Source organism: Staurois parvus, unplaced genomic scaffold, assembly GCF_062004578.1.
Source record: "Staurois parvus isolate SC_StPar_1 unplaced genomic scaffold, SC_StPar_1.0 ptg000283l, whole genome shotgun sequence".
NCBI classification, from domain to species: Eukaryota; Metazoa; Chordata; class Amphibia; order Anura; family Ranidae; genus Staurois; species Staurois parvus.
This window is the reverse complement of record NW_028318079.1, coordinates 4588897-4877254: the sequence shown is the minus strand read 5'-3', so window position 1 is coordinate 4877254 and position 288358 is coordinate 4588897. Positions and strand designations below refer to the sequence as shown.

Below are 288358 nucleotides of genomic sequence, written 5' to 3'. Positions count from 1 at the left end.
TGACACCGCCGTTCCTTCCCGCCTCGTGGGCGCCGCACCCTATGAAGACGCCGAGCGTAGTGACGTCAATACGTTGACGCGTTTCGTCCGCCAATCACCGCAGACTTCGTCAGAACTGGGAGGGGACCTCAATCCTTCCCTTATATGGTGCACTAATTGCATACCAAAGAGTCTCCACCTCGCCATCTTGTGTTGAAAGAGTATCACTACATTGAAAATATCCAAAGTGAATTAAAACACATATATTAAATTTAAAATGACTGCTGGATATAAAGAGGAGGAACCCTATTGCTATAAATCAGATCATTTCCAAAAAGGATAGCAAAAAAGAATTATTATACTCATAATAATTGTTCAAACAGAGAGACATCAAGACCAGGTTCAATCACCTAATTTCAGTAATAGTCTAATTATTGTAGGAATTTAAGTATGTAGTGAGAATAAGAAGAATCACATAATCAAATTCATACTTTATCCAGATAGATCCATGTTTTATTTATATATATAGTACCCCAATGCAGATTGTAACTCAAGGTATATTAGAGGTTACAATAAATTTAATTCAAAACTGTTTTTTTAGTTCAAAAAAACTCCAAAGTTGAGTTCTGTATTTAGTCCATATGGGACAAGTGCACCCAGGGTATAAATCCAGAATTTTTCTTTTTGTAGGAGGACTTTATCGAAGTCCCCCCGACGAGCTGAAATATTCAGCAGGAAAATCCCTTTCACTTGCAAACCTTCTGTTTTACCCCCGTGTACTTCTTTAAAGTGTTGTGCCAAAGGGTTCTCTTTTTCTCCCTTTCTTACATTCCTATTTTCATTTCTGATATCTCTCAGATGTTCACCAATCCTAGTCCTGAGGTTCCTTTTCGTTTTTCCTATATACATCTTCTTACATGGACATTCTATCATGTATATTATTTTGCTGCTAGAGCAATTAATAAAGCTTCGTATCTGAAATGCCTTAGATTTATCCTTATTGAAGAACTGATTGGACTTATGTACAAATGGACAAATCTGGCAATGGCCACATGGGAACATCCCACGCAGGCCGGTTCTCCTAGTTAACCAGTTTTTTTGTGGTGCCCTCTGAAATTCTGACTGTACTAATATATCATTTAGGTTCCGAGCTCTTTTTGCTACCATTTGGGGGCTTTCCCCTACCACTCTCGCTATCTGCGGATTTTGAGTTAGTAAGTACCAGTGGGAGTCCAGGGCCTTCTTAACTTCACCCCATTGTTGTCCAAATTTAGTTATGAATCTTCCCGGTTGATTTACCGAATTCGCCCCTGCCTCTGGTTTTGATTTATTTATAAGTTCCTCTCTTGTTCTACCAAGGGCTCTTCTTTTTGCTCTTCTTAGGGTTCTAGGTGAATAGCCTCTTTCTCTAAACCTCTTATAGAGCTGAATGGATTCATTTCTATATTCTACTTCTTCTGTGCAGTTCCTTTTTATTCTCTGAAACTGACCAATGGGTATTCCCTGTTTTAAACTCCTTGGATGATAGCTATTAGCATGTAGAAGTGTATTGGCCGCTGTTTCCTTTCTAAACGTTTTAGTGACTAAATTATTTTCGTAGACAGAGATTGATAAATCCAGGAATGTTATTACCTCTCTATCTACTGTGTAGGTAAGTTTGATATTCCTATCATTCTCATTTAAAAATTCCATAAACTTTTTTAGCTCATCTATACCTCCATCCCAAACCATCAGGACATCATCAATGTATCGCAACCATTTTATTGCATATTGCTTATAGGGGGTGGAGGGATATACCAACTCCTCCTCCCATAAGCCTAAATGTAAGCATGCAAAAGCCGGGGCCCAGGGTGCTCCCATGGAGGTACCACATATTTGCTGATAGAAGGAACCCAAGAACTGAAAACAGTTATGGGTCAACATAAACTCCAACAAATCCAATATAAATTCATTTTAAGCCTCCATTTCAGGAAAATATGTCTCCAGAAAGTGGGCCACAGCTCTCCATCCCCAGATGTGTGGAATAGAGGTATATAGTGATTCCACATCAATACCCACTAAAAGTGCACCCTTCGGTACTTTTACATTTAGAATCTTTTTCAGTACATCTCCCGTATCCCTTACATAGGATCTAAGTTCGAAGACCAGATCTTTGATTAGATCGTCTACAAATTTACCTATTGTTTCCAGAGGACCACCAATAGCAGATACTATAGGGCGTCCCGGTGAGTAATTTTTGGAAACCCTTCATTGGGTATATAGACTCAGGTACTTACGGCCTGCCAATACATATTACATATGTTTGAAATCCACGTACTGTGACTACCTGGTTCTCCACCCCCATATGCACCTTCTGAACAAGCATCAAGGACCTGATCCTATTTCAAGCCGATGGGAGTCCTCTTGATCTTTATTGATGGTAATATACCCACATTGTGTTTTTTGTTTTCATGGTTTACTTGATGCCTGTGATCTATACATTCATTTTTTATATATATCCCCAGAATAATTTGGTACTGTGGACCTTGTTTCACTTGGGGTGGTTACCCAGGAAGTCCCCACATTTGAGAAGCGGGTTTGATAGCCTCATCATTGAGAAGGTAATAGAAGTATCCATTGACTTGTGTAGAGGGAGGCCTGGTGAGCTTTAGATGTGATTCGGCTCTTATATTTCTATACATACATTATGTATTTCTGTGCTCCAGCTCTCATATACCAGGAGGCTCCTGACGTACATTGGGAACATATCTGCTGAATACATGGCTCACTCTAATACAAGTTGAAAACTCATGGAAATCTAGGATAATTATCTTATTATTACCCTACATTGCCTTATATGGTACTCTATGTGCTAAGATGACCCCGAAATGAAGACACCAAGTGCTTTTTAACATGATTTTATGTGTTTGACATGTTCACCGTGCTCATGTTTAACCTCCTTATGATCTATGTGATCAAATAAAGTATTGTTGGAAATTCTTTTGAATCATATTACTCCGCGTGGATCATTTAGTAACCTACTTTCTCCAGGTAGGGGTGCTCTTGTCACACTACCATATTGTTTAACATGATCCAACTCCCCTGTGTCAACAAGGTACGACTGCAGGGGAGAGGAAGGAGCTTGCCCAGAATGGCTGGGACATGAAAGCCTAGGGGTGGCATCATTGGTTCCAGGCATTCCCAACCGTTGTTGAGCGTTCTCTCCATTCCCCTGCAGCCACCACTGGCTGACACAGGGGAGATCGCATAACCTGACCGGAGCAGGCGAATATGTACATTTTAACATCTTTTTTTACACAGGTGTTGGGGGTGTATTTGTAAGACTAGTTAGGTCATGGCTGGAATTCTACTTTAAGTCTTAAAGCTGGCAATAGATGGATTGAAATTCAACTGGTTCACAAGAACCAGTTAAACTTCGATCCATCTATGGGCAGGCCAGTTATACTGAGGTCAATCTATCAATTGTCTTCAGTACAACTAGCCTGTTGTTTTTTGTTTTTTTCATGTGATCACTGCCAGCAGGGATCATTGTATTCTGTTAGTGGGAAAGGCTCCCCAAGCTCCGCACCGGGAGAACACAATAGCACTGCAGGAGGCATTCCCCAATCACACTGACTGTGTTGATTGGGGAATCTAGCAGTTTTCTTTCTTCAACCCATGGTTGAAGGAAATAAAATTTTTAATGTATGGCTAGCCTTAGTCTGGGAAGTAAATGCTGACTTTGACTAATTTAAAAGAAAAAATATATTCCTGCGCCAATCAAGATCAAATAAATGAATAAATAAATCACTCTTCTAAATTGCTGCTGTACAAAAATTGTGAATACACAAACAAGTGAAATATGAAAAATAAACAGCGCAAAATAGATATTATTAAATAACAAAATATCAAAACCCCATATCACTCAGTACATATTTGTGTCAAAAAACTCATTAAAAGTCCCTTGTGGTGCAAAATAAAGACCTCCAAATAAAATTCTTAGCCTTCCACCTTTCACCCGTGCACACCAACATCAAATGCACTCACCAGATAAAGGTGAATGTAGAGCCTTTGGGATTTTAATAGGGAATCCCACGCCCTCTTTCCATCCACTCAAAATTAGCCTCCCAAAGATAAGATCCTCTTTCAGGTCCTCACCGTGGTCTCTTCGCTTCCTCCACCGTGTTCTCAGAGAAAAAAACTTACATAGTGTAATATTGCCAAGATCATTCTGATCCTATATAGAACAAACTCCAGGCCACTCACATTTCAAATGAATAATAAAAGCACATTTATTGGGCCCAAGACAGCCAGATAATCACAGCCAGCAAATCCTCCAGGGTTCCCACATCAATGCAGCCAGATGAGGCAGAGACTTAACCAATATTCAACACGAATCCCACAAAATGGCCGCTGGAACGCACCGCTCGGCGTGCGCTCCACTCACCGGAAGTGACGCCAGACGTACAGCAAATGGACCGGAAATACGTCAACGCGTCTCGCCCCTCCCATCGGGCGTCCTCAAGACCTTTGGAGGTCTTTATTTTGCACCACAAGGGACTTTTAATGAGTTTTTTGACACAAATATGTACTAAGTGATATGGGGTTTTGATATTTTGTTATTTAATAATATCTATTTTGCGCTGTTTATTTTTCATATTTGACTTTGACTAATGCCTGAACAAATATGGCGCGTTCTTATAATAAAGTATTGCAATTCTTGTAGGAGGTAGTAAATGCCTGCAGGCATTACAAATTAATTAATTAGTATATAAAATATCCCTGGATCTAGGTTCAACTTAAACCAACAAATTAAAATAATTGAAGGAATGTCAGCAAGAATTATCTCAATCATTCCCAACAGCAAACAATAATATTCTCCTGTTCATCTTGCATACTTCACAGTGAGAAATCTGATTGGTTGTGGTGGGGGCAACATACAGAATCAAATAAAACTTGCCTGTGAAGACTGGTTTCTTTTAAATAAACCAAATATCCCCACAGATGGGAAAACCTAAGTCAGTTTTCAATAATTTCATAATGAAAATGATAGAAAAATTAGAAAAGAAAAACTAAATGACAATTATTAAAGATAAAAATTCCCAAAATGTTCTAAGACTTCACGGTATCATAAGGCCAATATCTGAATAATCTATGGACTACCTACGCTAATTAATTTTTTTTCTTGATATTATTTAAGATCATAATGCCACATAAGAATGAATCATAAATCTATGCAGATAATTGCATATTACATTTAGTAATTGGCAAACTAGCTGACAGAGCAAACAAAAGGAGCTCTCGAGATTTCAAGGTAGCAGCTCATGACCCTTTTTTCAAGATGAAATAATCAGCAATTTGCTCCTTTTCAGCAAAATTCTTCTCTTCAAGAAAGGAATAATGTATTGAAATGATATCATTACAGGCAGTAAATTGCATAGTCTGATCAACGAGTATTGTCTGGCGTTTCAAAGCTCCATTCTTTCTATGAACAATAATGGCTTCAGAGGCATTAAGAAACAATGTCCAAGACACTTAGCCCAGATGACACCTGTGCTGTTCTGCAGCATATTACCACTCTTCCAGAACTCTGTCTTTCAATACGTCTCCTTCAGTCTTATTTTGTGACACTTAGAACCAAAATCGCTGTGACCAGCACCTGAATATTTATTAACAATTCTACAGATTAGAGGAAAGAATTGAAGATATTTTCCAATTCACGAAGAAAGTAGAACTCAACTTCATAAGAGTTTTGTCTGCTGTTTGTCTCTGGTTGAAAAAAGAAAACTATCCGCCTCATTTGTCATAGGTAAGAAGTGTTCTAGGTTGCCATACAGCCACCAATCCAAATGAGTAAAATTATAACTGAACATGATTCCTTGCTAAGGAGCTAAATTGAACTATTCTTACTTATACTGAAACTTAAGGCAAACAGATATAGAACATACAGTATAACATATGACCAAAAGCATGGGTGTGGGCGGGTCCCGCATGTGCTCACTAATGCCCGGGAGCAGGTGGGGCCTCGCTCGTGTGAAACTGACAATAAAGTAGCAAATAAAATTGGAATATCCTGTGAGCCACTTCAAATATTTAGTATAGAATAAGTTCGCAGGCTCCTAACTACATCCTCATTATATGTACTGTGATTGACAAATTAAGAATAAAAATGGCCCGTGAATACATGGATATAATCAATATAAATAATAATTAAATATTATTATTTAAATATTTAATTATTATTTAAATATTGATTATATCCATCTATTCATGGGCATAATATAAGGGCGCGGCAGCATTTTTATTCTTAATTTGACAATAAAGTAGCACCCCAGATTACAAGTCAGCCTTGCACCTGGTGTCACTGTACCGCAACCTGGGGTTCCATTACGGGAAGCTCTTTGTCCCTTGATACTGCAAACCTTGTCCCTAGGATGTGACATTTAGAAAGGAACACCATTGAGCTTGTGCTCCATCCCACCAATCCAGCTTCCCTATCACCTCCTCCCAGTAAAGGCGTATGGGTCCTGCCATGTAACATCGCAAATCCCTTACGTGTACACCTTGACCTTCAGTACCTGCAGCTAGGTTTCTAAGGTCTCCACCAGGCAGATTCATTCCCGGTAACTGGGGCACTGACCACTAAGGAGAGAAACCGCAAGCAGCTTCCCTCACTATGCAGAGAATCCATCATACCTGCCGGTACTGTCCTTCCTCTGTCTGCCTGTCATATCATTCTCTTGTGCTTGTTACCTTGGAACATGTACTCCTCTTCACCCCATGTGTGTGTACTAGGCCTAGTTCTTTACTATGTGCCATATAACACCATGCACCCCTTTTCAGTAACTTCCGACCAGGCAATGAACGGTTAATAGACTTTACTGAACGTATTTAACAATACAGTCCAAAGGTGCAACGACAGTCTTTTCCCTAACTAATTAGGTATAGCCTGCCCATTGCATACCTTCCCCAGGTATTAGTCCATAATGTGGAAGAGAGTCTTGATCCAGGTGATTCCCCTAGAGGGTGCTTTAGGGGTTGCTAGTGGTTACATCCTTCAGGGTGAACCTCTTGTTCTTCCATGCGGCCACAGCAGAAAGCCCCTGAGCAGATCCTTTCTCCTTTTTATTAGCAGCACAGGGTGGAGATCAGAGCCCAGAAAAGCCCAGGAAACAGCACATAGCTTAACCCCTTCCTGCCTGGGCAGCCTAGAATATTTCTCTAACACAACAGCAGCAACTATAAGCAGCTGCCTACATATGGATAACCTTTCAAATTTCAGGGGTTTTTACCAAAAGGCTTCAGTTAAAGGTTAACTACACCTTTTTCACCATGTTATATATTACACCCTTATTTAGGGTGTAACTTGTAACATGGTGCTATGCGGCTCTGCCTGCACAACCACGTCATTCATTCACAGAGATATGATATGTGAATGAATGAACTGGAAGACTCATCTTCCACCATGGTATACAGTGGTACAGTAATCACTGCACTCATGGTCCATTGACAATCCAAATATTCCTCCAGCTCTTCAGCTAACTGGTGAAAGAGTCTGCATGTGCCTGGCATTGCATCCACTATTCAGTGAGATGCACACTGATATCAACAATAGAGGAAGGAAGTGCAGATTCTGACAGAACTACTGAATTGAAAAAGACTACACATATTCTGCGTGTTTTTGAGAAAATAGTTATGCTTTGAATTCAGCTTTAGTATCAAATAATTTTTTTATTGAAAAGGTTTTAATTTACATCTACATACATATATTCCATACAATCAAATAACATCTGAGGTCACCAGTCAGATCCCCAAATTGCGGGCATGCAGCATCTGGACGTCTTCCCAATGTAATCAATCTTTTGGGGTTATGGTAAGTCTATGTATAAAAAGTAAATGTGAAATCCTCTGCGAGGGGGACATGGACACAAATTGTACTACTTCCAATATGTATTTCCACTCCTCATATGTAATACTCCCTATGATTTCAGGTTTAAAGAATAACTTAGGGCAAAATAATTTTTTATGTTTTAGATAGAGTGGAGAGATTTCAGAACACCAGTTGGATTTTTATTGCTGCCCGTGTCCTTCAATGGGAGATTCACCCTCTTTATTTAGAAATTTTTCACCAAAAGTGAAAGTGAAAGAAAATCCCAAATTTCCAGTGGTTACCAGGACAGGGATAGAGGGGAAACTTCCAATGTAGATGTGGTGACCTTGGTGACATATGTGTAATTTTCTCACTTTGGAGGTGTTTCTTGTAACTTCTTGTTTTGGTTATGGGACAGAAAGTGAAGGGCAATCCCTCCAAAGGGATACAGATGGTAAACTGACAGTGGGTATAACACTCACTTTCTCTATCCAAAATGAAAAAATAAGTTTTGCCTTCACTTCTACTAAAAAACTACCACAATCGTTGAGCTCACAAAAGCGGAAAATCCTTCCAGGCCTCAAATTCATTCATTTTGACTAAAATGATATATTTTTACAAAAAAACAAAAGCAAAAAACAAAGGCCCATAAAAGTAAGGGTAATGAAGGTTTGTCTTTTACAGTAATTTCAGGCTGTAATTATGAATATTGTTTGTCTAGATTTAGTCCAGAAGGAGGCACATTAAAGACTTCTCTGAAAAATTAAATTAAAACATAATTAAAATCCCCAGGAGGGTTCCTAACAATGTGTATTTTAATTGGCAAGTGATTTGTAGGTAAAACATTATTGTGACAGGCAATTTTAACGCCTTAGCATTTTAGGAAAAAACACAGCAATATAATAGTGGGCTGTTGTGCTGGAAATGTAAGGAAAATGGCACCTGTCACTGTTTATTAAGCTGTCTTGTCTTGGTTAACTGTGTGGACGCTGTATATTTGATTCATGCTGGTAATGTTCTTTTATAAAAAAGAATGACAACTGTTAGAGACTTACACATCAAATTGCGTAGGTTGCTATAGCTAATCAGAGAGAGTTTAGCCTCACTTATCATTAGCTTTTGGTAGGAAATGTTCTAGGAGTAGACTATCCTGCTGCCACCAATCAAATTACAATTTACTTGTGCAGATGTCATTTTCTGATGCATGTTTGAAATGATTGGCGGCTGTGGGGCAACATAGAACAGTTTTTAAAGTGTATGTCAGAAATAAAAAAAAATTAATTCAGTGCACCATTGCAACTATAGAAACATGCGTGTTGTAAAAGTCCAATGTGCTCCTTATGTCCTGTTTAAGCAAACGAACCAGTGCCTTTCCTGAAAGAAAAATGCCAATCCGAGTTGTCAGCCCTGCCTGCTGGACTACAGAATGCCACTTATCCACTGCTCCTCTCTATCCAAGTGCATACATATTTTTTTTCCCAGGAAAACAATGCTGTTGCATTGACTCCTAAGATCCGGCCCACAAAAGGAAAGGGAAATGTACTGTAGTCAGGGGCGGACTGACAACTCAAGGGGCCCCCGGGCAATAGGGGATCATGGGGCCCCTGTGTCCTTGCCCAAGCTCAAAAAAGCCTATGAAAAAGGTACCAGGGGCATCTCATGGGGCCCCCTACTGACCCTAGGCCCTCGGGCACTGCCCGAGATTCCAAATGGTCAGTCCGCCCCTGACTGTAGTTCTGGGAGAAGGGGTGTGCCTACATCAGCAGGAACTGATGTCATAGTAGCTGCCCCTACAAACCTGGTGATGAGGGAGTAGTAAAAGCTATTTATTGCAACAGGAATAAGGTAAAAGAAAAAGATAATGCTGAGACATGCTCTAGAGCATGGGTGTCAAACTGGTTGCCCTCCAGCTGTTGCCATGATGCAATGCAAAATTAACAGTTACAAGCATGACTCCCAAAGGCAGAGGCATGATGGGACTTGTAGTTTCGCAACAGCTGGAGGGCCGCCAGTTTGACACCCCTGCTCTAGAGGATGGTTTGTAGGTGAATTTTAGTAGTGTCTGGACATACGCAAAATGCTCTTTCGATCAACAATATTACTTTTTTTAAAAATGTAGCACAATCTGTAACTAATTGTTCAAATTAATATTAGTATTATCAGTATTACCACTGATCTGAAATTTTACATTCTTCCGGTTTGCCTGTTGCAGTTGGGAAAACCAGTTTGCTGAAGCCAATAGGCATGCTGGTCTCTAATCTATCTTATTGATGCCCTTCCTGTTGATGTCATGTATGGTCTTCAAAAAATAAAAGCAAAAGCAAACATTAGACCAGTCCATGGACTTTATAGGCACCACACCAAATGATCTTAAAAATATGCAATCTTTAATAATGCGCAATTAAAATAAAGCACAGCAGCATTCTGCACCCTTATATTTGTAAGATAATTTGATGTGGTGCTTATAAAGCTTTTGTATATACTCATTGAACTGAAATAGGGACGGGGCACTTTTGTATCCATTAGGGCAACAAGCATCTGTCTTTCCACCCATCACTGTCTCATTCCTATTGAGTTATCTAATTGAAATTAAGTCATTCATGCTCTCTTTCTGTACTAGAAATACCCCTCCACATTCCGCTGAAGATCGTAGAAACTTTATTAAACCAGATAAAGATTGATAATGCAGAACTACTTCAGACAGCACTAATCACAATTAAAAAACGAAAAATGAATAAACACTAATGAATAAATAAATAAAACACATACTGTAACTCATAAATGTAACAACCCCAAATACTATATCAGGTGTTCTACTATTACATAAAGTTCATAATCCTAGCCACAAAGTAAAAAATCCATAAAGTGCATATTCATAAAAACTAAAAGCATAATTCCTGAATCCAAGTGCTCATATAAAGTGAAAAGTCCAAACTCCCGTTCCTCCAAACAGCGTTGTTAGTTTCTTATAGACACCCAGATCGAGGTAGGCTCACCTCCTATTTTTGACCACTTAATTCAATTAGAGTAGTGGTAAATATACTCCTTCGGACATACAGGTAACCCAAGGAAGATGGATATTCAATACCTTTACTTACCTTTAAATGCCTTTACTTACCTGATTCTGCATACCTGTATGGGTGAGAACTTGTGAATACCCAAAATGTCTCTTAGCATTCCCCTTAAAGGGACCACAACCTAAATAATGGGGGAATATACCTGCCATCCAGGACCATCACTGTCATCCTGTACACTTCCTTTAAAGTCTGTAGGTTCCTCTAGTTCACTGCCCCAATTATTATGTCTATATGTTTATTATGTCTTTAAAATAAACTCCTATGGGAGTGGCAGATGTAATAAACATGGCTTATTTAGTCTTCATTTATGTCTAAAATAAACTTAATAAACAGAATTACAAAGCTCTCCAAGCAACTCTATTGAATTTTTTTTAAGTCTTTAAAAAGAAAAGCTTTTCATGTGGAGAATTTCCACCGATTTTCTTCTTTTCTTCTGTAAGACAGTTACAATATACTCTAATCATTCTTTTGTGACTTAAAGTACAACCCTGGGATGGCTTTAAAATGCAGTTTATTGTATGTTGTCGAAGCATTTTATTAAGTTGAAATGACTGTTATTTCCTGCTATAATATCTTGAAACTCAGTATGTATTGCTTAAAAATGTTGACCCTTTTATTTAGTGGCAAATAAACAATAGCAGACATGGTATATATATAATTTTGAAGTTTTCAGTGTGACTCACACATGCACTGTAGTAAGAATCAGAGAAACTTATTCCTTGTGGGTTGATTGTCACAAAAGTAATTGGATTAAAAAACTGGAAAAGTGTATATTGTCATTCACGACCCTGCTGTTTTGCCTTATCTAGCATTATATTATTATAGCATGCATTATCAGCTTGATAGCAGTGTTATATTGTCCTTCCTACCAAAAATTGTTCCTGCTCAATTAAATAAAGTCAAGCTACTGACTGGAGATGCTTTCAAATCTCTTAATAAAAATAATTGGACAGATGTCATGTGTTTGAATTTCCCATCAGCTTTTTATATTTTTCTTGGCAAAATTACTGTACAAAAGTTCCCAGCAATGAAACACTTGTGAGGTGATCATGGTTTTTGCAGTCTACATTTAGGTAATGCTACAATAGCTGGAGAAGTCAGACTCAGAGACAGAGAGACAAATATTCAATTGACTAGACCAGGCATGCTCAACCAGTGGCCTGTGGGCCAAATGTGGCTTACGGAGCTGTCTAATGTGGCCCATGATGACCTCAAACCAATGGCAACCTGTACAGCCTCCTTCGGGTGCAAGCCGCTGTACTGAATGATTGTTGATCCTCCATAATCCCAATGGCTGTCATACACAAGCCAGCTCCCCGCTCAATACACAGACACAGGGAGAGGAGCCTTTAACCAAGTGGCTTACATCTACTGGCAACCATACAGGGGTTCTGATTCTCACTGTTAAAAAAAGTTTATTGCACTACAAGGGCATGTGCTATGTCCACAGTCCTTGTTTTGGCAATTCAAAGGATAGCTGCAGGGACCCTGATATAGTAAAGGCTGCAACACTTTTTGGCTGGTCCCACCTGAGCGTGAAAGTGGGATTAATGGTAAACTGGATAATAACAAAATTGAATTTTTGTGATTGTGAATAAACTGATCCTGATAAAATGATCATTTACAATCACTTTAACCCTCTCAAACCCTAAAACTTTGACAAATCATAAAATGACCCTCTCTATAGAATCCTACACTTACTGTACATGTACTTATGACCATTAATGTAATCTTTAACACTATTCAAATCTATCTGGTCTGTTGTGGTGCAATAATGTTCAAGGTATTTAGGTAACTTTTTCATTTAATTGCAAACACATAGTTACATAGTTAGTCTGGCTGAAAAAAGACAAAAGTCCATCCAGTTCAACCATTAAAAAAAAAACCCAATTATAATCCTATACCCACAGTTGATCCAGAAAAAGGCAAAAAACCCAGCAAAGCATGATCCGATTTCCTGCTGGGAGAAAAAATTCCTTCCTGATCCCCCGAGAGACATTCGGATATTCCCTGGATCAACTTTACCTATAAATGTTAGTATCCAGTTACATTCTGTGTATCTAAGAAAGAATCCAGGCCTTTTTTGAAGCAATCCACTGAGCTGGCCAGAACCAACTCTTGAGGGTGTCTATTCCACATTTTCACAGCTCTCATTGCGAAGAAACAGGTCACAAGTGATCTAAAATCAGACAGTCACCATTTTTTAACAGCATGAGGTAATGTGTTATTGTGCTCTTCAAGGCAGGTGTATTGGAGGTGCATTCTTTTGATGTGTCGGGGTGCCTTTGAAAACAAAAGGCATGGTAACACACTGACTCGTGCATGGGGCATTTCCTCAATGCATAGATGTAAATGTGCTCATATGGTGGCACTTAACTTCACCCTAACCTTAACTCTTATTCTGAAACTTGAAGAGACCATGTTGCCAAACCAATAATTCAACAGAAATATTCCTGTAATGTTAGGCACAGGGGCGGACTGACCATTTTTGAAACTTGGGCACTGCCCGAGGGCCTGGGGTCAGTAGGGGGCCCCACGAGATGCCCCTGGTACCTTTTTCATAGGATTTTTTGAGTTTGGGCAAGGACACAGGGGCCACATGCTCCCCTATTGCCCGGGGACCCCATGAGTTGTCAGTCCGCCCCTGGTTAGGCATGTTATTTACCTGTAAAAAACCTTCCTTGTGTAGATATCCAAAAGAGCTAAGGCTGCTGCTAGGTGCCACCTCCTTGACTGTAATGTCAACAGCCCCAGCCGATCCAAAACTGTCACTCTGTAGTATTCCCCCTTGCTCCTCCCCCAGCAGCTAGATGAAAGGTTATGTACGGATGTGAAGGAGAAGCATGGGGTCTGGGTCAGCACAGGGAGTAATTAGACATTCCTAGAAGAGGAGAGGGCTTTGGCCTCTTCTGAAATAGTAAAATTTTCAGGCAAGTTAAAATAAAAATGAATAAAAAATAATTTTTGAAAAGGAAAAATGCTGCAAGACAGCGCCTCTAAGTGTAGACTTCCAATAAAATTTAATATATAGGTTAGACAACTCACATGTAAGTGACTTGGTATAAGCTCGTCATAAGCCAGAAAGTCTGGCCCATCATGTGCGTAGTGATCCCTGGGTTAAGCGGGTGCCTATGTCCAGCATGCGTAGAGGGAGCTGGTCGGCGCCTCTGCTACTGGGGGCCAAGCTTGACAAAGGAGCACACATGTCCGTTTGCGAGCAAGTTCTAAAATGCATTGCAGTCCCCTGGTGACATCACAACGCTGATTATTGTGGTCCACGATACGTTCATCTTCTGATCCCCAGTGGCAGAGGCACTGGCCAGCTCCCTCTACACATACCAGAACCAGGTACCTGCTTACCCCAGGGATCACCATGGCACATGACAGACCAGACTTGGCTTATAACAAGTTTATACCAAGGCACTTACATGTGAGTTGCCTAACCTATATATAGTAAATTTTATTAGACGTCTACACTTAGAGGCGCTGTCTTCTTTCCCTTCTGTGTGCAAATCCAGAGTCAGTTTCTTTTCTCAACTCAGCCCTTAGTAGATGGACTTTGTGTTTCACATATTTGGATTATTACTTTGACTATTATTCAGGACTATGGCCTTATATTGTATTCAATGCACCTTTAACCCGACTGTTGCTTGTCTGTGTCCAAGTGCAATGTGGATCTAATGGGAGTGGATTCATAATTATTAGTGATGGGCCGAACACTCCCCTGTTTGGTTCGTTGTTGAACATTCGAACCTAATGAAAGTTTGACTGCGAACTTCAAACTGGGACAATTCACTAAGCAGTATCTTATCACATCCGAGTAAAATACCACATGAGTTATATTATTACATTGTGTGGTATTTTAGAGGTGTTTTTAAAAAATGGCATGGGGTCCCCCCAATATCCATACCAGATCCTTATCCGAGCATGCAGCCCGGCAGGTCAGGAAAAGGTAGGATGAGCGAGCGGCCCCCCTTCCTGAACCATAACAGGCCACATGCCCCCAACATGGGCGGGGTGCTTTTGGGCAGGGGGGGGGGGCTTCCCCCCCCAGAGCACCTTGTCCCTATGTTGATGGGGACAACGGCCTCTTCCCCACAACCGTGCCTCGTGGTTGTGGGAGTCTGCGGGCGGGGGGGGCTTATCGGAATATGGAAGCCCCCTTTAACAAGGGGGCCCCCAGATCCCGGCCCCCCATGTGTTTGGGGTACATGGTACCACTACTCATTCACAAAAAAAAGAGCAGTGTAAAAAATGTCAAGACAGTCTTTGACAAGTACTTTTTTAAAAACAAAAATAAAAAAAATCCCCCAAAGTAAATCAATCAAAATGCCCACCACCAACGCCAACCCGAAAAAAAGAAAACAAAAAATGCTCCGCTCTCCACGCTGGTCCCCCTGTCTGACAGCTCTGTAGACCTGACAGTTCTTAAATATCTAAGAGGCAGGGCCACCTGGTGATGTCAAATGGGTTTCCCCGCCCCTTTTGACATCATCATGTGCTGTGACTGACTAAAGCATTGCACCTGACCTGTGGTCAATCACAACGTACTGTCAGAGTGGGGTGGGGTGTGTCGGGTGAAAAGCCCACCGAATGTCCTTACCATTCATGTGTTTGCCAAACACACGAACGGCCAATGTTGAATTTACGTTCAATTTGAACATCAAGCCCAATATTAAAAATTATCAATCAGCTGCTGCACCTGCAAGGCTCTAATGAGGAAAACTGTAGGGTCTGCATCCCTTTAGACTAGATTTCCTATTGGCAGTATCTCATCAAAAATTAAATTTTTGTTGCAGGGGATGCCTGTAATCTGACTTGTATCTCAGTGTAGACTTCTAGGAAAATCAGTGAGCCAATCACACAAGCAGGAAATGATGTTTCTGGGGGTGTTCTGTACACATTCTGTGTACAGAATACCTCCAGGTAGCCATATTGTGTTGCATTTGCAGAAAATTGCAGAGCTGCAGATTGAAAAGGAAAGGTACTTTTCTAATAACATTTAATTACAATATGACTTGTGTCACAATTGTATATACCATATTATATTTTTTTTATTTGCTATTTTTTTCCCACAAAAGTGGTGTTATCCTTTACAGTAAAAAACATCCCACTACTATTTTTTGCCTCATCCATAAACACTTATTTGTCTCCTGCTGCTGCAGTGCTGCCCCAGCTGCAGCAGTGTTCTCTTCTTTTCCTGGATTTACAGTCAAATCCTGTGAGGAGGGAATGGGAATGTGACTGCGCCACACTGTATGTGTCCATGGATGTACACAGCCTGTCTTGAGAATGGACCCACAGAGGTGCCTTAGACAGGGCCATCTTTAACTACTTCCCGTCCGGCCCATGTACATAAACGGGAGCAGTGCAGGAGTGGGTGGCCATTTATAAATGGTCTCCGTATTCCATGCCTGTGTGCGCTCCCTGGGAGCGCGACACCGTGATCCAGTGCCCGCTGTGTTCGGAAGACAGAACAGAACACTGATTGCTGTACGGGACCTCTGTTTGAGGTCCTGAATATGTAAACACTGTTTGGCCAATCAGTGATCACATGAATAGTAGTAAGCAAGATGTCACTTCCTGACATCATTGCTTACTACTAATGAAATCTGTGAATGATCACAGAGGTCACATGGTACAAGGCTATTCACAACAGCCTTGTACCATGTGACAAGCTGTGACCAATTACAACTCTCACAGTATTTCTCAATGGCTGCAAGAATGCAGCCTGAGAGAAGGAGTAATTATTGCTTTTACAGCCTTTATGAGTGTAAAAGCAATCAGTGTAAAAAACAAAAATCTTCATCACACCCCATAAATAGACACTGTACTGCTAGGGTGGCAGTATGTTAAAAAAAACATAAATAATAATATAAAAAAATAAAATTAAAATGTGAACTTTTTTTATGAAAAGTTATCATTTCTGATTTTAAACTAATTTGATTTACTTTTTTTTTTACTAAAAAGATAGCTGAATACATGTTGGCCAAGATTTGTGAGGAAAGATTATTTATTTGCAAAATGTTATAAGAAAAACACTTTTTTTCAAAATGTTTGGACTTTTTTATTTATATAGCAAAAAAATAAAAATCCCAGTGGTGAATAAATACCACCAAAATAAAGTTTTATCTGTCTCCAAAAAAATGCTAAAAAATTCATATGCGTACAGTGCTGCATGATCGCGCAATTGTCATTCAAAGTGTGATAGCACTGAAAGTTGAAAATTGCCATGGACTAGAAGGGGGTGAAAGTGTCTGGACTTGAAGTAGTTAAGGAGGGGCAGTTGCCCTGGGCCCTTTTGGGTCATTGTTGTGGGACCCAAAGTAGCTGGCCCATACTTGTCAGCTGTCTTGGTTTAAATTCTCTTGTCCCTTGAAGTCTTCATCCTGCGCTGTGTCCCAATATCTCAGTGTGAAGTGCTGTCACTTATACTATTGCCATGGGCAGATGTGCAGACTGTGTCAGCATTCACATGGAAATAACTGGCATTCATATATAAATAGTGGTGACTTATGCAAATACTGTAGTGGCTGCAGTAACGCATTCATATGTATAATATGAAGTCCTGAGGTTCCAGCCACCATCACCTCTGCAGAATACTGCCCACTGCGGAGGTAAACGGGCATGCTTGAAAGTCCTACCTGCAACTGCGGTCACTGATCCTACCAGCAGCCTGTTCTACAAAGCTAAGCAAAGTGAAAGGGGGGCTGTGCAGAGGTAGACAGAAAGGAATTACAGTTTGGGGTGCACAGGTCAGCAAGGAGAGGATGTACAGAGGTGGGTGCAAAGATGAGCAGACAAGACATGTAGAGCTAAGGTGGGGGGGGGGAGTTGGAGTGAAGAGGATGGGGGAGTTTTTTTATGCAGAAGTTAGCAGGGGAATTTAGGATGCAAAGGTGTACTGGTGGGGTGGATAAAGATGTACGTCACATGTAGGGCAGTCCATTCATTTTAACGGGCTGCTCTATGCATTAGAAATGTTGAAAAAAGGTCCCTAACCTTTTTTTAAAAAATCACACCAAGCCACACAGTGCCACAGCACTGTGAATCTTGGTGCATGTGAAAATGTGCACATCAGTTGATGTGTGGGGGTGTCATTACCTATTAATGGCGCTGCTGTGTATCTGCTGAAGGGCAACAAGTTTTGGTGTTGTCAGGAAAGTGATTTTGCATGTGTTCCCCACATGCACAAATGTGAACATAGGCTAAATGTCTCAATTAAATTGGCCGTCAGTGTATATCTTCTCATTACATTAGGGCTTGGTGTAGAATCTTTCATTCACAGTTGTGACCAGTGTGAATGTCCCCTTACATTGGTGGTCAGTGTGAATGGTCCTATTACATTAGTGGTCAGTGTGAATGCCCCCCTTACATTAGTGGTCACTATGAATGCTCATATTACATTAGTGGTCAGTGTGAATACCCTTTACATTGGTGACCAGTGTAGAAACTCCTCTTTATATTGGTAGTAGGTAAAAAATCCTAACTTGCATTTGTGGTCAGTGTGAATCCTCCATCACATTGGTGGTCCATGTAGAAGCCCCCCTTAAATTGATGGTCAGTGTAAATTCCCCTTACATTGGTGGCCAGTGTAAATTCCCCTTACATTGGTGGCCAATGTAGAAATGTATTGGTTGTTGGTGTAAAATCCCCCATTACATTGGTTGTCAGTGTAAATTCTTCACTACATTGGTGGCCAGTGCAAATTCCCCATTACATTGGTGGTCAGTGTAAATTTTCCTTACATTGGTAGTCAGTGTAAATCCCCCCCCCCCCCCTACATTGGTCATCACTGTAAACACTCTAACACTGGTGGTCAGTGTAGAAATGTCACCTCCCATCCCCATCCAGCACTGCCACTTATCCCATCCCCCCACCAGTACTGTCACTCATCCTATCCCCCAGCACTACCACTGATCACACCCTGCCCCCCCCCAGCACTGTCACTGATCCCAGGAGTCTAAGGTTCCCTAGTTTCTGCCAATTGGTGGGTCCCCTTGTTTTCCCAGTCCATGGTGTGCAGGCAGTGAGGTGATGTGCTGTAACCTCTAGCAACCAATCAGTGAGCTGTAATGATGTCCTGTAACCTCTAGCAATCAATCAGTGAAAAGTAGTTATTTGCTATACTCTCCAGCAGCCTATCAGCGAGCAATAATGATGCGTGGTAACCTCTGGTAACCAATCAGTGAGAAGTAATGATGTGCAGTGACCTTCAGCAGCCAATAGTGAGGGGTAATGATGTGCAGTAACCTCTAGCAACCAATCTGTGAGTGGTAATAATGTGCATTAACTTCTAGCAACCAATCAGTGAGTAGTAATAATGTGCATTAACCTTTAGCAACCAATCAGCATGCAGAAATCATGTACTGTAATGTCTAGCATTTAATCATTGAGATATAATGTGTGCTGTAACCTCTGGCAACCAGTCAGTGAGCGGTAATGATATTGTTTTCCTCCAGGAACCAATCGCAATTGCTGCCTGATGTGCTGCAATAAGCCGATTTTGATTTTAGCTGCTATTTATTGTATGTCTCAGAGCAAGTGGAGAGTGAAATTGCATTGGAGGGGCCCAAGAAAATGTTTGCCCAGGATCCAATCAATATTACAGACAGCCCTGGCCCCATAGCACACGGCTTGCTTTGGGGGCACTCAAACAAAGAAGCAGCATGCGGTTTCGGCGGGGGACCACACAAGGACAGGGAAGGAACAGCTTTGTGCAATACCATTGCCCAGAGCAGGTACAGTAAGTATAACTTTTTTTTTATTTGAATAAAAATGTGACTTTAGTATCACACCGAGCCTCCAAACATTACCCTTCGCAATACAGGAAAAACTCCCATAATCCTAAATTCACTTTTATTGAGAGAAATACAAAGGCTGTAATTGTTGATTTCTTTCCAAAAATGCAAGTTTCCTGGCTGATCCAATTGACTGAATTCCCATTTAGCCATGGACTCAGAACAATATACAGTCTAAAAAGGCAGGCAGGGCAAATGACTAGTCATCGGTATTGCTTATGGTCTCCCTGATCTGATCTTTTACCCATTACTATAGTTATTCAGCTATGAGGCCCTAGGGACAGGAGTGCCTACGCTCACTTATGTAACAGGAACTGTACTGTTATTTTTTTAGAAGGAATTTAAGAAAATGTTATATCTTTCAGGGTACTGCTTAAGCACAATTCATATTTCTAAATAATTTCTTTAGCAGACCTTAATTTTTGGAGTTCAGATCCATTTTAAAGCAAATGGGTTACTTTGCTTTTCATGGACAAAGCATGAGGTTGTTTTTAGAACACATTTCAGCATTGTCGGAAAATTATGTCTGGAGCGTGAGTCTTTGTACAATGTTCCTTCATCGATATAGAGCTCTCAGCTCTTTACATGACCTGCAAATTGTGGGCAACTGAGTCACTTGACAACCTTTAATCAAACTCTCTGTTTAATGAGTGGGGCCTCCCTGAATTGTTTATCAAGACTAGTGAGCACCACATTGACCTACAAAGGATGTCCTACATTCTGAAAGCCCTGTTTGCCAGGAAATTAATTGCTAATAAGAGCTGTTCATTGGCTAAATTGCTTTAATTTGGCTTCCAGCAGGAATAGCATTAAGCACTTGTTAATAAGTTAATAAGCTCGGTGCTGGCAGAAGCACACTACCCTCACAACGCAAGCACAACAATTTTGTGGGCTCCAAATTCTGATTGAAAACAAACCAAAACCTGGAATGACAATTGGACAAATCTTTCTTTCCCTGTCTCATTAAGCTGTGGAAATGAGGAACGTGAGAGACAGCTGCTAAGAGTCATGTTTCTGGTTGTATCATGATTTACTTTATAGCAAAGCTTCAGCTACAAAGGACTGTTATAATATCTGTCCAATTTGTCTGTGTCACTGGCCAATTTAGCTTTTTTAATCAATATTTTAGCATGGATTTCCGTCGTTTGTGTCACTATAACATGTCACATATCCAGTAAGGGAAATGGCTTATTTAGTAGGCCTCAGGGACGGACTGACAACTCATAGGGCCCTCGAGGAATAGGGGATCATGGGGCCAAACTCAAAAAAGCCTATGATAAAGGTACCAGGGGCATCTCATGGGGCCCCCTACTGACCCCAGGCCCTCGGGCAGTGCCTGAGTTTCCAAATGGTCAGTCCACCCCTGGTAGGCCTCAATTAGAACCTAGGTTAAAGTGCAACTCTAGGCAAAACCTTTTTAAGTGCAGAAGGGTTTAGACCTTTTGTCAAGTTTTTACTGCTGTGTCCCTATTGTGTCCCCATTGTATTGGCAACATTGTCACCAAAAAAGAAAATATCAGGAAAATCAAAAATGTAGGCATTCTCCCTAGAACAAGAAGTGAGGGGAAATATTCCAATGGGGTATGTAAACCACCTGCGCTACTCCGAATAAAGATACATATAAAGATCAGGAAGCTGCTATCACCTAGCTCAGCGGTGGGCAACCTGCGGCTCTCCAGCTGTTGTAGAACTACAAGTTCCATCATGCCTCTGCACGTGATAGCTGTAACTGTCAGTTTTGTAATGTTTCATGGGACCTGTAGTTATGCTTGTAACTTCCGGTCTTTGCAATGCCTCATGGGAAATGTAGTTTCACAACAGCTGGGGAGCCGCAGGTTGCCCACCCCTGACCTAGCTATATACCTGAATAAGTTGGAAACATAAAAAAAAAATGGTGTTGCGCTTCCTTACACAGTGCCTAAATACACTTATATACCATAATTAGTACATAAATATAAATCTCAAATAAATTCTAACATAAAGAAATATACATATCAAAAAAGGACAATATCATGTGATAATATGCAAAAAAATCTCTAAATGTGTAAATGAGAAATAGACGTCACACACTGGAGAAAATGGTGAGACAATGTAAATGCATCCCTTAAACAGGGAAAAAAGTGACATAAATCACAAATAAACACAGTGAAAATGGCATAAAATATGCCTGAAACAAAGACTCACAACTGGCATGAATAATATACAATGAGACTGTCGGGATAAAAACCTGACTCAAAACAAAATTTTCAGACCACACAAAGTCCTTCCACATAAATCTGTTACAAAATGTGATAAGTGACCAAAATAAACAATAATGTACAGCACTGAGCAAACCTTTTAGCGCTATATAAATACTGTATAATAATAATATATGACTCATATTATCAAATCCCTAATTGGGACTTATTTATGTGAAGACAAATACATAAACAGTGTCACAACAATATATCACAATGTGCTTCAATAAACAAACAAAAAACAGAAAAAAAACCCTACTAGCCACGTAATGCCACAAATATTGTGCCACTAAAAAATATAATAATAATGAGCAACAAATGTCCCCATGTGAACTCTTCAAAGTGAAAAAAATTCCACGGGGATACAGGTGATTCCAATGGGGACATCTGTTTTGGGGCCTAAGAGGGGAATTCCTTCAACTTTGGATATTTGTCTTAACTTCCTGTTGCTTCTTTTGAACATAAAGGCTAGAAAAACTTCCACAGTGATACACAGATAGCAAAAAATAAACTGGCAGGGTTTTAATGTTTCCATATTCTGACCAAATGAAAATACATACATTTTAACTTTTATGCTGTCAAACCATTTTACACCACTGCAGTGATGGAATATACAGGATATATAGCTTGGGCAATGTTTTTCAGTTCATTAACCCACAACATGGGCCCTTTTAAAAGTTTTGCATTTTTAAGCTCCTCTAAAGTATAGGGAATGCAGTGTTTTAACTTTCCATGGATATTGATTGTTTTTTCATTTTATTGCAGTTTTTCATTTAATTGCAGAGTATGACCATTCACACGGAAACCGAGGCAGGAGGTAAATGTCCAGGGGACCCACCTACAACCTTCATGCTACTGCAGTAAACCAGAGGATAGCACAATCAATTGGTTAAACCTTTGTACCTGCAAGGGAAGATGCACTTGAAGTTGGTGCCTGATAGGAAGGGTGGCGTTACAGTACAGATAATGCAAATGAGAGAAATTCACTGTGCCTATTACAATCTTTATTATTGTCAATTGAAGTGATGGGGGGGTGGGGGGGCAACACTGCTACCTTGCTTGGGGCATTACTCTGCCTTCATCTGTCTATGTGTAGCAGTCATGTCTTTGAAAATTACGTGAGATGGTGACAGATAATATCAAAACTATGCCTTTAGCTAAAGGGAATGTCCATATGTATTGTGTATGATCATGTATGATTGTTGGATTATCTTCAATTAAATCCTTACTAAGAAGAATACTAAATTGTTCACCACCTTCTGAAAAAGAGCTACAGACCTGCAAAGTTGATAATGATTGATTACCAACAGCATTGAAGTGCAGAATTTTTTAGGAGTCCCCAAATTTCTAAAATCTATTTTTGTTTGTGTTTTTTGATGAAACATCTAATTCTTCCAACAGATAGGACATTCAGTGCTCACTCATTTAGGTCAGTGTGGCTAATGTTTAAGTATGGCAGTAAAAAAAGAGGGCTGAATTTAGTAGGTAAACTATTTAAATTCATCTGACAATACAGAATTTCCTTCATTACCTTCAGTCCATGTGCGGTTCAATAACTAGGTATTATATACGCCGTTGACACTGTGATTTTGATAGAGCTTGCTTAATTTCCCTGCAGCAATGTGTTCACTTATCTCTTTAAGATGCATAAGAATTTCTAGCAGGACAAGCAAGGTGTTTCAGTTTTCAGCAAAAAAGAACTTTGGAGCTTTAATCACCAAGCATAAGTCTCCCACGGTATCCTAGTCAGTTCACAGCTGGTAAGACTTTGCTGGATCATTGCTCTGTGCAGGTACTGACAATGTTTTCCCTTTAATTACAGGTTTAGCTTTCTACGGTTAGGGCTACTTTAGAGATTTTATTCTGTTGCTACTATGACAGTGCCAGGATGCTTAGAGGTATACAAAAATATTAAATAATGGCAGAAAAGAACATTGGCCATATTTAAGGAGGGTGCGGCTCACACAGGTACTGCCATTCAGAGGGTGCCTACACAGACCAAATCTTTTTTTTTTGACACAACACAGGCCTCAGTGGAGGCAAAGTGATCATCTCCTGCTTAAGTTACACCCACACATAGCAGTCACAGCATACTGCCATGGCACACACACTGCAGGAGCCTCTTTCTTAAGTCTTAAGACTGTCTTACTTAATTCACAGAATTTTCTGAAGGGTTCATCCTTGTGGGGGGACAACCTAAACCAAGTTCTTAAACCATTACTAGACACTTTCTGATCATCCACCACCTCTCAAACTCCTACTTTTACAGGTTAAAACAGACTCTTCATTCTCTTTATTTAGTGGATACTTGGCCTGTATAACACCCAGGCACTAAAGATTTTGCCATTTACCCGGTGGCATGCAATACATACTGAAGAATAGACTATTTCTTCATCTCCCAATCTGCTCGCACACACACACCATTGAGACCAAGATTGAGCCATCAACCATGTCTGACCATACCCCAGTAACTATAACACTTACGTTAGGGACCAGGTCATCCAGAGCCTGTTGTTGAAAACAAAATGACTCTCTTGTTCAAGAAGGACCAACAAAGACTGAATAGACAGGTAACTTGCTCAATATTGTTTGAAAAATGGAGGCCTGGAGTTCAATGGGAAACACATAAATGTCTGACAAACATTCTGTGAATCTGGCAAAAAGCTGGGCAAATTATCATGTAAGTCTTTAGGAGAGATGTCCCTTTGGATATACATACCCACCATTATCTCTGTGAATGATACAAAATGATATTCTTCAACAGATATTGCTGCTTGCTTTAAAGATTTCTACTCCCCTCTTTACAACCTGTGCCATTCTATGAATTCCTGAGATGTACAATCTAAACTGCCAAACATTTAAGTCTATCTAGTTTCATGGGGCCTCTGCTCCATCCGCTCAACTAATCCCACTTCTATAGACACCTATTTGATGAGAGAGGAATTCCTGGTCACTTTGAAATCCTTTAAATTGAATAAAACCCCTGGCTTGGATAGTTTTGTCAGAAACTATTATAAAGCATTTGCACATCTTTTGGCCCCCAAATTTGTTTCAGCCTATATTCTGGATGGACATTCATTCCCTGATGATTCCTTTAGAGCACACATAGCTGGTGTACCAAAGAGTGGGAAAGATACCAATATTTGCACTGCTGTCCCATCTCTCTATTAAACACTGACCTAAAGATTGTCAGCAACATTTTCTCCACACAACTTCTGCTCCTTGTCCATCGCATTATCCACCCAGACCAGGAGGGTTTTATGTCATCAAGAGAAGCCAAAAACTACACAACCAGGCTGCTAAACATGATTCACCTTGTACATACCCAGAACAATTCTGATGTGCATACTTTCTACTGATGCTGAAAAAGCATTTGATAGGATAGATTTTCTTCAGTGGCTCTGAGCCATTTATTTCTCCCCTTCTGTGGCAGGTCAGGTGCTTGATCACTTTTTACCCTGTCTAATAAAACTCAGCAAGGTTGCCCTCTATCTCCATCCATATCAATCCTTACCCTTGAACCTTTTATATGACACATTTGCCACAATCCCAAGACAAAGATTTGCAACTTAAAATTGCTGCCTTTGCTTCGTGAAATCCAACAAAACCTTAAACACTGGTGCAAGTTGATGCATACAGTACATGGTTTGGAAAGATAGCTATTCTTAAGATAAAAGTCTTGCCCAGCATTCTATAAGTAATGAAACCCTTCCAATAATGTTACCACAATCTTTTCTAAAGACTATACATCATGCATTCTCACAATTTATACAGTCTAACACACAACCCAGGTTATCACACCAACTTCTTACCTTATCTAAATTCAGTGGTGGGTGCCCTTCTTTGATCCAGTGAAATGCTACCATGCAATCCACCTATCTAGAAGCCTAGATTGGTGCAGAAACTTCTCACATAAACAATGGATCACTTTAGAACAGGTAATGTCTCCAGTTCCACTCTGCTGCCTCCCTTGGTTGAAATCATCTCACTGTAAAACTCTTAGAATACACCATACTGCAATACTGACCCTTCAGGTCCTAGAAACCTCCAGTTTTACACCTTATCCTGACACTGATGTTACCCTTCTGGCCCCTGTGATAGTTAATCCTGACATTGCACCTGCTGACGACAGCCATTTCCTTCCTCCTCACCAATACTTTCAGACTACAGGGCTTGCTAAACCACAAGCAACTCAAATCCTCCTTGGAAATCTTCCTCTAAACAACTGGAGGCTACAACATTTTCTCTCTACCATGCAGAAACAGGGCATTTCTACCTCCAAGCCTACTCTTTTTTGAAACAATGTGTACTGATAGCAGACCACCAAGTCAGTTGATCTCTCACACATACCAAAATCTCATCCAGCCCTCAGACTCTTTCATACCCTCTTCCTTGTCAAAATGGGAAAGGGTTCTAGACACCTCAATTTACATCTGAACAAAGGGACGGCATCCTCAAGTTCGCCCAATATTCTTCCATTGCTAGTAAGTTTCATGAATCAGGTTATAAGATCCTGACAAGGTGGTACAGAGTGCCCACGACCCTCCGTAAAATATATCCCCTTAGCTCAAATTTATGCTGCAGATGTAGAGCATCTCCTGACACTCAACTTCACATATTTTGGTCCTAAACTTAGACCTTTTTGGACGACAATAAGTTAGTTGATTAAAATAACAGCAAGTATATTAAATACAAACATTTTGCTAATATAAGGGGTGCAATTTATGGAAATAGACTACCAAGGGTTACAACTCATGGAAATGGGCTGCCAAGGGGTATGCAAGTGAAAAAGATTGGGTACCACTGTACAAAGTGATTAACTATTTTATGGCAGTCTGAATAGGCTAGAGTTGTCCAGATGTTTAGTAGAACAATCCTGCTAGTAATTTAATTGCCCCGTGTAGCAAATGATTTCTATATAAATAGCTCCCTATAGAGCAGGCTACACAAGTAGCATGTAGTAATAATCAATCTTGCATAATCACACAATGGATTGCAGCAGGGTTGAGCTCCTAAAAAACTCCTGTGTAGGTCTAGCCTATTTAGGTGATGTCAGCAAACTGTTAAATCACTTAATAGCAAGAGATTTACATTGTTCATGTAGCCCTGACCCTAAATTGTATCTCCAGGGAAAGGAGAACTTCTTGCTATGAGGCTGCTCCTGCACTGCAAGGGTTAGATGCTTGCTCATGTCTAAGGTAAAGGAACAAGCAGTTTTACTTACCTGATCCCCTGCACCCTCAGCAGATGGTGCTCCCAGTAGACTGCCCCTCATCTTCATGTGCAATACAGGGCTATGGTCCCTGCATTGTGCTAATTATGTCATAGTACCTGCAACCAGGTGTAGAGATTTTGTGAGAATGGTCCAGCAACATGCACGAGCAGAGCATTGGTAGAATAAACAAAACTGCTTTTTCCAGTACCTTTGACCAAAGTAAGTATTTAACCCTTGCAGTGTAGGGGAACCCCACTGTAAGAGAGGATTTTTGTTTTACCCTGGTAAGCTTTAAAAAAAAAAAAAACTGCTGATATAACAACGAAGGATCAGTTTGTTAAAATGAGAAAACACATTCTATATTATTGGAATCTCAGCCCTCCTTTGTAGCTAGCCCCGTGTGCAGCTCCATACAGAGTCATTTGACATGCCCTTCCTGGAGCCTGTGTTGTGTACTGTAACTTCTCCTCTGTCTCTATCCTTCTAACACGGGTTCAAATCTCATTGGTGGTTTTGCAAAATTTCTTATTGCTACATTGTTCTTGACAGAGCATTTTACCAGATAATATGAGACAGCAAGGAGTCTGTATTAGAATGTGTTTGGGAATTTCTCTCTTGCTTCCCAAGCAGGGGTTCTCAGTCGCCAGGATACCAACAAAAGGGAATGAGGCAGGCTGGAACATTATAACAATGCCTGAATTAAAAAAGTGAAGAAGGTAGACTGAATTCCCTGTATGCATATTTCAAGGCATACTTTTCAATTTTGATTGATGTATAACTTTAGAAATATATTAAATGTCATGAGTTTCACCTAATACAACGCAATGTTTTTTTTCTTAAATGATTGTCTGAAGCCGTGCTTCAATCCTTTCTTTTCCTTCTGCAATATTTTCATTGTATTTCGGCCTAGACTGTCAGCCAGTGATGAAAAACCTACTGTTTGATGTTGTAAGTACCATAAGACTACTTGTCAGAAGCAGAAATCAATAAATATAGCAGCAATATGATGATGCTCATTATTATCACGGTCTTATGGCCATTCTCTTTTCATTCTGCCTGACAGCGAACACAGGTACAGAGTATTTATGACTATTGCTGCTTTGTTACCTGCGTTATTGGAACAATGCATCACTTGGACACAGTTAGGTTTGATTGGCAGCTGTGCTGCATCCAGATGCAAAGCCCTGGAATATCCCCAGCCGTAGCCTCAGATCCCATCGCTGGATTATCTATTTCATCTGCGTTGACGGATTCAGTGCTTTTGGCTAGAGAGATAGCGAGAGCTGAAACTAGCGCAGATCTGGCAGCCTGTAAACTCCATGGTCATCAGCTCCCTAGGGCCAGGCTTTAGACTGGGAATCGTGCCATAATACATAAACGCTTCACTTTCCAAGGCTGCGTTCTGAACTTACAGAGTGGCATTGCAAATATATGTTTAAACAAGTATCAGTCTACCTTGACTGTTAATAATATGAATTATAATAGCCTTCAAAACATACACTGGGAGCCATACTTTCCAAACACAGCGTCTACCTGGAACTCCGGGGCACTCAGGTGGAGAACAAAGAGGACACTGAATAAACATTGTGAAAATGTTCCTTTGGTTCTATGTGAAAAAATGTACTCTTTTATATTTAAACATTTAAAGGAGAAGCTTAATAAAGGTCAAAAATGTATTGTAACTGAGCTTTTTTTTCCTTGAAATGTTATGAATTTCAGCACTGAAAGTAAAAAATTTAACTACAACCAAACATTTTTTTTTCTAGTCTTGGGTACAGCAAAAAATATTTAATACCCTTAGAAGGGTTTTTATTCTTTACTTTGTCTCTACTGGGGGTATCACCCTTCACTTCTTGTTTTGATGACCATTTTTATTGGAACAGAAAGAAGTACTGAGCATAGTCAGCTAGAATTTTGAAAAAATCATTAGATTCCCCCACCCATGCTAAGGCTTGAATGGTGAATCCCAACTTCTGGCTGTTGTTTACAGGCAGCTGTGGCATCAGTGGATTCCTCAATACAGTAGCGCTACCAAATAGTGACCACATCTCAAAAAACAATAATTCAACCCTGAGCCAGGTGGGCTTGCAGGGCAACCCATGGCTTGAATTGTGGTTGAATTTCAAGCTATAACCAGCTTTTGGGGAACATTTTAACATATGTCCCTCGAACTGTAGATAAGGAAAATATACCAACATACTTGTGCTGGTGTCTTCTAGACACTTGACCTCTGGAAGGTTCAACCCCCTTCATGACCAGGCCATTTTTTGCAATATGGCGCTGTATTACTTTAACTGACAATTGTGTGGTCATGCAACACTGTACATAAATGAAATTTATGTAATTTTTTCCCCACAGATAGAACTTTATTTTGGTTGTATTTGATCATCTCTGGGTTTTTTTTTTATTTTTTGCTTTATAAATGAAAAAGCACCAAAAAAAAACTATATATTTTTTTATTTTCTGCTATTAAACATATCCAATAAAAAAATTAAGAAATCAAATTTCTTCATAAGTTTAGGCCAAAATGCATTCTGATACATATTTTTGGTGAAAAAAAAAAATCCCAATAAGTGTATATTGATTGGTTTGCACAAAAGTTATAGCATCTACAAATGGCTGTATATATACTGGATTTTTTTTTAATAGTAGTAATGGCGGCGATCAGCGACTTATAGTGGGACTACGATATTGCGGCAGGCCATCTGACACTAACTGACGCTGTGTGGGAACCAGTGACACTAATGCAGTGAACGGTGCTAAAAATATACACTTATACTGTACTAATGACACTAGCTGGGAAGGGGGTAATATCTAGGGTGATCAAAAGGTTAGTTTTGTGTCTATCCAGTGTTTTTGTGTGTACAGTGGGCTGTTTGTACTAGCAATCTGCTAGATTTTATTCCCTGAAAAAAATCTAGCAGATTGACGTTGACCTAACACATCTCTGCCTTGTTTACATAGTCAGAGCTATGTTCTGTCAGCCTCCTCAGCGATCAGCATAGGCTGGCACATGTTGATCGACTTCTGCTATGTCCAATCACAGCAGAAGCAGCGCTCCGGCAGCAGACGCACGCCCCACAGTGGCGGAAATGCAAAATCACGTTTATATACGTGACTTTGCAAAGAACATCCTCCCTGAAGCAGTAAATCTACAATAGGGCGGATGGAAAGTGGCTGGACAAGGAACTAAGGAGAAACTTTCGAGTGGGTACACAGGCAGTAATAAAACTTAAAAGAGGCTCTTATTCTTTCCGTGTTTAAAGCATATTCAGAAAAAAGGGTTTTTGGCTGGAGTTTCACTTTATGCAGAGCAATCAATATATTTTATATTAAGTGATTGTAAACCTCAGACATAAAATCAGAACAAAGCATATATCTATAGTGTTTACTTGCCTCTCTCCAAAGCACTAAGTGTCATTTCTCTCTGCTGCCTCATTCCTCTGCTATCTGCATGAATCTCTTCTGATAAGTTTTCCCGACACCAAGAGCTTAAAAGATGACAGGGGAGGGATCTCCAGCACACAGCCTGTGATTGACAGACTCAACTCTGTTCCTGTGTGCTTTGTGAAGTGGCTTGTGTCCCTTCCCTGCAATCAGCTCTTGTACAGTGTGTAACTGCAGTTTCCTAACACCTGTTTTGTGAGTCTGTGAAACATCCTTTTCATCTCTGAGTTTTACAATGATGTTCAGGAAAAATGGCTGCAAATAAACCCTTTCCTGATGCTTTTCCTGGGCTCGGTCATCTCATTAGGGCACCCAGGATTGCAGCCAGTGCTTTTGCCAGCTGAACAAAGAGATAATCAAGGACTGGCAGGTCCCCGATGATCTCTATGGTATAAGAAACTAGAAGCGACAAATATTTTGTCACTTCCTGTTTCGGCTTTGTGTTTACTGGCCAGGTGGTCTGATCAGCTGCTTTGGAGTCTTAGACCCCAGATCTCTCCATAAAGAGGACCTGTTACGGCCCATGCTCTGACAAGGGATTTCATTGACATAATGGTTTGGGTCATCTGGAAGCTGGGAGTGATGGAGTGTGAACCAGGATCCCTGCCTTGGCCACTGGCAAGGGTATGGGAGAGCACTTGACAGAACAAAGCCGCTGTCACTGAAGGAACATTGTTACCTATCCACAACTCCAGAAGTGGAGATCACCTGATGTAGCAGATGTTCACATGTGCCGTAGGATACAGGCATATTTCCAAGCTTCTTCCTCAGCCTCAAATTTGTGACATGGCTAGGCCTAGACAGCTCTTGCCATAATGAGCAAGCACTGCATTGGGGGTCTCCAAACTTTTCAAGCAATGGCCAGCTTACTGTCCTTCAGACTCTAGGATAGCTGGATTGTGACCTGTGCAGAAAGAACATATCCCAGGTTCAGCATCAGTGAAAAGAATCATGGCCTCAGGGTTGTTGGTCAGTAGGACGGAGAGTAGTGCCCCTTCATTGGTAATAACGGGAGGAATAGTACCCCATCATTGGTATCAGTGGGATAAATAATGCCCCATTGTTGGTGTCATTGGGAGTAATAGTGCCTTATATCATTGAGAGGAATAGTGCCCTAAGGACCAGATAAAGACTAGCAAAGGGCCACATCTGGCCCTTGGGTTGCAGGTTGGAGACCTCTGCACTACATACTTGCACAATATGACAGACTTGTGTTTTTCCTCCTGCAGCACTGACAGGTAGGAGCTCTCCCTCACTGTTCCATCCACCACTTTTTCCAGGTCTGGTGCTCCTCCTCTTTGACCATTGGGTGGTCAGTGAAGGTGTAACTCCTGTGCATACTGAAATTACATTGTCCTACCAGGACTGTAAAGTATACCACTCTTACAGAGCAGGCAATGCACACTGCAAAACAAACCTGTGAATGGCAAGAGGAAGGAGATAGAACCTTTCGGGGGTTTAAAGTTCCACTTTAAGTGGAATTATTTATGGCCGTATCAAGCAGTGAATTCAAAAGCAAACGTCAGTAAATTGCTTCTTACGCAGAATACTTTTTCACCCTCTCATTTAAGTGACATGATTATATAACATCTTTAAAATAATCTTTGGCATAAGTAAATGGCAAAAATGTTGTGTTTTTTTCAAATGCACAGCTGTCAACTTATGTAATTTTATGTTATTAAGCTTTTTGCATTTTCAATGCTTTTTACACAACAGGTTCATATTACTGTAGTTTTCACCCTCTGCCTCTGTGGAGCTGTTTAGCTGAGCTGAGTTGGTTGGTCATACTAAATTGGTGTGTGAGCTATTTTGTCTTGTTGTGCTGCATAGTACACTTGAAAATTGTGGAACTCGACAGGAAAACAACACCATCCATGAGAATACTGCCAATCACAAACATATAATCTACCTTTACACTGCCATACATTTAAAATTATCACCTTGCACCTATTATTTCCCTTTCTGGGGTTGTCTTTTACAGTAGCTAAAGGATAATAACAATGATATGGAAGAGCAAGTGTGTATAAATGTGAATAGTTTATAAAAATGGCTTTAATGTGGTTGTAAATACTACATATACCTAGTAAAGTGACTGGCCTCAGGTGATAGACAGAGAAATGAATCCTCCTACATAAGTTATACCTGTTTATCTGTATCATTCTCTTCTCTTCAGCCGTTTAAAGTCCAGAATTTATACAGCTTGTCTGAGCATTCAGAAAGCAGGGGATGGAGAGCTAAAGTTAGACCCTGCAGAGCTCAGTGAGAGCTGATTGGAGGGAAGGGACACCCCCTCCTTCGTAAAGCACACAGGAAGCGAGCTGAGGGTGTCAATCACATGCTGTGTGCAGGAGTTCCCTCCCCATCACCATTTTTTTCTGGGTGTCTATAAAGCAGATGGCAGCAAAACAGGGCAGCAGGCAGAAATCACACTTAGTGTTCTGGATTGAAACATGTACACACTATAGAGGGATATGTTTTGCTCATATTCAATGTTTGGGGTTTACAACTACATTAAGGTAAACACTTTCATAATAAAGTATATAGCCAAATACAATATACTATATATTCCCTTTGAAATTGCCTATTTTACCCTCTTTATTCAACCATATACTGCAAAATAAGTATATAAAATTACCTTTCTTTCCACCCAGAACTGATATTTGGCCCCGATTCACACCAGTGCGATTTCAGGTGTGAGAAATCACACCTGAAGTCACATCTAATGTATTTCTATGGCACTGTCTTAATCAGTGCGATTTTAAGTAGCACAATTTAAAAAATTGTTCCTGCACTTTTTTTCCCATTTCCATGGTGAGTTGCATTGACTTCTGTTAAATGAAGTAGCAAGCTGCAGTGAAATCAAAGGTACAAATCACACTGATCTGTGGCTTGGAAATTGCACTACTTCAAGTGAAGTAGCGTAATTTTAAAGTCGTGTTCAGTGTGAACCAGGGCTTAAAGAAGACCTTAACAATTTCCCCATAGCTTCCTTCTAATCCTCCCCCTTCCTTGTTAAACATTTGGATTTTTTTTTCTTGAGTACCAAATCCTTTTTTTTCGGTAGGTACCTAGTCCCACTTCCTTATTCCTCGCCTAGGAATGACATTGCCCTACGTCCAGTTGACTCAGCCCCTCCCACCTACATTTTTCTGGGAACATATCACGCATTCCTGATGTCTTCCGAACCAGAACACACCAGCCAGCCGGTCTTGTGTATATGCAGTGGAGAGCCGGATGAGAAAGTGACAGTCAGCTCCCAAATCCTAAATGGTGGCGTGGGAACCTAACAAGCTGAAAAGACTTTGGGTGCTAAGAAAACAGAGCCTATTGAATCTTTTAGATAGGTAAGTACGTCTTTGTTAAAAGTCGGCAACTACAGTACTTGCAACTGCTGAGTTTTATTTTTGTAAAAATGAGTGAAGTTCTATCTGAGTATTTAAAGTCAACCTACTTTTTTTTTAGTTTTGGATAAAATAGGTGTAGCACCCTCCTATTTAGCTAGGGGGAGCTAGCTAATTATTTTTTACTTAGAAGGCTGAGTTGCAGCCTGGGTAATAGACAGTGGGGTCAAATTTGGGTCCGGGCCGAGAGGCTCTGCAGATCAACTCACTGATACCTCCCCCTGATCTAGATCCCCCTAGATTGGAGAAGTCTCTAGAACTCAGTGGACGGGAGTGAGGAGGAGCTGGTCTGCACACTTGAGGAATCCTGGCCAATCCCCAGGCAGGAGACTTGGCATGGGGTCCAGACAGCTCTTTAGAGTGGTTGAGCCTGATCAGCAGCAGGAGAGTTCAGGTAGAAGATGAGAGAGAGGAAGAGATGTAAGATCCTGAGAGGGGGCCCAGTGAGAAGGAGCCTACCTACAGGCTGGGAGCTGGACAGGAAGACCACTTGACCTTAGAGGGAGGACTACCTGTGGAACCTGAAAAGGAGCCAGCCCAGCAGAAGGCCTGAAGGCAGCCACCTACCTACACCAGCTCACAGGAAAGAGACTGAGTAAGTAATCCTACACCTCCTGGGCCAAATAAGGGGAAAAGAGCACTCTGGTAGGAAACCTGATTAGCTCCTTACCCGGGACTGTTTAATTTTAAAGTGGCAAACACTGTATTCTCCTGCCCAGGGATTTCTCCAGACTGCTGGGTAAAGAAGAGGATTTAGGAGTCTGGTGTGGTACACCAGGAAAGGCTGGAGAGCTCTCCAAGAAGTTTTCTGTGTAAAGACTTGTACATAGTTGCTAGGAAGTTGTCCTCAGTTTTCAGTTCCATTGAGCATACTTTACACCCCTTACCCCATCCAAGTTCAATACCGCTAAAAAAACTAAAACAAAAAACCTAAGCCCAAGGACTGTTTACCGTCTCTGGGAGGCAAGTCTGAGAAAATGTATGTTGCCTGGCTGTGCAGGACTATAGGGGGACCCAAATCTTCAGTGACTCCTAAAGGAGTAGTGCCACATATTGAAGGGTTAAAGATGAGTATGGAGTTACGAAAATAATAAACATACAGTATATGTTCACCTCAAAGTTCTTAGTCTGCTCAGAGTGGAGAGCATTGACTGTCAGTCACTGCTCTCCACTCTGCTCCCGCAGCTCACTGAAGCATGAGGCAGGGAAGGGAGGGGTGCAGCTGGCTCTCAGCTGCTCATTGGCAAAACAGAGACAGAGCTAACTGCCGATCAGGCAGCTGGGTTGATCACAACAAAAATTGTTGAAATCTTTCCAGAGTTTGGATCTGCTTTGCCATGTCATCTGAGCTGGCTTTAGCCCTCTGTTAGCTGATTTTGGGTCACAGGAGAGCAAAAGTAAGTGTATTCCTGTGACCCACACCAGAAGTATGACCAGAAAGTATTACATACTTCTCTTTTAAACCTCTGTTAGGTTTAAAATTAGGATCCCTCTGATAGAGGGATCTCTGTCTCAGTGACAGTGGCCACCAGGACAAATAATAAAAGTAAAATGTCTTCAGGGGGATAGAAATGGAAACATGTCAGGTATCTTAACCCTTCTACAAAACTAGAACAAATTGCTTTATATCTGCTTATATACCTAGAGTTCCCAAATTTGCCCACCTATTATGTCAATTGAGGGAAGGTCTCATATCAGTATCTCAAATTCCCATAATAGTGGCAACTGGTTTGTGAACTCATTCTGTGGCTTTGTAATGGCTGTATGGGCTGCAGGGAGATCTCATTAGTTGAAATAACCATCCATATTCCCATCACGCATGTTCCTGGAAAAGGCTCAAGGATACTGGGTGCTGCAGAAATCACCAGCTGAAGACTGGATCTTCCATGACACTGTGTAGATATTTGCCAGCACACCATGGATCTTCAAGCTGTCCAACCTGCTTTATTGAAGTATGATCACATCACAAACAGGAGAGTTCAACATTTCGGAGTCATACAGGATCCTTTCATCAGGCATGTTGATGATCATTATGGAGAGGTAAAAGGATCTGGTGGGTGATTTAAGCCCTCCAACATTTACCAAATGCTGGGATATATGTTAAGGGTAAGGTTATCCTTTAAAATGTCTACACAAAGTAAAACCTAGTAATAGCAGGCTAAGTGGCTAATATCCTTTTTTGCAGCTTTATTAAAAATACAAGTCTCCAAGTAATTGACTAATTAAGTCAATTAACTCTAGAGCATATTTGATACTGCTAATTAGACAGTGATGGCCTTGAAAGAAAACACACCATTGTCGGCATATAACCCCACTAGCGGTTAATAGCTTTGGGACCATCTTGGTAAAACATTGCGGGCCATTTGGCATCAGACCAACTATAATAGACTGCCATAGATTTTAGATGATTTTGCTTTATTTCCCCATAGAAATGATTTTATTGTTTCAAAAAGCCAATAAGATGAGATGTATAAATCCTTAACCAGATTATTACACCCAGAATCACAGGTTATTTCTGCTTTATATATCTTTTAACCATTAAATGTTACAGAGGACCTTTGTTACATACTACATAAGAATATACAGTATATTCATATGCATTCTCAAACTCATTTTATAATAACGCAATACATTTTAGATTTAAAATAAATTTTCTGGCAATGTGATTGATTTCAGCCCTTTATTGCTTTTTTGATAATTGGAAATGCAATATTATGGGCAATTCGCTAAACTGCATGAGCTATTTTAACTGTATATTTGTAATGTACAGCGCTGAGCGTACTATTGGTGCTTTATAAATACTGTATAATAATAATAATAATAATATTTCTATTTTGTATCATCATAATGTTTATGTCAAACACACATAAATAGGGCATAAGTATGGAATTACTTTTTTTCTTTTGAAATAATTTTTGAGTAATAGTAATGCACAGTATTTATTTAGTTATTTATTTATTTTTTGATCTGCATGTAAAATTAAGTTTGATATAAATGTTATCATTGTGTGTTGCTGTTTCAAAATACTTTATTGTTGTGGATATTTTATAATTATACACAATGTGGCCAAAAGTTTGTGGCCATCATAACTACAGTATATGAGCTTCTTGGACATCTCATTCTAGAACGAGCTTTTTTAGGGCTCCTTCACACATAGCATGATGACTTTCATTTTCAGCACTCGACTAACACAGGTCACTACTAGAGCACATAGAAAATAATTGTGGCAGTTCAAATAAAATAATAAAATAAAAAGTAAATAGTGGGGTGTACTGAAACGTGCATCAGTCTGCAGTCCACTGTCCCTGAACTGGCAGCAGCCTGCATGCGAAAACTAAGCATTTTATTATGTAGTGCTGTGTGAACAAGCTCACAAAGTGGTTGTAAACCCTCACATATACCCAATGAAGTGACTGGCCTCAGGTGGTACACAGAGTTTAAACAGATCCTCATATGTGAGTTGTACCTGTTTATCTTTAACCATCTTTTCTCTATAACCATTCAAACTGCAGAACTTATACAGCATGTCTGACTTCCAGAAAGCAGGGATGTGGGGAGCTGAAATTACATTTTGCAGAGCTCAGTGAGGAGAGCTAAGAGCTGATTGGGGGAAAGAGATGTAACCCCTTTACACAGCATACAGGAACAGAGCTGAGGCTGTGAATCACAGGCTTTGTGCTGGAGCTCCCTCACCTTTTTTCTCTTGGTGGCAGGAAAACTTGTCAGAAGTGACCTATGCAGATAGCAGAAGAATGACGCAGCAGACAGAAATGATACTTAGTGCTCTGTATTGAAACAAGCACACACTATAGAGGGATATACTTTGTTTATATTCAATGTCTGAGGTTTACAACCACTTTAATATGAAGTCGCCTCCCCCCCCCCTTTGCAGCTGTAACTACCTCCATTGGTCCTGGAAGGTTGGGATGTGTCTGTGGATTTGTGCCCATTCAAACTAAAAGGCATCTCTTTTGGCACCTGTCAGCCTCTCATTGATTTGTACAGGTTGCTGATGGCTGATCGCAAACATCTGTCACAGAGAAACACTGATTCTTGGCAACTAATGGTCCAAATTGGCTGTAAGTTTGAAACTTTAACTACTTGACCTCCAGAATATTTACCCCCCCCCCCCCCTCCATGACCAGGCCATTTTTTGCAATACAGCACTGCGTTACTTTAACTGATGACTGCACAGTCATGCAATGCTGTACATAAATCAAATTTATGTCATTTGTTTCTCACAAATAGAGTTTTCTTTTGGTGGTATTTGATCACCTCTGGAATTCCAGCATGACAATGACCCAAAACACATGGCCATGGCAACAAAGGAGTGGCTCAAGAAGAGGCATATTAAGTCCTGGAGTGGCCTAGCCAGTCTCCAGACCTTAATCCGATTGAAAATCTGTGCAGGGAGCTGAAAGTTTGAGTTGGAAAACGTCAGCCACCAAACCTTAAACACTTGGAGAGGATCTGCCAAGAGGAGTGGGCCAAAATCCCTCCTGAGATGTGTGCGAACCTGGTGGCCAACTACAGGAAACGTCTAAGCTCTGTGATTACCAACAAGGGATTTGCCACCAAGTACTAAGTCATGTTTTGTGAAGGGGATCAAATACTTATTTCCCTCATGAACATGCAAATCAGTGCATAATTTGTTAGACATGCATTTCTTTTGAATTTTTTGTTGTTATTCTGTCTCTCAGTGGTACAATACACCTACCATTCAATTTTTAGACTGATCATTTCTTTGTGAGTGGGCAAACATTCAAAATCAGCAGGGGATCAAATACTTATCTCCTTCACTGTACATGATTTTGAACAGAACATCCACCCTGTAGCAGTAAATCTACTATAGGCTGGACTTTAAATAGTTAAATTACATAGTTGTTTAAAATGTCTTTAGCTGTACCTGCCATAACATAAACTAGAAAAACTCCTAACTCAATAATATGGAGGGTTGTCCACATACTTTTGGTCATATGGTGTAGTACATGTTGGGCAGGCATTACAAGTCATTACAGATATACAGATATACATTATGCTTTTTGCTATGTAGTGTTAAACAATCGTTGAGCTTTACTCTCCTTTTCGCAATACAGGTTCATGAGTCAACTGAAAACAATGCACCCCCTGTGTGACTGATATCTTACCCCAAACGTTTTAAACAGAAACATTCACCATTTACATACTGTGGCAATTTTGACATTTTTTTCTTATTTTCATATACTAAAATCAGTACTTTTTTTCTAGAAAATCACCCCAAACATTATATATTTTCATAAAGCAGAGGCCCTGGGGAATAATATGGTGGCTGTTAAATTGTTTTATGTTATTTGTGCAGTTGTTTATTAAACATAAATTTTCAGGAAAAAACACATTTAAAAGAATTTTAGGGCACAAAAACACAAAATAATACCCACTTTTTTTGCAAAATTTAAAAGAGGATGTTGCATCAAGTATATTTCAAACATGTTGAAATTTAAAAGCACCAGTACCTAAAGTACTTCACAGCTTACCAGTTTATAGCTAAACATGAGCTTTGGTGCTAGAATTATTGCTCTCACTCTGACGTTTGTGGCAATACCTCACATGTGGGGTGCAATCACTGTTTACACTGTTTACATGCATGTGGGACCTACCTCTACATTTACATTTGCGTGCACTCGAAATTTTAGAAATCATTTGCATGCAAGCACAAGGGGAAGGGGGTTCTTTAAAAAATGTTTTGCTTATTATTTTTAACTTTGAAATTTACATTTTTTTACACTTGTTTTAATTTTGTTTACATTCAACTTTATTGCTATCACAAGAGGTGAACAATGCTCTTTGTGGTAGCTTTGGGCAGTGACAGGAACAGAAATCTGTTTGATTGGCTGCTTCTCTGGCTGTATCGGCCAGAGATATAAAGCACTAAAAGTGGAAGTGGTGAAATTCTTGTCAATCTTGGCCTAATTCATCACAGAAGAGATGGGAGAATGGATGTTCCTCCATCTCCTCTGTGTTCAACCTACCTGATTGATTGCAGCGGTTCCAGCTCCCTCCTGGAACAGGAGAGCTCAGGAGTGGCAGTGGGCAGCTGTAGGGGGAGTGGGAGTTGGGAGTGATGTAAAATTGATCGGGCGGCTGTACACCCACTCAGATGACTTTTACAGTAAAGCCAATTGCCAGCTCTAACAAAACAATACTAGGATTACCACTAGCTACCCAGGATGCATAAATATGAATGTTGGGCAGCAAGTGGTTAACTGAAGTTTGTAAGGTTAAATGAGTTAATAACAGATCTCCATCAGGCGGTTAATCAATGTTTATTACAATACAAAATATGGGAGAACAAACATATTATTCCTTCTGCTTGCTGGTGGGGAGTGTTCTTGGCAATTGAGCAAGAAGATACATTAGTCCTAAGTTATAAATATATATGTCTCCCTGGCCAGCCACTAGGTGTTTTATTGACAGTGGTGCATGCTGAAGAACAATATAAATAGTTTGGGGTGACCTTCTAGAAAGGTCCATGCATCCTGGGTTGTTGCCAGGGGAGGAGACAATGTTCAAGGTTGGTTATTCTTAGGCCTCTTGCTTAGAGAAAGGGGGCTTTACTACAAAAGAGACCCAGGTCTGGAAGAGTTTGGCCTGACTTACTGGAACTTCTGAGGAAGTATTTACCTGCTGAAGTGTGTCCTGGAGAACTGTGTACAAGGTGCTGTCAGTGGACATTGCAGGGGAGTCCTGTCTACTTGCTCCAGAAGGTATTGTGCTGTCCAAAGCCGCTCAACAGTCTCAACAGTACAGATTGCCAGTCTTGACTTAAAGGTCCACTGCCCACATTGACTGTTACTACTAGAGCTGCATTTTTGTTGCATTTTGGATAACCTATGCACTAACTCTTTCCCCTGAATTTATTAAGATTTCAACTCTGTTAAACTGAAAAAATGCCTGGTGTCCAATCTTCCACCCCACAAGGAGTCAAGAATTTCACCCTGAAGTTTGAGATGATAGCCCAATGAGCTGTTTGGGGGTTCCACAGTAGAACCACAAATTTTGTTTAAATCTCCTCCGCCCTGGTGTTAAAAAAATATTTTTTTTTTTTTTACTACTAATCCTCTCCACTCAGAGGGCTCTGTGTCCTCCTCTGCCACTGTCAACTTGTGCTGACCTTTTTGTACTCTATTGACAATGCCAACTTGAGGTATGAATTGCACCCACTAATTCAACCCATTACTACGAGCCTTGGCTGTCATGGCACCTCACTAGGACATGATCCATCCAAAGCAACACAGTGCAATGCAAAGCAGGTCAAAAGAAGCTTCTGACTTGCATTTGTTGTGAGTTCCAAAAGCATGCCAAATGCAGAACAGCCCTTTAGAAATTTGAATAACTGCAAAACAGTTATCTTTTGCAAAGTGTTACCAGTTTGTTAAAATTGCGTTGATGCTCTTCGACGTCCTTTATGGAACTCATTAACGAACACTAGAAAAGTAAAAACTAGAGCAATAGAAGTGATGTTGTTGGCCAGGGAATCGCATCTTTTAATAAAAAAAATTAGGCCTGATTGCTTGTTATGGGCAGCAGCTCCAATATTGCCTCCTTTTTAATTATTATACAGTATTTATTTTTATTCTTTTTAATAAATAACACTAACATTGAAAAGCTGTAAGAATATTGCATACTCATTAACAAACATTCATGAGTATGACCCTACGATCTGCCGTGAAGGTGACAGGTGTTCTGTGATGTATTTTCTCTTACTAATTGCCATGAGGAAGGTTTGACATATTTCCTTTCAGGCCTTGTTTACACAGACAGCTAGTTTGAAGTGTACAATAGGCATTTGCAATGCATTTACAAAGCTTTCAGCAAGTCTTATGCAACTTTCCTGAAGTAGTTAAAGTGCCCTTCAGCTCTAGGCTGGGACTGTTAAAAAGAGAGCTTAAAGCAGAACTCCAGCAATGATATACAGTATTTTGCACACTTATATTAGGCCAGCTTGGCCCAATGTAAGTTATGCATAGATGAATCACAGTAGTATCCAAGGCTACTAAAGTGATGGCCACAATCTTCCAGATGCCATGCTGAGTAGCTGCCCTTCTGCATAGTAACCACAGAGGGTTGCTCACTCGGCATGAGCACCATGCATTTTTCTGAATAACACTTTCTATGATTGGATGAGGTTGTGACATCACCGACTTTCCAACTTTAAAAAACTCTTAGGAGTCAAAGGAGGGGTCCTTTGACCCCTAAAAGGTTTTTAAAGTACAATACCAATAAATGAATTTGGACTCTTTTATCTTTTGGTCTGGCGATACTCTCCTTTTATGCATGTTTTTTTCTGGTACATCTGCAAGGCAGCTTGTTCTTTCGAAAGACTACAGACTTACTGGCCAAATCACCAGGTGAAAATAGAAGAAAGAAAGACTAAAAAACTAAAGACTAAAGCTAATGCAGTCAACGCATCTAAGAACTGGTCATTTCCTGCGCCTTAAAGTGTTTAGAGAGGATCGTGGCTCTTGGATGACAATGTTTTTCAGCACAATACTTTTCCTCTTTATCTTCTCACATATCTAAAATCTTTGCCTTCTTATGGCAGGAAATATGAGGACTCCGTGGGTTGAGCTTTTCTCCTAGGAGGTCATTTGTCCTTTGGATTCTGGAGAGTGAATTATTGATCTTCGATCCAGGGGCCGACTGACCATTCGGAAACTCGGGCATTGCCCGAGGGCCCGGGGTCAGTAAGGGGCCCCATGAGATGCCCCTGCTACCTTTCATATGCTTTTTTTGGGTGTGGTTTGAGTGAGGGCAAGGACACAGGGGCCCCATGATCCCTAATGTCCATGGGCCCCATAAGTTGTCAGGCCGCCCCTGCTTCAATCGTTGCTACATTGCCAGTAACATTCTGGTGAGTGCATAGTGGTGGCAGAGTAGTCACTGGATCCTCAGACACTGTGTGGAATTGGACACTTTTTTCTGTGTTTCATAGTACCACTGATACACAGAATTTCACTGAATAGACTATATTTGTTCGCTACATTCATTTGTTTATGTGTTGTTATATGCACATTTTTTGCACTAATTTGCATATACATTTTTTGTGTTGTGGTTTCAATACGTTGAATTCTAATTTTCGTTTTCCACTTTATTTACACAGGAATAAAACTATAGTATATGAAAGAGCCAGTTTTACTTTTTCTGAAAAAAAGCACTCCTTTACTTCAACTGGCTGTTTGTCAGGTCATGGCCTCCCAACATGTCCCTCTATCTGCATTTGGACGTCCATGTTTTATCATGGTTATGTGATAGTTTATGTTTTTGGGGGGGTTTTTTAGATGTGTGAAAAGAAATCACACAAACTGCTGGGTAAATCAAACTGTATATAACATTTACTCAAATAATGTCAGATAACGATAACAAATCTGATAATGTTGGAAAAATGTAACAAGAAGCTTAGCTATAGATGCCTTTTGCCAAGGAGTCCCGCCCATTTTACAGTTTGGCAGACGATCAAACCAAATGCAGCCCTGGTGAGAGACTAGCTTGTTCCAATTTTTTACTGTGATGTACATACAGGAATAATTGGTAGTATTGACCAATCATAACCCTTAGAGAGTAAATATTATCTTTTAAGGGCTTGTTCACTTAGTCAGTTTTGTAGTAATGACATTCCTGTAGCATTACGTCTGTCATGGTAAAACTAGAATGCATTCTTATGTATTAGTGAGCCATAAGAAAAAATAATTCCTCCATCATATGTTTCCATTTTGATTAAATTGTCTGCTGTTGATATATCCCCAAGGAGAGTGGCGTCTGACCACAATTCCTCCTCTGTGTAGTGTTTAGTAAAAACACTGGAAAGGGGACATATTTACCACACTCTTCCTTCATTGGGCAGATATAATTTGCTCAGCACCCAGTTATGACCCACCCAACATTCTGTGATTGTCAGCTATGCAAATATCTGGTCCTGGTCGGACAGCACTCTTCCACAGGCACCACCCACAAGGGAACTGCATTTCCCTTTTATGCTGGGAAGCACATTGGATGTGATATGATGTTTCTATGGATCCCTCACCAGGTGTCCAGGCAGACTATAATAATATCTGTATCCCATTCAAGAGATTTTTTCTCACATCCTGTCCTCTGGATGCAACAAGAAGTGAGAAGAGACGCTAATGATGCCTTATAGAGTGAAACATGAAGGGCAGCATTATGTTTGTTTTTAGAGGTATGGAGTTTGTACTTACACTTGCACCAATGATTATTTTGTACATTTCACTTTTGCAGTTTTAATAAACCTTCTGGGTGGAAACAAAGTGTTCTGGGTATGAGCAGAATAGCCACTTTTGAGTACTGTAGCAGCAGTTCGGTGAGTGTGTTCTCCCTAGATTTTTCTATCACAATTGAAAGGCTAGTAGTGATCAGAAACTGCCACTAAATGTAAGCACACTAATAACAACTCATCTGTGTATATTAGACAGCCTAGAGAGATTGTGGCCCCAGCTTCCTCCATAAACTTACCAGAAGCGCAGCCTTACATCTTTGATGCTGTTTGAGATCATTGGAACTGGTAAGTTTGAAATTTATTTTGGGTGAAGCACCTTCACAATGTGCCTCCATACACTGGTGTACGTTTTTTCTCTCCTTAAAGTATTTAGCAACACAAAAAGTTCTGTATTGTGTTGGATACAAATTTGCTAGTTTTGAATTGATCAGACAGTCTGCCATTAATACTTAACGTGAAACTTTAGTTAAAATCTAAATAACGTGAACAGGAAGACATTTTATATTGTAGAAAAGGCATATTATGTATCTTTTGCAATAAAATATTTTTACTTGCTGTGTTGCTATGGCTATTTTAGTGATTTTATAGCATAAATATAAGTAGAACCTAGACTTCTCCTATTCATATGCTAATGAACCAGTTGGACTGGTTAATGAGCTCAGGACAGGAAGTGATGCTACAGGAGGCAGGAGGAAGGAGAAAAGATCTGAACACAGCCATGTGCTGATGACAAAAAGGGAGTAGTTTTGCAGAACTCCAAGAAGCAATAAGCAATCTGGAAAGAGATCTTGGGTACGAGTAAGAAGACCCCATCACCAGGTAAATGCAAGTTAAGTAACTGTTTACTGTATACCTATTGCATACATTGTTCCATACTCATTTGCTAGGAAGGATAGATAGCATGTACATGTATATGCATATGCATATTTTGTAATACTCTGCAGGTCGTGTATTGTTTTTCTAAAATAGTACTTAGTTTGTGTGAGTACAGCTTTTTTGTTTAGGAAAGCAAATATTAATACACTACAGAGATTTATAAGCTTTCTTGCTGTACCGCAAAGTGACCTTAAAGCAGTGGTGTCCAAATTGCAGCCCAGGGGCCGAATGCGATCCTTTGCTTGCCCTTGGGGCACTATTTCATCCACTGATACCAATAATGAGGCACAATTCCCACCAACGACACCAACTAAAGGGCACAATTCCTTCCAATGACACCAATGATGGGGCACAATTCCTCCCAATGACACCAACTATGGGGCACAATTATGCTCAATAACACAAACTACAGGGCACAGTTCCTCCCACTGACACTAACGATGGGTCGCAATTCTTCCCACTGACACCAAAAATGAGGCACTATCCCTCCCACTGACACCAAAGATGAAGTATTGTCTATTCTTACTGATGTCGGGACTTTTTCCACTCCCAATGGCCACAGTTCTGCCCCCATAAAGTCTGAAGAACAGTAGGCTAGCCCTTTGTTTAGAAAGTATGGAGCCCCTGCCTTAAAGGATGCAAAGTAAAACACCTGCCTGTTCACAAGCTTCCTGACAATATACAATATGCACATGTACAGTTCAGTCTACACTTTTGGCATTTGCTGATAAAAATTAACTCCTCTGCGTGTGGAGGAGCTAAGCCATCCCATTATGACCAATCAAGATGGCCAAAGAGCCGAAGATCCAAAACACAGAAGAAAAAGCAGAGGTGTTCGCACCAGTGAAGGAGCTCCTGGATATCACATTGTTGAGTATAGTTCTGCTTAATTTGGCAATAACTATATGACTAATTGAATAAAATTCATACAAAGCCATTCTTTGTTTATATTTATCAACCTACACAATTTTCAGAATATAATATGTGCAATCAGATGTGAAAAATGCGCTCTGCAATTATTACTAGCAGAAGGGAAACACATGCAGATTAAAGCAGCACAACAGGCAGAAGATATAAAAAAAGAAGAGAGATCAATATAGGAAACTAAGAGGAAGCAAACAGCAGAGAATCCAGCTCAAAACAGTCCCTAATTTGCAGGGATTGTTCATATTTTAGAATCAAAGTCCTCGCTCCCTCTTTTACCTTAGTTGTCCTTAGTTGGCATTTTAAACAGTCATTATAAAGGGAAAAGCAGGGGTGTATCTTTTGCCTGAATAAGTTGTGCCAAATAGTGTCCAACTTTACTATCTCAGAAAATTGAGAACTACTGTATGATAAATACCACACTCTATTTTTATTATAGGCTGACAAATTGATACAAATAGGAAAAATAATATTTTCCCATTTTTTCATTAGAGTACTTTAGAGTATTTTTTAATGCTGTAATTGTCAAATACAGTATTATGAAATAATTGGCATTAAACATCATGAACCTTACTGAACGGTTTTTGATTGTTAGCAGAAACCTTTGGTTCTCTATTACAGTGCAGTGTGAAAGTTTTGAAAGAGCGCAGGTGTCAAATCACATCTCAGGTTAGGGTCACATCTATGCAGATTGTGGTTGATGCATTTTCTGGGTGCATTGTGCGTTTTTTCACACCTAGTTTTGATGTTGTTTTTGCATTTTTTTTAATGCATTTTGCGTTTTTGTGCTTTGTGTTACTTTAGCTGGTTGTCAAGGAGTGGGCAGCCACCGGCGTCCTTAACAACCAGTAAATAAAATAGTCGTTAAAGAGCGGACGGCCACCACGCCATCAGCTGTTAGCAGGGTTCCCAGCTGACAGCAGAATGTAAACAAACCCATTGCAGGCAGTTAAAAAAATAAAACTGGAAAGAAACAGCGTGTAATTCCACCCCAATTCATACTAGGCCCTTCAGGTCTGGTATGGATTTTAACGGGAACCCCTGGCCAAAATTTAAGAAAAAAATGGTGTGGGGCCCCCCCTCCAGAAGCTCTACCAGACCTTTATCGGAGCATTCAGCCTGGCAGGTCAGGAAAGGGGGTCCTTCCAGATTCCAATAAGTTACCCACTGCAAACCCCCACAACCACAGCCCAGGATTGTGGGGAAGAGGCCCTTGTCTTCCTCAACATGGGGTCAAGGTACTTGGGGGGGAGCTCCCCTGCCCCAAAGCACCCCCTTAGGTTGAGGGCATGTGGCCTGGTATGATTCAGGAGGGGGGTGCTCACTGGCCCCCACCCCCCCTTTTTTGACTTGCTGGGCTGCAAGCTCAGATAAGGGTCTGGTATGAATTTTGGGAGGGACCCCCACGCTATTTTTTCCCCCAATTTTTGATTTTTTTATATTGCCTGCATTAGGTTTGTTTATATTCAGCAGGAAATCCCGCTGACAGCTGACAACTCATTGGTCGTTAAGGACTTGTCGGCTGCCTGCTCCTTAACAACCAGCTTAAAGTCACACAAAACACAACACGCAAAATGTATAAAAAAATGCAATACTTGCGTTTTTGGTGCAGTTCTATTTAGGTCTATTACAGCAAAACGCAATCTGCTGTGGGAAAAAAAGTACCTGATCCTTTAAAAAAATCTGCAGTGACTCAAAGCGCACAGATGTGATCTAGATCCATAGGAAATCATGTTAAATGAACTGTAGTGCTTTTCTGAAAACTGGAAAAAAGGAACTGAAATCTTCATAAGGCTAGGTTCACACCTATGTAGTTTGTGTTTGATTTGTTTCTGTAGTGCTTTTTGTGGTGCATTTGTGCAAATGCGTTTTTTTATGCATTTTTGCAGCATTTTTGATGTGTTTTGCTGGTTTTTTTTCTTGTTGCTAGGTAGATTAAGATGCAAAATGCATAAAAAATGCACCAAAAACACATAAAAAAATGCAGCAAAATGCACTACATGCTTTTCTGCAGCGTCTCCATTGTCTATAGAACCAAAAACGCAACCTTTTGCATTTAAAAAAGTCCCTGAGCATTTCCAAAAAATGTACCGGGTGAAAATGCGGAGATGTGAATGTGTCCCATTGGAAATCAAGTTAAATGGACTGTAGTGCTTTTCTACAAAACACTGCGGAAAATGCTTCGGTGTGAACCTAGACTAAGCGTGAACCTAGGGTCACTGTGGAAGGTAAATCAACATAATGCAGATGCCTAGCCTTTCCTAAAAGAAATTTACACCGTCTTGTAAACATTTTCTTGCTTTATTATGATCATGGCAAAAAGAAATTAAAGGGATTGCAAAATATTTTTTTAAAATAACAAAAAAGTCATATGTACCTGTTCTGTGCAATGGTTTTGCACAGAGCAATCCTGATTATCTTCTTCTAGAGTCCCGGTAGGCGCTCCTGGCTCTTCCAAGTGCACACATAGCAAGACACTTGCATGGAGCACTCCATTGACATACACTTGGCTTCACCCCCCACTTCCCTCTCTTACAGACTGTGATTGACAGCAGCAAGAGTCAGTGACCCCATTGCTGCCTCCACATCCATAGAATGCATTAAGGTAAAAAAACATTCTGCCTTCAGAACCACTTTAATTTTTTTTTTGTTTTATTCAGGTTTTAATGAAATATTGCATATTAATATTTTTAAATATCATTGTCAGTCCACAACTAACCCTCTATATTCCATTTCATGTGTTTCCTAGAGACTCCTGTGTCCTCCTGCTGAAAAGCTGTAATTTACATCCAAATTAAAGCAGTTGTAAAGGCTGAAGGTTTTTTACCTTCATGCATTCTATGTGTATGAAGGTAACAAACCTTCTGTGTGCTGTCCCCCCACAGCTCCTCCTTATACTTACTGTACCTGAGCCTGACCTCGATCCAGCACTGTGCCCTAGAACAGCGGCTCTCTCCTCTTTTTCCCTCCTCACTGGACATGGAGGCAGCAACAGGAGCCATTGGTTCCTGCTGCTGTCAATCGCAGCCTTTGAGGAGGGAGTGGAGGGATGAAGCCAAGCCACACCGTATGTGCCAATGGAGTGTTCCCATAGCAAGTGATGTGATGTGCATGAGAGCTCCAGCTGTCCTGGGACTCCCTCTCTTTATTGGGTGTCAATCACAGACAGTGAACCAACAAGGAGAGAGGAAAGGGGGTAGGGCGCTTTGAGCCAGGCTCAGGAACGAACATGCACCAGTGCCCCCATAGCAAGCAGCTTGCTATTGGGAGCACTGATCAAGGGGGAGGAGCCAGAAGTGTCAGTGGGGGACCTAAGGTGAAGAGGATAAGGTCTGCTCTGTGCAGAACTATTGCACAGAGCAGGTAAGTATAATATGTTTGTTATTTATTTATTTATTTTTAAGTCGAACCTGTAATACCATTTTAAATGAGACAATCAGTGACACACCCTCTCCTCTGTCTTCCTGTTTATATGGCTCATTTGGTATTTTGAGTCAGACAGTTAGCATCTAAAAGCAAGCAGTTTCTGCAGATACAATGCACTTCTTAAGAGCACACCTTGCATATAAAGTTTATTTGTAAAACATTTATGTTATATTCATAGTAAATATAAATGTAAACTAGGGATGCACCAATACCCTTTTTTTATAGGCGAGTATGAGTACTGTCAAGTACTCGCTGAGATACCAAGCACCGATACTTTGCGGTGCGATTTGCGTCTATACAAAAAGAACGGGTGCAAATTGCACTGCAAAGAAATGGCATGTGATTTGAACAGGAATGCAGTGCCATTCTTGTCTGAATCGTATGCGGTTTCCCCACTGCTCCTGTGTGAACCCAGGCTTGTCATAGGCCTGTACCGATCCTATGCTGTCACACAACTAAAAGACAATTCACAGATCTTGGGATCTTTGAAACCCCTGCCTTTCTTGGTCAGCACCGTCACAATGCTGACCAGTCAGAAGCCATCTATCCCGTACTGTCATCCCTGCAAGGAGAGGAGAGAAAGCCACTTCACAGGTCTGGGAATTTGAAATCCCTGCTGCTTTCTCTCCTTGCAGAAATGACAGTATGGGCTAGACAGTTTCTGATTGGTCAGCACCGTGATGGTGCTGACCAATCAGAAGTACTGTCATCCCTGCAAGGAGGGGAGAGAAAGCAGCGGGGAATTAAAATCTCCACATTGAAAAAAAGGAACAAATAGGCGCTGGGAGGGGACCAAACTGGAAAATGAATTGATAAAATATAGTGAATGGTCAGTATGAAATAAAGGAGGGAGAATTGGGGGATATAGAATAGAATGTTATAATAATGATAATAAAAATCAATAGTGATACAAATAAAAAAATAATACAATACAAATGACAGATAAAACATAAAAGTCCATACTCCAGGGATCCTAAATGGTGTATGGCAGGTGAAGGCAGCTCCCCAACTCTGCAGAAGATAAAAACGGACAGAAAGGGGTGCCAATCTAAGTGTAGAGGGTTATTATTTTATTACTAACATAGGGTATTAAAACTACTCACAAACATCATGAGTAAGAAAGCATGGTAAGGTAATCCTTTGGTAAGCCGTAAGTCCACCAGCGGTGAGGGTCCTGGTCATTCTACACTAATATAAATTTAAAAAAAAATTGACCCAAAACCATTAAAGTTTTCCTTTAATCAAGTTTCATACAATGCTAAATTCCACAGAAAGCCCAAGGATCACAAATGATTGCAGTAGGAAACGCAGAAGCTATTTCTTTTTCTTAGTGAGACTTCTCCACGACGGAATTGATACTTTAACTCCACAGCACTTTAAGAGCTTCTACTTCAGTATATCTCTGTAACAAGGCTAGCACTTTTTTTTTTTTTGTTAAGAAGCCAGTTTCTTTCTTTCTTTTCCAACAATATCTTAGCAACTGTGGTAATGAATGCTTTTACACTAGGAACCCAGCCTCTGAATTGAGTTTCTTAACTATTTCAATTAAACTTTAAGTTCCCCCAAAGGAACACATACAGAACACTCTAATAATGTCAGTTCTATCAACAAGTAACTTACAAATGCAATACAATAAGAACTATTTTTCTTTTACTGTATACCTCCTATGGGCTAGCACGGTAGCATTAAAGTTAAGCTGTAATTCTGGTGATCTGTACATATCGTCTTTGCTAGTGTTTCAGAACTGTACTTTTTAGACATAGCCCCAAGTTCTGCTTTGTGTTATGATGTCCTTGCTGAGTATAAGCTGTAAAAATACTTCTATATAACTGGTTTAGCTTTGATGCTATGTCTCTCTTTCTAGATTACGAGGCTTATATATCCGGAAGCACAGCAAGAGATATGGCACCCTGGCTCTACGAATATCTCCCTTTCTTGAGACAAAGTACAAGAGCCTTTCAAAAGGAGCCACATCATCAAGCTTGATCAATTTAGCCAGTTTGGCCATTGCAGAGGAAGACCTGGTGCTGGAAAATGATTGTGATCTACAGTAGCTCTGCCTTATCCAGGTTTCCTGATCTCACACCACATACATGCACTGAATTTATGGCCATGTAGGGGTGTGGGTTGTAGTCCATCTGTGCTGCTCTGCATAATTAGAGGGTGAGATCTGCAGGGGGCCTATTCAATGTACAATGGTGTGGGCCAAAATTTCCCTTTAATACTAAAACCCAGGGGTCAGTTTACAACTACCCACTCTTTTTTTCTCGATATTGCAATCTGCATTTTGCAGCCCATTCATAAAATGTGACTATTGTATTAAACCTGTGGTACTTTATTGACTTTTGCCTGCTTAACGCAGCAGGAAGAACACTATTACTGGAGAACAGCCAGTCAGTTTATTTGGATAAAGTCACATGACCATATTCTCCTCCTGTCTTTTTTTTATTCCTCCTCATTTATCATAGTCATACTGCTGCTTTATAAATTAATTCCCCTCCCCTGCCCCAGTCTCCCTAAAAATTAACTAGGCTCCATTCAAGATGCCTGAAGTAAGCCCATGCTGAGAGAAATACAGAGAAAACCATTGTTGACATTTTTCTGAACACAGCTAGTTGCCTGTCTCTTGTTTAACAGTAGGGTGTAAAAGTAAAAGTAGGGTGAAAGCTTTTTGGCCCTACTTCTCTTCCGGGTCACAGGAGTGCACTTACTCTTGCTCTCCTATGACCCAGAATCTGTCAACAGTGGGTTAAGGTCCACTGTTGGCTGACGTACCAGAGCCGCTCCACGCTCTGGTAGGATCCCAACCATATTGTCAGGACCCATACAAATGCCTATTCAGCAGCTGGGTCAGACTTTCAGGGCATTGCTGAGAGCCTGAGCCAGCTGCTCCTGCCCTTCCCCAACCCGGTGCTCCAGTGAGTGCTGGAGGAGCAGAACAGAGAACTGTGACTGACTCTTGGGCTTAGAGTTGGCAGGTGTCTCGTACTTTGGTTGAAGGCCGAGTTGACAAGGGGGCTTCGCTTGGGGCTCTGGTCCGAGCATCCCTAAATATGGTAACAGAGGTACAAAGCTCAAAGAAGCAGAGGTGGCAATAGCCTAAGAGCAGGTGATTGCCATGGTCAGGGATGTAGTCAAGGTGAGCTAGGGTCATACACAGTGAGAAAGCAGCATGGTCAGGAGGCAGGGTCAGTACCAGGTTAGCAAGCAGAGCAAGGTCCAGTAGTAAGCCAAGGTCAGCACCAGGATATCAGGCAGAGAATAGTCAGAGGTATGCCGAGGTCAGCACCAGGAGATCAGGCAGAGAGTAGTCTAAGGCAAGCCGAGATCAGAATCCGGAATCCGCAGAGCAAGGTCAGGAGCAAGCCGGGTCAGCAACAGAATATCAGTCAGTACAAGCAGGAACACGGGACACAGGAAGCTGAAGAACATCCAGCAATTAGTACACAGCAGAGTCTTCTTTAACCAGTTCCTGCCCGGCCTATGGCCAGATGGTGGCTGGGCGAGCACTTCGTCCCTCCGGGTGGACGCCGTATGGCATCCTTTCAGACATGCGCAGTTTGCCTGCCCGCAGAGCCGTGCAGTGGCGCGATCTGTCACCGGTTGTGTACCTTGGACACGGCCGATGACAGATCTGTGTACGGCCCCGTTGCCAGTACCATGTGACCTGCTGTGACCAATCACAGCAGGTCACATGACAGTTGTATACAATGGATGGCTTCCTTTCATGCCATCCATTGTATGCAAGTGGGCTAGCTGTGAATGGTCACAGCGGTCACATGCACAAGCTGGGCCAAATCACAGCTAAGCACAAAAAAAAACCCTGAATGAATCGATCTAATTCAGGTAAATACTTGTTTATAAGTAATTCTTTGCTATAAGCAAATTGTGTAAAAAAAACAAAATACTGATCACTTTCCCAAAGTAGTACAATGTTAGTATGGTAACATTATACTACTTTGGTCATAGTGAAATATGAAAAAAAATCTTAAAAAAAAGAGAAAAAAAATGTAAAAAAAATTATCAAATTTTTTTTTGTACTGTCACCAGTGTCCCTGATCACCGCCATGCCAGTTATATGATGATGCTGTACTGCACTGGTGACAGTATGTAAAAAAAAAAAAGTGAAAATAATTTTTTTTATTTCTTCATTTCAGAAAAATTATGAAAAAAAAAAATTACAACATCAAAAAACTCGCCATGCCTGTTATGAAATACATTGGACTGTCTACTTTGCAAAAAGGGGTCATTTGGGGGATATCTGTACTGTTCTGACATTCTTGGACCTCAAGAAACTAGATTGGCCGTCAGAACTTCAGCATTGATCAATATTCAGATCTATACCATAGTTTGTGAACTTTCCTACAGACTAAATAATAAATACTAATTTGGGTAATTTTCACCAAAGACATGTAGCAGAATACATTTTGGCCTAAATTTATGAAGAACAATTATTTATTTGCAAACTTTTATAACAGAAACAAAGAAAAATGTGTTTTTTTTTCAACATTTTTGATCATTTTTTGTTAATTTAGCAAAAAATAAAAAAACCCCAGCGGTGATTAAATACCACCAAAAGAAAGCTCTAGTTGTGTGAAGAAAATGATAAAATTTTAGTTTGGGTACAATGTTGTATGATTTGCGCAATTGTCATTCAAAGTGTGAGAGCGTTGAAACCTGAAAATTGGCCTGGGCAGAAAGGGGGTAAAAGTGTCCGGTATGGGAGTGGTAAAATAGGCAGCTTGGTGCCAATGCGGGAAGACATGCACGCCGATGGCGCATAGAAACATGCCTACGTGTCAGTGCATGCTGGATATTAGCCTGGGCTTGTCTGTGTGCTGATACACATGAACAATCATTAGTTGTATGGGAATTAGCATTAGCTGCACGAGAATTGGCATTAGCTGCACTAGTCTCCTGACACCAGGGAATAGCTGCAGCATCACACCAATGCTGCAGCATGGAGGTGAGTGTGTATATTTGTTTTTTAACAACCCCAAACATCTCTTTTTAGTACTTTCTAAGAAATCAGAGTACTTCTGCAAATCAGAGTAAGTGAAATCAGAACTCCCCACTTTTAGGATTGTTCTGGGTCAAGAAAGTGCAGAAGCCAATGTATCAGAATGACATCTAGGTAACCAGTGATTTCAGAAGGGAAGGGAAGCAATGTCAACTCCCATACATGCTCATTATGGGTTTCCTTTTAAGAAAAACTGTCATGGGAGTTGCCATAGCTCACTTCTTTCATAGGTTACTAGTTCCTTGGCTATCTTGCTTATATTATGAGAGTCGCTGTGCTAAGTGAACCACTGGAATAATCAGGCATCCAGTGAAGTCAGAAGGTACAACCTGTTTGCTTATTCTGGTACAGTAACTCAGAGGCTTTTGTTTGGCTCATTAAATAGCAAAGCCATAGCAAATGCACCATATCCAGGAAAAAAAGGAACATCTGGAAAAAAAGTCAACAATAGCAGCTATTAAATCTGGTGAAGGTGACACGCCATGCACGTTCATTTTCTACTAACACAAATAAAGGCACGATCAATAATTCTTTTTATGAGTAGCATAATCTGCAAAGAAAATGGAGTTGCTTAAAGCACTATGTGTTTTTTTTTTTTTTACAGGCAATCTGAGTGAAAGAGAAGGTATGAAAGAACTGTTTGAAGCACACGCTACAGCATACATTTTGTTCGGTTGGCTCCCCAGAAAAGGAGGATATGCAAAATTAATTGATAAAAAGTGTTTTTTTGACCATACATGATTTTAAGGTCAACCGATCCAGGTGAGAGCACACCCTGACCTTTGAGAATACATATAAGAGGAATTCACACAAGCATACACATCTTTTAAAGCCCTGGTTCACACTGATGCGGTGCAGAATTTGCAGCGTTTTCAGTGCGACTTCCGCACCACATCAGAATCGCACCCCGTTCATGCGAACCGCTGCGGGTGTTTATGTTAACAACACCCAAAAGCGGTCCACAAAACGCAGTGCGATGTGCAGAATCGGATCACATAGGTGTGAATACCTATACAATCCGATAGTAGTGCGGACCAAAAAAAGGGTCCTGCACCTTTTTGGTGCAGGTGCAGTGCGAATAGATCCATACAAAATGTATGGCTCCAATCTCACCGCACACAAATCGCATGTGATTTGCACAGGAATGCAGTGCGGTTCCTGTGCGAATCACATGTGATATACCGCACCGCACATATGTGAACCCAGGCTTAGAGATGATTATTGTTGAAGTATATGGGAACCGGAGGACTCTTCACATTTTTTCACATTTATGGTTTATTGTATTTAAATTAGTGCTGCACTTTTTTTTAAAATTATCTGTTAAAGCAAATCTTTGAGTTGAGATGGACACAAACCAATCTATACCATGGAAAAAATAAACACCCATGGGTGGAAAACAGTAAAGGACAATGAATGAGGTACAAGAAACACCACTGGGGTGGATTTACTAAAGGCAAACAGACTGTGCACTTAGTAAGTGCAGTTGCATGTATTTTCCCCAGATCTTAGCAAATGTGGTAAAGCTCTGCTGATTCCCATAATCCAATCATGAACAAACAAAAATTGTGTTTTTTCCCCTTGCAGCTGATTTGGGTATTCTTCACAAAGTGAAGTGTTACCACATTTACTAAGCTCTGGGGAATATGAATGCATCTTCACTCACAAAGTGCACAATTTATTTGCCTTTAGTAAATCCACCTTGAGTGTACTTGTCTATCTCCACTGCTCTTCTCCATCAACATGTATGTGTTCATTGCCTGTTGAACCCAATGTACAGTTTAAGAGCCTGCGCAAGCCTAAGGGTACAAGACAGATACTATATTGGTCTTCCTTTGTCATATCACATCCATCAAAGAAATATACTGTAGAAGATAAAAGTCTTGTCTCTTACCCTAGCTGACTACAATCCATACATTTCAGAATTTCCTGTAATGTTCTTCAGAGGTGCTGTGTAGAGTCTTTACAGCAAGACAAGACAATTACAGCCATCCTTGTTGAGAAGCTTTGTAAGATAGAAATATTTTAGCAGGAAAGCCAGCATGAGCTTCTCTCTACACTAAAATTACCGAGAAATGTAAAAAAATGAAAGTGTGTATTTCTATTCCTAATTAAAACATAGGGCAAACTTTTTAAGCTACTTCCTACGTTGTAAAGAAGCAAGTAAAATCTCTCTGCTACCAGCTATAAGTAACTTATTGTAAGTGAATTGACTCTACTAATGTACTGTTGCAACAGGATTTGCAATAAAAAAGGTGTTGCTATTGATGTTTCTCTGCTTTGTCACCTAAGAGGCAGCTAAGAGCTTCCAAATTTTTCATTGTAAGGTTCCTGGTATAATGATACTAAGTCCCCTTGCTTAAACCATCCCTCGCCATCTCTGTAAGATGTAAGCCATACTCTTATTTCCACTCCACAACCAGATAAGGAACCTAAATGTCCAATATAAAACATACATCTTTATTATTATTAAACCTTAGCACCAGCCAAAATCTATTTTTTTTATTTGGTTAAAATTGATAAAGGTTATAACCTTTGTGAGGGGGGGAGTTGCCACCTACAGTATGTAATTTTAAGGAAACCACCCCACCAGTCTTCACTGGCTCACCTTCATGTATAATGGTCATGCATTCATTAAAAAAATTGAGGAAAGGCTCATTCCAAACCACCACCAATGTTTCAGGATCTAGCTGAGCCCCTTTTATCACATTGCCTTGATAAAGGAGCCCAATGAAATCCTGAATTGTTGATGGTTTGTGATAGTTTGTGATAGTTTTGCTATTGTATATATGGAGTTGTCATGGTCAGGGGTTCGGCTTGGAGTCCAATAGCTATAGCAGCAGAGAGGCTCCCATCAACCTGCAGGAAAGGCATGCAAGCAAGTCACCCTGGTGGATGACACAGGCTCACCCGAGGTGCGGAGTCTAAGCACTAACTGGTGTTCACCAGAGCTCCTGATGGAGGGTATGGGTTTTTCTGCTGTTAGTACTAGGTCCCGGTCCTCAGGATCGCCCCACCAGGAGGTGAGCAAGCTGAGGTCTAGTAGCAGATATAGCAGGTAGGGAAAAACAGAAGCGTAGTCAGTAAGCAAACCAAAGATCGGTAACAAGTGGTTGCAGGTCGGGATCAAGCAGAAGTGTAGTCTAGGAACAAGCCAAGTGGCCATAACAAGTAGTAGCAAAGATACGGATGAAAGCAGGACTTTCAAGAGCGAGATATTGACTGAATAAATCGCAATAATCCTGCAAACTGGAAGTGCAAAGACATGGCCTAGATCAGGAAGTTCATGGAAGAAGCAAAGAGTTGAAGGTTCACCAAAAAACAAGAGACAAAGCAAGAAAGTTTAAACAATCAGACTTCCTGGGTTCAAATCTAGGTCCTGACCAACAGACAGCAGAACAAACAGACTCAATACCCAAAATTAAATAAAAACTAAAACTTGCATCCATGGGTCTCAGATTTCAACTGGCACCTAGTAGATATATGTGGTTTATTTATTGCCTACAGACAGAATTTGGCATCCTCTTACATGGCTCCATAGCACTCACTCCCCATAATTCCTTGCCAGTACCCTTTTCTACTTTAAAAAACTAACTGCTTCAATCCATTCTGGCTTGATTTACTTCTCATTGTACAGTTTCACTCTGACACTGGGCTTGGTAGATATTAACAAATATATTCACAATTGTGAAAGACCCATTGTAGCTGAAAGATAAACATATACCTGTGTAATATGATTGTATACCATGACCAACTGTACTCTCAATCTTTCTAATAAAACATATTGAGACAAATTACTGTCCTTACCCCTAATGAAGATATATTTTTTTCTCTCACTTCCTCTCTTGGGGACTCTGGAGAGTGTGTGTGTTAGGTTTGTGGGGGGGGGGGGGGGGGTCGCTTAAATCTTTCCCCACTTTTTCCAAAACTAAAAACAAAAATGTTTTGGCTGAAGTGGTGCTTTAAGTATACAGGTGACGATACTAACAAAAATGGTTTGAGTTTTTTTCAACATGTCCAAACTATGGGTTTTCACATACACTAATATTAAACAAATGATAATTGATATACACTGTTCAAAGAAATAAAGGAACACTTTTTAATCAGAGTATGGCATCAAGTCAATTAAACTTCTGGGATATTGATCTGGTCAGTTAAGTAGTAGACAGGGTTCTTAATCAGTTTCAGTTTGGTTTTCAGCTTTGGTGTTAATGAAATCAACAACAGGTGCTCTAGATGGGCAGCGATCCCCAAAACTGGAATGGTTTCACAGGTTTTTGTCTCTACTCATCTTTTCTGACTGTTTTACACTAATTTTGCATTTGGCTAGGGCCAGTGTCACTACTGGTAGCATGAGGCAATACCTGGACCCTACAGAGGTTGCACAGGCAGTCCAACTCCTCCAGGATGGCACATCAATGCGTGCCATTGTCAGAAGGTTTGTTGTGTCTCCCAGCAGAGTCTCAAGAGGAGGAGATTCCAGGAGACAGGCAGTTACTCTAGGAGAGATGGACAGGGCTGTAGAAGGTCCTTAACCCTTCAGCAGTATCTGCTCCTATGTGCAAGGAGGAACAAGATGAGCACTGCCAGAGCCCTACAAAATTACCTCTAGCAGGCCACTGGTGTGAACGTCTCTGACCAAACAATCAGAAACAGGCTTCATGAGGGTGGCCTGAGGGTACAACATCCTCTAGTGGGCCCTGTGCTCACTGTCTGGCACCATAGAGCTTGATTGGCATTTGCCATTGAACACCAGAATTGTCAGGTCCGCCACTGGCGCCCTGTGCTTTTCACAGATGAGAGCAAGTTTACCCTGAGCACATGTCACAGACATGAAAGGGTCTGGAGAAGCCATGGAGAATATTAACATCGTTCAGCATGTCTCTTTTGGTGGTGGGTCAGTGATGGTCTGGGAAGGCATATACATGGAGGGATGCACAGACCTGTACAGGCTAGGCAATGGCACCCTGACTGCCATTAGGTTTCGGGATGAAAACCTTGGACCCATTGTCAGACCCTACACTGGTGCAGTGGGTCCTGGTTTCCTCCTGGTGCACGACAATGCCTGACCTCATGTGGTGAGAGTATGCAGGCAGTTCCTGGAGGATGAAGAAATTGAAACCATTGAATGGCCCCCCATGCTTGCCTGACCTAAATCAAATAGAACACCTCTGGGATATAATGTTTTAGTCCATCCGCCGCCGCCAGGTTGTACCTCAGACTGTCCAGGAGCTCAGTGATGCCCTGGTCCAAATCTGGAAGGAAATACCCCAGGACACCATCCGTTGTTTCATTAGGAGCATGCTCTGATGTTGTCAGGCATGCATACAAGCATGTGGGGGCCATACAAACTACTGAGTACCATTTGGAGTTGCTGCAATGAAATTTCAGCAAAATGGACTAGCCTGCTGCATCATTTTTTCACTTTGATTTTCGGGGTGTCCTTGAATTCAGTTCTCTGTAGGTTAATAATTTTCATTTCCATCAAACAATGGGGCATTCTTATATTCATAACACATTACCCAGTCCATATCAGTACAGATATCCAGCATTATTTCCCCATTGAGGTCTGATGTATTTTCAAAGTGTTCCTTTAATTTTTCTGAGCAGTGTATATTAGTATACAACCTTTAGGATACTTATCAGTGAGGAAATCAGAATCTGTTTATTGTACATATTAAAACCAAGAAATAACAAGCTATTTCCCATAGGCATTCCATATAATTCACTAACTGTTAGCAATGATAACACAGTAACATGATAGCGATGTGGTTGTCTTCTCCTCTTGCCAAGGTTCTTCACACATTGCTCAGAAGGTATGAAAGAGCAGTGGAGAGCCTGGAACCATGTGGACAGTGAAATATGATGACAGCAACATTAAATTCACAGATCAACAGTAATTTGGAGGGGTGTGAGAGTGACATTCCTGGGGTGTGTTAAGTCATTACCTTTATTTTCACAGAACTGCATCAAATCGCAATTGCTACCTACATTTTTTTTTGAGCGCATAATATTAAAATAGATATATGCCCTGACTTAATCATATTTCATTTTCTAAGGAACATAGTATAACAGTTTTTTTTTAAATAAAATAGTTTAATTTTTTCAATCCTTTCCATTATCTCAGCACTGTTGATCACTTCCTGTCTCTTTATTTATTTATTTATTTTTTATATTATATCTTTTATTACATTTTCTTTTAAGAAAAAATACCTCACAAAACCATCATACATGTTTTTACATCATGCATATAAACTTTATCCCCATAACCACCCCACCCCAAACTTCCTGTCTCTTTAAAGCCACTTCCTGTCTACATGCACTCTGCAGCATCAGCTACATATCATGACACTATATTCCTTACAAGCTGCTATGTCTACTGAAAAAAATGTGTACAAAAAGTACAAAATGTGCTGAACAATATCACACCACCTTAACCTCCTTGGCGGTATGATTATTTCTGATTTTTTGTGCTGAAAGCGGTACCTTTTTTTTTTGCATGGAAATATGTAGTTTTTTATTGTAGGCTTTAATTTTTAGGAATAACTCACTGAAATCTGTCCAACAAGAGTCTATTAAACATTCCGGATATGATAAAACTTGAAAAAATCATAAAAAATAATAATATAATAATAATATATTTAATTCAATAATATAATCAAACCAAAAACACTGAAATTTGGAATACAGAGGCAAATTCGCACATCGCTGAGCAAAGTCGTAAAATCGTTTTCAGTGTCTGATGACGAATTTCCCCACGAATCATTATCACTCGATTCTGCAAGTGGTTCTGATTTACTATCGCTGTTCTCTAGCTGGTCTACAAACGCTTTTGACGTAAAGGGACGCTTTTTGGACGCCATGGACTTTTCTAAGTTTCCAGGCAGAAAGAACAGTCAAAATGCAGGCAGGGCACAGGACAAAGCAGTAGGGACAAAATATATGTGAAATGCATTGAAACAGCAATGTTTTACTATATAATAATCATTTTTAAAAAAATGACATTTTTGTAAAAATTTCAAATTTGCCGCCGGTTCCGGCGCCCGTACGTCCCGACGTCACAGGGACCGGAACACGGAAGCCAGATGCCGGTATCGGCAGGAGGAGATGGCCGGGGACGCTGCAGGGGACACATCGCGGGAGCGAAGGACAAGGTAAGTGCTGCAGGGACTCCCTGAGCAACGCTGCATGGTAAGCCCGAGTGTAGCTCGGGGTTACCGCTTTTGGTACTGGAATTTTACCCCGAGCTACACTCGGGAATACCGCCAAGGAGGTTTAACAATAAGTGGTGCTAATGTGATATACTCTATATAGTGCTATCCAACAAAACAAGATCAACTCTAATAATGCAAAAAGAACAAGTTACTGAAAAAATAAAGAAATATATATTAAGAAATAAAATATATATACCAGCAACCATGCACTATAAATGACTCTCATACTAATCACAAACCAAATACAAACCTGATCAGTGGTGCGCTAGTGTAACTTTATTAGCTTACCCCCAATCTCCCATACAAATTGACTGTTAATATATATGGCTATATACACTCACCAGCCACTTTATTAGGTACACCTGTTCAATTGTTTCGTAACACAAATTGCTAATCAGCCAATCACATGGCAGCAACTCAATTCATTTAGGCATCTAGATGTGGTAAAGATGACTCGCTGAAGTTCAAACCGAGCATCAGAATGGGGAAGAAAGGGGATTTAAGTGATTTTGAACGTGGCATGGTTGTTGGTGCCAGACAGGCTGGTCAAAGTATTTAAAAAACTGCTGATCTACTGGGATTTTCATGCACAACCGCCTCTATGGAAATTGACTCATCAGACTAGGCAACATTATTGTCCAATTTTGGTGAGCCTGTGCAAATTGTTTCCTGTTGTTAGATGACAAGAATGGCACCTGGAGTGATCTTCTGCTGCTGTAGCCCATCTGCTTCAAGGTTCAATGTGTTGTACAGTCAGAGATGGTAGACTACATACCTTGGTTGTAACGAGCGGTTATTTGAATTACTGTTACCTTTCTATCATCTTGAACCAGTCTGCCCATTCTCCTTTGACATCAACAAAGCATTTTCCACACAGCTGCTGCTCACTGTATATTTCCTCTTTTTCAGAGCATTCTCTGTAAACCTTAGAGGTGGTTGTGTGTGAAAATCCCAGTAGATCAGCAGTTTTTGAAATACTCCGCCTGTCTGGCACAAACAACCATACCACATTCAAAGTCCCTTAAATCCCCTTTCTTCCCCTTTCTGATGCTTGGTTTGATCTTCAACAAATCATCTTCACCATGTCTAGATCCTTAAATGCATCGAATTGCTACCATGTGATTGGCTGATTAGCAATTTGTGTTACCAAGAAATTGAACAGGTGTACCTAAGAAAGTGGCTGGTGAGTGTATGTAGCACACAAACTACAGAGACATCAACAAAATCACAATCAGACACAATATAATATCAAAATTGTATATATATAATGTACATGAAGGAGTGGCCATATTATATCAAAGAATGCAGGTCATCATCAGCTCTTCAAGATCTGTAGTTGTATCAGACATCTCTTTCCACCTCTGTGCTCCACAAAAAAAACTCTCTGTGAACCACCACCATCAGGTGTGCCCTCACCTCCCACAATGTGTTCCGTCTCAAAATGCGTGTGTCCTTCTTAATGGACTATGATCTCCTCTCCATAAACAGCCACATCATCTATGATGGAGCTCTCCTCCTGCCGCCTCTGCTCCACACCATGTAAACAAAATACTAAATATAGTGCATTATCTTTAAAAAAACTTTATTCTTTTCCACAGACAGTTAAAAGGCCACTCACATGCTAAAGGTGCTAGATCGCACCAGATATATACACTCACAAATTATATATAGTAGCTGTCTGCAATAGCGCTGTACCAGAATCAAACACTTACGTCATCAAATGTGAACATCATGGCATCATCCAGGCTCCGCCCCAACACGTTTTGTCACAGGGCACGTTACTTTTCCTGAAGAAGTCATGTGCCCTGTGAGGAAGCTCATTGGGGCAGGGCCTGCATGATGTCACGTAATTTTGTGTGCTACATATATAGCCATATATATTAATAGTCGCTTTGTATGGGAGATCGGGGGTATGCTATTTAAAGTTACACTAGTGTAGAACTGATCAGGTTTACATTCAGTTTGCAGCTACACATCATGGCTTTGGATTTGCTTCCTTATAGCATACCTCCCAAATTTCTGAGACAACAAAGAGGGACAGCTTCTAGCACAGGGGTGTCAAACTGGTGGCCCTCCAGCTGTTGCGAAAGTCCCATCAAGCCTCTACCTTTGGGAGTCATGCTTGTAACTGTCAGTCTTGCAATGCCTCATGGGACTTGTAGTTTGGCAACAGCTGGTGGGCCACCAATTTGACACCCATGTAGAATCTAGCACAAATCATTCAGGTAATGGACAAATCCCAGTCACGCTCCCATTTATTCAAATCAGAATTTGCATAAATCAGAATTTGCATAAATGGGGGTGTGGAAAGGATATGTCTATTTGTATGCCAAACATTCGCAGTTAAACCCAGAATCCTTTTTTTCTATCATTAATTTTCCTTTTACTAGCTTTTTAAAATAGAAAACAAGATAATAAAGGGATAGGATGAAGGTTTTAGTGTGGAATAGCACTTTCAGTAGTTAACTGGTACATTTTCATAGATATCCATACACCAGACCAAAAGGAGGGACAACTAAGACGGGAGTAACAGAAGTATTTGGTTCCAAAAGATGGACAGTTCCACCAAATGAGGGACAGTTGGGAGGTATATGAACCATGCCTACACATTTTGTGTCAGCACAGACAGCTGTAGCCTCCATTGGTTGTGCATGTGGTAGGATGACAATGGAAACGCACAATTGGAAGTAGATATGTGCGATTTGTTTTGTTCCAGATCACATGTGGTTTAAATAGGAATGTGGTACTGGTCAGTGCACAATTTGGGCACGACACTTTTTTATTATTTTTATCGATTCTTTATTTATTTATTTTTTCTCACCCCACCTTTGTCACTTTTACTTATGTGTGTGTTTTTCTCACAGGATGGAGGGTGTGGGTCCTCAGGCCTGCCCTGAAGTCTAGGGGGAGGATGTGTGGCCTTTTGGTTCCTTCCTCCCCTGTCCCTGGGGGGTTTTCTCTTCGGGAGAGCCCCCCGACCAAGTACTGGATGTCCGGCTTCGGCTGGACATAAGGAAAGGTGGTCCACCAGGCCTTTTGGCCAGGAGGACCAAACAGGAACCTTGTCCCTGTCAGGAGCTTCGTGCCCCGGGGATCAGGGTAGTGATCCAACCCCTTCGGGGGTAGGACAAAGCACACCCCTAAGTACACTTTTTGTGTGGTGTTTTTGCATTTGCACTTTTTTGTGAAACACTTACGGGTTTTTCGTTCTAGTTTGCACGTTTGCGGACTTAAAAAAAAAAAAAGGAATGTGGTACGATCCCTGTCCGAATTACATGCTGTTTTTCCCGTGGGTGTGGTGCTATTTGCAGTGCGATTTGAGCCATACAGAATAAATTATGCAAATTGCCTCCCAACTGTCCCTCATTTGGAGGAACTGTCTGTCTTTTGGAACCAAATACTTCTGTTCCTCCCATCTTAGTTGTCCCTCCTTTTCATTGCATTTTCAATGCAAAAGTAAAATGAATACCTTGTGATCCTCCATGACAGTCCTTGTTCAGGCACTTCCTGCTATGGAATGACAACTGCCTTCCAATTAGAGATGTGCATGATGAAAAAAGTTAGTTTCGTTTCATTTCAGATTGATTTATTAAGTCAATCATTTTGTTTGTTCATATTTGTTATGTTAGAATGATTCATTTTTTGGAATTTGGTTTCATACTTTTGAAGATGCGAATCAATTCAGAACAACAAATATATGAAACAAATCCGAATATATGAAACCAAATTCCAAAAAATGAATCATTCTAACATAACAAATATGAGCAAACAAAATGATTGACTTAATAAATGAATCTGAAATGAAACAAAACTAACTTTTTTCATCATGCACATCTCTAATTGGAAGGCAGTTGTCATTCCATAGCAGGAAGTGCCTGAACAAGGACTGTCATGGAGGATCACAAGGTATTCGTTTTACTTTTGCATTGAAAATGGTTGCTGAATTATTGTTAAAATATATCCAAAGCCAAAACATTTTTTATTTTTAATTGCTAACCACTCATGGTCTTTGTTCCTCTCTTTACAGGACACAGGTGCAGCAGCAGGAGCCCTCCTGCTGCTGTCAATCAAATTCTGTAAGGAGGGAGCTGGTGGGCGGAGCTGATCCGCTCTGTGTGTCTATGGATGCACACAGGCTGACTAGAGAGCAAGCCCGCAGGTGCACCCCCATAAGAAGTGGCTTCCTATGGTGGCGTACTGAGAAGAGGAGGAGCCTAAAGCGTTGACAGGGGACCCCCACAGAAGAGGTTCAGCACTAGTAAGTATAAAATATAACTATAACATGTTTATTATTTCAGGAAAAAAAATTACCTTTACTACCACTTTAAGAAAAATGGCATTGAATACACTTTATGTATTAAAGACTATATGAGAATTCAGCAACTGTGTTTAGATTTACGTTTAGATCACTTTCACGGCTGATGCCCTATTTGATGTTTGTGTATAAAAGGCTGCAGTGCTGTAAGGTCCCTGTTCATTTCCTTTATTGCTTTTTCTTCTTTTAACACTCTGTTGTATCCTCTGCCTGTTGTGCTGCTTCAATCTACACGTGTTGCCTGCTGCTGGTAATAATTGAAGGTAACACGTAATTGCAGGTAACATTGTTAACATTTCACTGCGCATATTATATTCCAAAAACTGTGTGGGTTGTTCGACGTAAACAAAAAATGACTTTTTATGGGAATTTTTGTCTTTTTTATAATAGCAGTAATAATTGACATACCTGCCTGTATCCTCCATCATAAAACAAGGGGACATTTATTACTGATAGAATGACAGGTTTTGTTCCTCAAAGGTACTGTAAAACTTAAAGAGGGAGTTAACAGTGAACTTACTGCTATATTATATCACCAAAAAGAGATTCTTTTTTCTAAAGATAAAAAAAGCCTATTTCCTCTTCTCTCTCTTCTCTGTAGCTCTCAGTTTGAAGTTCCTGGTTCTGCTCAAGCTCAAGATATTTAATTTTTAATTACTCTGTGCTCTGTATACCTGTTGAATACTTTTTGCTGGCTTTCAAGAAGGATTTCTCCTTTACTTGTGTAGCCACCCTGTTCTAAGCAGGTGTGTCTATTTGAATTTAGTGGTGCTAAGGTGAAGTCAGCTTAGCCAAATTGATTTTTCAGCGTTATTGGGTTTGGCCTAGGCTCTGGTTACTGTTAGTTTCCATCTGCAGCCAACAGGTGTCACTGGGGCATCTGGCAACAGTGTGAGAACTGCACTAAGTGGAGTTAGGAATATTCATCTCTCCCTGGCCAACCACTAGGAGGTTTATTGTTGTTGGTGCATGCTTGGAGAAGGTATAAATATTCAGGGAGTGGCCTTGGGAAGTCAGTCCCTAGGGGAGGGATGTGTTTGGCTATTGAATTGTGTTAGGCCTGATGCTTAATAGGGTGACCATGTGGCTGGGCAGAGACCTGGGTGTGATGCCTATCTTGTGCAATATGGAGATTGAGGAGCCATGAAGGAACTCCAGATGTTTTGAGGGGCCAGGAAAGCTTGGATGGGAAGCTTGTATCTCACTGGAATATGGTGTCTTTTCCTTTAGTGTGTTGGCGACTGAAGTGATAAGTGCCATCCAGTCAGGAGATACAGTCACAGAGTGTTGGGTCAGCTTAAATGTTCTCCATCTGTGAAGACTGTAAGTATTTTTGTTTCATATTTCTGCATTCTGCTAGTTCTTGGGTGTCCTGTGCCCCTATGCTCTCCTCCTGGAGTTTTGAGTGAGAGTCAATAAACACCTTTTGTTTTGCATCTGAAAGTAACTGGTGCCTGTTTGTACACATTGCTCCATTATTGCTTAGGAATACACCCTGAGGTGAACTTCTAGCCCTCTCTGTACCTGGGGGACTTGTCGCTTCACCGGTGTGAGGAGAGGGTCATTTATCATATGAGGAAGAACGTCTAAGGAGGAATCCATGGGATTGGTCTCCCTTTACAAAGCAAACCATTTCTGACGAGGGCAGCGTTCCAGTTGTTGCAACACAAAAGAGCTTTTCACATTTCAGAGCTCGGATGGGATCCATCAGCTCCAGAGAGGGGAAAGTGTGTTTACCATTAAGGTTTTCCTATCTACACATTACTGGAAGGGGATCTCTGACTTTCTGGATCCCATCTTCACCACACGAGGGCGCTCCTTCCTCATTTTCTTCAGTTCCAGTCCATTTTCTGACCAGAAAGAGGGGGATCTTCAGGATAATTTCACACCACGTATTTTGATTACGCTTCTGGTTAGTGCGCATTTCTATCATATGCACTGGAAATGCAGAGAGCACCTTCACAGAACTTTATTGCACTTTAGTGCCATTTTTATATTTGTTTTTATCTTCATTTTACCACACTGTTTGTACATTTGTATCATTGGTACCTTTCATTTGTTAGCGCTGCATTTTACTTCTTTTGCTATTTCACAAGGTTTTATATGGTTTCCTTGAATGTCCAGCTGCTTCCTTAGAGCACTCACTGTAACATTTTACTATTACGCTTCTGTACCTGGGGGACTGACTCACCTTTGGGGGTCAGTAAGAGCAACACTGTTGTTCATAAGTTTTCTTTTTGCTGGTATTCATTGGTTGGAGCAATTTCATTGTCTTTGCAACTGAATTCGCTGAACATTTTGGATGCATGGTGCAAAACTAGTGGGTTTTTTTTAAGTGGTTGTAAAGGCTGAAGGTTTTTTTTAAATGAATGCATTCTCTGCATTAAGGTAAAAAACCTTCTATTGTCAGCCCCCCAGTATAATTACCTGAGCCTGTTCTCAATCCAGCGGTGTGTCCAAGAGAAGCAATGCTGCTCTCTCCTTCCTCACTGGACTGAGTGAAAGCAGGGGAAGCCATTGGTTTCCAATGCTGTCAATCAATTCCAAAGACAAGGGAATGGGGGCAGGGCAAAGTTGCATTGTTTGTGTCTATAGACACACACCCCTCGACTCAGGATCGAGCCTGCACGTGTGCCACTATAGGAAGCGGCTTCCTACAGTGGCATGTAGAGAAGAGGAGGAGCCTAGAGCGCTGAAGGGGGACCTGAGAAGAGAAGGATTGGGGTTGCTCTGTTTGTTATTTAAAGAAAGATAACTTTACAATCACTTTAAGTATATTACATAAATGCAAAAATGTATAGGGGTTCTTTCTATTACGTCTGATTCACCAACATCCCTTTTATATAAATACTAACAACTATAGATGTATATGAATGAAATCAAATTTTATAAACAATCTAACATAAAAATGTTACTATTATAATACGTCACCCAAATACGATAAATGCAGATAATGTCCTGGCAGTATCCCACCACATCTTAACAACAACAGCCAAACATCACATTTCACTGATCCCACAATGAAGATTGTTCTTATTCAAACTTCAGCGATGGGATGTTATAAACCTGACGTGTTTTGCAGAACAAGTCTGTCTTTTCAGAACACATGGAGGTTCTTGGTTTTCAAAACATTTATAATCACATCTTAAACAATATCTTTCCTTTTTCACATTCGTGCCTGTGGTTATAAGACACACACACACACACACACACATATATATATATATATATATATATATATACAGTTGCAAGAAAAAGTATGTGAACCCCTTGGGATTACATGGAGTTTTGCATGAATTGGGCATAAAATGTGCTCTGAACGTCATCTAAGTCACAACAATAGAAGAACACAGTCTGCTGAACATAATACTACACAAACATTAGATGTTGCCATGGTTTAATTGCACATAACATGTAAACATTCACAGTGCAGGGAGGAAAAAGTATGTGAGGCCCTAGCTTAATGACTTCTCCCAGAGCTAATTGGAGCCAGGAGTGAGCCAACCTTGACTCCAATCAGTGTGATGATATTGGATGTGTTGCTGACAGCTGTCCTGCCCTTAAAAAACACACACCCGTTTTGGGTTTACTGGTTTCAAGAAGCACTGTCTGATGTGAACCATGCCTCGCAGAAAAGAGCTCTCAGAAGACCTACGATCAAGAATTGTTGACTTGCATGAAGCTGGAAAGGGTTACAAAAGTATCTCCAAAAGCCTTGATGTTCATGTGTCCACGGTAACACAGACTGTCTACAAATGGAGAAAGTTTAGCACTGTTGCTACTCTCCCTAGGCATGGTCGTCCTGTAAAAATGACTGCAAGAGCACAGCACAGAATGCTGCATGAGGTAAAGAAGAATCCCAGAGTGTCAGCTAAAGACCTACAGAAATCTCTGGCACATGCTAACATTTTTGTTGACACATCTACAATAAGGAAAACATTAAACAAGAATGGAGTACATGGGAGGACACCATGGAGGAAGCCATTGCTGTCCAAAAAGAATATTGCAGCACGTTTGAAGTTTGCAAAAGAGCACCTGGATGTTCCACAGCACTACTGGCAAAATATACTGTGGACAGATGAAACCAAGATTGAGTTGTTTGGGAAGAACACACAACACTATGTGTGGAGAAAAAAAGGCACAGCACACCAACATCAAAACCTCATCCTCACTGTGAAACATGGCGGAGGGAGCATCATGGTTTGGGGCTGCTTTGCTGCCTCAGGGCCTGGACGGATTGTTGTCATTGATGGGAAAATGAATTCCAGAGTTTATCAAGACATTTTTCAGGAAAACGTACGACCATCTGTCCGCCAACTGAAGCTCCGCAGAGGATGGGTGATGCAACAGGACAATGACCCAAAGCATACAAGTAATTCAACAAAACAATGGCTGCAACAGCACAGAATACGCCTTCTGGAGTGGCCCAGTCAGAGTCCTGACCTCAACCCGATTGAAATGCTGTGGCATGAAATTAAGGGAGCGATTCACACCAGACATCCCAAGAATATTGCTACACTGAAACAGTTTTGTGAAGAGGAGTGGTCCAAAATTACTCCAGATCGTTGTGCAGGTCTGATCTGCAACTACAGGAAATGTTTCGTTGAGGTTATTGCTGCCAAAGGAGGGTCAACCTGTTACTAAGTCCAAAGGTTCACATACTTTTTCCTCCCTGCACTGTGAATGTTTACATGTTATGTGCAATTAAACCATGGCAACATCTAATGTTTGTGTAGTATTATGTTCAGCAGACTGTGTTCTTCTATTGTTGTGACTTAGATGACGTTCAGAGCATATTTTATGCCCAATTCATGCAAAACTCCACGTAATCCCAAGGGGTTCACATACTTTTTCTTGCAACTGTACATACAGTATCAACTTGCATATCACATATGAACACCATTGCACACCGACCAAAAATGTATTAATGGAGCATGGTTTCGCAGACATTAGTGGAGGATTGCATGGAAATTATACAAGAAAGTTGTTAACTCCTGGAGTAACAAAATGATGAAGGGAGAAAATAAATCTGCCTGTTGGCCTTTACGGCCTGTAGACAGGCTTACTGTACTAAATGGCACCATGGCAACCTGCCTCCCATGTTTTCAGTTGCGGCACTCCGAAGGGGTCCCTTGTTAGATTCATTAGTCAATCAGATGTAATAATAGATTGTGAGAGCTCCATCCACAGACCAGGACAAGACAATATTTTTGAAACCAATGGACATGTATATAAACCCAAGAACAAAAATGTAATATATAGCATCCTACCAGTCCTTAGACGTAATGGCTGCAATAGTATTCCCTTTTCAGAACTTTTCCCTTTATTTTCACTTGCTGATCCAGCCAGCAATAGGCTTTTTACCCTAAGGTAATGCATACTCGATACACTATACCTATGGAAGAGTCGAATTGTCACCTTATGCTGCTCTCCTGTTTTGGACAACCAACACCTTCCCCTCTTCTTATCACCATGCAAAAGGGTGGAAGTGTAATGTGTATGTAGCGTCCCTGTAGTTAGCTGGGGTGGGGGGGGGTAGACTAGGTCTTTGGGCAGAGGCTGGAATAGCAGCCTGAGCATGAGTCAGCCTGAGCATGAGTCAACCAGGTCACTTGGGGTCCGGACTGCCTTTATATATAAATGGGCCCGATCATCAGGAAGTGCGAGGAGTGTGTGTCAGGCCTACCTACAGGCAGGTTCTTGATGAGGAGACCTCCACTGTAGCACCGTCTACCAAGAGGAACAGCCTGATCAGCAGGGAAGGAGCCAGCCCAGCAGAAGGCCTGAAGGCAGCCACCAACCTATGAGGCTCTCAGGATGTACAGTGTGAGTAACCTTACACCCCCTGGGCCTGATAAGGGAAGAGGGCAGTCAGGTGGAGAACCAAACTATCTCCTCAGCCAGGACTGTTTGATTTTGGGCAGCTTCTGGATCCCCTTGCCCAGGGAAACACCCTTGGTACTGCTGGGTGAAGTGAAGGATTCATCTGGGGTCGGAGGAGGTACACTGGAGAGTAGGAGTGCTCTCAAAGAACAGATTTTTGCTTCCTCTCCATAGACTTGTACATAGTTTTTCCTCACAGATCACAGTTCCTTGGGCATCCCATGTATCCCTCAGCCCCATCCAAGTTCAATACCCCTTAATAAAACAAAAAAAAACATACTCAAGGACTATTTATTGTCTCCTGTGTGCAAGGTCTGAAGAAAATGTGTGTTGCCTGGCTGTGCAGGACTATAGGGGGACCTAAAATTTCAGCGACTCCTAAGGGGGTAGTGCTATATTTAGTAGTTCACAAAAAGGCACTGAACACAGATACTGGATTTCTGCCAGGATCAATAGTTTTTTCTGTACTTGCATTAAATCTACTTAAAAAAATAAGAAAACTAATACAGCCACCACATCTAAGGACCTGTAAGTTGCATTATATTGTCTATTTGTTCTTGGGTTTAGATATACAGTACTTTAGTACACTCATAAACACATGGCACATCCTAAACCATGTCCATGTTGCTGGGGAAAAAATACAAAGTCAGACTTATGATGTAATAAATATAATTTTTATGAACAGTGTAAAGTGTAAAACCTAATAAACTGCATGTATGTAAGAAAGAAAGTAGCAAAACATCTTCAAAGTGTGTGCAGACAGTTCCTTGATGACGTTCAACTGATTTTTAAGGCTGAATCAAAGAAAAAACCATCAGATAGGTTAGAAAACGTTCAATGGATTTACAACAAAGTGAAAAAAAACAGAACAGTTTTTTATTTTTATTTGATCTTTATATGTTGTACACAGGACAAAAATCATATTTAGGCTTTGGTTTACAAATAATCAAACATAAAAAAAACTGGCAAGTTGGAAAAGGATATTTCAAAATATGATAGAAATTCTGCAAAAAAATCTGGATATGTGTAACCAGCTTTGGATTTATTTAGCTAATCTCACAACTCTTTAATGTCTAGCCACTAGTTTGTCCAAAGCTGCAATATTTGTGAACTGATAAAAAATAAAGCTTTTCAGATACAGAGGAATTATTAGAGAACATTTTACATGATAGTGCAGTACATGTCTCTCTAAATAGAATCTTTCAGTGTTAAGTCTTTCTTTCAAACAATACTTCAGGCAGCTATAGAAAAAAAACATACATCTATATGTTTTTAAAATATAATTACATGTATTTTAAATCCAAATAGTGTAAGGATTTCTACTTGTTGTGGTGAACTACTTGTAATCCTCTGTATGGTATAATGCAGACTGGATGAGTAGCACTAGGGGCCAATCAGATGTGTTAGATTCACATGACTATCATCAGCCCAATATCATAATGACCTCTATGCTCCCCAAGCCCTTCTACACCAATTTATCTACAATAACCAAATCAACACCAATTTGGAGTAAAAATTGGCCATTGTGACCATTTAAAAACAAATAACCAAATATAAAACATTCCTTAAAGCAGAAACAATATTAATAATAACAATAAGGTTGCCGATCTTTTGAGGCACAAAAGTATCAAACATCCACTTTTTATCTGCTAACTACTTAAAGGTCACCAGCCACACCACACTGGCTCAGGGACAATCCCATCTCTCCACAGATAGCACTCTATTCAACTTTCCAGTTAACCCCCTAATAACTGGTATTGCACAGGGAACTCCATACCTTAGAGGGGTCCCTAATATGATAATAACAACAAATTATAAACACCTCCAAAGACTCCACCCAACAGGCCACCATACCAAACTAGAACTGATCCAAGGGTAGGAAGTTTCTTCCTCAATGGCTTTCTTCCAAATGCCTAGAACTTTCCAGATCCCGTCTTGAAGACCCCCTGCTGCCCCTCCTCTCTCTGTGAACTCATCAATCTCCTAAGTAAATGCCTCTCATCTATTACCATTTAAGTTAACTCTCTCTCCCTGACTCCCCTGTTTACCTAGTCATGCCAGCCCTTCACTTTTTATTTATTCTCTTCAAGCTTCTCTTAAACTGAATAGAAACAACCTGAAAGAGATTGCTGAATGAGCAGAGAGATGGGTGCATCAGGGAGCTACTGTTGCTTCACTATCCAATCACAGGCTGGGGGCAGGAAGGTGACTTAGCAGTATTACTTAACTGCAGCTGAGAAAAGTGAGGTCACTGTCCTAATTCTGCTTTCTGTTTCAGGACTGGATGGACAGAACCAATCCTTAATGGACTTGCAAATAGGAAAGTAAAATAAACCCCCATAGCTGTTTCCCTGAAGTTCAGCTTTAAATATATATTTCTGATTTCTTTCTGGATTTCATAGGAAATCTGTAGATATAATTTAAAGTGTACCGCCATTTTTGTGGCAAAAAAAAATAGCAAATAATATATATATATATAGATATAATATACAACTGTGACACAAATCATATTGTAATTTAATGTTATTAAAATTACCTTTCTTTTTTGCTGTAATTTTCTGTGAAATGCAATGCAATATGGCAGCCTGGAGGTGCTCTGTACACAGATGGTATACAGAACGCCCCCCAAAAAATTTCATTTCCTGCTTGTGTGATAGGCACACTGATTTTTCTAGATGTCTGCACTAAGATACAAGTAAGATTTTGGGCATCCCCTGCAACAAAAGTATCAGTTTTGGTGAGATACTCCCAAAGGGAAATCATGTCTAAGGGGATGCAGACCCTACAGCTTTCCTCATTAGAATCTTGCAAGTGCAGCAGTAGAATGATAATTATACATTCATTCCCATTCACATTAATTTTGCACAAGAACACAGACAAACAGAATAACAAAAGGTAGGAAGCTGCAACAACATTTGTTAAAATTCCTGCAACGTACATTGAATAATTTTTTTTCTAAACAAAAGTGAAGTTACTCTTAAAATGTTATTAAATTATAAGACTGTACATTTCAACCAATATAGTTAATATGATTGACTTGGGTTTTAAAATATATTTCTGTAATTTTGTTGGTTATATAAAGTTGGTTATATGTACAGTACATAAATCACCTGTCTGCACATTGTGCTACTCTTTACATATGTGTGATCCCCACAAATACAGGGATCTGCATTCAGTGTAAGAAAGGTACCAATTCCAAGAATTCTTTTTAGTGACACATACAACACTGTAATTGAATGACATGATATCTTTTATAATAAATGCACACTTTCCTGCCATGTAACATACTTTTGTGAAGTGAGAAAAGAGGTGTTAAAACTGGAAAAGAGCTTTACACAAGATATGGTGTTATAGTGTAAAATGAATCCAGACAGCGGGAGCCCTGATCCTATCCTCTTCAAGAATAAATCATGCTGGAGGAAATGTTGGGGATGCTGACATAAGCAAAGCAAATGCCATTGACTCACAGTCATGTATTGAAATATAGTAGTGGTAATCAGTGGTGCACATAGTTGTTAAAGGAGCACTATGCAAAACCAATTCACCAATAGAGTAACTGTCTAATTTTAAACCCATGTTCACTATTCATAATATACAACTGAGGTAAGACAGCGAACACCTCTTTACTTCCATTCGAACTAGTGTCATGAGAAAAGGAAAAAAGAATTGTGTATGACTCCTTGCTGGTCAGGCAAGGAGAGATGGAGGAGCCCTCTGTTCAGGCATTACTTGGATATGTAAAATAAGGGGGCATTGTTAAAGTCAGGTCTTTTTTCTCAGAGAATAGGTGCAGGCAACCCACAAATCCCCCCCCCAAAGTGCAGAGGGGAACCCAGTGAGCAGAGGCTGAAAGAAGGAAGGGGCTATAGACAGGAATAATTTGGATTTACTGCAGGCTAGCTGGTAAGTGTGCTGGGAAATTTTCTGTTGTTTGTAATGTGCAAAACCCTTTCCATGTGCACCTTACTATAAAGTCTAGTTATAGATTGGGGTGGTTGCCACTCATCTGTACAGCTTGTTGTCTGAATTTGATGTGAGGACGCATTGGATATCTTCAGCTTGTGCTTTTGCTGGATGTCCAATGTGTCTCTGTACCTTTAAGGAGAAGTAGGCTACCTCCAGGCAAACCTGCCCTTACTTTATCCACTGCTATATGTGCTGCAGCTTGGAGACTGTCAAAACTATAGAGTTAGGACTGCAGTATACAGAGGAGCCTTGGTGCCGCACTTTCACATATATTTGCAGATGTGTGCAACTAAAACCTCTGTTTTAACATGAACTGTTAGACAGGGTTAATTTGGTTTTATTGCAGGCTGGCTGGTAGGTATGCTGGAAAATTTTCTGTTGTTTGTAAGGAAGAGGTTATAACCCATTGTGTTGGATGACCAGGTGACCAGGGAAGAAGTGGGGCGCTCATGGACTGTTGGGTCTCACTGAGTAGGATGAGTAAGTACCAACATTCTTCTATTCTCACTTGAGTTGCTAAGTGACCAATAGAACACTTAGTAGTTCTGCTTACACAACCAGTGCTGGAGGTGCCGGTACCAGTGCCAGAGGTGCTAGTATTGAGTACCCAGGGGCGGACTGACAACTCATGGGGCCCCTGTGTCCTTGCCCAAACTCAAAAAAGCCTATGAAAAAGGTATCAGGGGCATCTCATGGGGCCCCCTACTGACCCTGGGCCCTTGGGCAGTGCCCGAGTTTCCAAATGGTCAGTCCGCCCCTGTGAGTACCAACACTCTCCAGATGAAAAAAACGCACTGGTTAAAGTAACTGTACTGCTATTTTTTTTATAGTTTTGGATAGAGAAGAGAAGGGTTAAAATCCCTGGCTGTTTACTTTTTCTGTCTGTTTTGTCGAGGAGACCTTTTCTTAACTCCTAAAGTCGAATTTGGAAGTGAGAGGACAGCTCTATAAATTGAATGAAACTTTCTTAGACAATGGTCACAAAAAATATAAATTCTCCTTTGAATGTTTATCCTCACCTCTTGTTCTGATGTCAACTGAAAATGTAAGGATTTTCTATTATTTTCTGTTCCAATAACAACAGCCACCAGGACGAATAGAGGGGTTAAAGCTACCTAGTAGAGACAGAAATAGCAATAGAAACATGACAGAAGTTCTAATTTTCTCACACTGTTTCTAAAATTTAAAAAAACATTTTGGCTACACATAACACCAGACATCATAAAAAAATGCCACCCTATTTCAGCAAGTAGTGTTCAGATCTATATGACAAGAGAGCAGGGCTCAGCATGCACTTAAACTACAAATTATTAATGGACCTCCAAGGTCTAGATCGGAGGGTCGGCAAGCCATCGGTCGTGACCGACCCATCAACTGCGGGCAGGGGAAGAATCACAGTACTGGATAGAGGGAGGTCCTAGCAACCAATCACCAGCTTGTTAATGTGAAAAAAACCAGCAGCTCCCGCTCTCTATCCAGTACTTGTGATACTTCCTACTCTCCACTCTGCTGTACACTAGTGTAATGTGGGAGAGTGCTACCTACACACTAGTGTGAAGGGGAGAGAAAACACTGGGGGAGACAGAGCACACTGCATTGGGGAGGGAGCACAGGACACTGATATAGGCATAGGGGAAGAAGACCCTACTGTTGGTGGAGGGGTGGCAGAGGACACTATAGTGGAGGAGGTGGTGATGTGAAGGGGGCAGGACACTGCTATGGGGAGGGGACACTACTGTATGGGAGGCAGAGGACACTACTGTGGGGAAGGGGAGAAGGGACACTACTGTAGGGGGATGATGTGAAGAGGAGTGGAGGACAATACTGTGGGTTAGGGGGGCACAGGACACTATACTCTGCTTTTATTAGGGGTTTGATAGTTATTTTTTTTTTAAAAGGCATCCCCCCCTCCTCCCCTGTGCATCTTTGATTTCCTCCATGTTATCCAGGTAGATCTCAATGAAAGGTTTCCTACCCCTGGTCTAGATGATCCTTGTTCAGCTGTACAAATGTTATGTCTGCCCCATGCCCTCTCCAGTAGTCATTCCTTTAGTAGCAGGCTAACCATGACATCTCTAAAACCAGCATTCCAACAGACATTAGAGTTTCACAGAGTTTTTACGGACTTGCACTTCCAAACTGGCATTATACAAAAGCTTAGTTGCTGCCAGTTACTCAGCCATCCCCCTCCCACCAGAACTGAAAGGTGCAATCCTCCTCACTTCATACCAATTCAAAGCATTTCCAACCAGCTGGGCTGTAATAAGCGTAACCCACAATCCACTTTCTAGCGCTCCGTGTCAAACATGTATTATGACATCATGCCGTGTGCTCCATGCCATTTATTTAATAATCCATTTTGTGCATTGCTTTTTAAATAGCTTTACCTTTCATCACTCTGTATCCTGGGTGCGATATTGTTTGCCATTCCCAACAAAAATTAGCTTTGGCAAATAAAATGTGCGTTGAACTTTTAAATATAAATCAAGCTCATCCCCAGGATTTACTTTTTATAAAAGCCTACACCTTCAAAGAAATTATATTTTAACTCCCGGCAAATTACCTTGGAGGAAAAAAAAAATGACAAGTGTAATCTATTTTTTTTTCACAGCTGGTCGGTCGGCCAGGGTTTCTCATCAAAGTGTACATGCTGTTTGCTCCCCAGATGGACAGCCTGGATGAGAAGACTCTCCGTAGAGCTGCGGACACAAGGTGGAAATTACACTGTCTGTGCTTTTAATCTTGCACAGCGCGGCACAGTGGTAATTGCAAGTGGACCGTTTCCAAATGAGCCTCTATTGGGACAATTTCCTGTGTCTTGTCGGAATGAGTCCCATTAAATTCTCAGCTGGAATTAAACCAAAAACATATAATTATTACTGGAAACTTAATCAAAAGTTGATGCTGTAGATTGTGGCAAAGAAGAGTTGGTGGTACTGTTGAACAGTTAAAAGCAAATTGTTGGGTGATTTTATAGCTTTTGCAAAGTAGTATCATTTTTTTTTTCTCCTCCATCAAATGCTTTGATTTACTGTGAAAGAGCAGAGAAAAATAATTGTTGATTAAAATTAGATGGAACTACAGGGCTGACATAAATATTCTATATGACATGAGCACCAAGAATCTCCAGGATGTTTGTTCTTTAGCCCAAGATTTAACTATTGCCATAGCAGGTCAGAAATCTGCTATGGGGCCCAGGGCCAAGCAAGGACCCTGGCCATGTCTGAAAAGAGTCTGTGCTTGCTTACTGTGCATTTGTTTAGTGTCAGCTTGGTTCTAGGTGGCCATGAAGGAGAAGCTCCTCTCAATTGGCACAAGAGCAGGCTCAGATGAGGAAGCTGAGCCTCTGAGTAACCCTGCCTGTATCTGTGGCTGTGGAATAACTCATTTATTTATTACAGGTACTTATATAGCGCCATCAATTTACACAGTGCTTTACATATATATTGTGCATTCACATCAGTCCCTAACCCTCAAGGAGCGTACAATCTAAGGTCCCTAACTCACACTCATACATACTAGGGCCAATTTAGCAAGTGCCAACTAACCTACTAGGATGTCTTTGGACTGTGGGAGGAATCCAGAGTACCCGGAGGAAACTCACAGAAGCACAGAGTGAACATGCAAACTCCTGGACTCATTAAGGTCCAATTCACACCATAAATCACGTACGCTGGCGTGGGTTTTAATGGGTGCTGCAATGCATTGTTAACACACAGTGTTTTTATGTGTTATGTTATTGTTATGTTCTGCAACACATTGCAATACATTGTAACACATCAAAATGTGCTGGGATGCACAAAAATGCAAAATATATTTTTTCTTTAGAGCTCACCAACACAGAGTTTTGGCATGACCTGAATCAATAGGACATAAGGCAAATTGCCTTGTGCTTTCAGTGGAACTTCATTGGGTGATGAAGCAAAATGCTACTGATGTTAATGGGCCCTAGGATTGTCTGATTACAGCTATTCACTTTTCAAACTATTGACCACCTGTGTTAAAGGTTATGAACATGTTTTTAGTTTGTTTAAACTGTGGTTAGTGGGAGAAAACAAGTCAAACTGGAGTAGTGGTTAATGGGAGTAAACAATTCCCCAGCATCTGTGGTTAGTGGGAGGAATGGTACCCCATATTGTTAGTGTAAGTTTGAGGAATAGTGCCCTACTATCAGTGTCAATTGAAGGAATAGTGCCAAATTTTTGGTATCAGTGGGAGGAACAGTGCCCCATCAATGGTGTTAGTGGGAGGGAAAATGCCCCATAGTTGTTGTCAGTGGGATGAATGGTGCCCAATGGTTGGTGTCAGTAAGACGAATAGTTCCTCATCAGTGGTGTTAGCGGAAGGAATTTCTCCTCATCATTTTTATCACCGGGATGAATTGCAAGAACTTCGGTTTGTGAAGTCCTCAGGGCTGGTAAAACAAGCATTGGGCCACATCCTGCCCAAAGGCTGAGGTTTGAGAAGCACTGCATTCAAATATTAAAAATGGAAGGAAATTATTAGATATAATTGGCACACAAAAGATATTTATCCATCTTTACCACAACTGCCAGGACATTTTGTAACTGTTATATCTATACAGATAGCACGCAACTACATGTCAGCAATGATTGGTGATAACGGGATTGATTTGCCTAAATCAGAAATAAACTCAGATTGGGCTAGCTGGTAACATGTGAATGTTAACTGACAATGCTGCTGTCTGCTGTGCCTTCTGTGCTCATTCCTCCAGGGTTGTGTCTCACTAATACAAGAGGTGTGTTACTGGCCAGATCACCAAGTGAAACAGGATAATAAAAAAACAAAGAAACAAAAACTGATGTAGCCACCACATGGTAACTACTATATATTACGCTTGGTTTCGGGTTTAATATCACTTTGAGGCCTCATGCAAAATGCTGGTCATGAATGTGAGTTCAAGAGCTTTTGGAGTTTTTTTTGCCAAAGCCCCTGAGCTCAACTCAATAAAAGTCTATGTGTTTATGTACCCATAGATTTTATTCAGCGTTGTTCAGCAGCAGTGTTTAGGGCCAGTGAAATATCCGTCTCCTGAACGCAGTAGAATCATGTTGAGGGGAGGAACAGTTTGGCGAAAAACCACTAAACACAGCAAAAATGCGTGTAAATGCTCCTAAACGTGCCTAAGCGCTAACTGCAATTAGCGCTTGGGCATTTATTTATTTCAGTGGTCAATATTCTGGCCAATGAAATGAATAAACATCTAAGTGCTAAACGCGGTACCGTCATTACGCACATTTTTGTCGCGTTTAGCGTTTTTCTGCTGCCAGCAGAAAAACGCTCTAGTATGCATGAGGCTTAAGGATTATTGCTTGTCTTCTGTTGTGTTTTCAGTTGTAACTTCTGCTGCTATAATTTCAACTCACGTCTATTACCTGTTTCATCTATTTGAGTGCAAGGAGTGCCAGAAAGGTGTTACAAGGAAGGTATAGCTTGTAAGCTGTCTCCTCTGGGCTACCATTTACAGTATCTCTTAACATAAAAAAGAAAATCTGGAAGGGTGAATATATTCACATGGTGACACTTAAAGCTGCCAAACTTTTAGTTAACTCAAATAAGAGGAAGAATGAGAAGTCAAAGGAAGATCGAAGTAGACCAGAAGCTAGAACATACTATAACTGACTACAAGCATTTTGCATATGTACCAGTGTATCGGGCGAGAATATTTTCCTCCTTCAAAAACTGCCTTTGTTTAAGCCACCAGCAAATTGGTTTGCTTTCAAGAAGGTCAAATTAATGTTATAAGATTTTTTTGCTGTAGTTCTGAACCACAAGTTCCAATGCCAGTAAGAGTGGAAAGAATGCTCCAATGGTTGCTAATGCATCCAGACTAGCAGATTGCTGAACAAATAATTAGACGTTTCTGTTCTGGCATATGGTTACCTTTGTGTAAAGGTCCAGGTAGTGTATGAGTAGAAAACCTCAGTCAGTAAATCAATTTATAGAGATAGGGAAAAAAAGATTTCATTTAAATTAAAGATGGTCATAATGTAGATCCTCCTTTTGAAGATTTAAGGTTGGCTCCCTTAGGAATTGTGCCAAATAAGGAACCTAACTCTTTTAAGTGATACATCACCCAAATAAGGCCTTCTTTAAATTAAGAAATAGACTAAAACCAGCTATACATGGATCAAATTCAGCCGGGTCAGCGGGGCAGTCTGATTGTACCCAAGTAGATTCATCGACTGACTTGGGTACAACCAGCCTTTTAAAGTTTTTTTTTTACATGCGAATATTGCCAGCAGCTCTAGCCACTAGCAGTAATCATTATGTTCCGTGAGCCAGGAAAGTTCCCCGCACCCCCACCGGCAGAACACAATAGCACTGCGGGAGGCATTCCCTCATCAACACCGACTGTGTTGATGGGGGAATCTAGTGATTTTCTTTCCTTTCTACCAGTGATGGAAGGAAAGAGAATCAAATCATCTATGGGCTGCCTAAGGGTTAACGTCTGCTAGTTCTGAAACATCTGATGATGCTTCAGATTAACTGAGGACGTTAGTTCCTATGCCTCTTTTAGGCAAAACAGACATCAAATCAGCATTCAGACAGTAACCAATTAGTCTTGATGCATACAACTCTTCGGGCTTTCAGCTAGACAATTTTATTTTTATGATAAATGCTTGCCCATGGGGTGTTTCTTATCTTGTTTTCATTTTGTTTTTTGGGTTGTTTGTTTTAAGTTTGCCTTTAACTCTATTGTTCATTACCTTTTTGCATTCATGAGTCCAAAAGATGTGCCTGTTTGCTCCACTCTTTTGAGTTACTTTAAAAAATAATTGTGCCAATATGTTGGTGTTTCTTTCAAGATCAATACATTTTCCTGATTTACAAATAAATAAAGTAAGGCAGAAGGAAATACAGTCTTTCTAAGGCTTATTAGTCTTTGCAAAAGTGTGCTGCCTATGGGAAACAAAATTCTCACAAATTTGATCTGGTTACTGCATGGTCAAATTCTCCTTTCTTTCATATCAGGCTATCTAATGATTTATTGTTCATCTAATGGTGATTTTGTTTGAAAAACAAGCTACAGCCAGACCTCAAACATACAGCCCCAATACATGATACAGGGAGCAAACAGCCCCAATATATGATACAGGGACCTCCGGGAATTAACATCAAAGGTTTTCAACCACCCATAGGTTGCGAGGAACCACAGCAATCATCAATATCAATAATAGCAATTATTGGGTCTATATACACCACATTATGGGCTATATCCACCTAGAGAATTGAGAACTCTGGACTTTCTACAAATTTGAAGAGGTATTGTAGTCTTACGTATCCTGTTCACCACCATGGCCCTAGAACTTAAACTTTGAACTTAAAGCTGATCCATCCTTTTAATAACAATACCCTGGTTGTTTGGTGATGAGGATTTGTTGTTTCCAATGCATAGGAATCAATTTTCTGTGATGAATAGCTAAATATGGAGAAATCACCTTGAAAATGTGTCCACCTCCTCAGTATGTTTGAGAACCTGGCAACTGCATATTATACAGTATGTATTAAGTATGTAAGACGTGACCTATAGCTCTAGAATCGTTGCAACATCCTATGGAAGAGTGTTACAAATGATTCTTCTAGGGCAGGGGTGTCAAACTGGTGGCCCTCCAGCTGTTGTGAAACAGCCTCTGCCTTTTCGGAGTCATGCTTGTAACTGTCAATCTTGCAATGCCTCATGGGACTTGTAGTTTTATAACAGCTGGAGGGCTGCCAGCTTGACACCCATGTTCTAGGGGTATGTAGGACTTTTTAGGCATGTGTACAGACAACTTCACATATATAAAACAATGTATTTTTATTATTACAAAATAAAATCAGTTTTGCCTGACACAATGTTGATATCACTTACCCCTATACAAAGGCTCTCCTTGTTTCACATTTAATTTACACATCAGTAAAGAAGTGGTTCCAGCGTTGCGGACTTGTGAGGTACCTGGACCCATGCTACTGCTCCTGGTAGGACTGTTGTGGCTCACCAAGGCAATCATGACAATTTTTTTTTCATTGTAAATATGTTATACTTTCCTGGGTCCTTGTGAACACCCTGAACATCCTGCACCTGTCCGGTGCCTCTTGGGTCCACAATGCTGGACCAGCGTTTTTTTTTTTCAATCAAGTTATATTTATTAAGGTTTTTCTGTATTTGTTGTACAAAGAACAAAGCACAAAAAAATGTGAGTTTACATAAGACAGATTCTAGCATGTGGAGCAAACATAAATCCAAATAAGAACACATAATAATAGAAAACAAAATAGCATGCTGTAAAACGTACAGCATTGAACTGTGATTCAAAAGATCGTGCAATTTTTGGTTTTCTCATAACACAAGATTCACTTAGCCAGCACTTGTATCCACATTAATTATCTAAAATGGAGTACTTTATCTTATTCTAAATTGTGAGGTGGTGTAATACAATCCTTACAGAGTCAGTATATCCACCATGATCCTACCCTACTGGGGTAACTAGTATCTAGCTTCCCACAGCAGATCCCAGTGATAACGGTGGAAGTGTTGATTCCTTGGATTCCAGCCACAGACACCATATTTAAAAAAAAAAATTTCAGGCATCCCCTATATTTATAAGTTATCTCCTCCCACCCAAAGTTTATGTGCCAAATATAAGGATCGGGTCCATGACAGGTGCATCTCAACAGGAAGAGTGTCCTCTTGGATTATACACAAAAGAGTAAGTTTAGGATTCATCTGCACCTTCATGGAACAAAGTGAATTGAGGGTTCTAAAGACAGAAATCCAGTATCGGTGGAGCTTAGGGCAATGCCATAACCTGTGGATAAGTAAAACTGTAGCTGAATTTCATCTAGGGCATTGCAGAGGTTCCGCCTTTCCCCAGGAATGTAATTTTTGTTGGGTGCAGTGCATCCTATGGAGTATAAATAACTGAGTCAGGCGATGTGAGGGGGGTAATGATACCTGAGTTAGGGTTTCTAGAGCCTGAGTCCATTCCTCATCTTCTATTGAATCAATATCCTGCTGACACAGTAGTAAGCTTTTCACCTGTAAGAGGGCATTTACAGCTGTTTGAAGAGTGGAGTATAAATCCCCAATTAAGCCTCTTTAAGATGTGGAAATTGCCATAGCTAATGATGTAGAGGGGTTATACTTCATTGAAACTGTTACTGCCTGACTCTGCAGAACTTGGCACAATTGGAGATATTGAAAGAAAAATGTATTAGGTATTTGGTATGCATATTGAAAGGTAACAAGACATCCTTATCATACAGTTTGTGGAGACCTAGTCATTTCCAAAGGTCAAAACCTTCAAGTTTCACTTTCGGCAGCTGAGTATTGTCCCAAATAGGCATTTATTGTGTATACCCTTCATGTGCGATTAGGGCTTGGACAGACTCCCACAACCTATGGGTTAAGTTAAATGTAGGGAAGCTACATTTAAGATAGAAGTGATGCGACACTAACAATTGAACCAGTGGGGTATTGGCGATTTGAGAAGGATTAGTGCACTGTACAGGGTCTTGAGGGTCAAGGCTGTTTCAGCCATACCAGTGTTGCATCTGCGATGCTATGAAGTACATCCTAGCATTAGGCACCGCCAGGCCTCCTCCATCCTTGGGCAACTGTAGCGTAGACCAGGCCTTGAAATTTCCACTCGACCACTTGCCAATGGCGAGTGGAAATTATGGTGGGGGCGATTGTGTCCCCCAAGGCTGTCTTGCTGAGCAGGCTCGGAGCTCAGGCCGGATCTGTCATTGGCACTGGGAGCCGTCAGACTACTCCATAGCTGCGCGCAGTGAAAGCAAAGGAAGGCGTGTGTGCTGTGCTCTCTGCCTCCCCCTAGAGTGCAGTACCCAGCTCTGTGAGTGAACAACGAAGTACTGCAACTTTTTATAGGGCTGTGTGTGTGTGTGTCTGTGTGTGTCGGTGTATGCCTGTACATGTGTCTGTGTGTATGCACATGTGTGTATCCGTACATGTGTCTGCGTGTATGTACATGTATGTGTGTGCGTACATGTGTCTGTGTGTGTGTATGTACATGTGCGTGTGTGTTTGTGTGTCTGTACATGCCTGTGTGTGTATACATGTGTCTGTATGTGTGTGTGTACATGTGTCTCTGTGCGTGTGTGTACATGTTTCTGTATGTGTGTACATGTGTCTCTGCATGTGTGTACATGTTTCTGTGTGTGTGTGTGTGTGTATGTACATGTCTGTGTGTGTGTGTGTGTGTGTGTGTGTACAGGTGTCTCTGTTTGAGTGTGTTTGTTGGTGGCGAGTAATTCTTAAGGCCTGGCTGGTAGCTCAGGACTTGAAATTTTAAGCCCTGGCATAGACCATTGTATTCTGGGATATCTATATTTCCAAATAAGATTGTGAAAGAGTCTATTTTATGGAAGAAAATTTGTGGGAGCCACACTGGGCAGTTATGCAGAAGATACAGAGGCTGTGGCATCCATACCATCTTAACTAAGTTAGCCCTTCCAATGCTTGTTAAAGTCAAATTACTCCAGGTCTTGCCAGTTTGTTTTAACCTATGGAGAAAGGTTTCCAGACATTGTTCTACACAATCATGCACTAGTGGGGTAATCATGACCCCTAAATATTTAAATGAGGTAACAATTGCTATTCGGTTTGCTATACTGGGCAACTCATGAAGGAGGAGGTCTAGTGGTAAAAGGACCAATTTGTCCCAGCTAATAGTGAAATCGGTATACGAACCATATTTAGTAACAAGGGAAATTACTGCAGTAATCAAGGATGAGGTCTCTCCTAGGAATAGTAAAGTATCATCAGCATATAGTGCTAGCAGCTAGTAATATTATACAAGGAGACTGTGTGGGAGAAAAGAACGTTCTTGTACACAGGAGAATGGAGATCAATGTAAGGATGTGCAAATGACTGTGAACTTACATGGCTGTGTGTGTATAGAGACACTAATGAAGGATCACTTGGACCTCTCAAGATGAATGAAAAACACTGTAGGGGTGTTGGTGGAGTGGAATATGGGTCACTGTTGGAGAGGCTGGAATGTGCACACACGTCCGCTCTTCCTTGTTGGAATAGGCGGTGTTCATTAGGCTGGAGCGCACCAGCAATCGTGTGTGCAATGTGTCTATGAAATGCACATGCTGGTGTGCATTCCAGCCTCTCCAACAGTGACCCGTATTCCATTCCACCAACACCTGTGGCTGTGGTAATAAGACTGTCCCTGTTTGATGATGCATTCCTGTCCTGCCGCTGGCTAATATCTATTCAGAATACTTTCAACACATTCAGTATTGATGGGGGAATCTCTCCCGTGGAGTTATTGCATTCTGACAGTGAGAGGTTTCCCAGCAGTCAGAATATAATGATCACTTCTGGCTGCAATAGCTGCTGGCAGTGATCCATGGGTCAACTGCAGTACAACCAGTCTGCTCACACATGGATCTAAATTCATCCAGTCCTTGCTGAATCAGCTGAGTTTTGATCAATCTATAGCCAATCTTTATCCAAAATTCCTCATATTGGCCCCTCTAAACCTTCATAATTCAAAGGCCATGCATTCAATAATGGTTTAAAACATACATTTGCTGGGACTGCAAATCATGAACCTGAGGATTCTCCTCAAACCCAAGGTAACGGTGAACACAAACCTTAACCCTGTTTTCTAGTAGTCAAAAACTGTTACACTGTGTACCTCCATAGTGAATAGTCAATCTACAGCATGCCAGATAAAAGACACAGTTTCTCTATTTCAAAGCCAACTTTAATTACTTCACCTTTTTGCTCCATAGTAGTTTTCAAATCAAGAAATGTACCAATGGTTTTACTCTTAAGTATATTAAGCAAACTTCTAAGGACTAATCAATTGCATAATATTTTACTGTGAAATGAAGAGAAAACATACAGCAGTATTTTAGGCATTAAATTACAAAACAGGATGCTTTTTATTCCCAGTTGTAGCTAATATCCATGGTAACTTAATTTACTACTTTAATGTGCCCAGCGAATAACATAATACATCATTTTTATACCACTTTGCATTAAAGTGCTTCTAAAGAAAATGCTGTACAGACATAAACAGCCCGTATAACTTATGTTGCAGTCAGTCGGAAGAAGGTAAATAGATACAATGTATGCTATGTCTAGATATTATTGCTGCTTGAGGTGAAGTTCTACAGTGAAATTTGTAATTGCCACAAACCATCTATATTTTTTCAAAGATGTTTTATGCAATAAATCACTTGAGGGTCACTTGTTAAAGATAAAACTGTAACATCTACACTTTTTTTTGTTGTCCTTCTATGGTTCCAACTGTATATTTTTCAGCTCTTGTGCAAAGATCCATCAACATTTTGATATAGAGCAACCTTAAAGTGGAACTTTAGTCAGAAAATGAAGTCTTGCAGATCACTTCGTGCTGGTCCCTTTTGTAGGTATCGCTATGTAAAACATTCAAAATTCAGTAAGAGATTATACTCTTTAAAATCCAGTAAGACACTGGGGTTGATTTACTAAAGGCAAAGTTGCACTCTGCAAGAGCAGTTGCTCCAGAGCTTAGTGAATGAGGTAAAGATTCATTTTGCAAAGAATACCCAATCATGTGCAAGGAAAATAGAAAAAAAAACAGCATTTTTGCTTGCTCATGATTGGATGATAGAAGTCAGCAAAGCATCTGTTCATTTACTAAGCTCTGGAGCAACTGCTCTTGCAAAGTGCACAGTTTATTTACCATTAGTAAATCAACCCCATTGTCTCACCCTGCTTTGCACATGCTCAGTTGCGCTCTCTCTTTTTTTTTTTTTTCTGGCAGTCTAAAGATTTATTGCTGCTCTGGGGCTCTGGGCTTCGGCAAAATGTCAGCCTCTGACAAGAAGAAACAGGAGCAATTGTGAAGGCAATTTACAGCACACACAAATTTTGGTAGCATAATTATTAATGTGGAATGTGTGTTCCTTGCTAAAGATTATTATTTTTTTATCAGGTTGTTATGGGTAACATTCTGCTTTGATATAAACAAACTGAAAATAATGTATGATTTGCAACTCTTTGGCAGTCATACTAATTTAATGGATTCAAAAATGTCTGATTTTTTGGGCTGATTCAGGTGTTCAGATCAAAAGGCCTAATTTTGTATGCTGCATACTTTCAAAAGATCAATGACTCAAAATAGGAGATTTACTAAAACTGGAGCACTCAGAATCTGGTGTAGCTGTGTATAGTAGCCAAACCACTTCTAACTTCCTCTTGTTTAATCTCTTGGCACTGGCATTATGCAAATATGCGGCCTCTCGGTGGGTGGCCCTCGACACAGAGAGGCCACATATTCACATAGCAAGTTTCAACAGACATGTGCCAAGAGAGTCTGCCCTGCGCACTCCCGGCATAGTTATCTGCACCTATCGGAACAGTTCGGTACTTGCGATCAGGAAATTGACGATCAAGTGACTGCTGTGGCAGCCAATCACATTGGTCGCATGATTATAAACCCCACCCTGCCTCTTGGCATCAATAAAACCTGGAAGCTGAATGGTTTCTATACACAGCTTCACCAGATTTTGCACTCTCCAGCTCTGCTAAGTAACCCCCAAAGTATTAATGTCTGTATTGATAGCCAAGTATTTTCATAAGGTTAGAAATAGCAACCCCTGTGCTTAGCTCAGCATAGCCTTGATTCAAAAATAGAAGGAGGAAAAGTCCTGCATCATGCTACAGTACAAGTAATTATTTATCTTATCCTTATAGTGTTATATGGTTTTATTTCTGGAAAGATTCCAATTTTCCACTTATACCTTTGAAGATATGTGTGAAAATGTCAAATTTAGTGCCAAACTAATTCATAGAAAGAGCAAAACTGGACACTTGAATATGAATTTATTAACAGTTAAATGAGAAATAGGAAGCTACAGAGCAGAAAACGTCAATTAATAAGCTCTTCTAGTGTAACAACACATGGGGGTTGATTTACTAAAACTGGAGAGTGTAAAGTCTGGTGTAGCTGTGCATGGTAGCCAATCAGCTTCTAACTTCAGCTTGTTCAATCAAGCTTTGAAAATAAATTGTGGAAGCTGATTGGTTTCTCTTCAGAGCGGCTCCAATTTCCAGGGGTTGCCACAGGTATGGTCTATGCATAGTTACATTGATCTAAGCTAGATTCATTTAACCCCCGATAAATGCTTAGTGACCCCTGCTCAGACTAAAAAGGTCCAATGGATTGATGCCTTGATGCTGCTGACTACTGAGGGTGCAGGCAGGGGAAAAGGTTTATCCAGACCTAAAGTACGCCCCCCCCCCACCAGGGGTGAAACATCCTGAGGGCATGGCTTAAATGAATCAAGCTGAGGCTGCTTTTACCTACTACCCACTCAATCTGGGTGAGGTGTATGGCGGCCGGGCTATCTCTTCCTATTTCTACAATGAACTAATTTAACTACGCTAAGCTACCTGGAGCTTTAAGCTGCACAGTGCCTGATTGGAGGAATGCCTTGTATAAAATCAAAGAAGCGCAGTACTCCTGTCCAGCCAACCTAGTACAGACTTGAAAACAGTCTCAGCCCAAGTTTTGCTTCGCCTACCGGTGGGCAGAGGTGTGGCTTTTTACAGAGCCTCATGGGCTGGGGCTGTTTTCAAGTCTACACTAGGTTGGCTGGATGGGAGTGCGGCACTTCTTTGATATTATACATGCATCACTTTGGATGAGCACCTTTGGCAACCGGCACCTTTCTTCCTGGTGACTGCGGGCTTCCCCAGCTTAAGCGGCGCTCATAACCTAGCACTAAGGTGACTGGGAAGAATGCCTTGTTATATAGATTTGAAACCACAGTTAGAAAACATTGGACATTGTGGTCATTTGTAGTTAATTAAAAAGAAAAAAAAACAGTAACAGAGAGTCAGCCTGTATAAGCAAGCTGATAACAGTCACAGGCTGATAAACTTGCTTCTCAAGCAATGCTGTCAGTTGAGGCAAAATGATTTTGATATCAATTTAGCATGTTCTGGAGCAGAGCTATAGATAGACCCACAATCAATCCTGATATATATTCGATTACAAAATGTCTTAAACATATTTTTAAATACTACCTTAGTATGTCTTTTATAGCCTCCTACATTCCTTTGTACAGGTGAGGAGAGGACAAGGATGGCATTGTAGGACAATAAGGTTCATGGTATTTCTAACCTTAAACTTCAAACATATGTATAGTATTTCAATAGGTCAATGTGTCTGCTAGCCCATAGTCCTTCTTTAACCGCCTGCCGCCCGCCATATAGTAATATTACGGACGCAAGGTGGTTCTCTCGTTCTGGGAGGACGTCATATGACGTCCTCCCATTCTAACCGTGCATGCGCAGCTCTCGGAGAATGCGGTGATCGGCGGTGAGCTGTGTCCCTCGGACACAGCGTATCATCGATCCACAGAAAGAGCCAAAGATGTCGGCTCAGTCATGTGATCAGATGTGTCCAATCACAGCTGATCACATGTAAACAGGGAAAGGCCGGTTATCGGCATTTCTCTGAGGGGACATGTACACAAATCATCAGAGCACTGATGATCAGTGTGCCCTGATGATCTGTGTAGCCCCAGCAGTGCCACCTGCCAGTGCCCATTAGTGCCAGATTTCAGTGCCCATCAGTGCCACATCAATGCCACATATCAGTGCTCATCTGAGCTGCCTTTCAGTGTCACCCATCAGTGCCAGTCAGTGCCACCTATCAATGCCAGTCAGTGCCACCTATCAGTGCTGCCAGTCAGTGGCACCTATCAGTGCCAGTCAATGCCGTCTATCAGTGTGCATTAGTGCCCGTCAGTGCTGCCTAACAGTGCCAGTCAGTGCCACCTAACAGTGCCAGTCAGTGCCACCTATCAGTGCCAGTCAGTGCTGCCTATCAGTGCCACCTATCAGTGCTGCCTATCCAGGCCATATATGAGTGCTGCCTTTCAGTGCCCATCAGTGATGCCTGTCAATGCCCATCAGTGCCACCTACCAGTGCCTCCTCATCAGTGCCCATCAGTGCCACCTATCAGTGCCCATCACTGCAGCCTCATTAGCGCACATCAGTGAAGGAGAAAAATCACTTATTTACAAAATTTTATAACAAAAACTAAGAAAAAACTTTTTTTTTCAAAATTTTCAGTGGTTTCTGGTTTGTTTAAGAACAAATAAAAAACCCAGGTGATTAAATACCACCAAAATAAAACTCTATCTGTCACAAAAAAATGATACAAATTTCATATGGGTACAGTGTTGCATGACCGCGCAGTTGTCATTCAAAGTGCAACAGCACTGAAAGCTGGAAATTGGCCTGTGCAGGAAGGGGGTATAAGTGCCCTGTAGGCAAGTGGTTAAAGACTCTGTAAACCCAACATTTCATATTCCTGATATGTGCCTGCTTTACCATGTACTTGTATGAAAAAGTATCCTGTTCTCTTTGCATTGCTTCCTTTGTGTGAAATCCCTGGTGCTCCTACCAGTCCCTCTGTTTTTCTATTAAAAGCTGACCACACTAGGCATGAGAGCACAGTGTGGACGGTTCACTAGCTGTGCTGAGAACTCAGCCTGCTCTCTTCCAATGATCAGACTTGTGCTAACACCCTCCCTGCACAGCCATTCACTGGGAAGATCAGTGTACTGCCGTTTCTCCTTCCTGAGCTCCTGCAGCTGAGAACAGAGGGTATGTGATCACTATATGGTTTTTTTTTATATCTATTCACAAATGTTTTGCCTTTCATTTCTATTTTAAATTGAATGGGTTGTTTTACAAGGTGAGATTTTACATATGGACTTTAAGTGTTTTTGCAACTCATTGAACCAGATCCACTTTATGTTCTGCCCCTTTCTTCTGCCCTTAATTTCCCTTCCAGTATATCTATCTATCTATCTATCTATCTATCTATCTATCTATCTATCTATCTATCTATCTATCATCTATCTATCTATCTATCTATCTATCTATCTATCTATCTATCATCTATCTATCTATCTATCTATCTATCTATCTATCATCTATCTATCTATCTATCTATCTATCTATCTATCTATCTCTATCCATCTACCTATATCTATCTATCTATCTATCTATCTATCTATCTATCTATCTATCTATCTATCTATCTATCTATCATCTATCTATCTATCTATCATCTATCTATCTATCTATCTATCTATCTTCTATCTATCTATCTATCTATCTATCTATCTATCTATCTATCTATCTCTCTATCTCTCTATCTATCTATCTATCTATCTATCTATCTATCTATCTATCTATCTATCTATCATCTATCTATCTATCATCTATCTATCTATCTATCTATCTATCTCTCTATCTCTCTATCTCCCTATCTCTCTATCTATCTTTCTCTATTTTTATCATAATACACCCTTCTCTTTTATTTTATCACTCATGACATTTTAGAAAAACATGCCACTGGCTTACTAGAGAAGAAATAGCCCTCACTTTCATATGGCTTTTGGGCTTCAGAATGTACCGTAGGAACAGGAGATCAAATGTAATCACACAATGCAGGAGTGACAATTGATTTTCCTGGCACTTGTGACAGCAAAAGTACCCCAGCAGGACACCAGGACCCTTCCAATAGACAAGAAGCCTCTGAAGACTACGGTTTCAAACAAAGCTGGCAATGAGACAGATTGCCATTTCTCAGAGCCCGCTGTTCAGCGCATAGAAAAGCGAGAATTAGAATACATTTTTATTTTTAAAAGTTTCCATAGACTTCTCTTTACTGAACATCCTTAAATCTGGTTCGCTAGGTCTAAAAGTTTGATAAAACATTCATGAGCAAAATGGTATTGTTTGTAGATCATCTATAAAAAAATGACTCAGAACCAAATGAAATATATAAAGTGCATATCTAAAACTGGGAGTCAAGTGTGTTTCAAAGAGATAACTTTTAAATAGACCTAAATGTGTCAAGAGAGCAGTATGAAAGAGACAAAGCTAAGCCATTATATGGATGTTACAGGCAGGAGATATATATACATAAATGGAACACTAACAGAGATGTTTCTGTTAACGTTTCTCTAGACTCCACCTGCCAAAAATGTATATGGTATGCTCTGCGTGAATTTTTTATTTTCTGGTATAGAAATTGTGCTTGTAATTTTTTTTTTGATGTATGTATAAGCTGAGAAATAAGGGATTAGGAAAAAATGTAGATGAAACATTACAACAAATAATTGGAAGCAGGAAGCTTTGTACGAGGGACAATCAAGTCAAACCAGGACTTTTAATTTTACAGGTATACAAAGGGATGCTAGCATGGTGGTACTACACGCAGTAGTGGTAACAATGTTTCTTTTGAACAAAGGCGTAAAACCTGCAGATATCTACAGAAGACTTCAAGCACAGTGCAGTGATGAGACGCTCGGCTGCAAAAAGACATTGGAATGATGTAAACATTTCAAAGATGGCTGTATGATCCCGGCTGTGGTGGTTCCCAGCCCACAGCAGTCATTCCTGTGAACATCCAGTGCGAGGAACACCTGATCCTGGATAATCGATGCATATTCTGTTATGAAATTGCACAAGAGACAAATCTTTCTGTGGAAACGGTGAACACAATGATGAAGAAGTGAAGCAGGATATCCTAGGATGGTTCAGGCATACAGATAAATCTTTCTATGCCAAAGCTTTTGAGGCATTAGTTAAGCGCTGGAATAAGCGTATCAATGTTCCACTCTTTGAAATGTATTCTTTTATTATATAAATTCAAAGGTCCAGGTTTGGCCTGAATGCCCGCAGCTTTAAGTATACTTATGCTTCCTGCTCACCACTAATGATTAACCTCTTTCCAATATTCCTGAGGAACAGTTCCTGATGGAGAACTCTCTTCATTTCCCTTTAAAGTGAAGCTGTGCTTTGTTCATGCTGGAGAAAACAACAGGTCTACTTTGTTCCCGGTCCCTGCAGCTGGTTATTCTTACTATTCCCTTTGCCATTTACTGCTCCATGTGCCCATGAGATGCAGAAGTATCACTTTGTAACTTCATGACTTGGAGCTTACACTAGGCTCAGGACATTCTCCTTACCTTCATGTGACTGTGCTGTGTGCCTTAGCAGGCAATCAGCAAACAGGAGCCAAGTCTTATGAACGAGGAGTGAATAACATACTCCTTTATACCTAAAAGTACTGAGTATGCCAAATAAAATGGAGACCGCCCCAATTTATAAATAGCCTTTAGAGCAAGGTGCACATGGAAGGGCTATGCATACTGCAAATAAAACAAAATGATTTTCAAGCATACTTAGCAGCTAGCCAGTAAAAAAAAAACCCCACTAATAATTTGCATTAAAAATAAAGTTTTTTGTTGGACACATTTGCAAATATATGTGGAACTACCTTGCACTATCTTGTCAAGATCCATCTGTATAGTGCAAACCTAACTCTAGTCCATGACAGCCTCCATGTTGAAGCTTAGATAGCAATGGATAAATTAAGGGCAGGTTTGCCTGGAGGCATCACACTCCTCCTTAAAAGTGCAGGGACACAGCAGAATCCCAGCAGAGCCCAATGGCCGCTGAAAGCATTTGATGTTTTCCTGTACAATATCCAGCAAGCTAAGCAAAAACGAGGACCACCCAATTTATAACTAGCCTTTAGGGCAAGGTGTACATGAAAAGGGCATGCACACAGCAAACAAAACAAAATTAATTTTCCAGTACACACCAGCTAGCCAGCAAAAAAAAAAATTACAATGCCATTTTTTGTGAGATACTCCCAAAGGGAAATCCAATGTAAAGATATGCAGATCCTGTAATTTTCCTAATTTAAGCCCTGCAAGTGCAGCAGCTGATTGATAATTATGAAACCAGTCTCATACATATTCACTCTCTACTTGACATGTGCAGTTCGTTTCATTCCGAATTGAAATTCAGACAAATTTTCGGTTATTCCAAGTTTCGGATGCATCTGAATTCCGCATTGCAATAGTAACGAACTTAAATGAATCTAAAATAACGAAATTAAATTTGGACAAAATTTGAATCGATTTGAATTCAAAAACACATTCGAAAAGAAATTCAAATTCGAAAACAAATTTGAAAACCAATTTGAATTTGAAAACAAGAAAAGAATAAAATAGAACAGAAAATAAAGAATAGAATAGATGAACACAACACAGAAATGGATGTTCTTCAAAAAGACTGTATGTGAACACAATGCAAAATATATTCCCATGGGCAACAAGTTTAAAAGGCTAAAAATCAAACCTATGTGGCTTACGGCCAAAGTTAAAAAGGCTATAGATAAGAAAAGAGCTTTTTTTCAATATAAAAAGGAAGGAACACTATCATCGTTTAAACATTAAAAACATTACAAAGAATATAACAGAATATGCAAAAAGGAAATAAAACCAACAACAGATTGCAAAAGATAGCAGGACCACCCCCCAAAAATTCTTCAAATATATTAATAGTAAAAAGTTCCAGTCCGAGCATGTAGGTCCTTTACAAAATAATCTAGAGCGGGTGACTGGGGACAAAGAGAAGGCAAATTTATTTAATACCTTCTTCAGCTCTGTGTATACAAAGGAGCATGGGGGAGCTCTTGTCCATAATGGGCATGGTATTGACACAGCTGCAGATGATCCACATTGGCTCACAATTGATATGATCCAAAAATATTTAGACAGTATAAAGGTGAATAAAGAACCTGGATTGGATGGCATACACCCACGGGTCCTTAAAGAATTGAGCTCTGTCATTTCAAAGCCATTGTTTCTAATTTTTAGGGACTCTTTAATGACTGGCATAGTACCACTGGATTGGTGTAAGGCCAATGCGGTGCAAATATTTAAAAAGGGGTCAAAATCTTTACCAAGTAATTATAGACCTGTTAGTTTAACTTCTATAGTTGGGAAGATACTGGAGAGTTTAATAAAAGACCACCTAGATGAGTTCTTGCTGGAAAAAAACATTTTTAAGCAACAGACAGCATGGATTCATGAAAGACAGAAGTTGTCAAACAAATCATATTTCTTTTTAATGGGGGGGTGAGCAAAACCTTGGACAGAGGGGTGACAGTGGACATGGTATACTTTTGCAAAAGCGTTTGACACAGTTCCTCACACACGGCTAATGTGTAAGGTAAAGTCTACGGGCTTGGAAAATCCATATGTAAATAGATAGAAAACTGGCTAAAAGATGGTATTCAAACAGTAGTGGTTAATGATTCATACTCTGAATGGTCTGGGGTCATCAGTGGTGTACCCCAAGGTTCAGTGTTGGGACCCTTACTTTGTAATATATTTATAAACAATATATGGTCTGGGATTATAAATCCCATTTCAGTCTTTGCAGATGACACCAAGCTGTGTAGTGGAATAACGTCATTACAGGATGTCTTCAATTTACAAGCCGACCTCAATGCATTGTTTAATTGGGCAACTATGTGGGAAATGAGGTTTAATGTTGATAAATGTTCAGTACTGCACTTGGGGGTTAAGAATATGCATGCATCATACATACTAGGGGGGTACAACTGGGGGAATCAATGGTGGAGAAGGATCTGGGGGTTCTGCTAGCTCACAAGCTTAATAATGGCATGCAACGCCAAGCTGCAGTTTCTAAAGTGAGCAAATTCCTCTCTTGTATTAAAAGAGGTATAGACTCCAGAGAGAGATATCATATTACCCCGGTACAAATCATTAGTAAGACCTCATCTGGAATATGTAGTTCAGTTTTGGGCACCAATTCACAAAAAGAACATTGGGGAACTGGAGAAAGTACAGAGAAGGGCAACCTAACTGATACGAGGCATGGAGGAGATCAGCTATGAGGAAAGATTAGAGGAACTGAATTTATTCTATCTTGAGAAGAGGAGATTAAGGGGGATATAATCAACATGTATAAATACATCAGTGGTCCATATAGTGAACTCGGTGTAGAGCTATTCACCCTGAGGTCATCACAGAGGACAAGGGGGCACTCTTTACGTCTGGAGGAAAAGAGATTTAATCTCCAAACATGGAAAGGTTTCTTCACAGTGAGAGCTGTGAAAATGTGGAATAGACTCCCTCAAGAGTTGGTTCTGGCCAGCTCAGTGGATTGTTTCAAAAAAGGCCTGGATTGTTTCTTACATACACAGAATATAACTGGATACTAACATTTATAGGTAAAATTGATCCAGCAAATATCCGATTGCATCTCGGGGGATCAGGAAGAATTTTTTTTCCCAGCAGGAGCAAATTGGATTATGCTTTGCTGTTTTTTTTGCCTTCCTCTGGATCAACTGTGGGTATAGGATTATAACTTTTTTTTTTCTATGGTTGAACTGGATGGACTTTTGTCTTTTTTCAGCCAGACTAACTATGTATCTATGTAAAAGAATATAAAATAAATGAATAGAATATAAAAGAACAGAGGAAAAAAGAAAAAAATAGAAAATAAAACAATAGAACAGATTACAGAAGAAAATAATAGAGTAAAACAGAACAAAGTAATAGAAAATAAAGGAAGAGAAAATAATAAAATCCATTAGAATAGAATAGAAAAGATTAGAATAGAAAATCAAAGAATAGAAATGATTAGAATAGAAAATCAAAGAATCGAATAGAAAAGAATAGAAAAGATTAGAATAGAAAATCAAAGAATCAAATAGAAAATAATGAAGTAAAACAGAGCAAAACAGAACAGAAAATAAAGCAATATAATAGAATCAATTAAAATAGAATAGAACAAATTAGAATAGAATAGAAAATCAAAGAATAGAATAGAAAAGAATAGAAAAGATTAGAATAGAGAATCAAAGAATAGAATAGTATAAAAAAAACAATAAAATAGAATAAAATAGAAAGAACATAACTGCCATCCAAAGTTCAAATTTTGAATAGAATGAATTTGAATTCAAACGGAATGCATTAGAATAGAAAAGAATTGAATAGATTAGAAGAGACTGAAATACTTTACAAAAAAATGTGAGCTGCGCTATGGTGACCTGAGTATTGATCAACAAAGACATTGTGAAAATATTGCTGAAAGAAAAATTTCCAGTATGATTGATCAACTCTTCATATAGCCCATATACCATCAAAAACACATAGAATTGTTTTTTGAATCCATTAGAATTATTTTTGAATCCGTTCGAAATTTTGAACTCAGTTGAATTCAAATAAACGAAACAAATTCTGAAAAACGAATTAAACAAATTTAACCAATCGGACGAAACAAAACTAGTCAAATAACAAAACAAAACAAAACACATTTTTTCATTTTACACATCTCCACATGGACACAGACAGACAGCTTTCAGAATACGCAAAGGCAGAAATCTGCAACAAAGATTCTTAAAATCCTTGCAATGTACATAGATCACCCAGAGGGGAATGCTTTTTTTTTCTCAACAAAAGTGAAGTTACTCTTTAATTCAGAACCACTTTATCAACATTCTGCATATGGAAATCCTGGTAGCATCTGATAACAGTCTTGAAGACTTCAAACAGGCATGGTTGTATTTAACAGTTTAGGGGTCCAGATGCTTTAACCAAATCTTGTAAAGTTTCCTTTTTGCCATGCAGCCATTTTCCAGTGTTCTCTCAGCACAATAAGCTATGTTTTGGATATTAGCACTAGGCAGACATGTACTTTTGTCCCCATTAAGCAGACAATTATGCCCAGTTATCTCTTTCTTCTCACTGCTAATTAATGCTTCTGTGTGATATATATTCTGTGTGATTATTCAGTTCATGTAATTTTTCTTGCATTCAGTTCCTTTCTTGCTCCAATGTTTGAACTGCCTCCCAGAACCTAATAGAAACATATTTTACCAAAATCAGGGATAAGGAAAAAGGTTACTCATCAGAGCAAACAATTGGCCTTGAAGCATGCAGGATACTTCTTTAACTCAAAGTCTGAGGAAATCTTAAACGCCATGTAAAAATAAATACTAAAATGTAATATTTTGCAGTTTACCAGTCTTTAGATGTGGTGGCTGCATTAGTTTTAATTTTTTCAGGGTTTTTTTTTCATTTATTTTACCAGGTGATTCTGCCAGTACCCAGGTTCTTCCTGGCTTGGATGACCTGCATATGAGCATCTTCCTGCGACATTTTGGATCCCATATTTCCCATGGTCTCTTGCCATAAGGATCATGATGATGCCCTAGGTGCCACAGGTACAAGCTAGGTTTATGATAAGTATTTTTTCTAATTTTGCTTCACAAGTGTTTTTTCACAGTTATGATGCAGTGGTTGAGCATCAAGGTGGGGGGCTGATTTAATAAACAGATATGTGCTTGGAGCTGCATAAGGTCAGAATATGGTCTAGGATGAATTTGGCCTTTCATAGGTCCTTGGAACTCTTCCCTACTGGGAACCCTTCTGAGTGATCCCAGCCATTTCACATATAACATGTAAGCAAGGTGTCTGATTCTAGCTCCAGTGGGTATTACTCTTCCACATACCATGAACCTTGTAGGTGGCCTTTTTGTTTGTTCTCCTTGTGTCTCATTTCACCTGTATGATGTAATTAATTTGCACATTTTGTTCTCAGGATCTCAGGGAGTAGTACAATTCCAAAGGTAGATTTTCATGGGCAGTTGCTAGAGTTCCTGCTAGTGTAAAACCTGTGTGGCAGAAATGTCTTCTTTTGTGGATTCCAGCTTCATGCCTCACATTATGCCATGCACAATATCTGGTGATGCTTCCTTGGAAAATGGTAAGCATGGATAGTATGGCCAGAAAAGAGAGCTGTTGGCTTGGAAGATTTTAGAACCCAATGTCTACAAAGAACATGCAAAAGTTAAAGAAAAGCAGACTGGGTGGTAGGAAGCTTAAAAGGCTGTACGAAAATTTCCTTACAAGGTCAATTATCTGATCATTAGAATAGTGCTTTTGACAGCTGATTCTAACAACAAAACCTGAAGGTGCAAGCTAGAAATGTTTTATCCAATGTGAACACAAAGTCTGATTTTCATTCAATGTGTTTTTTATGCATTTTGTCCAAAGACTACATTGGAGTAGCATATTTATTTTTTTTTCTCCTGCTCACACCAATCAGGTTTTACTTTACCAACATTGACTCCAATGCACTAATGGGATTTATTTTACTCCCACTAACATCAATGTAAGAATGAGCTTTATTATGCTCTCGCTGAATACCAATGAAGGAATATTACATACTCCTGACCAAGGTATTTGTTGCCTCAATAGTTGTTGATTTGCTATAAAATCACCAACTAATTTAATTAAATTCATCTTTAAACTAGGCCCAGACAAAATATCTGCTAGCTGCAATAAATGAGTGCACTGTTCTCCCACTGAAACCAATGTATGAATTGTTTTATTTTAAAAGAACTGGGGAATATGTGTGTTGAATGCTGCAAGTAGGCTTAGACTCTTTAAAGAGGAACTTCCCATTTTCATAAAAATTACAACAAAAGCACCTTTAGAAATGTTAGATAATTATAATTAATTGCAGGCGTTTTATTCTTTGCATACCTTATTTTTCTTTTTTTCCCCATTATTCTCCCTGTGGCCATTGCAGATGAATCCACCTCTCTTCACTTCCTAGAACTCTGGGTCTGTCTCCTGGAACATGTGAAAGGTAGGCAGCCGTAAGGACAGGATGATATCACCAGTGCCTTAAAAAAAACAAGGAATGGAAAAACAGTAACTGTAAGTAGCAAAAAATTTTTTTATTTAGCTTATGAATGCAAGATCTTTTCATATCAGCATGCAGAGCTGTATGCTGCTGTGATTTTTACTGAAAGATGGAAAAATTCCCCGTTAATTATGCCCACGATTCAACACAATACTATTTTCACATCCATGTACCCCCAAGTACACCTGAGAAGGAATGGACCTGATATTTTACTCCCACTGACACATGAATAGGGTTGCTTTTTTTTTTTTATCACTGACAGTATTACATTAAAAGAGAAGTATGGCCAATGCTTTTTTTGGTCATACTTTTCTCTGGGTCACAGGAGTGCACCTAATTGGGCTCTCCTGCAACCCACAATTAGCTGACACAGGGCTAGTTCCTGCCATCACAGAGCTTTTCCAGTAACACACATATCCTGGTGCAGGTTGCCCCCTGCCCAGGACAACAGTTCATTTCTCAGATCCAGCTGACAGCCAGCAAACAGTGATTAAATTAGGCTGTTGTGGCACAACCACAGATGAGAAGGAAGAACTAAACATAAGCATATCAGCTCATCTGTAAAAGTCTGGGACCCACACCATCTTTCCATCAGGGCCCCAGACATTAATGGGCCACTCCCCTTTCCTGCTTTCAGCCTTTTTGATCACCACTTTGAACTTTTTAAAGTGGAGCTCCACCCAAAATGGGAAGGTCCTCTTTAAGCCTTTGTCCCCCGCTCCCCATTAAGGATTGACACCTTTAGGGAGTGGGGGGGAGCGGGTACCTGAATTTGACAGGTACCTACTCTCACTTCCACTGTGATCTCCTAAGGCAATTGGAAGCAAAAGTTGTCCTCACCCCTCCCTCTCCATATTCTTCTGGGACACATGACAGGTCCCAGAACACTACAGGACCATTCACAAATCGCAGTGCTACTCGCGCATGCGCAGTGGACACCCGGCTGTGAAGCCGCAAGCTGTTACAGCTGGGTGCCCACACTGAAGATGCCAGCGCAGGGGAGAGAAGATGGCCGGTGAAACCAGCGGAGTGAGGATACTGCTGGACCAAGGGACAGGTAAGTGTCGGTATTTTAAAAGTCAGCAGCTACAGACTCCAACTGACTCTAATATCCCTGAACCTTTGCCAGAATGTAGGAGAGTCTGGGTTCTTTCAAAGTTTTGGGACACTGAGGAATTCCTAAACCTCCTTGTCACACCATCCCTACCTCCATTCCTTAGTCTCATCCATGACAGCCTTGGACACATAAAGACTCCCTTCTCAATATTCCTGTGCCACCCTCTTTTAAACGATTCCCTGTAGCCAGCATAAGCAGTTCAGTTTCTTTATGTCTCCTCTTCCTGGTGGTACACAGGTATTTGCAGCCTTCTGGATCAAGTTTCAATGAGCTTCATCCTAAGCTAAAGCTGTAGAAAAAGTGCACACCTCTCACTGAAGACCTCACTCAGGTATAACTCCTTGACACTTCTTAGCAGCTGCTTTATATGTTTTCTCTTCCTATCCTACTTAGGGTTCAGTTCTGGAGTAGTCTTGGTCTCCTTCTTTTTCTGCTTTGTCCCCCCCTTGGCCACTCTGACTGGGATGACTCAGCATCACTCCAGTGTTACTGCTTGGCTTCTTCCTCCACACTACCAGCCCCAATGTTTACTGACCCTGAGTCAGACTCCCCCTCACTGATCTCCTCCGAAGGCTCACCTGTATGCAGCAGTGGCTCCTCCAGTTCAGCAACAGACATCATCACAGTTGATAGCTCCTCCAGTTCAGCAACTCTAGGCTGGGTCACAAGTACCTGTTCCTCCCCTCTGGCAGGCATCAGTTTCCAGCTCCCTAGAAAGAATTTTCTTCACTCTGCCACAGGCATATCCCATGGTCCTTGGTGCCTGAAGTAGCTGTGACATGCTCTGTAGCTGGTTGGTGAATATGTGAATGGATCATCCTGCCTCCAGATGCGACTGAACTCATGTGCCTCTGTGCACAGCCCCAAACTCCAATCTATCCTGAAGGTGGTGGGCAGTAGATTGTGTGGCAGTAGATCCAGTAGCAGGTCCCCACAGTGCCCACAGGGACTCCATGCTCTCATGACTGCAGTAGGTCTCAAGCAGTTTCGGCAGACACAGGTGTTCCAATCCCAGTACGGTACCCACAGCGTAACATCCCCAGTGCACCAGCCTCACACATGTCAGTCAGGAATTCCTGGGCTCTAGACAACAAATCCAAACATCCTGAAGAAGTGATGCTCTCAGGAGCAAGTACCCAGTGTAATTCATAAAAATGGAAAAGCGCCATATTGGTGCTCTCACTCCACATGCAACCTCTGGCATGTGACAACTAATAGTTCCCAGCAAAGTCTTTACCCACAGTGTCTCAGCAGCTGTCTGCCACCCAGCATCCACAGGTATATCTTAAGTGAAGGACCATTAACTTGATCCTTCTTCAGACACAGGGCTTCAGTGCAGTGCTGTTTAGCAAATATCATTCCCAGGCAGTCTTCCCCAGGTCTTCAGCTTCAGAGTCCCAGACTGCTATCTCCCAGGATCAACAGGACTGGAATTCTCCCTTGATGGAAAGAACATTCTGTTCAGGCTTTCTACACATTCATAACAATAGGACAGGAAGGAGGTGAGGCTGTACATACAGCAGTGAGATGTGGCATATACTTACATTGGGGGGGTCACCACCACAGAAGTTGAGAAAAACATAAAAATAAGGGTGTTTAAGGGTGACCCGTCAGTATATGTATATAGAAAAAATAAACTCTACAAATGTGATTCTATTAAAATAACACAACAATTTTTAATGTATGTTCAATAAAAAAAATTTGCGATTTTTTTTTATAGAATAACGTTTATAGAGTTGATTTTTTTATAGAGTTGATTTTTCTATTTTCTACACCTGCGGGTCACCCTTGAATACCCTTCTTTTTTGTGTTTCTCTCAGCTTAAACATTTATAATCTCCCCAGCCACCTTCTCAATGATTCCTACCAAGGATTGGCTAGGGCATGATAAATAGTCAACTGATCATTCAGTCATTCAGTTGAATCTCCCAGTCCTATGAATCTGAAAAAAAAAACCAAAAAGGTACAGAACATGGAAGTAGTAAGGGGTATCAGCTTTCTGACTGTTCTGCCCAAGCCTAAGGGCTAATCTTAATATTTGTTTAGGAACTCTGTCTTTGCCTTTGGATTTGACTCTGACTATTCTGAAGCTTGCCTGCCATGTAGCTGGACTGTCTCTTGAACCACTCTGTCTGTTTGCCAACCGCAAGAACCTATTTGCTGTGCTCAGTTCATGCCAACCCCAGCATGGTAGCCAGGCACTCTAGCATTGTGTATAAGTCCTGGGTGCAATCAAGTACTGGTAGGCCTGCTTGTCTTATGGGAAAGGAGGCTGCTATTGCTGAAGAAAACAGAAGCCAGCTATAGTGTCTGACTACCTGCATTAGGAGTAAGCGTGACAATAACTAATACATGTCAGCAGATTATCCCTCAAAACAATTCCCTGCTGTTGGACATTTGTACACTGCCGTATCATCTGCAGTCTCTTATTTCAATACGTGATTCATAGAAATTGGCCAGCGACAGGACACTTTTACGTCAATTTCAACAGGAGAACAGCCTCAGCAAACTATTGGCCAATTTTTGTCCCCTGGTCAAAGATGGCCTATTACTGCCTTATGAAAAGCGTATATCACTGCAAAAACTAGCAGGGAAAAAAACCTTGTTTTACAATACTTGGCTTTGATGTGTACTATAAAGAAAGTAATAACTTTGTTTTAAAGATAACATACGTCAGATTGAGGTGCAGTTGCTGTATGAAAGCCAAACTAATAACAGAGTAAAAAAAAAATCAATCCAACAGCCCAAAGATGTGCTGCCAGAGTACTCTGTCGCTGCAACTGTCCATAAGAATCATACTATTTCATAACACCACACATGGCTTAAAGGCATCCCCGAAGCATGGCATTAATGATTTCTCTATTTTCCCAGCTTTTCCCTGCTGGTGCACTGACAGAACAGACATAACAGGTCCACATGCCACGAAATGTCAAATTTAGTTGATTTTCATTCTGCTTAGATTTGTGTCTGCCACAAATGACATAGGCATGGGCCTCTCATGTCAATGTAAGTCGCATGTCAATGACTCGCATGTGTCAATGTAATAGCAGTCATAGAGATCTAATAGGCCCTTGCCTAAGGAACTTGTAATAATGAGAGCAATGTCACTAATTATCATAACTGGTGTGAAAAGTTGGTATCAGTGGTAGTGAACTTAAAGCCCATCTCCAGGCAAATATTAACACCCCACCCCGTCTATCTTATGCTACACATTTTAACTTTTTTACCTTGTGAAGAAAGATATACTTTCCCAATTCTGCTACCCAGGTCCCTTGCCTGTGCCATTTCTGGGTGTGGGGAACCGCTACATCCAGCACTGCAGATGTGCCTTGTCGCCAACAAAAGGGTAGAAAGGTTTAATTGTTCCTGGCCAGGGTCTGTCTCTTGGAATATTGAGCTGAATATTCTGTAACCTCTGACCATTTACTTAAAATAATATTATAATATATAATATGGTGGAATATTCCTTCTGTACTGAACTGTATTGTAATGGTCATTTCCTATTATATTGTAAAGCGCTGTTGGTGCTATATAAATCCTGTATTATTAATAATAATAATAATAATAATAATGATATCATTGAAAGAACTGCTCTGAAATTCTCTCCCATCTTGTTTCTTTTGGTGCTGGCATCACCATCTTTCTTATATGCTTCTAAATGGCCTTGCAGGTTGACGGCACCATGATGTATAACACAAACAGACAAAAATTTCCCAGCAAACTTACCAGCTAGCCTGCAAAAAAAACTAATTAACAATTCACAATAAAAACAAAGGGTTTAGATGCACACATTTGCAAATATATGTGAAAGCTGCAGTGCCTACGTCAAGGCTCCTCTGAATACTGCATTCCTAACTGTATATTTGAGAGTCTCCAAATTGGACCATATACTGTATAGCAATGGATAAATCAAAGGCAGGTTGGCCTGGAGGGAGCCACTCCTCCTTAAAGAATATGTAAACCCAACATTTCCTATTCCTGATTTGTGCCTGCTGTACTATGTACTTGTATGAAAAAGTATCCTGTTCTCTTTGTATTGCTTCCTTTCTGTGAAATCCCTGGTGTTCCTCCCAATCCCTCTGTTTTTCTATCAAAAAATAACTGCGCTAGGCATGGTCAGTTCTCTAGCTGTGCCGGGAACTAAGTGTGCTCTCATCCAATGATGAGACTTGTCCTGACATGCCCCCCTTCACAACCATTCACTGGGAAGATCAGCATGCTGCTGTTTCTCCTCCCGTAACTCTTTTGTAGCTGAGCATAGAGGGTATGTGATCACTTATAGAAGAGGGAAAAAGGGTATTTATAATGTTTTTTGTATCTATACACAAATGTTTTGTCATTTCTATATTGAATTGAATGGGTTGCTTTACAAGGTGAGGGTTTACATATAATTTAAAAGAACAGCGATACATTGGATGCCCAGCAAAAGCACATGCAGCTGAAGGCATCCAATGTGTCACCACACCAAATCCAACAAACAAGCTATTTAAAAAGATGACAACCACCGCAATTTACAATTAGCCTTTGCATATGGAAGAGTAATGCATATCACAAACAGACAAAAATTTCCTAGCATACTTATCAGCTAGCCTGCCAAAAAAAAACCCAAATTGACCCTGTCTAAATATTCAAACATAGGGTTTAGTTGCACACATTTGCAAATATATATATATATATATCTATATACAGTACTGTGCAAAAGGTTTAGGCAGGTGTGAAGAAATGCTGTAAAGTAAGAATGCTTCCAAAATTATATATTTTAATTATTTATTTTTGTAATTAATTTGCAAAGTGAGTGAGCAGCAGAAAAATCTAAACCCAATCAATATTTGGTGTGACTACCCTTTGCCTTCAGACCAGCATCAATTCTTCACTTGCACAATTTGTGCAATTGCACAAAGTCAGGGATTTTATAGGATTAGAGTCAGGTGTATGATAAAACAATTATACCAAGCAAATCATCAGGTTAGGTTGAAACACAGTAATTAACTGAAACAGAAACAGCTGTGTATGAGGCTTAAAACTGGGTGAAGAATAGTCAAACTCTGCTTTTAAAGTGAGGTTGTGGAAGACAGTTCCATGTAACAGATCATACACCTTGCAAAGACTCAGCACAGCAACAAGACACAAGGTAGTTATACTGCATCAACAAGGTCTCTCCCAGGCAAATATTTTAAAGCAGACTGTGGTTTCAAGCTCTTTTCAATAAGCACAAAGAAACAGTCAATGCTGAGGATCGTAGACTCAATGATCGGTCAAGGATAGCTAATGCAGCAGATGAAATACACATCATGCTTACTTCCCTTCAACATCGAAGGATGTCCAGCACTGCCACCAGCACAGAACTGGTGGAAACCAGTGGGACCCAGCTACACCCATCTACTGTCCAGAGAAGTCTAATTAGAAGTGGTCTTCATGGAAGAATTGCAGCCAAAAAGCCATACCTCCAATGTGGAAACAATGCTAAATGACTCAACTATGCATGAAAACATAGGACCTGGATTTGAGAAAAATAGTAGTAGGTGCTCTGGGCTGATTTGTTAAAATTTGAATATAGAATAAAATAGAATTTGAATATTTGGCTGTTGCAGGAGGTAGTTTGTTTTCTGAAGAGCTGAAGAGCGGTACAATAATGAGTGTCTGCAAGCAACAGTGGAGCATGGTGGCGGCTCCTTGCAAGTTTGGGGCTGCCTTAATGCAAATGGAGATGGAGATTTGGTCAGGATCAGTATTGTCCTCAATGCTGAGAAATACAGGCAGATACTTATCCATCATGTCATACCATCAGTGTAAAAAAGAAGGAGTCTTGGAAGTGATGGTTTGACTCCACAGAGCTCTGATCTCAACCTCATGGAGTCTTTCTGAGATTACATGAAGAGACAGAAGGATTTTAGGCAGCCTACATCTACAGAAGATCTGCAGTTAGTTCTCCAAGATATTTGAAACAAAGGATTAAAAATACTTTTTTGAAAATACATTTAGATGTTAAATTTTACTTGAGATTTTAGTTAATGGGTTTACATCTTCTTTAACATGCATGTACTGTGACAGTGATGTTTAACCTCCTTAGCGGTTTTCCCGAGTGTAGCTCGGGGTAAAATTTCAGTACCAAGAGCGGTAACCCCGAGCTACACTCGGGCTTACCATGCGGCGTTGCTCAGGGGGTCCCTGCAGCACTTACCTTGTCCTTCGCTCCTGCAATGTGTCCCCTGCAGCGTCCCCGGCCATCTCCTCCGGCCGATGCCGGCATCTGGCTTCTGTGTTCCGGTCCCTGTGACGTCGTGACGTACGGGCGCCGGAACCAGCGGGAAATTTGAAATTTTTTAAAAATGTCATTTTTGCTGTCATTGCTGTTTCAATTCATTTCACATACATTTTGTCCCTACTGCTTTGTCCTGTGCCCTGCCTGCATTTTGACTGTTCTTTCTGCCTGGAAACTTAGAAAAGTCCATGGCGTCCAAAAAGCGTCCCTTTAGGTCAAAAGCGGTTTTAGAACAGCGATAGTAAATCAGAACCACTTGCAGAATTGAGTGATAATGATTCGTGGAGAAATTCGTCATCAGACACTGAAAACGATTTTGCGACTTTGCTCAGCGATGTGCAAATTTGCCTCTGTATTTCAAATTTCAGTGTTTTTGGTTTGATTATATTATTGAATTAAATTTATTATTATTTTTTATGATTATTTATTAAATTATAATTTATGATTTCGTGTTTCAAGTTTTATCATATCCGGAATGTTTAATAGACTCTTGTTCGGACAGATTTCAGTGAGTTATTCCTAAAAATTACAGCCTACAATAAAAAACTACATATTTCCATGCAAAAAAATGGTACCGCTTTCAGCACAAAAAATCGGAAAGAATCATACCGCCAGGGAGGTTAAACTGCTCCATCAGCTTTAAACTATATTTTAGTTGGAAACGAAATCTCCAAAGTTTAAAGTTCAATATTGTTTCTTTCTTAGCCGAGGTTTCCTTCTGCAGTTCTTGCTCAGTCCTCTATTCTCTTGCCAGCCCTGGTGCATGATTGATCCTGGGTGTCAAATACTGCAGACATACCACACTATCTTTCTCTTTTTGAAAACATTCTACAACTAAGATTAGGTGCAGGGGCGGACTGACAACTCATGGGGCCCCCGGGCAAAAGGGGATCATGGGGCCCCTGTGTCCTTGTCCAAACTCAAAAAAGCCTATGAAAAAGGTACCAGGGGCATCTCATGGGCCCCCTACTGACCCCGGGCCCTTGGGCAGTGCCCAAGTTTCCATATGGTCAGTCCGCCCCTGATTAGGTGTATAATCATTTTTAGCAGAAACTCCCCAAGACCTAAAAATTCTTTGAAAGTATAACTAAAGGCAACATTATTTGTATTAAACAGTCGAGGGATTAAAAAAAAGTTCTCAGATTTTTATTATTTTGTCTCAGTTAGGGAGATTATCCCTTTCTATTTGTCCTGGTGACCACTATCACCGATAATGAAAGAGATCTCCTAAATGCTGAGTAGTCACCAGGACAAGAATAGAGGGATTTCCTTCCCCTTGGAAGATTTCCTTTCACTTCCTTTTGTGGCCATTGGACAGGAAGTGAAGGGAAATCTCCCAAATGGGATTAAGATGGCATACAAAAAATTTTCATCAGCTCTACTTTAAGGTTTCCTATGGGGTACAAAAAGTTTATGGAAAACTGGTCTAGGGAAACCTTAAAGTGGTTGTATACCCAGTGAAGTGACTTGTTTTAGGTGATACACAGAGATTAAACAAATTCTCCCACATAAATTGTACCTGTTTATTTGTAGCCCTTTTTTCTATAGCTGTACACAGATCAAAGGCTATTTCTCAGCTCCAGACAGCAGGAGGCTAACGTCACACACTGCAGATGGCTGAGTGTAATTTGAGAGTAAAGAAAATGGACACCTCGCCCTTCTACACAGTCTCATAGGGAAACATACACAGCTGAGTCTGTCAGTCACATTCTGAGTGCTGGGGGGGGTTCCCAAGAATTCTTGGTGTTGGCATATCCTGTCAAAAGCAACTTTTGCAGTGGGAAGAGAGAACAGACAGAAATCACACTAGGCGCTTTGGATTAAGGCAAGAACACATCATAGAAGGGTATGCTTTGTTCATTTTTCATTTCAGATGTTTACAGACACTTTATGTCATAAATTCAGGACCTAAATAATCTGATACAATGCATACTTTCCCCAAAGACTTGAGCAGAGTGTGTGGGCAGAATGTGGTGTGATCTTTTTGATATTAAATAAAACAGGAACTATAACTCCATCCCATACAGTCGCTACTTATTTGTCAGTGGATATATTATTTATTTTAGTTTAGTCAGTAGATTTGCAAATGAGCTGCCAAACAAGATTATTAAATGTTTTCCTGCTGCTTTAGAGACGTTAACTGGCATAAATAAAACATTTTATCTTAAGCATCACAGACTTTAAAATGCAAAATGCTCAGGAAAACTGGCAAGCAACCCTCAGTAAAATTGGAAAGTAGCTTAATATTCCGGTGTGCAGTCGCTGACTGGCTTAGATCACATCTCAGATCTGGTACGGCTGTTCAGATGTACTGTCACGAGGAGTCGTTCTGCCGCTCTGCATATTTCATATTGTCGTCTGCATCCACCTGTATGTTTTTTTTCCTTGGCATTTATTATAATCACTTAAAAGAAACTATCATAGAAATTTACATTATCATATTTTACAAAGTTTAAAAGAGAACTACTGGGTGTTTTCGGTAAACATTCATGTTAAGATGTCATTTTAAAGTTCATTTGAAAGTAGTATTTATATGATTTTGTATGTTTACAGGCTTGCTGGATCAGATTCTAACAATCATATTTTATATATTGAGACTCCAGGGGCTGTGTACAGATCAGACTGTGCATTTGTGAAATCTGAGTAAAGCAGAAGCACTGATTGGTCGCTCAGGGAAAAGCAGCCAATTGGTGTCACCATCACAAACAGATTTCGCTTCTTGCTGTCACTGCATTGAAATTCAGCTATTTTTGGGAAATGCATTAAAATCAATAGGAAAAGTGAAATATAGGTCGTTTTTAAAGTGGTTGTAAGCCTCAGACGTGAAATATGAATAAAGAATATCCCTCTCTAGTATGTGCCTGTCTCAATCCAGAGCACTAGGTGTCATCTGTCTTATGCCCCATTTCTCTGATATCTGCATGTGTCACTTCTGACAAGTTTTCCTGAAACCAAGAGAAAACTGATGATGGGGAAGGGACCTCCAGCATGCAGCCTGTGATTGACAGCCTCAGCTCTGTTTCTGTGTGCTGTGTGAAGGGGGATTTGTCTCTTCCCTCCAATCAGCTCTCAGAGCTCTGCTCATTGATATCTGCAGTGTGTAACTTCAGCTCTCCGCCCCTGTTTTCTGAAAGCTCAGACAAGCTTTTTTTAAATTCTGGACTTTGAACAGGTGTAGAGAATTGAAGACTGCAGATAAACAGGCACAAATTATGTGGGAGGATTTGTTTAATCTCTGCGTATCACCAGTCACTTCACTTGGTATATATAAGGGTTTGCGACCACTTTAATGCTACGTTCACACCTAAGCGTTTTCTGCAGTGTTTTACAGAAATGCAGTACAGTCCATTTAACATGATTTCCTATGGGACACGGTCACATCTGCGCGTTTTCTCCCGGTGTATTATTTGGAAAGGGTCAGGGACTTTTTTGAACGCAAAAAGCTGCGTTTTTGTTTCTATAGACTTCAATGGAAATGCTGCAGAAAAGCATGTATTGCATTTTTGCTACGTTTTTGAAGAATTTAGCATTTTAAATCTGCCTAGCAACAAGAAAAATAAAATTAAAAAAACAAAGCGGAAAATGCATCAAAAACACAACGCAAAACGCAATTCAGAAATGACTCAAACACAACCTGCATAGGTGTGAACCTAGACTTAAGGGTTGTTAAGAGTGAAATTGGTATTAAACAGCCCCAGAGGGTTACAGCAGCTACTGTTAACTATTCTGGACTAGTTCTTGTGCCAAACATCACTCCTTCATTAGTCTTATTATTTTATTTTGTTTTAAAATAAATAAAAAATAAAAAAATAAAACATCGGTATTAAACTTGGAAAAAAAATGTTGACAGACAGAGGAGAAGCTATGGGTCTTCTCTGCCTTAAATGCTTCCCCCTGCCTGACAGCGGTAACATACATTGAACCGTGCATGCGCAGCACCCGCTCTTTGCCATGGCCATGTGACTTCCACGCATTTGTGTGGGAGTGATGTCATTGCACCCTGGCCATTTAAGCAGTCGAGCGGAATGATCCTGGAAGGAAGATCACGTGAAGATGGAAGCGCCCCTGCGCTGGCTGCACAGAACTAGGGGGGTTCCTTTGACAGGTAAGGCTGTTATAATATGCTGTATGCAATGTATACTAGCACATTATGGCATAAAGCTACAGGAGGCCTAGATAAAAAAATGATTAAAGATTTTAATAACGTTTTAAGCTAGTAAACAAGAACCCAAAACACACACAAGAAAATAGAAAACCAGAAAAGAAAGAGCATAAATAGGAAGAAAACCAAATAAAATAAACTGAGCCACCCCAAATACACCAAGTTTTCCATTGTTTGCCTTAGCAGCCTTTTTTTGTCGCTTAATGAAAGGATAAAATGTATACTTTTTGTCTACATTAACAAAAACTAACACTAACCAATGTAGAAAAAAAGTTTTTTTTTTCTTTAGTTTTGTTACATTTTTATCTATGAATTCTATTAAAAACATAAATTATTTTTACAATTATGACAATATCATTAAACTGAGTTTTGTATGCCCTCAAAAAGATGATTTATGTTTTACTTTGTTGTAAAATGGCGAATTTTGAAATAATAAAATTTATACATTTTGTCTACATTAACACCTAAAAATAAAAAAACTAACACTAACCAATGAAAAAAATGTTGTTACATAAAAAAGGGGTTTAACAACTATTAAGATAATTATCATTAAAAGTAAGTCTTGTATGTCCTTAAAGATGATTTATGTTTTAATTTGTTATCTTAAAATATGACAAATTTATTGCTAAGAGGCCCAGAGCAGAAATATAAAAATATAAAAATTGCTCTGGTGCGCTGGCTTCTAATGTAATCATTGGTTCTTACATGTTGCCTAATAACTTGGCAAAAGCTGTAGCGCTGAAAGGATAATCCAGGTGCTCTGGCAGAGGACAATACATTTACTCTCACATCTGAGGAATAACAGAATATATTGTACACTTTTTCCAGCATCCAACCAGGAATATCGAAGAAGTAATTTTCAAAGGTGTGTACTATGCATAAAAATTAAAAATTTTGTTCAGTGGAAATAAAATGTTCTAATAAACCATTTTCCTGGAATAATTAAAAAGAACTTGAAATGTTTGATCAGAACAGAATTCCAAGTCACTGAAAAAAAAATGAGTTTGATCGGGAACAGAATGCACACCTGTCCCAAGATAAATGAATCAAACATTTACAACCTTGCTGCATTTGATGTCCGTGGTCACGAATCGGTAAAGTAAAAAAAATGATGTTCTTAGGCCAGTAATCCCTAAAGCTGGCATATCCAAATTATGTTTTTTGGAGTGCTCACTTGTGTCCTGGTCCTACTTTGTGGCCCTTAGCCACTTTCAGGATTTGAATTGAATGAGGCCCAAGATATTCTTTTGGGGTAATAAAAACTACCTAATTATTTACCTAATTTATAACTCAGAAAATGTTTTCTATGGGTTGAAATGTTGTAAGTTGTAGTCATTACAATGCTAGAATATTTTGTTTGAATTATATTGGTGTTGATACTGTCCTTCGGTGGCTGGTTGAAGATTTTATTTCAACAAATTCAGCCCACTGTTTGGAATGCTTAGCCTAAGTATCTAAGTAGATTGAACCCAACAGGAAGCCTGAGAACCCCAAATTTAGTGATCTCCCATTGAAGTCTATGGGAGGCAAAGCCATTTTACCGGCATTTTTTAAAGTGGTACTAAAGGCTTCCTAAAGAAAAAAAAAAATACCGCCCCCCCCCTGAAAGTTAATGCCAAAATGTACTAGCATGCACCGCATGATAGTACACTGTAGCAGACTTACCTTTTAACCTCCCTGGCGGTATGATTATTTCAGATTTTTGGTGCTGAAAGCGGTACCACTTTTTTGCATGGAAATATGTATTTCTTTTTATTGTAGGCCTGTAATTTAGGAATAACTCTGAAATCTGTCCGAACAAGAGTCTAGTAAACATTCCAGATATGATAAAACTTGAAACACAAAATCATAAATTATAATTTAATAAATAATCATAAAAAATAATAATATAATAATAATAAATTTAATTAAATAATATAATCAAACCCAAAACACTGAAATTTGAAATATAGCGCCAAGTTCGGACATCACTGAGCAAAGTCGCAGAATCGTTTTCAGTGTCTGATGACGAATTTCCTCACGAATCATTATCACTCAATTCTGCAAGTGGTTCTGATTTACTATCGCTGTTCTCTAGCCGGTCTAAAACCACTTTTGACATAAAGGGACGCTTTTTGGATGCCATGGACTTTTCTAAGTTTCCAGGCAGAAAGAACAGTCAAAATGCAGGCAGGGGACAGGACAAAGCAGTAGTGACAAAATGTATGTGAAATGTTTTGAAACAGCAATGTTTTACTATGTAATAATAATTTTTTAAAAAATGACATTTTTAGAAAAATTTCAAATTTGCCGCCGCTTCCGGGGCCCGTATGTCCCGACGTCACAGGGACCGGAGCACGGAAGCCGGATGCCGGCATCGGCCGGAGGAGATGGCCGGGGATGCTGCAGGGGACGCATCGTGGGAGTGAAGGACAAGGTAAGTGCTGCAGGGACTCCCTATGCAACGCTGCATGGTAAGCCCGAGTGTAGCTTGGAGTTACCGCTTTTGGTACTGAAACTTTACCCCGAGCTACACTCGGGAATACCGCCAGGGAGGTTCAGCAAAGCCTTCCAAGGGCATGCTGTTACCATTACCAGGGCTGTCATCTTCACCTGGTCTTCCATCCGGGTCTGCTTGCTCCAGCCTTTTCAATGGCCTAGCCACGATGACATCACTCTTGCGCATGTGCACAAGAGTCAAGATTGAGGCACAGTGCTCTGAAATTACATCACACTCAGTGTACCCTTAATACAGAATGCAGTGCATATGCTCTGGGGACATCACTGGCTGCTGAAATTGTGAATATTTCCTAAATGGCGCAATTTTTTTATTTTATAAGCTATTCTGTAGGTAACAGTTTTAAAGCAGACTTTAATACTGCTTTAAGGCTAAAAGGGAAGCTATTGTTTAAAAAAGAGAATAAGAAGCTGGTCACTGATACTAGAGATAAGCATCAATTATTTTTTTTGAAATACCACTCAGTGGGTATGGGGCCTTTCATTTTTGCACAATACCAGGCCTTTCCATATTGGGGAAAGGGGGTTACCTTGCAAGGGGATAGTAAAGCTAAGCCTTCACCCCTTGCAAGGCAACGTATCCCAATGTTCAGGGACAAGGGCTTTTTCCCCACATCTGTTGCCTCTGAAAGGATGCAGAGGTTTGTGTGTGTGTTTGGGGGAAATTCATAAGAATCTAGAAGCCCCTTTTATAATAAGAGGGACCACAGATATCCACCGCCTCCCAGGGGGGCAGATACTAATTCCTAGAAAAAGTAAATTGCATGTAAATGCTGCGTAAAAAAAGTCCTTTAATTGCAAAAACAAAAAAATTAAAAAAAATGTAAACAATGTCCTGTGATATAAATTCATCTTTAATAACATAATTCAGCAATATAAATATTCCTCAATCATGATGACCCACCGCCCGATGATGCTTCCAACCTGTCATGACAATGAACAGCACACCCACCTACCTCTAAATGATAGATCCCTGGCTGCTAGGAATAAACAAACAGTCGGTGATCCTGGGTGATGTCATTGGCCTTATATGGTCAATGACGGCACCAGGGATCTCTATCTGTTTATTTACATTCTAGCAACTGGAGATTCAGCTGGGCAAATTGGCCAATAAGGGTCAGTTTCTTTGCCAAAGCACAAACTGGCTGGGTTTAGATTGAAGTCATGTTCGACTCAAGCCCAAAACTTAACCTTAGTTACCTGGGTGAGGTCTGGAACCGAGCTCAGGTAACTCATAAAAATCATCTATTTTTCACTTTTTTAAGTGTTAGGCTCCATGTACACGGGGCGTTTGGAAAACACTTCTGAACAATGGAAACTGATGGAAAATGTACGTTAAAAAACGTCTGTTTAGCTGCGTTTGCATACCGCGTTTATGCATGTTAATGTGCGTTTATGAGTATTTTCTTTTTGAAGCTTTTTTTTTAAGATTTTGGAGACCTTCCAAAATGCCCAGAATGCACTCAAAAACAGTAAAAAAAATGTACTATTTCATACATTTTGAAAGAAATAAAGAGAGCAGAAACAGAGAGAGCAGTATGTGTTGAGATTATCTTTTCTGGTTGTATTCACTATTTATCTCATGAGCATAATGCGGCACGTTCTACCATTTTTTCCTTCACGCAAAATCTGGAACTGACTGTGCTAGTGTGCTAGGTCCATTTGAATACATGGGAAACACATGCCTGCTTTGCATACATTTCTGATGATGAAAAAAGGCTCTGGACAGCATTTAGATATGGAACAGTTAAAAAACGCTTCTAAACTGAAACGCTTATAAATGCGGTTAGCCACGTTTACAAGCGTTTACAAGCATTTGGCATTTGAAACTCTGGTAAAATCTACTCCTGAACGTAAATTTGGTGCATTCACAAAAACGACTGTAAACTCAACTGCCTGTAAATGACTGTAAATGAAGATGTGTACATTGACACATAGGAAAACATTAGGGAGAGTTAAGGGACTGCTAAAAAAAAACCGCAGAAAAGCTCCTGAACATCAGTTTATCAGCTGCAGTGTACATAAACCCTTAGTGTAGGAACAGCAGACTTTAGTGCTTTTGGGTTGTGAACTTCAACAAAGTACAAACTAATACCTCATGATTTTGTACATTTTGGTCTTCTGGAATATAATACAAAGCTACCAACCCACCTGCCAAATAAAAGGTACAGGCAATACCAGGGGCGGACTGACCATTTGGAAACTCGGACACTGCCCGAAGGCCCGGGGTCAGTAGGGGGCCCCATGAGATGCCCCTGGTACCTTTTTCATAGGCTTTTTTGAGTTTGGGCAAGGACACAGGGGCCCCATGATCCCTTATTGACTGGGGGCCCCATGAGTTGTCAGTCCGCCCCTGTGCAATACTAAGAGGCTGGCTTACATGCATTGTACATTCACAGATAAATTACCTGTTGTTTCTTTTTTTTTAGTATGTGTCTGTTGGCAATCTAAGGGTTACCAAGGAGTGTACTGGGACTAAGCTCAATCCCCCAAAACACTTTTAGAATGGAAATACAAACCTTTCAGTTGGTAAAACATTTCATGTATTTGTATTTCCACTGCATATCTGACTGCTTCAATTATTTAGGCAATACATACTGCTCAAAGAAGGATTTTTCCTGCTTTGCTTTCAAATATTACATGAGCCCGAAAGGCCTATTTACACTTTAAATTTTAAACTACAGACCTACGACAACCGTGGAGAAAACGTAAGTAAGTTGGATCTGCAATGAGCACTTGATAAGAGTGAGGTCAGATGTACAACTCCTAATGACTCTGTAAGGATTTTCTTTGTGCAAGAGCATTTTCCCCTCCGCTCATAGGTTGCAGGAAGGCTAATAATCGGCACGCAGCACTATTTTTTACTTGTAAAGCTGACAATTAAATGAGTCAAGCACTGCTGAAACAGTCTGGTGATTAAAATTAAGCATTGGCTTAAAGGGGAATCTTGATTAAAAAGCATGATATTGTTATGCAGAGATATCATAATTGCCAGATAAATCCAAACAGAGCTCTTGTTTTCTTGCATCTGGATGGCAGCTTATAGTCAGCTTGGTATATGGCCCAACGACCAACAACGCCACCATCAGTCCCACCCCGCAAGCCAAAGTAATAGATGTCACTCTTGACTCAAACCTGTCCTTCCAACCCCATGTCCAATCGTTGTCAAACTCGTGCAGGCTCCACCTCCGCAACATCTCCAAAATATGTAGGTTCCTAACCCCAGACACTACTAAACAACTCATTCACTCCCTTAATATCTCACGTCTGGACTACTGCAACTCCCTCCTCACCGGCCTACCTCATCACAGACTATCACCGCTTCAGTCTATCCTGAACTCAGCGGCCAGACTCATCCACCTTACCAACCGCTCTGTATCTGCCACCCCCCTCTGTCATTCCCTCCACTGGCTCCCGATTGCCCAACGCATTAAATTCAAACTACTAACACAGACATACAAAGTCATTCATAACGATGCTCCGAACTACCTCAAATACCACCCAACCCGTACTCTTCGCTCCTCGCAAGACCTCCTACTTTCTAGCCCCCTGGTCTCCACCTCCCACGCCTGACTGCAGGACTTTTCCAGGACTTCCCCCATCCTCTGGAACTCACTTCCCCAATCTATCAGACTGTCACCTACCCTCCTCACCTTTATGCGCACCCTGAAAACCCATCTCTTCAGGGAAGCCTACCCCGCCCTCACCTAACAGCCGATCTCCTCCACTCCTCCTACCACTCCATCCCCCACAGCCACTATTCCTTCCTTCCTAGATTGTAAGCTCGAAAGAGCAGGGCCCTTGACCCCCTCGTGTTTTGTTTTGTTATTGTATTGTCTCGTGTTCTGTCCCCCACTATAATGTACAGCCCGATAAGTCCATCCGTGACATTTCCTTGTTACTAAATATTCCACAGTCAACTGTTAGTGGTATTATAACAAAGTGGAAGCAACTGGGAACAGCGGCAACTCAGCCATGAAGTGGTAGGCCACGTAAAATGACAGAGCGGGGTCAGCACATGCTGAAGAGTACAGTTACCAACTGTCTACAGAGTCAATAGCTAAAGACCTCCAAACTTCGTGTGGCCTTCATATTAGCACAACAACAGTGCGCAGAGAGCTTCAAAGAATAGGTTTCCATGGCCGAGCAGCTACATCCAAGCCTCACATCACCAAGTGCAATGCACTTGGTCGGATGCATCGTTGGATGCAGTGGTGTAAAGCACACCGCCACTGGATTCTAAAGCAGTGCAGACATGTTCCCCGGAGTGACAAATCATGCTTCTGTGTCTAGCAATATGCTGGACTTGTCTTGGTTTGGCGGTTGCCAGGAGAACGGTACTTGCCTGACTGCATTGTGCCAAGTGTAAAGTTTGGTGGAGGGGGGATTATGGTGTGGAGTTGCTTTTCAGGGGTTGGGCTTTGCCCCTTAGTTCCAGTGAAGGGAACTCTTATGGTGTCAGCATACCAAGACATTTTGGACAATTTTATGCTCCCAAGTTTATGGGAACAGTTTGGGGATGGCCTCTTCCTGTTCCAACATGTCTGCGCACCAGTGCACAAAGCAAGTTCCATATACACATGGATGAGCTAGTTTGGGGTGGAGGAACTTGACTGGCCTGCACAGAGTCCTGACCTCAACCCGATAGAACACCTTTGAGATGAATTCGGGGGGAGACTGCAAGCCAGGCCTTCTCGTCCGACATTAGTGCCTGACCTCACAAATGTGCTTCTGGAAGAATGGTCAAAGCTTTCCATCGACACACTCCTAAACCTTGTGGACAGCCTTCCCAGAAGAGTTGAAGCTGTTATAGCGGCAAAGGGCGGGGCCAACCCAATATTGAACCCTACGGACTAAGACTGGGATGCCATTAACCTCCTTAGCGGTATTCCCGAGTGTAGCTCGGGGTAACATTTCAGTACCAAGAGCGGTAACCCCGAGCTACACTCGGGAATACCATGCGGCGCTGCTCCGGCATTTGTTCTTCACTTACCTTACCCTGCGCTCCCACGATGTGTCCCACGATGTGTCCCCTGCAGCGTCCCTGTATTATTACATAGTAAAACATTGCTGTTTCAAAACATTTCACATACATTTTGTCACTACTGCTTTGTCCTGTGCCCTGCCTGCATTTTGTCTGTTCTTTCTGCCTGGAAACTGAGAAACGTCCATGGCGTCCAAAAAGTGTCCCTTTAGGTCAAAAGCGGTTTAGATCAGCTAGAGAACAGCGATAGTAAATCAGAACCACTTGCAGAATTGAGTGATAATGATTTGTGGGGAAATTCGTCATCAGACACTGAAAACGATTTTGCGACTTTGCTCAGCAATGTGCGAACTTATTATGGCGCTATATTTCAAATTTCAGTGTTTTTGGTTTGATTACATTATTGAATTAAATGTATTATTATTATATTATTATTTTTTATGATTATTTCATAAATTATAATTTATGATTTTGTGTTTCAAATTTTATCCTACCCGGGATGTTTACTAGACTTTGTTCGGACAGATTTCAGTGAGTTATTCCGAAATATTACAGCCTACAATAAAAAAACTACATATTTCCATGCAAAATAATGGTACCGCTTTCAGCACCAAAAATCTGAAATAATCATACCGCCAGGGAAGTTAAAGTTCATGTGCGTGTAAAGGCAAGTGTCCCAGACACAACACACGCCACTATGCATACGTAATCCCTCTGCAGCTATTTTGGATTTTGGAATATGAGTTGTTTACAGTATATGATATGAAACGCTATAATATGATTGTCATCTTTTAATTGTAAGTGCATTTACCGCATTACATTGGTGTTTTAATCTGGATTACACTATGAAGAGCCTGTCTTTTTCTTTTTCATGATTCTGTATCCAACTAAGTATATATGCACAGTGATCTGATGTAACGAAGTAGTACCATCATTTGACATGTGGTTTTGAGGAAAGCTGGATATCTTGGCTTGATATACAAGTGCTGGTTGGCTACTCTTAATTGGGGGTCATATGATTCTGGTAAGCCTCCCTTTGTGGTACACCGAGGTGTTGTCTGCTTCATCATTAAGAAGTTTTGGTGGTGTTTGACATCCACATCTGTCATTTTCCTCATAATTGAAGAACCGCTGATTTCACAGTACTGACTTCACATTTGGATTCCTTTATTATTTCAATTTGTGGTGCAACATAAGAGTTTTACATATTTGCATTGCATTATTGTATTGCACATACATTTTAGTACTTCACTTGTTTTGTTATAATAAAGCTCACCTGTAGGTACAAGGAATATCTCCTAAACGTGCACTAGGAGGTATTCACTATTTCTGCAACCAGTGATGTCACTGACGCATGCGCACTGCGCTCTGAAGGGACGGCATACTGAGTACGCCTTCCTTTCAGAGTGCTGTGCCATGATCGTGGCTTCTATGGACATGAGTGGGAATAATGTCATCATGGCTTGGCTGTTCAAACAGCTGGAGTCCTTGAACATGGAAGGCAGACCAGATGAAGATTGAAGCCCTGTCAGCAGTGACAGCCTGCTGTTAAAGGCTTTCTTTTGAGATAAGTCTTTCATAATGTGCTAGTATGTGATGCATACAAGCGCATTATGCCTCTAACCTACAGGGGCAAGAATTTTTTTTTTTTTTCTGCATTTATAGACTTTATTGCCACTTTAACTACCAAATTACTTATACCACTCTAAACCTTTCATCTAACCTTTAAGTTGAATTTGATATTTTGCAAAACCATTATACAAGAAAAGACATAATAGTAGAAAAAAATAGTCGGTTTCACTAATTTTTTGGTCTTTTAATTCACTGTGGTCCATGTAATGGGGGATATGGCAGGGAAGTGTCCATTGCCGCCATACTTTGGACTAAAAGTTGTTTCTCATTCTCATCTCAGAAAGTTAGGAGGTATGGTCAAATGCCCTACTTTTGGAGGGACTGAACCCATCTGCCAGTTGGAGGATTCAAAACCAATAAAAGTAAAGTAACTTTATGGTTACTTTCCACAGTTGAAACGAGCATTAAGAAAAACTACAGTCTATTTTATTTAACCGTTCACAGTAATTGAAGAAAATGATTCCCATTTATTCATAATGTTAACGATATGAAGTAATAAGTAGTAATATTGTATATATTGCTGAAGATTTATTGTGTGCTTTTGCTAAGTGACTCTCGTGTTATAAATCCTCCGGCTAAGCATAATTGGTAAAGAGAAGACACACTTATTGAAAAGAATAATTATATCTGATGTAAGTTCTTCTGTTTTGTTTTATTAAAAATTATGCTCTCTCATAAACAGAGAAGTTAATATAAGGATTATAGAGTTTAATTTTCCAACCTCCAGGAGAGGTGCTGGGATCAGACAACATATAATTAAATACAAACACAGTTCTATACATGAATAATTGACAACCCAGGAAGCTTTAAAGGGTCAGTCCTCTGAAAAATGATATGAGATTTTTAGTAAATGCGGATGTGAAGTTATGTCATTTAGTAGCTACTTATATCTCTTGGGTATTGCAGCCCGTATATGAACATCCCTTTCCTAGCCTTCCTAGCACCCCAAATGTGCCACTACTAAGTAGTGGAATCTAGCTTTTGATTTTTTTTATATCTATATTATAATCACTGTAAAATAATAGAGAATCCATCATGGAAGGATAGTTTATTTGGTAGAGTTAAAGCATATCTAAACCCCCAAAAAACAAAAGGAACAGTCCTGGGGGTAAAATAAATGTCTCATAGTACATTGAAGGCTTTCTATACTCTGCCTCTGAGTTATATATCAAGATGAAGTAGTGAACGGGATGGCTAAAGACGTAGTTTGTAAGGGTATAAGCTACCGATAGCTATATATAGTTAATGGTTTTAACAGATTCTCTTTTGCACTCTAGATGTTTTAATTTTTATATGTATTTTTTACTCTGGGGATTTCAATAGTTGTTATTTAGCATAATAAAGTTGACATACAGTACTCTTGTAATGGATGTATGCCCACCCCACCCCGTTTAGGATATCTTTAAAAATAAATTTTAATGACCAAATATGAACTCTGACAGGAGAAAGCAAAGACCAAAGATCCTGAATATCTCCTTTCCATGGGAACTCTGCCATACTGAAGTCTCTATCTGCTCAACCCAGCTCTGATGAAGAAGGGAGCACCCTTCGAAACGCGTTAGCCTTCACCCCCCCCCCCTTTTTGATTTACCTGTAACCCTGTTTGGATTATGGTTACTTATGCCTGTTATACCATCACTTTGTGAGTATATTTCCTTATTAATAAAATTAGTCACTATTTATTGAGGTAATGCGCAAGGTTTGTGCGCTCTTTCTTTCATCTTCCTCTACAGGAGAAATCAAAGCCCTGCTTTTACCATGATGGCTTGTAAGCAGGTGGGCACAAAGTGTTTTATGGTTTACCAAACTGTTGGATTGTTTTTCAAGTTAATATATGTAGGTTAATCTTGTGTAGTATTACGTAAGTGTAACTTAGTGCTTTATTGCATTCTTGTTCCTTACATGTGGTAACCTGGAAACAAACCTTTGGTCAACTTACCAACAATGGTACTTCCTGACAGGTAAGGGTTAACACTAATGTAAGGTTTTTCCTGAATTTTTGGGAAAGTACCACCCTCAGCTGTGACAAACACATAAAAAGGGAGGATACCACCTCTCAGGGGAGTCACTGTTTGAAGGTTGACCAAAGGTTTGTTTCCAGGTTACCACATGTAAGGAACAAGAATGCTCCTAAAGATGTGATCCACTACTTGATACTTAACCACCTTGTGGGAACCTAGTCAGGGTAATAATGGTAGGGTTTTAGGCTTTGGACTTAAGGACTCTAGAAGACTTTCTTACCTTTTTAAGGCATGACTACCTCATGGGGCAAGGACACCAGAAAAACAACTAAGGGGCACTAGAAGATCTTGTACAATAATGTGTTCTGAAAACATTTACTGTATGTTGTACAGTTCTCTTGTTATAATTAAATAATTTCAGTAGAGAACGTTGTCTTTTTATATTCTCTCCTGGTCTGAAGTTACTTTAAGATCATCGTAAAAGGGGTGCATGCTTGGAGTATCTCAGAAGAGAGTTCACTTGGGGACAATACTAGAGAATATGCAGTAGTACATATGTCTTATATTCAATGAAGCTATTCGAAGGAGGCTATATGTCCATTGCCAATGGCTACCATGCTAGTATTGAGTGCATAAGCAGCCAGCTGGTCAGAAAGAGGTGGTGATTTGGCATGAATTAACTGTTATACATAGTGCACAGAGGACAATGAGATGTAAAACTGTGCCACAGATTACAAGGAATTAATTACATCTTTATGGAAAAACTTTGCCTTTTATTTGGAATGCTGCTCTAATGCCAGCCTTGTGTTAAATGGCAGCCTCAATCTGCCTGTGGGGGCACTATCAAGCGCTCTCTGGGCCCCTGTATGGGTGTGAAAAGCACTGCACACAGGTTGACTCCACAGTCCACACAGAGAAGACGAGGCATGGTATATCACCAAAGGGGTAAGATCAACAGCAGGGAACCTACAGATGATACTAGCGTCTAGTACTTTTCCCTCAGCTTGCCTTTTTTTGGGTACAGTCTCCACAGATTCACCTCATTTACTTAATGAATATAAACATAGCTTCATCCTATTTAACTCAATGAACATTCACATAAAAACTGAACAGTCACTATTTTTGTTAGGAAGCCCATACATTATGCATTTTATTTTCAACCAGCTGGTTGAATGGCAGAAAATGCCTTGATTCCCCCATCCACATATTTTTGATCTGGATGGTGGAATCCGTCCTGCTGTGGTATTTTATTCTGACATCAGGGAGCCTTCCCCGCCATCAGAATGCAATAATCAATGTTGCCAGATATAGCGAATGGCACAGACCGTTTGGGGAAAACCCTACAGGCTGGTTGTATCGCTAGATGGACATGTGTACAACCAGCCTTCCCATACATGGTTTGAAATTTGGCAAGTCCACGCTGAACCAGACAAATTTAGCTCCATGTATGGCTGGCTTAAGTCAACCCTTTTGCCTCTTTTTGTATTTAAAAAGTTTTTATTATAATTTTCAATAATTGCCATACTTTGATATAGGATTAACAGTAGCATATGGAGGAGCAGTCAAAGTATTACAATACAGGGTTTAGATACTGCAAAGGAAATGAAGATAATACAAAGGGAACACTGAAGGATGGGCAGCACAGTGGCTAAGTGGTTAGCACTTCCACCTGGCAGTACTAGGGTCGTTGGTTCAAATCCCAGCCACAGCACCACCTGCCTGGAGTTTGCATGTACTCCCTGTACCTGTGTGGGTTTCCTCTGGGTACTCTGGTTTCCTCCCACATTCCAAAGACACGCTGGAAGGTTAATTGGCTCCTGTCTAAATTGTCCCTAGTATGTGTATGTATGAATGTGAGTTAGGGACCTTAGATTGTACACCCCTTGAGGGTTAGGGACTGATGTGAATGTACAATATATATGTAAAGCGCTGCGTAAATTGACAGCGCTATATAAGTACCTGTAATAAATAAGAAAAAAAAATAAAGAACACATTGGGGTTGATTTACTAACTTCAATTAAGCTTTGGCAAAAAAAGACCTGGAAGCTGATTGGTTTCTATGCAGAGCTGCACCAGATTTTGCACTCTCCAGTTTTAGTAGATCAACCCCATTATGGTAAAGGCTAAGTTCACTTTTAGGAACATGTTACACCCTAAAAACCAATAGGTTTTTTGATCTGTGGAGCCAGTAGTGTGAATTCTTTTTAGTGTAAAGGTGAGCAGATCCTGCCTATGTATCCAACTCTGTTTAGGACTTTAGATCTTTTGTTGGTAGTCATTAGGTGGTTAAAATGTGAATGCTGGCACTATTATTTTACAAATAAAGCTTGCCTTGTTTTGTACAAATTTCTGTAAAAAAAAACAAAACACAAGTTTAAAGTGAACCATTATTGGATTTGATGTTTAGGCATTTCCAACTGCCAATCTTGACAGAAGTACATTGGGAAGTGCACCTTAATCCTAATTTCCTAAATCTTTACTTTTTTGTAGGTTGCTTCAGTGCCCTGATAAGTGTTTATTTTTTGTATATGATCTTTTTATTAATTTCCAATATAACTTTACAATATAAATTGACAAATACAAGTGTATATTATTATGCATGGATAAAAGGGGAAGGAAAAATAAAAGGGGGGGGGATACAATAAATACCAATATAAATTTGAAGTGATACATGCTTTAAATTGTTAATACATTTTTACTATAAGTGTGCTTTCTAGTAAGTTTAGGGCTATACAAAAAGGGAGTTTTGACCCATTGAAACATCAAACTCAATGGGGGTATATAAGCAATCTTTAATAATGTTTCAATAATCCTGTGGGGGTAATGAATCATCCATGTAGCCCACATCATACAAAATTTCTCACTAATCCCCTTACACTTAAGAACCCAACATTCTGCCTCCATAGTCCTTTCAACCTCTGATCTTCCGTAATGTGAGGCATCTCTTTAGTTGTGTTTAAAAGAAAAAGGTAATACACTATTCTTGTATATTTTAATTGCCATTACTTTATTATGGAATACAATTTGAAGGGGATCTTTACTGACTGGAAAAGGTGATATTCTATTTATCTGTATTAGAACATCTTCCCAATATTTTAACTTGCGAGTTAAATTAAGGTTTTTTTTTTTAAATGAGTAGTTTGAATACATATTACTTTAAAGTAGGTAGTATATGATATAATCGTGATTATAATATGTCTTATTATTTGTAATTGATGTGGTCATATTTATGCAATTCACACTTTTGAATTTATGAGGTTTTTAAACCAATAAAATTATTTTGATGTCTTTTAATCTGTTTAAATAAAATGTAGTATTTTTTATATACATTTTTGTATGAGATGTGCATGTGTGAGTGTATATATTTTTTTGTGTGCAAGATTTTCAAAAGTCCTTTTTCACAATTTGATGTCATTTTTGGGATGAATTTAAAAATTTTAGAAACTCCATGCCACTCATATTTTTAATCGCTAAGAATACAGTGTACTTTATGTTATCTACCCCACGTTTATTCGAGACATAACCTTGCATTTTGGCCACAGACAGAGATTCATTTGTTGTTTACTGATCCCATTTAAAAACACAATCATCTATCTTTTGAACATTTGCAAACTATTATAACGCACTCAGTCAGAGGTGCATTTGCGAGGCATGCACACAGACCGTTTATATTGAGGCAGTGGACAAATGAGAACCCATCTGCAACTCATTTACTTTTACAGGCAAACACAACACACAATGACATAACTAATTACGTTTCAACGCTCATTTTAAGAGATGGTGGATTTGTAATTAACAGATAAAACAATGCTATTCTTCGGTGATTTCATTATATACTGTTTTATTGGCCTAAGCGGTCAAAGCATAAAAATGAATTGGGTGGGTAATTCAATTATGCCGCTTTTAAGTTACGTACCCAGTGACTGGTCTACACAGGAACAAATAATGAACAAATGGATCCATTTGGTGTTATATGAGACAGAACAATGGTTCAGTCCAACTGTGTTTAACTCGGTTGGTGAGTTTACAAATAATAGAGAATGTTGTTTTGTTTGAAGTACTGTCATTGAGAATGTGCATTGTCCTAAACTGGCTCTAACAAACACTGCAAAAATATCCCCATCACCTACCTAGGAATTAAGAAAGACTCAAGCAAATTTCCGTCTTAGTCTTGCAGCTTGACACATAGGCCAACCAATTTTTTAGGAATGCTATACAAATTGTACACTATACACCTACTACAGTGAACACTATACAAAGATAATATCTCCCTTTGCTTTTAAAACAACCATATTTTTCATGGCATGGATTCCAAAAGCATTTATTTGAGGTTTTGATCTACATATGTTCACATGATTGCATCACACAATTTCTTCTCATTTGTCAGCCGTACATTTTTGCTGCAAATTTCCCTTACTATAAGGAATCTTTTTTCCACACAGGTCTTCAACGTACGGCTTTCCAGCATCAGTTGTTTGCACTTCATGCTTGTCTTCAAATCCAACCACTTTCCTGTAGCCTTATCTGATGTTACCAGAACTTGTATGACTCTCACCCACCTTCACTTACTGTGGAATTTGATTAACAGGGTCTCTGGGAGATTCTGCTGTTCCTCCAGTAGAGGATTTCGATCCACTCTTAGGTACTGTATCTTATGAGGCTTCTCAGAAGTGCTGTTCTTCTCAAAATGTTTGCCTTCTTTGCACTTATCAGAGTGATGTATTTCAGTCTTCCTTTCTCATTTATCTGCACTTTCTGGTGTTTCCTCTTTCAAGTTTCACGTGCTCTTGATTGCATTTTTCTTTTTAATCATTGGAGATAATAATCAAATGATTTTCTTCCTAAAGGCTTTTTCTATTCTTTATCTTCCGGTGTACATATTTATGAGAACAGTTAGAGACTTGCTAGAAGCCTGGCTTTAGTCAGAGGGTTACTTCAGGGTTACTTCAGGGCAGGGCTAGAAGGCTCTACAAGTCAGCCCTCTGCCCCCCTCCGATATAGAGACTTGGGAGCAGGGGCAGACTGACAACTCATGGGGCCCCTGGGCAATAGGGGATCATGGGGCCCCTGTGTCCTTGCCCAAACTCAAAAACGCCTATGAAAAAGGTACCAGGGGCATCTCATGGGGCCCCCTACTGACCCCAGGCCCTCGGGCAGTGCCCGAGATTCTGAATGGTCAGTCCGCCCCTGCTTGGGAGTCTGACCAATCCCAGGTACACACAGCACATACAAAATGAAAATGATCACACACTGCAGTAAAAAGCAGCTCAACAGTGTGAACCCAGCCAGTAATGCTCTTCTTTTAGAAACCAAGCTTGCAGGGTCCCTGCCAAGTCATCTTAAAGAAGGTACTTTTCCCTCTTCATATCTTGACTAAGGAAATGCTTCTTCCTGACTGCAGGAGGTCCATAATATCATTCTACCTGAATGTTGGTATTGTAGCGCTCAGGGGTATAGCCGCAATGATAGCAATTTGGAATCACATACAAAGTCATTTATCTTAAACATAAAAGTATTTATTTTCCTAAAGCAAACAAAAACTGATCTTCCAGCAGCAAACATGAATAGCTTAACCTCACCAACACAAAGCAACAGTGCAGTTGTCTTCTGCACAAATGCAAACTTCACATAAGGGATTTACCCCAAAGTCAGGAAAGTCCAGATTTAGTAGTTTGGTAGCTTCCAGCAGGCATGCAACATTCAGACAGGTGTCTCTTCTCCAAACTCCTACTACTCCACTCTCTGCACTACGAGCTTCTCGTCTTAAGTGCTGCTACCTGGAAGTAAGCCCTGGTAAGTCCAGAGTCCCCATAACAGGGTTGAAGGTTCTTTCCTACCCCGATAGTTTCCAATTCCCAGTCCCAATTAGGCACCTAGTAGTGGAGAGAGAACTGTAAGTCAGTCCTTTCCTATATGCTCAACTGTCCCCAAACCTCTAACCCTACATGGGTAAGAAACCCTGAGTACACCAACTGCACCAACCCTTTCCCTTAAAGGGAACATAACCTAAATATGGGCAAAACATAACACCCATCCAGGGCCTATCCCCGGGGTCTTGTACAGTATGCTGTGTTACCATTCATTCTTAATGGCACTCCAACATGCCTTGCCAATGTCTTGCCAAGGGAAGTGCATTGCAGCGCACCACAATGCATGGTAATATACTATCATGTGTCGTAGTGCTCTGAATTACAAAAATAGTACATGTACTTTTCTGATGTGTTTTACTGCATTAGACAGCCCAGGTAAAGAGTTGCAGGTTTCTCATTCCTGTTTATTTTAACCACTTGTCCTCCAGAGGATTTACCCCCTTCCTGACAAGGCCATTTTTTGCAATACGCCGCTGCGTTATTTTAACTGACAATTGCACGGTCATGCACTCAGATTAAATTTATGTCCTCTTTTTTCCACAAATAGAGCTTTCTTTTGGTTTCTTTGCTAAAAAAGAATCACAGTACATGTAAATTTATTGGTTTACGTGAACGTTATATGATCTACAAATGGCGGTGTATATATACTGGATTTTTTTTACTTAGTAATGGCGCCGATCAGCGACTTATAGCGGGGCTGCGGGACTACGGCGGACACTCTGACACTGGATGGGAACTTACAGCCACTGACATCTCCAGTGACACTAGTACAGTGATCAGTGCTAATAAAAAGCACTGACACTGTACTAATGGCACTGGGCAGGGAGGGGTTAATATCTGGGGCGATCAAAGGATTAACTGTGTGCTGTGTGCTGTTTCACTAAGTGGGCTGTGTGTGTTTACTTGGGAAACATACTGCTGTGTATTTGTTGTTTACACACAGGTCTCTCCCCTGTCAGTGATACTCGGCGATCGTCGGGTGCCGGTGGGGAATCTCCAGCCGGGACCCAGTGATCGACATCTGTAGCCGCCAATGGTGGCGTGGGTGCAACGGCGTGTGTGCCCCCCACCCAGAAATATACATATATATATATATATATAAATATTTATATATGTGTGTGTATACGTGATTTTGCGCAGCCCTGCTGCCCTGTAGCAGTAGTTCTGCTATAGGGCGGTAGGGAAATGGTTAATTTAGGTGGATTAAAACTATTTACATATTTTATTAAAATAAGTTTTAGAAAGGAAAGTTTGCACCACTAATTGATCACTTCTTTGGGTAAAATCATTTAATCACTCTAACAAGAAATCAGATGGTGAGAATATTAACTCATTTATACTGTACATTGTACAAATTGTTAAAGCGATGCTGAATTTATTTGTTAAAAACAAAGCATTTATCTTGCCTATTTCCTTGTAATAAATATCCTGCCATCTGTTTTTAGGAAAGCTCTATCAATGTACTTCACTTTTTAACCCCTTAACGCACCCCTTCTCAGTCAGGGCTCCTCCAGAGGTTGCTAGGGGTTCCTGGAGCAATGAGCAATTTTTTACTGCATAAGGACAGGGATCCATTCATTAGCTTCTTATGGTATTACCCACATTGACAGTAAGCATCCATCTACATGTAGCTGCACGTAAAAACACACATATGGGACAGTGTGTGCAATGACCATTGGGAGCATGAGATAGACTTTCCTAATAAATTATTCACTGAAGCATTGCTTTAATTAACCGATTCCTGTCCGCCCACAGCCTATAAACAGCGAGTGTGAAGTACCTGTATGTCAGGCTGTATCAGTGGCTCCTGGGTGGCTCACAGAGCGTGCACACCGGGAGCCCGGTGATCCATGTGTGTTTTAACATGTGATTTCTGTGTCCAATCACAGCAATCACATAGTAAACAATGCAAAGTGAAAGTAAAGATCAGTTTTCTCTGCTGTCATGCAGATTGGCTGTGAGAGCAGAGAGAACCGTTGCTGCAGCCTTTGAGTGTACAGCAGCCTGTCAGGCTGCATGTACAATCACAGACTGCAGTGCCAGCCTGCCCCAGTGTCCCTGATCACTGCCATACACCATACCAGCATCCTGATCACCGCCATACACAGGGCTGCTGTTAGACTCCACGGGGCCTCATACAGCCAACCTGACAGACCTCCCCCCTAAAAAAACACAGTTTACTATGCTTCAGTTATGAATGAACATAATGAGCAATCAGTAATGATTATGTTTATTCAGGAAAGGAAGTGGTAAATATAATGTGAATAGACCTTCCTCCACTCTCCATCCTGACAGATCCTATTCTGTGCTTGCAGCTGCTGGTAGAAAGGAGAGGAGGGAATCTGACAGCATTGCAGGGTTGGATGCACACAGGGGAGCCTGGGCAGCAGGGGGAAATGTATGATGCACAGGGAGGGTGATGGGTGGGGGCGGGGTGGGAGGGGGGGGTAATTATTGGAACCGATCCCCTGTATGGCTCTCTCTGCAGGAGCTGAAAGCCAGCGGGAGGGAGGTTGAGGAGAAGAAGCCAGCTTTCAGCTGCTGCAGAGACAGGCATATGGGAGATTCCCCCCCCCCCCCATTGCCATGCCAGTCACCCTCCCTGCTCACATCCGATTCACCCAGCTGCCTAGGCCCCCTTCCTGGCCTGGGCCCTATACAGGAGGACTGGTGTTACCCCTTATCTACAGCCCTGGCCATACACCATACCAGCATCCTCATCACCGCTATACACCATACCAGCATCCTCATCACCGCCATACACCATACCAGCATCCTCATCACCGCTATACACCATACCAGCATCCTCATCACCGCCATACACCATACCAGCATCCTCATCACCGCCATACACCATACCAGCATCCTCATCACCGCCATACACCATACCAGAATCCTCATCACTGCCATACACCATACCAGCATCCTCATCACCGCCATACACCATACCAGCATCCTCATCACCGCAATACACCATACCAGCATCCTCATCACCGCCATACACCATACCAGCATCCTCATCACCGCCATACACCATACCAGCATCCTCATCACCGCCATACACCATACCAGCATCCTCATCACCGCCATACACCATACCAACATCACTGCATATGCCATAACAGAATGCTGCTGTCCAAAGATGTCTCTGTTGTTCCTTCATCTAAAGCGGAGGCACGCTAGTACAGCAGGTGTGTTACTGGTCAGATCACCAGGTGAACACAGAGGGAAAACAAAAACTAAAAAAAGAAAACTAATGCTGCCACCACATCTAATGATTGGTAAGCTGCAATGTTATATATTTCAGTTTTGAGCTTCATACTGCTTTAAAGTGATTCTGAAGTAATTTTTGTAAATAACAAACATGTTATAATTACCTACTTTATGCAATTGTTTTGCACAGCGCAGCTCCTATCCTCCCTTTCTGGGGTCCCCCACAGGTGCCCCTGGCTCCCCCCCCCTCCAAGTGCCCCCATAGTAAGCCATTTGCTCACTCCCAAGCTGGATCTGTGTCCACTGACACACAGAGCGAAGCTCGACCCCACCCTGCTGCCTCCCCACTGGCTGTGATTGACAGCAGTGGGAGCCAATGTCTCTGAGCCTATGAGGTAGGAAAGAGCCCAGACAGCCTCTGCTCTCATGGATATCACTGGATTGAGATCAGGCTCGGGTACTTTAAGTATAAGGGAGTGTTGGGGGCGATTGCATGCAGAAGGTTTTTAGATAAGGTAAAAAACTTCTGCCCAGGGGTGGACTGACCATTTGGAAACTCGGGCACTGCTCGAGGGCCCAGGGTCAGTAGGGGGCCCCATGAGATGCCCCTGGTACCTTTTTCATAGGCTTTTATGAGTTTGGGCAAGCACACAGGGGCCCCATGATCCCCTATTGCCCGGGGGCCCCATGAGTTGTCAGGCAGCTTCTGCCTTTACAAGCACTTTAATTCCAGAAAAAAAAATGAAGGTTCCTTGGAACTAAACATATAGTAAAAATGGCAATTTACCACATTTAATCCCAGAAGAAGGGACCATAAAACATACCTGAAATATTTAGCTACAAGATGATGTAAGGAAGTGTAACTGATGAGCAGCACGTTCTTCGTGAAGGAAGGTGGACAGACTTGTAGATTGGTTCCCCAAAGCCTCTAAATTAGACACTGGGCAAATAGCATATAACAAAGTCACTTTGGAGCAGAATGTGAACTTGTCTTCATCTCCAGGGAACAGAACCCAAGAAAACTTTTCACCAAAGGAAGCAATCCAACAGCAGTCTGATTTCACCTTCTCACCTTGTACCACACAGGCCCATCAATCTTGTGCTTCATCTCTGGATTTTTCTGCAGATTTAGGATTTGTACAATTTCTTGGTGCTCAGAGTCAGCTCACAGGGGAGCCTTCACTAAAATAACATCTTAAAAACTACCGCGCTTGATTGACTTCACTGACAACGTGTGTTTTAGTGGAAATATCTTTCACCGCAAAATCTTTTCTTATAAGTAAAGTCAGAAAAAGTGAGAATTTGTTAGAAAATGAAATACAGTGCTGTGTTCTACATATACCTTTGCTCAGACATGGCAAGAAGTTAATGTCAACCTTCTGAATGAAAGGTTACATATAGGATCCATGATGGCTACGTGATTTAGCATACTTGGCTTGCATTGCTCTCCTTTTTTTGAATCCTACCAAGTGCACCGTCTACATGCAGTATGTTTGTCCCCCATGGCACTAGTATTCTCTGGTACCTTTCCAAGATCCAGAAGCATACTGGTAGGTTAACTGCTTTCCCGCTGCCCTATAGCAAAAAAAACCCTACAGAGCGGCAGGGCTGCTCAAAATCACGGATCTATAGACGTGATTTTGCATTTCCGGGTAGTGGGCACGCACTCCCCTACCCGCACCGCCATTGGTGGCCCCGGTTGTCAATCACTGAGTCCGGTTGATTTTTACAAATTTTTTACTGGACATGTTTAATAGCAAAAAGTCAAAAATATTGTTTTTTTTTCTCAAATTTGGTGGTCTTTTTTTGGTTTATAGCAGGGGCGGACTGACCATTTATCCACTCGGGCACTGCCCGAGGGCCCGGGGTCAATTAGGGGCCCCACGAGATGCCCCTGGTACCTTTCATAGGCTTTTTTGTGTGTGGTTACAGCGTGGGCGAGGACACAGGTGGCCCCATGAGTTTTCAGTCCGCCCCTGGTTTATAGCACAAAAAATAAAAATGCACAGGCAATCAAATACCACCGAAAGAAAGTTCCATTTGTGGAAAAAAATGGCATAAATTTCAGTTGGGTGCAGCGTGGCATGATCACGCAATTGTCAGTTAAAATTAAGCAGCTCCGTATTGCAAAAAATGGCCTGGTCAGGAAGGGGGGTAAATCCTCTTTGGGGCAAGTGATTAAAGCGGTAATAAACCCAAAGCCAATAATGTAATACTTTGCAGCTTACCCATCATTACATGTGGTAGCTGCATTAGTTTTCTTCTTTAGGCTTTTTCCCCTCTGTTTTCACCTGGTGATCTGATCAGTAACACACCTGCTGTACTCCTGTGTTAAAGTGACCCCACTCTGGATGAAGGACCACAGGGGGCACATTTGGACAGCAGCATTGTCACTCTGGGTTTGAGGGAATTGTTAGATGTACTAGCAGATTTAAATACACTAACAAATTGAATCCAAATGCCAACTAATACTTTTTAAGCAGTTACAGCAACAGTTCCGTTCCTTTTTGGATGAAGGTTTTACATAAATAAATAAAATTTGAACATTGTAAGCACCTCTGGCAGTGTTAAATGGTTTGTCTCAACCCTCTAACTGTTACGTTCGCAGGATAGCTTGTTCTGATGAAAAAGAACAAAGTTACTGGCCAGGTCAAACAGGTGAAAATAAAATAAAGAAAGACTAAAAAATAATACTAATGCAGCCATCACATCTAAAAAGTGGTAAGCTGCAATATAATAAATTTTTGCTTTTGGATTTAATACAGCTTTAAATCAGTAGTAAAGCCAAAGGAAATATTTATTATATTGCAGCTTATCAGCTCTTAGCTGCATTAGTTTCCTTTTTGTGGCTTTCTTTCTTCTATTTTCATCTGTTGATTCAGCCAGCAACTCTGCTTTTTTTTCAGAAGTTCAAACTCTCCAGCAAAATTTATGAGCTTACAAGTATGAGACCACTTAACACTGGCAGGAGTGATTAAATGATCAGCTTTTGTTTATTCATGTAAAACCTTTATCTCTAAAAGAAAGAAAAAAAAATGGTTGCTGTATTTGATTATAAAGTATTAGCTGGAGTTTGGCTCCAATGTGTTATTTGTATTCAAATCTGCTAATACATTTAACACTCCCCTCTCCCATCCCAAGAATGACAATGATTCTGTCTGCTGTGTCCTGTGCTCATTCCTCCAGAGTTGCCTCTCACTAATACCGGAGGTGTGTTACTGGCCAGATCACCAGGTGAAAACAGAGGGGGAAAAAAAGCCAAAGAAAAGAAAACTAATATCTAATGATTAATATATAATACAAAAGGTGCAGCGCTAAAAACTCAGATAAAATACTGGACGATGGATAAAACCATTAAATTAATGAAATGAATGATATCAAATGGATAAACCACAATAATAGACATATATAGGTGACTGATAAGTGCCGGAATAAAGTGCCAAAGTCTATATATTGAATGGTGATCCTTCGTGTGTCTTCTAATGATGCATAATTCAGATGCATAATTCAAATATGCATTAAGAAGATATATCCCATCTCAAGGTCTCAAATGGAATCCTCTTAAGGACTTGTCTAGCATCTTTAGGCTTCCCACTGGCTTCCCTCCGGGCACCTCTGACCATCCGGGGTTCCCTTTGGATCATCTGAAATACCTTCTGTCTTGGAAATTCGCTTTAACCAATTTCTCCTTACCGTGAGTACTCGCAGTTGGATGCGCAGAAATCCCCCATAAAGCTGTGCGAATCTCGCTTACCACGACTGCAGCTAAACTACACGATTCCTGCCCATCCAACTGATTTAACTTCTGTTGAAATGTGGGTGATTGGAGCTCCGTTACCCAGGAATGATCACACGACACTCTCAGGATGATGTTGGAATTCACATAGAGACTGGCTTCAGACTCAGCCCCCGGTTTTATTACAAACACACACACGCCCCCCACATGAATAAGGTCAATCCCCTCCCACAGAACAATGCAATGGGGAGTGCCGATACACAGGATGTACATTCCGATTGGAGCATAGCCTTTCCTATTATCTATCACTGGTCCTCCCCCATGAGCCCTCTGAGGTCAGCAGACTTCCTCCCCTTCCACCCATGAGCCCTCTGTGGAGAGCATATCTCCTCCCCTTGCCCCCATGAGCCCTCTATGGAGATTATATTTCTTGTTCCAGCTCCTAGCAGTATGTTCATTCTCTGTACAAGCATCCCCCAGGCTAAACACCAGTCTGTACCTGGATGGGCCCGATACGATCTTTATTAAAACACATCCATCCAGATACAGTTCAGGTCGTTAATGGGTTGTAAGATATGCATAAGCCTACACGCGGAGTTCTTACCATTTGGCGCCTTGCGTTATGAAGTCCATGTGGTACTATGCTGCTGATATGTGGATACAGGCCCGCGGCCTACCGCCAGCGGCATTCGCATCGAATGCCGTGGTGGTATACACGCCGGTCTATAAGCGCAGATCTGCCATCTCATCCATTACCGAGCTGAGTACTGTAATACATACATTGTACATGCGCATGGCCCAATTGCAGCTTTCAGAGCTTTAATTAAGCCACAGGAGAGACATATGAATAACACTCATATATGACACATTTAGAGTTCAACCAACAATACAAAATTTCCATGACACTTCCCTGGTGGCTCTGTGGGTGGCGGACCAACTGATAGACCATTGGATGTAATTTGAGAAGGGTGGCAATTCCACTAGAAACCAAAAATGCTTTTCCATAAAATTTAATCCAAAACTGGATAATCAATCAAGATCCGACCTGTTTCGTGGGATGTGACCCACTTCTTCAGGGAAAGTGGAAAAACTAAGCAACAATGCCAGTCGAAGATAGCACCTGATGTACATGAAGATCACTAGTGATTGGATACACAAAGGGAGATTCTCTGAGCTGCGGGGAGGAAACCACCAGTCCAAGAATACCTCAGATAAAATTGGGTAGCAAACTGTTTTTTGACTCTTTATGTTTAGAACCATGCTAGTCATTCCAGATTATGTGAACTCCGCATGCATGACCATGCATAATTCTTAAGCCAGTGTCTTTAGTCCAGGGAGTAAATGTTGAACCTGGATGATGCCTGAACAAAGAAGGCAAGCTTGAGCTGTTTTCAATGGCTCCAAACTGTATGTTTCACAGCCGTGTCCAGGGAGCGCTCATGTGTCTGCTTAAAATTCTTTTCCATTCCTTGTTGTAACTCCAACATCCTTCCCAGGGAGTCTTAGCATATCCAAGCAGGAAAGGATATGTCTTTCTGAAGAAACCACTGCCTGTTTTGCCATGTATGTTACTCATTCACTCATCCATTCATGTCTCCATGCTTAATTTTGCTAAGCAATCATTTTGAAAAACACCCCCTGGCATTTCTGGCAGTGGTGATCTTGAGTAAGTAGATGATTCATGTAGCATTTACTTCTTGAAATCCATCTGCCCTTAGCTCAGGCATTGGCTGAGCTAGAGCCCTCCTTCCTCTCCTGAAGTCTCCTGGGATATATGACATCATATTCCTAGGCATGGAAACCAGGAAATAACTAAAGAAATGTAAAAAAAATATGTTTGAAACAAGTAAAAATTATATCCTATCCATTTACTAAAGCTAGCAGAATAAGGATTAAAATAGTCATTGTTGATTGAGAGTGTGAAGTTCCACTTTAATGTTCCCTGTGTTGCGGTGCACTTTAACAGATTGAGCAAGATCTTTTTTTTTTTTAAAGCGTTGACAGCTTATTCCAAATGAATTGGTTGCCTAATATGTGTCTCGACACATGAAAACTCAAGCTCAACAACTACTTTTTAATTATAAAAGGTGAAAACTATTTAAAATGCTTTTGCTTGGTGCATATTGTGACATGTGAGCAATGTATTTATTCAGAGTTATAAAATTACTAAAAGGTCCAAATTTATCACAACCGAATTTAGCAACCTAATTAAAGTGTTTATATAGCCAAACCTAGGTTTTTTTTATTGTTTTGCATAGAGAAAGGAATGATTAAACCTCCTCTCGGGTTATGTTGTGTTGTCTGTATCCTGCTGGGGAGAGTTCCTTTTATTTACTGTCTTGTTTTTGAAAAAACAACCAGTAAGTTGCAGATTGTGGAATGTAGTCTAACAGTGTTTCTCAACCTTTTTTCAGTCAAAGCATCCTTTAAAATTATGGACAGTCCTGAGGCACCCATTAAAATTATGGACAGTCTTGCGGCACCGCATTCTAAAATAGGGTGCCTCAAGACTGTCCATAATTTTAAAAGGGCACCCCATTCTAAAATGTGAAAAACTATTCTAATAGTTTTATATAACGTAGCAACATCCACACATGTAGGGCATCCAACATTAGAGGGATTTATTCTTCCAAAGCAAATACTTTTGCACACTGGTACTGACTAGTGTGACCCCAGCACTGATGGAGAGGGGCAGGGGAGGATCAAACTAGGATGCTGTGCATGCAGCTTACATCCTGCTTATCAACTGAAGATGTCATTGGTTGTCAGGACGCCGGCGGCTAGAAAGTCGTAATGGTGCACAATGAAAGCCTGTGGCTTTGTGTAACTAAAAGGCAGGCTTGTCCACCTGCTGGCTTGTATACATGTTTTGGGCAATTTTCAGAGATTTTGCCAAGGCACCCCTGGAAAAACCTCAAGGCACCCCAGGGTGCCAGGGCACCCTGGTCAAGAAAGGCTGGTCTAACATGCAATTGAATACACTTATAGTCTAATCAAGCCTTTATCAACCTTTTCAACACAGAGGGACCCTTGAAATAACTTTCTGATCTCAGGGGATCCCTTCTACAAATTACTATGTATATTTACAATTAATGATACATTAATGTGATGGTCAGTGGGAAGAATGCTCTTCACACTTGAGTTCCACTCATTGAGAACAATTACCCCCTTACAGAGAGCTAAAAAGATCAATAGTGTCAATGGGAACTTATCTGAGAGGCAGAAATTGCTCATTGCTGAAGGAACCCCTAGCAACCTCTGGAGAAACCTTAGGGTTCCATTGAAATTATACATTATGAAATAAGTATTTTTTATTTCTTTAAGGCCATATACACCGGTGTAGCCAGTTCTTCACCATATGATGTTATGTTGTTACAATTGGGAGGTTAATTTTAGTTATTTTATATAATTTTAATAGTATGGGTTTGATTGGGATTTTTATATATATGTAGAGTTCTTCCTTAATAATTAGGTTTGATTAAAGTAATTTTAGATGGGTAGATGTTTAGATAAAAAGGACCTTAATCCACTATAATAATATATAGATAGAATAGAATTCATATTGAGGTTATGGTATAAAAGGAAAGTCATTGTATATAATACTATTCAGAATGTGTATATATGTATTCAAGGTGACTAGGTTGATTGAGGTTTTAGGGGTTAATGTTGTAATTTTTATGTATCAAGTAATAATTATGTCGTTATATATTTTTATAGATTGCTAATGAGAATTATGGGGTAGAGTTTTATAGTATGTTATCTTGGTGGACGATTTGTATATCAGATAATATATGCCGGATTAGTTGTAAGCAGTTATGGGACATTACTGGCAGTGCTCCCATCTCCAATATGGCGGCGAGTGTCTCGGCGCCATGATGAGGAGGGGTTTAAATAGAATTCTGTTGCTTGACGGTCACACCCCTTATGACTAAGTCGATGACGAAACGCGTCAAGGTGGAGTGACGTCAAGACGTTTTCCCAGAAACCGGAAGTTACCTGGTGGCCATTTTGGATGAGGGAGAGATCGAGCAGGTGTACCTGGACGTTTTCCCTGGATGACCGTGAGATTCCTGTACTCCCTCTAATGCGATTTTAAAAGCTTTGGCAATGTGAGCAGTTTTAAATAAAGTCCATGTTGTGAATTTTATTGGCGGTATCACACTACAGTCATGGCCGAAATTGTTGGCACCCTTGATATTTCTCCAGGAAATCATGTATTTCTCACGAAACGTATTGCATTAACACATGTTTTGCTATACACATGTTTATTCCCTTTGTGTGTATTGGGACAAAACAAAAAAAGGGAGGAAAGAAAGCAAATTCGACATAATGTCACACAAACCTCCAAAAATGGGCTGGACAAAAGTATTGGCACCCTTTCACAACTGCGGATAAATAAGAATGTTACAAGCATGTGATGCTCCTGTAAACTCACCTGGGGCAAGTAACAGGTGTGGGCAATATAGAAATCACACCTGAAAGCAGATAAAAAGGAGAGACGTTCACTTAACCTTTGCATTGTGTGTCTGTCTGTGCCACACTAAGCATGGACAACAGAAAGAGGAGACGAGAACTGTCTGAGGACCTGAGAACCAAAATTGTGGCAAAATATCAACAATCTCAAGGTTACAAGTCCATCTCCAGAGAACTAGATTTGCCTTTGTCCACAGTGCGCAACATTATCAAGAAGTTTGCAACCCATGGCACTGTAGCTAATCTCCCTGGTCGTGGACGGATGAGGAAAATTGATGAAAGATTGCAACGCAGAATAGTCCGGATGGTGGATAAGCAGCCCCAAACATGTTCCAAAGACATTCAAGCTGTCCTGCAGGCTCAGGGAGCATCAGTGTCAGCGCGAACTATCCGTCGACATTTAAATGAAATGAAACGCTATGGCAGGAGACCCAGGAGGACCCCACTGCTGACACAGAGACATAAAAAAGCAAGACTACAGTTTGCCAAAATGTACTTGAGTAAGCCAAAAGCCTTCTGGGAAAACGTCTTGTGGACAGATGAGACCAAGATAGAGCTTTTCGGTAAAGCACATCATTCTACTGTTTACCGAAAACGGAATGAGGCCTACAAAGAACAAAACACAGTACCTACGGTAAAATATGGTGGAGGTTCAATGATGTTTTGGGGTTGTTTTGCTGCCTCTGGCACTGGGTGCCTTGACTGTGTGCAAGGCATCATGAAATCTGAGGATTACCAAAGGATTTTGGGTCGCACTGTAGGGCCCAGTGTCAGAAAGCTGGGTTTGCGTCCAAGATCCTGGGTCTTCCAGCAGGACAATGACCCCAAACATACGTCAAAAAGCACTCAGAAATGGATGGCAAAGAAGCGCTGGAGAGTTCTGAAGTGGCCAGCAATGAGCCCAGATCTAAATCCCATTGAACACCTGTGGAGAGATCTTAAAATTGCTGTTGGGAAAAGGTGTCCTTCCAATAAGAGAGACCTGGAGCTGTTTGCAAAGGAAGAGTGGTCCAAAATTCCGGGTGAGAGGTGTCAGAAGCTTATTGATGGTTATAGGAAGCGACTGATTTCAGTTATGTTTTCCAAAGGGTGTGCAACCAAATATTAAGTTAAGGGTGCCAATACTTTTGTCCAGCCCATTTTTGGGGTTTTGTGTGACATTATGTCATATTTGCTTTTCTGCCTCTGTTTTATATTTGTTCCAATACATACAAAGGGAATAAACATGTGTATAGCAAAACATGTGTTAATGCAATACCTTTTTTGTGTGAAATACTTGATTTTCAGGAAAAATATCAAGGGTGCCAACAATTTCGGCCATGACTGTATGTCCTGTATGTTTTTTTGGAGACACTGTGAGCAGAGTGTCTGAGGAATCCAAAGAGTGTGGTGGCTGCAGGATACAGCAGAGGTTCCTAAGCGGTTCAGCCTGTGGAGTTTCTGGATTACTATAAAGCCTATTATATTGGGAAAGTTGGTAAGGGTATCCTTACTGCATTTAGAAGTGTACACTTTTCTGAATTTGAGTTTTTTTTGATGTGGCACTAAAAGAGTGTTATATACACTGATGTGTTTTTCACTGATCACGTTTGGTTCACGTTTTTTCACCATTTCTCACCTATATTCACTGTAGGAAGTATATATAAAAGTTTTTTTTATATACATATATAATTTTACAAAAGATAATGCACTATATGAGTTCTCTTTTCTTTGGGGTGGACTGTTTATGAATATCGTTGGAAGAATTGATTGGATATTTTAGTGAACTTGAAAAAGAATTGTAGTGGACTGTATATTGGTAGTGGATTTATATAATTTTGTAAACATTTGGGGATTAAGGTGATTGTAGTATTATTTTTTGGAGTATTTGTTAATAACACTGTCACTTATATAATTTGGTACACTTTCAGGGGAAGGTGTTGATTGTGTTAGAGGGTAATTATAGTACTAAGGAGGTGGTTGATTTATGATTAGTTCTTCACCATAATCATCAATAAGACTACATGTGACAGGCCAGGCAAAATAATTCAGTGCCTTAACTTAATTTAATCTGCTATTCAATCTCTGTAATTAAAGCTGAACTTTGGGAATATGAAAAAGCTACCCTTGCAGTGGGGCTTCCCCGGCACTGTAGAGGTACAGTAAATGTTAATTTTTGCCTAGGGTACCAGGAAAAAACACTTTTACGTACCCCATCTTTGGCTCCCCTGGGCATCAGCACTAGTCTCTTCTCTCTGATGCTCCAGCTTGTGTTCGGGCTCTAGATGCTCTCACTTACAATGTAGGACTGATGGTCCTGTGATATATGAGATGATGTCACAGCTGTCATCACCGTGCGGAGTGCCAAAGAGAAGAGGGGACCAGTCACATTGAAGTAGAATCCTGCAGGAGCAAGGGATAATATAACTAAATGTGCTATTAACTGGTGCTTAAGGGAACATGAACATTTATCCTTCCAGTGAGGGGGAAGCCTAAATGCAACAGTTGTTTTTCGTTTCCCAGAGGTCATCTTTAAATAGGAAGCATCATCATTTTTTTTCTTTATCCTCTCCTCCAGAAGACGAAGTGAATGTAGCAATATGTCCAATTTCAATTGATCCAGTGGATCCAGAGCTAGCATAGTTGACAGTGCACCCCTCACACCACTGTCCAACCACACTGCTCTCTAGGAGATAAATAATTAATTAGAGCTGAATGACATCACTTGTTTTGGACACCAAGTGCTTGCCTGAGACCAGTGCTATTACAGTGCATGCACCATTGCTTACTGAGTGACAGCTGCGTGTTGCCAGGTGCAGTGCCCCTTTAAGTTTGATCCCTCCTGCTACCATGTCATAGATGAGGTTATTGCTTACATAAAAGCAGGCTGTAGTTAGAGCTCAGTCAGTCAGATGTTGGCAGTTGGACATCCCAGAGCCGCAAAGGTGTGATCCAATACCGAGCTTGCCTAAAGGGGCCTGTGTATTGCGGAATTCCCAGGTGAGGTGGTACAGACCATGTGAGGACCAGCTGGAGTCACCTTGTCTACCCCTGACCCCTGCAAGTCCTGCAGTGGGATGCATATGGCCTTGGGAAAGAGTCTTCTTAAGAGAGTGGCAGCTGAAACCTGGGAATAGATTACATCAGGGAGCATGTCCAGCTGGGCAAAGCTATAGGTGGGACATTTGAAAGAGACTGGTATACTAATAGAAGGACCTTGTTACCACTGAACCTCATCTGTGTGTCCTTTGGCTTGGTGGTGGATAGACCAAGGCTGAGTAGCTTAGGTGAAGTGGTCTCAACTCTGTGGTGCTCCCAAGGAGAGGAGTAAAAAGGAAGATGGCTTGAATATGTATATTTGTGCTCTGCCTTGAAAACACTGCTGCAGGATATATAGTCATGCTAGTGGTGGTCTGAGCTGAATAAAATTCAATATGTCACATATGATATGTCATGGGAAGAAACGCGAAATTGAAGTAAAGTGCCAAAATTTCAAGTGTAAGGCCTCAGGACAGAAAATGTGTGAGTGGGCCTTTGGCTGGCAGAAATGTGTCTAAGATGGTGACTAGACAATTATGTGGATGCTCTAAACAAGAAGAAGCTGGACTTGTCCAATTTTGCGCCAACACCTGCCCAATCCGAGTCCACTACACGTGCTCATGCCAGAGGGGATAGAAGTGGCTATGCAGTCTAAAAGTAACATATGTATGTCAACACAAAACTGTGAATTCTTTTTGTGTAAACCAGATCCAATTTTAAGCATAGTGTAGTATATAGAGATGAGCGAAGAAATGAAAAATTCGATTCGGCTGATTCGGCGAATTCCAGTGTGAAATTCGATTCGATGCGAATTTCTCCGCTACGAAGATGACTTATTTAAAGGGTTTCTAGGCTTCAGAGAGCCTTTAAATTAGTGCAGAACACTGTACCTTTAATTTAAATGCCCTTGGAGATGAGGAAGGAGAAGGAGAAGGAGAAGGATGAGAAGAAGGAGAAGGAGAAGGATGAGAAGAAGGAGAAGGAGAAGGGTGGAGAAGAAGGAGAAGGATGAGAAGAAGGAGAAGGATGAGAAGAAGGAGAAGGAGAAGGATGAGAAGAAGGAGAAGGAGAAGGATGAGAAGAAGGAGAAGGAGAAGGATGAGAAGAAGGAGAAGGATGAGAAGAAGGAGAAGGATGAGAAGAAGGAGAATGATGAGAAGAAGGAGAAGGATGATAAGAAGAAGGCTGAGAATAAGGAGAAGGATGAGAAGAAGGAGAAGGAGAAGGATGAGAAGAAGGAGAAGGATGAGAAGAAGGAGAAGGAGAAGGATGAGAAGAAAGAGAAGGATGAGAAGGAGAAGGATGAGAAGAAGAAGGATGAGAAGAAGAAGGATGAGAAGAAGGAAAAGGATGAGAAGAAGAAGGATGAGAAGAAGGAGAAGGATGAGAAGAAGGAGAATGATGAGAAGAAGGAGAAGGATGATAAGAAGGACAAGGAAGAGAAGAAGGAGAAGGAGAAGGATGAGAAGAAGGAGAAGGATGAGAAGAAGGAGAAGGATGAGAAGAAGGAGAAGGATGAGAAGAAGGAGAAGGATGAGAAGAAGGAGAAGGAGAAGGATGAGAAGAAGGAGAAGGATGAGAAGAAGAAGGATGAGAAGAAGGATGAGAAGAAGGAGGAGAAGGATGAGAAGAAGAAGGATGAGAAGAAGGAGAAGGATGAGAAGAAGGAGAAGGAAGAGAAGAAGGAGAAGGAGAAGGATGAGAAGGAGAAGGATGAGAAGAAGGAGAAGGATGAGAAGAAGGAGAAGGAGAAGGATGAGAAGAAGGAGAAGGATGAGAAGAAGAAGGATGAGAAGAAGGATGAGAAGGATGAGAAGAAGGAGAAGGATGAGAAGAAGGAGAATGATGAGAAGAAGGAGAAGAAGGAGAAGGATGAGAAGAAGGAGAAGGATGAGAAGAAGGAGAAGGATGAGAAGAAGGAGAAGGATGAGAAGAAGGAGAAGGAGAAGGATGAGAAGAAAAAGGATGAGGAGAAGGAGAAGGATGAGAAGAAGGAGAAGGAGAAGGATGAGAAGAAGGAGAAGGATGAGAAGAAGGAGAAGGATGAGAAGAAGGAGAAGGAGAAGGATGAGAAGAAGGAGAAGGAGAAGGATGAGAAGAAGGAGAAGGAGAAGGATGAGAAGAAGGAGAAGGATGAGAAGAAGGAGAAGGATGAGAAGGAGAAGGATGAGAAGGAGAAGGATGAGAAGAAGAAGGCTGAGAATAAGGAGAAGGATGAGAAGAAGGAGAAGGATGAGAAGAAGGAGAAGGATGAGAAGAAGGAGAAGGAGAAGGATGAGAAGAAAGAGAAGGATGAGAAGGAGAAGGATGAGAAGAAGAAGGATGAGAAGAAGAAGGATGAGAAGAAGGAAAAGGATGAGAAGAAGAAGGATGAGAAGAAGAAGAAGGATGAGAAGAAGGAGAATGATGAGAAGAAGGAGAAGGATGATAAGAAGGAGAAGGAAGAGAAGAAGGAGAAGGAGAAGGATGAGAAGAAGGAGAAGGATGAGAAGAAGGAGAAGGATGAGAAGAAGGAGAAGGATGAGAAGAAGGAGAAGGATGAGAAGAAGGAGAAGGAGAAGGATGAGAAGAAAAAGGATGAGGAGAAGGAGAAGGATGAGAAGAAGGAGAAGGAGAAGGATGAGAAGAAGGAGAAGGATGAGAAGAAGGAGAAGGATGAGAAGAAGGAGAAGGATGAGAAGAAGGAGAAGGAGAAGGATGAGAAGAAGGAGAAGGAGAAGGATGAGAAGAAGGAGAAGGAGAAGGATGAGAAGAAGGAGAAGGATGAGAAGAAGGAGAAGGATGAGAAGGAGAAGGATGAGAAGGAGAAGGATGAGAAGAAGAAGGCTGAGAATAAGGAGAAGGATGAGAAGAAGGAGAAGGAGAAGGATGAGAAGAAGGAGAAGGATGAGAAGAAGGAGAAGGAGAAGGATGAGAAGAAAGAGAAGGATGAGAAGGAGAAGGATGAGAAGAAGAAGGATGAGAAGAAGAAGGATGAGAAGAAGGAAAAGGATGAGAAGAAGAAGGATGAGAAGAAGGAGAAGGATGAGAAGAAGGAGAATGATGAGAAGAAGGAGAAGGATGATAAGAAGGAGAAGGAAGAGAAGAAGGAGAAGGAGAAGGATGAGAAGAAGGAGAAGGATGAGAAGAAGGAGAAGGATGAGAAGAAGGAGAAGGATGAGAAGAAGGAGAAGGATGAGAAGAAGGAGAAGGAGAAGGATGAGAAGAAGGAGAAGGATGAGAAGAAGAAGGATGAGAAGAAGGATGAGAAGAAGGAGGAGAAGGATGAGAAGAAGAAGGATGAGAAGAAGGAGAAGGATGAGAAGAAGGAGAAGGAAGAGAAGAAGGAGAAGGAGAAGGATGAGAAGGAGAAGGATGAGAAGAAGGAGAAGGATGAGAAGAAGGAGAAGGATGAGAAGAAGGAGAAGGAGAAGGATGAGAAGAAGGAGAAGGATGAGAAGAAGAAGGATGAGAAGAAGGATGAGAAGGATGAGAAGAAGGAGAAGGATGAGAAGAAGGAGAATGATGAGAAGAAGGAGAAGAAGGAGAAGGATGAGAAGAAGGAGAAGGATGAGAAGAAGGAGAAGGATGAGAAGAAGGAGAAGGATGAGAAGAAGGAGAAGGAGAAGGATGAGAAGAAAAAGGATGAGGAGAAGGAGAAGGATGAGAAGAAGGAGAAGGATGAGAAGGAGAAGGAGAAGGATGAGAAGAAGGAGAAGGAGAAGGATGAGAAGAAGGAGAAGGATGAGAAGAAGGAGAAGGATGAGAAGGAGAAGGAGAAGGATGAGAAGGAGAAGGATGAGAAGAAGGAGAAGGAGAAGGATGAGAAGAAGGAGAAGGAGAAGGATGAGAAGAAGGAGAAGGATGAGAAGAAGGATGAGCAGAAGGAGAAGGATGAGAAGAAGGAGAAGGATGAGAAGAAGGAGAAGGATGAGAAGAAGGATGAGAAGAAGGATGAGAAGAAGGAGAAGGATGAGAAGAAGGACAGTTCTGTGACAGTTTCTGTCTATTTCTGACAGTTCTGGGACATTCACTCCATACAGCGGTTTCAACCGCTGTATGGAGGGAATGTCATAGAACTGTCAGAAATAGACTATTAATGACAGTTCTGGGACTGTCCTTCCATGCAGCGGTTGAAACATTGTATGTATTTGTTTCCATAAATGGATCCATTTATGGAAACAAATACATACAATGTTTCAACCGCTGCATGGAAGGACAGTCCCAGAACTGTCATTAATAGTCTATTTCTGACAGTTCCATGACATTCCCTCCATACAGCGGTTAAAACAGCTGTATGCAGTGAATGTCCCAGAACTGTCATAAATAGTCTATTTCTGATAGATCTGGGACATTCACTCCATACAGCTGTTTTAACCGCTGTATGGAGGGAATGTCATGGAACTGTCAGAAATAGACTATTAATGACAGTTCTGGGACTGTCCTTCCATGCAGCGGTTGAAACATTGTATGTATTTGTTTCCATAAATGGATCCATTTATGGAAACAAATACATACAATGTTTCAACCGCTGCATGGAAGGACAGTCCCAGAACTGTCATTAATAGTCTATTTCTGACAGTTCCATGACATTCCCTCCATACAGCGGTTAAAACAGCTGTATGCAGTGAATGTCCCAGAACTGTCATAAATAGTCTATTTCTGATAGATCTGGGACATTCACTCCATACAGCTGTTTTAACCGCTGTATGGAGGGAATGTCATGGAACTGTCAGAAATAGACTATTAATGACAGTTCTGGGACTGTCCTTCCATGCAGCGGTTGAAACATTGTATGTATTTGTTTCCATAAATGGATCCATTTATGGAAACAAATACATACAATGTTTCAACCGCTGCATGGAAGGACAGTCCCAGAACTGTCATTAATAGTCTATTTCTGACAGTTCCATGACATTCCCTCCATACAGCGGTTAAAACAGCTGTATGCAGTGAATGTCCCAGAACTGTCATAAATAGTCTATTTCTGATAGATCTGGGACATTCACTCCATACAGCTGTTTTAACCGCTGTATGGAGGGAATGTCATGGAACTGTCAGAAATAGACTATTAATGACAGTTCTGGGACTGTCCTTCCATGCAGCGGTTGAAACATTGTATGTATTTGTTTCCATAAATGGATCCATTTATGGAAACAAATACATACAATGTTTCAACCGCTGCATTGAAGGACAGTCCCAGAACTGTCATTAATAGTCTATTTCTGACAGTTCCATGACATTCCCTCCATACAGCGGTTAAAACAGCTGTATGCAGTGAATGTCCCAGAACTGTCATAAATAGTCTATTTCTGACAGTTCTGGGACATTCACTCCATACAGCGGTTTCCGGCAAAAAGTGTATGTGCAGAGTTCCTCTATTCTGCAGATACACTTAGAGGAGCTCTGCAGATACACTTAGAGGAGCTCTGCACATACACTTTTTTCCGGTTTGGAATTATTCTTATTTTCATCCTACTTCTTCTTCTTCTTCTTCATCCTCATCCTCATCCTCTTCTTCTTCTGAGGATGAGGATGAAGAAGAAGAAGAAGAAGAAGAAGAAGTAGGATGAAAATAAGATTAATTCCAAGCCGGCAAAAAGTGTATGTGCAGAGCTCCTCTAAGTGTATCTGCAGAGCTCCTCTAAGTGTATCTGCAGAATAGAGGAACTCTGCACATACACTTTTTGCCGGCTTGGAATTATTCTTCTTTTCATCCTACTTCTTCTTCTTCTTCTTCTTCATCCTCATCCTCAGAAGAAGAGGATGAGGATGAGGATGAGGATGAGGAAGAAGAAGAAGAATGAAAAGAAGAATAATTCCAAGCCGGCAAAAAGTGTATGTGCAGAGTTCCTCTATTTCTGACAGTTCTCTCACAGCTTCTTCACATGTACAGCGGTTGAAATATCTGTATCCTAAATGGAAACTAATAGATACAAATTGTATCTATTAGTTTCCATTTAGGATACAGATGTTTCAACCGCTGTACATGTGAAGAAGCTGTGAGAGAACTGTCAGAAATAGAGGAACTCTGCACATACACTTTTTGCCGGCTTGGAATTATTCTTCTTTTCATCCTACTTCTTCTTCTTCTTCTTCTTCTTCTTCTTCTTCTTCATCCTCATCCTCATCCTCTTCTTCTGAGGATGAAGAAGAAGAAGAAGTAGGATGAAAAGAAGAATAATTCCAAGCCGGCAAAAAGTGTATGTGCAGAGTTCCTCTATTTCTGACAGTTCTCTCACAACTTCTTCACATGTACAGTGGTTGAAACATCTGTATCCTAAATGTAAACTAATAGATACAATGTTTCAACCGCTAAACATGTGTTCCTTCTGTCAGAGAACTGTCAGAAATAGCGGAGCTCACTGCAGGGACACTTTTGCCGGCTGATCGGGAAATGTTCGATTCGCGCACCCGAAGTAGGCAAAATTTCGGTTTCGACACGAATCGAATATTTCCTGAAATTCGACTCGAATTCCGGTTCGCCTAGTTCGATTCGCTCATCTCTAGTAGTATACTATGGGCAGCTTCGGGGAATCATCTGCTCCTATAAGTGAGAGTAACGTATTAAGCTTGACATGTGTACTCACAATAGAGCTTGAGCTCCACAAAAGCAAAGCCCACAAATCGGGCTTCATGAAGGGGAGGAGACATCCATCAATAGTTGCAGACATAAAGATGTAATTTAAGGGAGAATAGTTTTGCAACCAAGAAGTATTTACACATGAGCCCATAGATGATAATGATGACTAATGAGACTTCTAATTTAATATGTGTCTGTACTTAAAGAAATGTATTGGCTAGCAGTGGCTTGGGATAAAGTAACCAATCAGAATTCATGTACAGGTCTAACTTCAGCACAGAATATTCTATTTGGTTCACTTAAAATGAAAATTCATTTTACTGAATAAAGCATATTTGGGTATACAAAAATGGGCTACTTCTCAGCAGATCACCCACAGTAACCAGTAACATTTCTTATAGTAAGTTGGGGCAGACAGATAGCAAATTGAACAGTGAAAAAACAATAAAAAAGCAGGATCATTAAAAGTACCTGGGAAAAAGAGTAACACAATTTTTTTTTCCACTGGGCATGATTTATTAATGAAGTCAAGAATCTTAAAGTGTTACTAAACCCCAGACCCTGCATTCACTATTTCCGTTTTCCCACAGTACACAGAATATGGAAGTGCAATTATTTTAGTAAATATAAACTGTTAAATACCTTTTCTGATCAGCAGTATATAACAGTCTTGTGACTTCTATCAGTGTCCAACTGAGCACTGTTAAAGCTTGTAGGAGGAGTTTTCTTTCTGCTCTAGGATGATGGAAATCCCCTGACCTCTGTCTTGACAATGCTGATCCCAAGAAAAAAAAACCCTTTAGCAATACACACCAAACTGAGCATGTGCATGCCTACGGTTCAGTCTGGAGATAAGAGGTGGTCGCTTGAAAAAGAGGAGGAACAGAGAAGAAAGGATTAAACAGTCTTTTTACAAAATGCAGAGGAATAACCCCTTAGGTTCCACAGTGAGTATAACAAGCATGCTTTACTGCATATACAGGCTGTTTTACTGTTGTGGGTTTAGTAACACTTTAAATTAGTAGAAGGAATTTTCACTATTCATGTACAGTATATGCACTGTGGTTTTATTACTTTTACTATTTTTTTCTACTGACTCTTTTAATTATATCTGCATATGCTTTGCATGGCTTTGTTCCTACATGTGATGTACATGTGAAATTACTAATTAGGTCACTACTGCTTAAAAATCATACATTCAGATTCTGGATACCCATATGGAAGAAAAATATATTTGAAATATATTTTTAAAATATTCTTCCCAGATATTTCCATATATTTGAAATACTACAATTTTGGCCATATTCAATATATTTAAATTGATATATATATATATATATGTTAAAATTAATTTTTTTATATGTTAAAAAAAATCTGAAGAATATATTTACAAAAAAATATATTTTAAAAATATATATATTTTTAAATATATTCTTCAGATATTTTTTACATATAAAAAAGTCATTTTAACATATATTTTTACTTATAATTGTAAATGCATTCCAAAAGTATAGATTTGTATTTTTAAAGACATACAGTATATTTGAAATGTATTTTTAAAAATTGTTTTCATATATTTTGTAATACAAACACATTTCAACGTGCAGTATATATATATGTATATATATATATATATATATATATATATATATATTTATTTATTTATTTATTGATATATATTTTGAATATGAAAATTGAAAATTGTAGTATTTCAGATATATGGCAATATATTTGGGAAGAATATTTTTAAAACATATTTCAAATATATTTTTCTTCCATGTGGGTAGTACACAACATATGGAACGCAGCTTGATAAATTCACTGTACGTAGCATGTGGGGTGCATGCATGCCTGTGTGCATGGCAGGTGCATAGTAAGCACTGCAAGAATATGTTTTGAGTATCCATGCACAATCAATATATTAGATCTGGCTTAAGCTCTGGTTCACACTGAATGTGGCTTTGAAATTGCGCTACTTCATTTAAAGTAGAGCAATTTCAAAGCCACTGGTCAGTGCGATTTCATGTGCGGCTTTCCTGACATCTGCGTGACTTCATGTACAGATGTCTGTGCAAATCGCCAAAAATAGTGCAGGAAACACTTTTAAAATCGGTGCCGCCATGCAAAGTCAGTGTCGCGCTGATTTGAATGGTTCCATAGACACAAATAGAGTGCAACGTGTCATGAGATTTTGAACTGTCAAATAGCATGACAAATCACATTGGTGCGAATGAGGGCTTAATCGTTTTTTATAAAAGAAAAAACAAAAAAACCAAACTAAAACAAAAAAATGGTACCGCTTTCAGCACAAAAAATTGGAAAGAATCATACCGCCGAGGAGGTTAAATAATTCCTAAACTGGAAACATCCTAACCTGCATGTGTAATAGTCATTCAATGACAAATTGCATTTCTATCATCAAGTAGTGAGTGTTAAAACCAAGGTAGGGGTGTGTGGATGATATTTGATAAAGCTGACTTTTAAAATTCTCAGATAGTCTCTTCCAGCCGCCTGGAAAATGCATTGAGAAAATGCATTGAGAATAAATTAACAGAGCCTAAAATCCTATTTCCAGATCAATTTAATGGATTCATCCTTTTGACTTTTCAAGTTTTTTAATCATTTTTAAAGTTTGCTAATAGCATTTGGTGCAAAAAGGACTGATTAATATAGCGAAGAATGCAGATATCCTTAATGCCATCCTTGTCTCTTGTTTGATTTGGAAATTAATCTTGTTTACTTGAGGTCTGGGAGGTCATCTCTGCGGAACGAAGTGACACAATCCTTTGTGCCAATATTCTAAAGGGAGCACGGGTGACGGGAGTAACTGAAGAATAAAATAAGGCGTGATTTGTTCATTTTCAGTTCTAATACATGTTAATTTTGATTACAGGTGAAAATTGGTTCAAGTTAAATCTTCCTCAAAGTTACATAAGGTTTCTTTGCATATACTTGTTCCACATTTTCATTCATCATGGTAGCCTAGCGTGATCAGAAAAACAAAGGGTTCAGCTAGGTCAGGGGTCCACAGATTGAATGAGTATATTCCAGCATCAGAAGCTCAGTGCTGACATCTCTCGGCACAGATTATCTTCTCTTCACTGTAAAGGATTGAGGACTATGGGGAAGGGGGGGTAAATTACTTTTTTTTAAGGGAGGGCATTGTTACATAGTTACATAGTTAGTCTGGATGAAAAAAAGAAAAAAAGTCCATCCAGTTCAACCATTAAAAAAAAGTTATAATCCTACACCTGCAGTTGATCCAGAGGAAGGCAAACAATAACAGCAAAGCATGATCCAATTTACTCTTGCAGGGGAAAAAGTTCCTTCCTGATCCCCCGAGAGGCAATCGAATATTCCCTGGATCAACTTTATCCATGAATATTAGTATCCAGTTATATTCTTTGTATCTAAGAAAGAATCCAGGCCTTTTTTCAAGCAATCGACTGAGCTGTCCAGAACCAACTCTTGAGGGAATCTATTGTTAGGATTGCTGTTAGGATTTGAAGAAGTGTTAGGGTTGTAATTAAAAAAAGTGTAAAAGTTAAGTTTAGGGTTCCCAGGAATATTAGCATGAAGGTAGGTGTCAGGGTCTAAAGGCAGATTATATAGAGGAATGGTGTTAGGGTTTGAAGGAGGATTAGTGTTAGGGTTGTAATTATTGAAAGGGCAAAAGTTAAGTTTAGGGTTACTAGGAAATTAGGATTAAGATCGGTGTTAGGGTCTAAGGCAGGTCAGGGTTGAGATTATCTGATTATATGAGATTATATGATTATAAGAAATGGAGTTAGGGTTACAGGCAGAGTCAATGTGAGAATTTGTGATAGGGTCTGCAGGAGAATTAGTGTTGGGTTTGTGATTACAGGGAGGGTTGGTGTTACAGATAGATAATTGGTGTTATAGTTTGAAGGAGGGTTAATGTTAAGATTGGAATTACACAGAGTGTAAGAGGTAGGTTGGAGTTAGAGTTACAATTATTGTTAGGTCTTAAATGTGAGTTAGTGCTAGGGTTGGGATTACAAGGAGGATTAGTATTAGGCCTCATGTACGCTGCTGCTCCTAAACATGAGTTTAGGAGCTTCTGCTGTTTTTTTTGCCAAAGCCCCTAAACTCAACTCAGTAAAAGTCTATGTGTCCATGCATACATAGGCTTTTACCAGAGTTTAGGAGCAGCAGAGTTTAGGGGCGGGTAAGCGTTCCTCTTCTGAATGCAAAAATAATCGTGTTCAGGAGAGGAACGTTTTGGACAAAAAATGCTGAATGCAGCAAAAACATGTGTAAACACTGCTAAACGCTAGCCACTTTTAGCAATTGGGTTTTTATCCATGTCAATGAAAACTACTCCAGTCAATTAAATGAATAAACAGCCAAGTGCCAGTAGTACCTTGTTTACACGTGTTTTTGGCGCATTTAGCATTTTTCTGCTGCCAGGAGAGTATACCGACTAGGTGAGTTCACATGTACATGGGGCCTTAAAGTTAGAGTTGTGGGGAGGGGTGTCAATGTGAGTTTGCGGAAGGAGTAGTGTTAGGGTTGGGATTACAGGTAGGGTTAGTGCTAGGTTAAGGTCACAGATAGAGCTCCTATGAAGATTAATGTTAGAGTTTGAAGGTGGGTTAGTGTTAGTCAGGCCATATACAGAGCGAATTTTGCATGGTTTGCAGGAACGAAATTTGATTGATTCCCCCATTAACACAGAGAGTATTGTCTCCCCCCGAGCTATTGTATTCTCCTGGCGGGGGAAGCAGTCCCCATCTGGAGAAGACAGTGATTATTGTTAGTGGCTATGCCAGCTGCTAGAGATAATCATGTGTAAAATCTGGCAGGCTGGTTATACCCAAGCTGATCAATTAATCAACTTGGGTACATTCAGCCTGCCCTTACATGGTACCAATCTCGTCCGGTACCTGTTGAATTGACCAAGATTTCTAACTGCCTAGGCTGGTTTTAGGGTTGGAATTAGAATTAGAGTAAATGTTAATGTTATGATTACAGCTAGAATTAGTGTGAGGATTGGTGTTAGGGTTTGCAGGAGGATTAGTGTTAGCATTTGAAGGTGGGTTAATGTTAAGATTGGGATTATACAGAGTGTAAAAGTTAAGGTTGGGGTTACAGCTAAAATTATTGTGAGGATTTGTGTTAGGGTATAAAAATGGGTTATTTTTAAGGTTCGGAATTACAAGGAGGATTAGTGTTAAAGTTAGCATTAAAGGGCTGTCAGTGTGAGGATTGGTGTTAGGGTTTGCAGGAGGAGTAGTGTTATGTTTGAGATTACAGTAGGGTTAGTACTAAGGTTAGGATTACAGATAGAGCTTCTGTGAAGATTGGTGTTAGAATTTCAAGGTGGGTTAATGTTAGGGTTGGGATTACAATTAGAGTAAAAGGTTATGATTACAGTTAGAATTAGTGTGAAGATTGGTGTTAGGGTTTGCAGGATTAACTTTACATTTCTGACTAAAGAGAGGGTTAATGTTAGAGTTTCAAGGTGGGTTAATGTTAGGATTGGGTTTAGGGTTTGACGATTGGTGTAAGGGTTTGCAGGATGAGTAGTGTTAGGGTTGAGATTACTGTAGGGTTAGTACTAAGGTTAGGATTACAGATAGAGCTACTGTGAAGATTGGTGTTAAAGTTTCAAGGTGGGTTAATGTTAGGATTGGGTTTATACAGAGTGTAACAGTTAAGGTTGGGGGTACAGTTAAAATAATTGTGAGGATTTGTGTTAGGGTATAAAGGTGAGTTATTGTTTGGGTTGGGATTACAGAGAGGATTAGTGTTTGTGCGTTTTGGTCACAAGGGGAGTCAATGTGAAAATTTCTTGTTAGGGTTTGCAGGAGGACTAACATTAGGGTTAATATTACAGGGAGGGTTAGTGATAAGGTTAGGGTTACAGATAAGAGTTATTGTGAAGATTGGTGTTGGAATTTGAAGGTGGGTTGGTGTTAAGGGATTGTTAAGGTTATGGTTACAGTTAGAATTAGTATGAGGCGATGTTAGGGGGTTTGAAGGAGAGTTAGTGTTAGGGTTGAGGTTACAAGGAGGGTTAAGGTTAGGGTTGAGGTTACAAGGAGGGTTAAGATTAAGGTTGAGGTTACAAGGAGGGTTAAGGTTAAGGTTGAGGTGACAAGGAGGGTTAAGGTTAGAGTTGAGGTGACAAGGAGGGTTAAGGTTAGGGTTGAGGTGACAAGGAGGGTTAAGGTTAGGGTTAAGGTTACAAGGAGGGTTAAGGTTAGGGTTGAGGTTACAGGGAGGGTTAAGATTAAAGTTGAGGTTACAAGGAGGGTTAAGGTTAAGGTTGTGGTTACAAGGAGGATTAAGGTTAGGGTTGAGGTTACAAGGAGGGTTAAGGTTAGGGTCGGGTTACAAGGAGGGTTAAGGTTATGGTTGAGGTTACAAGGAGGATTAAGGTTAGGGTTGAGGTTACAAGGAGGGTTAAGGTTAGGGTTGAGGGTACAAGGAGGGTTAAGGTTAGGGTTGAGGTTACAAGGAGGGTTAAGGTTAGGGTTCAGGTTACAAGGAGGGTTAAGGTTAGGGTTGAGGTTACAAGGAGGGTTAAGGTTAGGGTTGAGGTTACAAGGAGGGTTAAGGTTAGGGTCGGGGTTACAAGGAGGGTTAAGGTTAGGGTTGAGTTTACAAGGAGGGTTAAGATTAAGGTCGAGGTTACAAGGAGGGTTAAGGTTAGGGTTGAGGTTACAAGGAGGGTTAAGGTTAAGGTTGGGTTTACAGAGAAGGTGAGCTTTAGATAGAATTCAGAACTTAACAGGTTATGGTTACAGTTCGAATTAGTATGAGGTGATGTTAGGGGGTTTGAAGGAGAGTTAGTGTTAGGGTTGAGGTTACAAGGAGGGTTAAGGTTAGGGTTGAGGTTACAAGGAGGGTTAAGATTAAGGTTGAGGTTACAAGGAGGGTTAAGGTTAAGGTTGAGGTGACAAGGAGGGTTAAGGTTAGGGTTGAGGTGACAAGGAGGGTTAAGGTTAGGGTTGAGGTGACAAGGAGGGTTAAGGTTAGGGTTGAGGTTACAAGGAGGGTTAAGGTTAGGGTTGAGGTTACAGGGAGGGTTAAGATTAAAGTTGAGGTTACAAGGAGGGTTAAGGTTGTGGTTACAAGGAGGATTAAGGTTAGGGTTGAGGTTACAAGGAGGGTTAAGGTTAGGGTTGAGGGTACAAGGAGGATTAAGGTTAGGGTTGAGGTTACAAGGAGGCTTAAGGTTAGGGTTGAGGTTACAAGGAGGGTTAAAGTTAGGGTTGAAGTTACAAAAAGGGTTAAGGTTAGGGTTGAGGTTACAAGGAGGGTTAAGGTTAGGGTTGAGGTTACAAGGAGGGTTAAAGTTAAGGTTGGGTTTACAGAGAAGGTGAGCTTCAGATAGAATTCAGAACTTAACAGCATATTGAACTATTATTAAACATTTCTCTGTGCTTCAACAGATATAATCCCACAGTGCTTCAGGCACATTCAACTGAACCATCTGGTGTATCACACAGAGACCTTCAGTATTCATGCATCACGCAAGGCAGCACATGTGACTGACAGGATATTCTGGTGTCATACATTAAACAGACAGAGCACACTGGCCTTCTGAAGCACGTAAAACTATTTATTAAGTAAAATGTGAATACTACTAACAAAAATAGAAAAATCACCCACCAAGCAACATGAATTTATGTATTTATGCACGGCGTATTTACGCACAAGAATTAATGCACAGGGTAAACATCCAACAGCAACCACCAGCATCCAACAAGATGCTATACAAATCTGTTGCTGAAAATGTCTGAAGTGTTATGTGGGCAAATAGGCAACTTCTACATCTACAAGTGCTCTTTTTGTTGGGTGGGGGGGGATTTGATTCAAATATTTATCTATATATTTATATTTATACATGGCTCTGGGCGATAATACATTCTACATGTTTTCTAAAATCAAGCCAAGGTAAACAAGCTATCCCATTATACAACAGACATATCAATCTCTATATGGTAAACTAAGGCCACGAGTGTCTTGGTAAAGTACCTACTGCACGCTGGATCAAAGTTTTTCGGCGAGGTGTCAGGGAGGATATAACACGGTTTTGGGTGAATTAGATAGCAATTCTGCCGTTATTTTTTCAGCATCATTAGTGCTTTATATAGAAAGTAGACTCGGATGTGGGAATAAGATGGGCTTTTAGATCACAACTTCAGAATGGAGGAGCTTATAAATCAGGAATAGTTGAAGGAATAACATGTCTGAAACCTGATAGCACAAATACCTGCTGTCTTGGTGTGATTTCTAATAAGTCACCTTTCTCACAGGGACAACAGTAGATCAACTGCAATCCTAACATGTTTCGATATCTATGTGGAAGGTATAAACAAAATAACTGATGATAACTTCAGAAAATATATAAAAAAATTAAGGACTGGTAAGCAGCTTTACAGCAGAGAAATAAATAATGTCTTGTAATATTAGCAATATTTTTCATTGTATAAGTGTGGCAAGTCTGATACAGTTCCCACCAGTTTTGTTAGTGCCACAATGTGGCACTTTTGTTGTTGTTGAAGTCTGAGGCTCTGAAAATCACTACTTTATGAATACCAGCCCTTCTTCCTACTTACTCAAGTTACGCCAGCTAAAGTGGCATTGCTGTCATATCAGAAAAGTAGCAGCCTCAAGATCTCAACTAGAGTACATTACCATTGCCTACCCTTGGGTCCCCAGTCTAGCGTGGTCTTCCACACACTCTAAAGTCTTATAAATACCTGGGAAAAGGTTTACTAATTGATTCAGAATACTGACAAATGATGAAGTTGAAAAGCTAAATCAGTTCACACCTTCTCTACAATATCATAGATGACTGAGTTTTACACAATGGGGTTGATTTCCTAAAGATCGACATTGCAAAATCTGGTGCACCTATGCATGGTAGCCAATCAGCTTCTAACTTCAGCTTGTTCAATTAAGCTTTGACAAAAAACATGGAAGCTTTTTGGTTTTTATGCAGAGCTGTCCTCCAATAATCAGAGTTGTCCTGGCATACCCCCTGCACAGCCAATCATTGGGAAAATCAGTGTGCTACTGTTTCCCCACCCATACCTCTCTGAGCTCGTTATGCAGCTGAAAACAGAGATTATGTGATCACTTAGATCACATAAAAAGAAAAAAAGGCATTTATAATTTTTTTTAAATATCTATACTCAAACGTTTTGCCTTTCATTTCTATTTTAAACTAAATGGGTTATTTTACAAGGTGAGGTTTTACATATGTATACTGTACTTTAACTCTAATTTCAAAAAGTTTTTCAATATCTGATTGGAAGCAGAATACCAAATCCTGGGTGATAAAAACACTTGCCTTACCACTGGTTCTTCATATCTGTCATCCAATAGTCATTACAAATGGGTAATTCCTGTATTTTATGTGAATCGAAGTATTTTACCAAGTAAATGTGTGACCAGAGCACATTGTTCTAGTTTTCCACACTCATATTCATCACGGTGGAATTGAAAGGAAATTTGAAGAATAATTATCCCCCTTGAGCATAATGCTGTTAATCTATATCAGCTATTAAACGCACGAATGTGATGGCTGGTGAAGGATCCAATCTGTAAGATTTCTCCTCTTGCAGGCAGACCCTGATATAATGCTCTGTCTGCCCATCCATCATAATTAATTACTGCGTCATAATTCTCGGCCATCCTGCGTGGCCGCAGCAAGATAGAGGAGCCATTTAAGATAAAAATGCTTTTCATGCAGGAAGTTATATCAATGTATAAGGCATGTCTTATTTACGTACTGTTACACGGTGTCTGGTTATTTGTGGGAAATCTCTTAACACAAGATTCTACACTATAAAATGTAATGTGTAGAACCTGTGATTCCAATTTTGAGTCAGACACACACAACAGGTGCCTAAAGCTGGCCATACATGGATAGAATTTGGAAAGAAAATTCTTAGGAAAATTTGTATGAAAACTCTCTTCCTCACCCTTTTCAGAACATTTGAAGGTTGTTTGAAGGATTTCCTTTTTGCTTTTAATATTTGATTTTGGAATGGATGGACTTTACTAGACAAAACCACATAAATTGTTAAAAATTTGTTCATTTGAGCAAAAAAATTTCTATCCTGTTCCTTTGAATCTGCGCGTCACTGCAGTCAAAAATGAGCAGCAATTTGATCCATCAAAGTGATATTTAAAGCAAATAAAACAAAAACAAAAAACAATATACATGTCATACCTACTCTATGCAGAGGTTTTGCACAGAGCAGTCATGATTCTCTTCTTCTTGGGTCCCCCACGTGCACTTCTGGCTCTTCCCTGCTGCCAAGTGCCCCCGCAGGAAGCAGTCTGCTCTGGGGGCACCCAAGGAGGCTCCCTCCCGAGCCGCTGCCCTATGTGTCTATTCACACACAAAACCGTGGCTTGGCCCCAACCCCTACCCTCCCTCATTGGTTCACTGGCTGTATTGACAGCAGCAGGAACCAATAGCTACCGCTGTTGTCTTAGCCAATGAGGAGGGAGAGTCCCTGGAAAAGCTTAAGAAGAACTTGGGGACAATCCAGTGGACTTACTTAAAGTTCAAATATATTTTTGATATTGTTCTTTAATCAGTTCCCCCCAGACTTCTGAGAGCTGGCCACCTGGACATGTATTTACCTTACACCTTGATCCAATCATTTTTGTTGTACAACCCTGTCCAGAGCCGCACAGCCTTTCCAGCAAAAGCATCCCCACTGGGTCCTCCTCTCAATGCATGAGTGCTGTGACCTCGTTGATCAGTATGGGTAAGCTCCACTTTGGTAGACTGTTGGAGGCATCCATGAGTACATGTACTTGTGGACAGCGTTTGCAGGATGGGGGGAATTTATTAAAGGATTGCTGTACCAAAGGGACAGTTGTCTTAAGGACCTTAGTCAATGGACTTTGGTCTTTTGTTGATGGTTTCCGTGTATATATCAATGCAATGTAAATTCAGGAAAACACATTAAAAAAGCACGTTCATGCCCTATGGATATACAAAGATTATTTTTCCCTTTTTTAAGGCTTTTAAAATGTAATCCTAAAAATAAGTGCCTATATGTATAACCAATCAGTTTTTGCCAGCATACCTCCTGCTGAAAGGCACCCTCTTGCTTATCTCAGAAAGTTGGGAGGTATGTACAGATAAAACAGGTTAAGACCATCTCCATAAAAGTTTTTTTTAAATATTAATCCCAAAACATCCTGTAGAATTCTTTGAACCGTTAGACTTACAAAAATACTGCTTATTATTTTATAATGGTCTTCGCCTCTTACTATGGAGAAAAGATCTTTCAACAGTAATGCAGTGGCCTTTTGCACAGGAGCGACAGCGGTAAATATGAAATGATGCCTTTTATTTAATATCAGTAAAAACTCAGGAATGCAAAGTCTGAAGTGGTAAGGCTTTAGCAAGGGAAGTGACAGAATCATCTCTCATGGGTATTGATAAGTGAGAGGTTTCAATGGAATTGACAGCTCCGTGATCTTCTATTTATGAGAGGCTATTTGGGACACTCATTGGCTGTAACATCAGTCAGATTAGCTTAGTCTGATAGCCTGTAGCTTTGCAGAATATATAAATATATATATAATAGTGAGATTGACTTTTATCCACTAAGGAGCACTTCATAACTAGCAATTCCCCAGTGCTACAATTTAGGACTGTTCTTATCTGGAAAGCCATATCAATATGTTGATAGTTCTGTGTTAATAAAACATGACTTAATCCACAGTATGTTCCTGGAGCTCTTACCGTAATATGTAAGTATCCACAGCATACTTGCTCATTATCCAGAAATGTTCTGTGCTGCTTCTACGGTCACCAAGACACCAGATTCTGATTGTGTGTGTTGGAATATTGATTTCAGCTTTTCTGCTTATTGAGTCCTCCAACTTCAGATCTTCACACTATCTAAGCCCTGATGAAGGGAGAGTGATATGAACCTCCAAAAGAAGTTGGATGTCCTGCTTAATCACAAAATGATCTAGTAAAGCTTTCTCAAAATCATTAACTAATTACCTGGCACTCTTACTCTTTTTACCTGCATAATCTAGGAGATTTACCTAGATTTACTTTGTTTCTAGTAGAAGTCAACTGTCTGCAAACATGATACAAAAAACAGAACTATCATAACATTATGACCACCCACCATAACCTGTTGAGGCATGGGCTCCACTAGACCTTTGAACGTATGCTGTAGTATCTGATGCCAAGCTGTCAGTAGTAAATCCTTTAAGTCCTGTAAACTGTGAGGTGGAGCTTCCATGGATCAGACTTGTTTTCCACTATATCCCACAGATGCTTGTTTGGATTGAGATCTGGAGAATTTGCTGGCCAAGTCAATTCTTCAAACTCATTGTTGTGTTCCTTAAACCCTTCTTGAATTCATCAGACCAAGACATCTTCTTCTATTGCTCCTGTGGTCCAGTTCTGATGCTCATGTTCCCATTGTAGGTGCTTTTGGCTGTGGACACTGGTCAGAATGTATGCCCTGACTGGTCTGTGGTTATACAGCCACATACAAAAAACTGAAATGAAGTGTGTATTCTGACATCTTTCTATAAGAACCAGCATTAACATTTTCAGCAATTTGAGCTACAATAGCTCTTCTATTGGATTGGACAACACAGGCCAGACTTTGCTCCCCATGTGCGAATGAGCCTTGGCTGCCCATGACCCTGTTACCAGTTCACCTGTTTTCCTACCTTGGACCAATTTTGATAGATCCTTACCACTGCAGACTGGGAATATCTCACAAGAGCTGCAGATTGAGAGATGCTTTAACCCAGTCATCAAGCCAATTTGACCTTTGTCAGAATTGCTCAAATCCTTAGGTTTGCCCATTTTTCAGCATATCAACTTCATGGACAACGTGTTCACTTGCTGCCTAATATATACCACCAACTTTTGGATGCCATTGTAATGAGATAACCATTGTTATTAAATTTAAAGGTCAGTGGTCATAACGTTATTGCTGAATGGTGTATATTTGCAGCCAGGTTCCGGCTACTGCAAAATGGAATCAAGAGGACATTATGAAACAGAACCAAAGACTAGCTAGATCCCTCCTAATGCCCAGGACCCAGACCGTTACATCACTTCCTGCCTAAAAGGGAGGGGAGCTGTTGTTCCTGGACAGAGCAGAGGATCTTGGGACCTGTAGTTCTACAGTCAATCCTCACTGTATTTTAGATCCCCTTCAGAACTACAAATTCCAGAAAGCTGATCCAGCAAAGGCTTGGGAGAGCTGATATATTTCACTGCTTCTGGTGGGTTCATCTCTCAGTCCGGTGACACAAGGGAACAGTTGGAAGCTGTCTTTTGCATCCAGCTGCCTACCTTTCTGTTTACCCAGTTGTATAAAGACACTGATAGCAGACACCAGTTTGTCCAAATGAATCAAGGAATCCTTGCCTTGCTATTCCCTTAGTTTTCTCTGCAGATCTGACCTGGTCATTCCTCATTACTCTTCATCACTCTACACTTTTGAAGGGCTCCAGTGTGTTAGCAGAAGATACTGTCCCTAACCTTTGGACCGACTCTATTCCATGCCCATAGCTACGTATCCCTTATTTATTAGGGTGCCCCTCCTTTATACAGATATATCCATAAAAAAGGCATTAACATGGTCCCATTGTGCTGCACCAGTGGTCACAAGGGAGCTGGCGGTTTTCTTTCGCTTCTTCCCCACAACCAGTGTTGCACTTTCAAGAGGTACCATTGATGCACAGAGGTTATGCACAATCTGCTGACATTATTTAAACATTGATATTCCCTTAGTGTTACCTTTGCCTATTCCTTCAAATTGTGTTCATTGCTGTAAATGGTTTGTAATCCCCTAAGTGTTAACTTGAGTCATCATTGAGATATTCAATACAATCATGGTGTTTGATAATATTGTGTCCATTGCCCTTTTAACTCTGTGTTGGGTATTATTGGCATTTATTTATTTATTACAGGTACTTATATAATGCTGTCAATTTACGCAGCGCTTTACATATATATTGTACTTTCACATCAGTCCCTAACCTTCAAGGGGCGGACAATCTAAGGCCCCTAACTTACATTTATACATACACATACTAGGGCCAATTTAGACAGGACCCAATTAACCTACCAGCATGTCTTTGGAGTGTGGGAGGAAACCGGAGTACTCGGAGGAAGCCCACGCAGGCACAGGGAGAATATGCTAACTCCAGGCAGGTGGTGCTGTGGATGGGATTTGAACCAGTGGTAACTAATTTGGTGAACATTGTTGGCCTAACTATATCTGTCAGAAGGGCTGAGGAGCATGCAAAGTCAAGGCAGCATCAGTCAACAAGCATCATCCATCGCCTCCTATAGGGGCTCTACGTGTTAAAGCAGAACTCCAGGAAGTTTTTTTTTCTCATATTTGGAGCCAAATTGCTCGACATAAGCATTGATGTCTGATATCCGGAGGGCCACTGAGAATGATGCAAAGTACTGAATATCCAATTGTCTCTCAGGGATCAGGAAGGAATTTTTTTCCCTGCAGGAGCAAATTGGATCATGCTTTGCTGGGTTATTTTTGCCTCCTCTGGATCAACTGTGGGTATAGGATTATAACTTTTTTTTTTTATGGTTGAACTGGATGGACTTTTGTCTTTTTTACAGCCAGGCTAGCTATTTGTAACTGTAGTAGTGCACACTACATAAAGTGAGAGCTGTAGTCTTCTGGGTTTTGTGTGAGCAGCTTTCCATCTCTATACTATACATTAGGGGGTCAATTGCTCAGCACCACTGCCATTTATAGAATGCTTTGTATTTGTCAATGAATACAAGCAGGGGCGGACTGACCATTTGGAAACTCGGGCACTGCCCGAGGGCCCGGGGTCAGTAGGGGGCCCCATGAGATTCCCCTGGTACCTTTGTCATAGGCTTTTTTGAGTTTGGGACACAGGGGCCCCATGATCCTCTATTGCCCAGGGCCCCATGAGTTGTCAGTCCACCCCTGAATACAAGGCATTTTCTGATTGGATAAGATGGAGAGTAGATTAGATAAGATGGAGAGTAGCAATGGTGATCTCACACAATACCACACAGTGCATCGTGGAAGTGTTATTACTTGTGTAATGCTCAAAACCATTTTATAATCAGGAATTTCCCTTTAAACCACAAATACAGTGCTGTTTAATACTGTATGCTGTTTATGTGCTTTCTCTGTGTCTACTGTACCTGTATCATTCCCAAAACTTACATCAATTTCTTTGTTGAAATGATAAAACTTTTAAGGAACGTATAGAAACACCTTTTCTTGTCTATCATGAAAAAATAATGTGCTTGGAGCAGTAATCTGCATTACTCTCGATAACATGACAGCTATAGAAAGGACTGGGGCTTGGGATCAATACAGTAATCTGTAAGTCAGCCAATCACACGCGGAGCTTAAGAAACAATCAATGTCTTATCATTTACTGGTAAAAAATATGTCTGACTAAAGGTCTTAGTTCTAGAAGGATACCTCACTAGGTGCAAACTGAGAACAATCTTAAAGTGCCATTTAACAAGATTACAGATAGGTTGTTAGTGACTCACCACCTGTTATTATCCTAAGCCCTGTATAGTTGTAGCCTTCAGACCTTCACTTAAAGGGACATTTAGCTATTTAGAATTATACAGCAGAATCCAATTAGAGATAATCCCAATGGAAAAGTCTGCAGAAAACAATGTTCTATGTGAGCGGAGCCAGTAAGAAGCAGAAAAATAGAGAAAAATATATAATATGCAATTGGTTCAGACTTTTTACTATGTCATGGGGATATAAACATAAGATTTATAATTGAAACTATGGGCAAAAAAAATTACATTTGATGCAATCTGTTGCTAGCATTAACATGTACAGTTGCAAGAAAAAGTATGTGAACCCCTTGGGATTACGTGGAGTTTTGCATGAATTGGGCATAAAATGTGCTCTGAACGTCATCTAAGTCACAACAATAGAAGAACACAGTCTGCTGAACATAATACTACACAAACATTAGATGTTGCCATGGTTTAATTGCATATAACATGTAAACATTCACAGTGCAGGGGGGAAAAAGTATGTGCGGCCCTAGCTTAATGACTTCTCCCAGAGCTAATTGGAGCCAGGAGTGAGCCAACCTTGACTCTAATCAGTGTGATGATATTGGATGTGTTGCTGACAGCTGTCCTGCCCTTAAAAAACACACACCTGTTTTGGGTTTACTGGTTTCAAGAAGCAGTGTCTGATGTGAACCATGCCTCGCAGAAAAGAGCTCTTAGAAGACCTACGATCAAGAATTTTTGACTTGCATGAAGCTGGAAAGGGTTACAAAAGTATCTCCAAAAGCGTTGATGTTCATGTGTCCACAGTAAGACAGACTGTCTACAAATGGAGAAAGTTTAGCACTGTTGCTACCCTCCCTAGGCGCGGTCGTCCTGTAAAAATGACTGCAAGAGCACAGCGCAGAATGCTGCATGAGGTAAAGAAGAATCCCAGAGTGTCAGCTAAAGACCTACAGAAATCTCTGGCACATGCTAACATTTTTGTTGACACATCTACAATAAGGAAAACATTAAACAAGAATGGAGTACATGGGAGGACACCACGGAGGAAGCCATTGCTGTCCAAAAAGAATATTGCAGCACGTTTGAAGTTTGCAAAAGAGCACCTGGATGTTCCACAGCACTACTGGCAAAATATACTGTGGACAGATGAAACCAAGATTGAGTTGTTTGGGAAGAACACACAACACTATGTGTGGAGAAAAAAAGGCACAGCACACCAACATCAAAACCTCATCCCCACTGTAAAACATGGCGGAGGGAGCATCATGGTTTGGGGCTGCTTTGCTGCCTCAGGGCCTGGACGGATTGTTGTCATTGATGGGAAAATGAATTCCAGAGTTTATCAAGACATTTTGCAGGAAAACGTACGACCATCTGTCCACCAACTGAAGCTCCGCAGAGGATGGGTGATGCAAAAGGACAATGACCCAAAGCATACAAGTAATTCAACAAAACAATGGCTGCAACAGCACAGAATACGCCTTCTGGAGTGGCCCAGTCAGAGTCCTGACCTCAACCCGATTGAAATGCTGTGGCATGACCTTAAGAGAGCGATTCACACCAGACATCCCAAGAATATTGCTACACTGAAACAGTTTTGTGAAGAGGAGTGGTCCAAAATTACTCCAGATCGTTGTGCAGGTGTTCTGCAACTACAGGAAATGTTTGGTTGAGGTTATTGCTGCCAAAGGAGGGTCAACCAGTTATTAAGTCCAAAGGTTCACATACTTTTTCCTCCCTGCACTGTGAATGTTTACATGTTATGTGCAATTAAACCATGTCAACATCTAATGTTTGTGTAGTATTATGTTCAGCAGACTGTGTTCTTCTATTGTTGTGACTTAGATGAAGTTCAGAGCACATTTTATGCCCAATTCATGCAAAACTCCACGTAATCCCAAGGGGTTCACATACTTTTTCTTGCAACTGTATCTTCTGTAACATAGGTATTACCTGTTGATCCTGCCAGTAGACCTATTATTGTTCCATTTCCTTTAACAGAGTGATAACACTGTTCATTTTCTGTGAAATTGTGCAGTGGTGTAGTTACCCTGTTGTCACCTTATGCACAAAGTTGTCTTAGATCAGTGGTTCTCAACCTTCCTAATGCCGTGACCCTTTAATATAGTTCCTCATGTTGTGGTGACCCCCAACCATAAAATTATTTTCGTTGCTACTTCATAACTGTAATTTTGCAGTGGGAGGAGTAGTGCCACATCATTGGTGTCAGTGAGAGGAGTAGTGCCACATCACTGATGTCAGTGGGAGGAATAGTGTCCCATCGTTGGTATCAGTGGGAGGAATAGTGCCCCATCATTTGTGTCAGTGGGAGGAATAGTGCCCCATCATTGGTGTCAGTGGGGGGGGGGGATAGTGCCCCATCATTGATAATAGTGTGGGGGGGAATTGTTCCCCATCATTGGTGTCAGTGGGGGGGATAGTGCCCCATCGTTAGTGTCAGTGGGGGGAGGAATAGTGCCCCATTGTTGGTGTCAGTGGGGGAAGGAATAGTGCCCCATTGTTGGTGTCAGTGGAGGGAGGCATAGTTCCCCATCATTGGTGTCAGTGGGGGGGGAGGAAATAGTGCTACATCACTGGTGTCAGTGGGAGGAATAGTGCCCCATCATTGGTATTAGTGACACCAATGATGGGGCACTATTCCTCCTACTGACACCAATGATACTTACCTTGCTGACTCCTGCTCCAGCCTGGGCTCGCTCCCTCCCTCTCCCATCTACAGCCAGCATACCTGGCTGCAGCAGCACCATCTGCACGCTACAGACACTTACCTGTCAGCTGTCTTCCTTCTCCGGCCGCTCCCTCGCTCGATCTTTTTTTGATCTTCACACTGCTGCTTGGCTCCTCCTCCTCGCTGGTGATTGGCCGCCTGTGTGCCTCTCCTGAGCTACAGTTCCAGCGACCAATCGCTGGCGAGGAGGCGGAGCTGTTGAGTGATCCCGGGGATGTGGCCAGATGACAGGGGCGGCATGTCATCCCGCACACACATCGCGGTCCGGGGAAATGTGGACGTATCTGCATGTGGGTGGACCCGCCTGGAGACTGATAGAGGAGCGGTGTCTCGGTTCCTAAGACCATTGGAAATATGTGTTTTCCAATGGTCTTAGGAGACCCCTGTGAAAGGGTTGCTCGACCCCCCAAGGGTCGCGACCCACATGTTGAGAACCGCTGTCTTAGATGGTCATGTAGGTTTAGATGGATTTAAAGAATATGTACACCACAGCATTGGGAATTAACTCAGAAAATATCTCTCTGTTGGTACCTCACCTCTTATCATTTGGCCCAATTCTTTCCTTCTCAGTCCCCACTATGCTGGCGTCGGTACGGACAAGTTGGCAATCTTATCCACATTTTCTGGACCTGTAAAAGTGTTGTCAGTTTCTGGAACAACATTTTTGCAGTACTCTCCGATGTGGTAGGCCAGAAAATTACTCCCAATCCTGCCTTGGTGGTGTTAAACCTGGGCATTGAGGATGTCCCTAGTTCTGCACCATACATCTCCTTATGGCTGCCAGGCTCATGATAGCCTGACACTGGAAAGCCAAGAATGCTCCCAATGCCTCTGAAGCTTTAGCGCTTGTTAAACTCCATTACTCTTATGAACATGCCTTAGCAATTTGCCCGAATCTTGGCCAAATCTTGAGCCCTGGACCTTCTGGTCGAACAGGTGCCCCTAGCCTCCTCAAGCTATTGATCTCCAATAAAATAACATATATGTGAATACAGCGACAAAATAAATTAGATTAAAATAAAAGCTGCTAAACCTCACCCTTTAAAAATAAAACGTAACAGTATAAATCAACAAAAAGGTTGTGCTTTTATCATAAATAAATAAATGAAAAACTTATATTGTGAAATAAATAATCAAATAATTGTGCTCAAAAAAATATCTCTGATTTCTTTCAATTGACGTGAAAAAGTCCATCACCAAAAAGGGGACAGGATATCAGGGCAGTACTCAAGTCATCAAAAAATGACCTTTTGTTCCTGTGGCTACTTGGGTTGACTACCATGCCCTATGTAAGAGGAGTTGGATATATTGGAGAGTCCTGTTGTCGGGGGTTTCCTGCCCGCAGAGCATTGCTCCCGAAGCTAAGAGGAGTTGGATATATTGGAGAGTCCTGTTGTCGGGGGTTTCCTGCCCGCAGAGCATTGCTCCCAAAGCTAAGAGGAGTTGGATATAATGGAGAGTCCTATTGTCGGGGGTTTCCTGCCCGCAGAGCATTGCTCCCAAAGCTAAGAGGAGTTGGATATATTGGAGAGTCCTGTTGTCGGGGGTTTCCTGCCCGCAGAGCATTGCTCCCAAAGCTAAGAGGAGCTGGATATATTGGAGAGTCCCGTTGTCGGGGGTTTCCTGCCCGCAGAGCATTGCTCCCAAAGCTAAGAGGAGTTGGATATATTGGAGAGTCCCGTTGTCGGGGGTTTCCTGCCCGCAGAGCATTGCTCCCAAAGCTAAGAGGAGTTGGATATATTGGAGAGTCCTGTTGTCGGGGGTTTCCTGCCCGCAGAGCATTGCTCCCAAAGCTAAGAGGAGTTGGATATATTGGAGAGTCCTGTTGTCGGGGGTTTCCTGCCCGCAGAGCATTGCTCCCAAAGCTAAGAGGAGTTGGATATATTGGAGAGTCCTGTTGTCGGGGGTTTCCTGCCCGCAGAGCATTGCTCCCAAAGCTAAGAGGAGTTGGATATATTGGAGAGTCCCGTTGTCGGGGGTTTCCTGCCCGCAGAGCATTGCTCCCAAAGCTAAGAGGAGTTGGATATATTGGAGAGTCCCGTTGTCGGGGGTTTCCTGCCCGCAGAGCATTGCTCCCAAAGCTAAGAGGAGTTGGATATATTGGAGAGTCCCGTTGTCGGGGGTTTCCTGTCTGCAGAGCATTGCTCCCAAAGCTAAGAGGAGTTGGATATATTGGAGAGTCCCGTTGTCGGGCGTTTCCTGTCTGCAGAGCATTGCTCCCAAAGCTGAGAGTTGGATATATTGGAGAGTCTTGTTGCCGTGGTACCTGTCTGCAGAGCATTGCTCCCAAAGCTGAGAGTTGGATATATTGGAGAGTCTTGTTGCCGTGGTACCTGTCTGCAGATCATTGTTCCCAGAGAAAATGTGCAAATTGCTAGTTTATAATATTACTAGCAATATGCTCTGGTGAGTTTATTCATTTCTACTGGTGGTGGATTGGTACACTTTTTGGTGATGGACTTTTTTCACATCGTTTGATCACAGACATTTTTTTGAGCACAATTATTTGATTATTTCACAATATAAGTTTTTGATTTATTTATTTATGATAAAAGCGCAACCTTTTTGTTGATTTATATTGATCTCCAAGGTGCCCCACCTCAGTCTCTCCCTTATGTGACCATCTGTACTAATTTCTTGGTGACTTAATAATAGGTACTCAAACGGCATGCCCTTTGTCTTCATGTTTGTGTTTATTATGATTTTTTTTTTGTTTCCCTGTTATACACGATAACTGCTTTTATTGCAAGCCCGCATTTGGCGGAATAACATGTATGTTTTCTTGTGAAAATTAAATAAAAATTTATTGCGAAAAAAAGAAAGAAAATAATATGTATACCCAACATTTCATATTGCTGATATGTGCCGGCTGTACCATGTACTTGTGCTAGAAATGATCCTGTTATCTTTGCATTGCTTCCTTTGTGTGAAATCCCTGGTGTTCCTGCCAGTCCCTCCCGCTTTCCTATTAAAAACTGACCACACTAGGTAGGAGAGCACAGTGTGGTCAATTTTATGGCAGTGCTGAGAATTCTCCTCCAATGACTAGACATGCCCCCCTTGCACAACCATTCACTGCGAAGATCAGTGTACTGCTGTTCCTCCTCACCCTAGCTCTCTAAGATCCTTATTCAGCAGGAAACAGAGGGTATGCAGTCATTTCACAATTCATAAAAAAGGGGAAAAGGGTATTTATAAAGTTTTTATGTGTATACACAAATATTTTGCCTTTCAATTTTAGTTTAAATTGAATGGGTTGTTTTACAAGGGTGAGAAGAGGGGAAGAAAAAGCACAGTGAGAGCGGGAGAGTGGAGAGAGGGGGGAAAGAAAGAGAGAGAGCAGAGGTGGAGCAAGGGGGGGGGGAATAGTGAGGGACTAAGAGGGAGGATAGGTATATAAGGTCAGGGTAACCCATAAGAAGACAACCTTAGACTACGGCAGGCTATACAATATACATCTTTTTCCTATCCGCTAGTTGAACGGAAAAAGTTGTGCCGATTCCCCCATCCACACATTTGAGGTGGATGGGGGAATCACTCGGGCTGCGCTATTGTTTGTATTCTAACCTATTATTACATCTCCTCAATTTACCATCATTTTTTACATTATAACATGCTAATGCAGTGGATGCACTTTTCTTTTCCCCAAAACCCTCTTATTGTTCATGTATTCCTTTTGTATTTGGAGAGAAAGAGATGGAACATTATACCTCAACTGCGATGCTTGGAAAGAAAATTAAACATTAAATTCTTAGGGCTGGGATAACAACAGATTAAAGCGGAGTTCCACCCAAAGGGGTAGTTCCGCTTTAAGGACTACTCCCCCACTCCCCATTAAGGATTGGCACCTTTGGGGAGTGGGGGAGGGGGAAGGGTACCCGAATTTGACAGATACCTGCTGCCACTTCCACTGCGATCGCCTAGGCGATCGGAAACGGTAGTTGTCCTCCTACCCTCCCTCCCCGAAATCTTGTGGGACACGTGAAAGGCCCCAGAAGATGATGGGGCTATTCAGGAAGTGCAGTGCTACTCGCACATGTGCAGTGGGTACCCGGCTGTGAAGCTGCAAGCTGTCACAGCTGGTTGCCAACAGTGAAGATGCCGGCACCTGGAATACAGGACAGCCAGTGAAACGGGCTGCGGCAGGGGCCACGCGGGAGTGGCTGTTTTTTAAAAGTCAGCTTCTACAGTTTTTGTAGCTGCTGATTTTAATTTTTTTACAGAGTGAGTGGAACTCCGCTTTAAGTACAGTCTGGACATGACCTGTTTGGGCAGAGTATAAAGGAGGAATTACTGGTCTATTAGATTCCTAAGGTCCCCATAAAAAGGACCTTCCTCAAAAAATTACTATCACTTAGGGGGCTTGTCATCTTGTAAGTTAAGTGAAAAAATTAAAAGTGTTAAAAAAAATTATACAATTATTAAAAAAAAAAAAAGTAAACTGGGGTTCTAAAAACTCTATCAACAGCAGCCGTTCAAGCATTATTCATCTTCAGAAATGGCATTGCTGCTGTACACATAGTTACACCTCTCATATTAGTTTGTGATGCCTTTCTGAAATATTTCCCAAAGAGAATTCTATAGAAGGAATAATATAAAAATCTGACCTTTGATCTGATAATTTGTGTAATTAGTAGTAGGCACAGCCATAGTCTTGTCTCCCTAGATTTATCTGGAAAGAAATGTAGTTAATTAGGGATACAAAAATAGACTTATCCCTTTTATCTTAGCATGACTGACACTATTTCCTCCTGATGACATGAACACATTTCTCTGAAGCTTTTATTTCCTTGTCACCAAAGTGATTGTATTATCTATGGACTTTTAGTAAAATAACGCTGATGTCTTTCCCTCATTGAAGCCTCTGATCAAATGCATGACTCTAATTACATGTATATGTCATCATACAGTGGGGCAAAAAAGTATTTAGTCAGCCACCAATTGTGCAAGTTCTCCCACTTAAAAAGATGAGAGAGGCCTGTAATTGGCATCATAGGTAGACCTCAACTATGAGAAACAAAATGAGAAAAAAAATCCAGACAATCACATTGGCTGATTTGGAAAGAATTTATTTGCAAATTATGGTGGAAAATAAGTATTTGGTCACCTACAAACAAGCAAGATTTCTGACTCTCACAGATCTCTACCTTCTTCTTTAAGAGGCTCCTCTGTCCTGCACTCATTACCTGTATCAATGGCACCTGTTTGAACTTGTTATCAGTATAAAAGACACATGTCCACAACCTCAAACAGCCACACTCCAAATCCACTATGGTGAAGACCAAAGAGCTGTTGAAGGACACCAGAAACAAAATTGTAGAGCTGCACCAGGCTGGGAGGACTGAATCTGCAATAGGCAAGCAGCTTGGTGTGAACAAATCAACTGTGGGAGCAATAATTAGAAAATGGAAGACATACAAGACCACTGATAATCTCCCTCAATCTCTGGCTCCACGCAAGATCTCACCCATGGGGTCAAAATGATCACAAGAACGGTGAGCAAAAATCCCAGGACCACACGGGGGGACCTAGTGAATGACCTGCAGAGAGCTGGGACCAATGTAACAAAGGCTACCATCAGTAACACACTGCGCCGCCAGGGACACAGATCCTGTAGTGCCAGACATGTCCCCCTGCTTAAGCCAGTACATGTCCGGGCCTGTCTGAAGTTTGCTAGAGAGCATTTGGATGATCCAGAAGAGGATTGGGAGAATGTCATATGGTCAGATGAAACCAACATAGAGCTGTTTGGTAGAAACACAACTCGTGTTTGGAGGAGAGAGAATGCTGAGTTGCATCCAAAGAACACCATACCTACTGTGAAGCATGGGGGTGGCAACATCATGCTTTGGGGCTGTTTCTCCACAAAGGGACCAGGACGACTGATCCATGTACAGGACAGAATGAATGGGGCCATGTATCATGAGATTTTGAGTGCAAGGGCATTGCAGATGAAATGTGGCTGGGTCTTCCAACATGACAATGATCCCAAACATACCGCCCGGGCAATGAAGGAGTGGCTTCGTAAGAAGCATTTCAAGGTCCTGGAGTGGCCTAGCCAGTCTCCAGATCTCAACCCCATAGAAAACCTTTGGAGGGAGTTGAAAGTCTGTGTTGCCCAGCGACAGCCCCAAGACATCACTGCTCTAGAGGAGATCTGCATGGAGGAATGGGCCAACATACCAGCAACAGTGTGTGCCAACCTTGTGAAGACTTACAGGAAACGTTTGACCTCTGTCATGACCAACAAAGGATATATAACAAAGTATTGAGATGAACTTTTGATATTGACCAAATACTTATTTTCCACCATAATTTGCAAATAAATTCTTTCCAAATCAGCCAATGTGATTGTCTGGATTTTTTTCTCATTTTGTCTCTCATAGTTGAGGTCTACCTATGATGCCAATTAAAGGCCTCTCTCATCTTTTTAAGTGGGAGAACTTGCACAATTGGTGGCTGACTAAATACTTTTTTGCCCCACTGTATATGCTTTTCTTCTTTGTATTGTAAGTAGAACACACATTGCTTAATAAAGACTATTGTACTTCTAAGTGAGTTTTTTTGTTTCCTAGTAAATATTGCAAAAAACACACTGAGTGGCTTTAATCTGTAAACCAGTCCATCATGAATACTGCTGCCAGGCTCATCCACCTTACCAACTATTCAGTGTCTGCTACCCCTCTCTGCCAATCCCTCCACTGGGGCTTCCACGGGCCCAACAAATAAAATTCAAAATACTAACAACAACTTACAATTCCACCCACAACTCTGCCCCCAGCTACATCACCAACCTAGACTCAAAATTTCAACCAAACAGCTCTCTTTGATCCTGGCAAGACCTCCTGCTCTCTAGTTCCCATGTCACCTCCTCCCATGCTTGCCTCCAGGACTTCTCCCGAGCTTCTTCAATCCCATGGAACTCCCTACCCCAATCTGTCCGGCTATCTCCTAATCTATCCACCTTTAGATGATCCCTGAAAGCTTTTCTCTTTAATGAAGCCTATCCTGCTTCTAATTAGTAAACTGCCTTTAATTTCCTCCATCAGTTCTTCCCCCACAGCTATTATTGTATCACTCAACCCTTCCTCTTAGATTGTAAGCTCTAACGAGCAGGGCCCTCTGTTTCCTCCTGTACCAAATTGTATTGTAATTGTAATGTCTACCTTCATTTTGTAAAGCGCTGCACAAACTGTTGGCGCTATATAAATCCTGTACTATAATAATATAAACTATATAAAATCTTAAAGTCTTAAAATAGTCACTATGATTTGTAAAATGGCTGACATTTTACAGGTTAAATATAATGAAAACTACAGTATGTTTGTTCTAATAGCAAGTAAAGTAAACCTGTGCTGGCAGAGCACCTGATCCACTTTGTTGGTGGTACCACCAGCAGAACATACTTTCTACTACTTCTACTACTGCTCCCTTTGAACATCAAGAGCAAAAAAAATATACCTGGTGCGTTCAAATAGGGGAAGCATATGACTCCCCCCTTCTTTGTGACAGCAATGGTGATTAACAGCTCAAGCAACCTATGGGCAGGGAAAAAGAGTTAATAACCAGTTCACTAGGTTCAGCTGTCAGGTAGGGCTTAGTGAATCTACCTCCTCACACAAGGTATGTTTACTAAGTCATGCTGGTGTTCAGAAAGGGCCCTGCAAGGCCTTTCTAAACACCGGTGATCCCAAACTAGAATCTTCCAATCCAAGTTTATGAGATTTAATTAAATACACTGATGGGTGTTTGGTCATTGTTTACTTATTTACCTGCTTTATAAGGTGTAAAGGTGCCAAAGAACATAGGAGAACCTTTGCTTAAAGTAAAACATTTTGAACATTTTGAATAGAGTGGAGGGGAGGCGTTTACCCCTGTTAGTTTGTTTGCCATCTGTGTCCCGTTAGGGAAATTTGCCTGAACTTCTTGTCCCATAGCAAAACAGGAAGTGAGAGAAAACCCTGCAAATTAACGGAATTCCTTGTGGACCCCCAGGTCCCCAGAACTAGTGTCCCCACTGACACATTTCCCCTCTATTACTTTTCTGGAGATAACCCACAATTTTGGATTTTCTTTACTTTCATTTTTGATGATAAAAACAAACAGGACAAATAGAGAGGGTGAACCTCCCTGTTGGGGGCACAGACAAGAATAAAAAGGTGTTCTAATCCCTCTCCACACTGTTCAAAACAAAAAAAATTGCTTTGCCTTTAGTTATACTTTAATCCTTAATGCAACCTGTTCTTAAAAGACTTGATTGCTGAGATGGGGGGGGTGGGCTTTAACACCTTGAGGTTCCTATAAATCCTAATATTCAGACCGAATCAAAAATGCACAAAAACCTGCACTTCTTATAAACTCCACAGTCTTTTTTCATATCAAAAACCAAACTTCTGTATAAAGCCTTTCAGTACTTGCACTTGTGTCTTCGCTTGAGCATCAGTATTCAATGTGTTTCCACTATGCTCCTCTCCCACAATGTTAAAAAAAACAATTAATTGTATATAGTACAATAGGTTCAAATATGTGAACTAATAAATAGAGTAAATTAACATTCTCACATGAAAAATAAAAAATATGTACTAAATTATTATATTATATCTCCACTGCATGAGAAACTCTTGCCATCCACCATACCTACCCTTACCCTCATTTCAAAAGATTCTTGTATACAGTTTACCATGCTTCAGTTATGAACACAGTGAGTGATCGATACTGATCACTCATTGTGTTCATTCAGGAAAGGGATGGGCTGGTAAATTTGACATATTTATGGGACCCTTCCCCCATTGTCCATCCTAAGGGATCCTATTGTGTGCTTGCAGCTAACAGTAGGAAGGGGAGGAGGGAATCCAGCAGCACTCTGGGGGTAGGGAAATGTGGGGGTGGGGAAATGTGTGGTGCACAGGGAGGGTAATGGGTGTGGGGGGAGGGGGCAATAACTGGAACCAACCCCCTTGTATGGCTCTCTCTGCAGCAGCTGAAATGCAACAGGAGGGAGAGGAGAAAAAACCAGCTTTCAGTTGCTGGAGAGAGAGCCATACAGCGGATCAGTTCCAGTATTTGCCCTCCCGCCATGCCAGTCACCCTCCCTGCCCACATCCGATTCACCTAGCTGCCTGGGCCCCACTACTGGCCTGGGCCCCATACAGGAGGACTGGTGGTACCCCCTTATCCATGACCCTGCATCACTCCATAAAATAAAACTCACATTCTATATTTATCCAAATCACCTAAAGTTCTCTATTCTTCATTTAGCCAAAATTAACGCCACCAACTATGCCACCATAAGTTCAAAAGCCATGTAAAATTAAAGCAGAATGGACCATAGTGCAGCAGTAGATAAAAATAAAAGAATTTATTACATTCAAATTCTGCTTACAATAATCAACAGGAACATGTTATGAAGCCTTATAAAATGAAAACAAATGCAGTCATCACATCTAAAGACTGGTAAGCTGCAAATGATTTCCTTTTTTATTCTCGGGTTTAGATACACTATATTTGATTTGATCCTATCTGCTAAAGAAGGGACTCTGTTCCTGATGTCTTTTGAGAAAACATAATAGTCTTAGCAAGAAAATCAACAGGACTTTTATTGTTTCTATATGAAAAAAAGAACATTTTTGTCCTGGAAGATTATAAAGGACCTGCCTTGGTTAGTTGCCATATCAGAAGGAATGCCCAATTGAATGTACTTTTTGCAAAGACATGCAACGCTGCTTTGAACAGTTTGTTAGCATCGTCAGCTGAAAAACAGGCTGATTGCCTCTGCTTCTTTCTCAGTTTCCAGTCCGGTTGTGAAAAGCATTGAAATCATTTCGCAGTCACTTAGACCTGCCTAGAATAGAGCTTTTTATAAGGATTCTTGTGAAGCACTTGCTTCAGGGAGCTTAAGAATTTTAACAAGTTTAGTTGTTTCAAGTTTAGCTGTTTATCCCCCACCCCATTACCAGCGAGAATGAACAGTATCAGGGAACCAAACAAGCTGAAGATTCGAACCTTGGATTTGAATTTTGGTTAAACCAGCAGTCCATTCATTGTGATATAAATTTACAAATTCTGTAAAAGTATACCACTAGTCATACATAGTGTATATTACAAAATTCATTAAAATATATAACTAATTCTATCTATCTATCTATCTATCTATCTATCTATCTATCTATCTATCTATCTATCTATCAATCAATTCTATTTAATATATGAAATTCTCTAAAGCAATACTGTGTTTCTTAAACAATTAAGTTTTCTTAATAAAACACAAATTTCATCTTTTATTCATCCTATGTTGCACTCCAGTGTTATTGATCTCCGGCAGGTTCTTTGCAGCCATGTCCTGTCCGTATGCACTTGATCCAGCAACTACTGCACATAATTTCTCATTGGAGCAGGCCTTGGCAATGTCCAACAGCATGATCACAATCCAAGAGAACATTAGAAAGGCAGGGACAGAACATTAACACCCCATAACAGTAAAGCCCTGTACACATGATGACAATATATTTATTTTTGCATGCTAGCCTTCACATTGAAATTGAAGAGGTTGCTAAAGTTCCGAAAATTCTTGTACAACATTGTATTTGTATTGTATTTTCTAACAAAAACTGTACTGAATAAATGAAAATCATACGATCTGGTATCGAACGAGAAAAAATGTTATGCGTATTCCTTTGAATAATTTTGGGCGAAAGCAGTGTACTAACGATCAGATTATTGTACGGTTGCTTCGAAAGCAGTATTTTTTGTATGATTTTCTGATCATATGCACTAGGCTTAAGTGCCTGACCTACACAGCTGGATTAGGATAATTTTAAGGAAAACTGCAGATATGAAATCATTGAAATTTTTTTTGTCACTTTAACCAGTTTCAGCATGATTCAGCATGTCCAGGGAAGGTTGCGTACGTGCCCACCGCCTGATCTAGTCAGTCAGAAAGTCCCAGCTAATGATTTATGGCCCTGCTGATTGGTAGAGCAACCCCGCTGCACTGGATCACGTACATGTACGTGATTCAGCATGTGCAGGTAAGATTGCGTACGTGCCCACCGCCCGATCTGTGCTGTCGTTCACAACAGCATAAGTCAGTCAGCAAGTTCCCAGCCAATAATTTATGGCCCTGCTGATTGGCAAAGTGACCCCGTTGCACTGGATCATGTACATGTAGTGAGTCAGCATGTCCAGGTAAGGCTCCGTACTTGCCCACCGCCCGATCTATGCTGTCATTCGCTACAGCATAAGTCGGTCAGCAGGTCCCAGCCAATGATCTATGGCACTGCTGAATGGCTAAGCCAATGACAGCGGGGAGACCTGTGTTTACTACGAGGGCTCTGCACACGGGAGCAGCGATGTGTCTGTTTTTTCTCCCTGCAAAGCAGGGAATAAAAACAAACACATCTATTAGTAAAAGCAGCACACGTTATTGTTAGACAAACAGGTAATCCTTTGATTAGGTCAGTTAACCCTTTGAGTGTCATTAGTACAGTGACAGTGTATAGTATTATCACTGATCACTCTACTAGTGTCAGTGGAGATGTCAGTGCCAGTTAATCCCACCCAGTGTTAGATTGCTCACAGTGTATTTACATTGGCATGAGCTGATTATATGTGTTGTGTTGTTTAATGTTCAGTGAGTTTTTAGGTCCATTTGGTGCCTTTTTTTTAAGGACATAGCTTACAGTTTCCTTTCCATGATACGTGTCAAAGTGTGTTGTTTTGACAGTTGCCTGACATTGTTAAGGTTAATGATCTGCTGATTTACAAAATGAGGCACGTTCACCAGTAAATTAATCTGATTCTCGTTCTAGTGAAAACTCCCAATAACACTGTGTACATTGATCCAGCAGCAAGTCTCAGGAGGAGATTCTAATTCATGCTTTAATAAGGGTGAGACACTTATAGCTGGGATTGTGTTATGGGACTTGCTGAAATAGCTTTCTAGGAAAAATCAGTTTACTTCGGAATTTAGTAAACACTTCAGGTTCTGTTTTCAGCAGAGTCCTGATTATACATAGTATCAGGCTGTCATTAGGAGGTCACCTAGTAGTTGAAGAACACTCTGTATGCCTGTTCTATGACCTTATGCCCACTGAATGTAATAAAATGGTAAAGAATTGAGACATGTCTGTATTATACAGAATCATACTGACACACATTTTAGTAAATATTAAGCTGCAGTCTAGCTTCCCTCCTTCAAGCATCCCCCAGGAATTTTTTGTGATTTTTGCTTTTTGTGCTTATCCCTAAGACAGATGGCAGCCTGAGGTTCTTCAACGACTTCAGGAAACTAAAAAAAAAATACAAATTTGATGCTTATGCCATGCCTCAAGTGTATACGTTAATGGAAAAATTGGATCCTGCCAGATAAATTACCACACTCGATCTTACTAAAAGGTATTGGCATATTCCCTTAACAGGCAGGGCACCAGATGGGCTGCAATCTTAATCCCTACAAAGCGTATGTTTTGGCATATCTAGATGATGTTGTCATTCTCAGTCCTGGCTGGGATTCCCATCTACACAAGATCCAGATTCCACCCATAAGGCCAGGTTAACAGCCAATCCAAAAAAATGTGCAATAGGCCTGGATGAAGCCTGGTACTTTGGCAATAGTATTGGGTGGTGGCCATAATGTCTCTAACGTACAAGACTAAAGCACTTGAAAATTGGCCGCAGCCAGTTGGAGCTTTTCTAGGGATTTTAGAACTATTGGAGTTTTGCTCCTAAATTTTCTAATATAGGAGTTCCACCTATTGGTCTCACCAAAGGTTGCAAATGCATCATAGCAAAATAAAATGAGAGGCAGAGAGAGTTTTTCTAGAACTGAAGCCTCTTGAAAACTTTAGTCAAATGTGTGCCAGACAAGAACATTTAGTAGATGAGCTCTTTAATAGTGGAAAGGGTGTATGAGGTCACTCAACTGGGTTGATTTACTGTAACTGGAGAGTGCAGAATCTGGTGAAGCTCTGCATAGAAACCAATCAGTTTTCTTTTCTTTTTTTTTTTTGTCAAAGCTTAATTGAATAAGCTGAAGTTTGAAGCCGATTGGCTATCATGCACAACTGCATCAGATTTTGCACTCTCTACTTTTAGTAAATCAACCCCAACATGTACTAGAATGATTGAGGTGTTACCTTTTGCTCAGACAGTTCCAATTGGTCACATACCATTCTATATTACAGTGGATAGCTCGGAACACAAGGGGTCACGATGGTTTCTGGCATTGTATTTTTTTTTACTAAAATTACATTTTTACTAGTTGAGTATAAACTTCGGAACACCATCTGTATTTTCAGGCTGTCATTTCCCAAACAGTGGAGTTCCTAACCAATGTGTGCATTTGCCGTATGTTACAAAACATGAGTGTGGAAGGTCATACTCCCATTAGGGTTTGATCCATGGTTTTAACACGACTCTAGTTCCCTTCATCCTTATTCGTCCTGTGAACTTAACCTCACAGCACTATGTTCATTAAATGAGTTCTGCATTGCTGCCTTTTCTTACTTTATGCTCTCCATTTTATTTAATCACTATATCAATAGCAGTCAGTTTCAGCCATTTCTTGCTGTATACATGATGGCAGTGTTTTGGTGTATTTCCTATTTAGAGATTGTAGTTCATTAAATAAGTCAATTAGTCACAAGTTGTAAATGCTTCAGTGAAAATTCTCTCCAACAGAATTTTGCAGACTTTGAGGAAAGCAAATGGCAAGGGAGAATTATTTGTACACAGAAAACCTGTGCCCTTGTTAAGTATGTCAAAATGAAGAACATGGAGTAGTTCTTTTTCAGATCTGCATGTTGTGATATTACATGAAACAAAAGAGCATATGAGTGACCCAGAGAGCAGTGACATTGTGAAGTTTGCAACTCATTTTATTAAAAAAAAAAGGAAAACATAATTAGTACTGAGGTAAGCAAGGCATTTCAAATTCACTAGGGTTTATTTACTAAAGCTGGAGAGTGCAAAATTAGGCCCACATAGAAACCAATCAGCTTCCAGGTTTTATTGTCAAAGCTTAACTGAACAAGTTGAAGTTAGAAGCTGATTGGCTACCATGCAAAGCTGCACCAGATTCTGAGTGCTCCAGTTTTAGTAAATCCCCCCCATGTGTTGTTACACTATAGGAGCTTATTAATAGACGTTTTCTGCTCTGTAGTTTCCTATTTCTCATTTAACCATTTATAAATTAATATTCAAGTGTCCAGTTTTGCTCTTTCTATGAATTAGTTTGGCACTAAATTGTACATTTTAACCCATATCTTCAAAGGCATAAGTGGAAAATTGGAATCTTCCCAGAAATAAAACAACATAACCCTATAAAGATAGGATAAATAATTACTTGTACTGTAGAATGATGCAGGACTTTTCTTCCTTCTATTTTTGATTCTGAGTCCACCAGCTTTATTAAATCTGCCCCGTGTCCATGAAGAGGGGACTGCATTTGCTCTGTTGATCACTTGTATCTCCATTCCTGCAGCAACAACTTTCTACACAATGCCAAAACCCCTCAGAACTCCAGTGTGCATCCTGCACAGAAGAATTTTAAGGAATTCAGTGAAATAGCCACCATTTACCCTATATACCCAAAGTATAAACTAAAGATCCATATATCTAAAATTGTATACTCCATATGAATATTCAAGTTACACCCCCATGCCAATCAAAAATCAGCCTCAGCTACTATTAATCACATTTAATTAATCCCATATTGTTTGCAATCATTGTATTATATCAGTGTTTCTCAACCTTTTTTTCAGTCAACGTACCCTTTAAAATTTTGCAAAATCTCAAGGCGCCCCATTCTAAAATATATAAAAATAAAACTGGTGGAGAGAGGCAAACTAGGGGCACACAAGGATGCAGGCACCTGACATCCTCCTTATCAATCAATTACATCATTGGCTGTTAGGATGCCAGCGACTGGCCCTCACAGTGCACAAGGTTGCAATGTTGCACAATAAACAAAAAGGCAAGCTAGATCCACTCCCTGGCTTGTTGACAACTTTAGGGAAATTTTTGACAATTGTTTGGAATTTGCACCACTGAAGAATCCAGGAGGCACTCCAGGGTGCCTGGACACCCTGGTCAAAAAAGGCTGTATTATATAACATTACACATGGGATCTCTATCTAAACTTCATAATAACACTTGGGAGCATAAAACAATGTGCTGTGCACCTAGCCAATGCATGATATGTGCATTTTAGATCACCGCAACATACAGATGTAAACCATCTGTACGTTGCGGTATGCTGTGGTGAAAAAAATGATACAGGTCTGTAAAAACCAGGGTTGTTATGTGATGGCAGCCTATTCAAAATTTCTATTTTCCATAAAGCTCTTGTTATGTTTGTGCGGTCACACTCTAAGCTTGAATCAGCCCTTGGTTTCCGTTTGCCACCTACTGCAACAAATGTGTTCTAGCAAAACTGTATAAAGCTTTCAGGTCTTCAGATATGGGACAACTGCAGGTGGTGGTGATAGGAGGCACATTTATTGTTGCCTATTTCTGCTCATTCCTATGGCATCATAGAGCGACTCTTGATAAGCAGCAGGGAAGTCAGCCACTGTCTGTTAGGGATTCCACTGTAGGGAGATGATCACAACTTACAGCAGCAGATCAGACACAGATTCAAACTGAGCTCCAGTCATTCATTCAAATGATTTACATGCCCCCTGCCTAGAATTTAAAGATTGATTTTTTTCTAGGGGATGAGTTAACAAAATAATACCTTAATCCAGGGTCCCACAACAGCTAGAGTTTGCACTCACTGCACTTGAATGTTGGCAGACACTCTGCCAGGACCTGGATCAGAACCCGCGACTTCAGGTGGGCCTGCCAGCAACTCTTCTTATTGAGCCACCTGAGATGCTGGACAGCTACCTCTCTGATCCATTTGACAATCTTGCCTTGTGCCTTGTTTTTCATGAACTTTAAACTCTTTGCACCTTCCATGAACTTCCTATGTAGGCCATGCCTTTTCACTCCCTGTTTGCCAGATTATTGTGCTCTCTCAAGCCAATATCTCACTCTTGTCATTCCTGCTGCCATCTATATCTTTACTACAACTCGTTACTGACTTTTGGCTTGTTGAGGCACTTTCAAACAACCGAATAAAGCTACTATCATACAATTGTGATACCAATAGCCAATAAACCTAAATAACTAACTGCTAAATTCACAACATAAAACTACAATTCTATAAACCACAAATAAACACAGATAAATAAATAAATATCAAACACAATATTGTGCAATAGTTCAAATAATAGAAATTTTACACCAACGTATCAGTGATAAACTAGTGTTAAAACCACTACTTATATAAGTGCTAAATAAAAACAAGTTCAGTAGAAGTGCAAGAAAATAACAATTGTGTATGACAACTGGTATGTTGCTAGTAGTGTCCCCACACTCCTCCCTCCTGTCAGAAAAAACGTGTATCCACTACCAAGTATCACCATTAAAGGAGCCTCTTACCAGATGATGTGGATGATTAAGTTATAAATGGTCAAACATATTCCACATCATGCTCAGGATGCGTTCTCCATCTGGATCTCTCCACTACCATTACATGTACACCGTAGGAAAATAATAGTGGTACAATTCCATGATGAGGTCTTAAAGAAGAACTTCACTGCATTACTTAGGAACTGCTTAGCAACCAGCAATTATGTTCTGTTTGATGCAGGGTTGGTGAACTTTACTGAAGTTTATTGAAGTTAATTAGAGCTGAAAGATAAAAACCAATGATCTCAATTTTCTAGGCAAGGGATTTTCAAACAAATGACATAGGGAGCTAGGCAATCAGCCAGTCCAAGACAACAAAGTTCATGTCAGAGAGGCATCACAAAGCTCAGCCAACAGCCAAGGTTTCTTTCCTGTCTCTGAAATTCATACATGTGTAACCATCAGCAGTCCTCAGGACTAGCAACATACTAGTTGCTATACACAAGTTGTTATTTTCACTGACTTTTATTGAACTTTTTTCAACTTATTTTATTAATGTTACACTTATGTAAGTAGTGGTTTTATTATCAGTTTATCAATGATACATTGGTGTATAATTTATATTATTTGCACAATATTGTGTTTGACATTTATTTATTTTCTGTGTTTATTTGTGGTCTACAGAATTGTGGATTTATTCTGTGAATTTTTCAGTGCTTTTTTGTTTACTGACTATGCTTCTGTTTGATCCCTATCTGATATATCTGCTACTGGACCCCGGCTTGCTCACCTGGTGGGGCGATCCTGAAGACTGCAACCTAATAATAATAATAATAACATGTAGTAAAACTCATCTTCACCATCAGGAGCTCTGGTGAATACTGGTTAGTACTTAGACTCTGCACCTTGGGTGAGCCCACAGCATCTATCTGGATGCCCTGCTTGTATACCTATCCTGCTGGTCAGTGGGAATCTCTCTACCGCTATAGCTTCTGATCCCTGACCGTGACACACTCCTACATAGTTACATACAATGAGGACTGAGTGGTGGCTGGTGTTATATTGTACTGGTAATGTCAGCATGAGGGGTGGCAACATGACTGGTCAGTAACCAGCAAAATGACCAGTTTTGGCTTTGCAGAGCTTCTTTTTTCAGCGACAGAAATGGACAGAGAAGGTACAATATAACAAAAGTCTTTTCAATTTCAAAAAGTGGAATTGAACCTCTACCAGGAAAACATTCACAGATACATTATATTTTCCTTTCTGAATGTTGAAATATGATTGCAACTTCCAGCAAAAAGTGAGGTATTACTGATACATTTAAATTGTGTCTGTGTTTTATAAGAAAAATTATTAAGTAAAATGGGCAAATCATTTTACAATTGTACTATTAATAATTTTAATTCAATAAATATGGATTGATTTACTATACAGTATTATTGGTTGCAGTATTTGATAGATTTCAGTAACATCAAAGTAATATTGTATTATATTCACCTTGCAGCTAAACTCCAGGTAAACAGCTATTATTTAGTTTAAACACCTATGTGTGAGCTGTATTATCTATCAAAGGATTTCTTACTATACTTACCAAATCCTATGATGCAAGGCAATCCAGCTAGACCACACTGACAGGCCCTAGACGTTCCTGCAGACTTCCCTGCAGTTAAAGAAGATATACAGTCAGGGGCGGACTGACAACTCATGGGGCCCCCGGGCAATAGGGGATCATGGGGCCCCTGTGTCCTTGCCCAAACTCAAAAAAACCTATGAAAAAGGTAACAGGGGCATCTCATGGGGGTAACTCTAACACGACTGCGTCACTCATTCACAAAGTTCTGTGAATCAGTCCCTACAAGTGTCAGCAGCCCTAGAATCTGTCGGCTTGTAGTTTTCAGTGAACTATCGTAGTGCTGTGGAGCACTGTGGTAGTTCATTCAAGCATCCAGAAGAATATCTGCTTGGCCGTACATCCTGTACAGCAAACAGGTATTCTGACAGGTCTGCAGGAGACCTGATCGCTGGTGCAATGCTTTACAGGCTCCTTTGAACAAAATAATAAATGAACTTTTTTTACCTGCAAAAAATGTGCATTTATTATTTTTGTCCAAAAGGTGAACTTATCCTTTAAAAAATCACTAGAAATCCATAGATTATTGTCTACCTTTCTGATATGGAATTACAAATTGCTGCAACAATCTCAGTGAATTCTGTTCAATGGAAGGATGTGCCTTGGCTTTTAGTCATGACCAACACTAAGCCCCGGTTCACATATATGCAGCCGTGCAGGCCGCGTTTTGAGTGGGCACGAGAGATCATTCTTTTGAATGGACTCCCGTACCCTGTGACACACAGAGAAGAAGTCCCTGCACTTCTTCTGAAAACGCAGCCCTCACAGGAACCTCGGTTCCCAGTACAGTTGCATTTTCCAGTGCGGGCAGTTTGCCATTAGAACTAATGGCACCCGCCCGTGGGTCCACATTTCTCTGTGTGGGTGGTGCGGCTGCACAGATTTTTGTGCGGATCCACAGCGGCACCACCCGCACATATATGAATCTAGCTTAAGAGGATCAACAACAAAATAATATTAAAATAAAATGGGATCAATAACTGAATTATATGTCAATTCACTATACTAGTGTGGTCATTGTAACCAAGATTACCAGTAATACGTTACAATCTGTAATACAAAATACGTTACAATCTGACTGTACAATCAACCTTAGATAATGTAATACAAGGACCTACCTAACCTATCCCATAATATGTATTGAATCAGACAGGCTCTTGCACTACATACTAGATACTAGTAGATGATTCCACTACTGCTGGCTTAGTGTCTGAAATGTAAAAATGCAATTAATTTTGCTGTTTATTAATGAAATTTTAGGCACTACTTACCTCTAAGAGCTCCTTCACCCAGGTGGCTGCTCCGCAGTTTTATAACCCCCCCCCCCCCCCACGGCTGCCATCCTAAAGGGAAGCCTATCCTGCCCTCAGCTAATAATGGAATCTTCTACTCTTCCAACCAGTCCATCCCCCACAGTTACTACCTTTTGGACCACTAGCCCCTCCCTCTTAAATTGTAAGCTCCAAGGAGCAGGGCCCTCCTATCCCTCTTGTATTGAACTGTATTGTTGCTGTATTGTCTCCCGTTATATTGTAAAGCGCAGAGCAAACTGTTGGCACTATATAAATCCTGTATAATAATAATAATAATATAATAAAATGGGCCCAGGCCTAGGCACCTTGGTCTGGTCCGGACACAGGTTACTTCAAATGGCTCACGTGTCCTGAATATGGAATTACAAAATGCAAAAATAAATCAGCATGTCAATAATTCAATTTACATTTTAGAAAAAATAACACACAATACCCTCACCAAACACTTAATAAAAAAGAAAATGTTGTCTTATTCAACATGAACAAACACCTGGACACAGCTACGAGATCTCGGAAAGTGAATGCACTCAAGTCACCTCAGTTGCGATTGCAAACACTTCAGTTTTATTGGCATGACATCAGGGTTATTATGCTATAGTCTTTGGGCAAACACACCCTCAGACCATCCAATCAAATACATGTCCTATTTTTTTACCTTAACTCAACAATTATTTGTATGAGGATTGCATTTTCACTCTTCTGCTTTATCTATCATGCCATATTTGGTCTAACGCCCAGACCATGTCTGTAATCTGACCCAACGCCCAAGTTGTGGTTAAAACTTTTCAGAAATGAGAGTAAACCTTATCTGCTTTTTTGTAAAGTTTGCAAAAACACTCATTTCTACATGAAGCTGGCATAGACAGTTTTGTTAGCGTGTACATATCTCATATATGTATGTTAAACTAGCATCTTGTATTAGTGTATACAAAATGGATTCAGTTATATTCCATTTAATCCTTTCACCAGGAAATATCACTAAATGGTTATATACACCACAATTGTGTCATTATATCTGTAAGATGCCCCAAAATTAAACTGCCTATAGGGGATGGCCCTCAGAAAATCCAAGAATAAGTATACTGTTCAACCACATAAAGCGAAAGCCCTCATAGTATTATAATTCTGCAAGTTAGTGAAGCATCTGTTCATCAAGTCTTGGATAAACTGACAGGACCTGCTTAGCAAAGTATGAAGCAGATAGATGCAAGCTGGTGGGAAGTAGCTAGATGGTGCAAAGCATCATAAATAGGCAATAGCTGGCAGGAATTACTGGTAAAAGTTTGCAGAGACAGATGCCCAATGAGCTTTCTATGGGTAGATTCATCTGAGCAGAAAAGTCACTGTATGCTCCATTCTGGGAATATGTACATCACAAAGGGGCACAGCTGGCAGTGGCCCTAGTGCTGCCAAGTGGTAGTGCTAACCAAGTAGCCACTGTGCTAGCCCTGAAATTCAGTTATATTATGGCTTGCGTCTCAATTGGATATGCTGTATTAATTTTTTCCCACGAAAGTGGAGTTACTATTTAAACCTTGAGTATAGGTCTACTTAACCTTCCCCACCCATATGAAAGGTTGCATGGGAGGTTGCAAAATACAGCTATGTTGTAAGAGGCTGAATCTACATGTAGTAGCACTGTGTAAAAAAATATAACATTTTCTGAGTGTTCCTTATAGTATATTAAAGCGACAAGTCTCTTTTCTATATTTATGTATTTATTTCTTACCACAATTTTGTTGCATTCATATTTCCATTAAGCTGATAGCTGGTTTGGTTCCACAGGTGGCAGCACCCTGTTCTGTTTGCATACATATATAATAGTCACTTTTCTTTTTAAAGGAACTATAAAGGATGCCGTAAATATCTCTCATCCAGCAAATGACTTACTTTATTCACACACTCCTAATAAATGCTGGTTCAAAACAAGCTCGTTTGTGCTTGTTAGTTATAATGTCAGACTGATTTTATTATATAGCCATATTCACATCTGTTTCCATTTAATCGGTTAGCAGCTTTAAAACTGTCAGATTAATAGCGTTCTCCCGTTTTATACGTTGATTAGACATTTTGCATCTCATTGGTTGTAACACCCAGGGGGCTCGTGTAAAAGAAATTCCCTTGAACTATTAAAAAAAAAAAAGCCTTGGTGTTTTGTCTGTTAGCTTTGTGAGTGGGTCAGTAAAATACAATCTGTGATATGACAGCACAGAAAGGAAATGTGATAGAAATGTATTTTTCCTATTTTGCATAATGGCGAAAACTTAAAACTATCCTGAAAAAAAGACAAATTATTGTGAATTCTAAGCAGCCGGATTGCCAGAGATGAATCAAAACAACTGGGTGATGGGTTGGTATTTACTGCAAAGACAACATTGGAGGATCATAATGTTCAGTTAAAGTAAAATTTCAGATTTAATTTCACTTTTAATAGTTTTTTTAGTTCAAGCTTGTCCAAGCAAACAATTTTCTTTACTGAACGATAGGGCCACTATGTGTACTGTACTATAATAATAATAATAATAATATACTGTAGTATCATTAGATAGATACAGTAAGTGGTGCTGTGTTCCAGCAGCAGTATGGCTGACGTCTTGTTTCCTGACGGTTGTAAAGAGAGTTCGGCTTAGTGCTTTTCTGCCACCCAGGAGAAGCCTTGCATTTTTCTTTTCCCAAAAAATATTTTATTGACATAAGAGCAGACAAGATAACATATAGCGCACATACAGCTATAAATCAGTCAGAATATGGACCTGACATGTCTCCCGTTTCGCAGACGGGACTCATTGTAAACTGTAATTCAAGGCCATATGGAATGGAACAGTACATCAAACATACACTACAACCAATGGATACGCAGAAAAAAGAGAATCCAGTAATGTAGGTGTGTATGAGCACATCTTGAATCTCCACATTTAGTTATGATGGAGTGGTAGGAAGAGTAGGGTATGGAGGGCACTGAATGTTGTGGACATCATTGCTTACTTATTCATAACGTTAGTGGATGATATGGTTGCAGTGAGTCATTTCTGTGTTAAGGTAGGTGCTCTATTCTGGTTGGTGGTGAAAGAATGATAAGGTGGAGTGACAGATGTGAAAAAAGAGAGACGAGAAGGAAGAGCAGAACGAAAAAGAGATGCAGGATGAAATGGTGGGGGAATATGGGGGAAGAAAGAGAAAAAAAAAAATTTGGGGGGGGGGGGAGAAGTGATAGGGTATGCGAAGGTGGCGAGTATAGGTACTAAGAAATTAAGATGGATTACATCCCCAAGTATTAGCCAAGCCAGAAAGGTAGTTATGAAGCTTAGAATTTGGAGCGAGTAAGGTCGGACAGCGGGGTAACACATGGATCAGAGACCCCGTTAGGCTTGTCAGAATATGTCTAGCCTTGCATTTTTATCAGTGAATACATGGTTTCCTTTGATTGGCTAAGGTGGAGAAGCAGATGGTTGATGTCACAATTTTCACCTCAATCAGAGCCAATCAGCCAATCAGAGGAAGCCTTGTATTCATGTATTCATTTTTTTGCACTTTGTTTACACATTGCATGGACTTATTATTATCGGCTTTTTTGGGGACTATTTAGTTCGTTTGAGTTTTTTGAGTAGTATACTAAGTGTGGTCACGATATTGCACTTGGAGCACTGATGTATGTATGTGTTTTATACTATATGGTAGTTATTAATAAGGTATTATATAAAAATCTTTTTTTGATTATGTGGGCACAAATATGATATAATTATTATTGAGTGGCACTTGGACAGATATTTCACTTAATTATTTTGAATATTTTTTGTGACACTAATGCATGTGAGCACATCTGTTGTTATATATATTATTGTTTTGAGCGCTGCACTATTTTAATTATTATTATTATATACACTGTTTGGGTAGCAAGTTAAGTGCTGGCAGCTTCCAGTAGGTGAACTTTCCCTTCTTAGTGCAGGGGGATTTTTTCTGTATTCTTGTATTCATGGATAAAAATACAAGGCTTCTCCTGAATGATGGAGAAGCACTCATCCCAATTCTCTTTATATCCGATAGCAGACAGGAAGTCACCCGTACTGCTGCTGGAACACAGCGCTGCTTATTGTATGTAACTAATACTACTACAGCCCATTACAGCAAACACAATGGCCATGTTGTCCTGTAATGGAAAAAAAATAATTTGGGCCGGCTTGGCACATAAACTCTGAAAGTGAAAATAAAACCTTGGGGTTAACTACACAAAGATGTTTCAACACCTTTGTGATTAGTCACAGCAATCACATTGATAAATAGTCAGTGTCCCTGATCACTGCTACACCAGTTGTATGATGACGCTGTTACATTGGTGACAGTATGTAAAAAGAAAAAAAATGTGAACACATTTCTTCAGTATAATTTCTTCAAAACTATGACAAAAAATTACAACTTTAAAAAACTCGCAATACCTCTTACTAAATACTAGACTGACTACTTTCCGAAAAGTGGTCATCTGGGGGATATTTGTACTGTCCTATGATTTTGGGCCTCAAGAAATGAGATCGGCTGTCAGTATATAAGGATTGATTGATTTTCTTATATATACCATAGTTTGTGTACTCTATAACTTTCCTACCAACTAAGTAATAAACACTGAGTTTCGCCATTTTCACCAAAGAAATGTAGCAGAATACATTTTGGCCTACATTTTTGAAGAAAAATTGTTCATTTGCAAAATTGTTGGTCTTTTTTTCATTATATGCGCAAAAAATAAGAAACCCAGTGGTGATTAAAATTTCATATGGGTACAGTGTTGCATAACAATGTAATTGTCATTCAAAGTGCGACAGCTGAAAATTGGACTAGGCAGCAAGTGGGTAAAAGTGCCCAGTATTGAGGTGGTAAAATATGCCACTTTCATTTAAGCTCTTACTGCTGACGTAATGTATATATGCAGTGGCAGGGTGGATGGGCTTTAGCCACTCATATGCACCCATGCAGCTCCGAGGTTTTGTGTCGGGAGTGCGCTCACTGTACACTCCCAGGAGACTGACTGAGCTGTCACCGACAGCTCCCAGCCTCTGTTTGCAATCATGAGCCAGCAGGATGAGCTTCTGATCATGTAACCAGTGTCATCCCCACAAATATAATCAATGTGTCCAACCATCAAGTAGCCAGTCTCCCTCTTTGCTTGGCTCCTTTGATCTTCCCAAACATTATTTCCTTCTCCAGTGAACTCTCTCTTCTGACAATGTGACCAAAACAGGACAGTCATAACTTCATTATTTGGGCTTTTAGTTACATAGACAGTTTGATCCCTTCCAAAACTGACCTGTTAGTTCTATGGGCTGTCCATGGCACGCATACAATCCTTCTCCAGCACCAAAGCTCAAATTAATTGATCTCCTCTATCCTGTTTTCGTGGTGTCCAGGTTTTATAGCCGTAATTGACAACTGAGAAAATGAATGCATAGACGAGTCTGATCTTCGGCTTGAGTGTGATTTTGTTCCATTTGAATACTTTGTCGAGAGTCTTCATTGTGTAGCTACCAAGTGCTCTTATGCAGAGTGTTTTGTCACTACTAGTTGCTTCCTTGTTTATGAAAGAGACCAGGAGATTAAAATGTCTTACGACTTCTATTCTATCGCCGTCAAGCTCACATTCGTCGTCATTTTCTGTGTTCATGATCTTCGTCTTGTTTATATTCAGTTCTGAACCCATGTTATGACTTTTTGCTTTGACTTTTCTCAGTAATTAGACAAATCTTCTTTGCTGTTGGTGACGAGCATTGTGCTGTCTGCTTAATGCAGGTTGTTTATGTTTCAGCTGCCAATTTTGATACCGACAGACTCTTCTCCCAAATCTGGATTTCTGAATGTGGCCTCGCTGTATAGGTTGAACAGGTAAGGTGACAAGAAACATCCCTGACTGATGCCACAGGGTTTATTTACTAAAGCTGGAGAGTGCAAAATCAGGCTCACTTCTGCATAGAAACCAATCGGATTCCAGGTTTTACTGCCAAAGCTTAATTGAACAAGCTGAGGTTAGAAGCTGATTGCTTTCTATGCAGAAGTGAGTCTGATTTTGCACTCTCCAGCTTTAGTAAATAAACCCCCATGAGGAAAACCAGTCAGTGTTGTCGTATTCAGTTCTCACTGAAGCTTCTTGATTTTTGAAGAGGCTCTTTATCAAATAAGTTATGTGGTTAGGTATTCCAATTTGCAGTAGAGTCCTCCATAATTTATCATGATCCACACAGTCAAACGCTTTGCTGTAGTCAATGAAGTAAAAGTATGTCTTTTGGTATTGTTTGCTCTTCTCTAATATTCATCTAACATTGGCAAATGCCCCTTGTTCCAGTGCCTTCTCTGAACCCAGCCGAGCTTCAGGTATTTTCACTGAATGTATGATTGTATCCTCAATTGTAACATTTTCAGCAATACTTTGCAGACATTAATGCATTTGTTCTGTAATTGATACGATCCTCGGCATTGTCTTTCTTTAGTATAGGAATGAACAGTAATTTTCTCCACACGGTTGGCCATGTCTTTTCCTTCCAGATCTGTTGGCTCAGTTGAGTAAGGGCCATAATAGCACCTTCAGAACCTCTGATTAACTCATTTGGAATACCATTGATACCTGGTGACTTATCTCAATAAATCTTTAATTGCTGCTATGACTTCTTCCTTTAAAATATCTGGTTCATTTTCAACCTCACTTTCTCGTTCAGTTTCTGCAATGTTATTAATACTGTTTTTGTTAATATAAATTTTTGGTATAAGCTTTCCATCTAATTTTTTATGTTCTCTGGATCATTCAGTATCAATGCATTAGAGACTTTAAGCATTCCCAATCTAGATTGGAATTTTTGCTGCAATCTCTTAACGTCCTGAAATGCTAGTCTGGTTTATCTTTTTATGTGCTCCGCTTCATGTTTCTGACAAATATCCTTACGCTATTGTTCTTTATCTTTCCAAACCTGGGGTTGAAACACTAAGTTCATTTGTGATACTTTTACTCTATCACCAGAAATTTTGGTTTTCTTCTTTGTTCTGCTACTTTGTTAGTTTCTTCTGAAATCCAAGGTGACTTCTTGGCTTTTTCCCTTATCTGTAATGTTTTTTATGTTTCTTCACTAATTATGGTTTTGATGTTGTTCCAAACTCTTTGGACTCTTTATCGCTTGTATTAAGGATGGCATTAACACCCACTAAAAGTTTCATCCAGCCTCTAAATGATTTGATTTGTTATTTTGAAAAGCCAGTGTAAAGGAAAAGTAGTTTGGAGAAAAGGACATGTAGCTTTAGCCAATCATTTTTTTCCTATTTATTTTTCTTAGTCCACACAGTTGAGACCTGTCATGTGTTTGTCCTTTTAGATGTTTTTATGATAGCAGATTTTAGGCATTCACTATTGTGTCAGGAGGATTTCCCTTTTTCTAGGTATGTTCCATTAGCTTGTCCTTTTGGGTTGTATTTTATGATATATTCTGCAATTTTTCATGATGTTTCCAACTGTTATCAATTTTGGTTTCTTATTTTTACAGTTGAAGTGTAAGTGTTGAAGATTGCAAAATTTGTTTGATTTTCCGTGTTTCCTTTTTATGAGGAAACACTAATATTAAAAGGTTTTGGGCTCCGAGATTGGCGTGGTACTCTAAATACACTTTTTACACAGGCAGGTAAAACAGGGTTGCTAATTGTTTTCTTCTCATTTAAAAAGTAGTCATTATGAATTGTGTCTGCGAAAGTTAGTTAGGCCAGAGCTACCATGGTCACTTTGTGCACTCTATCCTTGCTGGATAAGCACCTAGGAAGGAATATCCAGTAAGATGACCGTGTCTTTTCCATGCACAGTCTCTTTTGGTAGAATGACAATACCTGGGATCAGCTGAGGTTTCAAAATATACCTGTATATTATGTGAATGATCAATAATTGTTGATCTCAGTGTCTCTGCCAGTTTCTGGCATAACAGCTGAGAAAAAGCATGGTGTCATCAGCAGCAGGGGAATGCAGGTAGCATTTGGGTTTTTGTTGGAGTCTCAGCAGTGGAGAACCTTGGTGACAGAAGCATAGTAGATATCCGGGAAGCTCAACAAATGTTTTATACCAAGGTCCTAGCACAGAGACAGGGATAGAACAGGAATATGTGCAGACAATGGGAATGGAGAGCAGGTTTGGAATGTGTACAAATAAAACAGGAATAGGCTGTGATGCCAGCAACTGGTAAAGGTTGTCACAGAGGTGCAGGTTCTACAAATGCCTGAATTTTACCTCTTTTGACTAGGTTCCTTGTATCTGTGAATAGCCCAATCCTTGTAGGAGTATTTACATATACCCAGCTAGATCTGAGAGTTCCTACACAAAAGGGGTAGTTCCATCTGCAATATACATTTATTGATAGAGGTACATAATATATACAAATTACACGCTAAGCAGTATTTACAACACAATGTACAGTTTAAGTCTCTTTACTTATACGATATTTACAATTTACTGACAAAACCATGTTTAAAATACAATGTACAATACAAATATGAAGTTAGTTTACCTCTCAACTTCAGGTCTGGTCATCCTGCGTGCTGTGTCCCCCAAAACAAAGAGACCCCCAACTGGGTGACCAGGCCTTATTCCACCCCCCCCCCCCCTCCTTTCTGTACTGTGGCTAATATAATGCTCACTAATTGGACACTGTACCTGGCAAATGTATATTGGGCACAAACTGATTGGAAGTTCAAAGAAGACTGCTGTTTACCACTCATGTGAGATGTGCTAGGGGGACCACCAAAGATCAGAACTTATATAGTTGAAAATGATATACATTTACAGCAGTATAGAAGCTAGAAATAGTTTGATGCTGCAAAACACTCAATGGTTTAAATACTGTATATTTCCATCTAACTAAAATATACTTGTAATTATAATACTATTTACATCCATTAATGGAGATTTCACATAAACTCATTATCTAACACCGCTGATGGCAGGGATACGTTGGTGGACATCCTTGAGGCTGTGGGCCCAAAGAGTGCTTTGGTGACAAAAATTGACAGTTCAGACAAAATCAGGCAGAACATTAACCATGTGGCATAAATGTAGTCAGATTGTCAGAAGTGAGGACAGGCAGCAGTCAGGCTTTTAGCAGGAAAGCATAGATCAGTCTTTCTTAACACTTTAAGCTTGGAGGAACCCGTTAAATAACTATAGAGGCTCAGGGAACCATTGATAATAAAGTTATATACCTATACCTCACAGTATATTAGTGTGATAGTGAAGGAATGCTCCTTAAACTAGTTGTAATTGGGAAGAATCTCCTTTTTACAGATACCTAAAAAGATAATTGTGGTCTGTGATTAGTCTTCTGAAATGCAAAAGTTGCTGATTACTCAAAGAACCCCTAGCAACCTCTAGAGCAGCCCTTTCCAACCTTTTTAAAGTGGACGCACCTTTGAAATAGCTTTCCATTTTCAAGAAACCCCTGGTATTAGTTACTATATCTAAAGCCTGAAATACATTGGCGTGATGGTGACTGGGAATAGTGATCCTGACATTTGTGGTCTGTGGAAAAAGTCCCCCCTTACAGATAGCTAATAAGATAATTCATTTGAGTGGTTCCTTATCTGAGAGGCAGAATTTGCTCAAGGAACCCATAGTTACCTCTGAAGGAACCCCAGGGTTTCATGGAACTCTGGTTGGTAAGGCAGCACTAGAGAAACCCTAAGGTCTCACAGAACCCTGATTGGGAGAGGCTGATATAGATCATCAGAATAGCCCAGAAAAAGGAGCAATAAATGTGTTTGAATCTGGCCCCTATTCAAAATAAAAAGGAGCACCTGCACCACCTGGAAAAAATACCTGTGAGCTACAGAAGGGGCATAGAAGTCTTAAAAGACAGTAATGTTGGTTCCACTGGTGGGACTGGATATCCCTACAATCCAATTCCTTCCATGCTTTTATTATTTAAAAGGGCATAGCTGCTGTAACACTACTTGTTTTATGTTTATTTCCTATTCTACTATTCGCAACTTTTGAAAGTGCAACACGTTTATGAAACAAATACATTTGAAACATCTAGAACGCACAGTCAATAAAACAGCTATTGCCAATTGTTAGGAACAGTTTTTCCTTCCTTCATCATTCAACTGCAACAGCATTTTTAACAAATAGATGGAAGAGGTATTTTTTTCCAATCTCATTTCCCCAAAATTGAGTGAAACTTATTGTTCCCACAAAGATATTCATTTGAAGTAAACGAAATAAGTATTGTTTTTTTCTTTTTCCAAGCCCGTATTTAGGCCTCCAGCAAGACAAAGTAATTTGAGAAGCTTCAATCCTTTATCACTCCAAGCCGCAAAAGGCTCACAAGAAGCAAAACAGCTAAGGCTTGAAAGCAAAGCAAGTCTTGTGTAAAATTATGTGTGCCAGTCATCGCGCTCTCCGACCACAGATAAATTTGTTTAATAACAATCTCCTAGGATCTGATCTTTATAGCGCACTTATTAAGTGCATTGAAATGAAACAAACAGCTGACTGTGGTTATTTTCTGTCCTCGGGCTGTTGTTACAAAAAAAAACAACAAAAAAGAAAAAAACATACATTCATACAGTGTTCACTTATATCAGCAAAGGCCGCAAATATGGTTTCACACCCACACCCCTCTGAAAAACTCTGGTAGGCACAATTTGCATGTAAACTAAATGCATGATGTAACTGCATGGCAGTTTTTAAAGGTCTACAACCCTTTTAAGAAAAAACACAATCTTAAAACTTAATTCCATGCAAGCAGTTAAATGCACATTTGAAATAAATATATGTGAATTGTTTCACCTGCAAATCTGTTCAACCAGTGATGCAGATACCCCTGTCAAACAGCATAGTCAGATCAAGAGCTGAACCGCAGACTACTATGAATATAAACTGCATGACCTGCTCAAGGCCCCTTTAGTCTGTGAAAGGACAATGAAATACCAGCTTGCAGAAGGTCATGATTGGTCATAATAAAAATCTCCCATCTTCCATCTATGACTTATGTGTAAGTTAGCAAGAAATGATTAGGGTTGAGATTAGGGGTTAGGGTTAGGGGGGACAGGGTTATGGTTAGGGTTAGGGAAAAAAACAAGAAATGAGTTCAACTAATCCATGTAGCAGATGATCAGATGATCTGAGCTTAAGCAAACTTAAAAGCAGACCTTGTGCTTTTACCTAGAGCCTTTTCCAATATGCCACATTGCTGTATTACAATTACAATTAAAATAGATGGAGGGTGAAAAAAGTTTGGGTCGGGTAATGTACTTAGCTTACCCCTCTTGCACACAGTGTCTAGGTGAAGGTAGCAATACCATCCTTCTGAGGAGACATCAAGGAACACTGAGCACCCAACATTCAGCAAGAATTTTGCACTATACTGGAGCAATACCACTGGGTCTTTTCAGCATTACCTGGTATCTCATGGGAAGGATGGTGACGACACCCTCCCCCCCATTATGGAAGTGGGGGTAAGGTACATATAATAACTAACTTTTTTGACACAGAGGTTTTTTTTTTAATGCAGTACATAGTTATGGCATGGGAGGAAGCACTGTAAGAATGTAAGTGGACCTTGCGTATAGTGAAAGTTCTGATTTAAAGGACAGTTACCCTTATAGTGTAGTCCCCACTCCCAAAGTTAAAGGCACCCCCTATTCCCCTTGCCATGTCCCTTAAAACACTGCTTTGTCCAAAATCTTTTTTTTTTGTGCTGAATGCACCTGCAGTCAATTTCCATAGGACTGAAGAGACTTCCATAGGACTATCTTCCGTTATAGAGACCCTTAGGAGATGGCCAGTACAGGTCTTTAGGGATTGGCTGCACAGAAGATTTTAGTCAGGGGGTCTGGAGATCCAAATTACTGTAGTAAACTAAATTTTTATCAAATAGGGTTTCCAGAACTTTAAACAGTAATCACTATAATTTCATTAGTATAATGAAGTGACTGAAATTGAGGGTCCATTTACACCTCCTTGTATTGCAATAATGCATGTGCTTTGACATTTGTTATCATACGTTGTGGCATTATGTGTTACAACAGCACACATTCATTTTGAATTGGCCCCAATGCAAAAAAAATGCTTATATTCTATATTTTTTTATACTCCAAGCGATGCCCTGTAGGGCAGATGAGATCTGTAGTTGTGTTGTGGTGTCATTCCAAACAAAACACCGCAATCCATCCCACCATGCATAGGGCACTATCAGGGGCGGACTGACAACTCATGGGACAAAGGGCAATAGGGGATCATGGGGCCCCTGTGTCCTTGCCCAAACTAAAAAAAGCCTATGAAAAAGGTACCAGGCAGGGGCGGGCTGACAACTCATGGGGCCCCCGGGCAATAGGGGATCATGGGGCCCCTGTGTCCTTGACCAAACTCAAAAAAGCCTATGAAAAAGGTACCAGGGGCATCTCATGGGGCCTCCTACAGACCCCGGGCCCTCGGGCAGTGCCCGAGTTTCCAAATGGTCAGTCCGCCCCTGGGCACTACCATGTGCTACTATATTGTACACTGGTTGCCACATGTTGCCAGAATGTGCTGGTGTATATGAGTACCTAAAATCAAGTGTATTAATTTTACTTAAAAAACAATAAGGGCTCCTGAATATGAGCTGCTTGAGTCTGTTTGGTCTAACCGCAGCCGTATCTACTCTGTTTAGACAACCAAGGTGTATCGCATAACCTCTCATTAACATGAATGGCTATATGCCACTGTAATCATTATTACAGCAGTGCTATTGTAAACACAAGTACAGTGTATAAATGTAAAAAACAGACAATTGTTTTGGGCTGCCTGAATGGAGAAAATACAACTACAGTTATGCCGAATGGGCTCAGGTGACCCGTGTGCAAGAGCCCTAATACATTAATGCAAAAGTACCCGATGTTCCAGAAGAATATTGTGCTTAGAATTTACGAACTCATTGTTAGTCTAAAAGCATTAATCTGTTAAGTGAAATAGAAATATGAATTTTAAAGTGCAGGTAGACATAGAAACTTGGTAATTTATTCCAAAATGACAGATATGCCAAATTACTAAATGATTTACCTAAAATAACTCTAAAGGACTGTGAGGCATCAACGTGCTTATTATTAGAAGTGTGAAAACGAATGTACAAAAAGCTCAGAACTAAATTTTATTAAACATATTGTTGCTTGTCATACTTGGGCTGGCAGCAACAAATACTTAGTGTGTGATACCTGAGGGTGCAGCAACATATACTGCAAAGCAGATCCATAGTACACAGTACAAAGCTGGGGTCATGAGACCTAAGTGACAGCACCCCTATCAGAAAGTCCATTAAAGCCATATATCCTTTAAGATTATTGCATTGGTTGTTCTTCAAGTGCATGTAAATCCCCACATTTTTTTTGTTGGAGGAAAAAAGTGCTGGGACCTCTGTTATTTTTTTTTATTGCTGTCTGTGTTCTCATTAAGGAGATTTACCCTTTTGTCTTGGTCATCTTGGTGATTGGGACAGAATGTGATGGAACTACCAACATTTTAAAGCTGTCACCAGAACAAAAGGTGAGGGAAAATCAACCAGATACCTGTTCCAGTGTCAACTGTCTAAGAAGAGGCTCTTTTGGCAATTTTTGCATTTTCTGGAGTTCAGCATTGAAGTGATTCTACAGGTAAAATAAAAAAAAAATAATAAAACAAACATTTTTACCTGATCCGTGTAATGGTTTTGCACAGAGCTGCCCCAATCCTCCTCTTCCCAGGTCCACTGTTGACGCTCCTATCTCCTCCTCTATTGTGCTCACTCTTTGGAGGCACTCGTGCATGTTCGCTCTTGAGCTGGCTCAGTGTACCTCAGCCCCGCTCCCTCCTTACTAGCTGTGACTGACAGCAGCAAGAGCCGACTGCTCCCACTGCTGCCTCTCTGTCCAATGAGAAGAGAGAAACCTGAGAGAGCCATTGCTCTCGTGCACAGAGCTGGATCGAGATTGGGCTCAGGTAGCTATAATGAGAGCAGTTTGGGCTAAATGCAGTAGGTTTTTTACCTTAATACATTCTGCTTTTAGAACCATATTAAAGTTTATATCCAGCTAACATTTTTTTTTGTATAGGATACAGTGGGGAAGAATTGTCCTACTGACAACAATTTCACCAGACAGAAAGTTAGGAAAAATCTGCAAAAGGGACATATACAGAAATAAAAATCTGAAATGGGTTCTAGCCTTTCCCTACTCTACTAAAGAAAAGCATTTTTTATTTTTTTCTGTGTTGCTGTTGTGGAGATCCCTTTACTTTCTGTCTGATAAATTGTCAGCAGGACAGGAGGTGGCAGTAAAACACTCTAAAAGGGCCCCAGATTGCAATAAAACTCCAAACAGGGTTCTAACCCTTCCCCATGCTATCCAATTTAAAAAAAATGTGGCTGGACATTTACTTTAAAAAGGTTCTTCAATCAATTCTGCAAAACTTAAAAGTCAACAGCTACAAAAACTGTAGCTGCAGACTGTTAATAAACAGACACTTACCTGTCTAGGGATCCACAGCTGTCCTCATCCAGGCCATTTTATTCGATGGTCTTCAGTACCAGTGCTGCCATGTTAACTATGGGCAGCCAACTGTGACTCTTTGTGGCTTTCCATGGTGCATGCATGAACTTCACTGCAGTTAGTGAATTGTTCCGCAGCATTCCCGGATGCGGCAGGAAGGGTGGGAGTACTTCCCCTCAGATTGCCTAGGCAATCCGAGCAGAAGTGGGAGTAGGTATCTGTCAAAACCAGGTACCTGCCCCCCCCCAAAAAAAAATATGTGCCAAATGTTAAATAAGAAGGAGGAGGAAGAGCAGAACTTCCCCTTTTAATGACGTTCTGCTTTAAATAATCATTCTTGCAATTAAATTTGCTATGGGTCATCAGATTTGGAGTTGTAGCAAGGCTGCCCATCTGAGAAGGTTAGGAGATACTGTATGTGAGTTTGCATGAAAAAATTCTAAGCATGCAGAAAGAATTCTGAAATACACAAACTGAGAGACTATTAGTAATATACAAAATTGCAGTCATTCTGTATCCCATAAGCTGTGCTAAATAATAATAGAAAGTAATAATAAAGTGCCTACTTCAAGCTGCCAGATTCATTTGGATAATAAGACATTAGCATCAAGCACAACATTAATCTTGTCAACCAGCCAAACAGAAAACTGAACCAGAGGGGCAATTATTTATCTGAGTACCTCAATGACTATAAGTAAGACTTGTAAGGAGATGGATAAAAAGAGAAATCTACAATCAATATACCATCTGAAATAAAATATACAGCCCACTAAATGATACGTTGTAATCAATGCTATCATTTACTGTGGTGTTGAGTAGATTGTCTTGGACTGCTAACTACACTTTCTACTCCAAATTATGGCTTTTCGGTTTACTTCTTACAGCCATCACCAGCAATTGAAAATTAAGAGATTCTGCAGAAGTTGGTCAATTTAAAATTAGTCTTCTCATTTGGAATGTAACTGACTTTTGCCTGATACATCTCCTAAAGAAAACTGACAAAGACTCAAGCTATCAGCTTTGATGGATTGTCCTAGCAGTTGATAGGTTACGATGAGTGCCCATTTTTACTCCCATTTAGTGAAGCTACTTTTTCATTCATACTGAGAAGGTAGTAAAATCGATGCCATTTTCTTGAACTGACTAAAGTTATCTTGTGTCCTGCCTAGTAACTCAGTATTAAAAGCTTCATCATTTTCATGGATGCAGACATGAAAAAAATCAATGCAGGATTTCTGTTTTATAGTTCTTGTTTTACAAACAATCTCCACTATAGGGAAATTTCAGAAAATGTCTTACAGTTATATATACCGTACTCAAAGTTAGTAAAAAAGAAATCTTAGAAAAGTAAAGGCACTTCCATGGCTGCTAATGGTATCATACCAACCATTTTTTTTTGTGGTGGTCATACTCATGGAAAAGGGGGATATGGAGGGCTCCTTATTATAATGGGGGCTTCAAGATTCCTAGAATTTCCTCCCAGCATTCGCAGGGGAACACCACACCATTTTTTAAAAAGTCCCTTTTAAAGAAAGGGGAAAGGAAAATTGCAAGGTGTTCCATCTACTTTACCTTCTCCCCCTACAAGGCACCTTGAGGAACAAGGGTCTCTTCCCTGACATCCAACCCCACAAAACAGACATGGTGTGCTACAGGCATTTCCAGGAGCTCAGTTTCCAGTGCAAAAGAGAGTTGTGAATTGATCTTAAAGTTTGCCTCTATTTCCCAAGGGTCAACTAAGAAGTTTGCTAGGAAGACAGATTGGTCTCTTCCTGCAAAAATGTCCTGCATTTATATTCTCTGTTCTTCCATGGTGTGTTTTGAGAAGGATAGGGCCAACTAGCATGAGTTCAGTTAATTGCTCAGACAAGCAGACATTTTGTTTTATGCTATAGATTTTCTGCACAAAGACTTCCTACACTGGAACTGCTGCCTTACTGAATAAAAGTTCCTGTCTCAAACATGGTTTACCACTGCTACTATGCAGTCATAACTCTGCCGAGTTCCTACATGGTCCCCAAATCAATGATCTGTGGTGTTATTATTTATGAAAAGTAAAAGCCATTTCTAACCAGTGAATTTAGAAACAGAGTTGAATAGAATCAGCTGTGGCAGTCTGTGTCACAATTCCACAGCTCACAGAAAATGTCTCTAAATCTGTTGCTGCTGTGCTTACAACTAGTGATTTTACCACCTCTCCCAAAACTCAACAATGGAGCTCAACTACAGTAAAATAACAAAATAAACATGTCCCTTTATAGGGACCACAGTAGTTTTCATTATCTTAATTTTTAGCCTTTTGGTCACATTTCCCACTCCAGTAGTGTGGCTAAAGTGGAAAACGAGCCAACCCCACCCATATATCAAAACATTTTTTTAAAGATCCAGATTACTGGACAAATATTTTCCAATGAATCAAGTTTCATGTGAATTATGGGCACTTTTTGATTGGTTCCCCCAATCTCACAAAGTACACTCCTTAGATGTGATCATATTTGTGCCCATGTTGAAGACAAGATTTGCTCTTGGCTTCCAATAGTTTTTTTGTGTTCAATTTACACCCCAAGCATTTAGAACCTTAGATTTATTAGCTTCGTTTTTAGACTGTATCAGTTTGGATCATCATTCCTTTAACACCGTAAAATAAAAAGGCTTCCTACTGTCCTCTGCTGCTTTGCTAAGTACTACTTTGGCACATTGAGCCAGTAAGGCATCTATCTCCATAAACAAATAAATAACTTACAGATGATCATTGCTTAAATGCATCCTGCCACTTGCTAATTTGTGTCTCCTCTCTGGGGGGCTGTAATCCAGCAAGTGGAATGAATGTTCCTGACTTACATCACTGATGAGACTCCGCTGAGACCCCAGACTGCTGCAAAATGGCATGCTTGTACGATTTGAATCCTGGAAGAAAAATGCTGTGTTTTTTTAATGAGGCAGGAAGTAAAGCAATAACTCCAGACAATGGTGTCCTATCCCTAAAGTACTTCTGTACAAATGATCTCCAAGTACTTCTTCCTCATTTTTGCTGGAAATGTTGCTGTAGCGGCTACTACTGCTAGATAAGCTCCACTTATTGAATTTCATTAAAGCTTTAAAACTTTGTAAAGAACGTGCCAACAAGTCAGCATAAATGCATTAAAAATGGATTGACCCTATTTGGATAGTCAGAGACTGTGAACAAATCTGAGAAATAAAACTTGCTGTCACCTATACGTTTTAAAAAAAATGATTGTGGACTTGTTAAAGCCCTATTTATATACTTTTTTATATAAGTAGTCCAGCTGTTTTTCCAAAAGAAATGTAAATGTCATCACAATACTCACATTCTCCACGATGCTGTTCCCCCCAGAAATTTCTTACTCTGTGGTCCATTGCTGGTCCTTTTCTGGGTTGAATGACTCTGGATACTTCATGTAAGCCCAGAAAATCAGAAATAGAATTTGCAGATGAATTGCTATCTGACCACTCAGCTCTGATAGTGAAGTGCCTCGCAACACTTGTAAGGTACAATGCACTGACAAACTTCTGTATCATTAGTTTGTACAGCATATAAACAGTTCAACTGTTTTGGTTCTAGAAGGCACTAGAGTTGTAAGATAAGCCTTCACTTTAACCTTCAGACTTAGTGTCCTGAAGTGCAACATGGCTGTAGACCACAAAATCCTGCTGAGGATTGAACTGGACTGGTGCTAAGAGAGATAACGCTGTAACCCATCGTCTGTTATCAAGTCAAGAAATAATGTTTGATTTTTAATTTGTGTGTAAATGAGTTATTAGTCAATAGTATCATAGAAAGAGGCAAATCTTTGGGGCATATTTATTCACATATTGAGTGCCATTATATTTAGTGATTTACCATAATTTTTTAATCTCTGTGTCATAATATTTAGAGCGATAGTAATGGCATTCACTTACATTTGATGCCAGTGTTGGCATTCAACCCTTGTGGCGTCATAGCATTACAATCATGGACACACCCCTGAGGTGCATCATCACATGCCCTAAGCTCATAGGTCGACGCTCACTGCATCATTGAGGACCATTCAGTCCTGATGAAAAACTGGAGTTATTCACTAAGTTAATGTTGATATGTGTCAGTTAAAGTGCTGTTACCCACATATTGTATAATGCTTGTGTTCCTGCATCACTGTTGGCAGCCACTTTTCCACTATGATCTGCATTCTTTCATTTCTTGGTCCTCAGATGCATTTTGTCCTTGTGGTAACTAGTGATGCAGAATGTGCAATTCCCGCTGTTGTGTTGAGTGTTGGCCATGGTATTAGTGTTGGGATTTAGCAACAGTGGTGTAGGATCGAGGATCGCTTTGGGTTGTTAGGAGCTCATAGTGTACCACATTGATAAAAATCATTCCTAACTTTGTGTTTAATGTGAAAGATGCACTTTTCAAATAATAGTTACCTTCCTGTAGAACAGAAGGTGTCAGCAGAACACCATGAACTTCAACATCATGTATGGGATAATTCTTCCTTTATGTACTATTATTGTTTCATAGGTAGTTTCTACCATCCACATCTATATTATAGAGCAAATGGTCATTATTCTGAATATCACTTTAGCTTCAAGGATAGCAAACAATTAAACCTTTTAGTGTAATTGTGTGTTTTCTCTAAATCTATGAGATAGAAGTTAATAATCACAATGAACCTCTGTGATACGTAAGCCATTAATGGCTAAAGGCCATAGAAAGTTATATGAGTCATATCTAATAAACATACAAATGGAAATGCAGACCTCAATATTTGAGTAGATTACCTTGATACAAATACAAAAAATAATAATAATCATACAAAAAAGTAATACCACCAATTAGTGGAGCAATGTCTAATACTGTGTTCATTTGAGGTAAAGGTAACAACTTAATTTAAGTATATATGATCTGAAACTTATTTTAAAGGTGTAATCTCTGCAGCTCTCATGCTTGTCCTTGATTTACGTGTCAGGTGTCCCAAAACCTGACAATGTTTGTTCCAGGTCAGCAACCCACCATGTATTGAATAAAGGATAAATATGGCAGCCTTGAAGCATGCACCTTTCAATCGATGTCAGCAATGCCTTCCATATTTCAATTCCGAATGCTTACTTTAAAGCAACCCTTTGTTTTACCTACGTGTACAGTATCTGCTGCCACATGTGAACTATTTAGCTTATAAGCAACTCTTTGGTGTGTGATTAGTAAACTAAAACCCTGTTCCTATCTGTGCTCCATGACTCAATTAATCCCCATTTGGACATTGCTATCTTGCTTTTAGCACAGCATAGAAAAGTAATGCTATTAAACCCCTTTCATTAGGCCTTGATGAGTTTCCTAGATGATTGCCTAAAAGCAGGGTAGGCGACAGCCATAAAGATTGGGGTAGGGAATTTCAGACGATGGGAGATGCTCTGAAGAAGTCTTGGAGATAAGAATGGGAGGAAGGAAGTGACAAGGGAGCTATAGAGCAGGAGAACTTGGAAGGAACAAAGAAGATGGTTTGGGTGATATTTTGTGCAAAACTGGTGATGAAGCTAGGGCAGATGTGAATGACTTAGTATGTTGCTGTTAATATTTTGAATTGTATTCACTGGGCAAGGGGAAGTCAGTGGAGGGATTGGTGCGGGGGGGTCGCAGACACTGAGCAGCTGGTATCATGATGTGTAGAGGTAGGCCAATGAGGTGGGAGTAATGACACTGCTTATTCTGCTTATATTGCTTATTTTTCGGAAAAGGGTACATTTGAAACAGCTGAAGGAACAAAGTATTAGGTACCTATAGGTTTACATGCTTGAGCAATGTGAAGGTACAGGGGTTGGACAAAATTATGGAAACAGCAGATAAAGGGACAAATGTGTTACCTAATATGGTGTTAGACAGCCTTTATCATCCAAGACAGCCTAAATTATCTTGGGAGTTGACAAATATAAGTCTTGGATGATGTATAATGGAATCTGATACCATTCTTTGTACAAAAATCATTCCAGTTCTTGCAGAGATGCCGGAGACGAAAAACAAGCCTAAACCTTGTTCTTCAAAATTAACCATAGTGAGTCTATAATACTGAGGTCTGGAGACTGCGTTGCCAAGGTAGGGGGCAAGACTTCATCCGCATGCTTGTCAAACCACAATTTGACGACACCAGTTGTGTGAATTGGAGCATTATCATCCTGGTAAATGGCGCTGCCTTCGAGAAATGTCTGCACCATGGGGTGCACATTGTTGGCCAAAATTTGTACATAGTCATTTGCAGTGACTCTACCTTTGAAGGTGATGATGGGGCCCACAGAATACCAAGATATGGATACCAAAAGCACGACTGTGCCCGCACTATGCTTTACCATTGACACAAGACAGTCCTGGCTATACAATTGGGATGGTGTTTGCCACACGTAAACACTCCCAGTGCTTGGGAATCTCGATTTATCGGACAATATTACACTCTTCCATTGACTGATGGTCCACGATTTATAGGTGTTGTAGCACTCTCTCCTCTTCTAAGCATTAATATCAGTCTCCTGTGGTTTAGCAGTTGTGGATCACCCTTGAATGTTTTGCTTATGGAGTTTCCTCAGCACAGTTCTTATGGACACAGTTTTGGAAGACTGAGACTGAGCTTTACAGTCACTTTTGCAGCAGTTATCGACCATGCTTATGCATCAGACGTCATTTTCCCATCATAACCTTTGATACTGTACCTCGCGACACTGCAAGTAAATTGATGACGTTAGTCACAGGAGCACCAGCTAAGCAGGCATTAAATATTTACCCTCTTTAAAACTCAGTATGCTCTGACATGATTGAGTATTACTAGCTGTGCACGCAGTGAATGGCGAAAGTGAGGCTTCCCAACTGATGGCTAGGTGTCTCATCGCACAGTGGAAGCAAAAGTTTGTTACATCACTTCTGCTTTCAATGAGAAACACGTGGTAACTTTCACACCTGCAAATCATGTAGTGTTTCCATATTTCTGTCCAACCATTATATATTTTAATGGCATATCTAGTGTATTTGAGTCCTGCAGCAGGGTATTTTAACACTTATTTTCTTTATATGCCAAAATTATTTTCAGTCACAATTACAGTCATGGCCAAAAATATTGGCACCCCTGCATTTCTGTCAGATAATGCATCACGTTGCCCAGAAAATTGTTGCAAATGTTTAGGCATTCTCATGTTTATTTCTTTTGTTTGTATTGGTATAACACAAAAAAGTGAAGAAACAATAAGACAAATCTGACACATTCCATGCAAAACCCCAAAAATGGACTGGACACAATCCTTAGAAAAAGTAACTGAAATCAATTGCTTCCTGTTCAATCAATGAGTTTCTTAATTTTGGACTGCTCTTCTTTCGCCAACTACTCCAGGTCTTTCAGATTGGAAGGGTTTCTTTTCCCAACTGCTGTTTTGAGATCTCTCCACAGGTGCTCTATGGTAGGATTGGGCTTGAAGGCATTTGTATGTTCGGAGGCCCTGACATTGTGATTGGCCAAAGCAATGCACCTGATCACAGCAATGCACCTGACCACAATGTTTTGACCAATCACAGCACATGTTGTTGTCACAAGGGAGGGTGACTCGTCCCTTTGTAACATCATCACAGGATTTAAGAACTTTCAGGCCGGCGCAACTTCTAGACGGTGGGAGCCAGCGTCAAGAGCGGAGCATTTTTTTCTCTTCTTTTTTTCCGGTGGTGGCGGGCATCGTAATTGACGTTGGATCTACTTTGGGGGACTTTTTTTTTTTAACAATGCACTTATCAAAGACTGTATTCTGTCATTTTTTTACACTAAACTTTTTTTTTTGTGAATAAGTAGTGGTACCATGTACCCCATGCTAATTCACATGGGGGGGGTTGGAATCTGGGTAAGTCCCCACTTGCAGACCCCCATAACCACCAGCCAAGGTTGTGGAAAGAGGCCCTTGTCCCCATCAACATGGGGACAAGGTGCTTTGGGGGAAGCCCCACTGCCCCAAAGCACCCCCCCATTTTGAGGGCATGTGGCCTGGTATGGTTCCGGAGGGGGGGAGCTTATTCATCCCCCCCATTTCCTGACCTGCCGGACAGCATGCTTGGATAAGGGCCTGGTATGGATATGGGGCGGGCGGACCCCCACACCATTTAAAGAAAAAATTTGGCTTGGGGGTTCCCCTCAAAATCCATACCAGACCCGAAGAGCATGGTATGGATGGGGAGGACCCCATACCATTTATTTTTATTATCCAGGCAATTCTTTTTACATTTAGCTGAAGTATTAAAGAATGTTTTCACTATTAAAATACTGCATGACTTAATATTATAACTCATGCTGTATTTTAGTAGCTGTGCGGAATCTTACCACATACTCAGATGCAATAAGATACCGCTTAGTGAATTGTCCCTGTTCGATGATCGCAGTTGAACATTTGTTAGGTTTGAATGTTCAAACGCGAACCGAACAGGAGGGTGTTTGGCCCTCACTACGCTATACGATTTAGATCTGGACTCATTGCTGGCCAGTTCAGTACTCTCCAGCTCTTTGTCTTAAACCATTTCTGGGTGCTTTTTGACGTGTGCTTTAGGTCATTGTCCTGCTGTAAGACCCATGACCTCTGACAGAGACCCAACATCCTGACACTTTGGCCCTACATTGCACCCCAGAATTCTTTGGTAGTCTTCAAATTTCTTAATGCCATGCACACTGTCAAGACATCCAGTGCCTGAAGCAGCAAAACAACCGCAAAACATCAGTGAACCTCCTCCATGTTTGACTGTAGAGACTGTATTCTTTATTTAAAGGCATCATTACTTTTTCTGATAACAGTAGAATGATGGGCTTTACCAAAAAGCTTTAATTTTGTTTTGTTTGTCCACAGCACATTCTCCCAAAACGATTTTGGCTTACTCTGGTAAGTTTTGGCAAACTCCAATCTGACTTTTTTATGTTTCTGTGCAGCAGTGGGTTCCTCCTGGCTCTCCTACCATAGCATCCCTTTTATTCTGATGGTGATATATAGTGCAAGCTGACACAGTTGTACCCTGTGCCTGAAGGTCAGCTTGAATTTGTCTGGAAGTTGATTGAGGTTCTTTATCCACCATTGAACAATCTTTCTTTGCAATTCTTGATCAAGTTTTTCTCATTCGTACACATCCAGATTAGCTACAGTGCTATGGGCTGTAAACTTCTTGACAATGTTGCGCACAATGGACACAGGAACATTAAGATATGTTATTTGATACAGATGAGTTTAATGGGCAATTACAAATACAAATTACAGGATAATCACATACTTGGAATGCAATTATTTCCTGCAATTTTGAGAAGATGTCAGTAATTTAGCTCAGTTAATCTTGGGGGTTTTGCGTGGAACATGTCAGATTTGGCTTTTTGTTTCTCCACTTTTTGTGTCATACCAATACAAACAAAATAAATAAACATGAGAATACCTAAAAATTTGTAACTGCAACAACTTTATGGGCGAAGTGGTGCATTATTTGATAGAAATGCAGGTGTGCCAATATTTTTGGCCACGGCAGTACAATATGAAACTAATAATAATGATGGCTGAAAAAGAATTGCAGATGGTAGAAATTATAATGTCCCATTACAATGGTGATCAGTGCCCATATATTGGTAGTCAATAAAGAAGTGTGCTGTTAAAATGGTGGCGAGTAAAGTGCCCTATTAAATTTGTGGTTAATTGTGAAGTCTCCTCTTTCATTAGTGGTCAGTAGAATATGTTCACTTACATTGGTGGATAGTGTTGAAGTGACCCCTTACATTGGTTGTTCATAAAAAAAAGTGTCCTTTTATATTGGTGGATTGGGGGTCAGTGGTGTAGTGCCCCTAACATTAGTGCACAGCAGGTAAGTACCCCCTTATATTAGTGGTGGGTACAGTGCCCTCTTACATATGGTGGTTAAGTTTGAAGTCCTCTCTTACAGTTATCAAAAAATCTTTACAATTCCGCGCTATGGTATATAAAATTATTTAAAATTAAAAAAAAATGAAAGAATAAATAATTCAATCTACATGAGCAGCCACCACAATATTGCAGGTAACAATACACATAAAATAATATACAGAAGTGCAGCGCTTCAAAAAAAATGTTTTGGACTTAAGTCAAATCCACAAAACTGAAGATATATAGAATAAGCCCCTGTTCACTGGAATCTCAGTTCTGCTATAGATGTCTTAAAACGGCCAGGAGAACATAGAAAAAAGTCCACCATCACCATCACCAAACACTCTGCCTCTTACCAGATCATGTTAACCCCCAGATATGGATGGGTCAAAAAGCACTGTATAAATTGCAAAAGGCAAGCCGTAGACCTGGACACTCTTTGGTTCCAACATTTCACATTAGAAGGTGTGCTAGAAGATGAACCTTCAAAGGAATTATCCTCATAGAGGACAACCCCATTCAAATTGCAAAAAGAATCCTCATAGTGTAGTAAGATGATTTAAATTTCTTGCCTCAGAGCATAGTAATATACATACATCAAACAAGACTATAAAACAGCATGTCACCATATAATGAACGGTAAGTTTTTAACCAACAAGATGGCCGCCACATTCTGGTGTGTGTTGATGTCATGCGCTCTGGCTCCGACCTACGCATTTCATCATCAATGACATCTTACATTTATGTTGTAAAACGCCGTGTAAACTGTTGAGCGCTATATAAAATCCTGTATAACAATATTATTATTAATATTATTATTAATAATAATAATAATAATTTGTGGTCAGTAGAATATGTTTGCTTACATTTTTGGAAGTTGTGAAGTGACTCTTTACTAGTTGTCAATGGAGAAGTATCCTTTAACATTGGCGGTCATTGGTGTAGTGCCCTCTTACATTTGTCATATTGGCGGTGAAGTGCCTTTTTATATTGAGAGCCATTGGGATCCATTGGGAGCTCAGGTACATAGATCTTTGGTGTCAGAGAATACTTACCAGAAAGAAGAGAAGTTCTGCTGCCCCCACACTACTGGATCTGCCACCAGAACTTTACAGGCACCATCAAATGGGAGGTTAATGTAATCTAATCTAATCAATTGATCTGTTATGGCACATTTTTATTTGGCAAAAGGCTACATTTTATAAGCTTTTAGAACAAAGAAGAGAATAAGATGACAGTTCAGTGATACTGAAAACCGAGCAACACTTTAAATTCATTTTACTCAGAGCCAGTGAAGTGAGAAATCATTTCTGAAATGCAAAAAAAACTTACAATCATCTTTATCTGATAACAATGTGTGATTTGATTTCTCCCTGTTTTCTGGGTCATAAAGTAAAAGAAATTTATATGTTAAAAAGCTTGCCAAATGACTTGAATGGGTCAATTCTATAAGAAAGTCAATGGTCCGTATTCACTAAGAGGCGCCAAGTCTTGCAAGACATTTGCAAATATGTGTCAAATAGATCCAGAACTTTAAGAACATGTAAATCCTAACTGGATGCCGTTTAGTCTGCTAAAGTACTGTGTATGTAATGTTTTCTTTTTTTAATACAGTATTCATTTTGTAACCTTTCTTGCATCTCGGTGCTGCTAATCCCCACCAACCTTCTTTCAGCTGCTTCCTTTCTGTTCTAGTTTCATCTGAGCATCATTGCTCTGGGCTGGCTTCCTTATTGTGACAATGGTACACCCTACCTGTGTGTCAGCACAGCCATATTTAGGACCCATTCACATCATTGCGTTACATGTATTGGTGCTCTTTTCCATTCATTGCAAATGGCCCCCAGCACACCTCCAAATTACAACGAGCACATGATGTCTCATGATGGAATAAAAACACAGGAACACTATTGGGAGATAGTTGTCACCTTACAGCAGAACGTGGCTTCCTTACTATGAGGCTCACCATATATTCTTTTAGTAAATAGAAGATTTACTACAAATAAAAAAACTTTTAAAATGATATCAATATGTTAAGGCTGATTGGGTTTTAAACTGATTTAAAGGGGACCTTTTTATAAAGTGGTAACTACTCCATTTTTAACTCAATTTTATTACATGTATAACTTTTTAACATTTGTTAAGAAAACTTCTTTTCTGTTATTTAAATTCTGCAGATTTGAAACTATAAATGTTTTAGTGATTCTGTTCAGGTTTAGCTCTCTTCACCTCATTTTTGAAGGTCTAAGGTCTTTATTCATGCCGAGTTTTGAAGCAAAACTGCACAGAAATTTATCTTCACTTTAAAAGTGGCGTATAATAGCTTTTTTTGCTATAAATTAGGACCTTGTAATCGCTTCATGTTTCTAAAGTATCTACTCACGACATTCACTGAATTTAGATATAACATTTTGTATTAGTTTTGTCTTTGGGCCACGTTCCTAAATATAAAGTACTAGTGTTCAACAAAGTCACACATTTTTCATTACTGGGGAATTTGACCCTGCAGAGAAAAGTGACAGTTTAACATAATTGTTGCCCTTTCCACCTGAGCATTCTCACCCTCTTTTTGCTTTTGTGCCACTATATCTACCCGCCAGAAGGAAAGTGAGTAATCCCTGTGTAAGCTAGAAGTTATAACTTATGGGGCAACTGTGCCTTGGTTGTTTTTTTTTTTTGTTTTTGGCTTTAATTAGGTCCCCTATTCCCTTCAGTGCTTCTCCCCTGGTCTTATACTACCTTTAGCGTCACTCAAGTAATCCTAATTGTGTGGCCCTATTCATTCCTATGGGAAATCCCCAACTGACCACTTGACACCGCTTTGAGTATGGCTTTCCATCACCTGATGTCATACAATATTTGGCTACAACGCAAACCCCCTTTTGCTAGGTTCATCTCTTTTACATTAACCATTTTCTTGTTTTATTGCCCCTGACTTGGTTTAAAAATATTGTGAAGGGGCAGCACAATTGTAAGCAGGTGCTTACAAGCGTTGGTGTTGAGATAGACAGGTTTTCCTGACTGCCCAGCTGGGAAGAAGTTATGCCAGTCTCCGCATTTTCCCAGACATTTCTGGGCTCTGCTCTCCACCCTGTGTTACTATAAAAAGGGAAAAGACTCTGCTCAGGTGCTCTGTGCCGTTGCCTGCATGGGATGGAGTCGAGAGACAAAGTCTGAAGATGTAGCAAATAGCAACATATGGAGTGACCAGCAGGGAAGTTCGCCTGAGCCATGACTCTTCCACACATGGAGTCTCTCCTTGGGGAAGGTATGCACTGGGCAAACCTGGATCTAGTTAGTTATCAAAGAACTATTATTGCATTGTTGGATTGTGATTCTGAGTGTGTTCTGTAAAGTTTCATTAACTGTTAAAAACCTGGTCTGAAGTTACTACAAAGAGGTGCATGGGGGTACATAGTGTATGACAAAGAACAGGGCCTTTTACATACATATGGGATGAAGAGGAAAAAGCTACTAAGGGCAACAAACACAAAGGAATGACATGGAAGCCAGACAGCAGAAGGAAAGTACCGGCAGGGGTGACGGGTTCTCTGTATAGCAAGGGGGTTGGTTTATTGATTCCCCAGCAAATGGGACTGAACCTGTGTGGTGGAGACCCTAGAGACCTGGATTCATGCAGGAGGTTCATGCTGTCATTTGGCGGGATCTGGGAGTCAGGTGATGGAAAAGCTGGACTGATGAACGAAACACACGCTCGGGTTATGTTACAGTGGCAACAGGTGTATACAGCGGTGTATTTACTGCAAGGCAAGAAAGGCATTTGCCTGGGGCAGCAACTTTCAGGGGGGTATACAACCCCTCAGAAGAAGTGACACAAGTGGCAGGGGTGAGGACCAGATGAGGCACTGCCTGAGCTCTGCCATGCTCTGCCAGGAGGCTGCATGCTGCTGGAGGGTGGCCACTGGGGTGGTTGGTGGTAGTAGGCGGTGGTGGCAGAAACTGGTGGTGGCAGCGGGGGGGGGGGGAGTGGGGGCTGCCTGTTTTTATTGTTGCCTAGGGCAGCACAAGGAATAAATACACCACTGGATGTATGGCTCACCTCTAAGTATGGGAAGCCATCTTAATGTTGAATTCACATGAGCATGGTCCTGCCTGGTCCTAGATAGGGCGTATCCCAAAGGAGAGAGGCCCACACAGAAGCTTAGAGGTTAGCAGTTCTGTCTTGCAGTATTGGTCTTATTGGTGTAAATCCCAGCCAGGACACTACCTGCATGCAGTTTGCATGTTCTCCTTGCGCTTGTGTGGGTTTCCTTGCTCAGTCCAAAGACATGCTAGTAGGTTAATTGGCTTATGTCTACAGTGGGTGGCCCTAATATTTATGCATATTAAATAGGGACTTTAGATTTGAAAGCTCCTTGAGGGCATGGACTGATATGAATGTAGAGTGTGTAAATTGTCATGCTATATAAATACCTGTAAAACATAAATGTCAAAACAACCCTCAAAATAGAAAAAAAAACATGATGAATACCTATAATGAAAAAGCCCCCTCTTTGGTTCTGCCACCTATAGGCACAGGTCCACTAATTAGCACATTACAATTTGTTACAGGATTGTATCTTGAAGTGCAGCTGTCATTTTCATTTTGAAACCATTTGACAGGTTCCTTTAAAAGTCCTACATTCTAACACACCATGTGACAGGCCGTACAGTTAAATATTGCTATACGCTTTTAAAAACTGTGCAAATCATTGTATTTGATCAAGTGTGGAAATGTTTTCCTGAGGGCTAAAAACTCCTCAGCGGCTGCCAGTAACTTTCACTTGGCTGAACAGGCAGAAAAGTGGTCATAACATAATTACAGTTCACTGAGATAAGGTAAATGATAATGAGATCTCACTTTTTTCATTCTTTTCATTAAGTCATCCTCCATCCATCATTATAAAACCGATTATTAAAATCTTGGCGGTTTCCAAATTATTTATCTTTCCCGCAGGTTTCCTTGTATTGACACGCACCATTTCTTCTGATTTTATCAATTTATCCTATTTATCTTGATCAGAAGTAAATGATATGGTGATTAACAATTTTTTTTCCTCCTCAATGAATATATTTACCGATTTCCAGGTGGAATGAAAATAGTGAGAGTCAGTATTGGTATGCAGAAAAAGTTCCTACTCAAACACTCACTTTGATAAGCGTGCTCACTCTAAAAGCCAAGGGTATAGCATAGCAGATGGCCATGCAGATGCTATGGGGTAGGAGGGGCCCCATCCATGTATAAAACTATATTACAAACAAATAATACATTTGATCACCTAACTATGTTCAAGTTTACTATATCAGATTGTTGGCTCAGTGGTTGAAGAGCACAGGCTGTTGCTCCATGCAATCATCTAATCGCATGGGCCACCTTAGCTTACGATTAAACCTATCTTAGTGGGACACATCAAGGAGAGATGGTCCCTGGTTGGGAACATTTTGTATGTGGTCATGCCTCTTGTGGAGTGATATTGGTGTGCAGTTTGTAATTTTCAGTGCCTTGGATTATGAGCACAGATGGGCTGTTGTGTGGACACCAGGAGCTTCGGCACTGGAGGGGAGGCGCAGGTCAGGAGCTATACTGTTCGTCTTGGCTGCTTCCGAAATTGTTCATTATAAAGAAAGCAGATTCTCCATCTCACTGAGAGCTGGAAATGGAGTTGATTATCACAAACCGCACACCAATACCAACTTCTTCACACGTGACTGAGGAGTCATCACAGACCTACCCACCATCAACAAGGTCTGCCGCTACCTTAGATGAACACTTCAGATAAATGAACACCCCTCACTACACTATGTATAGCTGAAAAAAAATGGGGCTTTGGATATACTTAATATTAGCATGACATTGATTATCGTCTTCTCTTGTTTTAACCACTTGAGCTCTAGAAGATTTTACCCCCTTCATGACCCGGCCATTTTTTGCTGTTTAACACTGCGCTAATTTAACTAGTAATTGTGCAGTCATGCAACACTGAACTCAAACAAAATTTATATAATTTTTTCTCACACAAATAGAGATTTTTTTTGGTGGTATTTAATCACCACTGGGTTTTTTATTTTTTCCAATATTAACAAAAAAAGGCCGAAAATGTTGAAAAAAACCCAATATTTTTTACTTTCTGCTACAAAACATATCCAATAAAAAATTTAAATAATACAATTTCTTCATAATTTTTGCCAAAATGTATTCCGCTACAGGTGTTTGATACAAAAAAAAGTATATATTGATTGGTTTGCATGAAAGCTATAGTGCCTATAAACTATGGTATATATAGTGGAATTTTTATTTTTATTTTTTTTATACTAATAATGGCAGTGATCAGAGACTTATAATGGGACTGTGATAGTGCTGTGGGCAATCTGACAACTGATGCTGGGAGAAGTTGCCTGACACTAACATCACTAGTGACATTATTACAGTGATCACTGATAATACTATACACTGTCACAGTACTAATGACACTGACTTTGAAGGGGTTAACATCTAGGGAGATCAAGGGGTTAAATGTGTGCCCTATGTTGCAGGGATGAGAAACAGAAAGATCATTCCCTTTGTACAGAGCTCTGTGTTGATGATTAACTCAGAGCTCTGGACTGTGATTGTACACAGCGGATCAGCAGGTCCCGGCAGTGAATCATTGGCCGGGACTTGCTGACAAGCTCCCGCTGTGTACAATCTCAGCAGGTGCTTCAGGGAGGCACGCATGCGTGTGTCATAAACTCGAAAGCTGCAGGTGCAGTACATTGCAGGAGGGCGGTCCGCAAGTGTTATGCCAATGCATCATCCTGATTCTGATACTTACTGTATCCTTCTAAAGATATTTTATAGAATCCTCTTTCATGCCCTGGATATAATATGGAGGCATTCAAGCATTTATGTATTTGCCATTTAATATTATCTTTGCTCAAGGGGGGGCAGTAGTGGAGGTCCAAACAGCATGTGAAGATTGTGAAGATGGGTGGGTAGCACCGTGCAATAATAGAGCCTTAGAAACTCCAGGCGGCTAGACAACTATGGTCACAATAGCCACCACATTTCAGGAGGTGGTGGCTCCGCATCATCAGAGTTGTGATAAGGTTGGATCTGTTGGTGGTGGATATGTTGACAGTGTTCAGGAGTGTCTGTTGTGCTTGCAATGTCCCTGTCCCCAGTAGGGAGATTTACTTCTTCAATTTACATTATGAAGGCTTAACATTTATGGAAAATCAAAAATTGAACTGCCACCAAAACACAAATAGAGGGTGAATCTTTAAATTGAAACTGGTTTTGATAACTGTCTAAGGCAGCACATACATTGACCATTTTGTCGTTCAGCCAGCAGGTTCGATCATACGTTTGAGATGGATGGGGCAATCATTCCCACTGTGATATTGTATTCTGACAATAGGCAGCCTTCTCCACCAGCAGAATGCAATGAGCATTGTTGACTATAGCCGGCAGCACTGATTGTACGGGAAAAAACAAACAGGCTGGCTGTGCCAAAATTAATCCATAGATCCACTTCTATACAAACAGCCTGTCCATACATGGATTGAAATGTGGCCAGTCCCTACTGAACTGGCCAAATTTCAGTCCATGTGTGGCTGGCTCTAGAGGGCACTTAACTCACTTTTGGGAGATTTTTTCACTTCCTTTGTCTAAAAGACAGGGAGTAAAATGAAATCTCAATAGGATGCAAATGCAAAAAAAATAAATTACAGCAGTTTTACTCTTTCCCTATGATATCCAAAATAAATAGTTATGTTTGAGATATTTTTTAATAACTGTCAAAGTAGCAGTCATTATGCAATGTACTCACTATGGCTGACATCTCTGGTCCCTGAGGCACTGGACTAAAAGGGAAAAAATATTTCTGATGTTTCACCTTTCTTCAGAGACAGTAGATATCTTTTCTTCTGCAAAGACAATTTAGGCACAATCGGTAAATCTCTTGATTTTTCTGAAAACAATATTTGTAAAACAATTGTAAATGATTAACTCAAATAAACTATTGTCCAAAAGGCTTTTGGCCAGGCTTTCACTTTACCAGATTGGAAAGTGCAACAAACACACTCAGAGACTACATTTCCCAGTACTTGCAGATCAAAAAAGGGTATTAGTGCATCTCTAGTTTTTTTCTGCTTCTAAATGCTGAGCTTAAAAAATGCCTCTAGACCTCTAAAAATGCATTAGGCCCTCTAGACCTAATATGCATGGACACATAGGATAGCAGTTGCTTCTACAGAAAAAACACAAAGCTTCTCTAGGAGCAGTATTTTTTTAAGCTAGGGTGCATGAAGCCTTAACGATAGATAGGTAACTTGCACAACAATCCCCAGACTGCAATTCCAGGGATAGTCCCTCAGGTGACAACAAGTAGCCAGTCAGGCTCAATCGTTGGGCCAAATCAGTGGGCACATTTATAGTTAGGCCAAGAGAAAAGTCGTGTCCAGCTGGGCACTGACAGTGACAGTGTGACAGAAACATGGTTGGAGCATAGAACTACTGCAAGTATTGGACCATTGGAGCGAAGTAGTTACTGTCCCCAGTAAATATTTCTCCCACTGGAAATGTCCAGCATTATTATATACAGAATACATATGCCAGCTTACTTAGAGGGTTTGTGAGCTGAATGGGCAAAGTGGTTACTTTAAAGGTTAACTCCACCTTTTATACCATGTTACATATTACACCCGCATTGAGTAACATGGTGTCAAGTGGACCCCCAACACACCCAAAACAGCCCCCTCCTTGTAATAATGTGCAGGGATTCTTCTCCCCTGCAGCCACTGTCACCTCTGAAATCTGCACAGCTATGTGGAGCTCCACCTGCACAGCTACATCATTCATTAACAGAGGTCTGTGAATATTAAGACTGTGAGATGCCATCGTGGCAGATGAACTTAGTTCTCAGTAGAATACAAGTGCAGTGATCATCACAATCGTTGTCCATTGACACTTCCTCCAGCTCTCTAACTGAAAACCTGTACCTTTGTATGGGCGGGGAACTGGAGGAAGACACTGAAGGAACCTGACATGGCCTCATGGCCAGGCGCAGACTGACAACTCATGGAGCCCCCGAGTAATAGGGGATCATGGGGCCCCTGTGTCCTTGCCCAAACTCAAACCACACCCAAAAAAGCCTATGAAAGGTACCAGGGGCATCTCATGGGGCCCCTTACTGACCCTGGGCCCTCGGGCAGTGTCCGAGTGCCCGAATGGTCAGTCCGCCCCTGAACATGGCCCACTCATCATGGGTGCAATGCTTTGCAGGCTCCTCTGAAAATAAATATTAAAATGCAGTTTTTTTCCTGCAAGAATAGAGTTTGTTGTCAGGGATAACCATAGATGAATGTCAGAACTGAAATGAGGGGATAATGCAAGGCCAGAAGACACACGAGAAGTCAGCAGGAAGAGCATTCATACGATCTAAGCATCTAAGGTCAATCTAAAGTACATCACAAACATTGGATTGTCAATGCAGGATACATGTTTAAACCTATGGATCCTGCACATGGTGAGTATATTTTAAAAATATAATGACAAATCTCTAGACTGACCATGTGCATAAAAAAGGAGCTTAAAGTGTTACTAAATCCAGGACTCTGCATTCACTATATCTGGTCTCCCACAGTACGCAGATCATGGAAATGCAATTATTTAGGTAAATATAAACTGCTAAATACCTTTTCTCATCAGCAGTATATAGCAGTCTTGTATCAGTGTCCAGCAGAGCACTGGTTAATCTTGTATGGGTTTTAATTCTCCTCTGACTGTCCTATGAGACTGCATGACACCTGACCTTCTGCCAGGGCAATGCTGATTTGCCTTGTGTCGATCACATGCACCCTTTCTAGCAATGCAAAACAGAGCATGTGCAGACTTGCCATTGCTGCTCTGTACTATGGCAGATGGATTGGGGACAGTAAAAGAAGGGAAGGATCAAAAAAGACAGGATCAAACAGCCTTTTTACATAATGCTGTTCCACAGTGAGTATAACAAGCATGTGTTACTGCATATACAGACTGATTTTACTGTTGTGGGTTTAGTAACACTTTAACTATTCAGAATGCAGTAACTCATGAATGTACTTGGCCATGTTCCTGCAGCTGTGCAGGGCACCTGAGGGCACAAAGGGAATGCTGATGCCAAAGAGTAGATTTTGAGGAGGAGTCTGCTGAGCTGGATTACTCAGCGGAAAATAGAAAGTGTATGAGAGCAAACCTGAGCACAGGGAGCCAAGGATGTCTCTGCAAAAAGAAGCAGGAAGGCTAGGTTCACATCTTCGCGTTCCTGCGGGCCGCATTTTGCACGGGCACGAGAGCCCATTCGTTTGAATGGACTCTCGTGCCCCGGGACACGCAAGGAAGAAGTCCCTGCATTTTTTTAGAAAACGGAGCCTGCACGGGAACCTTGGTTCCCAGTACGTTTGCGATTTCCAGTGTGGGTGGTGTGCCATTAGAATTAATGGTACCCTCCCGCAGGTCCGCATTCCTCTGTGCAGGAGGTGCGGTTGCACGGATTTTTGTGCGGATCCGCAGCGGCACCACTCGCACAGATGTGAACCAGGGGTAAAACTGATATAAAGCCAACTGCTCAACCATGCCCCAGACAGCAGACTCTGGTAACAGTTAACTCCCTAGCAGCTGAGTTGCCAGAAGTACAAAAGTGTGGGAGCTAAAAAAAAAAATTAGGATGCTAAAATAAGATAAATTTATAAATTTTTTGATCATGGCAGCCATGAAGTTTGTATCCCACCCCACAGGTTTTTGCATGTTTGTATGCAGTGTTTTTATTATACTGGATCTGTCTTAAGGCTTTTTTTTGTCTCATTCTGGATTGACTGTGGGTATAGGAATCTGTATATGGTAGTTTTCAATTTATTTACTCCAATATTCTTTTTTTTTCTATTAGCTGAACAGCTGTAGATGGACCTGTGTCTTTTTTTCAACCTGTGTAACTATGTTGCCAAATACCATGACCAAGACATATCTTCCTAAGAGACTGTTTGAATAAATCATATTATTATTATTATTATTATTCAGTATTTATAAAGCGCCAATAGTTCGCTCAGCGCTGTACATTACAAAGGGGGACAGAACATGTGGTAATGAGAGACCTATTTACACTAAAAAAGTAGAGAAGTAGACTTTTGAATTTATAGTAGATGCTAATGAGCTGGCTGAAGTATACACATTCAAATATGAAGTATACAGTCAAATTACATGTGGCAGTTCAGAGAGCAATGCTAATGTGCAGCGGGGAGCAATAGAAAATAATTTTATTTTTACATGATACAGCCTGTCAGTAGCATTAACACAGCTGTTTATGTTTTAAATAGGGCCCCCTAAGTAATAGAAATACCTTGCGGTGCCGCTTCAAACTGGAAGTGGAAAGAGAGAGAATCACCCTGCTGGCAGATGAAAGGAGGGAGCAGGTGTCCAGGAGCGATTCCAGCACCAGCCGATCAATGGGGAAAATAGATGCCGCTCAACCAACCGCAGGAGTCAGTTGTATGGGATGGCCTCATTCGCTGCTCCAGCCACACCGCTAATGCATTTTGCCTGCCCATTGGGCTTGATCACAGAGGTCCTCTGTGATCCAGCCCCTGGTGGGTGGGGCAAAATGTGTCAGAGGGCATGGCAGGAGCGGCAGCTGAGGCCGTCCAATACATCTGACTCCTGTGGTTGGTTGAGCGGCATCTATTTTCCCAATTAAATCGGCTGGTGCTGAAATCGCTCCTGGACACCTGCTCCCTCCTTTCATCTGCCAGCAGGGTGATTCTCTTTCTTTCTGCTTCCAGCTTGAATCGGCACCGCAAGCTATTTCTATTACTTAGGGGGCCCTATTTAAAACATAAACAGCTGTGGTAATGCTACTGACAGGCTGTATCATGTAAAAATAAAATTATAATAAAACATAATTTTGTAACTTCTTGATTCTGCCAGTAGATTTAACCTCCCTGGCGGTATGATTCTTTCCGATTTTTTTGTGCTGAAAGCGGTACCATTTTTTTGCATGGAAATATGTAGTTTTTTTATTGTAGGCTGTAATTTTTAGGAATAACTCACTGAAATCTGTCCGAACAAGAGTCTAGTAAACATTCCGGATATGATAAAACTTGAAACACGAAATCATAAATTATAATTTAATAAATAATCATAAAAAATAATAATATAATAATAATAAATTTAATTCAATAATATAATCAAACCAAAAACACTGAAATTTGAAATACAGAGGCAAATTCGCACATCGCTGAGCAAAGTCGCAAAATCGTTTTCAGTGTCTGATGACGAATTTCCCCACGAATCATTATCACTCAATTCTGATAGTGGTTCTGATTTACTATCGCTGTTCTAAAACTGCTTTTGACGTAAAAGGACGCTTTTTGGACGCCATGGACTTTTTTAAGTTTCCAGGCAGAAAGAACAGTCAAAATGCAGGCAGGGCACAGGACAAAGCAGTAGGGACAAAATATATGTGAAATGCATTGAAACAGCAATGACAGCAAAAATGAAATTTTTTAAAAAATTCAAATTTCCCGCCGTCCCGACATCACAGGGACCGGAACACAAAATCCGGATGCCGGCATCGGCCCGAGGAGATGGCCGGGGATGCTGCAGGGGACACATCGCGTGAGCGAAGGACAAGGTAAGTGCTGCAGGGACTCCCTGAGCAACGCCGCATGGTAAGCCTGAGTGTAGCTCGGGGTTACCGCTCTTGGTATTGAAATTTTACCCCAAGCTACACTCGGGAATACCGCTAAGGAGGTTAAAATGTATCACTCCCTTTAAAGTGGTAACATAGGGGTTTATTTACTAAAGCTGGAGAGTCCAAAATCAGACTCGCTTCTGCATAGAAACCAATCAGCTTCTAACCTCAGCTTGTTCAATGAAGCTTTGGCAATGAAACCTGGAAGCTGATTGGTTTCTATGCAGAAGGGAGTCTGATTTTGGACTCTCCAGCTTTAGTAAATAAACCCCATAGTGTCAATTAGAAAAACTGCTGACAGGCAGGGTTTTTATAACAGAAGAGACCCTAGAGGAGGAGGATCCGAAAGTTCCATTGGGGGGGACCCCGGAATGGGAGGATCAAGGCTTCTGTGTGCAAAACCATTACACAGAGAAGGTATAACAAATGTGATATTAAAAAAGAAAAAAAAAAAACTTTACTATCACATTAAACCTCCCACTTTATTTAATCAAAGAGAGGTATTCAAAAGCAAACTGAAGAAATAAGCATGCAAAATCACTTTGCTTGGACTAACGGGGGTAATGGCATCAAACTCCTGCCCTTACCTTAAAGAGTTACAGCTATTTTACTGCATATCCACAGAGATGGGTGGGTTGAAAATGGGCTGCGCTGTGCAAGAGAAGTAAACACAGACCTTCAGCTATTGCATGTATTAGCCCCAGTACAATGTATGCAATGAAAGGAGTGTTTGATTGACAGTGGAAAAGGATATGAATAAAGAAGGACATGAATGATGTGTATATAAATATATATATATATATATATATATATATATATAGTGTGTGTGACCATTTTTTTTCTCCACAACGAGCATGTCTGAACAGAAAAAAATAACTTTAGTTTCTGTTATACAATTTCTCCTTATAAAACTCAGCAAATTTGAAGTTAGATGTTATCTTTCACCGATTTACTTTATGCCAGAATAATGGCTTAAGAAATATTGTTGTTGCAAACTCTTCTTTTTGTTATTATTCCCCTGCAATTGGTTTTCTATAGAAAGAAAAGTTGCTAAAAGTCTCCAATGAATAAGATGCAAGTCTTCCTTTGAATGCAGCCATTATGTAGCTGATGTTATTGGCATAAAGGAATTGTATAGCAATAAGGCAGACAAAAGCAAGTAGATAACATTGCTTTGTTGCGCTAAGACCTTGAGGTGTGAGGGTGGTGTATGGCCTAGGAGATTTGCTCATTCCAGCTCTGTTATGTAAACAAAAAAATACAAGATTTAGTCCTACACAAAGGATAAAATGAGAATGCTTTTATATCTTCATTGTTCCAAGTTTAGAAGACAGAAAGAAGCCATTGAGAAAGCTCAGTCCATTTTAAAGCTAATTAGACAATAAAAGTCAAACAGCAAAAATAAGAAAATTGCCCTGAATGCTATGTACTGCACCTGCTGAGCTATTTTTGTCAACTGAACTTAAAGAACACATGGATTGAATTTTGGCCGGTTTAGCAGGGACCGGATGAATTGCAATTCATGTATTGGCACTATGGTTGAACAGAAGCCATTCTACCAATCAACTTCTGTTCAACTAGCCTCTTGGATTTTAGCTGCTCAATCAGTGCTGCAGGCTATAACCCAGGGGCGGACTGACAACTAATGCGGCCCATGTACAATAGGGGATCATGGAGCCCCTGTGTCCTTGCCTAAACTCAAAAAAGCCTATGAAAAAGGTACCAGGGGCATCTCATGGGGCCCCCTACTGACCCTGGGCCCTCAGGTAGTGCCGAGTTTCCAAATGGTCAGTCCGCCCCTGCTATAACCTGATCAGTGTATTCTGATAGCAGGGAAGTCTCCCCGCTGTCAGCATACAAAGATACAGCGGGAGGTTTCCCCCAACCACCTCGAATGTGTGTGCGACCCATGCAGCGTCAGATCCTGGCTTGTAAATTCCTGAGTTATGTTCTGGGAGGGGGTCACTGCTATGGGGTTAAAGATGCTTTTGTGTCTCCTATTCTAAAAAATGTCATGGCCGACCTATGAATTCTGGACAACATGGTTTTCCTGTGTCCTCTCACATAGTTTTTAGGGTGCCCAGTTTGCATTATCATCACAATGTGGATTAGGAGAATCAGGTAATTTTTTTTAATGCACTGATAAATGAAAAACACTGACTCATCTATGGGATGCTTAACTCTATCCAAGATTAATAATCTAGTTTTGTATGATTGCTGGCAAGTTGTGTCACATTTTGGCTTTTTTTTCTACCTCCTGGACAATCCACTTGTGGATCTCTCCGCCAAAATGACTAGTATGATCACTACAATCCTCAGTCTCCGTTGAGTCTCCGCTCGAATCACCTGCTTACTGAACGACATATCAGACTGGATGTCACTCCACTTCCTCAAATTAAACCTTTCCAAAACCGAGCTCCTAGTTTTCCCTCCAGCCTGCGCCCCCCCATCCTCTCCATCATGACCAATAACGCCACCATCAGTCCCACCCCGCAAGCCAAAGTCCTAGGTGTCACTCTAGACTCCAACCTGTCCTTCCAACCCCATGTCCAATCGCTGGCAAATTCATGCAGACTCCACCTCCGCAACATCTCCAAAATACGTTCATTAATAACAATAGACACTACTAAACAACTCATTCACTCCCTTATTATCTCACGACTCGACTACTGCAACTCCCTCCTCACCGGCCTACCTCAACACAGACTATCCCCACTTCAGTCTATCCTGAACTCAGCGGCCAGACTCATCTACCTTACCAACCGCTCCGTATCTGCCACCCCCCTCTGTCATTCCCTCCACTGGCTTCCGATTGCCCAACGCATAAAATTGAAACTACTAACATTGACGTACAAAGCTATTCATAATACTGCCCCAAACTACCTCACCGACCTGATACCCAAATACCACCCAACACGTACTCTTCGCTCCTCACAAGACCTCCTACTCTCTAGCTCCCTAGTCTCCTCCTCCCATGCCCGACTCCAGGACTTCCCCCATCCTCTGGAACTCACTACCCCAATCCATCAGACTGTCACCTACCCTCCTCACCTTTAGGCGCACCCTGAAAACCCATCTCTTCAGGGAAGCCTACCCCTCCTCACCTAACAGCCGATCCGCTCCACTCCTCCTACCACTCCATCCCCCACAGCCTTCTCCTCCTGTACCACTATCCCCTCCCTCCTAGATTGTAAGCTCGAAAGAGCAGGGCCCTTGAACCCCTCGTGTATTGTATTGTCACTGTATTGTCTCATGTACTGTCCCTCACTATAATGTACAGCACTGAGAAACTTTTTGGCGCTATATAAATACTGTATAATAATAATAATACAATGTCAGAGGAATCAGGCTCCCTCTGTAGATTTTTTATTAACTTCCCCTTCTCATTCTATTGTCATATTGTAGAATAAATAGCTTCATATTAATTCCAGAAAGCAATGCCTTCAAAGCCTTGAGGGTGGCAGAAACAAAACATAAATAGTAGTGCAGATATTTTGCTTATGGAGTCTCCATAAGATTAAAAAAGAAAAAAAACACTGGGTGACTATGGCAGCTGGTGCCCAACCAAAACTGATATTTGCTCTATAATGCAAATTTCTATGTAGAAAAGTTCTATCAAAATGAATCATTCAAAGCAAATTATATCAATAATATGAATTTATTGATTTAGAAAAATCAAAAACAGTGACAGTACAAAAAGCAGTTGCAAAGACCACACCTCAAAACCACAAATAAGATTGACTTGTACAATGCTAATATTGGTAAACCACTCACGATGAATGGGGTCATATAAAGTATCAATAGCCAACCTCATACTGTCAGAAACAATGGAGAGGTAGGAGAGGCTAAGCAGAAAAGAGAGAAAGGGTAAGAGGAAATGTGGCAGTGTGGGGGAGAGGGATGTGTACACCACGGAAGACCACACTTTGCATCGTAGTCCCCATCACACTGACAGAACCAAGATATTAGTAGTCATAAGTCTTGGACTGAAGCATAATTTGGAGAAATATAAAATGCCATTCAGTGTATTTGAGTTCATCAGTCAGGGTGCAAGGAGTGGTAAGATGGACTGCAACTGTTACCCCTTTGACTTTTGGATAGGATAGTTACTACAAAAGGCCATGGGGTAATGTTGAGACTTGAGAGGGAAGGCTGCCATGTAAAAAAATGAGTTTCCTGTAAGAACAGGGTATGGATTCATTGCTTATAAATGTGATAGAGTATCTGTGTTTTCTTTTGCAGACAGTTGATTCCCTGGTCATTTATAAAACCAAAGTTTATCTTAGCCATAGTCATGCAAGGCCAAGGGAAGCTTATGAAGTGATGCAGTGGTGGATTCAGCCATGGTTTCAGTTCTGGAGGTGGGATCCCTAGGCGTTTGATGAAGGTTGGCAATATCACTGCAAGTAAAAAGGATCACAAGCCCAGTTCCACAAAGTGGAAGTGGAATCTTCACCTGTACATGATGTCAGAATTTCTGAGTAGTCTTGTCAGTGGGTGTAAGACTCGGCGGCAGTCCAAGGTTATCTGGGATACATGGGGAACAGAGAGATTGGGATCACATAAAAATCGACCATACCTTGCTCCTTAACTATCTGTAAAATGGATTTTGGCATTATTTGAAAGTGCACTCTACTCAAGATATTTCATAGTCTGGAGGTATCAGGGTTCCTAAGATTGTGCTGTGCATGTAGTCTCTACTGAGTCTAGCTACCGATGCTGTCCGTGGAGGCATTTTCATATCTCTACCATGTCCTCAGGATCCGAAGCAGGAGAGCAAGTGCTTGAATTTGACGTAATTATTATACAGTATTTATATGGTGCCAGAAAGTTTGCTCAGCGCTGTACATAGTAGTTGGGGACAGTACATGAGACAATACAGTAACAAAACAGTATACGAGGGGTTCGAGGGCCCTGCTCTTTCGAGCTTACAATCTAGGAGGCAATGTCTAATGCAAAGTTCTTTTGTAATCCTTAAGAAGGGGCAAGGGTTCAAAGTCCTTCTTGGAAGAGAAGCTATGGGTTTTCCTAGGTTTCCACGTGGCAGAGAACCAGTTGAAATTTTCAGCAAAGGAGTGATTAGAATCCTTCAATTCAGACACCTTCTTGTCCACATGGCAGGAAGTATATTACTTTCAACATTTCAAGGCCAAACAAAGGAGGAAAAAAAGAGAAAAAAAACTAATGCAGCCACCACATCTAAGGTCTGGTAAGTTGCAATATTTTAACTTTATATTGTTGTGTTTAATATACTTTGTTTGCTCAGCATCAGCACTTTAAAAAATGAGCATATGGCGGCTTACAGGACAATAGCGGAAAGTGTGTACCCAGAGCTTTGGAATTTTAAAAGTCTGATAATGCTATTTGAAATAAACACCCACTAGCCAAACTCCCTGATCTACTGTAGACTGTTTTTTGGTTTCTCCTAAAACTCTGTTATATGCAGATTTATACTGTCCCTTCACAGTTTAACACTATTCTACACCTAATTGAACTTAACTCTCCATTTTTAGTAATGCAGTCCTTTTCTTGCATTTCCAAAAAGTGACTCCTCCCAATTCTTAAATAGAGGGTGGGGCCAACCCAAAGGATTTGAAAAAAGGAAGTCTAAAAATTAAAGGGGAACTCAAATAAACCCTTGCCTATATGAAGAAGGGGCAAGAATGCTAAAGGCTATTATATGGCCGTGATACTATATAAAATGCTACAAATTTAGAATTACAACAGCATACTTCACCCTACTTGTTCAATCGTAATATTGCAAATAAGGTGCAAGCAACTGTATTCTCAATTAAAAAACAAGGAGAGAGGGGGAAGCGCCTCTAAGTGCAGCAGACCACTTTAATATAGCAAAAAAGTAGGAACACTTACATGTAGGTAGATAAATATAGGCATGTTAAATGTAAGGTGTTGCGACACCAAGCAGCGTGGTAGCAGGAGGGATGCAGATGTGGAACCGGCCAGCATGCACGTACTCCTTAATGGCAGGTGGAACGCATGCTGGAGTGCACATCAGAGTGGGCGTGATGACATCAGTGACCAAAATGCAATGCGATGCATTTCGGAGCATGCGCTGGCCTCTAGTGGCGTAAGCACGCTCCTTTGTCAAGCAAAGGAGCGAGCTTCCACCACTAGAGGCCAGTGCATGCTCTGAAACACGTCGCATTGCATCCTGTTCACTGACATCTGCATCACTCCTGCTACAAATCTGCTCCAGTGATACGCGGACACAGTGGGCACCAGTGACAGCCGTTCTACTTGGTGTGTCAACACCTTACATTTAACATTCCTATATTTATCTACCTACATGTGAGTGTTCCTACTTTTTTACTCTATTGAAGTGGTGTGCTGCACTTAGAGGCGCTTCTTCTTCTCTCCTTACTACACAGAGTCTGTTACAGTACTACATGGAGCTTGCCCTGAGTGCCATACGGACCCCTCAATCCAAGTCACCCTAACCATCTTGACCCACGATTAGACTGTTCCGGACTTGGTTCCAGTATTTGCGCTGATTATTATTTCTCTTTTTTCAATTAAATAACAAAACTGTAAATCTTTTTCTCTTTCGAGCTATCATCTATAGTGTTGGTTCTCTATGCATAGACAAAAAGGTTACAAAAATACTGTATACATATATATATATATATATATATATATATATATTGGAGCAGACTCAATGGACCACTTGGTCTTTTTTCGCAGTCACTCTTCTATGATTCTATGTTCTCCTTTATTGAGAGTACCTTTTATTTTTTTATTAAAAAGTCCATGCTGTCACTTTTGGTAAAGCAGGTACTTTTTGTTGATAAATCAAAGTAATTGCCAAATAATGATTACAAGTGTAACATCCACTGATGCTAGAGCTATTGTATTATTCTGGGTTAACAGCGAAGATAAAAGCCAAGCAGACAGCTAGTGCAAATGTAGCTACTGTGCCACACAATTACAGTTTACACAATTTCTACAATGCTCTACAATGAGGAGGAGAAAAAAAAATTTAGAACAAGTATTTACACTTAACTCTAATTGTAACAGCCTGTCCCGGACAATAGTAGAGTGTGTTAACCATCCATTATGCTTTTTGCTAGGAAAATTAACACTGGCTATAGTGGCATGTAACCATTGTTGGATCCAACATAAGGTAATAGATTACCCTAGAATTATTGTGTAGGAAGATAATGAATTTGTGCTGGTATATTAGAGTTTATATTTAGTGCAAGGACATTCTCGGTTTAAAAATTAGCAAGGTTGGTCTGCAAGTGATCCTTACGGCTAGCCTACTGTGCCTGCCTTATTATTTCTACTTATAATAATGTTGAATGTTTTGAGTTTTTTCCTTTCTATACTTGTATTATTTATTTTTTAGGCAGGTAAATAGAAAATTTACATCGTCAGCCAGAAGGTATCCTTACTTGATTTTTTTTTCACATTTTATCACTTAATTTCTTGCTGTTCTGTCAGAACTCTTAACCGAACTCAATAGCTCAAGCTTGAATTTACATGCACACAACTGTGATCAGTTGGAGGAGTAATATACCTTCCTTTCCCCTCCTCCTTCATACCGGCTTATTCAGATAAGTGTATGGAGTTTCATTGTGAGAGAAACCCTGATCATCACAGCTACTGCTCTGGTTTTCATTTGGGCGACATGATTTAAACTGATGGTATGTGGCTATATGTACTTTGGCTAACTTGTATTTAGCATGTTTACTTGTATGGGGCTCTACACTGTAATATAGTATAATTTATATATGCAATTCTTATTGTAGAGCAGAAGTGTCAAACTGGCAGCCCTCGAGCTGTTGCGAAACTAAAAGTCCCATCATGCCTTTACGTTTGGGAGTCATGCTTGTAACTGTCAGTCTTGCAATGCCTCATGGGACTTGTAGTTTGGCAACAGCTGGAGGGCCGCCAGTTTGACACCCGTGTTGTAGAGTATTTATTTATGGAAAACATATGACCTCTTTGGCCAAATCTCCAGTGGTGGTCTTTAGAGTGGTGGGAACCCTTTGTGCCCTTTTGCTGACACAAGGTATCTCAATAGCAATACAACAGTGACTTTCCTGTGAGTTTTCATTCCTTTCTTGCATGCTCATTTGTGATGTCTTGTGCCACATATTATGATCATAAATGTATTGTTATGATTTATGGATATATGAACTTGAAAATGAAACACATATGGTGACTCTGTATGATCAAGCCGATGGGTTTTGCCTCTTTGGTGGTGTAGTAGCAATTATTTAAATTAGAACTGTGGGCAAAACGTTTTTTTCCATTTTGGATAGTGTAAGAGGGTTATAATCCCCGTCGGATTTTTTATTTTTGCCATCTATGTCCCAATGGGGAGATTTACCTTTTTTCTCCTTTAGTACTTCTTTACCTTCATTTTTCCTTCGGTTCAATTCCTCACTGGCAGAATTGCATAGAGTTGTCCCTGTCCCATGTGATTTTCAGAATCTTTTCCTATTATAAATGCATGGACACTGCACAATGCCATTTCTCCTGTTCGGAATGCTGGTTGTAATTCTCAGCATCTATTTTTATTCTGTGTGCATGCACACTGCACAGTACTACTTCATTTGCTCTGTATTTCACTGTAGTTCTCAGTAATCATTCTGTATGTTAGGACATTGCACAGTAGAATTCCCCATCTTCTGAATGCTGGTTGTAATTCTCACTATCTGTTTTTATTCTGTATAAATGGAGGCTTCACAGTACCACTTATTGAGCATGTCAGGTGTAAGTCTCAGAAGATGCTCTAATTATGTATGAATGGACTCTGTACAATACCATTTCATTTGTTCTCTATGCTGAGTGTAATTTTCTGTATCTATTCTTATTCTCTATGTAGGAACACTGCTCTGTACAAATTCTCTTGTTCTATGTGTTAGGTGTAAATCCTCATTTCCATTCTTTTTCCCTATGCATGGATGCTGCACAATACCACTTCTATAGGTCTATAGGCTGGGCGTTATCCTCAGTATCTGTTGATATGTCTGTTGATATGTCTTCAAGGACACTGCACAGTAGCAACCCTCTTATCTTAGAAGTGATTCTTGGCTTGTGTAATTATTCAGCTTGTAAGTGAACTGCACACCAAAATGCACATTTAGCCTTGCTCATAGAAGAGAAGTTAAAAGAGAAGAGTGGGATTTAAAAAAAAGAAACATTCATACTCACCTAGGTGGATGCAGCATCTATCCGGTGCTGCATCTGTCCCTTGCTGCCTCTACACCATGAATTGAGTGATCAAGACTGCTGATCGCTCAGTTCTTGCGTCTGCTCTGAATACAGAGCGGTGACTGTCAGCCACTGCTCTGCGCTCTACCCCTCCAGTGCTCATTGGAGCACCGAGATGTGGAAGGGGTGGGAGCAGCTGGCGGAGTCTCCCGGAGGTGTGCTGAAAGGCTGAGTCAGCTGCCGGTCAGGTATTATTGTCGGCATGCCTGTAGAGTCTGGAGTGGCTCTATGTTGTCAGTCCACAGCGGGCTGTAGCTCACTGTTGGCTGAATCTGGGTCACAGAAATGCAGAACTAAGTGCACTCCTGAGACCCACGGAGGAAGTATGCCCAAAAGAGCTTTGGCCATACTTCTCCTATAAAACAATCTAACTACATCTACTTTTTATTGTATGTCCCATGGTTGACATCTCTAATTGGTCCAAGTCAACCAATCAGTAACTACACTGTGGAAATCTGACCAGTACAAAATAGATTCTTAAAGTGTTACCAAACCCCCAACAGCAAAATCAGTCTGTATATGCACTAAAGCATGCTTGTTATACTCACTGTAGAACCTAAGGGGTTAAACCTCCGCATTGTGTTAAAGCATGTTTGTTCCTGTCTTCTCTGATCCTTCCCTTCTACTGTCCTCAATCCATCTGCTTATAGAACAGAGCCCTAGGAGTCACTCTGCACATGCTCAGTTTGCTAAATGCACAGTGGCTAAATGGTTATCACTCCCACCTAGCAGTACTAGAGCTGTTGGTTTGAATCCAGACCATGGCACCACCTGCCCGGAGTTTGCATGTTCTCCCTGTGTCTGCATGGGTTTCCTCTGGGTACCCTAGTTTCCTCCCACACTCCAAAGACATGCTGGTAGGTTAACTGGATCCTGTTGAAATTGGCCTTAGTATGTGTATGTAGGTTAGGGACCTTAGATTGTACACCCCTTGAGGTTAGGGACTGATGTAAATGCACAATGCATATGTAAAGTGCTGCGTCAATTGGCAGCGCTATATAAGTACCTGAAATAAATATTCTGTTCAACAAATAAAATCAACCATGCAAGTTTTTTGCCCAGGACAAAAGCATCATGGATATCACTAATTGCAAAATTGTATGATGGTAACAGGCCAGATGTGTGGGATGTTGACACATTTCATGGCTTAAAGAGATTTCTAATTTGAATTTATAATTATTAAAAAGCTATATCTGTCTTTTCCTGCAGGACAACAAAGATTTTGCTATCAATTACTTTACTGATTCAACCCCAAATTCAATTACATTTTATGGCATGTGTTGGATGTTCAATTGAAAGGTACCTAAAGTGAAGAAGTCTGAGTGTTATAATTGCTGATCTCACCTTCTATTGTCTTTCTGAATAGAAAATATTTTCCAATTCCTCCCCTTTCCCTAATATATGAGTTACGAGATCTGTTTTGGAGCCACCATACAAACGTTTTAGCAACTACAGGCTAGGCTGTAATGGCAATTTTTTGAGAAGCTTGCGATTTATAAGACATGATCATTTTATCTAGAAGATCACATCAGTAGGGGATCACACAGAGGGCTATGCTTATACCAGGTGCTGAGAATGGTGAGTGAGAGAAACACTGGCTGCAGCTGCTCTCTGTAGTTGCTGCCCTGCAGAACTGAACTATGTCAGCAAAAGGAGGGAGCTTCTGAGCAGGAAGAGTTCAGTAGACTGAGTCAGGCAGAATTGCACTGTGGGAACTGTAGTCCAGAAGTTGGAAACTCCACTCTAATCAAGAGCTTTTGAACTCCATTTTCCAGAGGGAGATTGCCAGGATGAGGGTAAAGAGGTGAATTTTCTCAAACTGTATAGGGCACAGCTTCCTCTTGCCATAGGGGAGATCGGAGAGAGTGTACATCACTGTTCAGTGTGCATCATCACTGCTGCATATCAGCGGCGGTGGATCTGGAGTGATGAGTGCAGATAGAATTACCTGGGTGCAGAGCAGAGAGTGGACTAATCACTGTGTGTGACTGGATGGTGAGCTGCAGTGTTTCTGGGACTGGTGAGCTGTTGCTGTGGGGATTTACTATCTGCTGCCAGAGAAGGTGATTGAACTCTTTAGGAAATTACCATACAGCCATCTAGTAGCTTTATTTATGTACTTATGTGCACCAGCAGAACAACTGGGCCCCAACACTATCTGGCTGAAGAGTTAGGGCTAAAGACTGTTCCTCTACAGCTTCTACATGGGGACCTTCACCTATTGCTAAGCATGGGAAATCACACTATATCCCAGTCCTTCTGCTAGATTGCACTAGTTATAGTATTATTATTGACATTACATGTAATGCTTATATGCACTGTTTATTGTTGACTTTGCTGATTCATGAGTTAATCCAAAGTCTAGTAGTAAAGAACTCTATTCTACATTACCTTAGCAAAGTGATTAAACTGTCTTGCTGACTGTGTCTGAACCTACCTTCTGTGTGTTCATTTATGCTCAAACCACCATTTATTCCAACCTGTACCAATACATTAAGTTAATTTACCACTAAATGGTCTTGTGTCTATTTCTTGGTACAAATTCCCAGCCGAGTTAAAGGTATCAGTGGTAGTGCTACATAGCTACAGGGTAACCTTGTATCTGCATTAACAGGCTCCATCCAGTTTTCAGAAAGTCTGTAGGTTGATTGCATAACAAGAGGATAAGAGTTGACATAAATGAAATTACTTATGTTGTTGACTTCAGCAAATATGAGGTCTAAAAAAAACTTTTACCAGTTAACATACATTTTTCCTCTTTTTTGGGCCCTGAAACCTTTGGTCACAGGTGCATTGCCTACAGGTGCTTTATGGGATAATTGTCCTTATCTGAGGATCTGTCCCTTTGATGAAAAGAGGCAAGGACATTAGTAGATATCAACGTGAATGTCTTCAATTTGTAAATTTTTTTACAAAATTAAATTGTATAATTTTTTTAAATTCTTTATTTTGGACAAGGTACATACAGATGCAAACATGGTCAATATATAGTCCTTGCTTTACAATCATACAATAGCAAATATCATCATAAGTAATACAAATAGAAGAATGAAAAGCATATCACATATCAATATTTCTAGGTCACATATTGTATGCATCTTTAGAAAATCTCTGTAGTACCTGACTTAACTAGCCTTTAAGTGTTCACAGAGTATAGAAAATCAGAGAGCAATAGTGTGAAGACCATCACCTGTGGAAAGACAAATATGGCCCTGTTTTGTATAGCAAAGAAAAATAAACAGCAAAGCCTATAGTAACACTGTGTCTCGTATTTTTCTTCCAATGTGCATTTTGTAGGGGATATAGATCTGCAAGTGAGAACCCCTAGAGGAAGGGAAAAAAGAGGGAAGGGGCATAGCTACTAGTAGAGTGATTAGAAGTATAGTATTATAAGGGAGGAAGAAAGAGGAAAAAAACCTACAAAGAGAGAGGAAAGATGAGGAAAAAAAAAGGGGGGGGGGGGGGTGAGGGCACTGAAAAGGTTAAATATAGTGAGTCCCAGAGTATTATGCACTCTGATTAGCACTACCAATCAGGTTGACCAAGCTGTTGATGTCAGGTTCCAATTATTCATGCATTGAGTAGAATAGGTGAATGCTGTCCATGGAAGCAAGGTATCTCAAAATGTAGCTTCTCAGTTATGTATTATCGCAGTCAACTCTTCAATACACTTAATATCTTTTACTTTGGAAAACCACTGACTCAGTGTGGGATGAAGGGTGTCATTTATTTCCAAAGGTATGGAATACAAGCTTTTGCAGCGTTCGGCAACTGGACTGTCAGGGAGATCTTATAGCATTTCATTGGTACTGTATTGACATGTTACAGGTAGCAAATTGTATAATTTGTAATCACTGCCATAGGTACTGGAAAAATAAAATGTTCGGAGGGATGCATTTCTGTAATTTTTCCCCTCTGTTTATGACTGCCCTTTCCATATTCTTAAACGAAATCAATCACTAAAATCTCATATTGTAAATTCAAAAGTTGTTTACAATCTTTTAAAATCTTTCACTACAGTACAGGAAAGAACTGATGAACCTACCTTGAAGGTCCTTGTTAAAACACTTCCTGTTATAGGATGACAATGATCTCTCAACTGTGCTCTATGTTGCCATTCTATCACATGCTCTCCTGATGGAGACTACAAGAGGCTGTGGTGACACACATTGAGCAGATATGGTCACTATTGCCACTCTCAGTAAACCAGTCAAAAGCCTATGTAGCATGATGTGTAGTCAATGGTGCTGTGAGTGCGTGTAGAAATCTGTGCACCACATTGTGACTGGACTGCACTGCATTCTCATGACTAATGGGAGCTTAGATTAGAATTTGGATCCTGTTCCTTTTGGTCGTTGCTCCCCCTTCATAGTGCCTTTTTGCATTTTAAATATTGTGGCGCCCAATGCTGTTGCTCCTTTTTCCTCTCTATTGCATCAGGAATGTATTATCCTGTCTGTGTCTCTAATTCCATCTAGCTGTCTTTATCGTCTTCAGAATGCCGAAATATGAAGACCCTCACCATGCCACATGCAAAAAAAGGAAAGACTACTTTAGAACTATGTTCTCCAAGAAAAAAGGTGAATTTGATTAGCATAACATGAGGCGACTTCATAAAAATCACAAATTTGTTTATTTTTGTTTATAAAAAAATTATAAAAAAATGCAACTCCATCTGAATGAATATGTCTGAGATAGCAAACACCCAACACTGAGATGGGCTACTGCAATTAGGCATACATATATCATATACCACATACTGCATCATTTAATTATTAATTAATAGTTGTAACATAATTAGACCCATGGATTGATAGGTTTTTTGGCTGAAGATATATCATGGCCTATTACCTGTGGTGTTCCCAGCACTTTTAAGGGACCTAACCTTTGAACCATACAGATATAAGGTTTTTATGGAGATTACAGAGGCCTGTGAGATGCTTATAAGGGTGGAGATAGGAGATTAGTAGGATTTATATATTATATCTGCTTTTGTTCTACTTTAGAGCAATCCTTGGAAAGTCTAGGCTATATTCACATGTTACAACTTCGAAGGCTGATACAGAGGCAGTTGTTGGAAGTGTTGATTGGTAGAATATGGTGATCTTCGCCTATGTCCATTCTGGAGTTATGAAATCTGCTATGATCCTATGCTACCATATGTATGTGGTAAATTGTATGTCTTTAATAGTTTTTGGGATACCTCCTTTATATAAAAGGAAATACATTTAATGCCATGTTACCTACAGTGCATCCATGTTTGTTATTCTACTAAATTGGGCCTATGATACTTGCACCTTTAGGCTGTGACTCGCCTAGTAGTCCATTGGGGATCTGCTCATTGGGGTGGTATGTCCTTATTGAATGCTCCTGCATCTGCACCCAATACCTTTTTAACTATCTGCATATGCCCTGATCAGGCAAGTGTGCTTCTATTTTGAATATACATGTAATATAATACAGTGCCTTTACTTGTATACTTATACATGTGTTGTACTCTACAGTTTACAGCAGCACCTACCCAATCTGTCCTGAGGAAGCGGGAAAGGTTCACAAAACATCATAACAAACTGAGCATGGAGACACTGGTGGCACTATCCAATGAGTCTATTTATGTTACAACAATTAATTAACACAATCATGAAGTGTGTGGTATATGATATATGTATGCCTAATTGCAGTAGTCCATCTCAGGGTTGGGTGTTTGTTATCTCAGACATATTCGTTTAGATGGTGTTGCTTTGATTTTATAATTTTTTATTTTTAACTATGTGGAAATAAATTTGTGATTTTATGAAGTTGCCTCGTGTTATGCCAATAAAATCTTTTTTTTCTTGGGGAACATAGCTCCAAAGTAGTATGTCTTCAGAAAGCCCTTTCCTGAAGAAGAATTTTTGGGAAAAATGTCAAGATACTTGTAACTCTACCACAATTCTACAGACTGATACTTACCTTCTTCTGTAATCGTCTGTATATGTATATGATATACACTATCCAAGTTATGACCTATTCCTAGGCAGATGTATGCATCTTATGTAGAAGGAATCTGTGTTCCAAAGTAGTATGTCTTCAGAAAGCCCTTTCTTGAAGAAGAATTTTTGGGAAACATGTCAAGATACTTGAAACTCTACCACAATTCTACAGACTGATACTTACCTTCTTCTGTAATCTTCTGTATATGTATATGATATACACTATCCAAGTTATGACCTATTCTTAGGTAGATGTATGCATCTTATGTAGAAGGAATCTGTGTTTGGGCCCACACACATTTTTGTGGTTCTGTGTATGTGCTCTTTTGACACCTTAATGTTGTTGTCTTTTATAACTGATTTGTATGTGTTCAACATTACCAACCAGAGTCTTTAGCTTTCATGATGAAGTACTGATGGTGAATTTTCTGAGAGATCATTCACCTGCAAAATCCCAGAGTTTTGTGTTTACCACCCCATTTTGGACAGAGGTTCTTGTTTAGGGTCCGCATGAAATGCAGGCATATTCCTATGTCATCAACAATGAAGAAGAGTCTGTAGGATATTGTCAACACTGAAATTTAACAAAGATAAAAAGAAAAGTGAAAACAAGCAGTTTATGTTAAAAATGTAATTTGTTTAAGATTCATGGTGCATCACACAATATTGTGATATTAACTGTTTACATACCAATTTTGAAAACGTCAGCTTCATTTTTTTACACGATGCTTCATCCATCATAAATTTTAATCTAATGGCCTCCATGGCATTTTCAAAATTATGCATGTAAATCACCATGCAAGCCATGTGGGTTTAATGGAATTATCAATATGTATTATGAGGAAATTGAACATTTATCATGAGATGCAATGAACAGTAAGACAAATAGAAGGCCAAACCAATATGTACAGAAACTAAATAAAATATGGTGGGGTTGTATGATCAATAATCTACATTAGATAGGTTTGAATTTTGTCAGGAAGCTATATGACGTAGCAGAAAATGATCTCCTGTAACAATGATAAGGTTCTTAATCAAATCACAAGAAGCTGTTGTAATGTAATAATATTTTTAATAATACATTAATATATTTGGGTTGAAAATTATATTTTTAATTAAAATAGATACTGTTTGCTATTTTTCTTAAAGGAATTGTCCAAGTTGAAAGAATAGTTGACTCATGCTTTAGACTTCTTGTTAGGAAAAGATAAAAAATAAAAAAGACATATCAAACATTTCATGGATAAGTGATTGTTACTCAAACAAAATAGGGTGCAGCGCTAAAATGATTAGCTAAGTCTTAATAAGTAAAATTCATGTATAAATGCAATATAATAAATCACATACAATAAATAACATAAATGAAGTGACAAAGTGCAGATAAAAAAGTCACTGAATAGTGACAAATGAGTGTTGTGCACTAAAACAAAAACAGTCCATAGTGCAAGTGCAGATGAGATCCCAAACGATCTTCAAAAATCCAGTGGCTAGGATCCGTGAATGAGGTGATATAGTATGTAAAGATTGCGCACTCACCAGATACGCAATCACAATGCGCATAAAAGTTGGTAGCCACAGGACATCAAGGATCCTATGTGGGTCTGGTCAGATCTGGTCAGGTACCCCTCACTGCTTAGAAGTGTTACCACACTGCGAAAAGCTGCTCTGTGAATGTAGATGCCTCCCAAAGGAGGCTACTCAAAGAACAGAGGAGGCCAAATAATGTAGTATCCTTAGGAGTATTTTATTCCACGTAAATGTACACTAAAATACAATAAAAGCCAGGAGAGGTACTGACCACATGAATGCATAAGATGGCCACCGGAGCCCTCGTGGCGCCAGTCGGCGTGACATCACACCGCTATAGCCCCTTCCCTGGCGCGTTTCGTGCGATGGCACGTAGCCATAGGGGGTTAGCTTACCAAGTAATTGTTACTGCTTATTGTGGTGATATCATGGGGAGCTGGTAACAAGAGAAGAAACATTTAGGGAGTTATTTACTAAAACTGGAGAGTGCAAAATCTGGTGCAGCTCTGAATAGAAACCAGTCAGCCTCCAAGTTTTATTGTCAAAGCTTAATTAAACAATCTGGAGTTAGAAGTTGATTGGCTACCATGCACAGCTGTACTAGATTCTGAATGCACCAGTTTTAATAAATCTCCCCCATAATGTCATAAAACGTTTCCAAACTGTATTCATTTTTTTGTATTTTGGGCTGAAACGTATATTTTGTAATATAAAAATATTTACCACTTGCCCAAAAACCTAAATAGTTATTTAACCTCCCTGGAGGTATTCCCGAGTGTAGCTCGGGGTAAAGTTTCAGCACGACAAGCGGTAACCCCGAGCTACACTCGGGAATATCTTGCAGCGTTGCTCCAGGATCCCTTTTGCACTTACCTTGTCCTGCGCTCCTGCAATGTCCCTCCTGCAGTGTCACTGGCAATGTCCTCAGGCCGATGCCAGCATCTGTCTTCCGGGTTCCGTTCCCTGCAATGTCAGGACGTACGGGGACGGAACTGGTGGGAAATTTGAACATTTTAAAAGTGACATTCACTAAATTCACTAAAATCACATAGTAAAACATTACTGTATCAAACCATTTCATATACATTTTGTCCTGAGTGCTTTGTCCTGTGCCCTGCCTTCATTTTTACTGTTCTTTCTGCCTGGAAACTGAGAAACGTCCATGGCGTCCAAAAAGCGTCCCTTTAGGTCAAAAGCGGTTTTAGACCAGCTAGAGAACAGCGATAGTAAATCAGAACCACTTGCAAAATTGAGTGATAATGATTCGTGGGGAAATTTGTCATCAGACACTGAAAACGACTTTGCGACTTTGCTCAGTGATGTACGAACTTGGCGCTATATTTCAAATTTCAGTGTTTTTGGTTTGATTATATTATTGAATTAAATTTATTATTATTATTATATTATTATTTTTTATGATTATTTATTAAATTATAATTTATGATTTCGTGTTTCAAATTTTAACATCCCCGGGATGTTTACTAGACTCTTGTTCGGACAGATTTCAGTGAGTTATTCCTAAAAATTACAGGCCTACAATAAAAAATATACATATTTCCATGCAAAAAAATGTACCGCTTTGAGCACAGAAATATGGACATAATCAGACCGCTCGGGAGGCTACACATTACAAGGATTTTTTTTTTCCATAAATTATTTTACCTGCCATTCTCTATTGAAAACTCATAGGGAGAGATTTACTAAAACTGGTGCACTCAGAATCTGATGCAGTTGTGCATGGTAGACAATCAGCTTCTAACTTCAGCTTGTTCAGTTAAGATTTGACAATAAAACCTGGAAGCTGGTTGGTTTCTGTGCAGAGCTGCACCAGATTTTGCAGTAAATCAACTCCATAAAGTAATATAGACAAAATGGATTCAAGAATTAAAGTGTTACTAAACCCAGGACCCTGCATTCACTATATCTTGTCTCCCACAGTACAAAGAACACGGAAATGCAATTATTTTAGTACATATAAACTTCTAAATACCTTTTCTCATCAGCAGTTAGAGCAGTCTTGTGACTTCTATCAGTGTTCAGCAGATCACTGGTTAAAGCTTATAGGAGGAATTTTCATTCTGCTCTAGGAGGATGCAAAACCCCTGACCTCTGTCTGCACAGTGCTGATTGGCCCTGTGCTAATCACATGCCCTCTATCAAGAAAAAAAAAAACACACCTCTCTAGCAATACACACTAAACGGAGCATGTGTAGAATGGCTACGGTTCAGTCTGTCTTATCAGGAGATAAGATGTGGACATTTGAACAAGAGGAGGAGAAGAGAAGTCATGATCAAAAGGCCATTTTACACAATACAGAGGATTAACCCCTTAGGTTCCACAGTGAGTATAAAAAACACGCTTTACTGCATATACAGACCGGTTTTACTGTTGTCGGTTTAGTAACACTTTAATTGTTTTCGTTTGTAGAACTTTTTGACCCTTATTATGACATGCTATTGTATTCAATCAATACTTTATATAATTTTCCAAGCTTGTAAGCAAAACCTAAACACATACAACACACCAACTTCAACATCCCACCTCCACCTTCATTTAAACTAAAAAAAAAACAGCCATCACATGCACAAAAATATTATAGCTTATGAATAGATGGAAGAATAAACGATTCTCCAAATAGAACAAGGATACACTTTCCCAAATGGCTAAGTTACCAATGACATTGGTTGTCACTTGATCCTTTAAATAACTAGCCAAAAGTGTTCAAATGAAGAGTGGTCCCTTCCCAGGCTGCATGTAGGAGTAACTTGTATGCATGGCATGTGCGTAACAGGTTAAGGCAAGCATTCCATATTCATAGGCAAAGCAAGACCCAGCAAACGTGACCTCCGTCCCCAGGTTTTTTTTTTATTTTTGTGTGGTGCCTCTGTGTTGGTAGGTACACTTCTGAAGTTTCATAGTGTGGATTATATAACTGAACCATTCAAAGAAATCAGGTAGGCAATACATTTTCTAGATAGGGCAAGTAGCTGAGTTATTGCCATACACAAGTTATTGTCCTCCCTAGATACTGCAATTCTTCTGATAAAGCATGATAAAAAGACCCTGATACCAACTTTAAAAAATGCAGATAAAAGCAGGTAAAAAAAAAAAAACCCCAAGTATTTAAAATGCTTACTTGTAGTATTTTCACTTTCCTTAAATATTTTTTTATTCACTTGCAATGTGCCTTTGAATGTGCCATAAAATTTGACTATTCCAGGAGTGCTAATTGTCTAGCACAACCCCCTCCATCCTTGAATGCCATAGCATTCTCCTCTTCCAGAAGAATCTAATTATTCTCTGTGGTGTCAAAAGTGTAGAATATGTTGTTTCCAAGCCCTGAATCAAATCACCCTTAAGCAGGGGCGGACTGACAACTCATGGGGCCCCCGGGCAATAGGGGATCATGGGGCCCCTGTGTCCTCGCCCACACTCAAACCACACCCAAAAAAGCCTATGAAAAGGTACCAGGGACATCTCATGGGGTCCCCTACTGACCCCAGGCCCTCGGGCAGTGCCTGAGTTCCCCAATGCTCAGTCCGCCCCTGCCCTTAAGGAAGATGCTTGATGCCAATATGGGCTTGTCAATTTATCAGGCATGAAGCCTAATATATGTGGACCTGGTGGACAGCGATTTAACTAGTATGTTGCCATCTGACAGAGCTCTAATAGAGATATTAGGCTGTATGATTCAGGAAGGGAGGCTGCTGATTGATTTAGATACTCAACACTGTTTGACTTCATGTACTATGAGAGCCGCATTGTCTATCTGCACAGTTTAGTCTGGGACAAGAAAGATAGTGGCCCAAGTTGGAGGGTCGGAGCAGCAGGGAGCTGGAAATAAAAGAGAGCTGACGGAGGTACAGCATTTTTGCATGACTACAGGGATGTTGTGGTAGATGGTCGAGAGGACCAAGGCATTAGTCCCGAGCAGCAGTGCTGCTAAAGAGAGCCAAGAGGTTGAATGTTGCTGTATTGTTTCATTGATGGTAGAAACCCCTGTGAGGGCTACTGACTGATGTGAACTTTTTCTGTTGTGTTTAATGAAAGGCATATCTGGCATGGACTAGGCTCACTGGTGAGTGAAACTTTTTCAGCTCTATTTTTATTGATATGGATGTTTTCACAAAAGGGAAAGGAATCAACCTTTTCCATTACAAGGGCTAATAACTTGTTATATATTTCCAAACCTAGTGCAGATCTGCCCATGTGTGGGCAATAAAGGAATTTTCATAACCTGCTTCTAGTATTTATGCTATAGACTTTAATTTAGAGTGTTTTTCATTTGTGGGGTACAAAATAACTTAAACTGGAATCTGAATTAGTTCACTACTATGTTTTATAGCAAATAAAGAAATTAAATACGGAGAAGTGAAGTATTTAATTTAGGAAAAAGGTAATATCAATGTAGCTAATGTTCAATATTGAGACTAAGCTGTGTTGTGAATGTACGCATATAAGATCTCTTGTACTTTGCAAAGTATTTATCTTTACATCTGGATACAATACTGTGGAGAGAGTGGTGGGAAAATGTATACATTCTTATACATTTATTAGATAAATTGTATGTTCCAGTCATACATATTTAATCTTTAAATGCATCAGATGCAGGAGAAAGGAGCAGTTGAAGCTCCAAGTGTGCCTCCCTCTACATAGCAACACTGCGCCAGGGCACATGCGCCTTCTGCCCCCTTTGTCCCAGCCCTGAATGTATGAAAATTTCTTGCAACAGATGATGCAACCTTTATCTGATTCCTCCCCTTTACATGTTTAATACCATAAGGGACTTGGTCATAGAGCTCAAGCTGTAGCCGAAATCTGACTCCACCATTTTGACCTACAGTATAAGGGGCTTGGGCAATCTGTTGAACTAAGACAGGTGAGGGCTTACTGGTGTAGAGCTCAATTCAGTTCAGTCTGAAAAGTATCTGAACTTCTAGAGTTTTACTTTCTGTGTGAAAGTAACAATAGTTATTGGCACTAACACCTTGATAAAAGAGGCCGTTAGAAGCTTGAGCAAACAGGGAACTGGATGTCTGTTATTTTGCTATTATCGCATAAATACACAGAACATTTCCCAGCTGTAGGATTAATACAGATGAGCTTTCAAGTTGGCGTCACATAAAAGAAAAAGCTACAGCCAAACACTGGCATCTGATGCTGCCATCACCAGTGGAAAGTTTCTCATGTATTACCGAGGGCAGCTTCAAGGAAAACGAGACTAGAGCCAGTTTGAGGTTCTACTTCTAGTCTGAAATCAGCCAATGCCAACTGAAAGAATCCTTTAATGTGAAGCCACAGGGCAAAAAGAATGACTAATCTTGACGAGGTTAATGTATGCCTGAAGCCAAACCTTTATTTTTCATTTTGGATAGAGCATTTCCATTTTACCGTTGTATCCAGAACAAGGATGATGCCCCCCCCCCCATTCCCCATATATGGATGGGCAATTACACTTTTATGATCTGATCCCAGGGGACTAGTTATTGTTTTAACTCATTTGGTGAATGGACTCCATTGGGACCCTCCCCACCCGTGGACTGGGAAATCTTTATTTAAGGCTGTATAACTGCTGCTACTGTTTGTGTCATCTTTTCTGTCATATTTTATGCCTTGTTTTATCTTTCCTTTCATGCTTGACACTACCACCTGGCTGCATGGGACATATAGGTGTATAAACAAATAAATACAGTGTAGTGCAACAATAATGCAATATTAGCGTAAGAAAAAAGCCCCAATAGAGTCTCTTATAGTGTTATGGAACTCCACTGTATAATATGATATATATATATATATATATATATATATATATATATATATATATACTGCATATTACCAATGTTTTAGACCGGGGTGGTGCTGTGGACATAGCATATCTTGATTTCAGCAGGGCATTTCATACTGATCCACATAATGATCTAATACATAGGTTGTACAATCTGAGACCATTAGTTATTAATGAATAAAAACAGAGTTCCTTTAACTGCTTCTGCTTCAGAGCATTTTTATTTAAATTTTTTGTCCACATGTAAAAATCTACAGTTTAGCTTCAAAAAATGCAGAATATTATTTACTTTCTTAAAGCAGAGGCCTTGAGGAATAAAGAGATAGCAGCTGCCATTTTTCACATTGCACAAAATTTGTGCAACCATTTATGCAATGCATATTTTTTAAAAATTTTATTTTTAAGGCATACAAACACAACATAATACCCAATTTGGAAAAATATAAAAGATGGAGTTGCCTTGAGTAAATAGATACCAAACATATCAAGTCTTAAAATTGCCTACACCAGTGATATTGGAAAAAAGCATGGTACCCACAAATCTAAGTGACACTATAAAGCCATTATTGCTTATCAGTTTAGAGCTAACAATGATCTGTGATGCTAGAATTATTACTCTCACTCCAACATTTGCTGTATTACTTCACATCTATGGTGCAATCTCAGTTTGAATATATGTGCACACCCTGTGTGCATGTTTGCATTTGTGGGTGATTGCAGGGCATTGAGTGTTTTGTTTAATTTTTTTTAAATAAATGTTATTATACATTTTGTAATGGATTAGCTCGGCAGTGGGTGGGTGTGACCCCCCGGATGGGTGCACAACACAAAAAGACAGGCACAGCACAACAACAGTGGAGGTGAAAAAACAAAAAGGTGCAGTTTATTTACAATATGTACAGAAAATGTCAAACCAAAAAGAAACATCAAATAAATCCTGGCCAACTTGGCTACTTACTGTACCAACAGCTTTCCCTAGCTACCCTCTAGGTACAGCCTGATGCTATACCTAGTTGCTGGTAGTTGGAGGCTAGCCACACAGGCTTTGGTCTCCCTGCACACAGATAGGCTGTTGCTCCCCAGTCAGTTCAGGCATAGATTTGGTTCCAGGTTGGAGCAACTCCCTAAGCAAGCTGGGAAGTTTTATACCAGCCTTAATGAGCCCACTACCTTCAGCCGGGCTCATTACCTCAGTGCTGAAGGACTCAGCACTTCCCTCTAGTGGAACAAATCCCCATAAAGTCTGAACCTCGGACAAATGTATCGTCCATCCAGGACGCAACCAGGTGATTTCACCTGCGTACTATCACAATTTTTAAAAAATGTTTTTATTATATTGTTTTGTACTTTTTTAAATGTATTGGTATCACTAGGGGTTAACAAATCCCCATGTGATTTTCAGCATTTGGCAAGTGACAGGTGCTCTTTATGGAGACATTAGGGTCCTAATAGACCCCAATGCTTCCCCTACCCTCCTAAAATATGCTTTGTTAGCTGCATCCCTGGCTGTATCAGCCAGAAAATGACAGCTCTTGAACCAGAAGTGATTAAATCATCATCATTTCCAGCTTCATTCACTGCAGAGGGGACTGAGGAACAAGGGGTAAGCAGGTGGATGTCAGGTGTTTATGGTTTATTGGAATGTTTTACTGTTTTTCAGTTGATGTTTATGATTTCTATGTTAGAACATTGTGCCCTTTAGTTGTGTTTGCCCTGCTGAGGTGGTACTCCTTGTGAGGTAAGGGTTAACTCTGCTGGCCAGGTTTTCCTGGGCTTTTTTAGGAAGTACCGCCCTCTGCTGGGGCAAACACATAAAGAGTTAGGGAACCACCTCATGGGGACACCATGGTTTGTAAGACAGCGGGAGGTATGGTTCCAGGTCTCCTCATTCAAGGAAAATCCTTATAGCCTCTGAGACGCATCAAAGCAATTCTGATTTGTCAAATTTTTCACATGCTGGCTGATCTTTCCCAGAATCACTAAGGAAAGAATGAGAAGAGCGGGGCTCAGTGCAGTCTAAACCAGGGGGTGAGGAGGGTGTTTTTGATGCAAAGGTGAATTTACACTGCAGCTGTGGCAAATAGAAAAAAAATCCTTCCAGTAAGGACTGTGCTGTTTGGCAGAGCAGTGTAAATCTCAGAACTGAATGAACAAAAATAAAAATCCTTGGTAAAACAGCTCCTATATATGGATTTTATCTGCGTATTTAGCAGTTTGTCTGGAGCTCAGCTTTAAGAAGCTTCATCTGATTTTTTTGTCCCTGTTTGTAGACACATCTACAAACTTTGATGGTTAAAGAATCGCATTTGTGGGCTACCATGGGATTCTCAGGACTTTCTCACCTCTGCTTTTAGCATCCCAATGAATTAATTCCTTAGACCATTATTTTGTCTCAAGAAGTACAATTAAAATGACACTGATATGAATATCTTAAGTTGTATGCCCCTAGGGCAATAAGTCCATTCTAAGTCAAGACAGAACGAATAATTGTTTTATGTTGCCTGAAAATACATCTTACAGAATATATGAAATATTAAAATAAAGGATCATACCGACATAAAACATTCATGCATAAAAAAATGACTGAAATTGATAATAACTTAGATGACTGAAGGCGGTGTGGAGCTAAATGCAATTTAGGACTAAATATTAAAAGATGTAAACATAATTGAGTTTTTATTGTACATTTTTAAGAAGCTCTGTTTTAAAAAATCAACCACATTTAATCATTCTCTTTAATGTTTGTTGATAATTTAATTTATAACCATAGTAACACATAATGGTGTTTGAATTCTATAAGGTTTTATATGTGGAATGATCAAAAATGACAGTAGGAATTGTGCCATTAGTCATACTTTTCAGAGGATAGTTAGGAAAGCATATGTCGATGACTTTTTTTTTAATGGGATTCAATGTAGCATTAAAGAAGCTAAAGAGAATAAATAATGTTTTGGGATTTTTTTATTTTTTACCTAGCTATTATTCATCCTTCTCCTGACCCTGTCTATCAGTTTGATCCCCTACCAGAGCAGTATGTGGACACTCCAACTGCCTTCCCATAAGGTACTTTTGGGTGCCTAATTAACCAACAGTCAGACCTGATCACAATCACATGGTTTTGGGGAGGAGCTTACTGAACCCTATGTAGGTTTTGAACAGAAAGTTTGAAAAAATGTATGGCTCTTTTGGTACTGGTTTGTGGCTGGTAGGGGAAAATAAGTACATCTATCTTATGGCTGCTTTCATAGAACAAATCTGTCAATATGGCTAGCACGGGCAAAGCTCAGATACACAATAAATGAGTTCAGAAATTTGACAAAAATTAAAAAAACCCTTTAATTTAATACCACCTCCACCACCAGGGTGCAAAGCCGCACTGCATCAAAAGGACCACGCAGTTACAAAGTTCCCAGGAATGATTTATTTTGGTGTATGTATATCCATGAATTTCTCTAGTTTTGGGTGGTACAGGAAAGGGTTACAAAATCCTGAGTCTCCCCAAAATAGAGGAAGTTCTATTCTACAGCTGGCCATACACTAATAAAGTTGTTCTAAAGGCTAAAAGTTTTTTGTTTATCTTATCTTAACCACTTGCCCTCCGCCCTATAGCAGAAATACTACTACAGGGAGGCAGGGCTGCGCAAAATAACATATATATAGGTGATTCGCATTTCTAGGCTGCTACTGGCTGATCATGATGTCAATCACAGCCAGGGGAGAGAGTGTAAACAACACAGATCTCTCTTCTGTCAGCATAGACATGCTGCTTTGTACCTCTCTGTACAGCAGGGAAATACAAAACAGCATGTATCCCAAGTAAACCACAACACAGCAAACATAGTACAATATACACAGCACACAGTTAACCCTTTGATTGCCCCAGATGTTAACCCCTTCCTGCCCAGTGCCATTAGTACAGTGCAGGGGCGGACTGACCATTTGGAAACTCGGGCACTGCCTGAGGGCCCGGGGTCAGTAGGGGGTCTCATGAGATGCCCCTGGTACCTTTTTCATAGGCTTTTTTGAGTTTGGGCAAGGACACAGGGGTCCCATGATCCCCTATTGCCCGGGGGCCCCATGAGTTGTCAGTCCACCCCTGGTACAGTGTCAGTGCTTTCTATTAGCATTGATCACTGTATTAGTGTCACTGGGGATGTCAATGGCCGTTAGTCAGTTCCCTACAGTGTCAGAATACCCGCTGCAGTCCCGCAGTCCTGCTGTAAGTCGCTGATCGCCACCATTACTAGTTAAAAAGAAAAATTCCAGTATACATTTGTAGATGCTTGAACCTTCACGTAAACCAATTAATATACACTTTATTGGAATTTTTTTAGCAAAAACATGAAGCAGAATACATTTTGGCCTAAATTTATGAAGAAATTAGATATTTTTAATTTTTTTATTGGATACGTTTTATAGCAAAAAGTCAAAAATATAGTTTTTATTTTTCAAAATTGTTGCTCTTTTTTTGTTTATAGCGCAAAAAAATAAAAACCCGCAGAGGTGATCAAATACCACCGAAATAAAGCTCTATTCATGGAAAAAAATGACATAAATTTTATTTATGTACCGTTGCATGGCTGTGCATTTGTCAGTTAAAGTAACGCAGCACTGTATCGGATAACAATGGCCTGATCAGGAAGGGGGGGGGGGGTAAATCCTCTGGAGGGCAAGTGGTTAATGCATTCTCTGCATTAAGGTAAAAAACCTTCTTTGATTAGCTCCCCCAAATACAATTTCTAACCAGCACTGTGACCGAGAGTAGCAGCACTACTCTCTCTCCCTCTCTCTACAGGCTCAGAGACAGCAGCAGGAGCCATTGGTTCCTGATGTTGTCAATCAAGTCTAGTGAGGATGGATTGGGGGCTGGCTGAGTCATGATATTGTTATTATTACTATTATTATACAGGATTTACATAGCTCAGCGCTTTGCAATATAACAGGAGACAAAACCAGCAACAATACAGGTCAATACAAAAGGGTTAGGAGGGCCCTGCTCTTACAATCTAAGAGGGAGGGGATAGTGGTACAAAAGGTAATAACTGTGGGGGATGGACTGGTAGGGGGAAGAGAAGATTCCATTATTAGCTGACAGCAGGATAGGCTTCCTTGAAGAGATAGGTTTTCAGAGATCGCCTAAAAGTGAGCAGAGTAGGCGATAGTCTGATAAATTGCGGTAGAGAGTTCTATAAACACACTCTGCCCGGATAGGGAGCGAGCCCGCAACGTTCGCCCCCATAGTAAGTGGCTTGCTATGGGGACAGACACCGAAGAGACGGAGAGGGCAATGCCAGTGGGGCACCCCAGAAGTGGAAGTCTGGGGCTGCTCTGTGCAATTTTTTATAGGTAAGTATAACATGTGTGCTATTTTAATAAAAATACTGTCTTTAATAATGCTTTAAATTAAATTTTTTCAGTCTACAGGCTGAACAAAAAAACAGACAGAATTCTCCATCCATGGAGGATGGACAATTTCCCCTGCTGGGCTGTTCTCACAATTGCAGTGTGGCTGTCAGAATACTTGAACAACCGCTGCATCTGATTTGAAGCAGTTGCTGTTCATCTGAAATTTTTTCCCTGGATTCTTTGAATTTTTCATGTCATGCTGGAGGGGGCTGACATCCACTAAGTGAACAGTATATGGCCAGATTTAAACAGCTCTTACCCCATCGGAAGATTTCCCCTCACCTCGCTCTCTGCTAATTATTTGGGTTTATCATCAAATTCAGTCTTGCTGATGATGGTCACCAGGACAAGAAGAGTGGGTCAATCTACCCTTTGGAATGAAGGTGGCAGTAAAAAAACAATACATATTCTTGCCCTTTCACACTTCAAAGAATGCCAAACTACTTGTGACAGATGAACACATAGATAACTATCACTAGAACCAAAAAGAATAATGTCAAGGTCCTACCTTTTCCCAGAGGTTGTGTTACTCCATGTGCTGGCATCCATCTTGGATTTCTGTAGAGCATGGTAGGAATCTTTTATGCCTTCAGGTCTCTGAGGTCCATCCCCCAGAGGGGTGTGGCTGATTACATATAAGCCTGTGATCTGCACATGCTCTTTGCACTTGTGTCTTGTGTCGCTACAGCTCTGTTCTGACTCTCGTGACTCTCCTGGAATCTGACTCGGCTTGTGACTTGACCATTCTTTGTGTTCTCCTTTGATCTGACCCTCCGTTGCTGAACCCGGCCCGTGACCTGTGATTCTCGGCTGCTGTCCTGTACCGTTTTGTCCCGTTGTTGTCGACCCGGCCTGCCGGACTACTCTATTGTCCTTTCCACCAGCTACACGCCATTGGCGGCGGCCATTACCGCAACTGGGGTGCCTCGGGGGCCGCGACCTGGTTCCTGGTTGCGTCAAGTCCATCCCCACCATCAGGAGCCCTGGTGAAGGGCAGCCTGGGACTTAGACTCCGCGCCCTGAGGGACTTCGGTCTGTGGGTGGTGGTTGTCGTCAGCCAGTGCGTTACATTGTTATTAGGCCTGCCTGTTCGTTCCTCAGCTCCTGCCCTAACAAATAATTCCCTTCCTTTAGTACGATCACCTAGGGACCTTCTGGTCCCAAAAAAGGTCACTTTCAGAATTTACTAAATCTATTGTCTATGTCCATCCTACAATATGTTGGACAAAAATAATTGCATGAAAGGTTTCACTGGAGAATCCTGGTGCAAACACTTAACACATAACGCTCTTAACGCTCTCTGATATCTCATGAAGAAACCTTTAGTTGTTTGAATAGTACATATTTTATAGTCTTTTACCCAAAGCAAGAATAAATCTCCAGGACAATGCATTTTATTTTTTTTTATTTGCCTGTTCTGGTGAATATTAGCATAACATTTACTCCTTTGTGGTATCTTTCTGGTTTTAAAAATACAACATACTGCAGTTTTTATCCTGTTTGTTTCTCTCTTTACTAGCCAGGGGAAAAGATAGTGAAGAGGAAATATGCTTTTATAATTTTTTCCGTATTTGTGTTGTCTGTTCTAGTTTTTAGTAATGATGGAATAAGAGAGTGTGAACATTGTTTAAGGGAGGAATTAAAAATTGATGAAAGCTGTTATAAAATTGCCTGCATTTTTTTGTATATTTATTCCTGATTTTTATGTTGAAATTAAAATATGTCTGTGTACAGTGTAAGCCCAGTTGACCTGCTAGAAGCTGAAATAGAAAATAATGGAAGGTCTTGGCTGGAAATGCTGCTGTATATGCTATGGAACGTATTCTGCATATGCAGTGGTTGTGTATTGACAACAGCAATTATTCTTGGGTCCTGTAAATTCATGGACTCTGCTGCCGATGTACCCTATACACACATATCAAATGACAGATGGCTGAAATGCAAGGAAAGGTGGAAAGGGATGTGTGTTGTGAATGACTATAATGCTTTCATAGCACAATTTGTCAAGTATGTATTGCAGATGCTACTACACAAACGAAACTCTCATGGCTCCATCTCTATCCTAAGTGAGCATTCTCTATAACTTAAATAAAGGAATGCGCTAAAACCACAAACTATTCCTAATTTAGTTTAGAAACATTAGTGCAAAAGATATATATATCTATTCTCAATTAATATCAAAAAATATCAAAATTATGTGCAAAACTATTTTTTAGTGCATAAGTAATTTAAATAATTAAATTTGTGAATATAAAAATTGTTCAATTTTGAATTTTTTCAAATGTCCAAACAAATCCTTTTCAAATTCAAGTGCTCTCAAAGAAATTGTGCCAAAATCCACCACCAAAGTAAAGTTCGGAAACTCACCAGAGCTCCATGCTGATCAATCTCTAGATCAGCAAAAAACGCTTTTTGCTCTGGGAGCAGATGCAATGAATCAACTTCTCAGGTGTGATGATCAATAGCTACACAATCATCCATAAGGTAGGTATCCACCACTCAATATAACGGTTCCAGGAGCATTATATCACTCTCTCTTTTTATATCTCTCCACGGAGGTCATGTTTGGGAATGAAAGAAAAAATCATGGTGCAGCCAGTTTTTTTATAAAAGTATCCAACAATTTAATAAAGATTTACACTCACAAAAAGGGTGTCTTCACCGACACCAGTATAACAGCATAAAACAGCAAATGGTATAACAGTCTCCTGTTCCCCGCACACTCACTACAGCGCTCGTGACTCAATCCTCTCCACAGACGTCAGCATCCAGCAAGCCAAGCCCTACTAGTTTCGTCATGAATGACGTCTTCAAGGGGTGTTCTCTATAGTTAAAGAAAAACCCTGGGATAGGCAAAAAGCAATCATTAGTATACCTCCCTACACAAAACATTAAACATTTAATACAATTTTAAAAACTCTTGTCATTTAGAAACGTCTAATTGAATTTTCATGACCTCATCTCTGTAATTCAAAAGATAACTGCATCTGCTCTGCCAAGGAGGAGGTGTAACAGCAAGGAGTAAATCATCTCCTCTCTCTCTGCAGTAAAAGGAAACTACAGTTCCCATCAACCACAGGGAAGTGTAGTGAATGTGGGCGGGTACACTAGGCCTGTAGATGTTGAATGTGTCTGAGAGTCTTGGTCTGCCTACCACTGCAAGTGGGGCTGAATGACATCACTGCTTCCTGGAGAAAGAACTACAGAAGGGATGTGCCAAGAACAGTGGCTGGGGGAATAGGAATAGGAGGCATAGCAGCCACTGATCTTACAAACAGGAAACCAAAGAGAATTAACTATTTGATTTGAAAATATATATAGGCTATTTCAGAGCAACTACTGAGTGAACCAGAAGATAGACGACATATTCAGTGAAGGTAGGAAATCAGCAACAAAGACATGTAAAGACATTTTTGACCAGAGTTATGCTTTAAAGAAAATCCAACAGAAAATTGACTTTTTCAACCAAATGAACTAACCAGTGGAGTTCTGTTGCTGTGGACTATGAGGTTCGGTCACCAAAACATTTTTGGCAGGATGACTACTCCATTTAGAGTTTTGGCCCCAATATGCTAAGTATACAATTTTAGAAAGTTAGTTTAGTATTGGTCACAAAATTAATATCACTCTGTCTCCCCAATTGTTTTTCTGTGTTGTCACCTTGTCACCCACTCTTCCAATAGAAACTAGACGCGGCTATGCTGACACAAACTGTGTACACTGTTTTCAGCATTAGAGAAACTGCCTTCAGAAATACAGCAGTTTCTGGAATGCATTCATGTAGACAAAAAGATACTGCAACAAGGCTGTAGGGGATCACCTGTTCTGATGTGAAACAAAGATTGAAATAAAGATATATATTTTTTATATAGAGTACTTTAACAAACTAAATGTCACAATTTGGCCACTTGCAAACAGATATAATAATTTCATGATATTTATGTGCAGGATATTGCTGAAAGAAATATCGTGAGTAAAAATCACTAGTTATGTTCTCTGAAGACCTTGCGCACAGGCGCTTATGTCTACAAACTTGGTGTTTTTCCACATTTGTGCAAGAGGTTTAAAGTCAGCCATAGATGAATTGAAATTCATCTGGTTCAGTAGGAACTGCCCAAACTTTTATCTGTCTATGGGCAGGCTGGCTGTCCTGAAATCAATCTATCAATTGACTTTGGTACAATCAGCCTGTCAGGGTTTTTTCACCTGGTCACTGCTGGTGGCTATAGGTTGGGAAAACCTCCCTGTGCTCCCCACCAAAATAACACAGTGGGAGAGATTTCCTCATCAGCACTGACTATATTGATGGGGGAATCGATCAATTTTCTTTCCTTCAACCTATGGTTGAAGGAAACAAAAAATGCATAATGTATGATGTGCCTTAGAGTTTACTTAAATCTTTAAGCTTTAGGAGAATGTTAATATCAGGTCAAAATTAAAAGGTTCAATGCATAAACACCCTCTAGTGCTTTTACTTAACTTCTAATACCTTCCTTGCTGCCTAGCTTGCCCACTAGAGGTGTTTTTGGGGTATGGGGAAATGTCAACAAAGGATAATTCCTCCCCTGCCATACTTAAGAAAGGGGCCCAACTCCTAACCCTTAAAGCTGGAATGGCCAATTCAAAGTCTATTTGACTACTTCCATAAAGGCCGACATGTCATTTTTTTTCCCCATTCCATCAGCCAAGGATCCCCTTAATTACAGCTCAAGGGGCCTTTCACTCCCACAAGGCCACTTAGGGATACTGAGTAGCCAGTTTTCAGACCCTAGCACTGGGGGAGGTCCTTAGTGCTGGACTAGTGCTGATTTAGAGCCAACTGGAACTTGCAACGTTTGATGCCCAAACATTATCTTGGAGGAAGCGATTGAAAGATAAGAACCTGAATAGGCAAAGTATGGGTTTCTGATAAGTATTAAATTCTAGGGGTTTACTTTTATGGGTTAAGTTTGGGGTTAATTTAATCTGGTTGCTTTCAAGTTGACCATGCTGAGTTCTCATTGACAAAACAAATCTACCTTTTCTGATTTAGCTTGCATAGATATTACTAAAGTCCCTCAAACTTGTCAGAGTTCACTGGCAATCAATAATCTAAGGATACCATAATACTGTTAACACACAGAGATCAACCTTTGGAACTACATGTAGAAAGGATTTCTTTGCTTTACTTTTTTCTTCAAAAAACACATTACATTAATCAGTCTAGGAAATTGCATTTTCAATATCAGGAACAAAACATAATGCAAAATGCAAAACTTCCCTTCGGGTTGCAGTTTATTTATGGATTTATTTTCAGACACATCTAAAGAAAAATTATCTTCTTTAAAACTCTGTTCTGCATGCAGGTTGAATTTAAATTTACACAATTCATTAATTTATTTTATGGCATATATGTAATGATATACTAATTATTTGGTGAGGACTCAAAAGTCATAATTATTCTGGCTGAATCAAGATTCATAGAGATGTTCCTATTTTACATGTTTCATTTATTCAGAAATATTACTTGTTAAGGGTTGTCTGTCACCTATCACGTAAGATCATGGTGATTTAGGATAGAATAAGCAATATAGATTTTTTTTTAAAATTACTTTTTCATATCTTTAATGTGATGCATTGCTAATTAACCACTTGAGTCCCAGGACCTTTTTATTTCCTAATCCCCAATCCCCTTGAATCCCAGATAATTTGTTTTTTTCATTTTTGTAAATACTTCAGTCTTGCATCTTAAACTGTTAGCAATTGCTATCCATCCTAACATAATATATATCATTTTGTTTCAGAGCAGATAGTGCTTTATTTTGGTAGCAGATTTGGTTACATATATTTTTATTTATTAGATGGGAATTGTATTAGAAGAAAATTGAAAAGTTATAAAAATGTACCTTTCCTTTTTTCCAGTGCAATATTTACAGAATTTAAACAACTCCAGATACTTAACTCAAAATATAACCAGCAAAGTTTGCCTTCTAGAAGAATACCAACAATTTTAAAATGCTAATCTCGAAGGATTGATGGGTTTTAGGTACATACTTTTTCTAGATACTAAGTACTAGAAACTTCAGTGCAGATGCATTTTTGTATATGAATTTATTGTACAATGAAGCTTTTCCATGTTGTGAAATATTGTTTTGTAAGGGTCTTTTTTGATGGGCGTGGTCTCTATCCATTCCATTTTAAAAATATGTTGGAGTCAAAAAAGAGGATCTTGTAGGATCCAATTCTGAAATATTGTTTTTCTGCTGATAGGATTTGTTAGGTGTCTGCCAACTTCAGAGAATTGTTGCTCATCCTGGTAAACTAACACTAGTACTGCCTATTCAGGAGTACAACAGTATAAAGTTACAATAAACCATGGTTTAAAAAAAGAAACATTCTATTAAAGCATGCATTTTCTATTGTTCGCATCCTCTTCCAAACCTCCATTTTCCATTTTTGTTTGTTGCTGTGATCTAATTTTCTGTTAGAGGATGGCTACACTGGTTCTCTATGGTCCCACTATATGTAGGAATGCAGCCATCCTCTCTTGCTCGCTCCCAAGATGTACTAGATGTAATGTGCATTTGCAGTGCACATGACTGCAATTAACATAAACTACTTGTTCCAAATGGAAGTGAGAGGTTAATCAAGAGGTTTAGGAGCTCACAGTGGATGTTACAAGTAGCCAGTAAATGACAGCAAGAAAAAATTTCATAAAAATAGCTTACAGGGCTACTGATTATTTTTGAATATTTGGGATATCCTACAGGTGTCCTTTTATGAAACAGAGATCAGTGGCGTTCCTGAGGATCATTGCTGATCTCCGATCATTAGTGGTTTAGGAAACAGAGATGATCAGTGGAGAACATGTTTTCCGCTGATCCATCTCAGCACACAGATGGCCAGTATATGAAGGAGCGATCTCAGCCCTTCATTGGCGATCTGTGTTCTCCCTCCAGATTCTCCAGCTCAGAGCTGGAGAATCAGAGGAACCGCAAACAAAGCAGCGATAATTTACCGCTGCTTAGTAAACTGTGTGTTTGATTGTTCTCTTACTGTAATCTTGCAAGATTATAGTAAAAGCAGCCGTTTTCCAGTGTTGAAAGCATTTGTAGATCGCTTCTCCCTTCATTCGGAGAAGTGATCTACACCGCTTCATAAAAAGGCATTGAGAGGAGAACTGTCTTCTCCGAGAGAACTGAGCAGCGGTCATTTATCGCTGCATGATAAAAGGACACCTTAATGTCACTTTAAGAGCTGTGTACAGGCATATGCAGTTATTTTATATAAGGTCAGCCCCAAAATAGTGGTGGAGATTTGTTTGATCCCCACCACATTTATTATGAGTGTTTTTTGTTTTTTTGCACAAAACAAAGTGATAGAGGGAGAGAACGTGCCACTATTTAAAGTAGAACTATGGGTAAAACTTTATTATTAATTTTGGATAGAGCAAAGGAGGGTTACAGCCCCTGTCAGATTTTTTTTTTCCGCTATCTGTGTCCCATTGTGGAGATATATAGCACTCACATGTAAAATAAATCTAAAGACATATCTGGAAAACCTCCAGCAGGTGGCAGCATGCCAAGTGGTAAGTGGTACAGCAGCAAGCCCCTCTAGGTGGATGTCAAACATTTGGAGCCAGGAAGTAAATCAGAGGAAACACCAGGAAGAATCAACAGGAAAAACAGCAATGTGTATAATGAAGATGGCGGCCCCTGTGAAAAGCAAGAAAGTTACATAGTTACATAGTTAGTCTGGCTGAAAAAAGACAAAAAAAAAAAAAGTTATAATCCTATACCCACAGTTGATTCAGAGGAAGGCAAAAAAAGCCCAGCAAAGCATGATCCAATTTGCTCCTGCAGGGAAAAAAAATCCTTTCTGATCCCCCAAGAGGCAATCGGATATTCCTTGGATCAACTTTACCTATAAATGTTAGTAACCAGTTATATTCTGTGTATCTGAGAAAGAATCCAGGCCTTTTTTTGAAGCAATCCACTGAGCTGGCCAGAACCAACTCTAGAAGGAGTCTATTCCACATTTTCACAGCTCTTACTGTGAAGAAACCTTTCCATGTTTGGAGATTAAATTTCTTTTCCTCCAGACGTAAAGAGTGCCCCCTTGTCCTCTGTGATGACCTAAGGGTGAATAGCCCTACACCGAGTTCACTATATGGACCTCTGATGTATTTATACATGTTGATCATATCCCCCCTTAATCTCCTGTTCTCAATAGAGAATAAATTCTCAAGTATCAATAAAATCACTCAGGCCAAAAGCGTGATGACGTGATGTGGGTGAGAGTGGCTACATGTTTTGGGGTGGGAATCCGCTTTCTCAAACCTGCCCACACATGGAATTGAGCCTGTATTTGAAGGAAAGGGGCAGACTACAAGAACAAGCAGATGAAAGCCACCCACTGGTACATATGAAAGAAACAAATATACAGAATTTATTATTAGCCTGAGGGGACTTATGAAAATAAACATGCCAATGAATAAAAAATTAATGAAAAAAATGGGTTAAAGAAACACAAATTCCTTTATAGGGGAACATATATAATTAAAAAAAAACAGTTAAAAATGGAATAAAATCATGTAAATGGGGGCTAATACTTACTAAATGAATGGATTACATGAGTGAATCAAATAGAAGGGAAAGGGAAATACACAGAAATCTACAAGATAGTTTGTGTTTCAATTTCCTGACCTTGTATTTGATTCACTCAGCAACCAGACCCTCCACCAACCCTTTCAAAACATTCCCTTCCTCAATATTTTAAAACCAAACCTTTAGGAAGCCAATTGCCTCTGGTGTCTCCACTGCAAGCCATGTTCCTGGGTGAAACCATGTTTAGTTCTTCCTAAACTTGTCCTCTCTCAACATTTGCAACTAAAGGAGGAGGCAGACATACCCTTTGGCTAAACAATGCCATGCACCAGATGTGGCATGAAAAGTATTTCAAATGTAACTGCAGCCAAAATGTTTGCTTTTGTCGATGATAAGATGGGGAAAAGTTACATTTTAAAGGCTAAATCCATCCATTTAACCATATTTCACTATGTTAAACCCATATTTAGGGCATCGTATGGTGCATCTTCTAGCAGCATTCTGTTATCATTTTAATTTAGCATCATTAAGGTCTAGAATCACTAAAGAGAAAGTCCTATCTGACACCATGGCAGAGGGACTATACAGTGCATGCTGGAGATCACTTCTCCCTTTCCACTCTGTTGTCCATCCACAATGTTTTCCAGCTCAAAAACATCCATACAGTCCTGGGGCTGGGGGAAAACATTGATAGTTCCTATACATTGCACCCTTTATGCATTGTTTGTAGTTCTCATGCTTTGTAGACTTCAATGTAAAAAAGTAGTAAATGGAACTTGATCATAAGATTAATGTTGCTGCATTTGTTACTTTTTTTTTCTTTTTTTACAAAAGATGGAACCATCATTAAGAGTCTATGAATGCTCTTTTATACCACAGAGCAGAATATCCATCAACAGGTAGATGGGGCATGGCACTGACCCAGCATTAAAAGTGCAGGTCACCAGAGAAGTCCCCTGGTTAGAAAAGTAGATACATTATAGAGATACTCCACTTGGGCAGGTTGGGCCTAAAATATGTTCATTCAAGTGCACTTATACTTTAATTAGAGATCATGAGGTGAAGAAATCCACTTTAGGGAGTTGATGAGAACCAAAAGAACTATCCTACTTGTTTTCTGACACTTCTCTCCTACATGTACATTTTTTTTTGCTAGAAAATTACTTAGAACCCCTAAACATTATTTATATATTTAGGCAAAGGCCTGAGAGAATAGAATTATGGGTGTTGCAATTTTTTAAGTCACAGAATATTTGCGCAACAGTTTTTGGAAAAAATACACATTAATTAATTTTAATGAACATAAACACAATATAATATACTTTTTTTTGGAAAATATAAACGATGATGGTATACCGAGTAAATAGATACCAAACATGTCATGCTTTAAGATTGTACACGTTCATTGAATATCGACAATGATGACAGTACTTTAAATTATTCATAGACAACACTTTAAAAGCCTTTACAGGTTACCAGTTTTGATTTTCACAGGAGGTCTGGTGCTAGAATGACTGCTCTTGCTCTGATGTTCATGGTGATACCTTACATGTGTGGTGCAATCACTGTTTACATATGTGTGCGGGACCGACACATGAGTTTGCCACACTGTTTCTTTTAAAAAAAAATTAGCACTTTTATTGCTGTTACAAGGAATGTATACATCCCTTGTGACAGCAATAGGCAGTGACAGGTACTCTTTATGGAGAGATGTGGGGTCTATCAGATCCCTCCCATCTCTCCATTGGGCTCCAAAGCAGCCGATCAGACACATATCTGTCTGATTGGCTGTTTCATTGGCTAGCAGCTGGCCAGTAATCAAAGTACCGAAACCGAAAGTGACTAAATCATTGTTGCTTCCGGGTTCTGATGTCACACAGTGGGAGGAACAACTTCAGTTCCTCTCGTTGTGTGCCGGGCTTAGGATGCTGCCTACCGCATCCTTACCAGGCTCCCCAATCACTCGGGAGAGCCTGGTAAAGGTGGTGGAAGGGGGTCTCACCCCGTAAAAGCCCTAAAAGTAATCAGCAGCTGCTTAGCCGCTCAGAATGCTTAGACATGAAAGACAATCGCTGGGGCTTTCAAACAATACTGGGATCATGGTTGTAGTCTCAACCATAATCCCTGTATAGCTGCTTCCCTACCAGACATGAAAACCTCAGACCTGAAATATGAACAAAGCATTTTCCTCTATAGTGTGTACTCGTCTCAACAAGAGCAGTAAGTGTTATTTCTGTCTGCTGCTTCATTCCTCTGCTATCAGCATGAGTCACTTCTGTCAAGTTTCCCTGACACCAAGAGAAAAATGGTGACAGGGGAGGAACTTCCAGCAAATTGACAGCCTCAGCTCTGTTCCTGTGAGCTGTGTGGAGGGAGGTGGCTCTTCCCTCCAATCAGCTCTCAGAGCTCTCCTCACTGAGCTGTGCAGAGTATAATTTAAGCTCTCCATCTCCTGTTTTTCTGAAAGCTCAGACAAGATTGATAAATTCTGGACTTTGAACAGATGTAGAGAAGAGAGTACTGCAGATAAACAGGTTCAACTTATGTAGGAGGATTTGTTTCATCTTTGTGTATCACTGGAGGCCAGTCACTTCACTGGGTATATGTAAGGGAACCATTTTAAATAAATGATTATGTGACCCAGCTGCCTCAGATAGAAAGTTGATAGATTGGGTAGACATAGACATTGGCAGTCTATAAGAAAGACACATTCTCTTTTCCACTTGTGAATGTCTAAAATTATTAATATACTGTAAGGGAATGTGATCCCTGTTTGCCTGTTGCTCTAATGATGTGTCCTCATAACCACTCTTTTTTATAATCTCCTATTTATTTGATGTGTCCTCATAGCCACTCTCTTTGTGCTGTAAGCTCATTTTAAAACACTATGAATCATTGCTATCTCATGTTATCTGCGCACAATAGATGCTTTTAGTTGGAACAAGATATTTTTGTAGAATACAAATGTCCCTATGAAACAAGGTGTCAGGGGGTCTACAGTTAAATATACTCTCTCACGGGGAGTCTGTGATCTTTAGCTAGATATAGACGTAACTCATTACTATATTACTGTGCCATTCATACCGCTTTTATCTGGCAGTTGACAACACACATATCTGCTAATGGTCATAGTACTTCAACCTTGAAATGTCTGATCAAAAGATTTGTTGATGTGACATGTTATAGATTAGAGTATAAAGCATGTTCACTGGATGTGAAAATAATTTACTAACCGATCTGACCTCTCCTTGGGTAGAGGTACTTGCTAATGACAACCGATAATCACTAATCAGATGCTAGCCTTTTCCAGAAAATCTGAAAAAAATAATTTTTACTGATTTTTATGGGCAAAACCACTTTGTCAGTCTGTGTTATGCTGATTTTAAAGTGTATATGTAGCAAAAACTTTAGTTTTCGATAGACTGCAGAATAGTTAGTCATTTTTATTGTTTGCAGCCTGTGTTCTGCTGGGGAGATTTTTCCTAAGTCCCTGACTTAAGCCAGCCATAGATGGTTTGAATCTCAGTTGGTTCATCAGGAATCAGCTGTGACTCCAACCATGTAAATGTGGAATAGACTACCTCAAGAGTTGGTTCTGGCCAGCTCAGTGGATTGCTTTGGAAAAGGCCTGGATTCTTTCTTGGATACACAGAATATAACTGGATACTAACATTTATAGGTAAATTTGATCCAGGGAATATCCAATTGCCTCTCGGGGGATCAGGAAGAATTTTTTTCCCAGCAGGAGCAAATTGGATCATGCTTTGGGGGTTTTTTGCCTTCCTCTGAATCAACCGTGGGTATAGGATTGTAAGTTCTTTTTTTTAATGGTTGAACTGGATGGACTTTTGTCTTTTTTCAGCCAGACTAACTATGTAACTATGTAAGAGCAGGCTTAATGTACGCAAGTTGATCGATCGATCAACTTGGGTACAACCAGCTTGCCAGCTTTCCCCGACCCCCTGCCAGAAGAACACAATTGCTCCACGGGAGGGCTTCCCCTGTCAACACTAACTGTGTTGATGGGGGAACCAAGTGAAATATTTTCCTGCACTATGGTTGCAGGAAAAAAATTCACTTCATCTGTGGTCTGCCTTAAAGTCAAAACAGGAAATCTCTAATCAATGATGGAGATCTCTTTTTAAGCAGTTGTAACCAGAACAGGTTCCCCATTGAAAAGTGTCCCTCATCTCCTGTTCCATTGATAAAGAGTGGATAAATCTCCCAAGCAGGAAATAAAAATATGATAGATGTTCTAACCCTTCCACATGCAATCCAAAGCCTAATCCACATTTTGGCTTTACCCCACATTTCTTTACCAAGTGCATCACCTTCTCATCTAGTAAGCAATTATGCATCAGCAGCAATACCAAAAGACACTCAGAATGAAGGTAATGATAGCTAGCTAGCAGCACTTCTCCCTTGCAGATCTTAGTTCCTTGGTTGAAATCTCAGGTCACTATCTGCATGGAGTTCACATGTTCTCCCTGTGCCTGCATCTGTTTTCTCTGGGCACTCCAGTTTCTTCCCACATTCCAAAGACATGCTGCTAGGTTAATTGGTTCCTGTCTTAAGCAGTTGTAACCAGAACAGGTTCCCCATTGAAAAGTGTCCCTCATCTCCTGTTCCATTGATAAAGAGTGGATAAATCTCCCAAGCAGGAAATAAAAATATGATAGATGTTCTAACCCTTCCACATGCAATCCAAAGCCTAATCCACATTTTGGCTTTACCCCACATTTCTTTACCAAGTGCATCACCTTCTCATCTAGTAAGCAATTATGCATCAGCAGCAATACCAAAAGACACTCAGAATGAAGGTAATGATAGCTAGCTAGCAGCACTTCTCCCTTGCAGATCTTAGTTCCTTGGTTGAAATCTCAGGTCACTATCTGCATGGAGTTCACATGTTCTCCCTGTGCCTGCATCTGTTTTCTCTGGGCACTCCAGTTTCTTCCCACATTCCAAAGACATGCTGCTAGGTTAATTGGTTCCTGTCTAAAGCTGTAAGTTTTGTGAGAGCAGAGAATGGCATAAATAGAAAAATATACAATGTGCTGGGTAAATTGCAGTGCACCTGTAATAAATACACAAATAATGACCTCAAGATTGAGGTAGATTGACTCAGGCAGATAACAAAAGCACTGCACAAAAAGAAGCTAAGGAAAGGCCAAAAGGAAGGTGACCAAGCAGATCATGCAGCTTTAAAAACACAAGGCTTTAATAAATATTGAAACATACACTACACTAAAGAGTATAAATTGCTTCTCCATCACCACACCAAATACTATAAAAAGACCACATTGTCTTGTCATCATGGGCAGCTGTACAGCCAGCATTCACACACCATGCACATCCACATACCCTAAAGATGTCCTAATTACTGGAACTGAAGAGGTTAATGGAGCAATAGGGTGAAGTCCATCCACAAAAAAATACAGAGCAAGTAAGTCCGGTGGACACAGTTAATAAAAATAAGTGTTTGATGAATTATGACACAATACCCATAATGGTAACCATCAAAGCCAGTCCAAGTAGTCCGGGATGTGGGCACAAGGTATAATGCTATTTACAATGTTGCGTGCATACCAGGTGTAATCATGTGTATATATTGCTTCAGACCAATCCAGCCAACACAGTAGGGTAAGAGAGCCCGAGCTGATTGGACGAAACATGTTGGAATACATGTCATCACATCTTTGATGTAAGTGACATCATAATGCATGGCGGCGGTCTTGGCCATCAAAGCCAGTCCTTTTTCAACCTGCAGAACTGCCCCCTGGGGATGTTCTGTATACATTTGGGGTGGTGACAGCTTTTGAAATGCAGGTAAGAATTTCCTGCAGAAGGTTTAAAATGGGTCTTGGATATGATACGACCTTCGATGTGGGACAATTCTAGATCTAAAAATACCAGTGACTCAGGGCTCCACATGTGGGTGAAGGAAAGATCCAATTGGTTGTTGTTGCAATAGTGTTGCAATGATAAAAAGTACCGTATATGTTTTTAAGAATGTCTTGCTTTTCTATGTTTAGATGTATATTTATCTGAGGGTTCATACACCAGTTTATTTATTACCTTAATTTTGATTTGTTTTTAATATCCAATATTTTACATGTGTGATAGATCTGTTTACAAAATGTAAATGATATACACACTGTTATTTTAGTTTATTAACATCGTGTTCTTGCTATCCTGTGTAAGGATTGATTTGATCCAGTGGTTGTATGGCTACTTATTCAATCTTACCTGGTGCTTACCCCTGAGCCACACTTAACATTGATATCTACTACCATTAACATTGATATTTTCCATTCATGTGTTTTTCTATTGATGCTAGTAGTTCCATGGATGGCTCCGCTCACTCCCATCTGATTAGCTCTAACCGGCTGCTCTGACAGCTCTAAAATTCCATCTTTTCCCCAGATGGGCCAGCATGAAAAAGGAGGCAGGACCTCGGAAACACGTTGCGGTCGACCCCCCCGCACAGCCTGTCACGTTCTCCTGTCTGCCTTCCGGTTAGTGCCAAGAGTGAGAGGAGAGACAACACCAATTTACCATCTTGCTTGTGCCCTGCAGCCCTATCAGTCCATCCAGATTGCGGTGAGCTGTATATCGCACCTCTGACACCTGGAGCAATCTACAATTCTTTCCAATGTAAGTGAGAAATGGCATTTAAGTGTTGTTCTTAACCATACACTAATCTGGCACCCTGCTCTGTTTCCTTTGCAGATCATAGATGTGCAGCCCAAGCTGGAGTGAATGCAGATGGACAGAAAGTAGCTGAAAAAGGCGATCAGCAGCACCGAGATGCAGAGAAAGGATACAAAAAAAAAAGTTGACAACAGTGTTTTATTAAAATAAAAAAAACGGCAATTGGTTAAGATTCCCAGTGCTTTAGCTAGCTAAATGTCATCCAGGTAGGGTTTACACCTACTTAATAGGATCAATTCATGAAGCCAACATACCTGGATAAGGATCCCTAGTCTCAAAAATGTGACAGTAATCTTCAGTGAATGTCCAATAAAATTTGATAATGACAGTCACAGGGCTGAAAATAGAGATCTTTATCCTTGTGTAAAGCTTTGTGAACTGGGCTTAATTTAATCTCCAAGGGAGAGAGAAAGAGAGAGAGAAAGAGAGAGACCAATTCTGATTTTTAAAGTTCTGTACTTTTTTCTTTTTTGGTTTGTGTCTATTTTACACATTTTTGTCCTGCATTATCCTGTTGATTCCACACTGTTGATGCACCATTAATGAGAGGTATAATGGACTCTCTTATCCAAATGGCATTTCTCAGATCAGAGCAGGTACTGGAGGCAGAACTTCAAAACAGAGGAAGAAAACCCACAGACTAAAAAAAAAAGAAGTCAAAGAAGCTTTTAAGTGGCCAGAGAGATGTGTATAAAAGTACCTGGATAATGCATGAAGGGAGAAAGCATATCCAGAGACATCTAGTGCTCTAATTTTCTTTTAAATCTTTAACTGAAGCCTGTTTAGCATGCGGTAACATGCAGATAAGACAAATGTATACTGTGTAGCATTTATTCAAATACTCTTCTGTTTGTCAATGAGACCTATTCATTGGGAAATGTTGTTAATCTAGTATATTCTAAGAAGAAAAAGATGGTTTCCATTTGGCAAAGTTTGTTTCCAAGCTAACATATTATTAAAAGTTATTAAAAATTGGCCACCTATTGCATACTGGATTTTTCTTGTATTTTATAAATACAAGGGCCAAAAATCAACCAAAATTGGCTAGTTCAGCATCAACTGGATGACTTTCAGTCCAAGTGTACAGCTATCTGCTCTATAAAAGCTGGTCTTGCACCCGGCTCCTGACAAATAAGCATGCTGGAAAACCAACATCTGACCCAGCCAATGGCAGCTGATGGCTCAGTGTGTTGTGGCGTTGGGCACTCCCCCAGACAGAACACAAAGGCACACCGGGGAGGATTGTCGCTCTAACATCGCTTAGGCGATTGAATGGGTTGTGTTGGGATTGAAAGGGTTGAATAAAAAAAACTTTCTAGTGTGTACCAGGTTTAAGGGCTAGCAAAAGTGTGCGTGTTGGTGAACATAATAAATTAGGTCAGAGATGTTTAAGGGTTGAGGATATCAAGGCAGAGTAGGATCATTCACAAGGTATGAAGAAGCTCACTTTCATGCTCCTGCAACCAGAAGTACAGCACTAATTGTCAAACATGTACACCTCCCAGTCAAGGAAGATGCATTTGAAGGCAGTTGGTGCCTGAGAAGATCATGGCAGTACATACATGCAATTGGATGTTAAGGCTTATTGCAGTCCTAATCAATATCAAATGAAGGGATGTTAAGATGCTGGTGGGGGTGAGAGCAATGATACCACTTTGTCTCCATGTGACCCATTCTATCTTAATCCATCCCTGTGCCAGGGGATGTAGTAGGTGTTACACGGGGATTGAGGGCTGTTGATGTAAATTGCTTCCAGGGTAGAATAGTCTTTAATAAAATACATAAAACTGGGCAGTTTTGCATACCAGGAAATTTTTGTGGCAATGCTCATTTGGAAGGAACCATATACAGTATAAGGATCGATGACAAGTAAGGCTCTGATAAGGAGCACACAATGAATGTTGGTGTGAGCTGATGAAGACTGCATTGCTGTCATATGGTTGAGCTGAACAAAACAAGTGAGACTTCCTTGATGTGGCAGAAAGCATGAGACTTTTTTTAGGGATATATATAAAAACCTAACGAAAAAAGACCATACAAATTGCATAACAGAAAGTTTGCATCTGTTTCCTGTAAATAAAATGGTCAAAATGTTTTAAAATGCTATAAATGGTATAAATATGGGTGTAGCTATATTTGGTAATCACATATTCAGGCTCTGTTATCTACTTCGGAGTGCTACATAGTCTGTGAGTCAACTGACTCATTGAAAACAATGCACTCCCTTTTTGACAGATATCTCAACAATTGTTGAACACAGAGGCTAGGAAATTTCTGATTTCTGCTGTTGTTTTGCCACCCATGAGTAGCTAGCTGCGGCTGCCAAGCCTGTACACTTTGATGATAGGTCAGCGGCAGCTATCCGTGAGTATTTGCACTTCCACTGATTACCTGTGGCGGTTGTGGCCTTTTGGCTAAGATCAAGTGTAGTATCTGTTTTTATCAGTGTCCAGTAGGGGTGCTCCACCATCATTCCTGCTTGCGAGGATGATTGGTTGTATAGTACCCCTGCTGGTATGATGGGGGTCCTGATGGGTAATACAGGGCAGAACAGAAACTGAGGTGCCCACAGGCTGTTGGGACCCGGGAGTAATTCCCCCCAGGAACGCCAGAGGGGCCCAGTACCTCCTTATTTGAACGGATCTACCTTGTCTGGCCAGGGGCCGGGGAGGCAGAAAGTCCGCGAACCAGTGCCCCCTGAGAGTGGTTGCCTCAGGGGTGCTTCTAGTAACACTTGGGTGTGGGACCCCAACGTGTGAAACGTGCACATGGTCACTACTTCAAACACTTTTCCTGCACTGCGCCTTTTAGGGCTAGGCCTTTTGGCTAAGTCCAGGGCAATTTTTTTGCTACGGGCCTCAGGGCCTAGCCAGTGCACAATTGCACGACCACTTTTTTATTTTTACTTATTTATTTAATTTATTTTTCTCCTCACGTTTGTCAATTTTCACTTATGTGTGTGTTTTTCTTCTCACGGATCGCAGGGTATGGGTCCTCGGGCCTACCCTGAAGTCTAGGGGGAGGATTTGTGGCCTTTGGGTTCCTTCCTCCCCTGTCCCTAGGGGGTTTTCTCTTCGAGAGAGCCCCCTTACCAAGTACTTGGTGGCTGGCTTCGGCTGGCCACAAGGAACGGGGTCTGCCAGGCCTTTTGGCTAGGTGGACCACATGGGAACTTGTCCCTGTCAGGAGCTTTGTGCCCCGGGGGATCAGGGTAGAGATCCAACCTCTTTGGGGGGGTGGACAAAGCACACCCCTAAGTGCATTTTCTTGTGTTGGTTTTGCACTGGCACGTTTTTTGTACGCTTACGGGTTTTTTCGTTTTTTCGCACATTCACGGACTTAAAAAGATTGTTGCTGAATGCACTTTGTGTGGACCAAATCGCTCATGTTAATGTAGCTTTAAAGAAGAAATTTCGAGTCTGCTATGCTTAGCTTCCTTCCCACCTTTGATCCTCCACCAGGTTACATGAGAGTTCTTGTCCCTGTCCCACCCCATGATTGCCCTAGTGGTTGGCCACTCTTGTATTAGGGGAACCAAGGAGAAGGACAAATCAGAGTTTATTTACTAAAGCTGGTTCACTCAGAATCTCGTGCACGTCTGCATAGAAACCAATCAGCTTACAGGTTTTATTGCTAAAGCTTAATTCAACAAGCTGAGGTTAGAAGCTGATTGGCTACCATGCACAGGTGAACCAACTTTAGTAAATCCCCCCCATTGCCTTAAACATATACGGTAGAAGATACTCTTCTAATGGCGAATCAAGACAGGCAAGAAAGTAGGGTAGATAGTTAAAGGTTCCTAAAGTCCCTTCTGTAAAGTAACATTGTTACTCCACCCCCTATGGTTCACTTAAACATCATATCAAAAATATGGAGGAACATTGATGCAAAAATGTGAAAACCACATAACAATTATTAAAGATGAAGAAAATGTTACACTACATTTTCCCAATAAAATATATCTATAGCCAATATTTAAAATGATACTGTATATTCATTTCCGCATTGCATTTCAATTATTTGTAGCCTGCTCCTAATAATCTGAATATATGATCTTGACGTTCGTAAACTTACTTTGTGAAGCTCCCCACAAAATTACTTTTTTGAATTCTGTGACATGTGGTCACTATGCCCTGTGAGTAAGCACTGCTGTGTCACACATTTCACAGAGCCTGCCTTCTGAACTACAGAGGTGCTGAGAAGAGGAGTTTCAAGAGGTGGCATCAGTACAGGAATCACTGCTTGCAGACAGCAGAGTACCATACGATATGTAGTCCTTAGAAAATGAAAGCAAAAAGAGGAGGAGAAGCTGCAAAGCATACAAGGAATCCAGGAAGTTGTGGAAAGAGATGGTCAGCAGACTGACTGAACTCACAACATGAAAGTAGTTTTTTTGGTAAATTTATATTAAATTGTTAAAAATAGCTATTGCTTGTATTGCTATTACAATGCTGATGTTATAAAATGAAAGTGTATGCTGTGGCCATATGTAGTCAGGTGCTGGCTATATCATTATACCATTCAGGGACATCTGTATATGAGACTATGATTGATCCTCCCCTTACCCCCAGTCCCCAGTGTTGGGACCACTACATAACTTACTGTTAGAAGAGTGGATTCAGTTTTTTTGACAGCAGAGGATCTGTAGTCCTATAGCCAATACATCCTGTATTCCTGAGTGCTGAGTGAACTACAACTATCAGAGAGCTGGAGAATGAGAAGAATGCTGATAGAAAAGATACTGAATATTCTACAGCAAGGGGCTGTCTCTGTCACTGGATTCAGAACACAGGGGGACTGCCCCTCTCCTCCAGAGACAGATTGCGGGCCTACCGCTGCGGGACTCTGCACATCAGTTCAGCACAGCGGTAAATCCAATCACCACACTGGGATAGCATCAAATTCTCTGCATCAAGACTGTCACTATCCAGTCTTCACACAGATATCTCTGCTTGCCACACAGACAGGCCATCAGGTGGTAACTCCGCACATACTTGCAAACAACCTGGGAAAGAACTCTGTTCCTAGAAAGCTGTGCTATCCATGGGATTGGTGAGCGGGCAGATGTCCAACCTCTTTCTGTCATCACTCTAGAAACACTGCATTCAGACACTTTTACCAAAAGACCTTTGCTTTGAGGCTTTTCTGTTTAACTTCATTGAATTACAAGTATTCACTAATACTTATGGCCCCCACCATTGCTAGCAGAAGACAGCGGATACTATCATATCAGGAACTTTAAACATTGCAGGGCTCTGGTTGCAATCTCTAGGTAAGGGGACCTTTCCTAAGGCTATTGTTATTCAATTTAGGGTACATATCTATTTAGGTCAGAGTATAAATTTACATAATTCTCTGCATGCCGTGTTGTGGTGTCAGTGGCACAGAGGGAGCTGATAAGTCAACAAGCCTTTTCTTACCCCTTTTCCTGCTGGCTTTGCAATTAAATAGTTGAAGCTTACTAATCATGACTGTATAAATTGTTCAACGTTGCTAGTTGATTATTCCTATTTTACCAGTGTTCTGCTTTTATGCGTTAACTGGGATTGTATATCCTAAACCCATTACTTCTGTAATCTATTCTTTTTACGTCTAATATAGAGGTGTTACTAAAGAATTGTGTCTCTTGCATTATTATTCTATACTGTTGAAATATGTCTGAACCCAAAGTGTCAGAGGTGTCGGGAGGCTTGCAAGGTCAGGGCAACCATTGGGGACAAGCAATATCAAGCAGCCCCAGCGGGGGTAGTGCTACACATAGATTTCCTATAGATTTCCTATAGATGGGTATAGGTCATCTATTTTAAAAGGCACCCAATACACCTACAGTGGATATAAAATCTGTTAAAATCTCAGGTTTCTGTGATGTAAAAAATGAGACAAAGATAAATCATTTCAGAACTTTTTCTTCCTTTAACTACCTGCCGACCGCAGATAGCCGAATGACGGCTACACTGCGGCCGGCCAGTTCTGGGTGGACGTCATATGACGTCCTCCCAGAATGCGCTCTCCTGCGCGCCCCAGGGGGCGCACACCCAGCGATCTCCGTGAACGCTGTGTCCTACGGCCACAGCTGATCACGTGATGTGGTAAAAGGCCAATCACAGCGGCCTTTTACCACGTGATCAGCGGTTTCCAATGACACGCTGATCAGAGGAAAATGCAAGTGCCGGTTCTCGGCTGCACTTTCCTCACGCTGTCAGATCGTGAGGAAAGTACTGCCGAGAACCGGCAGTTGTCAGAGCGAGGATCGGCACCGATCATCAGGGCACTGATGATCAGTGCCCTGATGATCGGTGCCCAGCAGTGCCACCCGCAAGCTCCGCCCACCTGTGCCCAGCAGTGCGCCCACTAGCTGCGCCCACCTGTGCCCAGCAGATCACCCACCTGTGCCCAGCAGTGCACCCACCTGTGCCACTCTGCAGTGTCACACACCTCTGCCCAGAAGTGCCACCCACCTGTGCCCAGCAGTGCCACCCACCTGTGCCCACCCACCTATGCCCACCCACCAGTGCCACCCACCAGTGCTGCCAGTCAGTGCCACCAGTCAGTGCCCAGGGGTTGTGCCAGTCAGTGCAGCCAGTCAGTGCCCAGCAGTGATGCCAGTCAGTGCCATCTATCAGTACCCATCGTCAGTGTCACCTATCAGTGCCGCCTATCAGTGCTGCATATTAGTGCCGCCTATCCGTGACACCTCATTAGTGCTGTCTATCAGTGCTGCCTATCCGCGCCACCTCATTAGTACTGCCTATCAGTGCCCTTTAGTGCTGCCTATCAGTGCCCATCAGTGCCGCTTATCAGTGCCCATCAGTGCTGCCTCATCAACGCACATCAGTGAAGGAGAAAAATTACCTGTTTGAAAAATTTTATAATAGAAACAAAGAAACTTTTTTTTTTTCATATTTTTTGCACTTTTTGTATTTATAGCGCAAAAAGTAAAGCGCCCAGTGGCGATTAAATACCACCAAAAGAAAGCTCTATTTGTGAGAAAAAAATGATCAAAATTTCATATGGGTACAATGTTGCATGAACGCGCAATTGTCAATCAAAGTGCGGCAGTGCTGAAAGCTGAAAATTGGCCTGGTAAATAAGGGGGTATAAGTGCCTGGTAGGCAAGTAAACCGTACAACTCAGTTGAACAACAAACTGAAATCTTTTAGGTGGAGGGAAGTAAAAATAAAAAACTAAAATAATAAAGTAATACTTTATTGAAAGAAAGTCTTTTTGGGTATGAGTCTATCAGCATGGCACATCATGACTTGGCAATATTTGCCCGCTCTTCCTTGCAAAAACACTCCAAATCTGTCAGGCATCTCATGTGCACAGCCCTCTTCAGATCACCCCACAGATTTTCCATTGGATTCAGGTCTGGGCTCTGGCTGGGCCATTCCAAAACTTTAATCTTCTTCTGGTGAAGCCATTCCTTTGTTGATTTGGATGTGTGCTTTGGCTAGTTGATATGCTGAAAGGTGAAGTTCCTCTTCATGTTCAGCTTTCTAACAGAAGCCTGAAGGTTTTCTGCCAATATTGACTGGTATTTTAAACTGTTCATAATTCCCTCTACCTTGACTAAGGCCCCAGTTCTTGCTGAAGAAAAACAGCCCCAAAGCATGATGCTGCCACCACCATGCTTCACTGTGGGTATGGTGTTCTTTTGGTGATGTGCAGTGTTGTTTTTGCACCAAACATATCTTCTAGAATTATGGCTAAAAAGTTCAACCTTGATTTCATCAGACCATAACACATTTTCCCACATGCTTTTGGGAGACTTCAGATGTGTTTTTGCAAAATTTAGCCTGGCTTGGATGTTTTGCTTCATAAGAAATGGCTTCTGTCTTGCCACTCTACCCCATAGCCCAGACATATGAAGGATACGGGAGATTGTTATCACATGTACCACACAGCCAGTACTTCCCAGATATTTCTGCCCCTCCTTTAATGTTGCTGTAGGCCTCTTGGCAGCCTCCCAGACCAGTTTTCTTCTTGTCTTTTCACCAATTGTGGAGGAACGTCCAGTTCTTGGTAATGTCACTGTTGCACCACACTTTCTCCACTTGATGATGACTTTCTTCACTGTGTTCCATGGTATATCTTATGCCTTGGAAATTCTTTTGTACCCTTCTACTGACTGATACCTTTTAACAATGAGATTCCTCTGCTGCTTTGGAAGCTCTCAGCGGACCATGGATTTTGCTGTAGGATGTGACTAAAAAAATGACAGGAAAGACCTACTAGAACAGCTGAACTTTATTTGGGGTTAATCAGAGGCACTTCAAATGATGGCAGGGATGTATTGACTCATATTTAACATGATTTTGGATGTGATTGCTTAATTCTGAACACAGCTACATTCCCAGGTATAAGAGGGTGTGCACACTTATGCAACCACAATATTTTAGTTTTTTATGGTTACTTCCCCTAAAAGATTTCAGTTTGTTTTTCAATTGAGTTGTACAGTTTATAGGTTACATTAAAGGTGGAAAAAGTTCTGAAATGATTTATCTTTGTTTCATTTTTTTAAATCACAGTAACCTGACATTTTAACAGGGGTGTGTAGACTTTTTATATGCACTGTATATAGCCCAATACAAAACGTGCACCACATTTAAGCTAGCTATACATTACACAATTTTCTTCTACAGTTTCCATATAATGTAAGGTCAAACCTAAACACTTTCAATTTGTATGCAGTCGGGCATGCCTTTGCACTGTATAGTTGAAGGTAAATCTAAAGGAAATTGAACAAGGACAATTGTATAATGTACGGCAGATATGAAAACACGGGGGCATTGCATTGCACAGCTATGTCTTCATCTGTTTTCCTGCGTGTTGACAGTCTATTCAAAGCAAACGGGCTTCTGAACAAAATGCATTTTATTGTGCAAAACATTGCACGTTACTTCAACAGCCAACATTTCTTTCTGCATAGCCAGCGTTACAGTAATATTTTACTGCTGAAAATGCTGTTTACTGATGTGTGTATGACATTTTTTTGCATAAAATCATCAATGACTTTCTCTATTTGCAACTTCTTGGATAACAGAGAATTCATTCTTACAAATCTGCTCTGATATTTCGGCAAGGAAACCTATTTTCATATACCACATGTCACACATAGGGGGCGTTGTTTAATCACTATTTGTCCAAATGGCATTTTATCCCCCCAATACAAATAAATCATACATGCAGAACTGCAAAAGGCCAGTTTAAATGTCCTCTGTTACTCTTCGCTTTCCCAGCTTACTGCAGTAAGCCCTGAGATACATTGTAATTTAATATGGTAATTATCAGGACTGCTACTGAATGTTTGTGTCTGGGGGCTCTCTGTAGCACTGCAGCTTCATCTGTAGCCTCTTCTGGTCCAGAATGCAGCAAAGTGTTGTGTGAGGCTGCCGAGGTCTTTAAAGGCTAGCATTGTATATCACACTGGCTGATAGATTTAAAGTCATTATACGTGTGCTGGAATTTCCATTACATTTTCCAAGGTCCTGAGTGCTTGCTGGTTTAGGCATATTTCACACACAAAAACACTGTTGGAATTAATATTACTAGAAACTGCTTCTAGGTCATATACATTTGAGTCATTTTCGGCTTTTAGGTCATATACATTTGAGTCATTTTCGGCTTCCAGGTCATATACATTTGAGTCATTTTCGGCTTCCAGGTCATATACATTTGAGTAATTTTCGGCTTTAAGTCATATACATTTGAGTCATTTTCGGCTTTTAGGTCATATACATTTGAGTCATTTTCGGCTTCCAGGTCATATACATTTGAGTCATTTTCAGCTTCCAGGTCATATACATTTGAGTCATTTTCGGCGTCCAGGTCATATACATTTGAGTCGTTTTCGGCTTCCAGGTCATATACATTTGATTCATTTTCGGCTTCCAGGTCATATATATTTGAGTCATTTTCGGCTTTTAGGTCATATACATTTGAGTCATTTTCAGCTTTTAGGTCATATACATTTGAGTCATTTTCGGTTTTAAGGTCATATACATTTGAGTCATTTTCAGCTTCCAGGTCATATGCATTTGAGTCATTTTCGGCTTCCAGGTCATATACATTTGAGTCATTTTCGGCTTCCAGGTCATATACATTTGAGTCATTTTCGGCTTCCAGGTCATATACATTTGAGTAATTTTCGGCTTTAAGTCATATACATTTGAGTCATTTTCGGCTTTTAGGTCATATACATTTGAGTCATTTTCGGTTTTAAGGTCATATACATTTGAGTCATTTTCGGCTTCCAGGTCATATACATTTGAGTCATTTTCAGCTTCCAGGTCATATACATTTGAGTCATTTTCGGCGTCCAGGTCATATACATTTGAGTCGTTTTCGGCTTCCAGGTCATATACATTTGATTCATTTTCGGCTTCCAGGTCATATATATTTGAGTCATTTTCGGCTTTTAGGTCATATACATTTGAGTCATTTTCGGCTTTTAGGTCATATACATTTGAGTCATTTTCGGTTTTAAGGTCATATACATTTGAGTCATTTTCAGCTTCCAGGTCATATGCATTTGAGTCATTTTCGGCTTCCAGGTCATATACATTTGAGTCATTTTCAGCTTCCAGGTCATATACATTTGAGTCATTTTCAGCTTCCAGGTCATATGCATTTGAGTCATTTTCAGCTTCCAGGTCATATACATTTGAGTCATTTTCAGCTTCCAGGTCATATGCATTTGAGTCATTTTCAGCTTCCAGGTCATATATATTTGAGTCATTTTCAGCTTCCAGGTCATATACATTTGAGTCATTTTCGGCTTCTAGGTCATATACATTTGAGTCATTTTCACCTTCCGGGTCATATACATTTGAGTCATTTTCACCTTCCGGGTCATATACATTTGAGTCATTTTCTTCAACATTTAGAAGTTGCATAAATGTGACACCAGTTTGCTGTCATCAGCTTTTAAATGATAGAGTGATATTTTAGTTACAGGTGGACATTGATGATTTGAAACAGAGCTCCACCCAAAAGGGGAAGTTCCGCTTTAAGGACTGCTCCCCCACTCCCCATTAAGGATTGGCACCATTGGGGGGCAGGGGGAGCGGGTACCCAAATTTGACAGGTACCCACTCCCACTTCCGGTCCGATTGCCTAGGCGATCGGAAGCGGAAGATGTCCTCCCTCCCTGTAGTCTTTTGGGACACGTGGCAGGTCCCAGAAGATTACAGGACCATTCATGAAGCGCAGTGCTACTCACACATGCACAGTGGGTACCTGGCTGTGAAGCTGCAAGCTGTCACTGCCGGGTGCCCACACTGAAGATGCCGGCCTCCTGGAATACAGGACGGCCGGTGAAACGGGGCTGCGGGGGACATACCACGGGACCGAGGGACAAGTAAGTGGCTGTTTTTTAAAAGTCAGCAGCTACAGTTTTTGTAGCTGCTGACTTTTATTTTTTGACAGCGTGAGTGGAACTCCACGTTAAGATAGCCTTTGGCTTCTGTTTTGTCTTGGGTGCTTTAAAGGGTTAGTTCACCTTTACAGAAAAAATATAAAGATGAAGTAACACCGGACAACCTCTCCACCACACTGAGCTGTCAGCACCCCTACAGCCGCTCCAGTGGTCCAGGATTTGAAATTATTATTATCATACAAGAATTATATAGCGCCGACAGATTGAGCAGTGCTTTACAATATAAAGGCCTACAATACAGTGACAATACAGTTCAATACAAAAGGAAGAGCAGGGCCCTGCTCATTAAGGTAACAATATAAAGGAAGGGGGAGGTGGTACAAAATGTGATAGCTGCAGGGGATGTTTTTAGGCGGAGGAGGGGAAAGCTTGCCTGAATAATTTACTTTTCAAGGCTCCCCAAAAAGAAGTGCCAGGGCCTGGATATGAACCCTAGACCTCTGGTGTGTCTGCTAATTTCTCTTCTTGCTGAAGTCACCTGGAATGCTGGATAGCTCCCAGGACAATTCATTATATAATCCTGCCTTGAACTTTGTTTGTCATGGACATTGAACCCCTTTCTCCTTCTAAGAACTTCCTGCCTTTGCACTTCCTTTTGGCCAGATTATTGTGCTCTTCTCCAGCCAGTATCTCGCTGTTGTCACTGCTGCTGCTGTCCATATCTTTGCTAACACTCGTTACTGACCTTTGGCTTGGTTCTCTACTACGCTTCTGCTTAATCCCAACCTTCGACCATTTGTTACCAACCTTTACTGACTACACATCTGCTTGAACCCTACCTGCTACTGAAGCTCAGCTTCCTCATGTCCTGGTGGGGCGATCCTGAGAACCACGACCTGGTACTAACACGCAGCAAAACCCATCTCCACGATCAGAATCTCTGGTGAATACTAGCTAGTACTTAGACTCCGCACCTCAGGTGAGACCGTGTCATCCGACAGGGTGGTCTGCTTTTGTACTTAACAATCTGGTTGGTGGGTGCCTCGCTACTACTGTAGCTACTGACCTCTTTCTAAGCCTGATTCCAGATCATGACAAATGGACAAGGTAGGAGCTAACTGGACATACTGGGGTAGGAAGTTCCAGAGGACAGGAGAGGTTCTGGAGAAGTCCTGAAGGCAAGCATGGGAGGAGGGAGCAAGGGAGCTAGAGAGTAAGATACCTTGAGAGAAGCTAGGGTGGACAATTTGGGTGATATCTCAAGATGAGGTTGGTGATATTGCTAGGGTTCTTCTCTTGCTCTTCTCTCTTTTCTCTCTGCAGCACTTATGGGATGGACTAAATCAATGCACTATGCAGGTGTTGACCAATCAGGATCTCTCTGGTCCATGCTGGCAGAGCTGCATGGAGAAGAGGGAGAAGACTGGGAATTTCCAATCTTTGGACCACTGGAGTGGTTGTGCGGATACAGTTTGGCAACCCCGGAGGTAAATAGAATAGAGACCAGGCTAGTGGGGAGGGTGTCCAGTGTTGGTTCACCTTTACATTTTTTTCTGTATTAATATATCCAAAGTCCAAACCCTTTTTCAGAAGTGAGTCACTTCTTCTAGGCACCAGGCAAGCAGCTAAACCTACAGATAAAATGCATACAAGGGAGTTTTTTTTTACCCGCCAAGGGATTTGTATTTCTGTTCATCCAGTTATGATATTTACATAGCTCTGTCACAAAGCACAGTCCCACCTGGCAGGGCAAAAGACCTGACTTCACACTGCTGCAGTTAATTAACTGTTCTTGACCTTTTTCCAGCCTATGTATGGATGGTGAAAAAGAGAAGCAGCAGTTTGATTGGCTCAACTCTCTTTCACTCTGCTCTCTCCTTCTATAAGCATGCTTCTTGAACTACAGCACAACTGATTGGCTTCTTGTGGTGCTTCTCCCTCTCCTAGTCTGAGCTGTGCTGTACAGAGACTGTAAGAGGCTGATACCAAGTCAAATGTAGATAGTTACACTGCCTTAATTCAAAAACAAAATTAATGATGTATTAGTAAATACCTCTTCAGGCTTTCTGTTCCCATTTAGGAGATATCCCTTCACTTTTTGCCCTCTAAACACAATATGAATTCTCTTTAAAATTAAGTAAATATCTTCTCAGACAGTTTTCACCAAGAAAAAGGAGAGGAGGGCAATCTGACTTCCATTGGTTGCAGGAGGAACATGGAGAGGATTGGTTCCTGTATATGCCACCCCTGTCGCCCCTCCTGCCCAAGTGTAAAACAGAATGTGACATGGCCAGTGGTTGGGAGTATAGTAAAAACACGTCTCAACTATGGAACTTTACTGCTCCCCAAACCGCAAAAGTAAATGAGCCCTTACTGTTCTGAGACTCCTATAAGACTGCTTCACATTGATGCGCTGTGGGTTACCTGCATCATAAGTGCACTGCAGTGCACCTGCGGCTTTCCTTAGGGCTAGCTCCACTTTGCCATAGACATCTATTACATCTTGTGGGTATGGTGCTCTTTCTGAAAGCATGCTAAAGCCTCAGGATATAATAGAAGGCTATGGCTTAGTGCAGCTAACCTGCAGGAATACCACAGGTTCACTGTGCTGCACCCGTGGATCATTGTGATAGCAGCCTAATAGTTTTATAGGTGTTAACATGCCCATTGCAAAAGCACAGTATAGGTGTTTAATAAACTGGCCTTCTTTTCCTCTTCCAGCTCCTGCTTGAATCGCTCTCCATCTCCAGTCTGTTAGACAGATCCTAGGCGAAGTGAGCTTGGCGTCAGCATTGGCTTATGCAGCTCCTGCTCCCTTTGCGGCTGCCTGCTTCCTCCACTGCTGGTACTGGCTCGATGAACTCTGATGTTCTGGGAATGACGGGTCTGCAAGCACAGATCGTGATCATTGGGTTGTCGACTCAGGACATGTGCTTCCTTGGTTTGAGGGCACCATCAGAGTGCTTTGTGGGCCACATGTGGCCCATGGGCCATGACTTGAGTAACCCTGCTTTAAATGCTGGCATATCTTCCTGACACTCATTAAAATTGAAGACGTGGCTTGCATAAGCTATGAAATGTCTTCAATAGTACAGAACAAGTTCAGCTGAACATGACTACTACTAGATATACTGTAACACTATTTGTGCTGATCTTCAATAGATGTGACTAAACATTGATCTTCAGCTGACAAAAAGATACATTGAAATGTTCTACACTCACTCACACTCATACGTGCCTGGCAATAAGTCTCCAGGCACGTATATATCACGGAGTTATTCTTATCTCAGGATCAGGGGCGGACTGACAACTCATAGGGCCCCCGGGCAATAGGGGATCATGGGGCCCCTGTGTCCTTGCCCAAACTCAAAAAAGCCTATGAAAAAGGTACCAGGGGCATCTCATGGGGCCCCCCACTGACCCCAGGCCCTCGGGCAGTGCCCGAGTTTCCAAATGGTCAGTCCACCCCTGCTCAGGATTTAGTGAGGGTTTTTGTAGTTTATTGCACTAGAGCATGGAGAGTAGGAAGAAAGGTGTAGGTAGTACAGGTTACCTGAAGGTTTCTGCATATAACACAGTCTCTGATTTGCTTTATAGAACATAGTTTCTGGTCTTCTGCACACCTTTCTAGACTCTCTGGTGCTTCTACCACAGTGCTATGCTGGCTGGGCACTCACTAAAACTTCGAATTTGGCTCCTTGACACTTGAGGTTCTAGTTTATCTCAATCTTAGTATTCAAGACAGGATAGCATGAAAATGTTTCTACGTTGACTTCCCACCCAATAAGTCACTTACTGCCTCCATTGAGGGGGGAAACTGCAGTCTGCTTCCTCTAGGTTTAAGTAGAACATCTATGACAGCCAACATTTTCAAGGATTCATTCCAGGAAGGGAGATTCTTGCAACACGTGAAACCCTTTTAATGGCATATTTAACAGACCAAAATTGAACAATAAATAGACAAGAAAAGGTTAAACACAACTTTGGTGATAACAGAACTTTGAAATGTTGCCTCCCCATTGCTCTGATATTCAATGCATATATTTTCTACTAATTACCAATGGAATTACCTTTTATACAGGTTTTTAATATGGTCAGGTGGCTGCAAAGCTCCAACGAGTATGTCAACTGCATTGAAAAAAACTTTAAAAAAGGGTATTTACATTATGATTTGTTAGAAATTGCATGCACTGAATATCAAAGCAATGGGGAGGCAACATTTAGACTGCGTATTATTGTTTAGCCTTTCCTTCTACTTTCAGAATAGTTCATTATTAGGGTGTACATACCCTTTAATCTATGAAATACAGTCATCTCAACTGCACACCTAAAAATGTACAATACACATATAAAAGAATATAGGTGGTGCTAAAGTAAATAAATATGTTTGTGAATAAATTAAGAAATAAATATTAATACTTCATAGCTATCATAAGTATTCTCAACTGAAACGGATATATATAAAAGTGAAAAATACATAAAATCATATATGATCTTTTTATATAACTTTATCAATAATCAGATTATAAATGTCTATAATAGTTTTTTTACCATAAAGTCCATAAAGCAAAGTATATCAATCATGTGGCTTCACAATAAATACATTCTATCATTTGTCATATCCACCACTTCTATAAGAAAAATGCTCAACATCCAAAATTGTCTACTTAGTGGATAAGAAGGTCAAAAATGCATGCAGTCAATCTCTCTTTTTAATAAAGTTTCCAATCTTGGGATAAGTACCATGGTATGATAAGATAGCTATTCAGATCCTTTCAATTCTCATCACAGATATTCTCCATCATAACTGTTCCATACATTTACAAAGAAAAAGAAGCCTTAGATAGTGAAATAATGTTTATAAACATATTATTTATATTTATTTTTATTAATTTGTTTAACTTTCTATAAATTATGTTACACTATGATAGTTTTTTTTCTACATCTATTTTTGAATAGAACTTGAAGGCAAACACAACATCTAGGAAGCGTTTGGTTTAGGGGACAAACCCAACCAATTTGGGAACTTTTGGATTTGGGAAGGGTAAACACAACCAATTAGCCTTTATGTAGTAGAGATGTATTTACCACAAGATATTTACCACAAAAAATTTGCCATCTTGATAGGTGTGTGTGTTCCTAAACGACATATTTTTTGTTGCACACTTTTCCAGCATCAAATTCCTTTCTGGATATTAGGATTCAGTCCCGTGTCTTTTCAGATACTCAAAGAAAGTTGATGCTGGGAAACTCCTTCCGCCAGATGCTAAATTAAATATGAATGGGGAGCACGTAGCTGGGATCAAATGTAAGGTATGCAATGGGGGTATGGTTTGCTGTCACACGGGGAAAGGATTGTTTGCCACAGCCTCGACCTTTTCAGGTAATCACTTTTGGCTCCGCTGTCTCTTCCTGTTCTTGAGCTTTGGATGGTTAGTCCCTGTTGTCCATCAAGCCATGAATTTTTCATTGCTTATATCTTTGTGTTTTTCTTTTACCTTTTTTTAGTTTATATGGGGTTTTCACTGCTACTAAGGAGTTTGGAGTCAGCATGTATTCCTGTTTGGTCTGGACGGCAGTATGTTTATCATAGCACCCAATAATGCTCTTTATAAGTGTTATTGGGTCACATAATGGTGCCCTACATTTATACTCATCTATTATCTGCTGGCTGCACTCCCTCTTGTGTGGGTTTATGTATTTATTGTTTCCCCTTTTTATTACTTGAATAACCTGTTAAATGGATTTGAGTGTTCCCAGTTATACCAGTTTAGATCATAATCTTGGGTCAAGTGACACCCCTCTATGTATGTTTGGCTGCCTTTGGCGACGTGCCCCAAATTGGACCTAGCTGACCTGGTCTTCCCTCCCTGCTGTTAACTGCATGCCAATGCTTTTATATACACATACCAGCTGTGAGTAGCCACTTATAACTCAGAACTGTGTGTTCAGTGTGTTGGGATGATATATTACATTTTCTGCATTGTATTCTAATGATTGTTTTTCTGTTACCAGCACAAGTGGTTTCCTGATGAAGCTTTCTAAGTGAAACATGTAGAGATTTTATTGCTTTCTAGCTTCCACCTTTGGGCATTATATGATTACAATCCAATTTAGTATGGGGATGATACTGTAATTTATATTGTTGCTATCATTCAAATTGGACTGAAGGCTATGTGTGTCTGGTATATTTGATTTTAATGAGTGTTGTATTTTGATTTTTTTTCTTTTGTATGGAATAAAAACGTGATTTTTTTGTGTCCATTTCTGACATGCTGAGCATCTGAAATGCTCCATTTTCTACTTCATGGTTTTGCAATTCTCCTGTTTCCACCAGTGGTGGCTTGAAAGGGGTTAAGGCTGCCAGCAAGGGCACTCACATCATCCAGTTAGGTGGTGTGTTGCATTCACATGTGTATAGAAAACCCTCAGCTCTATGGACCTCCGAAAGAATTTGTGCGGCTTGCATATAATGCGTTCCCACATGCACAACATAAATAAATAGATGAAAAATGCAGTGCTGCAATATATATATAAAATATGGTGCTCAAAATAAGTATGTGCAAAAAACAAAAGACTGTGCTTGTGAAAATCAATGTGTGCTATACCAAATGTCAAACCAATACATACATATAGGACTCCATATACTGCACATAACTGGTGCTCTGAGTAAATTGTGCACACAAATAACAGTGAACTGTCCCTTTAAATCTTGAATATCAGCATGTGAACTTGTGTGGTGTGTATCCCATAAATCGTGATCCAATTACACCAAGTATACGTGTCATCAGATTATTATCTCAAAAAATAGTGAACCGTCCCTTTAAATCCACTGTATTTCAAATAGACAAGTGTAACACACTACTGTATAAATGTGTACGGTGCTCCTGTGTCTCCCCTTAGTGCTCATCCACCTCCAAAACTCTATTGCACTCACTCCAGCTTTGACTCGTAATGACAGGTCAAATGGTGCTTTCCGCTTTAACCTGGGAGGGTATACTGGTACTCAGATCTTCACCAGCACTTTTAAACATCTCCAGATCGCTTCACATCCCTGTGAAAAAAATCTCAATATAGTGTAGTATTGCCATTCAAAACAGCCTTAATTTAAAGCAATCTAGTAAAACTCACATTAAAATGTGTCCTCCTGGGACACTACAGGGTTAAACTCACTGTAGAGTGTTTGCTGTAAAAAATTTGCAGAAATCCCTTATCCAAAATGGCAGCATGTGCACATCCGGTTTACGGCGCACCCTACGCGCTACATCATATCACCTGACTTCATCAGGAGGCAAGAGCATCAAGAATGTTACAAGGAGTAAGATCAATCATCTCTGATAAGCTAGGAATTGGAAGGACCAGGCTGATTTTATTATATATACAGGGCTTTTAATCAGCTGGAACTAGTGGAACTCAGTTCCACCGCCTCTGGTTCAGTCCCTTTGCTTCCTTTTCACCACTATCACTTGTAAACAGAGAAGGCTGGCTTCTGTGTTTACAAATAACAGCTTGCCTCCCAATGGCTCCCACAATTCTCATCTCTTAAATGGCTCCACTGAGTGCAGGATGGAGGCAAGAGAGATTCAGGTGCCTGGGGTTCAATGAGGATCCCAACAAACCCACTGGATGATCTCTCTGCATGCACCACCTACAGTGTGCAGGGAGGTACTACGGCCTGCTGGGTGCTTTCACTTAATACAGCAACAAAAGTAAGACATGTGGAAGATGGTGGAGCTTTTAAGAAGGTGAGGAGAAGATGGAGCAGTGGAGGGGGGTTGCATGCAGAGGTCAGAGCTGAAGAGGGATGAAAGTAAGCTGTGGATGGGGGATGCAGAGGTAAGAAGCTGTGCAAAAGAGCTGAAATCTGCACTCTGTGTGTAGCACAACCGTGAACTCTGGACTATGTACGTAGCGCAACCCTGAATTCTGCACATAGCACAACCCTGAACTCTGCACTCTGTGTGAAACCCCCCTTCCCAAACTCTG

At 40.4% G+C, this 288358-nt stretch overlaps 2 long non-coding RNA genes across 2 annotated transcripts; one reads left to right on the top strand and one right to left on the bottom strand.

The window, feature by feature from the left end:
- Positions 1-137058: 137058 nt before the first annotated feature.
- LOC149458560 (uncharacterized) lies at positions 137059-231763 on the bottom strand. Its single transcript, XR_016313408.1, has 5 exons — positions 231637-231763; positions 220870-220966; positions 162730-162895; positions 151623-151845; positions 137059-138739 (listed from the first exon to the last, which is right to left on the bottom strand). It is a non-coding gene; the product is annotated as an uncharacterized LOC149458560 (long non-coding RNA).
- Positions 231764-231892: 129 nt separating this feature from the next.
- Positions 231893-269989, top strand: LOC149458559 (uncharacterized). The gene is made up of 3 exons (XR_016313407.1): positions 231893-232074; positions 268708-268884; positions 269014-269989. It is a non-coding gene; the product is annotated as an uncharacterized LOC149458559 (long non-coding RNA).
- The last annotated feature ends 18369 nt before the right edge of the window (positions 269990-288358 follow it).